At 45.6% G+C, this 288,358-nt stretch overlaps 2 long non-coding RNA genes across 7 annotated transcripts; both read left to right on the forward strand.

Moving 5' to 3' along the window:
• The first annotated feature begins 9,726 nt into the window (after positions 1-9,726).
• Positions 9,727-202,932, forward strand: LOC142699153 (uncharacterized). Of its 6 annotated transcripts, none has more exons than XR_012866039.1 (12): positions 9,727-9,797; positions 19,242-19,314; positions 34,496-34,568; positions 59,276-59,348; positions 70,478-70,550; positions 79,063-79,135; positions 91,063-91,135; positions 101,101-101,173; positions 149,415-149,487; positions 160,502-160,574; positions 169,078-169,150; positions 202,866-202,932. It is a non-coding gene; the product is annotated as an uncharacterized LOC142699153 (long non-coding RNA). The 6 variants fall into 6 exon arrangements; XR_012866036.1 differs by lacking the exon at positions 169,078-169,150 and adding an exon at positions 188,479-188,551; XR_012866038.1 differs by lacking the exons at positions 79,063-79,135; positions 169,078-169,150 and adding an exon at positions 188,479-188,551.
• An 8,196-nt stretch (positions 202,933-211,128) lies between these two features.
• Positions 211,129-236,425, forward strand: LOC142699146 (uncharacterized). The gene is made up of 3 exons (XR_012866027.1): positions 211,129-211,202; positions 221,256-221,328; positions 236,354-236,425. It is a non-coding gene; the product is annotated as an uncharacterized LOC142699146 (long non-coding RNA).
• The last annotated feature ends 51,933 nt before the right edge of the window (positions 236,426-288,358 follow it).

The following is a 288,358-nucleotide window of genomic DNA, read 5'->3' on the forward strand; positions in this document are numbered from 1 at the left end:
GCCAGCTTTTACGTGACGTTGATGGTCTGGAGTAATGGCTATGTGTCAGGTGTTCACGGAGGTTTTTACCTCTCCTATAGGTAATGTTGGGTACACTAGAAATAATGTCACAGAGGTCAGTATCTGCTTGCAGAATAGACCAGTGCTTCTTAAGAATATCTTTAATCCGATATGAACAGTTGTCAAAATTCCCTATACATCTGATAAGGGAAGATGGTTCAGTTTTGTCAGAATTCGATTTATTGTCCTCCCTTGTACCATGAAGTAGTGCATCCCTAGATGTTGCCCTAGCTCTAGCATAGGCTCTGTGCAGAGTCTTCTTTGGATAGCCTCGTGCCAAAAATTTATTGTATAAAGTGTCACATTCCAATTGAAAGGTAGATTCTTCAGAGCAATTTCTTTTAGCCCTCAAGTATTGCCCAATTGGAATGCCTTTTTTAAGAGCCGGGGGATGGAAACTTCCCCAATGTAAGAAACTGTTAGTTGCAGTCTCTTTTCTATAGATTTGAGTTTGAACAGCCCCACCAGGGTCCAGGGTAATTTTTAGATCCAAAAAATTAATTTCTTTTGTGTGTATAGTGTGAGTGAATTTCATCCCGATTTGGTTGTTATTAATGATGTCCATAAAGTCAGAGAAAAGGGCAGTGTCCCCCTCCCAAAAGACAAGTATGTCATCTATATATCTTCCCCAAAATAAAATGTGACAGGTGAAAAAAAGTAAATCATCATTAAAGATTAAAGTGTCCTCCCACCACCCTAGAAATAAATTAGCGTAAGTGGGTGCACATACAGTGCCCATAGCCGTGCCTTTAAGTTGGTGATAACATTTGCTATCAAAAAGAAAATAATTGTGTGTGAGTAGGAATTGTAGTAAGGATACTGTGAAATTATTATGTGCCTGAAATTGTGTCCCCTTAGTGCTCAAAAAGTGTCGAACAGCATTGAGGCCCAGGTCATGATTGATGTTAGTGTACAGTGACTCGACATCAATACTGGCTATTAGTGTCGTGGAGGAGACATTAATACCCTGGATCCTGGTGAGGGTGTCTTTTGTATCTCGTAGATACGAGGGTAGGGCTGTAACAAAAGGAGATAGAATTTCATCAACATATGTACTGATGCCTTGCGTTAAGTTGTCATTACCGGAGACAATTGGTCTACCGGGCAACGGTGTCACATTTTTATGTATTTTTGGCAAGGCATAAAATGTTGCCAAGGTAGGGGTAGAGTTATACATGCTCCCTACGTTTAATGCAATACCTTTTGGACTTTGAGAAAAAAGACCTTCTCAAAGTAAGCTCACAGCTGGAAAAAGAAATTCATGACATTCAGAATTTTAGTTCTACTCCAGAATATAGTGAATGTGAAATAAAGTTGCAAAAAAACATTGAGTATTTACAGAAAGAAATAAAGGAGAGAAAGCATAGAAAATATATCAGAGATCGTAGAGACTTCGACACAGGCCAAATATACACATATCGTAGCCGTGCCCCTTCTACTCCATACCAAAATCGTGATAACAGATTTACAGATATCTCCGAGTCAGATATATCTGGTACCGAGGAGTCCAGAATACCCCCTGATGATAACAGGTTGGGAGCTAAACGGAAATTAAAAAATAGAAAATATAATCCATCAAAAAGGACATCCATCGGTCCCAAGGGAACTCCAACACTATGGCCAATACACAATGGGCAACGCACTGCTACCTCGGCTATCTCCTCTGCACATGCCACTTCCTCAATGTCATCAGCAACTCACATACCCCCAACAGGGACACCCAACACTCCATTTCCTATAGGGAAACATGTCGATGGCCCCTTGGGGAATACTGTGAATACTGGCAATATGGACCGTCCAACTTCAGTACCAACCAATACCTTTCCAGTGATTCCTTTTTGAGCACTAAGGGGACACAATTTCAGGCACATAATAATTTCACAGTATCCTTACTACAATTCCTACTCACACACAATTATTTTCTTTTTGATAGCAAATTTTATCACCAACTTAAAGGCACGGCTATGGGCACTGTATGTGCACCCACTTACGCTAATTTATTTCTAGGGTGGTGGGAGGACACTTTAATCTTTAATGATGATTTACTTTTTTTCACCTGTCACATTTTATTTTGGGGAAGATATATAGATGACATACTTGTCTTTTGGGAGGGGGACACTGCCCTTTTCTCTGACTTTATGGACATCATTAATAACAACCAAATCGGGATGAAATTCACTCACACTATACACACAAAATAAATTAATTTTTTGGATCTAAAAATTACCCTGGACCCTGGTGGGGCTGTTCAAACTCAAATCTATAGAAAAGAGACTGCAACTAACAGTTTCTTACATTGGGGAAGTTTCCATCCCCCGGCTCTTAAAAAAGGCATTCCAATTGGGCAATACTTGAGGGCTAAAAGAAATTGCTCTGAAGAATCTACCTTTCAATTGGAATGTGACACTTTATACAATAAATTTTTGGCACGAGGCTATCCAAAGAAGACTCTGCACAGAGCCTATGCTAGAGCTAGGGCAACATCTAGGGATGCACTACTTCATGGTACAAGGGAGGACAATAAATCGAATTCTGACAAAACTGAACCATCTTCCCTTATCAGATGTATAGGGAATTTTGACAACTGTTCATATCGGATTAAAGATATTCTTAAGAAGCACTGGTCTATTCTGCAAGCAGATACTGACCTCTGTGACATTATTTCTAGTGTACCCAACATTACCTATAGGAGAGGTAAAAACCTCCGTGAACACCTGACACATAACCATTACTCCAGACCATCAACGTCACGTAAAAGCTGGCTTCCACCTCCAGTACAGGGATCTTTCCCTTGTGGCAGATGTTCTTTCTGCCCACTAATGCCGACAACCAAAACCTTCATAAATCCAGGCGATGGCAAAACGTTCACCATCAGACAATTTATAAATTGTCAAAGTAGTGGTATTATTTATGCAGCACAGTGTCCCTGCCCAAAATTATATGTGGGCAAGACTATCCAACAACTCCGTAGAAGAATTTCCAAACATAAAAGTACGATCAACACCCAAGAAGATACACCTTTATCTAAACATGTCAGATTCCACCATCAAGGTGATATTAATGCCCTGAAATTCTGGGGCATCACTCAAGTTAAATTGGGCCCTAGGGCGGGTAACCTTGATAAAAAACTTTTACAAGAAGAGGCTAAATGGATCCACAGACTTGGATCCCTGAGCCCTAATGGACTGAATGAGGGCTTCACCTTCTTTGCCTTCCTATAGTCCCCCTGCCCAATATTGATTTGCAAATGTCAGACAAATTACCATATTCGCTAGACAGCGAATCTGAATATTTACATTCCAATTCATAATAAGGACAGCATATCTCTCTATATATTTTATTTATATATTACTCTTTATTCTACATGTCCATTTGGACCACTACTCTTCTTTCTTTTTTCTTCTTTTTTCTTTTCATTTCTAAGTGAACCATTTCCTGGACGTACAAAAGCATCTGGACACAAATTTCATATATTAATCTCGAGTATAGACAATATATACACATATACGAGAATACATACCTGATTTCTATTTGATTTTCTGTTACTGCATTCTTCAGGTACCCAGATGCTTGCACTCATCCAGATGTTCGTAGGACGTGGCTAGAATTGAATCACAGAACTATCCACGCTACGATATATCTGGACTTTTGCTACAAAAAGCATTAAAGTCCTTCTATGTCTCTAGTGCGCAATCGCGCCCCATGTACTTTTCTTGTAAGCCATGCGAGTCTGGACATTGCATAAATGCATTCATAAATGTCCAAATTGACTAAGTCCGATCGGACATGGAATACGCATGCGCCACCAAGAGAACCAAAACAGCAGCCAATTTGACTATGTCCAACTGGGATACTGATGCCCATGCGCGTCAGGTTTACCCTAATTGGTTCTATATCTCCGCACATATTGGTTCATATCTATGCCAATCAAGTGATATGGAGGATTGCCTCGGCTACTCTTTTACCCAGACATGCGCATCTATCACTATCACTACATATCTTTAAGACTGGCCAGATGCAATATACGCATGCGCCATCAGTAAAAATAAAAACTCAGTAAAACCCCTATAAAAAGATACTGAGTCCGACTCTGGACCCAGTACCCATGCGCATTCGGCGTATCCGCATTGGCTGCACGTACACGGCCCCCACATTGGCAAATTTCTATGTCAATCTGGGGATGTGGAGGCTCGCTCTCGAAAACGAGATCCTATTGGTTCCGACACAGGTGTACCCTGTCTGTTATGAAATTGAAGTCTTTAAAGGAAGTAACAATATGTACGCGCGCTCACTAGCCCCGTTTTGATCCCCTGAGGACGCTGTGTTGACAGCGAAACATGTCGGGGGGGCTAAATTTATTATTTTAAACAGCCATGTTTGCCTAGCAATCCCAGCACGCACATTTGAATTTAACTTTGAGAGTAACACTGAATCTGTCACGACACGGCAGTCTGCAGCAGCCGATCTGTCAAATCTGGTATCTTGTTAATCCCAGCACCTTGTGCTCTGTCTGGCAATACATGCAGACGGAGTGTTATTTGAGCGTGTGCAGCAGCAACATTGGCTACAATTTTTTAAACTGTTTGTATCTATTGTTCATGTCCATATGGACTTCTTAGTGGCAAAATTAATAAAAGTTACTTTTTAATCAATACTAGTCAGCAGTTGGGAAATTGGCTTTCAGTGTGCCTGGCACACTTAGTTCTTTTTGTAGCCAACGGAAACTATCCCACTGCAATCGAGATAAAGCATCTGCAATGTCATTGGAAACTCCAGGAACATGATGAGCCCTAAATAGAATGTTCCATCTCAAACACAGCAGGACCAACTGGCGTAGCACTGTGATCACCGGGGGGGGAATTGGCGGACAAACTATTAATAGCGCACACGACCACCATGTTATCACAGTGAAAAACCACTGACCGATTGGACAAAAGCTGTCCCCAAATTTCCACCGCAACAAGAATGGGAAAAAACTCCAGAAAACAAAGATTACCCGTCAAACCACACTCCCTCCACTCTAGTGGGCAAGTACCAACAAACCATTTTCCCTGAAAATACGCCCCGAAACCGATAGAAGCGGAAGCATCAGTACACAATTGCATCTCCACATTCGAAATTCCCTCTGCAATCCGTAATGATCTGCCGTTATATTCTACCAAAAAGGAATCCCAAACCCTCAAATCCGCCTTATGCTCCTTGCCAAGGCGAATAAAATGGTGGGGACATCTAACACCAGCAGTTGCTTGTGCTAAGCGCCTACAAAAAACACGGGCCATGGGCATAATTCTACAGGCAAGATTGCAGGAGCCGCAGGGTGATTTTTGTTCTCACCAGAGCTTCCTGCACCGTTGCTCGCAGATGAATAAGTTTTGCCTTGGCAACCTACATTCCATTGCCTGGGAATCAATTTCAATTCCCAAAAAACAGATCGTAGTGGTTGGTCCTTCGGTTTTTTCAAACGCCAACGGAACCCCAAAGTCAACAAAAACATCCATCACTGCCCATAACAATATTGCACACGATGGCCGAGCCGCAGGTCCCACACAAAAGAAGTCATCCAAATAATGAATAACTGATTTAGAGCCGGCTCGTTCATGGACCACCCACTCCAAAAATGTGCTGAAGGCTTCGAAATAGGCACAAGAAATAGAGCACCCCATAGGAAGGCACCTATCAATATAAAAAAGGCCATCAAACGAGCACCCCAGCAAGTGCATGGATTCTGGGTGCACCGGCAAAAGGCGAAATGCAGACTCCACATCCACCTTAGCCATAAGCGCCCCTTGCCCCGCCGTCCTAACCAAACGAACCGCCTCATCAAATGACGTATAGGAAACCCGCGCCAAAGACTCATCAATATCATCATTTACCGAAGAACCCTTCGGATAAGATAAATGATGTATAAGCCGAAATTTGCCCGCCTCCTTCTTGGGGACAACCCCCAGCGGGGAGACACGCAAATTGGAAATAGGAACATCAGAAAAGGGGCCTAACATTCTACCCAACAAAACTTCCTTCCGCAACTTGTCTCGTACCACTTATGGATGATCCCGCACCGAACGCAGATTATTAGCCATCAAAACACCCACCCCCGCGGAGAACGGAATCCTAAATCCGTCCCCAAAACCTTTCAATAACAGCTGCGCCCTCTCATTGTCGGGGTACCTCTTTAGCCAAGGCGTCATAGCGTTGAGGTTTACTGGACTCACCTCCTTTAGCAGAACCATCCCCTGGCTTCGTCGTGCCTCCTCGTGCCCGCTTAAAACAATTGAAGACGGGGTGGTTACCACCCCCACACCCGGCACATTCGTGTCTATAGACACAATTAGTTCCCCATTTACAGGTGCTCTCGTTGTAGAGTCAGCAGACGCCTTTCTTAAAACTCCCCGATGAACCCGCTGATCTAGACCCGCCGGGTGAGGACTGAAAGGGGTTATGCAAACTCGCAACTTCAACATGACCCCCTGACCAGCCCCCTTTGGTGTAGTCATAAGGTGCATCCAAAAGCTTATGTCCTTATTATCCCACCGCAGGGATGACTGAACCGCCATATGCTGACGAAACTGCTCGTCATATTTAAGCCAAGCAGTACCCTCATACGTTCTATAAGCCTCCCAAATGGAATCCAAGTAACAAAATAAACCGGAACAATGTTCTGGGCATTTCTCCCCTATAACGCTAGCCATGATGGAAAAAGCTTGTAGCCAATTCCCAAATGTGCGCGGAATCAGCCTATACCGTCTTCTCTCATCATCCTCCTCCTTACGATGTTCCTTGCCCTTTTCCCACCGTTCCACACTAAATCGCTCCAACGGCAATAAAGTAAAAATATCCAAATTCTCCCTTTTCCAAATCTTTTCACGGAGCTCTGGCTTTAAGTGGGCCCCTAATGGTCCTTCAAAGCAAATGTACATGCTCCCCTTTGCAGTATCCGAAACTGGCAAGGGCTTATTAGCCCCATCTACATTCTCCTTCTGGACCCCGGCATCTAAGGCGTTAAATGACGAAGAGCCTGCCTCAGCACTCGCAGTACTCTCCCTACGAGAACCCCCCTCTAACTGTCCCTGCGCTGACCAAGCTCCAACGGGACCTGCTAGCTGTGACCCACGAGAAGTATCAACTGAAGCTAACAACTGACGTAACCCATCTAACAAATTTCCCCAAACTCCACTCGTGACTGACAAATCCCCCGTAGAACCGCAACCTACAGGTACTTGCCCCACTAGACTACTCTCATTACTAAAATTACTGTCCACGTGTATGGTGTGTAAACGCTGTGACTCACCAGAAGGCTGCCCGTCGCCAGACACTAACGGGGCCGTCCGTCCTGAGTCCACCGAAGCCGTCTCCTGTCCGAGCATCCTAGGCACCCCGAGTGCCCGCCGCAAAGCATCGGCTGCTTCTACACCGGACTCCCGTCCTGACGACACCTGGAACGGCAAATAAACAGACGAAACACCTACCACCTGGCCAACGTCTCCCTCAGGAGGCGCTGGATGATGCAAATTTTGTACATATTCAGCAGTCAGTGCAGACCTACCACTACTGCTGCTATAAAGAAAATGGCCAGGATGTGGCGCAGGCCTGCCACCACGATGTAATAATTTTCCTGAACAGCAGGTGGCGCCGGCCTACCACCGACACTGCAATGTTCCGAACGGCGACTAGATGGCGCCAAATCACCCATGCTAACGGGTGTACTATGCACACTTGCCCCTGACCCAGCAGATGGCGCTCTAGCAGCGCTGAAGGCACTTACCGTGACAGCCGCAGAGTCCTGGCTTGCCTCCGGCCCCACAGAAGAACTTGTGACAGGCTCCCTGAACGAGCCCACCGCACTGGAAAGGAGGGGGTCTGCTCCCGCCTCTGCACCACCGCTTCCCTCAACGTCCATCTCCACGTCGCTCCTCAGGCACATGGACTGTGCTGCGCTGACCCCGACTGGACACCCGGCGAACCGCACCTTGGCCTCTCACTCCAGGCCTCTTCACTGCTGCCGCCGCTCCCGACACCTCCATGGCTCCAGTCCCCGACACCGGAACAACGCCACCGTCGCCAGCCACCGGGGACCAGGTAAGGGGGGAGTCAAACTCCTCCGTCTGCGCCGGGGGGCTCAAGCGTCCGTCTGCGCCGGGCTCTGGGGGGACGCCCCGCCGGGGAGCCTGCTAAAGCCCCTAGCTGCTCCTGGACCCACTCCAGCCCCTTATCAGCTGCCTGCCTGCCTGCCTAACCCTAGCAATTAACTGCTCTAAACCCTCCATAACTCTAGGCCCTAAAACTGACCAGAAAACAGCTACCCTGACACTGGCTGCACACCTCTATTCTTGCCAAAAATTTTCAAGACATAACATGGCTTCCCTGCTTATGCCACTATATATACATCCCATTAACTCCACCCCCAATGCTCACAACCCCCTAGCACAATTCCTGACTCAAACCCACCCACCAACCTATAACCAAAATACCCCTCTAAATGACCCCTTGCAGGTCCAGACCCGTCATGACCGCCCTCTGCCCAGCTCTGCTTAGCTCTGGGCTCACATTATAAGTGGCCTATCGTCTACATAATATGATCGGCGCTGTAATGTAGATTACAGCAGTGTTTTTTATTTAGAAAAACGATCATTTTTGACGGAGTTATGACCTATTTTAGCTTCATGCTAATGAGTTTCTTAATGGACAACTGGGCATGTTTTACTTTTTGACCAAGTGGGCGTTGTGGAGAGAAGTGTATGGCGCTGACCAATCAATGACCAATCAGCGTCATACACTTCTCCCCATTCATTTACACAGCACATAGTGATATAGCTATATCGCTATGTGCAGCCACATAAACACATTATAACGTTACTCAAGTGTCCTGAAAGTGAATATACATTACCTCCAGCCAGGACATCATGTCTATTCACAATCCTGACACTTATGTAGCGTCTCTTTGATATTTACAGCAAGGCTATCTCGTTTTAAATGACAGGTTACATCGTACAGGTCTTTACCACTTTACCACTTTATTTACCCTATATTGGTGGACAGGTAAATTCCCAGAGGAGCCACACCACAGAATAATAAGCCACAAAAGGTTAATCTGTACAAACCATCTAGTCAGGCGGGGTATTTACCTACTGGCTTTACTGGCAGAGCTTATACTCCACCCTTTGCCACCCAAACAAGCCCAAGTTGTCCTTTATAACAGAGAACAAATCCACATCCGTCAACACATTTGTGCTTGACTACGCAACCAAACATGAATGTGACTCACCACTCACAGGAATCCTGGCATCACCCAAGGGTGCCTCCAAGATTGTTTCAGCAGCTGGACGACCAGTCTCTTGACCGTGGTCAGCTGCAGATCCCAATGATGCAATAGGAGGCAGTCTTTGTCCGTATCCTATGACAACGGGGTTTAGCCATACAGCACAGGAAAGGGGGGGGGCATGTTATTTTGTTTCATTTTTGAAGGGTTAACCCGACGGAAACCTCAGACGGAATCCCTCAACGGAACGGCAGCGGTGATGTGAACAGGTCCTTAGTGTCGTCTTTTTCTTTATTTTCTATTTGTACATTATACCTGAGATAAATAATTATGGCCCTAGTGTGTTATACATATAAGTGTCTATAACATGTATCAGGAACATATTATCACACCTTTGATTCTTTACAGATGACGGATCCCAGTGAGAAGAAGGAACGTGACATATAATCCTGTCAGCAGCAAGAAAGGAATCACAAGACAGGTAATTAATATTTATATTAATTACTGATAACACTCAGGCTAGATATGAGTTCTAGACCCGCAGAGGTGTGATAGTATCTTCCTGATACATCAGAATATATGTGTTTTTAACATGTATATCTTCTATAGACAATATCTAGTATAACACAACCATATATCAGGTACAGAGGTGAGGAACATCTCTGTTGTTTACCCGCTGTTTTGTAGTCAGGACTCCCCTTTTATTTTTAATATAATTTTTAATAGCTATTCAGTCTTCGATTAAACCCTTTCAGGACAAGGCTAAGTTTCATTTTTATGTTTTTGTTTTTTTCTTCCACGCCTTCCAAAAGTCATAACTCTTTTATTTTTTCATTGACACAGCCATATGAGGGCTTAATTTTTACATTACAAATGGTACCATATCTCAGGTACAGAGGTGAGGAACATGATTATTATTTTACCCTCTGTTCTCTAAAGTCAGAAATCCACCTTTTATTTCCAATAGAATATAATTGTTATGGGCCTTTTGGCCATAGAATTTGGCATGAGGGGAGGCTAGTGAGGGCGAGTAATGTATTTGACCTTGCATTGTTACTGGCAGTATGATGACAAGAAACCCAGGTTTGACGCAGGTTTCTTTTAGTAGGCCGGTAATGTTTGCAAATCGACCAAAAGGAAATACAAAAAACTGTTCTTAGCAGAGAGGCACAGTCACTTAAAATAGTACACAAAATGGCGGCAATTTCAGGCAATGCAGTAAGCGGGTTTTTCCAGCTTGGTTTCCTTGGGACAGAGCTCGGACTCTTCCCTGATACAGGGGTAACCCATCGTCTCAGCAATTAAATAACAGGGAGGCTTCACGCAACTTCCACTTGTTACATCCAATGCTGCCTCTTTCACAGCAATCATCTGTGGGGAGGTTCCTGCACTCCACCGCCACAGCAATGGGCCCTCTCTGGCTTCAGGGCCTACTCAGCCCTGCAGGCACAATAGTTGCTGATTTATGGGTCGCAGCCCTTGCACCTGAACCCATTAGGTGGGAACAGTCGCCTTTTATCAAATTTAAAAAGAGCCCCTTTGTGAGTTATTCAATGTCCCGACACTGATTACTTGCCCATACTATACTGTTTTTGCACACTAAAGTAAATATTAGGGTCAGCCACCATTGTCTGAACAGTGTTACATAGCAGTGAGCTTTGCTGACGTGAGCATCTGCACAGCTCAGAACATGTAAGCACGGGTCCTGTCACTAAAACAACACATAAAAATGCTTCCTGGCCACTAGGTGGCAGCATCGCAATGGAAGTATATATGCATATAGTGACCGCTCATCTCCTCTAGTCCTGGACCTATAAAGGAAATAAAGTGTTAAACATGCATAACACAAAAGCATTGAAAGAGACAGCAAAATCTATCTCTACATTACTCCATACGGCTCCTCTCGTGAATAGGGGAGACTCCCTTCCATACCTTTCATTGCCCCCTTGCCTTATTTGGTGCCATTCCAGGCACCAGGAAAAATAAGCAACTAAAATAACTGAAACAAAAACACAGATTCCTTTCACACAAATTGGGCCTTCTTCCGACAGTCTCTGAAGGCCCTGTTAGACTCAGTTCAGGCCCTCTTCAAAATTACTTGGGCCTCAGGCTCAAAGCTTAGTGGTTACAGTCTCTCACAGGTGAGGCACATACTTAACAATTGCAGTCTCATACTCAAGGTCCCAGGACTCCCTTCTTTGTCTCAGTCTCATGCACAGCCTCTTGTCTTTCTCTTGCTGGGAGACTCCTCTCTACCCGCCTCTTGAACGCTTCCTTGTGGCGCATTACAGCTACTGAAATGCAGCCTTTCCTGGCTCCACAACCTCTTACTGGATCTAGTCATCTTTCTTGAGGGAAAGGTGCACTTGGCAAGAGCGTACTCATGACTGCAACTCCGGCACTAGCTTACCCTCCAATAGAGCTCCGACTATACTCTCTGTGAAATACATCATGTAAACCTTCCTGCCGTGCCCTCTGCTCACTCCTTGGGCACTCCATACGACATGCCATCTTTCCTGGGCTGCGACTATCCTCCCAACTATGCCAAAAAGTTTAGGACCGGGTATCAGTTAAGTGCTCGCAGGGTTAGTCATGAAATGATGACAAGAATATCAGGTTTAATGCAAATCCTTTTAGTAGGCTAGAATCTTGGCAAAACTTCCAACAGGGAAAACAATAAACTAATCTCAGCAGAGAGGCAGAGTCAATTTAAAAATGTTATTCAAAATGGTGACAATTTCAGGCAATGCAGGCATTGGTGGCTCACCAGTGTAAAGGATTTGCCTGACACAGCTTCTGTGTCGACGCCCGTGGTTAATTAGTCTGCATCTGTGCCTAGCTCTGCTAGAATGACTCGTTCTGCTACCACTCAGGCTGGGAGGCTGAGGAGTGGGAGAACCTATCACAGCCTGGCCAGATGGAGCTAGCTCCCGCCCTTGGTCTTTGTATACCTGCATTTGCTGCTTGTCCTGTGCCTGTGATTCTCTCTGGTTCCTGGCTCTGCTGTTCCTGCTACTTGCAATTGACCTGCTTCATATCGACCCTGGCTTGATTGACTGACTATTCTTCTGCTCTGCTTTTGTTACCACATACTCTCCTGGTTTTACTCGGCTCGTTCACTACTCTGTTGCTCACGGTGTTGCCGTTGGCAACTGTCCCACTTCCCTCTATTCTGTGTACCCTGTCTTGTGTTGTCTGTCATGCACATATTGAGTGTAGGGACCATCGCCCAGTTGTACGCCGTGGCCTGGGAGGGGCCATGCAAGTAGGCAGGGACTGGGTTGCGGGTAGATTAGGGCTCACTTGTACGTCTTCCTATTCCGTCATTACAACCAGCTTGCCTATCTTTGGACGGAGCTTGGGCTCCTCACTGATACAGTACTAACATCCACTTCAAATCAGGGCTTTTCCTCTTTCTTACCCTTCAACATCCCTTATCGCTTTAATGGGGAGGCCCAGGCAACTTCCACCCACTGCCTCAGAAACTCAATCGTATGGAGGCCTCAGTCAACTTCCACCTGTTATATTCAATGCTGTCTCTATCACAGCAATCATCTGCGTGGAGACTCCTGTTTGGGCGCTCTAGCCGCTGCCCCAGGATACGATCCAGAAGAACCGACTACTTCTAGAGAGGATTAAGGATGTCGCTGAAACAGGATGAGCTGATTCCAAACACTGATTGCCTTGGATGCCCAGCCAATCTCCGGACATAATGACAAACGACGCCTACATTTCTCATCATAGCACCACCAAGCTGCACCTCCATGCAGCTTGTGTGCACTAAATATTCTACATTATCTGAGCATGCAAAGAGTACAGCGGCCTTTTCAGGGAAGCGCTTACAAAAAAAATGAGCCAAAACCGTGAACCTTTAAAGAGGCTCTGTCACCACATTATAAGTGGCCTATCTTCTACATAATATGATCGGCGCTGTAATGTAGATTACAGCAGTGTTTTTTGTTTCGAAAAACGATCATTTTTGACGGAGTTATGACCTATTTTAGCTTCATGCTAATGAGTTTCTTAATGGACAACTGGGCGTGTTTTACTTTTTGACCAAGTGGGCGTTGTGGAGAGAAGTGTATGACGCTGACCAATCAGTGACCAATCAGCGTCATACACTTCTCCCCATTCATTTACACAGCACATAGCGATATAGCTATATCGCTATGTGCAGCCACATAAACACACTATAACGTTACTCAAGTGTCCTGACAGTGAATATACATTACCTCCAGCCAGGACGTCATGTCTATTCACAATCCTGACACTTATGTAGCGTCTCTGTAATATTTACAGCAAGGCAAGCATAATCTCGTTTAAATGACAGGTTACATCGTACAGGTCTTTACCACTTTGAAATTTTTCTCAGACCCTCTCTCAAAACTAAGCTTCTTGTCCACAATACGCTCTTTGTCCACCATTACGTGATACACTGAAACCAAATATCACAAATTCTCGTCTGTGGATCTTGTCCCCTATATTGGTGGACAGGTAAATTCCCAGAGGAGCCACACCACAGAATAATAAGCCACAAAAGGTTAATCTGTACAAACCATCTAGTCAGGTGGGGTATTAACCTACTGGCTTTACTGGCAGAGCTTATACTCCAACCTTTGCCACCCAAACAAGCCCAAGTTGTCCTTTAAAACAGAGAACAAATCCTCATCCGTCAACACATTTGTGCTTGACTATGCAGCCAAACATGAAGGTGACTCACCGCTCACAGGAATCCCGGCATCACCCAAGGTGCCTCCAAGATTGTTCCAGCAGCTGGATGACCAGTCTCTTGACCGTGGTCAGCTGCAGATCCCAATGATGAAAAAGGAGGCAGTCTTCGTCCATATCCTATGACAACGGTCTTTCCCACCAGCAGCAAGGAGGGGGCAATAAACTCCCTTTGGAGTCTACACCTGTCTCACCACTGATGCTACCGACTGCCCTCCATAGTCTGCCTGCACATTATAATCACAGGACTGCTCCTCCTGTCAGGTCCGTATTTCATACCGAACAACCACCTCGGTAAACTGAAAGCTGAAGGCATGCCTGGAGAGAAGTACACCACACAGATGTTTGGTACAGCTTCCGTCTCTGTCAGGAGGAAGACTGAAAACTTTTTATTCAGAACAAAGAAACACAGAAAGAGACACATGCCTCCTCCCCAGAGATGTGGGAGTGCCCAAGCCCCCACCATTTTCTCAGACTCACTCTTCTTGCATTCCAGGGGGCGGTGTCTTCCATAGGTGTGTCCGACATGAACAAAGAACTTGTTATATATATCAGTATATTATACAAAGAACTGAAATGTATATACATATGTGTGAGGATAATATTTTTCAAACAATATACATAGTATTGATCCCTGACCGTCCCCCCTAAAAATATTATTACTCTATCCCTGAGTCTTGCCTAGCAACCTACCACTGACCACTCGAACCAGGCGGGTAGGGGTTTTGGATTTCTTCACCAGCTTGAGACGAGCTACTCCTGATGTGTAACCCCCCTTTGTACCTGGACTTCCAAGGTGTCGGAGTGGTCCTAACTTTCCCTATTCTCCTCTGGATACAGGATGGTTGTCTTGATATAATCTACAAACCGCTGCTGGTTGTAATATATATATATATATATATATATATATATATATATATATAATTAATCCGGTCTATATTTTATTAATGGTAACAACTGTCGCACTTTCACTTACTGTCCTAATGGGACTTTTACCCCTGCAGATATAACAGGTCATGGGCAGCACAGTGACCTTCACCTCACACCTCCACATAAAACTCCTCAGATTGTAATTTGCAGCACCGTGGCATATTTACACACATTATAATTATAAACCTCATACATTATAAACAATAGGGCCTCAACTAATAATCATAATGCTATCACCCTCAGGTTTCGGGTCCCATCAGTTCATTGCCAGTCCTGTACACCATCGTCTTCTTCTTCTCCTGTCTTCTGCTCTTCACTGACTGTCACCCTCAGGGTAACCCACACAATTGTGGAGTCAGACTACGTTGGTGTCCAGTGGGGGAGTTATTATTACCCCCTCCTAGCCACTTACTTATCAAAACACTTGATCCTGCTGACGGATTCACTCAGGTCTTTGGTCTTTACTTTAATCTTTGCTGATGTCATCAAGACTCGGTTTGGTCCTTCTCATCTGTCCGACACCGTCTCCTTTAGTTTACGTCATCAGGCTGTACATAGCACCTCATGCTGTGAGCCTGGGGTGAGATCCCACGTAGGCGGATTAGTGGAGTTGTATTGTGACTATCAAACCCTCCGCATCTGTACTCTTCCTCTGGCAAGTTACTTGTCTGGGCGGCCGCTTAGAATTGTGACACTGCCGTCAGTTCATGATAAACGCGTTGTAGTGGCTCAGGCTGCGCCTGCCGCATCTCAGTGATGGAGTTCATCGTGTTAAAAGTCTTTTAGTTCATATTTACTGCCACTTGCTGGGGACCCCCAACTCTTTGTCAATTGTTAAAATAAATACTAATCTGGTGATAACATCATCCGCATACACTATAAACGTTGTTCTAAGTACATACAATAATGTCAGGCCCTTAAATGACATCAAACACCTTTATATATATATATATATATATATATATATATATATATATATATATATATATATATATATATATATATATATATAAAAGGAAAAACTTCTCTGTTACAATGGACAGTGCACCTAGAAGATGTGTAATTATTGGGTACTTCATTTGCACTTGGTGATACTCTTTCAGCAGGATTTGTACCTTGATCTCAGCTGATTGCCTAGAACATCTCCACCTCACAGAAACATACACAGATCCCACATGTTTATTTGGCAAGTGTCTCAAACCAATTTTTCTTACTCTGACCTGGTTCGTTCTACCTGGGAAGGCCTCTAAAGGTCGGTTCTCTTCATGGGAGGCGGGTATGATAAGGTTGGCACCGGTCTGCCAGGACTGTTCTGTAGGCAAATCAAACAGCTCTAACAGAATTTAGCAGCGACAGCTGTAAAACCTGGGACATACCAATTAGATCTTACCAAATCGATCCTTGCAGTATTGGGGCATATGTGAGGTCATACACCATCAATGCAAGTGCCATTAAGAGTGCCTTGGGTGTTACCGGTTTACCTTCCTTTATCCGTCCACATTCTGTCAGAATCTGGTTCTCACGCCTTCCGCTCCCAGTTGGACTCTTCCTGTGGAGAACAAGCTTTTCATAGCCTAATCAGTAATTGATCTTAATCAGATAATTAACTTGAACATTAATAATGACAGATTTATGTTAAACGTTCACACTGGTCAGTAACTAAAACTGATACCTACAAACTGATTCTTCTTCTTTATATACATATCTATACTTACACATATACACTGCACAGAATTCTCTGCTCTAGAAATTTTTCTTTCACAACAAAAATAAAAATAAACAAATAAAAATGTTTTCTAATGGGAATATTCCGCTTCTGTACCTTTTATCTGACGCATGACTCTAATAGTCCAATGCTAAGGCTGGTCTAGAACTTTACATAAAACTTAACTTCAGAATTTAATATTCCAACAACACTTCTTAAATACAGTTATTAAACAAACTAACTCTGGGACAACGTTTAGAGAACTGCTAACATCTTATCATTGTACAAACATCAGGTCAATACTTGGTATAACACTGTTCCCTTGTCACTTACACACAACGCCTGCATTGGGGAAGATACCGGCCGGGCTTCAGGCCCCCCTGAGAACAGATCTACACACACGAGCACATTGTCATACACTTCTACCTCGGGTAGTTGTATGTTCTGCAGTCGCTGGGACGGGTAATCTGGCCGGGCTGCACTTTTCACAGGTACCTTTGCTGTTTTACCTATGTCATGCCGTGCGCACATCATGCCGGCTGCTACAAACCTAGTGGTGGCATTATTGTATCCAGGGACAAGCCAATTTACTGATACCTGGCTGCACATATCCTTGTTGTCAGTTCTGTCCTCTCTCGCTCTCTCAATTGGCTTACCCGATGATCCAATAAAGTTCCTACTACCAATGGGCCCATAATTGTGGGTGATGCCAAAAGCGTACCTAGAGTCAGTGTATATGTCGGCCATCTTACCTTTTGCCAGGTTACAAGCCTCAGCGAGCACCTCCAGCTCCGCTCCTTGAGATGAACAAGAAGGTGAGAGTGGTTTCTGGATGATTTACCTGGTGCCTCGTATCCTGTCTTGTACATATTGTATAATAAAATATCTCTTTATTACAAATTTACATTAAAAACCCATGTCACATATAGATAGAACATCTCAAAGGGGTGGCGTCTTCATCCTCTAAAATAAAACCAAATGTTATACACTTCTCCACACTCATCTGATAATCCAGAATACTTTGAGAATCTCACTTTTATCAGGTTCTGCAAATACTTGATTAATACAAAAACAAATAAAAATAAAACATTCCTAAAAACTTTACATCAAATTAACAATGTCCAGACAATTTTTGTTCTGCCTTCTCCCTCATCTAAATCCATAAAGACTCGTGTGAGTGACGTCACCTCTGCCTCCTGTGTAACTTTGCTGGAGGGGGATGGTCTCTTACACAATACCTCATATTGGGTGGAGACTACAGCACAGCTTACCCAGTGCCATATTTACTGTTCTGGAAAGATCTGGAACCATCTACACAGAAATACCTCAAAATTTAGGTTACTCTCATACACATTTAATCTGGATTACTCATTGGGGTCTCTTACACATTTTTAGATCTCCTGAAACCAAATTAATTAACTCAAAACAAACCAAAAATGTACCTGATCAGAACCTTCACCATTCCCCCCTTTGTGGACTCTGCGAAAGTAATGTAGCAGAGTTCAAAACTACATCTCAATATAACACTAGTTTAACCCCCTGTAATATACAACAGCCTGAAACAAAAATGACTTTTTCCTGACAAATACATTTGATCTTTACAATGACATAATTTATGTGTGAAATCAAAAACAAAACAATTGTAGTTAGTTATTCAATAAAACAGAAAATATTATCTCTGATACTCCCACCACACCTCGAGCCATCCATGCCCCTACTGCTTCCTCATGGGCAGAGCAGAACCCTGCCTCATGGACCTGTTAGATGAGGGTGCAATGTAAGGACTGACTCCTCCTTCCTCTACACCAGCGCTGTCCCACATCCCCGGACCACTTTACTGCAAGCTGGGAACTTCTGGCCATGCCACATGCAGGGAAGGGGGGGTGGAGGAACTATTTTTAGAGGATAACTCATCCCTCTAAAAAGCATGGGACAACAATAACAGTCCATAAGCTTTTGGAAAGGGCTCTTCAGCTCCTTTGCTTTGGGAAAATGGACACCAGCTGCCAGACTCCAGCCATCCCTTAAAAAGTGGATTTCCACGCCGTTGCATCCACTCCACCACTGAGGACCCTGTGTGGTAACAATCCTGAATCTTTTTTGTGAACTGTTGCCTACTAGGCACTGGTAACCCTTTATAACGACTCAGAAAAAATAACTGTGTTAACCATTTCAAAATTACATTGATAATAACCATTAATTTAAACTATATAAACCATATACCCATAAGCTCCATAATTCCAGGCACCCAAGGGGCCTTACAATAGAATACACTTGTTATGCTACTTTTGACCATAAAATGGGGTTTTGCCATACAGCGCAGGCAAGGGGGGACATGTTATTTTGTTTCATTTTTGAGGGGTTAACCCGACGGAAACCTCCGACGGAATCCCTCAATGGAAGGGCAGCGGTGATGTGAACAGGTCCTTAATGTCGTCTTTTTCTTTATTTTCTATTTGTACATTATACCTGAGATAAATAATTATGGCCCTAGTGTGTAATACATAAAAGTGTCTATAACATGTATCAGGAACATATTATCACACCTTTGATTCTTTACAGATGACGGATCCCAGTGAGAAGAAGGAACGTGACATATAATCCTGTCAGCAGCAAGAAAGGAATCACAAGACAGGTAATTAATATTTATATTAATTACTGATAACACTCAGGCTAGATATGAGTTCTAGACCCGCAGAGGTGTGATAGTATCTTCCTGATACATCAGAATATATGTGTTTTTAACATGTATATCTTCTATAGACAATATCTAGTATAACACAACTATATCTCAGGTACAGAGGTGAGGAACATCTCTGTTCTTTACCCTCTGTTTTGTAGTCAGGACTCCCCTTTTATTTTTAATATAATTTTTAATAGCTATTCAGTCTTCGATTAACCCTTTTAGGATCAGGCTAAGTTTCATTTTTATGTTTTTGTTTTTTTCTTCCCCGCCTTCCAAAAGTCATAATTTTTTCGTTGACACAGCCATATGAGGGCTTAATTTTTACGGGACAAATTGTACCATACCTCAGGTACAGAGGTGAGGAACATGACTATTATTTTACCCTCTGTTCCCTAAAGTCAGAAATCCACCTTTTATTTCCAATAGAATAAAATTGTTATGGTCCTTTTGGCCATAAAATTTGGCATGAGCGGAGGCTAGTGAGGGCGAGTAATGTATTTGCCCTTGCATTGTTACTGGCAGTATGATGACAAGAAACCCAGGTTTGATGCAGGTTTCTTTTAGTAGGCCGGTAATGTTTGCAAAAGGAAATACAAAAAACTGTTCTTAGCAGATAGGCACAGTCACTTAAAATATTACACAAAATGGCGGCAATTTCAGGCAATGCAGGAAATGGGGTTTTACCAGCTTGGTTTCCTTGGGACAGAGCTCTGACTCTTCCCTGATACAGGTGTAACCCATCGTCTCAGCAACTAAATAACAGGGAGGCTTCACGCAACTTCCACTTGTTACATCCAATGCTGCCTCATTCACAGCAATCATCTGTGGGGAGGTTCCTGCACTGCACCGCCACAGCAATGGGCCCTCTCTGGCTTCAGGGCCTACTCAGCCCTGCTGGCACAATAGTTGCTGATTTATGGGTCGCAGCCCTTGCATCTGAACCCATTAGGTGGGAACAGTTACCTTTTATCAAATTTAAAAAGAGCCCCTTTGTGAGTTATTCAATGTTCCGACACTGATTACTTGCCCATACTACACTGTTCTTGCACACTAAAGTAAATATTAAAGACAGTGCCCGAGCCGGTTTTCACGGTGCCTGCAATAAGCCACCATTGTCTGAACAGTGTTACATAGCAGTGAGCTTTACTGACGTGAGCATCTGCACAGCTCAGAACATGTAAGCACGGGTTCTATGACTAAAACAACACATAAAAATGCTTCCTGGCCACTAGGTGGCAGCATTGCAATGGAAGTGTATATGCGTATAGTGACCGCTCATCTCCGCTCAAAAGAAAAATTAACGGAAGGGCAGGCGGGACAAAATTTTTCAAGCCATAAAATGGCTTCCCTGCTTATCCCACTATATAAACATCCCCTTAACCCCACCTCCAATGCTCACAACCCCCTAGCACAATTCCTGACTCAAACCCACCCACCAACCTATAACCAAAATACCCCTCTAAATGACCCCTTGCATGCCCAGACCCGTCATGACCGCCCTCTGCCCAGCTCTGCTTAGCTCTGGGCTCACATAACGGTACAAGGGCGACAAGGGGCCACACAAACACCCTCCTATCTAATAAATATACAACGACACAATTAAAATTGGAAGGTGCTTGTCACAGTTTTATTAGATGATTTATTTTACAGAACCTGAGAATATATAATAAACAAGTATAAACATATCATAAACATAATTAACATATTAACATTATGTGGCTAAGTCCTTGACAACCTCCAAAACATAAATAAAGCAATACCCTTAAACCACTAGCCGTGACCATATAAGCTACAGTGGCGTCACCACGAGTATGCTAAAGCACCACGCTTCCCAGGGTCCGCCCCTTAGAGAAGCCCAAATCCATAGCTTTAAAATAAAACCAATATATTGTGTCAAAGACAGCAATATATAAAAACATAAATAGCGTTGCCAAGGACCCACCACAGCATGAAAACTTGACTCCTTAAATTTTCATGCGCCGCCACACTTGAAAACCCAACTCCAGGCCTTCTTGGAGGCCAAAATTAAAAACATCCAGGCCCACATCCGTTAAGTGAACCCCATCCTTTCCAATGTACGCGCCCCGATCCTCCAACAGTCGGTGATGAACTACCAACACACCATTTAGGCGAATAAACTTGGCCACTGTCTTATTAATCTTAACTCTGGTCCTATTCAGCGCCGAAACTGACTGCGCATTGCGCCATTTTACCCACTGTAGAATTTCGGACCAGATAATCAAAAGCCCAGGATGGGTGTCTACAAAACATAAGAAGTCCCTCTTAATGTTCTTAATGAGGTTCCGCATGGGATAATGTAATTACCCCCTGCATGAATTATCAAGATGTCAGGTAGACCCCTGGACCTACCCGCATCCTGAAACAAAGGCCTTACCTGATCCCAGGTCAGGCTACGAACTCCGAACCAGTGTACCTCCATCTCATCCGGATCTAAACCCAAATACCTACCATTCGGACGCACACGGGCACTCCTTTCAGCCCAGTAAATATAGGAATGGCCAAGAAACCAAACCACACATTTTGCAGAACCTGAAAGCAACAGAAAATTAGTCACACAGTAAAAGAATGACATCCCCCCCACACAAAATAAACCCAAGATAAAGAAATCAACATTCCAGCAAATGCAGCCTAACATAGGAACGAAAGCGGCTGGACTCCCAGCGGCCAATCCTCTTAACTGAAGCAGTGTCGAGCCCAAAACGAGAATCCTCAGTTGCAGCTCCAATCCTAAAAGAATGAGAGCTGTAATCCAGATGTGAAAGGCCCAACCCTTGTACGCATTTCTTAAAGACAGCAATAAATTGATATCTGGACAACGCTGAACCATCCGCATGCACCAGCAAAGAGGAAAATCCCTGAGGACACACAGCCATGAAACGCAGAAAACACCCCACTGGGCACGATTCCCCCTCATGAATTTTAGTCAAACAAATCTCAAAACCTTTTCTATTCCTGTCAGTTTTTGAATGATACAACATTATTCTCAACACACTATCCTGAAAAAAACACATTGGTTACTTGAATACCGCCCTGCACCCGTTTTGAGGGACTAACCAATTCGCCAACCCTAAAAGCCCCATAGAAAGCCCAAGAGAAAGCCAATTGAAACAACAACCTCTCATAATCTGAATGGGATATCCTGTGCAACTGAGAAAATGTCCCTCCAACATTGCAAAAGACACCGGCCCACGATTATCCTGCCCGACATGCCCTTTTTGAAAACCCTGCAGAGCCCGTCGTATCAAAAAATGCTTAGTAACATCCGTACAACCAATTAACTTAAAGAAAAAGGAAACTGCCGCTACCGACTTAACAACAGAGGAAGTTGAAGATCCACTCTCCATAAGAGATAACAAAAAACAAAACATCCCCTCTAAGGCACTAAAAGGACTCCCTTGACTACACCACGAATCCTCCAGCTGGAACCATCTCACCCAGATCTTGGTATAAGCATCCCACGTAGCAGGGGCCAGCGAACGCTTCGCCCAACATATCAGACGAGCGACACCACCCTCCAAAGGTGCTCGGGGCAAGAAACCGGATCCCTCTCCGCTTCTGGAGGTAGCCAACGGAAACAATCCCACTGCAATCGAGATAAAGCATACGCAATGTCATTGAAAACTCCAGGAACATGATGAGCCCTAAATAGAATGTTCCATCTCAAACACAGCAGGACCAACTGGCGTAGCACTGTGATCACCGGGGGGGAATTGGCGGACAAACTATTAATAGCGCACACGACCGCCTTGTTATCACAGTGAAAAACCACTGACCGATTGGACAAAAGCGGTCCCCAAATTTCCACCGCAACAAGAATGGGAAACAACTCCAGAAAACAAAGATTACCCGTCAAACCACACTCCCTCCACTCTAGTGGCCAAGTACCAACACACCATTTTCCCTGACAATACGCCCCGAAACCGATAGAAACTTAAGCATCAGTACAAAATTGTATCTCCACATTCGAAACTCCCTCTGCAATCCATAATGATCTGCCGTTATATTCTACCAAAAAGGAATCCCAAACCCTCAAATCCGCCTTATGCTCCTTGCCAAGGCGAATAAAATGGTGGGGACATCTAACACCAGCAGTTGCTTGTGCTAAGTGCCTACAAAAAACACGGCCCATGGGCATAATTCTTTCAGGCTAAATTGAGTTTCCCGAATAAAGATTGAAGGAGCCGCAGGGTGATTTTTGTTCTCACCAGAGCCTCCTGCACCGTTGCCCGCAGATCAATAAGTTTTGCCTCTGGCAACCTACATTCCATTGCCTGGGAATCAATTTCAATTCCCAAAAAACAGGTCGTTGTGGTTGGTCCTTCTGTTGTTTCAAATGCCAACGGAACCCCAAAGTCAACAAAAACATCCATCACTGCCCATAACAATATTGCACACAATGGCCGAGCCGCAGGGCCCACACAAAAGAAGTCATCCAAATAATGAATAACTGCTTTAGAGCCGGCTCGTTCACGGACCACCCACTCCAAAAACATGCTGAAGGCTTCGAAATAGGCACAAGAAATAGAGCACCCCATAGGAAGGCACCTATCAATATAAAAAAGGCCATCAAACGAGCACCCCAGCAAGTGCATGGAATCTGGGTGCACCGGCAAAAGGCAAAATGCAGACTCCACATCCACCTTAGCCATAAGCGCCCCTTGCCCCGCCGTCCTAACCAAATGAACCGCCTCATCAAATGACGTATAGGAAACCCGCGTCAAAGACTCATCGATATCATCATTTACCGAAGAACCCTTCGGATAAGATAAATGATGTATAAGCCGAAATTTACCCGCCTCCTTCTTGGGGACAATCCCCAGCGGGGAGACACGCAAATTGGAAATAGGAACATCAGAAAAGGGGCCTAACATTCTACCCAACAAAACTTCCTTCCGCAACTTGTCTCGTACCACTTCTGGATGATCCCGCACCGAACGCAGATTATTAGCCATCAAAACACCCACCCCCGCGGAGAACGGAATCCTAAATCCGTCCACAAAACCGTTCAATAATAGCTGTGCCCTCTCATTGTCGGGGTACCTCTTTAGCCAAGGCGTCATAGCGTCGAGGTTCACTGGACTCACCCCCTTTAGCAGAACCATCCCCTGGCTTCGCCGTGCCTCCTCGTGCCCGCTTAAAACACTTGAAGATGGGGTGGTTACCACCCCCACACCCGGCACATTCGTATCTATAGACACAATTAGTTCCCCATTTACAGGTGCTCTCGTTGTAGAGTCAGCAGACCCCTTTCTTAAAACTCCCCGACGAACCCGCTGATCTAGACCCGCCGGGTGACGACTGAAAGGGGTTATGCAAACTCGCGACTTCAACATGACCCCCCTGACCAGCCCCCTTTGGTGTAGTCATAAGGTGCAGCCAAAAGCTTATGTCCTTATGATCCCACCGCAGGGATGACTGAACCGCCATACGCTGACGAAACTGCTCGTCATATTTAAGCCAAGCAGTACCCTCATACGTTCTATAAGCCTCCCAAATAGAATTCAAGTAATAAAATAAACCGGAACAATGTTCTGGGCATTTCTCCCCTATAACGCTAGCCATGATGGAAAAAGCTTGTAGCCAATTCCCAAATGTGCGCGGAATCAGCCTATACCGTCTTCTCTCATCATCCTCCTCCTTACGATGTTCCTTGCCCTTTTCCCACCGTTCCACGCTAAATCGCTCCAACGGCAATAAAGTAAAAATATCCAAATTCTCCCTTTTCCAAATCTTTTCACGGAGCTCTGGCTTTAAGTGGGTCCCTAATGGTCCTTCAAAGCGAATGTACATGCTCCCCTTTGCAGTATCCGAAACTGGCAAGGGCTTATTAGCCCCATCTACCTTCTCCGTCTGGACCCCGGCATCTAAGGCGTTAAATGACGAAGAGCCTGCCTCAGCACTCGCAGTACTCTCCCTACGAGCACCCCCCTCTAACTGTCCCTGCTCTGACCAAGCTCCAACGGGACCTGCTAGCTGTGACCCACGAGAAGTATCAACTGAAGCTAACAACTGACGTAACCCATCTAACAAATTTCCCCAAACTCCACTCGTGACTGACAAATCCCCCGTAGAACCGCAACCTACAGCTACTTGCCCCACTAGACTACTCTCATGACCTGCCTAAGTAGAGTCGTGTGTTAGTGAACCTTCACTTATCCCTTCCTATCCCTCCACTCCCACCTTTTAGAAAAGACACGTGACACCGAGGTTGGATGTGAAATGGCCACAGCAGCCGTTTATTAATTTCACAGTTTTATAAAATACCATTTAAATCCGAAACATTCGGATAACTAATTAGGAATCCAACCAGAGAATTCCTTCTAATAATTCACATGACCCAACATGGGTCAGAATCATAAATAACAATTTAACGTTTACATTAATCCGAGCAGGGGAAGTCCTTGAAGCCATTTTAGATATTCCTTTTTAAACACCCCGAGTTAGCCATCTGCAACCACCACCAACCAATTACCTCCAGCCGTAAACCAGCTCGGAGGCACCGCTCACCTCTGCAGATGGCTCCTACCACCAGAAGACCACTTCAAAGGGATAACACCCGATGAAGTCTTCAACCATGTACCTTTTTTGGGGGACGCATACCCCCGATGCGACCCCCCCACCATTTTGTACTGACTGACCTCAAGGACTCCCCCCGCCACAGCGAAACAGGCCTTGACCACCTTAAGCCTGTGAGTTCCGCCACACCACCACCGCCCTTTCAATTCCCTCTGCTATTGCCAGGCTCCACAGATTGATCCCAACCTCGGTCAAATGAACCCCATCACTCCTCCAGTAGTTCCCCACTCCTGACTCCAAATCCCTGTGCCGCACGCAAATGCCACCATTTTTGGCTACAAAACGGGACACCGCCCGATTAACTTTAATGCGAGCCTTATTGACTCGTTCCACTGACCTAGCCAGTCGCCAATGTTTCCTTGGGACAATGTCCGACCACACTATCACCAACCTGGGATAAGAAACCCACAAACACAACATATCATGTTTAATATCCCGCACCAACTCACGAAAGGGGCGGACCCCCAAGTCATTCTCACCCACGTGCAATACCAAGACCTCTGCAACCCTATCCAGCCGGGAATATGTCTGGAATTCCGCTAACACCCTGCTCCATGACATACCTCTAAATCCCAGCCAATGCAAAACCGCATCCTGCCGCGGAATGCGCAACTGGCGACCGTCCGGGCGGATGTCCGCCCTCAAAGCCCCCCAATGCAAGTAAGAGTGGCCCAACAACCACACCAGACATGGAGGCGTATCTGAAACGGAAAAGAAAATTAGATACCAACACACAAACATTTTTCAACCGCTAACAACATGACTCATAACAGATGGGGGCGGACATAAAACCTAAATCTGTTGGACTCCCAACGACCGATGCGCCGCACCCCTTCATCATCCAACCCCCAGCGCCCTGCTTCTGTTGCTGCGCCAATCCTGAAGGAATGAGATTAATACGGGCCCGCCGCGACACCGACCGCCGCCAAACATTTTTTAAATACAGCTCCAAATTGAAATCTGAACAAAAATGACCCATCCTCGTGACATAACAATGGCAACTCTGGAGACCCCCCTCGTGGCTCAAAACCCCGCATGCAAGCGACCGGGCACATAGCCGAACCCGGGAGGGCGAACAAAACTATCAGCTTTCCCTTTCCCAATTGGTCAGTTTTTGACCGGCGCAACCATACCTCGAGCCGATCCGCATATAGGCTCACCTCCCCCAGTCTCAACCCCCCTGCCCGCTTGGTACTAGGCGACACCAGCTCGCCAATTCTGAATGCCCCAAAGAACGCCAAAGAAAATGCGAACCGAAACAACTCCATCTCGGCCGAAGAACGACAGACCGATGCTAATGATCCGCCCAAGAGCTAAGAAGAGAAAACGACACAGGCCTTCTACAATCCGCCTCGACCCTACCTCGGCGCAGACCCTTCAAAGCCTGTCCCACTAAAAATTCCTTAGATATATCCCGAAAGCCCCGCAACTTAAAACCAAATGCTACCGCAGACATGAAACGATTAACCTTTGCCAAAGAAAACCCCGCCTCCCAGGCATCCCCTAACCAGTACAAAAGTGCCACCAACCTGTCTCTATCCGTGTTGACGTCACCCAACTCTCTTACCCACTCCTCCCACTGCCTCCAACAAGCAGAATAAGCACTCCACGTTGTGCGCGCTAAAGACCTTTCCACAAATCGTTCTACGGGACCGAGACCAGATCCCAGAGATGTTCCGGACAAGCCAAACCGAGACGGTCCGCTCCCGGTGCCAATTGCCGAAACCGGTCCCACTGCGAGCGAGAAAGAGCATCAGCGATACAATTCCGTACCCCCGGCACATGAACCGCCACCACACACGCGTTCAATGACAAGCACACCAACACTAAATGTCGCAACAACTGAACTACCGGCGGAGATGATGCCGTGATGTTATTAATGGCCAGCACCACCCCCATGTTGTCGCAGTAAAAACGAACCTTCTTATCCCTGAGCCTGTCCCCCCAAATGGTCGCCGCAACCACGATGGGGAACAGCTCGAGCAGGGCCAGATTCCGCGTGAGTCCACTGGACACCCAGCTAGCCGGCCATTGAGCTGCGCACCACGGACCTCCCCCGTACGCTCCAAAACCGCCCGCCCCCGCCGCATCCGTAAAAATATTTAAATCACTCGTATCCTGTGCCGGAGCCATCCATAGCGAGCGACCGTTATACTGGCCCAAGAAGTTATCCCATACCTGCAGATCAGCTCGATGCTCCTCCTTGAGCCGCACAAAATGATGTGGCGCACGCACCCCCGACGTTGCCGCCGCCAAACGTCTACCAAATACCCTCCCCATTGGCATAATCCGGCAAGCGAAATTCAACTTCCCCAGCAACGACTGAAGCTCACGCAGCGTAATTTTCTTTAACCTACAAGCCCGGCGTACCTCCTGAATCAAAGCCCCCAACTTATCCGCAGGAAGACGACACTCCATTGCCACCGAGTTAATTTCAATACCCAAAAAGCAAATAGTCGATACCGGGCCCTCAGTCTTTTCTGGCGCCAAAGGGATCCCAAAATCCCCCGCCACCTTCTGCAATGCATGAAGCAAATTACCGCAAACCGGCGAACCCCCCGGGCCGACGCACAAGAAATCGTCCAAGTAATGTATCAAAGAGTCGACCCCAGCTACTCCCTTCGTCACCCACTCAACGAAGCTACTAAACGCCTCGAAGTATGCGCAAGAAAGGGAACATCCCATCGGAAGGCACCTATCCACGTAAAAAGCCCCATTCCAAAAACAACCCAACAGCCGTTGGCTCTTTGGATGAACTGGCAACAACCTGAAAGCCGCCTCGATGTCGGTTTTTGCTAACAGCGCGCCGGGACCCGCAGCCCGAACTAACCCCACCGCCTTATCGAATGAGGTATACACTACGGAGCACAACTCGTGATCAATCCCGTCATTCACTGACGAACCCCTGGGAAACGATAAATGCTGAATCAAACGAAATTTCCGAGGCTCGCACTTTGGAACAATACCCAACAGGGACACCACTAAATCTTTTGTTGGCTGATCAACAAAAGGCCCCGCCATACGACCCAACGAAACCTCTTTAAACAATTTTTCCGACACGACCTGAGCATGCAAATAGGCCGACTTAAGGTTCCTCCGCGTAACCGGGACCTCATAAGGAGGCGGAGGAATAATAAACCCAACACAAAACCCTTCGTAAAGTAACATGGCCGCCGCCCTATCCGGATACTCATTTAGATAAGGGACCATCCTTTCCACCCTCACCGGTGACAACCCCTTGACTAACCGAGGAGGACTGGTTCCCTGACCTCTTCTTTCGCATACATTTTGCAGCCCCGTGGGATGCACCATTACACTCTGAACACACGTGCTTGAACTTGCACGTGGCCCCGAACTTACACTGGCCATCGTTGAATTGCCAGCAGAATCCCAGCTTTGCCCCGACGCCTTGCCCGACCTGACTGGACTGGCCTCCCTGGCCGACGCTCCCGGGAAAGGACTGCCTAACCGGAGCCGTAACCCTTAACCAGAGAGCAATATCCTTCTGGTCCCACTGAATCGCCGGCCGAACCGCTTTCCGCTGACGGAATTGCTCGTCGTATCTTAGCCACGCCTGCCCCCCATACGCCCTATGAGCCTCCCCAATGGCATCAAAATAGCAAAACAACGCCGAACAATTTTCCGGCGCCTTTTCCCCTATCACACTGGCTAATATGGCAAACGCCTGCGACCAATTGACGAATGTCTGCGGGATAAGCCTATACCGCCGACGTTCCTCCTCATCCTTCTTACTCTCGTCCCGCTTGCTCTTATCCAAATTGAATTTAGCAAGCGGCAGGAGAGAAAAAATCTCGACATATTCGTCCTTCCATATCCACTCACGCACCTCCTGCTTTAAATGCGCCCCCAATGGACCTTCGAAGCAAACATACACCTCCCCACGAGCACGATCATCAATAAGCACCCTATCGCCTTCCTTTTGGGCCTCGGTCTGTACTGACACCGCGACCGCCTCTTTTGCCCCCATCCCGGGCCGCGCCTGTAACGATCCCACTTCCCGGGGGCCTTCCCAAACTACTGCCGGGGACACCTCCGTAACTACTGGAGCCGCCGCCTTATCTAGACGCCCGACCAGCTCCCGCAAGCAACCCACTAAGTCCGCTAGACCCGCGTCGTCACGCCCGACCGCGCCGCTACCGGCCGCCGACGCTACGCTAGCAGCCCCCCCGCCGACACCAGACATAAAAATCGCAGGATATGACAAAGACGGAGTTATGCACTCACCGGGCTGCACAGGCGCTGTGTTCCCGTCAGCCGGACCATCCTGACCTCGCCGATAAACGTCCAGTTCACCTTCCTCCAGCTCCTCTCTCGCAGACGACTGGCCATCCCACCGACATCTCCTACACGGGAACGACGACGCGCTGACAGATGGGCCGGCAACCTGCCGCCCGACCGCTGGGACCCAGACTTCCGACCGGACCTGTTGCCTCGTCGTCGCTGCAGCTCTAGGTGTCCGTCTAGACGATCCCGATGAAGCCTGCCCGGAGCATCACCAGGCGGGGCGGCCGTAGATTGTCCTCCAAATCTTGCATCCGATGGGGGAGGGGTGACAGGGAGCCCGGCCTGCGATTCCCTGATTACCGCCGGACCCCGTCGCGGCTGGGGATTCCTGCCAGGACGCAGGGCCTGGGAAGAGGCGGCCCCCCCAGCTGCCTGGCCTGCAGCGTCCTTTGTAGGGCTCCCTCTGCGACGCCGCGTCCGCGGGACCACCTCAGGGCTGAGGCGTTCTGGAGGGCGGGAGCGACGGGTAGACCCGGCCTGAGTCTGCCTCCTCTGAGCAGGAGCGGGTGTTGCCGACTCCCCCCCCCGCCGCCATATTACTGCTAGGAAGGGGGCCGGGGGAGGGGAGCCTGTCCCCTTCAGCAACAGACCTCGGGTGCCGTGCCTGACGTGGCGACGATTCGGCGTCCGGGATCCTGGTGAGTGCCGCCACGGTCTCCTCCAACCACCCGGGACCGTGGTGAACAGCTGCAGCACGCAGCCGCGCAAGTATGTCGGCCTTCGACATGGCACAGAGCGGGACAACGGAGGAGCTTATACTAGTATGTGTTACTCCTCCCGCTGCTTCCGGCTCAATGCCGAAAGCAGCGGGAAGCCTGGTAACGGCCCCCTAACTCCTCCCTCCTCTCATCCTCCACCCCTACCTCTCCCTCATAGTTAACCCTTTCCCTACTAGGTCCGTCATGGAGGCTTCCCTCCTAAGCCTTGCAGGCTGCGTCCAGCCTCTTCTTTACTAAAATTACTGCCCACGTGTATGGTGTGTAAACGCCGTGACTCACCAGAAGGCTGCCCGTCGCCAAACACTAACGGGGCTGTCCGTCCTGAATCCACCAAAGCCGCCTCCTGACCGAGCATCCAAGGCACCCCGAGTGCCCGCCGCAAGCATCGGCCGCTTCTACACCGGACTCCCGTCCTGACGACACCTGGAACAACAAATAAACAAACGAAACACCTGCCACCTGGCCAACGTCACCCTCAGGAGGCGCTGGATGATGCAAATGTTGTACATATTCAGAAGTCAGTGCAGACCTACCACTACTGCTGCTATAACGAAAATGGCCAGGAGGTGGCGCAGGCCTGCCACCACGATGTAATAATTTTCCTGAACAGCAGGTGGCGCCGGCCTACCACCGACACTGCAATGTTCCGAACGGTGACTAGATGGCGCCAAATCACCCATGCTAACGGGTGTACTATGCACACTGGCCCCTGACCCAGCAGATGGCGCTCTAGCAGCGCTGAAGGCACTCACCGCGACAGCCGCAGAGTCCTGGCTTGCTTCCGGCCCCACAGAAGAACTCCTGACAGGCTCCCTGAACGAGCCCACCACACTGGAAAGGAGGGGGACTGCTCCCCGCCGCTGCACCACCGCTTCCCTCAACGTCCATCTCCACGTCGCTCCTCAGGCACACGGACTGTGCTGCGCTGACCCCGACTGGACACCCGGTGAACCGCACCTCGGCCTCTCACTCCAGGCCTCTCCACTGCTGCCGCCGCTCCCGACACCGCCATGGCTCCAGTCCCCGACACCGGAACAACGCCACCGTCGCCAGCCACCGGATCTGTCACACCAGGGACCACTACCGCGGAAACAGGTAAGGGGGGAGTCACACTCCTCCGTCTGCGCCGGGGGGCTGGGGAAGCAGAGGGGCTCAAGCGTTCAAGAGGACTGGGAGGACGCCCCGCCGGGTAGCCTGCTAAAGCCCCTAGCTGCTCCTGGACACACTCCAGCCCCTTATCAGCTGCCTGCTCCCTAACCCTAGCAATTAACTGCTCTAAACCCTCCATAACTCTAGGCCCTAAAACTGACCAGAAAACAGCTACCCTGACACTGGCTGCACACCTCTATTCTTGACAAAAATTTTCAAGCCATAACATGGCTTCCCTGCTTATCCCACTATATATACATCCCATTAACTCCACCCCCAATGCTCACAACCCCGTAGCACAATTCCTGACTCAAACCCACCCACCAACCTATAACCAAAATACCCCTCTAAATGACCCCTTGCAGGTCCAGACCCGTCATGACCGCCCTCTGCCCAGCTCTGCTTAGCTCTGGGCTCACATTATAAGTGGCCTATCGTCTACATAATATGATCGGCGCTGTAATGTAGATTACAGCAGTGTTTTTTATTTAGAAAAATGATCATTTTGAAGGAGTTATGACCTATTTTAGCTTCATGCTAATGAGTTTCTTAATGGACAACTGGGCGTGTTTTACTTTTTGACCAAGTGGGCATTGTGGAGAGAAGTGTATGGCGCTGACCAATCAATGACCAATCAGCGTCATACACTTCTCCCCATTCATTTACACAGCACATAGTGATATAGCTATATCGCTATGTGCAGCCACATAAACACATTATAACGTTACTCAAGTGTCCTGAAAGTGAATATACATTACCTCCAGCCAGGACGTCATGTCTATTCACAATCCTGACACTTATGTAGCATCTCTGTGATATTTACAGCAAGGCTATCTCGTTTTAAATGACATGTTACATCGTACAGGTCTTTACCACTTTGGAATTTTTCTCAGACCCTCTCTCAAAACTAAGCTTCTTGTCCACAATACACTCTTTGTCCACCATTACGTGATCCACTGAAACCAAATATCACAAATTCTCGTCTGTGGATCTTGTCCCCTATATTGGTGGACAGGTAAATTCCCAGAGGAGCCACACCACAGAATAATAAGCCACAAAAGGTTAAGCTGTACAAACCATCTAGTCAGGCGGGGTATTAACCTACTGGCTTTACTGGCAGAGCTTATAATCCACCCTTTGCCACCCAAACAAGCCCAAGTTGTCCTTTAAAATAGAGAACAAATCCACATCCGTCAACACATTTGTGCTTGACTACGCAGCCAAACATGAAGGTGACTCACCACTCACAGGAATCCTGGCATCACCCAAGGGTGCCTCCAAGATTGTTCCAGCAGCTGGACGACCAGTCTCTTGACCGTGGTCAACTGCAGATCCCAATGATGCAATAGGAGGCAGTCTTCGTCCGTATCCTATGACAACGGTCTTTCCCACCAATCGCATTGAGGGGGCAATAAACTCCCTTTGGAGTCTACACCTGTCTCACCACTGATGCTACCGACTGCCCTCCATAGTCTGCCTGCACTTTATAACCACAGGACTGCTCCTTCCACCACACCTCAAGCCATCCATGCCCCTACTGCTTCCTCAGGGACAGAGCAGAACCCTGCCTCATGGACCTGTTAGATGAGGTTGCAATGTAAGGACTGACTCCTCCTTCCTCTACACCAGCGCTGTCCCACATCCCCGGACCACTTTACTGCAAGCCGGGAACTTCCGGCCATGCCACATGCAGGGAAGGGGGGCTGGAGAAACTATTTTTAGAGGATAACACATCCTTTTAAAAAGCACGGGACAACAATAACAGTCCATAAGTTTTTGGAAAGGGCTCTTCAGCTCCTTTGCTTTTGGAAAATGGACTCCCTTAAAAAGTGGATTTCCATGCCGTTGCATCCACTCCACCACTGAGAACCCTGTGTGGTAACAATCCTGAATCTTTTTGGAGAACTGTTGCCTACTAGGCACAGGTAACCCTTTATAACGACTCAGAAAAAATAATTGTGTTAACCATTTAAGATTACATTGATAATAAACATTAATTTAAACTATATAAGCAATATACCCATAAGCTCCATAATTCTAGGCACCCAAGGGGCCTTACAATAGAATACACTTGTTATTCTAATTTTGACCATAAAATTGGGTTTTGCCATACAGTACAGGAAAGGGGGGGGCATGTTATTTTGTTTCATTTTTGAGGGGTTAACCCGACGGAAACCTCCGACGGAATCCCTCAACGGAAGGGCAACGGTGATGTGAACAGGTCCTTAGTGTCGTCTTTTTCTTTATTTTCTATTTGTACATTATACCTCAGATAAATAATTATGGCCCTAGTGTGTAATACATAAAAGTGTCTATAACATGTATCAGGAACATATTATCACACCTTTGATTCCTTACAGATGACTGATCCCAGTGAGAAGAAGGAACGTGACATATAATCCTGTCAGCAGCAAGAAAGGAATCACAAGACAGGTAATTAATATTTATATTAATTACTGATAACTGTAATGGCAGGGGGTAGGGAGACGGACAAGTGAGCCCTAATCTACCCGCCACTCTGACCCTGCCTACTTGCAACGACCCGCCCTAGGCGACGGGGTACAACTGGGCGGCGGTCCCTGCGCTCAGTAAGTGCACGACAAACACGACAAACATACAAAGGAACTCAAGCAAGGAAAAGGGGCCGTTGCCCACGGCAACACCGTAAGCAACCAGAGAGGTGAACGAGCCGAGTCAAGCCAGGAGTGTGCGAGGTACAAAACGAAAAGCAGAAGAGTAGTCGGTAAGCCAGGGTCTGTATGGAGCAGGATCAAAAATAGCAGGAGCTGTAGCTGGGCCAGGAAACCACAAGGAGGGAAACACAAGCAATAACAAGCACCGAGGGACAGGAAGTGCAGGCTTAAATAGACCGAGGGCGGGAGCTAGCTGAGTCTGGCCAGGTTACGATAGGCTCTCCCACTCCTAAGCCTGCCAGCCTGAATGGTGGAAGCAGGAGTCAGTCTCAGGGATGTATTCTCAGGTGCTGACTGATTAGTTCTGGGAGTTAACCCCGAAGCTGTGCCTGGCAGATCCTTTACAGTACCCCCCCTTTTATGAGGGGCCACCGGACCCTTTCTAAGTGGACCTGGCTTACTGGGGAAACACAGGTGGAACCTCCTGACCAATACCCCAGCGTGAACATCCCGGGCGGGTACCCAAGTCCTCTCCTCGGGCCCGTATCCTCTCCAATGGACCAGGTACTGGAGGGAGCCTTGGACCATCTTGCTGTCCACAATCCTGGCCACCTCGAATTCCACCCCCTCCGTGGTGAGGATGGGAACAGGAGGTCTCCTCGAGGGAGCCAAGGACGGGGAGCAGCGTTTGAGGAGGGAGGCATGAAACACGTTGTGTATCCGAAAAGACGGGGGTAACTCCAGCCGGAAGGAGACAGGATTGAGGACCTCAATGACCTTATATGGCCCAATAAACCGGGGAGCAAACCTCTTGGACGGAACCTTGAGACGCAAGTTCCTAGACGACAACCACACCAGATCCCCGACCATAAACAGGGGGTTAGCAGAACGTTTTTTATCAGCCTGAGTTTTTTGTACGCTCTGGGACACCTCTAGGTTTTTCTGAACCTGGGCCCAGACTGTGCACAGTTCCCGATGAACGACCTCTAACTCGGGATTGTTGGAACTACCAGGTGAAACGGAGGAGAACCGTGGATTAAACCCAAAATTACAAAAAAAAGGAGAGACCCCTGACGAGTTACTGACCCGGTTAATTAAATGAAAATTCGGCGAGGGCAATGAAAGAGACCCAATCAAATTGACAGTCAGAGACAAAACACCTTAAGTATTGTTCTAGAGATTGATTAGTCCTCTCCGTTTGGCCATTGGTTTCAGGATGGAAGGCAGAGGAGAAGGACAGATCAATCCCCAACTTCATACAGAAGGCTCTCCAAAACAATGAAACAAATTGTACCCCTCTGTCCGAAACAATATTGACAGGGACCCCATGGAGACGCAGGATGTGTTTGACAAACAAGGTAGCCAACGTTTTGGCGTTGGGTAGTTTCTTGAGGGGCACAAAGTGGCACATCTTACTGAAGCGGTCCACCACCACCCACACCACCGACTTGCCTTGGGATGGAGGCAAATCGGTGATAAAATCCATGGAGATATGTGTCCAAGGTCTCTGGGGAATGGGCAACGAACGCAGTAAGCCCGCTGGTCGGGACCTGGGAGTCTTGGACCTAGCACAAACCTCACAAGCGGCGACGTAGGCCTTAACGTCTTTAGGCAACCCAGGCCACCAATAATTTCTGGTAATGAGGTGTTTGGTACCCAGGGTGCCTGGATGACCAGATAGTGCGGAGTCATGATTTTCCCTAAGTACCCTTAGCCGGAATTGCAGGGGAACAAACAGCTTGTTCTCAGGAAGGTTCCCGGGAGCTGCACCTTGATCAGCAGCAATATCAGAGACTAAATCAGAATCGATCGAGGAAATGATTATACCTGGAGTCAAAATACAAGCAGGATCTTCCTCCGAAGGAGGGCTGGCCATGAAGCTACGCGACAGTGCATCAGCCTTAATATTTTTAGACCCAGCCCTATAGGTAACCAACAAATTGAATCTGGTAAAAAATAACGCCCATCGAGCTTGTCTCGGGTTTAGCCTCCGGGCAGATTCTAGGAAAACCAGATTCTTGTGGTCGGTAAGGACCGTTACCTGGTGCCTAGCCCCCTCCAGGAAGTGGCACCACTCTTCAAATGCCCATTTAATGGCTAAGAGTTCGCGGTTGCCAATATCATAGTTACTTTCAGTTGGCGAAAACTTCCTGGAGAAGTAGGCACAGGGGCGGAGATGGGTGAGGGATCTGGTACCCTGGGACAAGACAGCCCCCACTCCCACCTCAGATGCGTCAACTTCCACGATAAATGGCTCCATTTGGTTGGGCTGAACCAGCACCGGGGCCGAGACAAAGCACTTCTTAAGGACCTCAAAAGCCTGGACAGCCTCAGGAGGCCAGTGGAGGAGATCAGCACCTTTGCGAGTGAGGTCCGCAAGGGGCTTAGCGATGACCGAGAAGTTAGCAATAAATCTCCTGTAATAATTAGCGAACCCCAAAAAACACTGTAACGCCTTCAGGGAGGCAGGTTGGACCCATTCCGCCACAGCCTGAACCTTGGCGGGGTCCATGCGAAATTCATGAGGAGTGAGAATTTGACCCAAAAATGGAATCTCCTGTACCCCAAACACACATTTTTCGGTTTTGGCAAACAGTTTATTTTCCCGAAGGACCTGGAGCACCTTCCTGACATGCTCAATGTGGGAGGACCAGTCCTTGGAAAACACCAGTATGTCATCAAGGTACACTACCAGAAAAATCCCCAGGTAATTTCTCAAAATCTCATTTATGAAATTCTGGAAGACCGCAGGGGCATTACACAACCCAAAGGGCATGACGAGGTATTCGAAATGGCCTTCGGGCGTGTTAAACGCCGTCTTCCACTCATCCCCCTCTTTGATGCGAATAAGGTTATACGCCCCCCGTAGATCCAATTTAGAAAACCATTGGGCCCCCTGAACCTGATTAAAGAGATCAGGAATCAAAGGAAGGGGATACTGGTTCCTTACCGTGACCTTATTCAGGCTACGGTAGTCAATGCATGGCCTAAGACCACCATCCTTCTTCCCCACGAAGAAGAAGCCAGCACCTACCGGAGAAGAAGAGGGACGAATGTAACCCTTGGCCAGGGATTCCTGGATATACACTCTCATAGCTTCACGTTCGGGACAAGAAAGATTAAATATCCTACCCTTAGGAAGCTTAGCTCCTGGTACCAATTCGATAGCGCAATCGTATTCTCTATGAGGAGGTAACACTTCGGAGGCCTCCCTAGAGAAAACATCAGCGAAGTCCTGAACAAACTCTGGTAGCGTATTCGCCTCCTTAGGGGGAGAAATAGAATTAACAGAAAAACATGACGTACAACATTCATATCCCCAGTATTCCAGTCAAACGTAGGATTATGCAACTGCAACCAGGGAAGACCTAGAACCAAATCGTACGATAATCCCTGCATAAACGGTACAGAGCATTGCTCCAAATGCATGGAGCCAACAAGGAGTTCAAAAACAGGGGTATGCTGTGTAAAATAACCATTAGCAAGAGGAGTGGAGTCAATACCCACTACCGGGACAGGTTTAGGCAAATCAATCAGACGCATAGCAAGGGACATAGCAAATTCCACAGACATGATATTAGTAGAGGACCCTGAATCCACAAAGGCACTGCCGGTAGCAGACCTACCACCAAAAGAGACCTGAAAGGGAAGCAAGATCTTAGTACGTTTCATATTTACGGGAAATACCTGTGCGCCCAAGTGACCTCCCCGATGATCACTTAGACGCGGAAGCTCTCTGGCTGCATTCTTACACTTAGGACAGTTGTTCACTTGATGCTTGTCGTCCCCACAGTAGAAGCAGAGACCATTCCTCCTGCGGAATTCTCTACGTTGTTGGGGGGACACGGAGGCCCCGAGTTGCATAGGTATCTCTGTATCTTTCGGGGAGGAACGAAGCAACGGAGCTTCGGGAGGCATCATGGGGGAGTCGGAGGAGAAAACACATAAACGTTCACGTTGACGTTCCCTGAGACGTCGGTCAAGTCGTATCGCTAAAGCCATAACCTGGTCTAGGGAGTCAGAAGAGGGATAGCTAACTAGCAGGTCTTTCAGGGCATTCGACAGACCCAACCTAAACTGGCACCTTAAGGCAGGGTCATTCCACCGAGAAGCTACGCACCATTTCCGAAAGTCAGAGCAATACTCCTCAACAGGTCTCTTACCCTGACTTAAGGTCACCAGCTGACCCTCGGCAAAGGCAGTCCTGTCAGTCTCGTCATAAATAAGTCCGAGAGCAGAAAAGAAACAATCAACGGAGGAAAGTTCAGGGGCGTCAGGAGCCAAGGAGAAGGCCCACTCTTGGGGCCCTTCCTGGAGCCGGGACATAATTATACCCACCCGCTGGCTCTCAGAACCTGAGGAATGAGGCTTTAAACGAAAGTAAAGCCTACAACTCTCCCGAAAGGAGAGAAAAGCCCTCCGGTCCCCTGAGAACCGGTCGGGCAACTTGAGATGGGGTTCAAGAGGTGCGGTGAGGGGAACTACCAGGGTAGCATCAGGCTGGTTGACCCTCTGAGCCAGGGCCTGGACCTGTAGGGAGAGACCCTGCATTTGCTGAGCCAGGGTCTCACGGGGATCCATAGTGGTGTCAGGGACCAGGGATAGACTAGGTATGGGCTTGTTATTATGTAATGGCAGGGGGTAGGGAGACGGACAAGTGAGCCCTAATCTACCCGCCACTCTGACCCTGCCTACTTGCAGCGACCCGCCCTAGGCGACGGGGTACAACTGGGCGGCGGTCCCTGCGCTCAGTAAGTGCACGACAAACACGACAAACATACAAAGGAACACAAGCAAGGAAAAGGGGCCGTTGCCCACGGCAACACCGTGAGCAACCAGAGAGGTGAACGAGCCGAGTCAAGCCAGGAGTGTGCGAGGTACAAAACGAAAAGCAGAAGAGTAGTCGGTAAGCCAGGGTCTGTATGGAGCAGGATCAAAAATAGCAGGAGCTGTAGCTGGGCCAGGAAACCACAAGGAGGGAAACACAAGCAATAACAAGCACCGAGGGACAGGAAGTGCAGGCTTAAATAGACCGACGGCGGGAGCTAGCTGAGTCTGGCCAGGTTACGATAGGCTCTCCCACTCCTAAGCCTGCCAGCCTGAATGGTGGAAGCAGGAGTCAGTCTCAGGGATGTATTCTCAGGTGCTGACTGATTAGTTCTGGGAGTTAACCCCGAAGCTGTGCCTGGCAGATCCTTTACAATAACACTCAGGCTAGATATGAGTTCTAGACCCGCAGAGGTGTGATAGTATCTTCCGGATAAATCAGAATATATGTGTTTTTAACATGTATATCTTCTATAGACAATATCTAGTATAACACAACCATATCTCAGGTACAGAGGTGAGGAACATGTCTATTATTTTACCCTCTGTTCTTTAAAGTCAGAAATCCACCTTTTATTTCCAATAGAATAAAATTGTTATGGTCCTTTTGACCATAAAATTTGGCATGAGGGGAGGCTAGTGAGGGCGAGTAACGTATTTGACCTTGCATTGTTACTGGCAGTATGATGACAAGAAACCCAGGTTTGATGCAGGTTTCTTTTAGTAGGCCGGTAATGTTTGCAAAACGACCAAAAGGAAATACAAAAAACTGTTCTTAGCAGATAGGCACAGTCACTTAAAATATTACACAAAATGGCGGCAATTTCAGGCAATGCAGGAAATGGGGTTTTACCAGCTTGGTTTCCTTGGGACAGAGCTCAGACTCTTCCCTGATACAGGGGTAACCCATCGTCTCAGCAACTAAATAACAGGGAGGCTTCACGCAACTTCCACTTGTTACATCCAATGCTGCCTCTTTTACAGCAATCATCTGTGGGGAGGTTCCTGCACTGCACCGCCACAGCAATGGGCCCTCTCTGGCTTCAGGGCCTACTCAGCCCTGCTGGCACAATAGTTGCTGATTTATGGGTCGCAGCCCTTGCACCAGAACCCATTAGGTGGGATCATTCACCTTTTATCAAATTTAAAAACAGCCCCTTTGTAAGTTATTCAATGTTCCGACACTGATTACTTGCCCATACTACACTGTTTTTGCACACTAAAGTAAATATTAAAGACTGTGCCCGAGCCGGTATTCCCGGTGCCTGCAATAAACAGGGTTAGCCACCATTTTCTGAACAGTGTTACATAGCAGTGAGCTTTGCTGACGTGAGCATCTGCACAGCTCAGAACATGTAAGCACAGGTAAGCTAAACCTATTTAGCCTTGAGAAAAGACGACTAAGGGGGGACATGATTAACTTATATAAATATATAAATGGCACATACAAAAAAATATGGTCAAATCCTGTTCCATGTAAAACCCCCTCAAAAAACAAGGGGGCACTCCCTCCGTCTGGAAAAAGAAAGGTTCAACCTGCAGAGGCGACAAGCCTTCTTTACTGTGAGAACGGTGAATTTATTGAATAGACTACCGCAGGAGCTGGTCACAGCAGGGACAGTAGATGGCTTTAAAAAAGGCTTAGATAATTTCCTAGAACAAAAAAATATTAGCTCCTATGTGTAGAAATTTTTTACTTCCCCTTTCCCATCCCACTTCCCCTTTCCCATCCCTTGGTTGAACTTGATGGACATGTGTGTTTTTTCAACCGTACAAACTATGTAACTATGTAACTATATAAGGTCCTGTGACTAAAACAACACATAAAAATGCTTCATGGCCACTAGGTGGCAGCATCGCAATGGAAGTATATATGCATATAGTGACGGCTCATCTCCTCTAGTCCAGGACCCAGTGGCGGATTAAGTAGACTATAGGCCCTGGGCTGTTCCACAAGCTTGGGCCCCCTTCTTGTCATCAGTGTATCGCAAAATTCCACTCTTCCGTCATAATCATCTTCGGATAGCTCCTGAACTAGACGTATTTTATAAGGATGATAATAATCCCTCCTCAAAATTAGACGGACTGATGTGGCGCTGATATCATTTTGTTGTGCTCCATTTGAGACAGATGTTTAAGGGTGTGTTCACACGGCCTATTTTCATCCGTTTTTTGTCCGTAAACGGCCGAAAAATCGGAAGTAGAACGCCTCCAAACATCTGCCCATTGATTGCAATGGGAAGAACGGCATTCTATTCCGACGGGCCTTTTTTTTTACACGGTCGTGAAAATGAAGTGCAGGTCACTTCTCGGGACGTTTTTGGAGCCGTTTTTCATAGACTCTATTGAAAACCGCTCCAAAAGCGGCCGTAAAAAACGCCACAAAAATCGCGAGTGGCTCAAAAAACGCCTGAAAATCAGGAGCTGTTTTCCCTTGAAAACAGCTCCGTATTTTCAGACGTTTTTGAGTTTGCATGTGAACGTACCCTAAGGGTCATCATGTACATTGAGCAGAACATCTAAAGCTTTTTCATCATTACTAGCATGTTTGGGTCTTCCGGATCTTGGTGCGTCTTTAATTGAACCACTTGTTTCGAAACGATGAACAGTTCTTTTAACAGTTGACAATGAAATTGGATCACGGATAGGATAAGTGGCATTGAATAAAGCCGCTACTTCTTGATAGGATCTTATTTTTTCTTCGCCATACCCTCTCATCAATAAAGTGATCCTTTCCGTTTCGGTCAAATGCATTTTGTGATATGACAATAGAAATGTACAAAAATGAAAATTACTCTCCGAATTAGCGCTCTCTGAAATTCATAGACTAGGTCCATTTTGTATCGCCGAGACCGATTGTAATAATACGTAATTTAAAGTCACCTTGATGTGACATTCCTAAGCTCGCTCATGCACACGTGCCCACACACATTTAGGATTTTACCCGAGCGGTACATTCTGGGCAATGCAAACACCGGCGGTAGCCGATAATGACAATGATAACTTTAAAGTTAAATATCTCAGCGGCATTGTTTTCATATTGAAAAGCGCTTTCAAATGAGCCCCACTCGACCCCCGTGCCATTTAAGATTTTGCTAACCCCGACCTCCCCACCGCCCCCAAGGGTGTTTTTTTTTCTTTTCAATAAACTGGTAGATTTTATGACCCCATTAAATCCCACCAAATTTCAACCCTCTACCTCGAGCCGTTCAAAAGTTATGAGGGTGTTTCGGAACTTTTGGTGGCCACTGTATAGACTCATTACACAGAGTGATCTATTTCCAGCATTTTTGGCTTTTAACCCCTTAAGGACGCAGCCTAGTTTGGGCCTTAAGGCTCAGAGCCTATTTTTTAAATCTGACATATTTCACTTTATGTGGTAATAACGTAGGAATGCTTAAACCTATCCAAGCGATTCTGAGACTGTTTTCTCATGAGACATTGGGCTTTATGTTAGTGGTAAAATTTGGTCGATATATTCAGTGTTTATTTGTGAAAAATGGCAAAATTTAGAGAAAAATTAGAAAAATAGAATTTTTCAGAATTTAAATGCATGTGCTTGTAAAACAGACGGTTATACCAGCCGAAATAGTTACTAGTTCACATTTCCCATAAGTCTACTTTAGATCTGCATAGTTTTTAGAGCATTATTTTATTTTTCTTGGACGTTACAAGGCTTAGAACATAAACAGCAATTTCTCATATTTTTAAGAAAATTTCAAAAGCCTTTTTTTTAAGGTACCTGTTCAGTTCTGAAGAGGCTTTGAGGGGCCTATGTATTAGAAACCCCCATAAAACACCCCATTTTAAAAACTAGACCCCTCAAAGTATTCAAAATAGCATTTAGAACGTTTTTTTAACCCTTCAGGCATTTCACAGGAATTAAAGCAAAGTGGAGGTGAAATTTGCAAATTTCATTTTTCTTGCTGAATTTCAATTTTATTCTATTTTTTTTCTGTAACAAAGAAGGTTTTACCAGAGAAACACTACTAAATATGTATTGTCCAGATTCTGCAGTTTTTAGAAATGTCCCACATGTGGCTCTAGTACGCTCGTGGAATAAAACACAAGCCCCAGAAGCAAAGAAGCACCTAGTAAATTTTGGTGCTTCTTTTTTATTAGCATATATTTTAGGCAGCATGCCAGGTTTGGAGAGGTGTTGAGGTGCCAAAACAGTAGGAATCCCCCAAAACTGACCCCATTTCGGAAACTGCACCCCTCAAGGAATTAATTTTGGTTATTGTTACCATTTTGACCTGGTAGTTTTTTCACAGCGCGTATTTGAATTGGGCTGTGAAATTAAAAGAATGACAATTTGTCCAATAAGATGTCATTTTTGATCAGAATTTCTTATTTTCACAGGGAACAAAATGCCCCATTTTGTTGCCCAATTTGTCCTGAGTGCGGCAATACCCCATTTGTGGTGATAAACTGCCGTTTGGGCCCATGGGAGGACTCAGAAGGAAAGGAGCGCTATGTGTTCTTAGGAGTCCAGATTTTGCTGGATTGGTTTTCAGGTGCCATGTCGCATTTGCAGAGCCTCAGAGGTATCAAAGCAATGGAAACCCACCAAAAGTGACCCCATTTTGGAAACAAAACCTCTCAAGGAATTTATTTATGGGTGTTGTGACCATTTAGACCCCACAGTTTTTTCACAGAACTTATTTGAATTGGGCTGTGAATTAAAAAAAAAAAACTTTTTTCCAATAAGATGTAGTTTTGGCTCAAAATGACTTATTTTCACAACTAATAAAATACCCCATTTTGTTGCCAAATTTGTCCTGAGTGCGGCAATACCCTATTTGTGGTGATAAACTGCCGTTTGGGCCCATGGGAGGGATTAGAAGGAAAGGAGTGCTATGTGTTCTTTGGAGCCCAGATTTTGCTGGATTGGTTTTCGGGTGCCATGTCGCATTTGCAGAGCCCCAAAGGTATCAAAGCAATGGAAACCCACCAGAAGTGACCCCATTTTGGAAATTACACCCCTCAAGGAATTCATTTATGGGTGTTGTGACCATTTAGACACCACAGTTTTTTCACCGAATTTATTTGAATTGGGCTATGAATTTAAAAAAAAATAATTTTTTCCAATAAGAGGTAGTTTTGGCTCAAAATTTCTTATTTTCACAAGGAATAAAATACCCCAATTTGTTGCCCAATTTGTCTTGAGTTCGGCAATACCCCATTTGTGGTGATAAACTGCCGTTTGGGCCCATGGGAGGGCTCAGAAGGAAAGGACCACCATGTGGCCTACTGGGAAGTCATGTGTGCAGAAGCCTCTGAGGTATCAGTACAGTTGAAACCCCCGAGAAGTGACCCCGTTTTAAAAATGACACCCCTTAAGGAATTCATCTAGAGGTGTAGTGAGCATTTTGACTCCACAGGTATTGTGTAAAAGATAATGTGCAGCAGATGGTGCAGAGTGAGATTTGCAATTTTCTATATATATGCCATGTCAGTGTCCGATATATTGTGCCCAGCATGTGCCACCAGAGACATACACCCCATAAACTGTAATGTGGGTTCTCCCGGGTACGGCAATACCCTACATGTGGCTGTTATTAGCTGCCTGGGCACACGGCAGGGCTCAGAAGGAAAGGACCACCATTTGGCCTACTGGAGCTTTTCTGGTGCTAAGTCTTGTACGCAGAAGCCCCTAAGGTAGCGGTACAGTTGAAACCCCCGAGAAGTGACCCTGTTTTAAAATCTACACCCCTTAAGGCATTCATCTAGAGGTGTAGTGAGCATTTTGACCCCACAGGTATTGTGTAAAAGATAATGTGCAGCAGTTGGGGCAGAGTGAAATTTGCAATTTTCTATACATATATGCCAATTCAGTGTCCGATATATTGTGCCCAGCATGCGCCACCGGAGAGATACACCTCATAAACTGTAATGTTGGTTCTCCCGGGTACGGCAATACCCTACATGTGGCTGTTATCAGCTGCCTGGGCACACAGCAGGGCTCAGAGCAGAAAGATGAGGAGGGGTAAGCTGTGCGAAGTGGATCAGAGCGAGTAAAACTGGGGTAAATTAAAAATAAAGGGATGGATGATAAATTTTAAAACACTCTTTCACACAGAGCTCTGGTTTTTCGGGACACGCGTCACATTGATATATTGTGTTCTTCCTTATCCCCCTCTTATAGCAGACTTTGCACCTCTTTTGACTTTTTCCCTTCTTGCCAGTTTGGGGAACTTCTCCTAAAAAGTGTTGCCCTGGTACGATGCGTGTGGCCTCGCCTCCAAAAGTACTGTAGGGCTTCAGGACTTGATCTGACAAGTCCACCCCTCCCATGTACCTATTGTAGTCCAGGATGCAGTCTGGTTTGGGGGTCTCTGTACTGGTACCTCGTACAGGTACATGGATACTGGTGTGGCATCTCCCTGGTCTTGTACTTGACACACAATATGTTGCTGCTAGAATGTGCCCTGCTCTCACCCCTTCTTGTTTGCCCAAGCAGAGTCTTAGGGAGGCCTCTCAGGTTTCTTCTAGCAGTGCCGCATGCCGCAGGACTTCTGGAAGCGAGGCAGTTGAAGAGTGGGACGCTGGTATAAAAATTATCCAGGTAGAGGTGATAACCCTGGTCCAGCAGTGGGTGCACCAAATCCCACACAATTTTTGTATTAACTTCCAGTAAGGGGGGGCATTCTGGGGGCTGAATACTGGTGTCCTTCCCTTCATATATCCTAAATTTGTAGGTATACCCTGATGCACTCTCGCACAGCTTATACATCTTCACGCCATACCTTGCCCTCCTACCCGGCAGGTACTGGTGGAATTGAACCCTCCCTTTAAAATGTACCAAGGACTCATCAATAGAAATACACTTCTCGGGGGTGAATGCTTGGTAAACCGGGCACTGAAACGGTCTAATAGGGGTCTCCGTTTATACAAACGGTCAAAACTGGGGTCACCTCGGGGTGGGCACAGCTCATTATTAGTATAATGTAAGAAGCGAAGTATTGCCTCATTTTTATTTTATTTTTTAGTTTCCAGCTCAGTTCTGAAGTTGCTTTGAGGGGCCCATATATAAGAAACCTCTATGAAACTCCCCATTTTAGAAACTAGACCCCTCAAAGTATTCACAACAGCATATAGAAAGTTTATTAACCCTTTAGGTGTTTCACAGGAATTTAGAGCAAAGTAGAGGTGACATTTAATTAATTTAATTTAATTTATTAGGCACCATGTCCGGTTTGAAGAGGTCTTGTGGTGCTAAAACAGTGGAAACCCCCCAAAAGTGACCCCTTTTTGGAAACTAGAGACCTTGAGGAATTCATTGTAGTTTTCTTGGGGTGCATGCGACTTTTTGATCAGTTTTTATTCTATTTTTAAGTGGCGCGGTGACTAAAAAAACAGCAATTTTACTATTGTTTTGTTATTCTATTTTTTTTACAGCGTTCACCATGCGCTATAAATGACATATTCACTTTATTCTGCGGGGCGATACGATTACGGCGATACCAGATGTTTATAGTTTTATTTTATGTCTTATGGCGTTTGCACAATAAAATACATTTTGTAAAATATAATTTATTTTTTGTGTTACCTTATTCTAAGAGCCATAACTGTTTTATTTTTCCATCAGGAAAGTCGTGCGTGGACTTATTTTTTGCGTAACGAACTGTAGTTTCGATCAGTACCATTTTTCGGTACATGCGACTTTTTGATCTCTTTTTATTCCATTTTTTGGGAGATGAAGTGACCAAACAATTGTGATTGTGGTACGGTTTATTATTATTTTCTTTTACGGCGTTCACCGAGCGGGATAAATAACAACATTGTTTTGTAGTTCAGGCCATTACGGACGCGGCGATACCAATTATGTATAGTTTATTTGTTTATTTATATATTTTTATTAATAATAAAGGACTGATATGGGAAAAAGGGGGGACTTTAACTTTTATTACTTTTAAATCTTTTATTTTCTTATTTTTACACAACTTTTTTTTACTTTTTTACACTTTTTTTACTTTGTCCCACTAGGGGACATGAGGGCAGGAAGCTCTGATCGCTATTCTAATACACTGCACTACATACGTAGTGCAGTGTATTAGAGCTGTCAGCTGTTCGCTGACAGCAAGCATAGTGGGTCCTCACTTTGTCAGGACTCACTAGGCTTCCGTCGATGGCGTAGCCAGAGTCCATTGTTAGGATTCTGGTTGCCATAGTAGCCATCGTGGCCCGCTATCGTGTAGCAGGCCGGCGATGGCAGCTTAACCCCTAAGAATCGGCGGGGACTACCGCGATCGGTCCCTGCACACTAAGCTGTGATAGCCTGCTGTCGGAAACAGCAGGTATCACAGCTCAAACACGCGCCGGGAAAGATGGCGCCGTGTTAACTCAGGTCAGTACTATTACTGAGCTGAGCGCGAACGATGCGCTCAGCAGGACGTAATAGTACTGGCCTGAGCGCGAAGGGGTTAATGTTGATGATTATGGCTAACAGTTAATGAAAACCCAAAATTTAGTCTATCAGAAAATTTGAATATTGGGCAAAAGTTGAAGATTGTAGACTCATGATGTCACACTCTAATAAGCTAATCAACACAAAACACCTGCAAAGGTTTCCTAAGCTTTTAAATGGTCCAACAGTCTGGTTCAGTAGGCGACACAATCATGGGGAAGATTGCTGACTTGACAGTTGTCCAGAACACAGTCATTGACACCCTCCACAAGGAGGGTAAGCCACAAAAGGACATTGCTAAAGAAGCTGGCTGTTCACAGTGCTGTATCCAATCACATTAACGGAAAGTTGAGAGGAAGGGAAAAGTGTGGTACAAAAAGGTTAACAAGCAACAGGGATATCAGCAGCCTTGAAGGGATTGTCAAGAAAAGGCCATTCAAGAATCTGGTGGAAATTCACAAGGAGTGGACTGTGGCTGGAGTCATTCCTTGTCAAGCCACTCATGACCCAGAGACAATGTCAGAAGCGTCTTACCTGGGCTAAGGAGAGAAAGGACTGGTCTGTTGCCCAGTGATCCAAAGTCCTGTTTTCAGATTAAAAGTAAAATTTGCATTTCATTTGGAAATGAAGGTCCCAGACAGTGGCGTAACTACCACCGTAGCAGCAGTAGCGGCTGCTACGGGGCCCGCGGCATGAGGGGGCCCGTGTCGCCCGCCGGCACGGGCCCCCACCATGGCCGGAGGCTCCGCTAGGAGCCGCTATGGCTACTACAGCGGGATGCCACTGAACACTACGGCAGAGCAGGGAGGTATCTCCCCGCTCTGCCAGTAAACAAAAGACATGTATCCCCTCTCCACAGGACAGGGGATACATGTGTGATCGCCGGCATTGATAGGGAGAACGGGGGACTGAAAGTCCCCCTGACATTCTCCATCACAAACCTCGGACATCCGGGGTCTGTGTCGGCAGCTCCGGAGAAATGAATGGAGCGCCGGTCCCGCTTGTGCGCATGCGTGACCTGCGCTCCTTTCATTTTTAGTGAGCTGCGCAGACGCCGGAAGTCAGAGGTTAGTGATGGAGAACTCCGGGGGACTTTCAGTCCCCCGTTCTCCCTATCGCTGCCAGTGATCACACATGTATCCCCTATCCTGTGGATAGGGGATACATGTCTTTTATTAGGATACACTGTGGGTCGCATTTTTTTGGGAGGGGGGACGCTGTATGGCGTTCCCTACAGGGGGGGGGGCTGTATGGCGTTCCCTACAGGGGGGCTGTATGGCGTTCCCTACAGGGGGGGACGCTGTATGGCGTTCCCTACGGGGGGGGGGCGCTGTATGGCGTTCCCTACAGGGGGGACGCTGTATGGAGTTCCCTACAGGGGGGGCTGTATGGTGTTCCCTACAGACCCCCCCTGTAGGGAACGCCATACAGACTCCCTGTAGGTAACGCCATACAGCCCCCCCTGTAGATAACGCCAGACAGCCCCCTCTGTCGGGAACGCCATACAGCCCCCCCCCGTAAATAACGCCATACAGCCCCCTCTGTAGATAGCGCCATACAGCCCCCTGTAGATAGTGCCATACAGCCCCCCCTGTAGATAGCGCCATACAGCCCCTCCCGGTAGATAGTGCCATACAGCCCCCCCTGTAGGGAACGCCATACACCCCCCTGTAGGGAACGCCATACAGTCCCCCCGTAGATAACGCCATACAGCCCCCTCAGTAGATAGCGCCATACAGTCCCCCCTGTAGATAGCGCCATACAGTCCCCCCTGTAGATAGCGCCATACAATCCCCCCTGTAGATAGTGCCTTACAGTCCCCCCTGTAGATAGCGCCATACAGTCCCCCCTGTAGATAGTGCCATACAGCCCCCCTGTAGATAGCGCCATACAGCCCACCCTGTAGATAACGCCATACAGCACCCCCTGTAGATAGTGCCATACAGACCCCCCCTGTAGGGAACGCCATACACCCCCCCCCGTAGATTACGCCATACAGCCCCCCTGTAGATTACGCCATACAGCCCCCTCTGTGGATAGCGCCATACATCCCCCTCTGTAGATATCTACAAAGGGGGCTGTATGGCGTTATCTACAGGGGGGCTGTATGGCGTTATCTACGGGGGGCTGTATGGCGTTATCTACGGGGGAGGGCTGTATGGCGTTATCAATAGGGGGGGTTTGTAAAAAAGGCACTCTCTACAAGGGGGGGGTTGTGTGACACCCGGGGGAGGAGGGGCCCCAGTCAAAAGTTTGCTATGGGGCCCAGCCTTTCCTAGTTACTCCCCTGGTCCCAGAGTTTGGAGGAAGTGTGGAGAGGCACTCAATCCAAGTTGCTCTCAGTCCAGTGTGGAGTTTCCACTGTCAGAGATGGTTTGGGGAGCCATGTCATCTGCTGGTGTTGGTCCACTGTGTTATATCAAGTCCAAAGTCATCGCATCCATCTACCAGGAAATTTTAGAGCACTTCATGCTTCCCTCTGCTGACAAGCTTTATGGCAATGCTGATTTCTTTTTCAAGCAGGACTTGGCACCTGCCCAGACTGCCAAAAGTACCAATACCTGGTTTAATAACCACAGTATCACTGTGCTTGATTGGCCAGAGGAAACTCGCCTGGCCTAAACCCCATAGAGAATCTATGGGGTATTGTCAAGAGGAAGATGAGCTGAAGGCCGCTATCAAAGCAACCGGGGCTTCCATAATACCTCAGCAGTGCCACAGGCTGATCGCCTCCATGCCACGCCGCATTGATGCAGTAATTCATGCAAAAGGAGCCCCGACCAAGTATTGAGTGCATATACATTTTCAGTAGGCCAACATTTCGGTATTAAAAATAATTTTTGAAATTGGGCTTATTTAATATTCAAATTTTCTGAGACACTAAATTTTGGGTTTTCATTAACTGTTACCATAATCATCAACATTAAAAGGAAAAAATGCTGTAAATAGATCACTCTGTGTGTAGTGAATCTATATAATATGAGTTTTACTTTTTGAATTGAATTACTGAAATAAATTAACTTTAAGACGATGATATTCTAATTCATTGAGAAGGACTAGTATACTATAGTGAAGTCAGAGAGCTATTTTGACCGCCGTTCGATTCAAACAGTGGACACGGAACCCTTGTTTTCGTGTTCAGTGAGGCCCCCAAAGGGATCATACATTTATTGCTTATCCTGCAGATAGGTGATAAATGGTTTTCATGGGCCAACCCCTTTAATTCAGACCTCAGACCCCATATTTTACTTCCAGCTGCTCGCTGTTTCCTCTTTACCTACAGACGCTGCCGCACTAAGTCCTGATGCTGTTCAGCACAAGGACCGTGTGTTTGCAGCTGGATGTGTAAGGACCTACTGCGGTCGCGCACGAAGGTGGAGAGGTGTGAAGAGAGGTAAGTGATGGTGGCCGTCATCTATTGAAATTGGTTTACATAATTTCTGTAAATCAAATCCACAAATCCAATTAATAGTGGCCAGTGTCGGGTACTATTGGCATCGGTACTGCTGTGGCTGATACAGCGGTAGTGAGCAGGTATAATTGTGTCAGCTGCGGATTCCCAGCCCACTGGCCCATCTGGTATTTGCTAGTATACACACAAACACACACACACACACACACACACATACATAAACAAAACAATGTATACACTAAACGCACTACATACACTATACACACACTACATACATTGCATCAACTACACTTATCCTATAAACACTACATACACACACCTCTACACTATACATCACTTTTGGTAACCGCACTGCCTTGGCTGCTACAGCAGTAGTGAGCCGGGATTATTGTATCAGCAGCGGACTCCCAGTCCACTGAGCACTGGCCCATCTTTCATTTGTTAGTACTATACACAGTACACACACACACACACACACACACACACACACCATAGACTACACTTACACTATACACACCACACTATATACCACACACTATATATACTATTTATTAATGAATTGAACATCTAAATAATACTGATGTACATATCTGAGTTACCTTTTAATACTCTATGAAATATTGATGTTCATTTATGTATTGTATTGGTGTTTACATATATGAAATGTGTGGCTGTGGATTGTGCCTACCTGCCCGTGTGTGACATTTTCTCTAATGCAGGATCACCTTACAAATTTAGCTGAAATATTTATATTTAATCAAAATATTTTTTATTCTTTATTCCTCTAACCGAGTGCCATTTTTTCCCTCTTTACTGGCCATTCTTCCCCTTTTATTTCAATTTAATCCGGAGGCACCGTACCCATTGTACTGTGTTATGAGGGTCTTTTTGAGATGTATGCTTTTGTGTTTGCACATCACACACTATATACAAATCACATTAACACCACACACTATTTATTCAAACCACACACTACACGCACACACTATAAACAAACTTACACTATAGGCATATCTGCTAACCGGATTCCGGGCGGTGTCCCACTGTCCCGGGCAGCCTTGGGGATGTCCCACTGTCAACTCTTTCTGCGTCCTCAGAATGCAGATTCAGTTGAACCCAATACTGAAGCAGGGAATCATCAGCTCCCTACTTCAGAATTAGTTCAGAGCGGAGGAGCAGAGGGAGCTCCTCCACTCGCCGAAGACTCCCCAGACACAACGCTACTTTAAGCGCTGTGCTCGGGGAAGCCCTTGGCGTCACTGTCCACATATGGACAGTGATGTCAGTGGCTATTGAATGAAGGGAATCCCTGTTGCCGATGATCTGGCTGGGGGTTCCGCTCCTAGAGGAAACCCCTGAGGTCACTGTCCATATATGGACATTGACGTTAGGGGCTCTTCCTGGAGCGGAATCCCCGGCCAGAGTTGGCAACGGGGATTCCGCTCAAAGAGTAGCTACTGACGTCACTGTCCATAAATGGACAGTGACATCAGGGCTTCCCTCTAGGAGCGGAATCCGCGGCATATGCTTTGTCTGGGGATTCTGCTCCTAGAGGGAGTCCCAATGGCGCTTTCTACAAGGGGGGGAGTAACGCTATTTTCAAGGGGGGAGTGACACTATCACTATGGACACTGTGGCACTATATAGGTGCACTATTTACATGGGCACTGTGGCACTATCTACAAGGGCACTGGCACTAGGGGCAGCTTTGGGGGCATTATACTGTATGTGGGCATTAAGCTATAGGGGGCAGCTATGAGGGCATTATACTGTATGGGATAAACTGTGTGGGCATTATACTTTATGGGGGCATTATACTGTATAGGACAGCTATGGGAGCACTATGCTCTATGGGGCATTATGCTGTCTGGGGGTATTTGTTTGGGAGTTATACTGTGTACAGGCATCTGTGTGGGAATTATACTGTATGTGGGCATCTGTTTGGGCATTATACTTCATGGGGGCATCTGTGTTGGCTTTATACTGTATGGGTGCATCTATGGGGCATTATACTGTATAGTGGCAGCTATTTGGCATTATACTGTGTGGGAGGCACTATGGGAGCATGATACTGTGTGGGCTGAACCGAGTGTGTATAAGCGGGGATTGGGTGGGATTAGAGGTGTGGCTTAAAAGAAAAAAGAAATTGCTGTGGCTTTGTGATACTTCAAAGTTGGGAGGTATGTATATGCACCATACACACACCACAGACTATATAGAATTACAGTATACACACTATGAACACTATATAGATTTACATTATATACACCATACACACACACACACACACACACTATATATACAATTTACACTCACACCATGCGCTATATATTCAAACCACACACACTATATACACACATGCTTACATTATACAAACACACTACATTATACACACACATACTATATGCATTATACACACACATACTATGTGCATTATACACACACACACTTACACTATATACACTTTTTAGAGTTACATTATACACACAGCACACACTATATAGACTTACACTATATACACTAAAAACACACTATATAGACTTTTACTATACACACTATACACACACCACACACTATATAGACTTACACAATATACACTTACATTATACACACTATAAACACTATACACACACGCCACACAATATATAGACTTACACTATACACACACTATATACACTATGCACACACTATATAATCTTACATTATACACACTATAAACACTATACACACACTATGTAGACTTACACTATCTTTACTATATAGACACCACAGGTCCTACACCTCCTAGTTGCAGTCAGGGACAGTGCACAGCAGCACAGAGGAGCAGACTGTCAGGGAGATTGACTCCAGCACCTGCCTATCACTATCTCTGACAGTCTGCTCTCTACAGCTGATGTGCTGTGCCGACCCTTACACAGTGGGTGAGTGATGCCCACTGTGCAGTCGCGCACCCTTAAGGCCACATGCCCCCTTTTCCCGGCCTAGCTCGCCCCTGCAATTGACACCCCGTGCACATCCCGCCCAATCTCTTCATCACCAGGTGGGACCGACGACCGCGAGAATGGGGCCGACAGCAGCCCTGCATAGTTTTTTTAAGTTATGTGCGGTTCGGGTGGCCATGGGCCCCCTTGGAAGCTTTGGGCCCTGGGCGGGTGCCTGAACCGCCAATAAGAGGATCCGCCACTGTCTCTTAAGCCCTGCCTAACAGGAGACTGTAAAAATGACAAAACAAAATGCAAAACATTAGTATTGCTGGTTATTGTACCAGCGATCAGTAGATCAAGTCCCCTAGGGGGACTAATGAAATAAGTAAAAAAAAAAGTTTCACAAATTTTTAGTAGTGTCAAAAAATACAAATTTACATTTACAAAAAAAAAACCTTTACCCATTTTGTCCTATAAAGTAATGTAAGAAATAAACAAAACTGGTATCGCCGCAGCCTTAAAAGTCTGAAGTATTACAATATACCATTATTTAACCCGCACGGGGAACGCCATAAAAAATTAAACCGCCAGAATCGCTGTTTTTGGTCACATCAAATCCCACAAAAAAAGAAATAAAAAGTGATCAAAACGTCTTATGTAGCCCAAAATGGTACCAATAGAAACAACAGCTTGCCCCACAAAAAATAAGCGCTCATACCGCTCAATTCACAGAAAAATGTAAAAAGTTATGGCTCTCAGAATGTGGTGACATAACACACATTTTATTTTTAACAATTAGTTTTTTCCTTGTAAAACATGAAAAAAAATATATAAATTTGGTATCGCTGTAATCGTAAAGTTAACATGCCATTTTTACCATACGGTGAAAGCCGTAAAAGTGAAACCCCTCAAAAGTTTGAGGAATCACAGTTTTTTTCCTATTCCACCCCACAAATATTTTTTTTCCTGTTTCCCAATACATTATATGGTACAATAAATGGTGTAGTGAAAAACAACAACTCGTCCCACTAAAAAACAAGCCCTCATATGGCTTTATCGATGCAAGAAATGAAAACAAAAATTCAAATAATGGCTGTGTACTGAAAGGCTTATAGTAATAGTCCAGGATAAAAAGAACCCATAACTGCTTTATTCCTAAACAGCGCCACACCTATCCTTGGGTAGTGTCTGGTATCGCAGCTCAGCTCCATTGAAGTAAATGGGGCCAAGCTGCAATACCACATACAACCTGTGCTGTTTTTGGAAAAAGTAGCCATTCTTTCCTAATCCTGGACAACCCCTTTAAAGGGATATTCCAGCCTCCAGCATTTTTCACCAATTCACTGGATAGGTAAAAAATGCTAGATCGGTAGGGTTCTAGCATTATAATATATTAATCTGTTAATTAGAAACAATGAAATAGTAATTGGCTTTTGACAGTTAAATATGGTCTTCCAGCTAAGAGCAAATAACAACGGGAAGTCATTTGCGATGTGCACTATGACTGCCATTTTTATATGTGCACACTAAGGGTATGTGCACACACACTAATTACGTCCGTAATTGACGGACGTATTTCGGCCGCAAGTCCCGGACCGAACACAGTGCAGGGAGCCGGGCTCCTAGCATCATACTTATGTACGATGCTAGGAGTCCCTGCCTCGCTGCAGGACAACTGTCCCGTACTGTAATCATGTTTTCAGTACGGGACAGTAGTTCCACGGGGAGGCAGGGACTCCTAGAGTCGTACATAAGTATGATGCTAGGAGCCCGGCTCCCTGCACTGTGTTCGGTCCGGGACTTGCGGCCGAAATACGTCCGTCAAATACGGACGTAATTAGTGTGTGTGCACATACCCTAAGGGTAGTATTATTGCTGATACTATTATATGAACACTGTTATCTGGGCAGTGCGTGGCAGTGTATAGCACTGTTAACTGACCACTGTATAGTACCATTATGTTGGCACTGTATGAGACTATTATTTTGGCACATATCTCACCGCTATTTCGGCACTGTTACTTGAGTGCTTTATAGCATTTTTATTTGAAACCATACAGCATCATTATGAATGCGTTGTGTAGCACTATTATTGCAGTATTTTATCATTTGGTCATTTTAGTACTATTGTATAGTAGTATTTAGTACTATTTGACAATGTTATATATGCACTGTAGAACGCATTTTTTTTATGTATATTTCACTGAAAAATTGCATTGTTCTCCCTGTGAAAAGGAGGTTTTAAATTCCCTTTGTTTTCTTACTCTGTGAATAATATATTATTTTATAAATACAAAAATAGGTAGAACAGCCGCACTATCCTGTATAGTATAGGGTGCAAATCCTCACCAGACACACGACAAGTGCCTTAAGTATTAGCAACCAAAGAGTGCTCCCTCATACTTGGATTGATTTATTGCTATATATATATATATATATATATATATATATATATATATATATACTAGTCCTCCTCAGTGAATTAGAATATCATCAAAAAGTTAATTTATTTCAGTAATTCAATTCAAAAAGTGAAACTCATATATTATATAGATTCATTACACAGAGAGGGATCTTTATCCAGCATTTTTTTCTTTTAATGTTGATGATTATCTTATGGCTAACAAGTTACTGAAAACCCAAAATTTCGTGTCTCAGAAAATTATAATATTATATAAGCCAAATTTTAAGAATGATTTTTAATACCGAAATATTGGCCTATGAAAAGTATGTACAGTATATGCCCTCAATACTTGGTCGGGCTCCTTTTGCATGAATTACTGCATCAATGCGGTGTGGCATGGGGGCGATCAGCCTGTGGCACTGCTGAGGTGTTATGGAAGCCCAGGTTGCTGTGATAGCGGCCTTCAGCTCGTCTGTATTGTTGGGTCTGGTGTCTCATCTTCCGCTTGACAATACCTAATAGATTCTCTATGGGGTTTAGGTCAGGCGAGTTTGCTGGCCAATCAAGCACAGTGATACTGTGGTTATTACACCAGGTATTGGTACGTTTGGCATTGTGGGCAGGTGCATGTGTGTGTGTATATACCTAAGTGGCTAGTTCAAGAGCATGACTAGGGTAGGACCAACGTATGAAAGTAGTACATGATGAATTTCTGCATTTTACTTAAAAGTGTAGATTATAGCAAACTGCCCCACACATACAATTCCTTCAAAACTATAATTCTTCATTTGTAATTTGCACAATAAGGGACAAAATGTATCAAAGCATTATGGTACAGGCAGATCATTCCACATGATCATACTGTACTAATATAATATACTGTTTGTAATCACATAGTGTCCTACCCAGCATCCTTTCATCATCCTCTCTTATGATGTCATAATTGCTTAGAACTGGATGCTCTGTGTCTCATACAGTTGAGGACTTTGTGGTGAAGCATGAAGATGTGGAATAAGAGACAGAACAGGTAATTATTATTATTATTATTATTATTATTATTATTATTATACTAATTCTATGTTGCCCAAGGCAACCAAAGTTCAGCTTTCATTTCCTAAACTGGAAAAAGCAAAATGTGGATACTGATTGGCTACTTTGGGCAACAACCCTTGTTCTTCTAAACATCTATGATACATGAAGCCAGGTTAGGTTAGAACATGTAGTCTATTTCAGCAATCCACCTAGTACAATGCGTGCGTATACAGTATGTGAATTTTAAATAACACTCCATGGCTGACTCTATAGTTCCATAGGAAAAGGCTGTGTAATATATTTACATTTTTTTATGTTAAATGTATATATATATATATTTCTTTAGCTGTTATGAGTGACCTAGGTTACTAGTCTCACCTGAGATGTGATCCTTTGCCTGTGTACCTGTGACAACGCTACCTGTTGCTCTGGCAATACAGTGTTATCATAGGAACCCTGGGCCCCATAGCCACCAATCAGATATCTTTTTTTCTGACCATTGCCAGAAAAATAAAAACAGGATTTAGATTTATTGTTTTAAGGCCCAACATTCCTCTAATAACGCTGAAATGCCGGCTCACAGGAGAGCAAATTCACCATTGGGAGACATTTTTCAGGGAGTTCTGCTTCAAGTAAAACATTTTATTCTATTGTAAATCACAATCTAGGGGGTTACAATATTAACTTGTAGTTCATGTACCAACATGCTGTATGTAATCTTAACACAGATCAGTCCCAGTTTCCTTTGCTAATTGTTTCTTATGATGTCATACAGGTGTGAAATCATAATTGGTTAGAAATTGGTGCTTTGTCTACCAGCCTCTAGTATAGTTAGGCAGTTGTCATCAGAGGAAGAACAGACAATAAGCTTGCAGGACATGGGGAAAAGGGACAAGATTCTATGCGGCCCAAGCAACCAAAGTTCAACTTTAATTTTCTAAATCGGAAAAAGCAAAATGTGGATACGGAATGGCTACTTTGGGCAACAACAGCCCTTGTACTTCTAGGCATTTATGATACATGAAGCCAGATAAGGTTAGAACATCTAGTCTATCTCAGCAATTAACCCAGTACAATTCGTGTATATATATCAATTTAAAAAAACGCTCCACGGCTAAGGCTTTTTTCACAATGGCGTTACTATGAGTTTACCTCTCTTCCGTCAGAGTAAGAGAAGATCGATACATTAAACGGAATGCAACGCCTCCATTAGAATTACCAATGATTTCAATGGTAATTCTTTTGTATCAGTTGCTTTCCGTTTGTCCCCGTTCAATAGGTTTCTGTTTTTTTGAACGGAAACAAAAGTTCTGCAGTCTGCACTTTTGCTTCCGTTCAAAAAAAACATTGAAAATATTGAGAATGAATAAAAGCGGAGGAGGAGGGGCTTTTATTATTTTCTATTTGTACATTATACCTGAGATAAATAATTATGGCCCTAGTGTGTTATACATATAAGTGTATCAGGAACATATTATCACACCTTTGATTCTTTACAGATGACTGATCCCAGTGAGAAGAAGGAACGTGACATATAATCCTGTCAGCAGCAAGAAAGGAATCACAAGACAGGTAATTAATATTTATATTAATTACTGATAACACTCAGGCTAGATATGAGTTCTAGACCCGCAGAGGTGTGATAGTATCTTCCTGGTACATGAGAATATATGTGTTTTTAACATGTATATCTTCTATAGACAATATCTAGTATAACACAACCATATCTGAGGTACAGAGGTGAGGAACATCTCTGTTCTTTACCATCTGTTTTGTAGTCAGGACTCCCCTTTTATTTTTAATATAATTTTTAATAGCTATTCAGTCTTAGATTAACCCTCTCAGGACCAGAATTAATGTTCAATTATTAGTAACAGAATCTATGAAATTATCGGCAGAATTGAATATGGTCTAATAATTAATATTACCTGTCAATGTTCACGGCCTTTACAGATGACACCTAACTGTCCGTACCAAGGGGTCCCTCGCCCATCACATTCCTTATTAATCAAATGGCGGTTTAGTATACAAAGATTTTTTTCAACACCAATTACCCTTAAAGACCAGTATATAATTCCCTTTTTTCTAGTTCATGTATTGCCTTTAACTGTTTAAATGATGTATTTTTTAGTGTCTATTTATGTTTTAATATCTCGATTTGAGTATTGCAGAGGTTCATATCCGAGAGCCTAATGAACAAAAATAAGCATTAATACTCTATCCACTACTCAAGGATAAAATTGGATCATTGTTATCCCTCATCCTATCTTTGATAACTATCTATCAAACAATGCTGTAAGTATACAACTTACTATTAGAGCAGTGATGTTCTATCACCGGCTCTCTGTTTCAGCACCACTTTTGCTGGACAGCTCCACTGTGCTGGATAGCTTTTAGGAAGGATGTGGTATACGTCTGAAACGCGTAGGCACTTTGGAACTACGCTCTGTTTTAAACTTGACTGCGCTGGACCATCTACTTTTGTCCATTTTTCTAATGTATTTGACCTTGCATTGTTACTGGCAGTATGATGACAAGAAACCCAGGTTTGATGCAGGTTTCTTTTAGTAGGCCGGTAATGTTTGCAAAACGACCAAAAGGAAATACAAAAAACTGTTCTTTCCTTGGGACAGAGCTCGGACTCTTCCCTGATACAGGGGTAACCCATCGTCTCAGCAACTAAATAACAGGGAGGCTTCACGCAACTTCCACTTGTTACATCCAATGCTGCCTCTTTCACAGCAATCATCTGTGGGGAGGTTCCTGCACTCCACCGCCACAGCAATGGGCCCTTCTCTGGCTTCAGGGCCTACTCAGCCCTGTTGGCACAATAGTTGCTGATTTATGGGTCGCAGCCCTTGCACCTGAACCCATTAGGTGGGAACAGTCGCCTTTTATCAAATTTAAAAACAGCCTTTTGTGAGTTATTCAATGTTCCGACACTGATTACTTGCCCATACTACACTGTTTTTGCACACTAAAGTAAATGTTAAAGACAGTGCCCGAGCCGGTATTCCCGGTGCCTGCAATAAACAGGGTCAGCCACCATTGTCTGAACAGTGTTACATAGCAGCGAGCTTTGCTGACGTGAGCATCTGCACAGCTCAGAACATGTAGTCCTGTGACTAAAACAACACATAAAAATGCTTCCTGGCCACTAGGTGGCAGCATCGCAATGGAAGTATATATGCATATAGTGACCGCTCATCTCCTCTAGTCCTGGACCTATAAAGGAAATACAGTGTTAAACATGCATAACACAAAAGAATTGAAAGAGACAGCAAAATCTATCTCTACATTACTCCATACGACTCTTCTCTTGAATAGGGGAGACTCCCTTCCATACCTTTCATTGCCCCCTTGCCTTATTCGGTGCCATTCCCGGCACCAGGAAAAATAAGCAACTAAAATAACTGAAACAAAAACACAGATTCCTTTCACACAAATTGGGCCTTCTTCCGACAGTCTCTGAAGGCCCTGTTAAACTCAGTTCAGGCTCTCTTCAAAATTACTTGGGCCTCAGGTTCAAAGCTTAGTGGTTACAGTCTCTCACAGGCGAGGCACATACTTAACAATTGCAGTCTCATACTCAAGGTCCCAGGACTCCCTTCTTTGTCTCAGTCTCATGCACAGCCTCTTGTCTTTCTCTTGCTGGGAGACTCCTCTCTACCCGCCTCTTGAAAGCTTCCTTGTGGCTCATTACAGTTACTGAAATGCAGCCAAAGGTGCACTTGGCAAGAGCGTACTCATGACTGCAACTCCGGCACTAGCTTACCCTCCAATGGAACTCCGACTATACTCTCTGTGTTTTTTTCCACACTGTGGTAGTCATCCTTGATTTTAACATGTGAATTGTTTTTCATGTTTTATATTCTGTATCAATAAAAGTTATTTTTTATTAAACTAAGCTGTGTACTGACTCCATTTTTGTAGGTTGTTGTTCCAGGTGTTCTAGGAGTCATAGCTAATTATACATATAGTCATAGGCACTATTATATGCCCCTTCGTTCCTCACCACACATGATACCACTATGGATATAATTTAGGGGAATTTAGGTGGTCCTCCACCTTGGTTGTGCAGCCAAAGTTGCACTTGGCAAGAGCGTACTCATGACTGCAACTCCGGCACTAGCTTACCCTCCAATGGAACTCCGACTATACTCTCTGTGAAATTCATCATGTAAACCTTCCTGCCGTGCCCTCTGCTCACTCCTTGGGCACTCCATACGGCATGCCATCTTTCCTGGGCTGTGACTATCCTGCCAACTATGCCAAAAAGTTTAGGAGCGGGTATCAGTTAAGTGCGCCCATTGTTAGTCATGAAATGATGAAAAGAATACCAGATTTTATGCAAATCCTTTTAGTAGGCTAAAATCTGTACAAAATGGCCACAATTTCAGGCAATGCAGGCAATGGTGGCTCACCAGCTTGCCTACCTTTGGACAGAGCTTGGGCTCCTCACTGATACAGTACTAACATCCACTTCAAATCGGGGCTTTTCCTCTTTCTTACCCTTCAACATCCCTTATCGCTTTTATGGGGAGGTCCAGGCAACTTCCACCCACCGCCTCAGCAACTCAATCGTAGGGAGGCCCCAGGCAACTTCCACCTGTTATATTCAACACTGTCTCTATCACATCAATCATGTGCATGGAGACTCCTGTTTGGGCACTCTAGCCAATGCCCAAGGATACGATCTAGAGGAAATTACTCCTTCTAGAGAGGATTGAGGATGTCGCTGATACAGGATGAGCTGATTCCAAACACTGATTGCCTTGGATGCCCAGCCAATCTCCGGACATAATGACAAACGACACCTGAATTTCTAATCATAGCACCACCAAGCTGCACCTCCATGCAGCTTGTGTGCACTAAATATGCTACATTATCTAAGCATGCAAAGAGTACAGCGCCCTTTTCAGGGAAGCGCTGACAAAAAAAATGAGCCATAACCGTGAACCCTTAAAGAGGCTCTGTCACCACATGACGGTACAAGGGCGACAAGGGGCCACACAAACACCCTCCTATCTAATAAATATACAACGACACAATTAAAATTGGAAGGTGCTTGTCACAGCTTTATTAGATGATTTATTTTACAGAACCTGAGAATATATAAAAAACAAGTATAAACATATCATAAACATAATTAACATATTAACATTATGTGGCTAAGTCCTTGACAACCTCCAAAACATAAATAAAGCAATACCCTTAAACCACTAGCCGTGACCATATAAGCTACAGTGGCGTCACCACGGGTATGCTAAAGCACCACGCTTCCCAGGGTCCGCCGCTTAGAGAAGCCCAAATCCATAACTTTAAAATAAAACCAATATATTGTGTCAAAGACAGCAATATATAAAAACATAAATAGCGTTGCCAAGGACCCGCCACAGCATGAAAACTTGACTCCTTAAATTTTCATGCGCCGCCACACTTGGAACCCCAACTCCAGGCCTTCTTGGAGGCCAAAATTAAAAACATCCAGGCCCACATCCGTTAAGTGAACCCCATCCTTTCCAATGTACGCACCCCGATCCTCCAATAGTCGGTGATGAACTACCAACCCACCATTTAGGCGAACAAACTTGCCCACTGTCTTATTAATCTTAACTCTGGTCCCATTCAGAGCCGACACTGACTGCGCATTGCGCCATTTTACCCGCTGTACAATTTCGGACCAGATAATCAAAAGCCCAGGATGGGTGTCTACAAAACATAAGAAGTCCCTCTTAATGTTGTTCCGCATGGGATAACTCCCGATGTCATTACCCCCTGCATGAATTATCAAGATATCAGGTAGACCCCAGGACCTAACAGCATCCTGAAACAAAGGCCTTACCTGATCCCAGGTCAGGCCACGAACTCCGAACCAGTGTACCTCCACCTCAACGGGATCTATACACAAATATCTACCATTTGGACGCACACGGGCACGCCTTTCAGCCCAGTAAATATAGGAATGGCCAAGAAGCCATACCACACATTTTGCAGACCCTGAAAGCAACAGAAAATTAGTCACACAGAACAAGAATGACATCCCCCCCCAAAATAAACCCAAGATAAAGAAATCAACATTCCAGCAAATGCAGCCTAACATAGGAACGAAAGCGGCTGGACTCCCAGCGGCCAATCCTCTTAACTGAAGCAGTGTCGAGCCCAAAACGAGAAACCTCAGTAGCAGCTCCAATCCTAAAAGAATGAGAGCTGTAATCCAGATGTGAAAGGCCCAACCCTTGTACGCATTTCTTAAAGACAGCAATAAATTGATATCTGGACAACGCTGAACCATCCGCATGTACCAGCAAAGAAGAAAATCCCTGAGGACACACAGCCATGAAACGCAGAAAACACCCCACTGGGCACGATTCCCCCTCATGAATTTTAGTCAAACAAATCTCAAAACCTTTTCCATTCCTGTCAGTTTTTGAATGATACAACATTATTCTCAACACACTATCCTGAAAAAAACACATTGGTTACTTGAATACCGGCCTGCACCCGTTTTGAGGGACTAACCAATTCGCCAACCCTAAAAGCCCCATAGAAAGCCCAAGAGAAAGCCAATTGAAACAACAACCTCTCATAATCTGAATGGGATATCCTGTGCAACTGAGAAAATGTCCCTCCAACATTGCAAAAGACACCGGCCCACGCTTATCCTGCCCGACATGCCCTTTTTGAAAACCCTGCAGAGCCCGCCGTATCAAAAAATGCTTAGTAACATCCGTACAACCAATTAACTTAAAGAAAAAGGAAAGTGCCGCTACCGACTTAACAACAGAGGAAGTTGAAGATCCACTCTCCATAAGAGATAACAAAAAACAAAACATCCCCTCTAAGGCACTAAAAGGACTCCCTTGACTACACCACGAATCCTCCAGCTGGAACCATCTCACCCAGATCTTGGTATAAGCATCCCACGTAGCAGGGGCCAGCGAACGCTTCGCCCACCATATCAGACGAGCGACACCACCCTCTCCAAAGGTGCTCGGGGCAAGAAACCGGATCCCTCTCCGCCTCTGGAGGTAGCCAACGGAAACGATCCCACTGCAATCGAGATAAAGCATACGCAATGTCATTGGAAACTCCAGGAACATGATGAGCCCTAAATAGCCTTGTTACCACAGTGAAAAACCACTGACCGATTGGACAAAAGCGGTCCCCAAATTTCCACCGCAACAAGAATGGGAAACAACTCCAGAAAACAAAGATTACCCGTCAAACCACTCTCCCTCCACTCTAGTGGCCAAGTACCAACACACCATTTTCCCTGACAATACGCCCCAAAACCGATAGAACCTTAAGCATCAGTACACAATTGTATCTCCACATTCGAAACTCCCTCTGCAATCCATAATGATCTGCCGTTATATTCTACCAAAAAGGAATCCCAAACCCTCAAATCCGCCTTATACTCCTTGCCAAGGTGAATAAAATGGTGGGGACATCTAACACCAGCAGTTTCTTGTGCTAAGCGCCTACAAAAAACACTGCCCATGGGCATAATTCTACAGGCAAAATTGAGTTTCCCCAATAAAGATTGAAGGAGCCGCAGGGTGATTTTTGTTCTCACCAGAGCCTCCTGCACCGTTGCCCGCAGATCAATAAGTTTTGCCTCTGGCAACCTACATTCCATTGCCTGGGAATCAATTTAAATTCCCTAAAAACAGATTGTTGTGGTTGGTCCTTCTGTTGTTTCAAATGCCAACGGAACCCCAAAGTCAACAAAAACATCCATCACTGCCCATAACAATATTGCACACGACGGCCGAGCCGCAGGGCACACACAAAAGAAGTCATCCAAATAAAGAATAACTTCTTTAGAGCCGGCTCGTTCACGGACCACCCACTCCAAAAACTTGCTGAAGGCTTCGAAATAGGCACAAGAAATAGAGCACCCCATAGGAAGGCACCTATCAATATAAAAAAGGCCATCAAACGAGCACCCCAGCAAGTGCATGGATTCTGGGTGCACCGGCAAAAGGCAAAATGACTCCACATCCACCTTAGCCATAAGCGCCCCTTGCCCCGCCGTCCTAACCAAATGAACCGCCTCATCAAATGATGTATAGGAAACCCGCGTCAAAGACTCATCAATATCATCATTTACCGAAGAACCCTTCGGATAAGATAAATGATGTATAAGCCAAAATTTGCCCGCCTCCTTCTTGGGGACAACCCCCTGCGGGAAGACACGCAAATTGGAAATAGGAACATCAGAAAAGGGGCCTAACATTCTACCCAACAAAACTTCCTTCAGCAACTTGTCTCGTACCACTTCTGGATGATCCCGCACCGAACACAGATTATTAGCCATCAAAACACCCATCCCCGGGGAGAACGGAATCCTAAATCCGTCCCCAAAACCTTTCAATAACAGCTGCGCCCTCTCATTGTCGGGGTACCTCTTTAGCCAAGGCGTCATAGCGTCGAGGTTCACTGGACTCACCCCCTTTAGCAGAACCATCCCCTGGCTTCGTCGTGCCCGCTTAAAACACTTGAAGACGGGGTAGTTACCACCCCTACACCCGGCACATTCGTGTCTATAGACACAATTAGTTCCCCATTTACAGGTGCTCTCGTTGTAGAGTCAGCAGACCCCTTTTTTAAAACTCCCCGATGAACCTGCTGATCTAGACCCGCCGGGCGAGGACTGAAAGGGGTTATGCAAACCCGCGACTTCAACATGACCCCCCTGACCAGCCCCCTTTGGTGTAGTCATAAGGCGCATCCAAAGGCTTATGTCCTTATGATCCCACCGCAGGGATGACTGAAACGCCATACGCTGACGTACCTGCTCGTTATATTTAAGGCAAGCAGTACCCCCATACGTTCTATAAGCCTCCCAAATAGAATCCAAGTAACAAAATAAACCGGAACAATGTTCTGGGCATTTCTCCCCTATAACACTAGCCATGATGGAAAAAGCATGTAGCCAATTCCCAAATGTGCGCAGAATCAGCCTATATCGTCTTCTCTCCTCATCCTCCTCCTTACGATGTTCCTTGCCCTTTTCTCACCGTTCCACACTAAATCGCTCCAATGGCAATAAAGTAAAAATATCCAAATTCTCCCTTTTCCAAATCTTTTCACGGATCGCTGGCTTTAAGTGGGCCCCTAATGGACCTTCAAAGCAAATGTACATGCTCCCCTTTGCAGTATCCAAAACTGGCAAGGGCATATTAGCCCCATCTACCTTCTCCGTCTGGACCCCAGCATCTAAGGCGTTAAATGACGAAGAGCCTGCCTCAGCACTCGCAGTACTCTCCCTACAAGAACCCCCCTCTAACTGTCCCTGTGCTGACCAAGCTCCAATGGGACCTGCTAGCTGTGACCCACGAGAAGTATCAACTGAAGCTAACAACTGACGTAACCCATCTAACAAATTTCCCCAAACTCCACTCGTGACTGACAAATCCCCCGTAGAACCGCAACCTACAGGTACTTGCCCCACTAGACTACTCTCATTACTAAAATTACTGCCCACGTGTATGGTGTGTAAACGCTGTGACTCATCAGAAGGCTGCCCGTCGCCAGACACTAACGGGGCCGTCCGTCCTAAATCCACTGAAGCCGTCTCCTGACCGGGCATCCTAGGCACCCCGAGTGCCCGCCGCAAAGCATCGGCCGCTTCTACACCGGACTCCCGTCCCGACAACACCTGGAACGGCAAATAAACAGACGAAACACCTGCCACCTGGCCAACGTCACCCTCAGGAGGCGCTGGATGATGCAAATTGTGTACATATTCAGCAGTCAGTGCAGACCTACCACTACTGCTGCTATAACGAAAATGGCCAGGAGGTGGTGCAGGCCTGCCACCACCGATGTAGTAATTTTCCCGAACAGCAGGTGGCGCCGGCCTACCACCGACACTGCAATGTTCCGAACGGCCACTAGATGGCGCCAAATCACCCATGCTAACGGGTGTACTATGCACACTGGCCCCTGACCCAGCAGATGGCGCTCTAGCAGCGCTGAAGACACTCACCGTGACAGCCGCAGAGTCCTGGCTTGCCTCCGGCCCCACAGAAGAACTCCTGACAGGCTCGCTGAACGAGCCCACCGCACAGGAAAGGAGGGGGACTGCTCCCCGCCGCTGCCCCACCGCTACCCTCGACATCCATCTCCACGTCACTCCTCAGGCACACGGACTGTGCTGCGCTGACCCCGACTGGACACCCGGCGAACCGTACCTCGACCTCTCACTCCAGGCGTCTCCACTGCTGCCACCGCTCCCGACACCACCATGGCTCCAGTCCCCGACACCGGAACAACGCCATCGTCGCCAGCCACCGGATCTGTCAAACCAGGGACCACTACCGCGGAAACAGGTAAGGGGGGAGTCACACTCCTCCGTCTGCGCTGGGGGGCTGGGGAAGCAGAGGGGCTCAAGCGTTCAGGAGGCTGTGAACGCCGGGCCCTATCTGCTAAAGCCCCTATCTGCTCCTGGACCCACTCCAGCCCCTTATCAGCTGCCTCCTCCCTAACCCTAACAATTAACTGCTCTAAACCCTCCATAACTCTAGGCCCTAAAACTGACCAGAAAACAGCTAGCCTGACACTGGCTGCACACCTCTATTCTTGACAAAATTTTTCAAGCCATAACATGGCTTCCCTACTTATCCCACTATATATACATCCCATTAACTCCACCCCCAATGCTCACAACCCCCTAGCACAATTCCTGACTCAAACCCACCCACAAACCTATAACCAAAATACCCCTCTAAATGACCCCTTGCAGTCCCAGACCCGTCATGACCGCCCTCTGCCCAGCTCTGCTTAGCTCTGGGCTCACATTATAAGTGGCCTATATTCTACATAATATGATCGGTGCTGTAATGTAGATTACAGCAGTGTTTTTTTTATTTAGAAAAACAATCATTTTTGACAGAGTTATGACCTATTTTAGCTTCATGCTAATGAGTTTCTTAATGGACAACTGGGCATGTTTTACTTTTTGACCAAGTGGGCATTGTGGAGAGAAGTGTATGATGCTGACCAATCAGTGACCATTCAGCGTCATACACTTCTCCCCATTCATTTACACAGCACATAGCGATATAGCTATATCGCTATGTGCAGCCACATAAACACACTATGACATTACTCAAGTGTCCTGACAGTAAATATACATTACCTCCAGCCACGATGTCATGTCTATTTACAATCCTGACACTTATGTAGCGTCTCTGTGATATTTACAGCAAGGCAAGCGTAATCTCATTTTAAATGACAGGTTACATCGTACAGGTCTTTACCACTTTGGAATTTTTCTCAGACCCTCTGTCAAAACTAAGCTTCTTGTCCACAATACACTCTTTGCCCACCATTACGTGATCCACTGAAACCAAATATCACAAATTCTCGTCTGTGGATCTTGTCCCCTATATTGGTGGACAGGTAAATTCCCAGAGGAGCCACTCCACAGAGTAATAAGCTACAAAAGGTTAATCTGTACAAACCATCTAGTCAGGCGGGGTATTTACCTACTGGCTTTACTGGCAGAGCTTATACTCCACCCTTTGTCACCCAAACAAGCCCAAGTTGTCCTTTAAAACAGAGAACAAATCCTCATCCGTCAACACATTTGTGCTTGACTACGCAGCCAAACATGAAGGTGACTCACCACTCACAGGAATCCTGGCATCACCCAAGGGTGCCTCCAAGATTCTTCCAGCAGCTGGACGACCAGTCTCTTGACCGTGGTCAGCTGCAGATCCCAATGATGCAATAGGAGGCAGTCTTCCTCCGTATCCTATGACAACGGTCTCTCCCACCAGCAGCAAGGAGGGGGTAATAAATTCCCTTTGGAGTCTACACCTGTTTCACCACTGATGCTACCAACTGCCCTCCATAGTCTGCCTGTACATTATAATCACAGGACTGCTCCTCCCACCACACCTCGAGCCATCCATGCCCCTACTGCTTCCTCATGGGCAGAGCAGAACCCTGCCTCATGGACCTGTTAGATGAGGGTGCAATGTAAGGACTGACTCCTCCTTCCTCTACACCAGCGCTGTCCCACATCCCCAGACCACTTTACTGCAAGCTGGGAACTTCTGGCCATGCCACATGCAGGGAAGGGGGGGTGGAGGAACTATTTTTAGAGGATAACTCATCCCTCTAAAAAGCATGGGACAACAATAACAGTCCATAAGCTTTTGGAAAGGGCTCTTCAGCTCCTTTGCTTTGGGAAAATGGACACCAGCTGCCAGACTCCAGCCATCCCTTAAAAAGTGGATTTCCATGCCGTTGGTAACCCTTTATAACGACTCAGACAAAATAATTGTGTTAACCATTTAAGATTACATTTATAATAACCATTAATTTAAACTATATAAACAATATACCCATAAGCTCCATAATTCCAGGCACCCAAGGGGCCTTACAATACAATACACTTGTTATGCTACTTTTGACCATAAAACGGGGTTTAGCCATACAGCACAGGAAAGGGGGGACATGTTATTTTGTTTCATTTTTGAGGGGTTAACCCGACGGAAACCTCCGACGGAATCCCTCAACGGAAGGGCAGCGGTGATGTAAACAGGTCCTTAGTGTCGTCTTTTTCTTTATTTTCTATTTGTACATTATACCTGAGATAAATAATTATGGCCCTAGTGTGTTATACATATAAGTGTCTATAACATGTATCAGGAACATATTATCACACCTTTGATTCTTTACAGATGACTGATCCCAGTGAGAAGAAGGAACGTGACATATAACCCTGTCAGCAGCAAGAAAGGAATCACAAGACAGGTAATTAATATTTATATTAATTACTGATAACACTCAGGCTAGATATGAGTTCTAGACCCGCAGAAGTGTGATAGTATCTTCCTGATACATCAGAATATATGTGTTTTTAACATGTATATCTTCTATAGACAATATCTAGTATAACACAACCATATCTCAGGTACAGAGGTGAGGAACATGTCTATTATTTTACCCTCTGTTCCCTAAAGTCAGAAATCAACCTTTTATTTCCAATAGAATATAATTGTTATGGTCCTTTTGCCCATAAAATTTGGCATGAGGGGAGGCTAGTGAGGACGAGTAATGTATTTGACCTTGCATTGTTACTGGCAGTATGATGAGAAGAAACCCAGGTTTGATGCAGGTTTCTTTTAGTAGGCCGGTAATGTTTGCAAAACGACCAAAAGGAAATACAAAAAACTGTTCTTAGCAGAGAGGCACAGTCACTTAAAATATTACACAAAATGGCGGCAATTTCAGGCAATGCAGGAAATGGGGTTTTACCAGCTTGGTTTCCTTGGGACAGAGCTCGGACTCTTCCCTGATACAGGGGTAACCCATCGTCTCAGCAACTAAATAAAAGGGAGGCTTCACGCAACTTCCACTTGTTACATCCATTGCTGCCTCTTTCACAGCAATCATCTGTGGGGAGGTTCCTGCACTGCACCGCCACAGCAATGGGCCCTCTCTGGCTTCAGGGCCTACTCAGCCCTACTGGCACAATAGTTGCTGATTTATGGGTCGCAGCCCTTGCACCTGAACCCATTAGGTGGGAACAGTCGCCTTTTATCAAATTTAAAAACAGCCCCTTTGTGAGTTATTCAATGTTCCGACACTGATTACTTGCCCATACTACACTGTTCTTGCACACTAAAGTAAATATTAAAGACAGTGCCCGAGCCGGTTTTCCCGGTGCCTGCAATAAACAGGGTCAGCCACCATTGTCTTAACAGTGTTACATAGCAGTGAGCTTTACTGACGTGAGCATCTGCACAGCTCAGAACATGTAAGCACGGGTTCTGTGACTAAAACAACACATACAAATGCTTCCTGGCCACTAGGTGGCAGCATCGCAATAGAAGTGTATATGCTTATAGTGACCGCTCATCTCCGCTCAAAAGAAAAATTAACGGGAGGGCAGGCGGGACAAAATTTTTCAAGCCATAAAATGGCTTCCCTGCTTATCCCACTATATAAACATCCCCTTAACTCCACCCCCAATGCTCACAACCCCCTAGCACAATTCCTGACTCCAACCCACCCACCAACCTATAACCAAAATACCCCTCTAAATGACCCCTTGCATGCCCAGACCAGTCATGACCGCCCTCTGCCCAGCTCTGCTTAGCTCTGGGCTCACATAACGGTACAAGGGCGACAAGGGGCCACACAAACACCCTCCTATCTAATAAATATACAACGAAACAATTAAAATTGGACGGTGCTTGTCACAGTTTTATTAGATGATTTCTTTCACAGAACCTGAGAATATATTAAAAAAAAGTATAAACATATCATAAACATAATTAACATATTAACATTATGTGGCTAAGTCCTTGACAACCTCCAAAACATAAATTAAGCAATACCCTTAAACCACTAGCCGTGACCATATAAGCTACAGTGGCGTCACCACGAGTATGCTAAAGCACCACGCTTCCCCGGGTCCGCCCCTTAGAGAAGCCCAAATCCATAGCTTTAAAATAAAACCAATATATTGTGTCAAAGACAGCAATATATAAAAACATAAATAGCGTTGCCATGGACCCGCCACAGCATGAAAACTTGACTCCTTAAATTTTCATGCCACGCCACACTTGAAAACCCAACTCCAGGCCTTCTTGGAGGCCAAAATTAAAAACATTCAGGCCCACATCCGTTAAGTGAACCCCATCCTTTCCAATGTACGCGCCCCGATCCTCCAACAGTCGGTGATGAACTACCAACCCACCATTTAGGCGAATAAACTTGGCCACTGTCTTATTGATCTTAACTCTGGTCCTATTCAGCGCCGAGACTGACTGCGCATTGCGCCATTTTACCCGCTGTACAATTTCGGACCAGATAATCAAAAGCCCAGGATGGGTGTCTACAAAACATAAGAAGTCCCTCTTAATGTTCTTAATGAGGTTCCGCATGGGATAACTCCCGATGTAATTACCCCCTACATGAATTATCAAGATGTCAGGTAGACCCCAGGACCTAACCGCATCCTGAAACAAAGGCCTTACCTGATCCCTGGTCAGGCTACAAACTTCGAACCAGTGTACCTCCACCTCATCCGGATCTAAACCCAAATACCTACCATTCGGACGCACACGGGCACTCCTTTCAGCCCAGTAAATATAGGAATGGCCAAGAAGCCAAACCACACATTTGGCAGAACCTGAAAGCAACAGAAAATTAGTCACACAGAAAAAGAATGACATCCCCCCCACACAAAATAAACCCAAGATAAAGAAATCAACATTCCAGCAAATGCAGCCTAACATAGGAATGAAAGCGGCTGGACTCCCAGCGGCCAATCCTCTTAACTGAAGCAGTGTCGAGCCCAAAACGAGAAGCCTCTGTAGCAGCTCCAATCCTAAAAGAACGAGAGCTGTAATCCAGATGTGAAAGGCCCAACCCTTGTACGCACTTCTTAAAGACAGTAATAAATTTATATGTGGACAACGCTGAACCATCCGCATGCACCAGCAAAGAGGAAAATCCCTGAGGACACACAGCCATGAAACGCAGAAAACACCCCACTGGGCACGATTCCCCCTCATGAATTTTAGTCAAACAAATCTCAAAACCTTTTCCATTCCTGTCAGTTTTTGAATGATACAACATTATTCTCAACACACTATCCTGAAAAAAACACATTGGTTACTTGAATACCGCCCTGCACCCGTTTTGAGGGACTAACCAATTCGCCAACCCTAAAAGCCCCATAGAAAGCCCAAGAGAAAGCCAATTGAAACAACAACCTCTCATAATCTGAATGGGATATCCTGTGCAACTGAGAATAAAGTCCCTCCAACATTGCAAAAGACACGGGCCCACGCTTATCCTGCCCCGACATGCCCTTTTTGAAAACCCTGCAGAGCCCGCCGTATCAAAAAATGCTTAGTAACATCCGTACAACCAATTAACTTAAAGAAAAAGGAAAGTGCCGCTACCGACTTAACAACAGAGGAAGCTGAAGATCCACTCTCCATAAGAGATAACAAAAAACAAAACATCCCCTCTAAGGCACTAAAAGGACTCCCTTGACTACACCACAAATCCTCCAGCTGGAACCATCTCACCCAGATCGTGGTATAATCATCCCACGTAGCAGGGGCCAGCGAACGCTTCGCCCACCATATCAGACGAGCGACACCACCCTCCAAAGGTGCTTGGGACAATAAATCGGATCCCTCTCCGCCTCTGGAGCTAGCCAACGGAAACTGTCCCACTGCAATCGAGATAAAGCATCTGCAATGTCATTGGAAACTCCAGGAACATGATGAGCCCTAAATAGAATGTTCCATCTCAAACACAGCAGGACCAACTGGCGTAGCACTGTGATCACCGGGGGGGGGGGGGAATTGGCGGACAAACTATTAATAGCGCACACGACCACCATGTTATCACAGTGAAAAACCACTGACCGATTGGACAAAAGCTGTCCCCAAATTTCCACCGCAACAAGAATGGGAAAAAACTCCAGAAAACAAAGATTACCCGTCAAACCACACTCCCTCCACTCTAGTGGGCAAGTACCAACAAACCATTTTCCCTGAAAATATGCCCCGAAACCGATAGAAGCGGAAGCATCAGTACACAATTGCATCTCCACATTCGAAATTCCCTCTGCAATCCGTAATGATCTGCCGTTATATTCTACCAAAAAGGAATCCCAAACCCTCAAATCCGCCTTATGCTCCTTGCCAAGGCGAATAAAATGGTGGGGACATCTAACACCAGCAGTTGCTTGTGCTAAGCGCCTACAAAAAACACGGGCCATGGGCATAATTCTACAGGCAAAATTGAGTTTCCCCAATAAAGATTGCAGGAGCCGCAGGGTGATTTTTGTTCTCACCAGAGCTTCCTGCAACGTTGCTCGCAGATGAATAAGTTTTGCCTTGGCAACCTACATTCCATTGCCTGGGAATCAATTTAAATTCCCAAAAAACAGATCGTAGTGGTTGGTCCTTCGGTTTTTTCAAACGCCAACGGAACCCCAAAGTCAACAAAAACATCCATCACTGCCCATAACAATATTGCACACGACGGCCGAGCCGCAGGGCCCACACAAAAGAAGTCATCCAAATAATGAATAACTGATTTAGAGCCGGCTCGTTCATGGACCACCCACTCCAAAAATGTGCTGAAGGCTTCGAAATAGGCACAAGAAATAGAGCACCCCATAGGAAGGCACCTATCAATATAAAAAAGGCCATCAAACGAGCACCCCAGCAAGTGCATGGATTCTGGGTGCACCGGCAAAAGGCGAAATGCAGACTCCTCATCCACCTTAGCCATAAGCGCCCCTTGCCCCGCCGTCCTAACCAAATGAACCGCCTCATCAAATGACGTATAGGAAACCCGCGCCAAAGACTCATCAATATCATCATTTACCGAAGAACCCTTCGGATAAGATAATTGATGTATAAGCCGAAATTTGAAAGCCTCCTTCTTGGGGACAACCCCCAGCGGGGAGACACGCAAATTGGAAATAGGAACATCAGAAAAGGGGCCTAACATTCTACCCAACAAAACTTCCTTCCGCAACTTGTCTCGTACCACTTCTGGATGATCCCGCACCGAACGCAGATTATTAGCCATCAAAACACCCACCCCCGCGGAGAACGGAATCCTAAATCCGTCCCCAAAACCTTTCAATAACAGCTGCGCCCTCTCATTGTCGAGGTACCTCTTTAGCCAAGGCGTCATAGCGTTGAGGTTTACTGGACTCACCTCCTTTAGCAGAACCATCCCCTGGCTTCGTCGTGCCTCCTCGTGCCCGCTTAAAACACTTGAAGACGGGGTGGTTACCACCCCCAAACCCGGCACATTCGTGTCTATAGACACAATTAGTTCCCCATTTACAGGTGCTCTCGTTGTAGAGTCAGCAGACCCCTTTCTTAAAACTCCCCGATGAACCCGCTGATCTAGACCCGCCGGGTGAGGACTGAAAGGGGTTATGCAAACTCGCGACTTCAACATGACCCCCTGACCAGCCCCCTTTGGTGTAGTCATAAGGTGCATCCAAAAGCTTATGTCCTTATTATCCCACCGCAGGGATGACTGAACCGCCATATGCTGACGAAACTGCTCGTCATATTTAAGCCAAGCAGTACCCTCATACGTTCTATAAGCCTCCCAAATGGAATCCAAGTAACAAAATAAACCGGAACAATGTTCTGGGCATTTCTCCCCTATAACGCTAGCCATGATGGAAAAAGCTTGTAGCCAATTCCCAAATGTGGGCGGAATCAGCCTATACCGTCTTCTCTCATCATCCTCCTCCTTACGATGTTCCTTGCCCTTTTCCCACCGTTCCACACTAAATCGCTCCAACGGCAATAAAGTAAAAATATCCAAATTCTCCCTTTTCCAAATCTTTTCACGGAGCTCTGGCTTTAAGTGGGCCCCTAATGGTCCTTCAAAGCAAATGTACATGCTCCCCTTTGCAGTATCCGAAACTGGCAAGGGCTTATTAGCCCCATCTACATTCTCCTTCTGGACCCCGGCATCTAAGGCGTTAAATGACGAAGAGCCTGCCTCAGCACTCGCAGTACTCTCCCTACGAGAACCCCCCTCTAACTGTCCCTGCGCTGACCAAGCTCCAACGGGACCTGCTAGCTGTGACCCACGAGAAGTATCAACTGAAGCTAACAACTGACGTAACCCATCTAACAAATTTCCCCAAACTCCACTCGTGACTGACAAATCCCCCGTAGAACCGCAACCTACAGGTACTTGCCCCACTAGACTACTCTCATTACTAAAATTACTGTCCACGTGTATGGTGTGTAAACGCTGTGACTCACCAGAAGGCTGCCCGTCGCCAGACACTAACGGGGCCGTCCGTCCTGAGTCCACCGAAGCCGTCTCCTGTCCGAGCATCCTAGGCACCCCGAGTGCCCACCGCAAAGCATCAGCTGCTTCTACACCGGACTCCCGTCCTGACGACACCTGGAACGGCAAATAAACAGACGAAACACCTACCACCTGGCCAACGTCTCCCTCAGGAGGCGCTGGATGATGCAAATTTTGTACATATTCAGCAGTCAGTGCAGACCTACCACTACTGCTGCTATAAAGAAAATGGCCAGGAGGTGGCGCAGGCCTGCCACCACGATGTAATAATTTTCCTGAACAGCAGGTGGCGCCGGCCTACCACCGACACTGCAATGTTCCGAATGGCGACTAGATTGCACCAAATCACCCATGCTAACGGGTGCACTATGCACACTTGCCCCTGACCCAGCAGATGGCGCTCTAGCAGCGCTGAAGGCACTTACCGTGACAGCCGCAGAGTCCTGGCTTGCCTCCGGCCCCACAGAAGAACTCGTGACAGGCTCCCTGAATGAGCCCACCGCACTGGAAAGGAGGGGGTCTGCTCCCGCCTCTGCACCACCGCTTCCCTCAACGTCCATCTCCACGTCGCTCCTCAGGCACATGTACTGTGCTGCGCTGACCCCGACTGGACACCCGGCGAACCGCACCTTGGCCTCTCACTCCAGGCCTCTCCACTGCTGCCGCCGCTCCCGACACCTCCATGGCTCCAGTCCCCGACACCGGAACAACGCCACCGTCGCCAGCCACCGGGGACCAGGTAAGGGGGGAGTCACACTCCTCCGTCTGCGCCGGGGGGCTCAAGCGTTCAAGAGGCCGTGAACGCCGGGCTCTGGGGGGACGCCCCGCCGGGGAGCCTGCTAAAGCCCCTAGCTGCTCCTGGACCCACTCCAGCCCCTTATCAGCTGCCTGCCTGCCTGCCTAACCCTAGCAATTAACTGCTCTAAACCCTCCATAACTCTAGGCCCTAAAACTGACCAGAAAACAGCTACCCTGACACTGGCTGCACACCTCTATTCTTGACAAAAATTTTCAAGACATAACATGGCTTCCCTGCTTATGCCACTATATATATACATCCCATTAACTCCACCCCCAATGCTCACAACCCCCTAGCACAATTCCTGACTCAAACCCACCCACCAACCTATAACCAAAATACCCCTCTAAATGACCCCTTGCAAGTCCAGACCCGTCATGACCGCCCTCTGCCCAGCTCTGCTTAGCTCTGGGCTTACATTATAAGTGGCCTATCGTCTACATAATATGATCGGCGCTGTAATGTAGATTACAGCAGTGTTTTTTATTTAGAAAAACGATCATTTTTGACGGAGTTATGACCTATTTTAGCTTCATGCTAATGAGTTTCTTAATGGACAACTGGGCATGTTTTACTTTTTGACCAAGTGGGCGTTGTGGAGAGAAGTGTATGGCGCTGACCAATCAATGACCAATCAGCGTCATACACTTCTCCCCATTCATTTACACAGCACATAGTGATATAGCTATATCGCTATGTGCAGCCACATAAACACATTATAACGTTACTCAAGTGTCCTGAAAGTGAATATACATTACCTCCAGCCAGGACATCATGTCTATTCACAATCCTGACACTTATGTAGCGTCTCTGTGATATTTACAGCAAGGCTATCTCGTTTTAAATGACAGGTTACATCGTACAGGTCTTTACCACTTTGAAATTTTTCTCAGACCCTCTCTCAAAACTAAGCTTCTTGTCTACAATACGCTCTTTGTCCACCATTACGTGATCCACTGAAACCAAATATCACAATTTCTCGTCTGTGGATCTTGTCCCCTATATTGGTGGACAGGTAAATTCCCAGAGGAGCCACACCACAGAATAATAAGCCACAAAAGGTTAATCTGTACAAACCATCTAGTCAGGCGGGGTATTAACCTACTGGCTTTACTGGCAGAGCTTATACTCCACCCTTTGCCACCCAAACAAGCCCAAGTTGTCCTTTATAACAGAGAACAAATCCACATCCGTCAACACATTTATGCTTGACTACGCAACCAAACATGAATGTGACTCACCACTCACAGGAATCCTGGCATCACCCAAGGGTGCCTCCAAGATTGTTTCAGCAGCTGGACGACCAGTCTCTTGACCGTGGTCAGCTGCAGATCCCAATGATGCAATAGGAGGCAGTCTTTGTCCGTATCCTATGACAACGGGGTTTAGCCATACAGCACAGGAAAGGGGGGGCATGTTATTTTGTTTCATTTTTGAAGGGTTAACCCGACGGAAACCTCAGACGGAATCCCTCAACGGAACGGCAGCGGTGATGTGAACAGGTCCTTAGTGTCGTCTTTTTCTTTATTTTCTATTTGTACATTATACCTCAGATAAATAATTATGGCCCTAGTGTGTTATACATATAAGTGTCTATAACATGTATCAGGAACATATTATCACACCTTTGATTCTTTACAGATGACGGATCCCAGTGAGAAGAAGGAACGTGACATATAATCCTGTCAGCAGCAAGATAGGAATCACAAGACAGGTAATTAATATTTATATTAATTACTGATAACACTCAGGCTAGATATGAGTTCTAGACCCGCAGAGGTGTGATAGTATCTTCCTGATACATCAGAATATATGTGTTTTTAACATGTATATCTTCTATAGACAATATCTAGTATAACACAACCATATCTCAGGTACAGAGGTGAGGAACATCTCTGTTCTTTACCCGCTGTTTTGTAGTCAGGACTCCCCTTTTATTTTTAATATAATTTTTAATAGCTATTCAGTCTTCGATTAACCCTTTCAGGACAAGGCTAAGTTTCATTTTTATGTTTTTGTTTTTTTCTTCCACGCCTTCCAAAAGTCATAACTCTTTTATTTTTTCATTGACACAGCCATATGAGGGCTTAATTTTTACATTACAAATTGTACCATATCTCAGGTACAGAGGTGAGGAACATGACTATTATTTTACCCTCTGTTCTCTAAAGTCAGAAATCCACCTTTTATTTCCAATAGAATATAATTGTTATGGTCCTTTTGGCCATAGAATTTGGCATGAGGGGAGGCTAGTGAGGGCGAGTAATGTATTTGACCTTGCATTGTTACTGGCAGTATGATGACAAGAAACCCAGGTTTGATGCAGGTTTCTTTTAGTAGGTCGGTAATGTTTGCAAATCGACCAAAAGGAAATACAAAAAACTGTTCTTAGCAGAGAGGCACAGTCACTTAAAATAGTACACAAAATGGCGGCAATTTCAGGCAATGCAGTAAGTGGGTTTTTCCAGCTTGGTTTCCTTGGGACAGAGCTCGGACTCTTCCCTGATACAGGGGTAACCCATCGTCTCAGCAACTAAATAACAGGGAGGCTTCACGCAACTTCCACTTGTTACATCCAATGCTGCCTCTTTCACAGCAATCATCTGTGGGGAGGTTCCTGCACTCCACCGCCACAGCAATGGGCCCTCTCTGGCTTCAGGGCCTACTCAGCCCTGCAGGCACAATAGTTGCTGATTTATGGGTCGCAGCCCTTGCACCTGAACCCATTAGGTGGGAACAGTCGCCTTTTATCAAATTTAAAAAGAGCCCCTTTGTGAGTTATTCAATGTCCCGACACTGATTACTTGCCCATACTATACTGTTTTTGCACACTAAAGTAAATATTAAAGACAGTGCCCGAGCCTGTTTTCCCGATGCCTGCAATAAACAGGGTCAGCCACCATTGTCTGAACAGTGTTACATAGCAGTGAGCTTTGCTGACGTGAGCATCTGCACAGCTCAGAACATGTAAGCACGGGTCCTGTCACTAAAACAACACATAAAAATGCTTCCTGGCCACTAGGTGGCAGCATCGCAATGGAAGTATATATGCATATAGTGACCGCTCATCTCCTCTAGTCCTGGACCTATAAAGGAAATAAAGTGTTAAACATGCATAACACAAAAGCATTGAAAGAGACAGCAAAATCTATCTCTACATTACTCCATACGGCTCCTCTCGTGAATAGGGGAGACTCCCTTCCATACCTTTCATTGCCCCCTTGCCTTATTCGGTGCCATTCCAGGCACCAGGAAAAATAAGCAACTAAAATAACTGAAACAAAAACACAGATTCCTTTCACACAAATTGGGCCTTCTTCCGACAGTCTCTGAAGGCCCTGTTAGACTCAGTTCAGGCCCTCTTCAAAATTACTTGGGCCTCAGGCTCAAAGCTTAGTGGTTACAGTCTCTCACAGGTGAGGCACATACTTAACAATTGCAGTCTCATACTCAAGGTCCCAGGACTCCCTTCTTTGTCTCAGTCTCATGCACAGCCTCTTGTCTTTCTCTTGCTGGGAGACTCCTCTCTACCCGCCTCTTGAACGCTTCCTTGTGGCGCATTACAGCTACTGAAATGCAGCCTTTCCTGGCTCCACAACCTCTTACTGGATCTAGTCATCTTTCTTGAGGGAAAGGTGCACTTGACAAGAGCGTACTCATGACTGCAACTCCGGCACTAGCTTACCCTCCAATAGAGCTCCGACTATACTCTCTGTGAAATACATCATGTAAACCTTCCTGCCGTGCCCTCTGCTCACTCCTTGGGCACTCCATACGACATGCCATCTTTCCTGGGCTGCGACTATCCTCCCAACTATGCCAAAAAGTTTAGGACCGGGTATCAGTTAAGTGCTCGCAGGTTTAGTCATGAAATGATGACAAGAATATCAGGTTTGATGCAAATCCTTTTAGTAGGCTAGAATCTTGGCAAAACTTCCAACAGGGAAAACAATAAACTAATCTCAGCAGAGAGGCACAGTCAATTTAAAAATGTTATTCAAAATGGTGACAATTTCAGGCAATGCAGGCATTGGTGGCTCACCAGTGTAAAGGATTTGCCTGACACAGCTTATGTGTCGACGCCCGTGGTTAATCAGTCTGCATCTGTGCCTAGCTCTGCTAGAATGACTCGTTCTGCTACCACTCAGGCTGGGAGGCTGAGGAGTGGGAGAACCTATCACAGCCTGGCCAGATGGAGCTAGCTCCCGCCCTTGGTCTTTGTATACCTGCATTTGCTGCTTGTCCTGTGCCTGTGATTCTCTCTGGTTCCTGGCTCTGCTGTTCCTGCTACTTGCAATTGACCTGCTTCATATCGACCCTGGCTTGATTGACTGACTATTCTTCTGCTCTGCTTTTGTTACCACATACTCTCCTGGTTTTACTCGGCTCGTTCACTACTCTGTTGCTCACGGTGTTGCCGTTGGCAACTGTCCCACTTCCCTCTCTTCTGTGTACCCTGTCTTGTGTTTTCTGTCATGCACATATTGAGTGTAGGGACCGTCGCCCAGTTGTACGCCGTGGCCTGGGAGGGGCCATGCAAGTAGGCAGGGACTGGGTTGCGGGTAGATTAGGGCTCACTTGTACGTCTTCCTATTCCGTCATTACAACCAGCTTGCCTACCTTTGGACGGAGCTTGGGCTCCTCACTGATACAGTACTAACATCCACTTCAAATCAGGGCTTTTCCTCTTTCTTACCCTTCAACATCCCTTATCGCTTTAATGGGGAGGCCCAGGCAACTTCCACCCACTGCCTCAGAAACTCAATCGTATGGAGGCCTCAGGCAACTTCCACCTGTTATATTCAACGCTGTCTCTATCACAGCAATCATCTGCGTGGAGACTCCTGTTTGGGCGCTCTAGCCGCTGCCCCAGGATACGATCCAGAAGAAACGACTACTTCTAGAGAGGATTAAGGATGTCGCTGATACAGGATGAGCTGATTCCAAACACTGATTGCCTTGGATGCCCAGCCAATCTCCGGACATAATGACAAACGACGCCTGCATTTCTCATCATAGCACCACCAAGCTGCACCTCCATGCAGCTTGTGTGCACTAAATATTCTACATTATTTGAGCATGCAAAGAGTACAGCGGCCTTTTCAGGGAAGCGCTTACAAAAAAAATGAGCCAAAACCGTGAACCTTTAAAGAGGCTCTGTCACCACATTATAAGTGGCCTATCTTCTACATAATATGATCGGCGCTGTAATGTAGATTACAGCAGTGTTTTTTGTTTAGAAAAACGATCATTTTTGACGGAGTTATGACCTATTTTAGCTTCATGCTAATGAGTTTCTTAATGGACAACTGGGCGTGTTTTACTTTTTGACCAAGTGGGCGTTGTGGAGAGAAGTGTATGACGCTGACCAATCAGTGACCAATCAGCGTCATACACTTCTCCCCATTCATTTACACAGCACATAGCGATATAGCTATATCGCTATGTGCAGCCACATAAACACACTATAACGTTACTCAAGTGTCCTGACAGTGAATTTACATTACCTCCAGCCAGGACGTCATGTCTATTCACAATCCTGACACTTATGTAGCGTCTCTGTAATATTTACAGCAAGGCAAGCGTAATCTCGTTTAAATGACAGGTTACATCGTACAGGTCTTTACCACTTTGAAATTTTTCTCAGACCCTCTCTCAAAACTAAGCTTCTTGTCCACAATACGCTCTTTGTCCACCATTACGTGATACACTGAAACCAAATATCACAAATTCTCGTCTGTGGATCTTGTCCCCTATATTGGTGGACAGGTAAATTCCCAGAGGAGCCACACCACAGAATAATAAGCCACAAAAGGTTAATCTGTACAAACCATCTAGTCAGGTGGGGTATTAACCTACTGGCTTTACTGGCAGAGCTTATACTCCACCCTTTGCCACCCAAACAAGCCCAAGTTGTCCTTTAAAACAGAGAACAAATCCTCATCCGTCAACACATTTGTGCTTGACTATGCAGCCAAACATGAATGTGACTCACCACTCACAGGAATCTCGGCATCACCCAAGGTGCCTCCAAGATTGTTCCAGCAGCTGGATGACCAGTCTCTTGACCGTGGTCAGCTGCAGATCCCAATGATGCAATAGGAGGCAGTCTTCGTCCATATCCTATGACAACGGTCTTTCCCACCAGCAGCAAGGAGGGGGCAATAAACTCCCTTTGGAGTCTACACCTGTCTCACCACTGATGCTACCGACTGCCCTCCATAGTCTGCCTGCACATTATAATCACAGGACTGCTCCTCCTGTCAGGTCCGTATTTCATACCGAATAACCACCTCGGTAAACTGAAAGCTGAAGGCATGCCTGGAGAGAAGTACACCACACAGATGTTTGGTACAGCTTCCCTCTCTGTCAGGAGGAAGACTGAAAACTTTTTATTCAGAACAAAGAAACACAGAAAGCGACACATGCCTCCTCCCCAGAGATGTGGGAGTGCCCAAGCCCCCACCATTTTCAAAGACTCACTCTTCTTGCATTCCAGGGGGCGGTGTCTTCCATAGGTGTGTCCGACATGAACAAAGAACTTGTTATATATATCAGTATATTATACAAAGAACTGAAATGTATATACATATGTGTGAGGATAATATTTTTCAAACAATATACATAGTATTGATCCCTGACAGTCCCCCCTAAAAATATTATTACTCTATCCCTGAGTCTTGCCTAGCAACCTACCACTGACCACTCGAACCAGGCGGGTAGGGGTTTTGGATTTCTTCACCAGCTTGAGACGAGCTACTCCTGATGAGTAACCCCCCTTTGTACCTGGACTTCCAAGGTGTCGGAGTGGTCCTAACTTTCCCTATTCTCCTCTGGATACAGGATGGTTGTCTTGATATAATCTACAAACCGCTGCTGGTTGTAATATATATATATATATATAATTAATCCGGTCTACATTTTATTAATGGTAACAACTGTCGCACTGTCACTTACTGTCCTAATGGGACTTTTACCCCTGCAGATATAACAGGTCATGGGCAGCACAGTGACCTTCACCTCACACCTCCACATAAAACTCCTCAGATTGTAATTTGCAGCACCGTGGCATATTTACACACATTATAATTATAAACCTCATACATTATAAACAATAGGGCCTCAACTAATAATCATAATGCTATCACCCTCAGGTTTCGGGTCCCATCAGTTCATTGCCAGTCCTGTACACCATCGTCTTCTTCTTCTCCTGTCTTCTGCTCTTCACTGACTGTCACCCTCAGGGTAACCCACACAATTGTGAAGTCAGACTACGTTGGTGTCCAGTGGGGGAGTTATTATTACCCCCTCCTAGCCACTTACTTATCAAAACACTTGATCCTGCTGACGGATTCACTCAGGTCTTTGGTCTTTACTTTAATCTTTGCTGATATCAGCAAGACTCGGTTTGGTCCTTCTCATCTGTCCGACACCGTCTCCTTTAGTTTACGTCATCAGGCTGTACATAGCACCTCATGCTGTGAGCCTGGGGTGAGATCCCACGTAGGCGGATTAGTGGAGTTGTATTGTGACTATCAAACCCTCCGCATCTGTACTCTTCCTCTGGCAAGTTACTTGTCTGGGCGGCCGCTTAGAATTGTGACACTGCCGTCAGTTCATGATAAACGCGTTGTAGTGGCTCAGGCTGCGCCTGCCGCATCTCAGTGATGGAGTTCATCGTGTTAAAAGTCTTTTAGTGCATATTTACTGCCACTTGCTGGGGACCCCCAACTCTTTGTCAATTGTTAAAATAAATACTAATCTGGTGATAACATCATCCGCATACACTATAAACGTTGTTCTAAGTTCTAACATACAATAATGTCAGGCCCTTAAATGACATCAAACACCTTTATATATATATAAAAGGAAAAACTTCTCTGTTACAATGGACAGTGCACCTAGAAGATGTGTAATTATTGGGTACTTCATTTGCACTTGGTGATACTCTTTCAGCAGGATTTGTACCTTGATCTCAGCTGATTGCCTAGAACATCTCCACCTCACAGAAACATACACAGATCCCACATGTTTATTTGACAAGTGTCTCAAACCAATTTTTCTTACTCTGATCTGGTTCGTTCTACCTGGGAAGGCCTCTCAAGGTCGGTTCTCTTCATGGGAGGCGGGTATGATAAGGTTGGCACCGGTCTGCCAGGACTGTTCTGTAGGCAAATCAAACAGCTCTAACAGAATTTAGCAGCGACAGCTGTAAAACCTGGGACATACCAATTAGATCTTACCAAATCGATCCTTGCAGTATTGGGGCATATATGAGGTCATACACCATCAATGCAAGTGCCATTAATAGTGCCTTGGGTGTTACCGGTTTACCTTCCTTTATCCGTCCACATTCTGTCAGAATCTGGTTCTCACGCCTTCCGCTCCCAGTTGGACTCTTCCTGTGGAGAACAAGCTTTTCATAGCCTAATCAGTAATTGATCTTAATCAGATAATTAACTTGAACATTAATAATGACAGATTTATGTTAAACGTTCACACTGGTCAGTAACTAAAACTGATACCTACAAACTGATTCTTCTTCTTTATATAAATATCTATACTTACACATATACACTGCACAGAATTCTCTGCTCTAAAATTTTTCATTCACAACAAAAATAAAAATAAACAAATAAAAATGTTTTCTAATGGGAATATTCCGCTTCTGTACCTTTTATCTGACGCATGACTCTAATAGTCCAATGCTAAGGCTGGTCTAGAACTTTACATAAAACTTAACTTCAGAATTTAATATTCCAACAACACTTCTTAAATACAGTTATTAAACAAACTAACTTTGGGACAACGTTTAGAGAACTGCTAACATCTTATCATTGTACAAACATCAGGTCAATACTTGGGATAACACTGTTCCCCTGTCACTTACACACAACGTCTGCATTGGGGAAGATACCGGCCGGGCTTCAGGCCCCCCTGAGAACAGATCTACACACACGAGCACATTGTCATACACTTCTACCTCGGGTAGTTGTATGTTCTGCAGTCGCTGGGACGGGTAATCTGTCCGGGCTGCACTTTTCACAGGTACCTTTGCTGTTTTACCTATGTCATGCCGTGCGCACATCATGCCGGCTGCTACAAACCTAGTGGTGGCATTATTGTATCCAGGGACAAGCCAATTTACTGATACCTGGCTGCACATATCCTTGTTGTCAGTTCTGTCCTCTCTCGCTCTCTCAATTGGCTTACCCGATGATCCAATAAAGTTCCTACTACCAATGGGCCCATAATTGTGGGCGATGCCAAAAGCGTACCTAGAGTCAGTGTATATGTCGGCCATCTTACCTTTTGCCAGGTTACAAGCCTCAGCGAGCACCTCCAGCTCCGCTCCTTGAGATGAACAAGAAGGTGAGAGTGGTTTCTGGATGATTTACCTGGTGCCTCGTATCCTGTCTTGTACATATTGTATAATAAAATATCTCTTTATTACAAATTTACATTAAAAACCCATGTCACATATAGATAGAACATCTCAAAGGGGTGGCGTCTTCATCCTCTAAAATAAAACCAAATGTTATACACTTCTCCACACTCATCTGATAATCCAGAATACTTTGAGAATCTCACTTTTATCAGGTTCTGCAAATACTTGATTAATACAAAAACAAATAAAAATAAAACATTCCTAAAAACTTTACATCAAATTAACAATGTCCAGACAATTTTTGTTCTGCCTTCTCCCTCATCTAAATCCATAAAGACTCGTGTGAGTGACGTCACCTCTGCCTCCTGTGTAACTTTGCTGGAGGGGGATGGTCTCTTACACAATACCTCATATTGGGTGGAGACTACAGCACAGCTTACAAAGTGCCATATTTACTGTTCTGGAAAGATCTGGAACCATCTACACAGAAATACCTCAAAATTTAGGTTACTCTCATACACATTTAATCTGGATTACTCATTGGGGTCTCTTACACATTTTTAGATCTCCTGAAACCAAATTAATTAACTCAAAACAAACCAAAATTGTACCTGATCAGAACCTTCACCATTCCCCCCTTTGTGGACTCTGCAAAAGTAATGTAGCAGAGTTCAAAACTACATCTCAATATAACAATAGTTTAGCCCCCTGTAATATACAACAGCCTGAAACAAAAATGACTTTTTCCTGACAAATACATTTGATCTTTACAATGACATAATTTATGTGTGAAATCAAAAACAAAACAATTGTAGTTAGTTATTCAATAAAACAGAAAATATTATCTCTGATACTCCCACCACACCTCGAGCCATCCATGCCCCTACTGCTTCCTCATGGGCAGAGCAGAACCCTGCCTCATGGACCTGTTAGATGAGGGTGCAATGTAAGGACTGACTCCTCCTTCCTCTACACCAGCGCTGTCCCACATCCCCGGACCACTTTACTGCAAGCTGGGAACTTCTGGCCATGCCACATGCAGGGAAGGGGGGGTGGAGGAACTATTTTTAGAGGATAACTCATCCCTCTAAAAAGCATGGGACAACAATAACAGTCCATAAGCTTTTGGAAAGGGCTCTTCAGCTCCTTTGCTTTGGGAAAATGGACACCAGCTGCCAGACTCCAGCCATCCCTTAAAAAGTGGATTTCCACTCCGTTGCATCCACTCCACCACTGAGGACCCTGTGTGGTAACAATCCTGAATCTTTTTTGAGAACTGTTGCCTACTAGGCACTGGTAACCCTTTATAACGACTCAGAAAAAATAACTGTGTTAACCATTTAAAAATTACATTGATAATAACCATTAATTTAAACTATATAAACAATATACCCATAAGCTCCATAATTCCAGGCACCCAAGGGGCCTTACAATAGAATACACTTGTTATGCTACTTTTGACCATAAAATGGGGTTTTGCCATACAGCACAGGCAAGGGGGGACATGTTATTTTGTTTCATTTTTGAGGGGTTAATCCGACGGAGAACAAGCTTTTCATAGCCTAATCAGTAATTGATCTTAATCAGATAATTAACTTGAACATTAATAATGACAGATTTATGTTAAACGTTCACACTGGTCAGTAACTAAAACTGATACCTACAAACTGATTCTTCTTCTTTATATAAATATCTATACTTACACATATACACTGCACAGAATTCTCTGCTCTAAAATTTTTCATTCACAACAAAAATAAAAATAAACAAATAAAAATGTTTTCTAATGGGAATATTCCGCTTCTGTACCTTTTATCTGACGCATGACTCTAATAGTCCAATGCTAAGGCTGGTCTAGAACTTTACATAAAACTTAACTTCAGAATTTAATATTCCAACAACACTTCTTAAATACAGTTATTAAACAAACTAACTTTGGGACAACGTCTAGAGAACTTATAACATCTTATCATTGTACAAACATCAGGTCAATACTTGGGATAACACTGTTCCCCTGTCACTTACACACAACGTCTGCATTGGGGAAGATACCGGCCGGGCTTCAGGCCCCCCTGAGAACAGATCTACACACACGAGCACATTGTCATACACTTCTACCTCGGGTAGTTGTATGTTCTGCAGTCGCTGGGACGGGTAATCTGGCCGGGCTGCACTTTTCACAGGTACCTTTGCTGTTTTACCTATGTCATGCCGTGCGCACATCATGCCGGCTGCTACAAACCTAGTGGTGGCATTATTGTATCCAGGGACATGCCAATTTACTGATACCTGGCTGCACATATCCTTGTTGTCAGTTCTGTCCTCTCTCGCTCTCTCAATTGGCTTACCCGATAATCCAATAAAGTTCCTACTACCAATGGGCCCATAATTGTGGGCGATGCCAAAAGCGTACCTAGAGTCAGTGTATATGTCGGCCATCTTACCTTTTGCCAGGTTACAAGCCTCAGCGAGCACCTCCAGCTCCGCTCCTTGAGATGAACAAGAAGGTGAGAGTGGTTTCTGGATGATTTACCTGGTGCCTCGTATCCTGTCTTGTACATATTGTATAATAAAATATCTCTTTATTACAAATTTACATTAAAAACCCATGTCACATATAGATAGAACATCTCAAAGGGGTGGCGTCTTCATCCTCTAAAATAAAACCAAATGTTATACACTTCTCCACACTCATCTGATAATCCAGAATACTTTGAGAATCTCACTTTTATCAGGTTCTGCAAATACTTGATTAATACAAAAACAAATAAAAATAAAACATTCCTAAAAACTTTACATAAAATTAACAATGTCCAGACAATTTTTGTTCTGCCTTCTCCCTCATCTAAATCCATAAAGACTCGTGTGAGTGACGTCACCTCTGCCTCCTGTGTAACTTTGCTGGAGGGGGATGGTCTCTTACACAATACCTCATATTGGGTGGAGACTACAGCACAGCTTACCCAGTGCCATATTTACTGTTCTGGAAAGATCTGGAACCATCTACTCAGAAATACCTCAAAATTTAGGTTACTCTCATACACATTTAATCTGGATTACTCATTGGGGTCTCTTACACATTTTTAGATCTCCTGAAACCAAATTAATTAACTCAAAACAAACCAAAATTGTACCTGATAAGAACCTTCACCATTCCCCCCTTTGTGGACTCTGCGAAAGTAATGTAGCAGAGTTCAAAACTACATCTCAATATAACACTAGTTTAACCCCCTGTAATATACAACAGCCTGAAACAAAAATGACTTTTTCCTGACAAATACATTTGATCTTTACAATGACATAATTTATGTGTGAAATCAAAAACAAAACAATTGTAGTTAGTTATTCAATAAAACAGAAAATATTATCTCTGATACTCCCACCACACCTCGAGCCATCCATGCCCCTACTGCTTCCTCATGGGCAGAGCAGAACCCTGCCTCATCGACCTGTTAGATGAGGGTGCAATGTAAAGACTGACTCCTCCTTCCTCTACACCAGCGCTGTCCCACATCCCCGGACCACTTTACTGCAAGCTGGGAACTTCTGGCCATGCCACATGCAGGGAAGGGGGGGTGGAGGAACTATTTTTAGAGGATAACTCATCCCTCTAAAAAGCATGGGACAACAATAACAGTCCATAATCTTTTGGAAAGGGCTCTTCAGCTCCTTTGCTTTGGGAAAATGGACACCAGCTGCCAGACTCCAGACATCCCTTAAAAAGTGGATTTCCACGCCGTTGCATCCACTCCACCACTGAGGACCCTGTGTGGTAACAATCCTGAATCTTTTTTGTGAACTGTTGCCTACTAGGCACTGGTAACCCTTTATAACGACTCAGAAAAAATAACTGTGTTAACCATTTAAGATTACATTGATAATAACCATTAATTTAAACTATATAAACAATATACCCATAAGCTCCATAATTCCAGGCACCCAAGGGGCCTTACAATAGAATACACTTGTTATGCTACTTTTGACCATAAAACGGGGTTTTGCCATACAGCACAGGCAAGGGGGGACATGTTATTTTGTTTCATTTTTGAGGGGTTAACCCGACGGAAACCTCCGACGGAATCCCTCAACGGAAGGGCAGCGGTGATGTGAACAGGTCCTTAGTGTCGTCTTTTTCTTTATTTTCTATTTGTACATTATACCTGAGATAAATAATTATGGCCCTAGTGTGTTATTCATATAAGTGTCTATAACATGTATCAGGAACATATTATCACACCTTTGATTCTTTACAGATGACTGATCCCAGTGAGAAGAAGGAACATGACATATAATCCTGTCAGCAGAAAGAAAGGAATCACAAGACAGGTAATTAATATTTATATTAATTACTGATAACACTCAGGCTAGATATGAGTTCTAGACCCGCAGAGGTGTGATAGTATCTTCCTGGTACATCAGAATATATTTGTTTTTAACATGTATATCTTCTATAGACAATATCTAGTATAACACAACCATATCTCAGGTACAGAGGTGAGGAACATCTCTGTTCTTTACCCTCTGTTTTGTAGTCAGGACTCCCCTTTTATTTTTAATATAATTTTTAATAGCTATTCAGTCTTAGATTAACCCTCTCAGGACCAGAATTATTGTTCAATTATTAGTAAAAGAATCTATGAAATTATCGGCAGAATTTAATATAGTCTAATAATTAATAATACCTGTCAATGTTCACGGCCTTTACAGATGACACCTAACTGTCCGTACCAACGGGTCCCTCCACCATCACATTCCTTATTAATCAAATGGCGGTTTATTATACAAAGATTTTTTTCAACACCAATTACACTTAAAGACCAGTATATAATTCCCTTTTTTCCAGTTCATGTATTCATGTATTGTATTAAACTGTTTAAATGATGTATTTTTTAGCGTCTATTTATGTTTTAATATCTCGATTTGAGTATTGCAGAGGTTCATATCCGACAGCCTAATAAACAAAAATAAGCATTAATACTCTATCCACTACTCAAGGGTAAAATTGGATCATTGTTATCCTCATCCTATCATTGATAACTATCTAACAAACAATGCTGTAAGTACACAACTTACTATTAGAGCAGTGATGTTCTATCACCGACTCTCTGTTTCAGCACCACTTTTGCTGGACAGCTCCACTGTGCTGGATAGCTTTTAGGAAGGACGTGGTATACGTCTGAAACGCGTAGGCACTTTGGAACTACACTCTGTTTTAAATTTGACTACGCTGGACCATCTACTTTTGTCCATTTTTCTAATGTATTTGACCTTGCATTGTTACTGGCAGTATGATGACAAGAAACCCAGGTTTGATGCAGGTTTCTTTTAGTAGGCCGGTAATGTTTGCAAAACGACCAAAAGGAAATACAAAAAAACTGTTCTTAGCAGAGAGGCACAGTCACTTAAAATATTACACAAAGTGGCGGCAATTTCAGGCAATGCAGGAAATTGGGTTTTACCAGCTTGGTTTCCTTGGGACAGAGCTCGGACTCTTCCCTGATACAGGGGTAACCCATCGTCTCAGCAACTAAATAACAGGGAGGCTTCACGCAACTTCCACTTGTTACATCCAATGCTGCCTCTTTCACAGCAATCATCTGTGGGGAGGTTCCTGCACTCCACCGCCACGGCAATGGGCCCTTCTCTGGCTTCAGGGCCTACTCAGCCCTGTTGGTACAATAGTTGCTGATTTATGGGTCGCAGCCCTTGCACCTGAACCCATTAGGTGGGATCAGTCGCCTTTTATCAAATTTAAAAACAGCCTTTTGTGAGTTATTCAATGTTCCGACACTGATTACATGCCCATACTACACTGTTTTTGCACACTAAAGTAAATGTTAAAGACAGTGCCCGAGCCGGTATTCCCGGTGCCTGCAATAAACAGGGTCAGCCACCATTGTCTGAACAGTGTTACATAGCAGTGAGCTTTGCTGATGTGAGCATCTGCACAGCTCAGAACATGTAAGCACAGGTCCTGTGACTAAAACAACACATAAAAATGCTTCCTGGCCACTAGGTGGCAGCATCGCAATGGAAGTATATATGCATATAGTGACCGCTCATCTCCTCTAGTCCTGGACCTATAAATGAAATACAGTGTTAAACATGCATAAGGTTCAAAGCTTAGTGGTTACAGTCTCTCACAGGTGAGGCACATACTTAACAATTGCAGTCTCATACTCAAGGTCCCAGGACTCCCTTCTTTGTCTCAGCCTCTTGTCTTTCTCTTGCTGGGAGACTCCTCTCTACTCGCCTCTTGAACGCTTCCTTGTGGCTCATTACAGTTACTGAAATGCAGCCAAAGGTGCACTTGGCAAGAGCGTACTCATGACTGCAACTCCGGCACTAGCTTACCCTCCAATGGAACTCCGACTATACTCTCTGTGAAATTCATCATGTAAACCTTCCTGCCGTGCCCTCTGCTCACTCCTTGGGCACTCCATACAGCATGCCATCTTTCCTGGGCTGTGACTATCCTGCCAACTATGCCAAAAAATTTAGGAGCGGGTATCAGTTAAGTGCTCGCAGGGTTAGTCATGAAATGATGACAAGAATACCAGATTTGATGCAAATCCTTTTAGTAGGCTAGAATCTATACAAAATGGCCACAATTTCAGGCAATGCAGGCTCACCAGCTTGCCTACCTTTGGACGGAGCTTGGGCTCCTCACTGATACAGTACTAACATCCATTTCAAATCGGGGCTTTTCCTCTTTCTTACCCTTCAACTTATCGCTTTTATGGGGAGGTCCAGGCAACTTCCACCCACCGCCTCAGCAACTCAATCGTAGGGAGGCCCCAGGCAACTTCCACCTGTTATATTCAACGCTGTCTCTATCACAGCAATCATCTGCATGGAGACACTTGTTTGGGCACTCTAGCCAATGCCCAAGGATACGATCCAGAGGAAATGACTCCTTCTAGAGAGGATTGAGGATGTCGCTGATACAGGATGAGCTGATTCCAAACACTGATTGCCTTGGATGCCCAGCCAATCTCCGGACATAATGACAAACGACACCTGAATTTCTCATCATAGCACCACCAAGCTGCACCTCCATGCAGCTTGTGTGCACTAAATATTCTACATTATCTAAGCATGCAAAGAGTACAGCGCCCTTTTCAGGGAAGTGCTGACAAAAAAAATGAGCCATAACCGTGAACCCTTAAAGAGGCTCTGTCACCACATGACGGTACAAGGGCGACAAGGGGCCACACAAACACCCTCCTATCTAATAAATATACAACGACACAATCAAAATTGGAAGGTGCTTGTCACAGCTTTATTAGATGATTTCTTTTACAGAACCTGAGAATATATAAAAAACAAGTATAAACATATCATAAACATAATTAACATATTAACATTATGTGGCTAAGGCCTTGACAACCTCCAAAACATAAATAAAGCAATACCCTTAAACCACTAGCCGTGACCATATAAGCTACAGTGGCGTCACCACGGGTATGCTAAAGCACCACGCTTCCCAGGGTCCGCCCCTTAGAGAAGCCCAAATCCATAGCTTTAAAATAAAACCAATATATTGTGTCAAAGACAGCAATATATAAAAACATAAATAGCGTTGCCAAGAACCCGCCACAGCATGAAAACTTGACTCCTTAAATTTTCATGCGCCGCCACACTTGAAAACCCAACTCCAGGCCTTCTTGGAGGCCAAAATTAAAAACATCCAGGCCCACATCCGTTAGGTGAACCCCATCCTTTCCAATGTACGCGCCCCGATCCTCCAATAGTCGGTGATGAACTACCAACCCACCATTTAGGCGAACAAACTTAGCCACTGTCTTATTAATCTTAACTCTGGTCCTATTCAGCGCCGACACTGACTGCGCATTGCGCCATTTTACCCGCTGTACAATTTCGGACCAGATAATCAAAAGCCGAGGATGGGTGTCTACAAAACATAAGAAGTCCCTCTTAATGTTCTTAATGAGGTTCCGCATGGGATAACTCCCGATGTAATTACCCCCTGCATGAATTATCAAGATGTCGGGTAGACCCCAGGACCTAACCGCATCCTGAAACAAAGGCCTTACCTGATCCCAGGTCAGGCTACAAACTCCGAACCAGTGTACCTCCACCTCATCCGGATCTAAACCCAAATACCTACCATTTGGACGCACAGGGGCACTCCTTTCAGCCCAGTAAATATAGGAATGGCCAAGAAGCCAAACCACACATTTGGCAGAACCTGAAAGCAACAGAAAATTAGTCACACAGAAAAAGAATGACATCCCCCCCACACAAAATAAACCCAAGATAAAGAAAACAACATTCCAGCAAATGCAGCCTAACATAGGAACGAAAGCGGCTGGACTCCCAGCGGCCAATCCTCTTAACTGAAGCAGTGTCGAGCCCAAAACGAGAATCCTCAGTAGCAGCTCCAATCCTAAAAGAATGAGAGCTGTAATCCAGATGTGAAAGGCCCAACCCTTGTACGCATTTCTTAAAGACAGCAATAAATTGATATCTGGACAACGCTGAACCATCCGCATGCACCAGCAAAGAGGAAAATCCCTGAGGACACACAGCCATGAAACGCAGAAAACACCCCACTGGGCACGATTCCCCCTCATGAATTTTAGTCAAACAAATCTCAAAACCTTTTCCATTCCTGTCAGTTTTTGAATGATACAACATTATTCTCAACACACTATCCTGAAAAAAACACATTGGTTACTTGAATACCGCCCTGCACCCGTTTTGAGGGACTAACCAATTCGCCAACCCTAAAAGCCCCATAGAAAGCCCAAGAGAAAGCCAATTGAAACAACAACCTCTCATAATCTGAATGGGATATCCTGTGCAACTGAGAAAATGTCCCTCCAACATTGCAAAATACACGGGCCCACGCTTATCCTTCCCGACATGCCCTTTTTGAAAACCCTGCAACAACAGAGGAAGTTGAAGATCCACTCTCCATAAGAGATAACAAAAAACAAAACATCCCCTCTAAGGCACTAAAAGGACTCCCTTGACTACACCACGAATCCTCCAGCTGGAACCATCTCACCCAGATCTTGGTATAAGCATCCCACGTAGCAGGGGCCAGCGAACGCTTCGCCCAACATATCAGACGAGCGACACCACCCTCCAAAGGTGCTCGGGGCAAGAAACCGGATCCCTCTCCGCTTCTGGAGGTAGCCAACGGAAACAATCCCACTGCAATCGAGATAAAGCATACGCAATGTCATTGAAAACTCCAGGAACATGATGAGCCCTAAATAGAATGTTCCATCTCAAACACAGCAGGACCAACTGGCGTAGCACTGTGATCACCGGGGGGGAATTGGCGGACAAACTATTAATAGCGCACACGACCGCCTTGTTATCACAGTGAAAAACCACTGACCGATTGGACAAAAGCGGTCCCCAAATTTCCACCGCAACAAGAATGGGAAACAACTCCAGAAAACAAAGATTACCCGTCAAACCACACTCCCTCCACTCTAGTGGCCAAGTACCAACACACCATTTTCCCTGACAATACGCCCCGAAACTGATAGAAACTTAAGCATCAGTACACAATTGTATCTCCACATTCGAAACTCCCTCTGCAATCCATAATGATCTGCCGTTATATTCTACCAAAAAGGAATCCCAAACCCTCAAATCCACCTTATGCTCCTTGCCAAGGCGAATAAAATGGTGGGGACATCTAACACCAGCAGTTGCTTGTGCTAAGTGCCTACAAAAAACACGGCCCATGGGCATAATTCTTTCAGGCTAAATTGAGTTTCCCCAATAAAGATTGAAGGAGCCGCAGGGTGATTTTTGTTCTCACCAGAGCCTCCTGCACCGTTGCCCGCAGATCAATAAGATTTGCCTCTGGCAACCTACATTCCATTGCCTGGGAATCAATTTCAATTCCCAAAAAACAGGTCGTTGTGGTTGGTCCTTCTGTTGTTTCAAATGCCAACGGAACCCCAAAGTCAACAAAAACATCCATCACTGCCCATAACAATATTGCACACGACGGCCGAGCCGCAGGGCCCACACAAAAGAAGTCATCCAAATAATGAATAACTGCTTTAGAGCCGGCTCGTTCACGGACCACCCACTCCAAAAACATGCTGAAGGCTTCGAAATAGGCACAAGAAATAGAGCACCCCATAGGAAGGCACCTATCAATATAAAAAAGGCCATCAAACGAGCACCCCAGCAAGTGCATGGAATCTGGGTGCACCGGCAAAAGGCAAAATGCAGACTCCACATCCACCTTAGCCATAAGCGCCCCTTGCCCCGCCGTCCTAACCAAATGAACCGCCTCATCAAATGACGTATAGGAAACCCGCGTCAAAGACTCATCGATATCATCATTTACCGAAGAACCCTTCGGATAAGATAAATGATGTATAAGCCGAAATTTGCCCGCCTCCTTCTTGGGGACAATCCCCAGCGGGGAGACACGCAAATTGGAAATAGGAACATCAGAAAAGGGGCCTAACATTCTGCCCAACAAAACTTCCTTCCGCAACTTGTCTCGTACCAGTTCTGGATGATCCCGCACCGAACGCAGATTATTAGCCATCAAAACACCCACCCCCTCGGAGAACGGAATCCTAAATCCGTCCACAAAACCGTTCAATAACAGCTGTGCCCTCTCATTGTCGGGGTACCTATTTAGCCAAGGCGTCATAGCGTCGAGGTTCACTGGACTCACCCCCTTTAGCAGAACCATCCCCTGGCTTCGTCGTGCTTCCTCGTGCCCGCTTAAAACACTTGAATACGGGGTGGTTACCACCCCTACACCCGGCACATTCGTGTCTATAGACACAATTAGTTCCCCATTTACAGGTGCTCTCGTTGTAGAGTCAGCAGACCCCTTTTTTAAAACTCCCCGATGAACCCGCTGATCTAGACCCGCCGGGTGAGGACTGAAAGGGGTTATGCAAACCCGCGACTTCAACATGACCCCCCTGACCAGTCCCCTTTGGTGTAGTCATAAGGCGCATCCAAAGGCTTATGTCCTTATGATCCCACCGCAGGGATGACTGAACCGCCATACGCTGACGAAACTGCTCGTCATATTTAAGCCAAGCAGTTCCCCCATACGTTCTATAAGCCTCCCAAATAGAATCCAAGTAACAAAATAAACCGGAACAATGTTCTGGGCATTTCTCCCCTATAATGCTAGCCATGATGGAAAAAGCATGTAGCCAATTCCCAAATGTGCGCGGAATCAGCCTATACCGTCTTCTCTCCTCATCCTCCTCCTTACGATGTTCCTTGCCCTTTTCCCACCGTTCCACACTAAATCGCTCCAACGGCAATAAAGTAAAAATATCCAAATTCTCCCTTTTCCAAATCTTTTCACGGATCTCTGGCTTTAAGTGGGCCCCTAATGGTCCTTCAAAGCAAATGTACATGCTCCCCTTTGCAGTATCCAAAACTGGCAAGGGCTTATTAGCCCCATCTACCTTCTCCGTCTGGACCCCGGCATATAAGGCGTTAAATGACGAAGAGCCTTCCTCAGCACTCGCAGTACTCTCCCTACGAGAACCCCCCTCTAACTGTCCCTGCGCTGACCAAGCTCCAACGGGACCTGCTAGCTGTGACCCACGAGAAGTATCAACTGAAGCTAACAACTGACGTAACCCATCTAACAAATTTCCCCAAACTCCACTCGTGACTGACAAATCCCCCGTAGAACCGCAACCTACAGGTACTTGCCCCACTAGACTACTCTCATTACTAAAATTACTGCCCACGTGTATGGTGTGTAAACGCTGTGACTCATCAGAAGGCTGCCCCTCGCCAGACACTAACGGGGCCATCCGTCCTGAATCCACCGAAGCCGTCTCCTGACCGATCATCCTAGGCACCCCGAGTGCCCGCCGCAAAGCATCGGCCGCTTCTACACCGGACTCCCGTCCCGACAACACCTGGAACAGCAAATAAACAGACGAAACACCTGCTACCTGGCCAATGTCATCCTCAGGAGGCGCTGGATGATGCACATTTTGTACATATTCAGCAGTCAGTGCAGACCTACCACTACTGCTGCTATAACGAAAATGGCCAGGAGGTGGCGCAGGCCTGCCACCACGATGTAATAATTTTCCTGTACAGCAGGTGGCGCTGGCCTACCACCGACACTGCAATGTTCCGAACGGCGACTAGATGGCGCCAAATCACCCATGCTAACGGGTGTACTAAGCATACTGGCCCCTGACCCAGGCAGATGGCGCTCTAGCAGCGCTGAAGGCACTCACCGTGACAGCCGCAGAGTCCTGGCTTGCTTCCGGCCCCACAGAAGAACTCCTGACAGGCTCCCTGAACGAGCCCACCACACTGTAAAGGAGGGGGACTGCTCCCCGCCGCTGCACCACCGCTTCCCTCAACGTCCATCTCCACGTCGCTCCTCAGGCACACGGACTGTGCTGCGCTGACCCCGACTGGACACCCGGCGAACCGCACCTCGGCCTCTCACTCCAGGCCTCTCCACTGCTGCTGCCGCTCCCGACACCGCCATGGCTCCAGTCCCCGACACCGGAACAACGCCACCGTCGCCAGCCACCGGATCTGTCACACCAGGGACCACTACCGCGGAAACAGGTAAGTGGGAAGTCACACTCCTCCGTCTGCGCCGGGGGGCTGGGGAAGCAGAGGGGCTCAAGCGTTCAAGAGGCTGTGAACGCCGGGCTCTGGGGGGATGCCCCGCCGGGGAGCCTGCTAAAGCCCCTAGCTGCTCCTGGACCCACTCCAGCCCCTTATCAGCTGCCTCCTCCCTAACCCTAACAATTAACTGCTCTAAACCCTCCATAACTCTAGGCCCTAAAACTGACCAGAAAACAGCTACCCTGACACTGGCTGCACACCTCTATTCTTGACAAAAAAATTTAAGCCATAACATGGCTTCCCTGCTTATCCCACTATATATACATCCCATTAACTCCACCCCCAATGCTCACAACCCCCTAGCACAATTCCTGACTCAAACCCACCCACCAACCTATAACCAAAAATACCCCTCTAAATGACCCCTTGCAGGTCCGGACCCATCATGACCGCCCTTTGCCCAGCTCTGCTTAGCTCTGGGCTCACATTATAAGTGGCCTATCGTCTACATAATATGATCGGCGCTGTAATGTAGATTACAGCAGTGTTTTTTATTTAGAAAAACAATCATTTTTGAAGGAGTTATAACCTATTTTAGCTTCATGCTAATGAGTTTCTTAATGGACAACTGGGCGTGTTTTACTTTTTGACCAAGTGGGCGTTGTGGAGAGAAGTGTATGGCGCTGACCAATCAATGACCAATCAGCGTCATACACTTCTCCCCATTCATTTACACAGCACATAGTGATATAGCTATATCGCTATGTGCAGCCACATAAACACATTATAACGTTATTCAAGTGTCCTGAAAGTGAATATACATTACCTCCAGCCAGGACGTCATGTCTATTCACAATCCTGACACTTATGTAGCGTCTCTGTGATATTTACAGCAAGGCTATCTAGTTTTAAATGACAGGTTACATCGTACAGGTCTTTACCACTTTGAAATTTTTCTCAGACCCTCTCTCAAAACTAAGCTTCTTGTCCACAATACGCTCTTTGTCCACGATTACGTGATACACTGAAAACAAATATCACAAATTCTCAACTGTGGATCTTGTCCCCTATATTGGTGGACAGGTAAATTCCCAGAGGAGCCACACCACAGAATAATAAGCCACAAAAGGTTAATCTGTACAAACCATCTAGTCAGGCGGGGTATTAACCTACTGGCTTTACTGGCAGAGCTTATACTCCACCCTTTGCCACCCAAACAAGCCCAAGTTGTCCTTTAAAACAGAGAACAAATCCACATCCGTCAACACATTTGTGCTTGACTACGCAGCCAAACATGAATGTGACTCACCACTCACAGGAATCCTGGCATCACCCAAGGGTGCCTCCAAGATTGTTCCAGCAGCTGGACGACCAGTCTCTTGACCGTGGTCAGCTGCAGATCCCAATGATGCAATAGGAGGCAGTCTTCGTCCGTATCCTATGACAACGGGGTTTAGCCATACAGCACAGGAAAGGGGGGGCATGTTATTTTGTTTCATTTTTGAGGGGTTAACCCGACGGAAACCTCAGACGGAATCCCTCAACGGAAGGGCAACGGTAATGTGAACAGGTCCTTAGTGTCGTCTTTTTCTTTATTTTCTATTTGTACATTATACCTGAGATAAATAATTATGGCCCTAGTGTGTTATTCATATAAGTGTCTATAACATGTATCAGGAACATATTATCACACCTTTGATTCTTTACAGATGACTGATCCTAGTGAGAAGAAGGAACGTGACATATAATCCTGTCAGCAGCAAGAAAGGAATCACAAGACAGGTAATTAATATTTATATTAATTACTGATAACACTCAGGCTAAATATGAGTTCTAGACCCGCAGAGGTGTGATAGTATCTTCCTGATACATCAGAATATATGTGTTTTTAACATGTATATCTTCTATAGACAATATCTAGTATAACACAACCATATCTCAGGTACAGAGGTGAGGAACATCTCTGTTCTTTACCCTCTGTTTTGTAGTCATAACTCCCCTTTTATTTTTAATATAATTTTTAAAAGCTATTCAGTCTTAGATTAACCCTTTCAGGACCAGGCTAAGTTTCATTTTTATGTTTTTGTTTTTTTCTTCCCCGCCTTCCAAAAGTCATAACTCTTTTATTTTTTCGTTGACACAGCCATATGAGGGATTAATTTTTACGGGACAAATTGTACCATATCTCAGGTACAGAGGTGAGGAACATGTCTATTATTTTACCCTCTGTTCTCTAAAGTCAGAAATCCACCTATTATTTCAAATAGAATAAAATTGTTATGGTCCTTTTGGCCATAAAATTTGGCATGAGGGGAGGCTAGTGAGGGCGAGTAATGTATTTGACCTTGCATTGTTACTGGCAGTATGATGACAAGAAACCCAGGTTTGATGCAGGTTTCTTTTAGTAGGCCGGTAATGTTTGCAAAACGACCAAAAGTAAATACAAAAAACTGTTCTTAGCAGAGAGGCACAGTCACTTAAAATATTACACAAAATGGCGGCAATTTCAGGCAATGCAGGAAATGGGGTTTTACCACCTTGGTTTTCTTGGGACAGAGCTCGGACTCTTCCCTGATACAGGGGTAACCCATCGTCTCAGCAACTAAACAACAGGGAGGCTTCACGCAACTTCCACTTATTACATCCAATGCTGCCTCTTTCACAGCAATCATCTGTGGGGAGGTTCCTGCACTCCACCGCCACAGCAATGGGCCCTCTCTGGCTTCAGGGCCTACTCAGCCCTGCTGGAACAATAGTTGCTGATTTATGGGTCGCAGCCCTTGCACCTGAACCCATTAGGTGGGAACAGTCGCCTTTTATCAAATTTAAAAACAGCCCCTTTGTGAGTTATTCAATGTTCCGACACTGATTACTTGCCCATACTACACTGTTTTTGCACACTAAAGTAAATATTAAAGACAGTGCCCGAGCCGGTTTTCCCGGTGCCTGCAATAAACAGGGTCAGCCACCATTGTCTGAACAGTGTTACATAGCAGTGAGCTTTACTGACGTGAGCATCTGCACAGCTCAGAACATGTAAGCACAGGTCCTGTGACTAAAACAACACATAAAAATGCTTCCTGGCCACTAGGTGGCAGCATCGCAATGGAAGTGTATATGCATATAGTGACCGCTCATCTCCGCTCAAAAGAAAAATTAACGGGACGGCAGGCGGGACAAAATTTTTCAAGGCATAAAATGACTTCCCTGCTTATCCCACTATATAAACATCCCCTTAACTCCACCCCCAATGCTCACAACCCCCTAGCACAATTCCTGACTCAAACCCACCCACCAACCTATAACCAAAATACCCCTCTAAATGACCCCTTGCATGCCCAGATTCGTCATGACCGCCCTCTGCCCAGCTCTGCTTAGCTCTGGGCTCACATGACGGTACAAGGGCGACAAGGGGCCACACAAACACCCTCCTATCTAATAAATATACAACGACACAATTAAAATTGGAAGGTGCTTGTCACAGCTTTATTAGATGATTTCTTTTACAGAACCTGAGAATATATAAAAAACAAGTATAAACATATCATAAACATAATTAACATATTAACATTATGTGGCTAAGTCCTTGACAACCTCCAAAACATAAATAAAGCAATACCCTTAAAGGAACAGTGTCATCACAAATAATTTTTTTATATGTTAAAGATGTTAGTGCCTTAATATAAACGTTTATTTTCATTTGTGTGTTTGTGTTTTACTGTTTCTTATTTTCACACTTTTTCTTCCCTATGGGGGCTGCCATTTTTTGTTCCATTTCTGTGTGTGTCGATTAACGACACACACAGACATGGAATACGGCAGCCACAGTCCCATAGGGACTGCGAACGGCTCCCGTCCCATTGACTGCCGTGTACGGCGTCTGTGTGGGAACTGCGCATGCGCCGCTCCCACACAGTCCTATTCGAAATTGGCGCCGTCCGGCGCCATTTTCCTGTGGACCGGAAGTCGCGGCTGGACAGTAATATTACTACTTCCGGTCGCGGCTTCCGGACAAGTGCACATGGAACAGCGGCAGCAAAGGGAGCGGACGGGCCGCGGCGGCAGGAGCAGGTAAGCGATTTCAATGTATGTTAGTGTTTGTGTGTGTTTACTACTGCATGTAAACCTACTACACTGTGGGTTACCTCAAAAAATGGCGACACACAGTGTAGGAGGTTAAACCTTTCAAACCCCTCGTTTATCCCGGCACTAGCCAGGATAAAGGAGGGGGGGATGCTGAGAGCTCACTAGAGCGATAGCTTTTAACCCAATGTTGCAATGCTGCAATTTTGGGAACTAGCTCCAAACAGCTCCATCTAGTGACCAAAAATGGGTAGTATTATAAATTTGAAAAAATTTATAATATTTCCTGACTCGCGAAAAAAATAAAAAAAATTTGAACAATGTTTAATCACCCACACACTAAATGTTTAAATTTTAAAAAAAAAACATGTTTTTGGGGCGACACCATGCCTTTAAACCACTAGCCGTGACCATATAAGCTACAGTGGCGTCACCACGAGTATTCTAAAGCACCACGCTTCCCAGGGTCCGCCCCTTAGAGAAGCCCAAATCCATAGCTTTAAAATAAAACCAATATATTGATTGCGTCAAAGACAGCAATATATAAAAACATAAATAGCGTTGCCAAGGACCCACCACAGCATGAAAACTTGACTCCTTAAATTTTCATGCGCCGCCACATTTGGAAACCCAACTCCAGCCCTTCTTGGAGGCCAAAATTAAAAACATCCAGGCCCACATCCGTTAAGTGAACCCCATCCTTTCCAATGTACGCGCCCCGATCCTCCAACAGTCGGTGATGAACTAACAACCCACCATTTAGGCGAATAAACTTGGCCACTGTCTTATTAATCTTAACTCTGGTCCTATTCAGCGCCGACACTGACTGCGCATTGCACCATTTTACCCGCTGTACAATTTTGGACCAGATAATCAAAAGCCCAGGATGGGTGTCTACAAAACATAAGAAGTCCCTCTTAATGGTCTTAATGAGGTTCCGCATGGGATAACTCCCGATGTCATTACCCCCTGCATGAATTATCAAGATGTCAGGTAGACCCCAGGACCTAACCGCATCCTGAAACAAAGGCCTAACCTGATCCCAGGTCAGGCCACAAACTCCGAACCAGTGTACCTCCACCTCATCCGGATCTAAACCCAAATACCTACCATTCGGACGCACACGGGCACTCCTTTCAGCCCAGTAAATATAGGAATGGCCAAGAAGCCAAACCACACATTTTGCAGAACCTGAAAGCAACAGAAAATTAGTCACACAGAAAAAGAATGACATCCCCCCCACACAAAATAAACCCAAGATAAAGAAATCAACATTCCAGCAAATGCAGCCTAACATAGGAACGAAAGCGGCTGGACTCCAAGCGGCCAATCCTCTTAACTGAAGCAGTGTCGAGCCCAAAACGAGAAGCCTCAGTAGCAGCTCCAATCCTAAAAGAACGAGAGCTGTAATCCAGATGTGAAAGGCCCAACCCTTGTACGCATTTCTTAAAGACAGCAATAAATTGATATCTGGACAACGCTGAACCATCCGCAAGCACCAGCAAAGAGGAAAATCCCTGAGGACACACAGCCATGAAATGCAGAAAACACCCCACTGGGCACGATTCCCCCTCATGAATTTAAGTCAAACAAATCTCAAAACCTTTTCCATTCCTGTCAGTTTTTGAATGATACAACATTATTCTCAACACACTATCCTGAAAAAAACACATCGGTTACTTGAATACCGCCCTGCACCCGTTTTGAGGGACTAACCAAAATTTGCCAACCCTAAAAGTCCCATAGAAAGCCCAAGAGAAAGCCAATTGAAACAACAACCTCTCATAATCTGAATGGGATATCCTGTGCAACTGAGAATAAAGTCCCTCCAACATTGCAAAAGACACGGGCCCACGCTTATCCTGCCCGACATGCCCTTTTTGAAAACCCTGCAGAGCCCGCCGTATCAAGAAATGCTTAGTAACATCCGTACAACCAATTAACTTAAAGAAAAAGGGAAGTGCCGCTATCGACTTAACAACAGAGGAAGCTGAAGATCCACTCTGCATAAGAGATAACAAAAAACAAAACATCCCCTCTAAGGCACTAAAAGGACTCCCTTGACTACACCACGAATCCTCCAGCTGGAACCATCTCACCCAGATCGTGGTATAAGCATCCCACGTAGCAGGGGCCAGCGAACGCTTCGCCCACCATATCAGACGAGCGACACCACCCTCCAAAGGTGCTCGGGGCAATAAACCAGATCCCTCTCCGCCTCTGGAGCTAGCCAACGGAAACTATCCCATTGCAATCGAGATAAAGCATCTGCAATGTCATTGGAAACTCCAGGAACATGATGAGCCCTAAATAGAATGTTCCATCTCAAACACAGCAGGACCAACTGGCGTAGCACTGTGATTACCGGGGGGGAATTGGCGGACAAACTATTAATAGCGCACACGACCACCATGTTATCACAGTAAAAAACCACAGACCGATTGGACAAAAGCTGTCCCCAAATTTCCACTGCAACAAGAATGGGAAACAACTCCAGAAAACAAAGATTACCCATCAAACCACACTCCCTCCACTCTAGTGGCCAAGTACCAACACACCATTTTCCCTGAAAATATGCCCTGAAACCGATAGAAGCGGAAGCATCAGTACACAATTGCATCTCCACATTCGAAACTCCCTCTGCAATCCATAATGATCGCCGTTATATTCTACCAAAAAGGAATCCCAAACCCTCAAATCCGCCTTATGCTCCTTGCCAAGGCGAATAAAACAGTGGGGACATCTAACACAAGCAGTTGCTTGTGCTAAGCGCCTACAAAAAACATGGCCCATGGGCATAATTCTACAGGCAAAATTGAGTTTCCTCAATAAAGATTGCAGGAGCCGCAGGGTGATTTTTGTTCTCACCAGAGCCTCCTGCACCGTTGCTCGCAGATGAATACGTTTTGCCTCTGGCAACCTACATTCCATTGCCTGGGAATCAATTTCAATTCCCAAAAAACAGATCGTAGTGGTTGGTCCTTCGGTTTTTTCAAACGCCAACGGAACCCCAAAGTCAACAAAAACATCCATCATTGCCCATAACAATATTGCACACGACGGCCGAGCCGCAGGGCCCACACAAAAGAAGTCATCCAAATAATGAATAACTGCTTTAGAGCCGGCTCGTTCATGGACCACCCACTCCAAAAACGTGCTGAAGGCTTCGAAATAGGCACAAGAAATAGAGCACCCCATAGGAAGGCACCTATCAATATAAAAAAGGCCATCAAACGAGCACCCCAGCAAGTGCATGGATTCTGGGTGCACCGGCAAAAGGCGAAATACAGACTCCACATCCACCTTAGCCATAAGCGCCCCTTGCCCCGCCGTCCTAACCAAATGAACCGCCTCATTAAATGACGTACCGAACGCAGATTATTAGCCATCAAAACACCCACCCCCGGGGAGAACGGAATCCTAAATCCGTCCCCAAAACCGTTCAATAACAGCTGCGCCCTCTCATTGTCGGGGTACCTCTTTAGCCAAGGCGTCATAGCATCGAGGTTTACTGGACTCACCTCCTTTAGCAGAACCATCCCCTGGCTTCGCCGTGCCTCCTCGTGCCCGCTTAAAACACTTGAAGATGGGGTGGTTACCACCCCCACACCCGGCACATTCGTATCTATAGACACAATTAGTTCCCCATTTACAGGTGCTCTCGTTGTAGAGTCAGCAGACCCCTTTCTTAAAACTCCCCGATGAACCCGCTGATCTAGACCCGCCGGGTGACGACTGAAAGGGGTTATGCAAACTCGCGACTTCAACATGACCCCCCTGACCAGCCCCCTTTGGTGTAGTCATAAGGTGCAGCCAAAAGCTTATGTCCTTATGATCCCACCGCAGGGATGACTGAACCGCCATACGCTGACGAAACTGCTCATCATATTTAAGCCAAGCAGTACCCTCATACGTTCTATAAGCCTCCCAAATAGAATTCAAGTAATAAAATAAACCGGAACAATGTTCTGGGCATTTCTCCAATATAACGCTAGCCATGATGGAAAAAGCTTGTAGCCAATTCCCAAATGTGCGCGGAATCAGCCTATACCGTCTTCTCTCATCATCCTCCTCCTTACAATGTTCCTTGCCCTTTTCCCACCGTTCCACACTAAATCGCTCCAACGGCAATAAAGTAAAAATATCCAAATTCTCCCTTTTCCAAATATTTTCACGGAGCTCTGGCTTTAAGTGGGTCCCTAATGGTCCTTCAAAGCGAATGTACATGCTCCCCTTTGCAGTATCCGAAACTGGCAAGGGCTTATTAGCCCCATCTACCTTCTCCGTCTGGACCCCGGCATCTAAGGCGTTAAATGACGAAGAGCCTGCCTCAGCACTCGCAGTACTCTCCCTACGAGCACCCCCCTCTAACTGTCCCTGCACTGACCAAGCTCCAATGGGACCTGCTAGCTGTGACCCACGAGAAGTATCAACTGAAGCTAACAACTGACGTAACCCATCTAACAAATTTCCCCAAACTCCACTCGTGACTGACAAATCCCCCGTAGAACCGCAACCTACAGGTACTTGCCCCACTAGACTACTCTCATGACCTGCCTAAGTAGAGTCGTGTGTTAGTGAACCTTCACTTATCCCTTCCTATCCCTCCACTCCCATCTTTTAGAAAAGACACGTGACACCGAGGTTGGATGTGAAATGGCCACAGCAGCCGTTTATTAATTTCACAGTTTTATAAAATACCATTTAAATCCGAAACATTCGGATAACTAATTAGGAATCCAACCAGAGAATTCCTTCTAATAATTCACATGACCCAACATGGGTCAGAATCATAAATAACAATTTAACGTTAACATTAATCCGAGCAGGGGAAGTCCTTGAAGCCATTTTAGATATTCCTTTTTAAACACCCCGAGTTAGCCATCTGCAACCACCACCAACCAATTACCTCCAGCCGTAAACCAGCTCGGAGGCACCGCTCACCTCTGCAGATGGCTCCAACCACCAGAAGACCACTTCAAAGGGATAACACCCGATGAAGTCTTCAACCATGTACCTTTTTTGGGGGACGCATACCCCCGATGCGACCCCCCCACCATTTTGTACTGACTGACCTCAAGGACTCCCCCCGCCAGCTGCTATGACACCTGGACCTACTCCGAATGAAAATAAAAACAACATGTTAGATAAGCACACAGTAAAAGCAAAGCACTCATAGACGTACTCACATAAAGACCACAAGGGATCAACAAACAAAGGGCGGGAGGGTGGGAGCTTATACTAGTATGTGTTACTCCTCCCGCTGCTTCCGGCTCAATGCCGAAAGCAGCGGGAAACCTGGTAACGGCCCCCTAACTCCTCCCTCCTCTCATCCTCCACCCCCTACCTCTCCCTCATAGTTAACCCTTTCCCTACTAGGTCTGTCATGGAGGCTTCCCTCCTAAGCCTTGCAGTCTGCGTCCAGCCTCTTCTTGACCTGCCTAAGTAGAGTCGTGTGTTAGTAAACCTTCACTTATCCCTTCCTATCCCTCCACCCCCACCTTTTAGACAAGACACGTGACACCGAGGTTGGATATGAAATGGCCACAGCAGCCGTTTATTAATTTCACAGTTTTATAAAATACCATTTAAATCCGAAACATTCGGATAACTAATTAGGAATCCAACCAGAGAATTCCTTCTAATAATTCACATGACCCAACATGGGTCAGAATCATAAATAACAATTTAACGTTAACATTAATCCGAGCAGGGGAAGTCCTTGAAGCCATTTTAGATATTCCTTTTTAAACACCCCGAGTTAGCCATCTGCAACCACCACCAACCAATTACCTCCAGCCGTAAACCAGCTTGAAGGCACCGCTCACCTCTGCAGATGGCTCCAACCACCAGAAGACCACTTCAAAGGGATAACACCCGATGAAGTCTTCAACCATGTACCTTTTTTGGGGGACGCATACCCCCGATGCGACCCCCCCACCATTTTGTACTGACTGACCTCAAGGACTCCCCCCGCCACAGCGAAACAGGCCTTGACCACCTTAAGCCTGTGAGTTTCCGCCACACCACCACCGCCCTTTCAATTCCCTCTGTTATTGCCAGGCTCCACAGATTGATCCCAACCTCGGTCAAATGAACCCCATCACTCCTCCAGTAGTTCCCCACTCCTGACTCCAAATCTCTGTGCCGCACGCAAATGCCCCCATTTTTGGCTACAAAACGGGACACCGCCCGATTAACTTTAATGCGAGCCTTATTGACTCGTTCCACTGACCTAGCCAGTCGCCAATGTTTCCTTGGGACAATGTCCGACCACACTATCACCAACCTGGGATAAGAAACCCACAAACACAACATATCATGTTTAATATCCCGCACCAACTCACGAAAGGGGCGGACCCCCAAGTCATTCTCACCCACGTGCAATACCAAGACCTCTGCAACCCTATCCAGCCGGGAATATGTCTGGAATTCCGCTAACACCCTGCTACATGACATACCTCTAAATCCCAGCCAATGCAAAACCGCATCCTGCCGCGGAATGCGCAACTGGCGACCATCCGGGCAGACGTCCGCCCTCAAAGCCCCCCAATGCACGTAAGAGTGGCCCAACAACCACACCAGACATGGAGGCGTATCTGAAACGGAAAAGAAAATTAGATACCAACACACAAACATTTTTCAACCGCTAACAACATGACTCATAACAGATGGGGGCGGACATAAAACCTAAATCTGTTGGACTCCCAATGACCGATGTGCCGCACCCCTTCATCATCCAACCCCCAGCGCCCTGCTTCTGTTGCTGCGCCAATCCTGAAGGAATGAGATGAATACGGGCCCGCCGCGACACCGACCGCCGCCAAACATTTTTTAAATACAGCTCCAAATTGAAATCTGAACAAAAATGACCCATCCTCGTGACATAACAATGGCAACTCTGGAGACCCCCCTCGTGGCTCAAAACCCCACATGCAAGCGACCGGGCACATAGCCGAACCAGGGAGGGCGAACAAAACTATCAGCTTTCCCTTTCCCAATTGGTCAGTTTTTGACCGGCGCAACCATACCTCGAGCCGATCCGCATATAGGCTCACCTCCCCCAGTCTCAACCCCCCTGCCCGCTTGGTACTAGGCGACACCAGCTCGCCAATTCTGAATGCCCCAAAGAACGCCAAAGAAAATGCGAACCGAAACAACTCCATCTCGGCCGAAGAACGACAGACCGATGCTAATGATCCGCCCAAAGAGCTAAGAAGAGAAAACGACACAGGCCTTCTACAATCCGCCTCGACCCTACCTCGGCGCAGACCCTTCAAAGCCTGTCCCACTAAAAATTCCTTAGATATATCCCGAAAGCCCCGCAACTTAAAACCAAATGCTACCGCAGACATGAAACGATTAACCTTTGCCAAAGAAAACCCCGCCTCCCAGGCGTCCCCTACCAACCTGTCTCTATCCGTGTTGAGTCTCTATCCGTGTTGACGTCACCCAACTCTCTTACCCACTCCTCCCACTGCCTCCAACAAGCAGAATAAGCACTCCACGTTGTGCGCGCTAAAGACCTTTCCACAAATCGTTCTACGGGACCGAGACCAGATCCCAGAGATGTTCCGGACAAGCCAAACCGAGACGGTCCGCTCCCGGTGCCAATTGCCGAAACTGGTCCCACTGCGAGCGAGAAAGAGCATCAGCGATACAATTCCGTACCCCCGGCACATGAACCGCCACCACACACGCGTTCAATGACAAGCACACCAACACTAAATGTCGCAACAACTGAACTACCGGCGGAGATGATGCCGTGATGTTATTAATGGCCAGCACCACCCCCATGTTGTCGCAGTAAAAACGAACCTTCTTATCCCTGAGCCTGTCCCCCCAAATGGTCGCCGCAACCACGATGGGGAACAGCTCGAGCAGGGCCAGATTCTGCGTGAGTCCACTGGACACCCAGCTAGCCGGCCATTGACCTGCGCACCACGGACCTCCCCCGTACGCTCCAAAACCGCCCGCCCCCGCCGCATCCGTAAAAATATTTAAATCACTCGTATCCTGTGCCGGAGCCATCCATAGCGAGCGACCGTTATACTGGCCCAAGAAGTTATCCCATACCTGCAGATCAGCTCGATGCTCCTCCTTGAGCCGCACAAAATGATGTGGCGCACGCACCCCCGCCGTTGCCGCCGCCAAACGTCTACCAAATACCCTCCCCATTGGCATAATCCGGCAAGCGAAATTCAACTTCCCCAGCAACGACTGAAGCTCACGCAGCGTAATTTTCTTTAACCTACAAGCCCGGCGTACCTCCTGAATCAAAGCCCCCAACTTATCCGCAGGAAGACGACACTCCATTGCCACCGAGTCAATTTCAATACCCAAAAAGCAAATAGTCGATACCGGGCCCTCAGTCTTTTCTGGCGCCAAAGGGATCCCAAAATCCCCCGCCACCTTCTGCAATGCATGAAGCAAATTACCGCAAACCGGCGAACCCCCCGGGCCGACGCACAAGAAATCGTCCAAGTAATGTATCAAAGAGTCGACCCCAGCTACTCCCTTCGTCACCCACTCAACGAAGCTACTAAACGCCTCGAAGTATGCGCAAGAAAGGGAACATCCCATCGGAAGGCACCTATCCACGTAAAAAGCCCCATTCCAAAAACAACCCAACAGCCGTTGGCTCTTTGGATGAACTGGCAACAACCTGAAAGCCGCCTCGATGTCGGTTTTTGCTAACAGCGCGCCGGGACCCGCAGTCCGAACTAACCCCACCGCCTTATCGAATGAGGTATACACTACGGAGCACAACTCGTGATCAATCCCGTCATTCACTGACGAACCCCTGGGAAACGATAAATGCTGAATCAAACGAAATTTCCGAGGCTCGCACTTTGGAACAATACCCAACAGGGACACCACTAAATCTTTTGTTGGCTGATCAACAAAAGGCCCCGCCATACGACCCAACGAAACCTCTTTAAACAATTTTTCCGACACGACCTGAGCATGCAAATAGGCCGACTTAAGGTTCCTCCGCGTAACCGGGACCTCATAAGGAGGCGGAGGAATAATAAACCCAACACAAAACCCTTCGTAAAGTAACATGGCCGCCGCCCTATCCGGATACTCATTTAGATAAGGGACCATCCTTTCCACCCTCACCGGTGACAACCCCTTGACTAACCGAGGAGGACTGGTTCCCTGACCTCTTCTTTCGCATACATTTTGCAGCCCCGTGGGATGCACCATTACACTCTGAACACACGTGCTTGAACTTGCACGTGGCCCCGAACTTACACTGGCCATCGTTGAATTGCCAGCAGAATCCCAGCTTTGCCCCGACGCCTTGCCCGACCTGACTGGACTGGCCTCCCTGGCCGACGCTCCCGGGAAAGGACTGCCTAACCGGAGCCGTAACCCTTAACCAGAGAGCAATATCCTTCTGGTCCCACCGAATCGCCGGCCGAACCGCTTTCCGCTGACGGAATTGCTCGTCGTATCTTAGCCACGCCTGCCCCCCATATGCCCTATGAGCCTCCCCAATGGCATCAAAATAGCAAAACAACGCCGAACAATTTTCCGGCGCCTTTTCCCCTATCACACTGGCTAATATCGCAAACGCCTGCGACCAATTGACGAGCGTCTGCGGGATAAGCCTATACCGCCGACGTTCCTCCTCATCCTTCTTACTCTCGTCCCGCTTTCTCTTATCCAAATTGAATTTAGCAAGCGGCAGGAGAGAAAAAATCTCGACATATTCGTCCTTCCATATCCACTCACGCACCTCCTGCTTTAAATGCGCCCCCAATGGACCTTCGAAGCAAACATACACCTCCCCACGAGCACGATCATCAATAAGCACCCTATCGCCTTCCTTTTGGGCCTCGGTCTGTACTGACACCGCGACCGCCTCTTTTGCCCCCATCCCGGGCCGCGCCTGTAACGATTCCACTTCCCGGGGGCCTTCCCAAACTACCGCCGGGGACACCTCCGTAACTACTGGAGCCTCCGCCTTATCTAGACGCCCGACCAGCTCCCGCAAGCAACCCACTAAGTCCGCTAGACCCGCGTCGTCACGCCCGACCGCGCCGCTACCGGCCGCCGACGCTACGCTAGCAGCCCCCCCGCCGACACCCGACATAAAAATCGCAGGATATGACAAAGACGGAGTTATGCACTCACCGGGCTGCACAGGCGCTGTGTTCCCGTCAGCCGGACCATCCTGACCTCGCCGATAAACGTCCAGTTCACCTTCCTCCAGCTCCTCTCTCGCAGACGACTGGCCATCCCACCGACATCTCCTACACGGGAACGACGACGCACTGACAGATGGGCCGGCAACCTGCCGCCCGACCGCTGGGACCCAGACACCCGATCGGACCTGTTGCATCGTCGTCGCTGCAGCTCTAGGTGTCCGTCTAGACGATCCCGATGAAGCCTGCCCCCTGGCCGGAGCATCACCAGGCGGGGCGGCCGTAGATTGTCCTCCAAATCTTGCATCCGATGGGGGAGGGGTGACAGGGAGCCCGGCCTGCGACTCCCTGATTACCGCCGGACCCCGTCGCGGCTGGGGATTCCTGCCAGGACGCAGGGCCTGGGAAGAGGCGGCCCCCCCAGCTGCCTGGCCTGCAGCGTCCTTTGTAGGGCTCCCTCTGCGACGCCGCGTCCGCGGGACCACCTCAGGGCTGAGGCGTTCTGGAGGGCGGGACCGCCGGGAGCGACGGGTAGACCCGGCCTGAGTCACCGTCGCCCCTGGCGACGCTCTCTGCCTCCTCTGAGCAGGAGCGGGTGTTGCCGACTCCCCCCCCGCCGCCATATTACTGCTAGGAAGGGGGCCAGGGGAGGGGAGCCTGTCCCCTTCAGCAACAGACCTCGGGTGCCGTGCCTGACGTGGCGACGATTCGGCGTCCGGGATCCTGGTGAGTGCCGCCACGGTCTCCTCCAACCACCCGGGACCGTGGTGAACAGCTGCAGCACGCAGCCGCGCAAGTATGTCGGCCTTCGACATGGCACAGAGCGGGACAACGGAGGAGCTTATACTAGTATGTGTTACTCCGCTCAGTGCCGAAAGCAGCGGGAAGCCTGGTAATGGCCCCCTAACTCCTCCCTCCTCTCATCCTCCACCCCCTACCTCTCCCTCATAGTTAACCCTTTCCCTACTAGGTCCGTCATGGAGGCTTCCCTCCTAAGCCTTGCAGGCTGCGTCCAGCCTCTTCTTTACTAAAATTACTGCCCACGTGTATGGTGTGTAAGCGCCGTGACTCACCAGAAGGCTGCCCGTCGCCAAACACTAACGGGGCTGTCCGTCCTGAATCCACCAAAGCCGTCTTCTGACCGAGCATCCAAGGCACCCAGAGTGCCCGCCGCAAAGCATCGGCCGCTTCTACACCGGACTCCCATCATGACGACACCTGGAACAACAAATAAACAAACAAACGAAACACCTGCCACCTGGTCAACGTCACCCTCAGGAGGCGCTGGATGATGCAAATGTTGTACATATTCAGAAGTCAGTGCAGACCTACCACTACTGCTGCTATAACGAAAATGGCCAGGAGGTGGCGCAGGCCTGCCACCACGATGTAATAATTTTCCTGAACAGCAGGTGGCGCCGGCCTACCACCGACACTGCAATGTTCCGAACGGCGACTAGATGGCGCCAAATCACCCATGCTAACGGGTGTACTATGCACACTGGCCCCTGACCCAGCAGATGGCACTCTAGCAGCGCTGAAGGCACTCACCGTGACAGCCGCAGAGTCCTGGCTTGCTTCCGGCCCCACAGAAGAACTCCTGACAGGCTCCCTGAACGAGCCCACCACACTGGAAAGGAGGGGGACTGCTCCCCGCCGCTGCACCACCGCTTCCCTCAACGTCCATCTCCACGTCGCTCCTCAGGCACACGGACTGTGCTGCGCTGACCCCGACTGGACACCCGGCGAACCGCACCTCGGCCTCTCACTCCAGGCCTCTCCACTGCTGCCGCCGCTCCCGACACCGCCATGGCTCCAGTCCCCGACACCGGAACAACGCCACCGTCGCCAGCCACCGGATCTGTCACACCAGGGACCACTACCGCGGAAACAGGTAAGGGGGGAGTCACACTCCTCCGTCTGCGCCGGGGGGCTGGGGAAGCAGAGGGGCTCAAGCGTTCAAGAGGACTGGGAGGACGCCCCGCCGGGTAGCCTGCTAAAGCCCCTAGCTGCTCCTGGACACACTCCAGCCTATTATCAGCTGCCTGCTCCCTAACCCTAGCAATTAACTGCTCTAAACCCTCCATAACTCTAGGCCCTAAAACTGACCAGAAAACAGCTACCCTGACACTGGCTGCACACCTCTATTCTTGACAAAATTTTTCAAGCCATAACATGGCTTCCCTGCTTATCCCACTATATATACATCCCATTAACTCCACCCCCAATGCTCACAACCCCCTAGCACAATTCCTGACTCAAACCCACCCACCAACCTATAACCAAAATACCCCTCTAAATGACCCCTTGCAGGTCCAGACCCGTCATGACCGCCCTCTGCCCAGCTCTGCTTAGCTCTGGGCTCACATTATAAGTGGCCTATCGTCTACATAATATGATCGGCGCTGTAATATAGATTACAGCAGTGTTTTTTATTTAGAAAAACGATCATTTTTAAGGAGTTATGACCTATTTTAGCTTCATGCTAATGAGTTTCTTAATGGACAACTGGGCGTGTTTTACTTTTTGACCAAGTGGGCATTGTGGAGAGAAGTGTATGGCGCTGACCAATCAATGACCAATCAGCGTCATACACTTCTCCCCATTCATTTACACAGCACATAGTGATATAGCTATATCGCTATGTGCAGCCACATAAACACATTATAACGTTACTCAAGTGTCCTGAAAGTGAATTTACATTACCTCCAGCAAGGACGTCATGTCTATTCACAATCCTGACACTTATGTAGCATCTCTGTGATATTTACAGCAAGGCTATCTCGTTTTAAATGACATGTTACATCTTACAGGTCTTTACCACTTTGGAATTTTTCTCAGACCCTCTCTCAAAACTTAGCTTCTTGTCCACAATACGCTCTTTGTCCACCATTACGTGATCCACTGAAACCAAATATCACAAATTCTCGTCTGTGGATCTTGTCCCCTATATTGGTGGACAGGTAAATTCCCAGAGGAGCCACACCACAGAATAATAAGCCACAAAAGGTTAATCTGTACAAACCATCTAGTCAGGCGGGGTATTAACCTACTGGCTTTACTGGCAGAGCTTATAATCCACCCTTTGCCACCCAAACAAGCCCAAGTTGTCCTTTAAAATAGAGAACAAATCCACATCCGTCAACACATTTGTGCTTGACTACGCAGCCAAACATGAAGGTGACTCACCATTCACAGGAATCCTGGCATCACCCAAGGGTGCCTCCAAGATTGTTCCAGCAGCTGGACGACCAGTCTCTTGACCGTGGTCAACTGCAGATCCCAATGATGCAATAGGAGGCAGTCTTCGTCCGTATCCTATGACAACGGTCTTTCCCACCAATCGCATTGAGGGGGCAATAAACTCCCTTTGGAGTCTACACCTGTCTCACCACTGATGCTACCGACTGCCCTCCATAGTCTGCCTGCACTTTATAACCACAGGACTGCTCCTTCCACCACACCTCGAGCCATCCATGCCCCTACTGCTTCCTCAGGGACAGAGCAGAACCCTGCCTCATGGACCTGTTAGATGAGGTTGCAATGTAAGGACTGACTCCTCCTTCCTCTACACGAGCGCTGTCCCACATCCCCGGACCACTTTACTGCAAGCCGGGAACTTCCGGCCATGCCACATGCAGGGAAGGGTGGCTGGAGAAACTATTTTTAGAGGATAACACATCCTTTTAAAAAGCACGGGACAACAATAACAGTCCATAAGTTTTTGGAAAGGGCTCTTCAGCTCCTTTGCTTTTGGAAAATGGACTCCCTTAAAAAGTGGATTTCCATGCCGTTGCATCCACTTCACCACTGAGAACCCTGTGTGGTAACAATCCTGAATCTTTTTGGAGAACTGTTGCCTACTAGGCACAGGTAACCCTTTATAACGACTCAGAAAAAATAATTGTGTTAACCATTTAAGATTACATTGATAATAAACATTAATTTAAAATATATATAAGCAATATACACATAAGCTCCATAATTCTAGGCACCCAAGGGGCCTTACAATAGAATACACTTGTTATTCTAATTTTGACCATAAAATTGGGTTTTGCCATACAGTACAGGAAAGGGGGGGGGCATGTTATTTTGTTTCATTTTTGAGGGGTTAACCCGACGGAAACCTCCGACGGAATCCCTCAACGGAAGGGCAACGGTGATGTGAACAGGTCCTTAGTGTCGTCTTTTTCTTTATTTTCTATTTGTACATTATACCTGAGATAAATAATTATGGCCCTAGTGTGTTATACATAAAAGTGTCTATAACATGTATCAGGAACATATTATCACACCTTTGATTCTTTACAGATGACTGATCCCAGTGAGAAGAAGGAACGTGACATGTAATCCTGTCAGCAGCAAGAAAGGAATCACAAGACAGGTAATTAATATTTATATTAATTACTGATAACACTCAGGCTAGATATGAGTTCTAGACCCGCAGAGGTGTGATAGTATCTTCCTGATAAATCAGAATATATGTGTTTTTAACATGTATATCTTCTATAGACAATATCTAGTATAACACAACCATATCTCAGGTACAGAGGTGAGGAACATGTCTATTATTTTACCCTCCGTTCTTTAAAGTCAGAAATCCACCTTTTATTTCCAATAGAATAAAATTGTTATGGTCCTTTTGACCATAAAATTTGGCATGAGGGGAGGCTAGTGAGGGCGAGTAACGTATTTGACCTTGCATTGTTACTGGCAGTATGATGACAAGAAACCCAGGTTTGATGCAGGTTTCTTTTAGTAGGCCGGTAATGTTTGCAAAACGACCAAAAGGAAATACAAAAAACTGTTCTTAGCAGATAGGCACAGTCACTTAAAATATTACACAAAATGGCGGCAATTTCAGGCAATGCAGGAAATGGGGTTTTACCAGCTTGGTTTCCTTGGGACAGAGCTCGGACTCTTCCCTGATACAGGGGTAACCCATCGTCTCAGCAACTAAATTACAGGGAGGCTTCACGCAACTTCCACTTGTTACATCCAATGCTGCCTCTTTCACAGCAATCATCTGTGGGGAGGTTCCTGCACTCCACCGCCACAGCAATGGGCCCTCTCTGGCTTCAGGGCCTACTCAGCCCTGCTGGCACAATAGTTGCTGATTTATGGGTCGCAGCCCTAGCACCAGAACCCATTAGGTGGGATCAGTCACCTTTTATCAAATTTAAAAACAGCCCCTTTGTAAGTTATTCAATGTTCCGACATTGATTACTTGCCCATACTACACTGTTTTTGCACACTAAAGTAAATATTAAAGACTGTGCCCGAGCCGGTATTCCCGGTGCCTGCAATAAACAGGGTTAGCCACCATTTTCTGAACAGTGTTACATAGCAGTGAGCTTTGCTGACGTGAGCATCTGCACAGCTCAGAACATGTAAGCACAGGTAAGCTAAACCTATTTAGCCTTGAGAAAAGACGACTAAGGGGGGACATGATTAACTTATATAAATATATAAATGGCACATACAAAAAAATATGGTCAAATCCTGTTCCATGTAAAACCCCCTCAAAAAACAAGGGGGCACTCCCTCCGTCTGGAAAAAGAAAGGTTCAACCTGCAGAGGCGACAAGTCTTCTTTACTGTGAGAACGGTGAATTTATTGAATAAACTACCGCAGGAGCTGGTCACAGCAGGGACAGTAGATGGCTTTAAAAAAGGCTTAGATAATTTCCTAGAACAAAAAAATATTAGCTCCTATGTGTAGAAATTTTTTACTTCCCCTTTCCCATCCCACTTCCCCTTTCCCATCCCTTGGTTGAACTTGATGGACATGTGTCTTTTTTCAACCGTACAAACTATGTAACTATGTAACTATATAAGGTCCTGTGACTAAAACAACACATAAAAATGCTTCCTGGCCACTAGGTGGCAGCATCGCAATGGAAGTATATATGCATATAGTGACGGCTCATCTCCTCTAGTCCAGGACCCAGTGGCGGTTAAGTAGACTATAGGCCCTGGGCTGTTCCACAAGCTTGGGCCCCCTTCTTGTCATCAGTGTATCGCAAAATTCCACTCTTCCGTCATAATCATCTTCGGATAGCTCCTGAACTAGACGTATTTTATAAGGATGATAATAATCCCTCCTCAAAATTCGACGGACTGATGTGGCGCTGATATCATTTTGTTGTGCTCCATACGAGACAGATGTTTAAGGGTGTGTTCACACGGCCTATTTTCATCCGTTTTTTGTCCGTAAACGGCCGAAAAATCGGAAGTAGAACGCCTCCAAACATCTGCCCATTGATTGCAATGGGAAGAACGGCATTCTATTCCGACGGGCCTTTTTTTTTACACGGTCGTGAAAATGAAGTGCAGGTCACTTCTCGGGACGTTTTTGGAGCCGTTTTTCATAGACTCTATTGAAAACCGCTCCAAAAGCGGCCGTAAAAAACGCCACAAAAATCGCGAGTGGCTCAAAAAACGCCTGAAAATCAGGAGCTGTTTTCCCTTGAAAACAGCTCCGTATTTTCAGACGTTTTTGAGTTTGCATGTGAACGTACCCTAAGGGTCATCATGTACATTGAGCAGAACATCTAAAGCTTTTTCATCATTACTAGCATGTTTTGGTCTTCCGGATCTTGGTGCGTCTTTAATTGAACCACTTGTTTCGAAACGATGAACAGTTCTTTTAACAGTTGACAATGAAATTGGATCACGGATAGGATAAGTGGCATTGAATAAAGCCGCTACTTCTTGATAGGATCTTATTTTTTCTTCGCCATACCCTCTCATCAATAAAGTGATCCTTTCCGTTTCGGTCAAATGCATTTTGTGATATGACAATAGAAATGTACAAAAATGAAAATTACTCTCCGAATTAGCGCTCTCTGAAATTCATAGACTAGGTCCATTTTGTATCGCCGAGACCGATTGTAATAATACGTAATTTAAAGTCACCTTGATGTGACATTCCTAAGCTCGCACATGCACACGTGCCCACACACATTTAGGATTTTACCCGAGCGGTACATTCTGGGCAATGCAAACACCGGCGGTAGCCGATAATGACAATGATAACTTTAAAGTTAAATATATAAGCGGCATTGTTTTCAAATTGAAAAGCGCTTTCAAATGAGCCCCACTCGACCCCCGTGCCATTTAAGATTTTGCTAACCCTGACCACCCCACCGCCCCCAAGGGTGTTTTTTTTTCTTTTCAATAAACTGGTAGATTTTATGACCCCATTAAATCCCACCAAATTTCAACCCTCTACCTCGAGCCGTTCAAAAGTTATAAGGGTGTTTCGGAACTTTTGGTGGCCACTGTATAGACTCATTACACAGAGTGATCTATTTCCAGCATTTTTGGCTTTTAACCCCTTAAGGACGCAGCATAGATTGGGCCTTAAGGCTCAGAGCCTATTTTTTAAATCTGACATATTTCACTTTATGTGGTAATAACGTAGGAATGCTTAAACCTATCCAAGCGATTCTGAGACTGTTTTCTCATGAGACATTGGGCTTTATGTTAGTGGTAAAATTTGGTCGATATATTCAGTGTTTATTTGTGAAAACTGGCAAAATTTAGAGAAAAATTTGAAAAATAGAATTTTTCAGAATTTAAATGCATGTGCTTGTAAAACAGACGGTTATACCAGCCGAAATAGTTACTAGTTCACATTTCCCATAAGTCTACTTTAGATCTGCATAGTTTTTAGAGCATTATTTTATTTTTCTTGGACGTTACAAGGCTTAGAACATAAACAGCAATTTCTCATATTTTTAAGAAAATTTCAAAAGCCTTTTTTTTAAGGTACCTGTTCAGTTCTGAAGAGGCTTTGAGGGGCCTATGTATTAGAAACCCCCATAAAACACCCCATTTTAAAAACTAGACACCTCAAAGTATTCAAAATAGCATTTAGAACGTTTTTTTAACCCTTCAGGCATTTCACAGGAATTAAAGCAAAGTGGAGGTGAAATTTGCAAATTTCATTTTTCTTGCTGAATTTCAATTTTATTCTATTTTTTTTCTGTAACAAAGAAGGTTTTACCAGAGAAACACTACTAAATATGTATTGTCCAGATTCTGCAGTTTTTAGAAATGTCCCACATGTGGCTCTAGTACGCTCGTGGAATAAAACACAAGCCCCAGAAGCAAAGAAGCACCTAGTACATTTTGGTGCTTCTTTTTTATTAGCATATATTTTAGGCAGCATGCCAGGTTTGGAGAGGTGTTGAGGTGCCAAAACAGTAGGAATCCCCCAAAACTGACCCCATTTCGGAAACTGCACCCCTCAAGGAATTAATTTTGGTTATTGTTACCATTTTGACCTGGTAGTTTTTTCACAGCGCGTATTTGAATTGGGCTGTGAAATTAAAAGAATGACAATTTGTCCAATAAGATGTCATTTTTGATCAGAATTTCTTATTTTCACAGGGAACAAAATGCCCCATTTGGTGCCCAATTTGTCCTGAGTGCGGCAATACCCCATTTGTGGTGATAAACTGCCGTTTGGGCCCATGGGAGGACTCAGAAGGAAAGGAGCGCTATGTGTTCTTAGGAGTCCAGATTTTGCTGGATTGGTTTTCAGGTGCCATGTCGCATTTGCAGAGCCTCAGAGGTATCAAAGCAATGGAAACCCACCAAAAGTGACCCCATTTTGGAAACAAAACCTCTCAAGGAATTTATTTATGGGTGTTGTGACCATTTAGACCCCACAGTTTTTTCACAGAACTTATTTGAATTGGGCTGTGAATTAAAAAAAAAAAACTTTTTTCCAATAAGATGTAGTTTTGGCTCAAAATGTCTTATTTTCACAACTAATAAAATACCCCATTTTGTTGCCAAATTTGTCCTGAGTGCGGCAATACCCTATTTGTGGTGATAAACTGCCGTTTGGGCCCATGGGAGGGATTAGAAGGAAAGGAGTGCTATGTGTTCTTTGGAGCCCAGATTTTGCTGGATTGGTTTTCAGGTGCCATGTCGCATTTGCAGAGCCCCAAAGGTATCAAAGCAATGGAAACCCACCAGAAGTGACCCCATTTTGGAAATTACACCCCTCAAGGAATTCATTTATGGGTGTTGTGACCATTTAGACACCACAGTTTTTTCACCGAATTTATTTGAATTGGGCTGTGAATTTAAAAAAAATTAATTTTTTCCAATAAGAGGTAGTTTTGGCTCAAAATTTCTTATTTTTACAAGGAATAAAATACCCCAATTTGTTGCCCAATTTGTCTTGAGTTCGGCAATACCCCATTTGTGGTGATAAACTGCCGTTTGGGCCCATGGGAGGGCTCAGAAGGAAAGGACCACCATGTGGCCTACTGGGAAGTCATGTGTGCAGAAGCCTCTGAGGTATCAGTACAGTTGAAACCCCCGAGAAGTGACCCCGTTTTAAAAATGACACCCCTTAAGGAATTCATCTAGAGGTGTAGTGAGCATTTTGACCCCACAGGTATTGTGTAAAAGATAATGCGCAGCAGATGGTGCAGAGTGAGATCTGCAATTTTCTATATATATGCCATGTCAGTGTCCGATATATTGTGCCCAGCATGTGCCACCAGAGACATACACCCCATAAACTGTAATGTGGGTTCTCCCGGGTACGGCAATACCCTACATGTGGCTGTTATTAGCTGCCTGGGCACACGGCAGGGCTCAGAAGGAAAGGACCACCATTTGGCCTACTGGAGCTTTTCTGGTGCTAAGTCTTGTATGCAGAAGCCCCTAAGGTAGCGGTACAGTTGAAACCCCCGAGAAGTGACCCTGTTTTAAAATCTACACCCCTTAAGGCATTCATCTAGAGGTGTAGTGAGCATTTTGACCCCACAGGTATTGTGTAAAAGATAATGTGCAGCAGTTGGTGCAGAGTGAAATTTGCAATTTTCTATACATATATGCCAATTCAGTGTCCGATATATTGTGCCCAGCATGCGCCACCGGAGATATACACCTCATAAACTGTAATGTTGGTTCTCCCGGGTACGGCAATACCCTACATGTGGCTGTTATCAGCTGCCTGGGCACACAGCAGGGCTCAGAGCGGAAAGATGAGGAGGGGTAAGCTGTGCGAAGTGGATCAGAGCGAGTAAAACTGGGGTAAATTAAAAATAAAGGGATGGATGATAAATTTTAAAACACTCTTTCACACAGAGCTCTGGTTTTTCGGGACACGCGTCACATTGATATATTGTGTTCTTCCTTATCCCCCTCTTATAGCAGACTTTGCACCTCTTTTGACTTTTTCCCTTCTTGCCAGTTTGGGGAACTTCTCCTAAAAAGTGTTGCCCTGGTACGATGCGTGTGGCCTCGCCTCCAAAAGTACTGTAGGGCTTCAGGACTTGATCTGACAAGTCCACCCCTCCCATGTACCTATTGTAGTCCAGGATGCAGTCTGGTTTGGGGGTCTCTGTACTGGTACCTCGTACAGGTACATGGATACTGGTGTGGCATCTCCCTGGTCTTGTACTTGACACACAATATGTTGCTGCTAGAATGTGCCCTGCTCTCACCCCTTCTTGTTTGCCCAAGCAGAGTCTTAGGGAGGCCTCTCAGGTTTCTTCTAGCAGTGCCGCATGCCGCAGGACTTCTGGAAGCGAGGCAGTTGAAAAGTAGGATGCTGGTATAAAAATTATCCAGGTAGAGGTGATAACCCTGGTCCAGCAGTGGGTGCACCAAATCCCACACTATTTTTGTATTAACTTCCAGTAAGGGGGGCATTCTGGGGGCTGAATACTGGTGTCCTTCCCTTCATATATCCTAAATTTGTAGGTATACCCTGATGCACTCTCGCACAGCTTATACATCTTCACGCCATACCTTGCCCTCCTACCCGGCAGGTACTGGTGGAATTGAACCCTCCCTTTAAAATGTACCAAGGACTCATCAATAGAAATACACTTCTCGGGGGTGAATGCTTGGCAAACCGGGCACTGAAACGGTCTAATAGGGGTCTCCGTTTATACAAACGGTCAAAACTGGGGTCACCTCGGGGTGGGCACGGCTCATTATGAGTATAATGTAAGAAGCGAAGTATTGCCTCATTTTTATTTTATTTTTTAGTTTCCAGCTCAGTTCTGAAGTTGCTTTGAGGGGCCCATATATTACAAACCTCTATGAAACTCCCCATTTTAGAAACTAGACCCCTCAAAGTATTCACAACAGCATATAGAAAGTTTATTAACCCTTTAGGTGTTTCACAGGAATTTAGAGCAAAGTAGAGGTGACATTTAATTAATTTAATTTAATTTATTAGGCACCATGTCCGGTTTGAAGAGGTCTTGTGGTGCTAAAACAGTGGAAACCCCCCAAAAGTGACCCCTTTTTGGAAACTAGAGACCTTGAGGAATTCATTGTAGTTTTCTTGGGGTGCATGCGACTTTTTGATCAGTTTTTATTCTATTTTTAAGTGGCGCGGTGACTAAAAAAACAGCAATTTTACTATTGTTTTGTTATTCTATTTTTTTTACAGCGTTCACCATGCGCTATAAATGACATATTCACTTTATTCTGCGGGGCGATATGATTACGGCGATACCAGATGTTTATAGTTTTATTTTATGTCTTATGGCGTTTGCACAATAAAATACATTTTGTAAAATATAATTTATTTTTTGTGTTACCTTATTCTAAGAGCCATAACTGTTTTATTTTTCCATCAGGAAAGTCGTGCGTGGACTTATTTTTTGCGTAACGAACTGTAGTTTCGATCAGTACCATTTTTCGGTACATGCGACTTTTTGATCTCTTTTTATTCCATTTTTTGGGAGATGAAGTGACCAAACAATTGTGATTGTGGTACGGTTTATTATTATTTTCTTTTACGGCGTTCACCGAGCGGGATAAATAACAACATCGTTTTGTAGTTCAGGCCGTTACGGACACGGCGATACCAATTATGTATAGTTTATTTGTTTATTTATATATTTTTATTAATAATAAAGGACTGATAAGGGAAAAAGGGGGGACTTTAACTTTTATTACTTTTAAATCTTTTATTTTCTTATTTTTACTCAACTTTTTTTTACTTTTTTACACTTTTTTTACTTTGTCCCACTAGGGGACATGAGGGCAGGAAGCTCTGATCGCTATTCTAATACACTGCACTACATACGTAGTGCAGTGTATTAGAGCTGTCAGCTGTTCGCTGACAGCAAGCATAGTGGGTCCTCACTTTGTCAGGACTCACTAGGCTTCCGTCGATGGCGTAGCCAGAGTCCATTGTTAGGATTCTGGTTGCCATAGTAGCCATCGTGGCCCGCTATCGTGTAGCAGGCCGGCGATGGCAGCTTAACCCCTAAGAAGCCGCGATCGCTATTGAACGCAGCTTCTAAGGGGTTAATCGGCGGGGACTACCGCGATCGGTCCCTGCACACTAAGCTGTGATAGCCTGCTGTCGGAAACAGCAGGTATCACAGCTCAAACACGCGCCGGGAAAGATGGCGCCGTGTTAACTCAGGTGAGTACTATTACTGAGCTGAGCGCGAACGATGCGCTCAGCAGGACGTAATAGTACTGGCCTGAGCGCGAAGGGGTTAATGTTGATGATTATGGCTAACAGTTAATGAAAACCCAAAATTTAGTCTATCAGAAAATTTGAATATTGGGCAAAAGTTGAAGATTGTAGACTCATGATGTCACACTCTAATAAGCTAATCAACACAAAACACCTGCAAAGGTTTCCTAAGCTTTTAAATGGTCCAACAGTCTGGTTCAGTAGGCGACACAATCATTGGGAAGATTGCTGACTTGACAGTTGTCCAGAACACAGTCATTGACACCCTCCACAAGGAGGGTAAGCCACAAAAGGACATTGCTAAAGAAGCTGGCTGTTCACAGTGCTGTATCCAATCACATTAACGGAAAGTTGAGAGGAAGGGAAAAGTGTGGTACAAACAGGGCCGCCATCAGGGGGGTATTAGGGGTAGTGGTGTGAGGGGCCCGGCCAAACCTAATTGAAAGGGGGGCCCGGCAACTGCCGCGACATTCTTTTGGTAGCAAAAAACGGGCCCCTGCAATGGGGCCCGTTTTTTTCACCAAAAGAATGTCGTGAGCTGCTGCTGCTGCTGCTGCGGGCCCTCTCCCCTCGTCATGGGGGGCCGTCAAACCGTCCGCCCGCGCGCGCGCACCCGATCGCGCGCGCAAGGAAACTCCCGCGCGTGCGCACTCGCGAGCACGCACCCACGAACGCCCGAACTGGGGACCGCCCGCGCGCGCACCCGCGATCGACCGCGCGCGCACCCGCGAACGAAGCGCGCGCACCCGCGAACGAACATGGACAAAACTTACCTGGAGCCTGGCTGGAGGTGAAGGACTGGACGTCTGGACCGAAGACCTCGCCTGGAAGACATCGCCGGAAGAGGACTGGAGTGGGAGCAGCTCTTCTGACACAGTGAGTAAATTATCTCAAAGTGCTGATCATGTATGGCCCTGTTCACACAGTATTTTGCAGGCAAAAAAAAATCTGCCTCAAAATTCCTTAAAGAATTTTGAGGCAGATTTTGACCTGCACACACTATCTTGCCGCGTTTTTTTGCTGCGTTTTTTGCTCGCGGCGATTGAGGACAGCAGACAAAAAACGCAGCGAAAAATGCATTTTCTGCCTCCCATTGATTTCGATGGGAGGTCAGAGGCGGAACCGCGGCAAGAAAGGACGTGCTGCTTTTTCTTTTTTCCGCAACTGGCTCCCATTGATTTCAGATAAAATCAATGGGAGGCGGTTTTGGAAGTTTTTTGGTGCTGATTCTGACGCAGTGTCCGAGTCAATATCAAGGCCCAAAAACTCTGTGAACTGGGCCTTATTGTTAGGGCTTATTCAGACGAACGTGTAATACATCCGTGCAACGTGTGTGATTTTCACGCGCCTCGCACGGACCTATGTTACTCTATGGGGCCGTGCAGACTGTCAGTGATTTTCACGCAGCGTGTGTCCGCTGCGTAAAACTCACGACATGTCCTATATTTGTGCATTGTTCGCGCATCACGCACCCATTGAAGTCAATGGGTGCGTGAAAATCACGCCCAGCACTTCCGCAGCCGTATAAACTATGAATGAAAACAGAAAAGCACCACGTGCTACAAACATACAAACAGAGTGTCATAATGATGGCGGCTGCAGGAAAATCACGCAGCCGCGCATCATACGCTGCTGACACACGGAGCGGTTATGGACCTTTTGCAAGCGCAAAACGCCACGTTTTTTGCGTGTGCAAAAAGCACACGCTTGTGTGAATCCGGCCTTAGGGTAGGAACACACTAGGCATGAACACTGCGGATTTTATGCAACACATTTTATTGTGGAAAATCCGCAGCGTATTACAGTCGCAGCAGAGTGGATGAGATATGAACAAATCTCATTCACACGCTGCAAAAATAATGGACCTGCAGTGTGGCTTTTGGCTTTTTAAGCCGCAGCGTGTCAATGTATTCTGTGGAATCGCTGCTCCTCTGATGCGGAAATGCTGCGGTTCTGCCGCAAAAATCACACATGAGAAGAAAAAAAAGGTACTTTTTTAAATTGATAAAGTTTAGACTTCCCCCGGCCGTAGTTTAGGTGACGCGATCCTCTATTCTTAGCGCAGCCCGGCCTCCTGTCATGACGTTTCATCCCATGTGACTGCTGCAGCGGTCACATGGTCTACAGCGTCATCCCAGGAGGCGGGGCTACGTTCAGAAGAGAGAGACGCGTCGCCCTAAACTACGGCCAGGGCAAGTCTAAACTTTTTTTTCCCTGCAGTATTCCCGCAGCGGACATGCCTCACCAAGCCTGCGCCACTATTTGGTGCGGTTTTGCTGTTGGAATTCCCTGCGGCTACCGGGGCGGATAAGCTGTGTAGTTTTACTCAGCATATCCGCCTAGTGTGTCCCTTATGATGTCGCTCCTGGAGCTGCTGCCGCTCTCTAAATAGGCAGTTGGTTCAGTAGAATTTGGAATTATTTTTTTTTGTGAACCAGCTTAAAAAAATACAAAACTTTTGTGTTAGGGCCTGTTCACATCACTGTTCGCTTCCGCTCCGGGGTTCCGTCTGAGGTTTCTGTCGGGTGAACCCCGCAACGGAAAGTGAAAGTGACAGCACAGCTTCCGTTTCAGTCACCATTGATATCAATGGTGACGGAAACATCGCTAATGGTTTCCGTTCGTCACCATTCCGGCTGGTTTTCGGACGGAATCAATAGCGCAGTCGACTGCGCTAATGGTGATGGAAACGGAAGCTGTGCTATCACTTTCACTTTCCGTTGCGGGGTTCACCCGACAGAAACCTCAGAAGGAACCCCGGAGCGGAAGCGAACAGTGATGTGAACAGGCCCTAACACAAAAGTTTTGTATTTTTTAAGCTGGTTCACAAAAAAAAATAATTCCAAATTCTACTGCACCAACTGCCTATTTAGAGACCGGCAGCAGCTCCAGGAGCGACATCATAAGGGACACACTAGGCGGATATGCTGAGTAAAACTACACAGCTTATCCACCCCGGTAGCCGCAGGGAATTCCAACAGCAAAACCGCACCAAATAGTGGCGCAGGTTTCGTGAGGCATGTCCGCTGCGGGAATCCTGCAGGGAAAAAAAAGTTTAGACTTACCCCGGCCGTAGTTTAAGTGACGCATCTCTCTCTTCTGAACGTAGCCCCGCCTCCTGGGATGACGCTGTAGACCATGTGACCGCTGCAGCAGTCACATGGGATGAAACGTCATGACAGGAGGCCGGGCTGCGCTAAGAATAGAGGATCGCGTCACCAGGACTACGGCCGGGGCAAGTCTAAACTTTTTTATAAATTTAAAAAAGTGCCTTTTTTTTTTTTTTCTCATTTGTGATTTTTGCGGCAGAACCGCAGCATTTCCGCAACAGAGGAGCAGCGATTCCACAGAATAAATTGACAAGCTGCAGAATAAAAAGCCAAAAGCCACACTGCAGGTCCATTTTTTTTGCAGCGTGTGGATGAGATTTGTTTAAATCTCATCCACTCTGCTGCGACTGTAATACGCTGCGGATTTTCCACAATAAAATGTGTTGCATAAAATCCGCAGTGTTCATGCCTAGTGTGTTCCTACCCTAAGGCCGGATTTACACGAGCGTGTGCTTTTTGTGTGCGCAAAAACGTGGCGTTTTGCGCTTGCAAAAGGTCCATAACAGCTGTGTGTCAGCAGCGTATGATGTGCGGCTGCGTGATTTTCCTGCAGCCGCCATCATTATGACACTCTGTTTGTATGTTTGTAGCACGTGGTGCTTTTCTGTTTTCATTCATAGTTTATACGGCTGCGGAAGTGCTGGGCGTGATTTTCACGCACCCATTGACTTCAATGGGTGCGTGATGCGCGAACAATGCACAAATATCGGACATGTCGTGAGTTTTACGCAGCGGACTCGCGCTGCGTGAAAATCACTGACAGTCTGCACGGCCCCATAGAGTAACATAGGTCCGTGCGAGGCGCTTGAAAATCACTGACAGTCTGCACGGCCCCATAGAGTAACATAGGTCCGTGCGAGGCGCGTGAAAATCACTGACAGTCTGCACGGCCCCATAGAGTAACATAGGTCCGTGCGAGGCGCGTGAAAATCACGCACGTTGCACGGATGTATTACACGTTCGTCTGAATAAGCCCTAACAATAAGGCCCAGTTCACACAGTTTTTGGGCCTTGATATTGACTCGGACACTGCGTCAGAATCAGCACCAAACAACTTCCAAAACCGCCTCCCATTGATTTAATCTGAAATCAATGGGAGCCAGTCGCGGAAAAAAGAAAAAGCAGCACGTCCTTTCTTGCCGCGGTTCCGCCTCTGACCTGCCATCGAAATCAATGGGAGGCAGAAAATGCATTTTTCGCTGCGTTTTCTGTCTGCTGTCCTCAATCGCCGCAGGCAAAAAACGCGGCAAGATAGTGTGGGCAGGTCAAAATCTGCCTCAAAATTCGGTGCGCGGTTCCAGGCGGTCGCCGGTGCGCATGCGCGGGAGTTTGCGGGTGCGCGTGATCGGTCGCACGGGCGGCGGTGTTTGACGGCCCCCATGCTACCCAGGGCCGCCATCAGGGGGGGTATTAGGGGTACTGATGTGAGAGGCCCGGCCAAACCTAATAGAAAGGGGGGCCCGCAGCTCATGACATTCTTTTGGTGAAAAAAACGGGCCCCATTGCAGGGGCCTGTTTTTTTTCTACCAAAGGCAAGTCGCGGCAGTTTGCCGGGCCCCCCTTTCAATTAGGTTTGGCCGGGCCTCTCACATCAGTACCCCTAATACCCCCCCTGATGGCGGCCCTGGGTACCATGATATAGTACTGGACGGAGTACCGTTAACAGGCGGTGCCACGGTAGGGGGGCCCAGAAAATTTAGCTGTAGGGGGCCCTGAAATTCCTGATGGCGGCCCTGGGTACAAAAAGGTTAACAAGCAACAGGGATATCAGCAGCCTTGAAGGGATTGTCAAGAAAAGGCCATTCAAGAATCTGGTGGAAATTCACAAGGAGTGGACTGTGGCTGGAGTCATTCCTTGTCAAGCCACTCATGACCCAGAGACAATGTCAGAAGCGTCTTACCTGGGCTAAGGAGAGAAAGGACTGGTCTGTTGCCCAGTGATCCAAAGTCCTGTTTTCAGATTAAAAGTAAAATTTGCATTTCATTTGGAAATCAAGGTCCCAGACAGTGGCGTAACTACCGCCGTAGCAGCAGTAGCGGCTGCTACGGGGCCCGCGGCATGAGGGGGCCCGTGTCGCCTGCCGGCACGGGCCCCCACCATGGCCGGAGGCTCCGCTAGCAGCCGCTATGGCTACTACAGCGGGATGCCACTGAACACTACGGCAGAGCAGGGAGGTATCTCCCCGCTCTGCCAGTAAACAAAAGACATGTATCCCCTCTCCACAGGACAGGGGATACATGTGTGATCGCCGGCATTGATAGGGAGAACGGGGGACTGAAAGTCCCCCTGACATTCTCCATCACAAACCTCGGACATCCGGGGTCTGTGTCGGCAGCTCCGGAGAAATGAATGGAGCGCCGGTCCCGCTTGTGCGCATGCGTGACCTGCGCTCCTTTCATTTTTAGTGAGCTGCGCAGACGCCGGAAGTCAGAGGTTAGTGATGGAGAACTCCGGGGGACTTTCAGTCCCCCGTTCTCCCTATCGCTGCCAGTGATCACACATGTATCCCCTATCCTGTGGATAGGGGATACATGTCTTTTATTAGGATACACTGTGGGTCGCATTTTTTTGGGAGGGGGGACGCTGTATGGCGTTCCCTACAGGGGGGGGGCTGTATGGCGTTCCCTACAGGGGGGCTGTATGGCGTTCCCTACAGGGGGGGACGCTGTATGGTGTTCCCTACGGGGGGGGGCGCTGTATGGCGTTCCCTACAGGGGGGACGCTGTATGGAGTTCCCTACAGGGGGGGCTGTATGGCGTTCCCTACAGACCCCCCCTGTAGGGAACGCCATACAGACTCCCTGTAGGTAACGCCATACAGCCCCCCCTGTAGATAACGCCAGACAGCCCCCTCTGTCGGGAACGCCATACAGCCCCCCCCGTAAATAACGCCATACAGCCCCCTCTGTAGATAGCGCCATACAGCCCCCTGTAGATAGTGTCATACAGCCCCCCCTGTAGATAGCGCCATACAGCCCCCGCTGTAGATAGTGCCATACAGCCCCCCCTGTAGGGAACGCCATACACCCCCTGTAGGGAACGCCATACAGTCCCCCCGTAGATAACGCTATACAGCCCCCCATAGATAACGCCATACAGCCCCCTCTGTAGATAGCGCCATACAGCCCCCCCCTGTAGATAGTGCCATACAGCCCCCCCTGTAGGGAACGCCATACACCCCCCCTGTAGGGAACGCCATACAGTCCCCCCGTAGATAACGCCATACAGCCCACTCTGTAGATAGCGCCATACAGTCCCCCCTGTAGATAGCGCCATACAGTCCCCCCTGTAGATAGCGCCATACAATCCCCCCTGTAGATAGTGCCATACAGTCCCCCCTGTAGATAGTGCCATACAGTCCCCCCTGTAGATAGTGCCATACAGCCCCCCTGTAGATAGCGCCATACAGCCCCCCTGTAGATAACGCCATACAGCCCACCCTGTAGATAACGCCATACAGCACCCCCTGTAGATAGTGCCATACAGACCCCCCTGTAGGGAACGCCATACACCCTCTGTAGATATCTACAAAGGGGGCTGTATGGCGTTATCTACAGGGGGGCTGTATGGCGTTATCTACGGGGGGCTGTATGGCGTTATCTACGGGGGAGGGCTGTATGGCGTTATCAATAGGGGGGGTTTGTAAAAAAGGCACTCTCTACAAGGGGGGGGGGTTGTGTTACACCCGGGGGAGGAGGGGCCCCAGTCAAAAGTTTGCTATGGGGCCCAGCCTTTCCTAGTTACTCCCCTGGTCCCAGAGTTTGGAGGAAGTGTGGAGAGGCACTCAATCCAAGTTGCTCTCAGTCCAGTGTGGAGTTTCCACTGTCAGAGATGGTTTGGGGAGCCATGTCATCTGCTGGTGTTGGTCCACTGTGTTATATCAAGTCCAAAGTCATCGCATCCATCTACCAGGAAATTTTAGAGCATTTCATGCTTCCCTCTGCTGACAAGCTTTATGGCAATGCTGATTTCTTTTTCAAGCAGGACTTGGCACCTGCCCAGACTGCCAAAAGTACCAATACCTGGTTTAATAACCACAGTATCACTGTGCTTGATTGGCCAGAGGAAACTCGCCTGGCCTAAACCCCATAGAGAATCTATGGGGTATTGTCAAGAGGAAGATGAGCTGAAGGCCGCTATCAAAGCAACCTGGGCTTCCATAATACCTCAGCAGTGCCACAGGCTGATCGCCTCCATGCCACGCCGCATTGATGCAGTAATTCATGCAAAAGGAGCCCCGACCAAGTATTGAGTGCATATACATTTTCAGTAGGCCAACATTTCGGTATTAAAAATAATTTTTGAAATACCGAATATTCACATTTTCTGAGACACTAAATTTTGGGTTTTCATTAACTGTTACCATAATCATCAACATTAAAAGGAAAAAATGTTGTAAATAGATCACTCTGTGTGTAGTGAATCTATATAATATGAGTTTTACTTTTTGAATTGAATTACTGAAATAAATTAACTTTAAGACGATGATATTCTAATTCATTGAGAAGGACTAGTATACTATAGTGAAGTCAGAGAGCTATTTTGACCGCCGTTCGATTCAAACAGTTGACACGGAACCCTTGTTTTCGTGTTCAGTGAGGCCCCCAAAGGGATCATACATTTATTGCTTATCCTGCAGATAGGTGATAAATGGTTTTCATGGGCCAACCCCTTTAATTCAGACCTCAGACCCCATATTTTACTTCCAGCTGCTCGCTGTTTCCTCTTTACCTACAGACGCTGCCACACTAAGTCCTGATGCTGTTCAGCACAAGGACCGTGTGTTTGCAGCTGGATGTGTAAGGACCTACTGCGGTCACGCACGAAGGTGGAGAGGTGTGAAGAGAGGTAAGTGATGGTGGCCGTCATCTATTGAAATTGGTTTACATAATTTCTGTAAATCAAATCCACAAATCCAATTAATAGTGGCCAGTGTCGGGTACTATTGGCATCGGTACTGCTGTGGCTGATACAGCGGTAGTGAGCAGGTATAATTGTGTCAGCTGCGGATTCCCAGCCCACTGGCCCATCTGGTATTTGCTAGTATACACACAAACACACACACACACACACACACACACACACACACATACATAAACAAAACAATGTATACACTAAACGCACTACATACACTATACACACACTACATACATTGCATCAACTACACTTATCCTATAAACACTACATACACACACCTCTACACTACACATCACTTTTGGTAACCGCACTGCCTTGGCTGCTACAGCAGTAGTGAGCCGGGATTATTGTATCAGCAGCGGACTCCCAGTCCACTGAGCACTGGCCCATCTTTCATTTGTTAGTACTATACACAGTACACACACATACACACACACACACACACACACACACACACACCATAGACTACGCTTACACTATACACACAACACTATATACCACACACTATATATACTATTTATTAATGAATTGAACATCTAAATAATACTGATGTACATATCTGAGTTACCTTTTAATACTCTATGAAATATTGATGTTCATTTATGTATTGTATTGGTGTTTACATATATGAAATGTGTGGCTGTGGATTGTGCCTACCTGCCCGTGTGTGACATTTTCTCTAATGCAGGATCACCTTACAAATTTAGCTGAAATATTTATATTTAATCAAAATATTTTTTATTCTTTATTCCTCTAACCGAGTGCCATTTTTTCCCTCTTTACTGGCCATTCTTCCCCTTTTATTTCAATTTAATCCGGAGGCACCGTACCCATTGTACTGTGTTATGAGGGTCTTTTTGAGATGTATGCTTTTGTGTTTGCACATCACACACTATATACAAATCACATTAACACCACACACTATTTATTCAAACCACACACTACACGCACACACTATAAACAAACTTACACTATAGGCATATCTGCTAACCGGATTCCGGGCGGTGTCCCACTGTCCCGGGCAGCCTTGGGGATGTCCCACTGTCAACTCTTTCTGCGTCCTCAGAATGCAGATTCAGTTGAACCCAATACGGAAGCAGGGAATCATCAGCTCCCTACTTCAGAATTAGTTCAGAGCGGAGGAGCAGAGGGAGCTCCTCCACTCGCCGAAGACTCCCCAGACACAACGCTACTTTAAGCGCTGTGTTCGGGGAAGCCCTTGGCGTCACTGTCCACATATGGACAGTGATGTCAGTGGCTATTGAATGAAGGGAATCCCCGTTGCCGATGATCTGGCTGGGGGTTCTGCTCCTAGAGGAAACCCCTGAGGTCACTGTCCATATATGGACATTGACGTTAGGGGCTCTTCCTGGAGCGGAATCCCCGGCCAGAGTTGGCAACGGGGATTCCGCTCAAAGAGTAGCTACTGACGTCACTGTCCATAAATGGACAGTGACATCAGGGCTTCCCTCTAGGAGCGGAATCCGCGGCATATGCTTTGTCTGGGGATTCTGCTCCTAGAGGGAGTCCCAATGGCGCTTTCTACAAGGGGGGGAGTAACGCTATTTTCAAGGGGGGAGTGACACTATCACTATGGACACTGTGGCACTATATAGGTGCACTATTTACATGGGCACTGTGGCACTATCTACAAGGGCACTTACACTAGGGCAGCTTTGGGGGCATTATACTGTATGTGGTCATTAAGCTATAGGGGGCAGCTATGAGGACATTATACTGTATGGGATAAACTGTGTGGGCATTATACTTTATGGGGGCATTATACTGTATAGGACAGCTATGGGAGCACTATGCTCTATGGGGCATTATGCTGTCTGGGGGTATTTGTTTGGGAGTTATACTGTGTACAGGCATCTGTGTGGGAATTATACTGTATGTGGGCATCTGTTTGGGCATTATACTTCATGGGGGCATCTGTGTTGGCTTTATACTGTATGGGTGCATCTATGGGGCATTATACTGTATAGTGGCAGCTATTTGGCATTATACAGTGTGGGAGGCACTATGGGAGCATGATACTGTGTGGGCTGAACCGAGTGTGTATAAGCGGGGATTGGGTGGGATTAGAGGTGTGGCTTAAAAGAAAAAAGAAATTGCTGTGGCTTTGTGATACTTCAAAGTTGGGAGGTATGTATATGCACCATACACACACCACAGACTATATAGAATTACAGTATACAAACTATGAACACTATATAGATTTACATTATATACACCATACACACACACACACACACACTATATATACAATTTACACTCACACCATGCGCTATATATTCAAACCACACACACTGTATACACACATGCTTACATTATACAAACACAATACATTATACACACACATACTATGTGCATTATACACACACATTATACACACACATTATACACACACACACACACTTACACTATATACACTTTTTAGAGTTACATTATACACACAACACACACTATATAGACTTACACTATATACACTAAAAACACACTATATAGACTTTTACTATACACACTATACACACACCACACACTATATAGACTTACACAATATACACTTACATTATACACACTATAAACACTATACACACACACACCACACACTATATAGACTTACACTATACACACACTATATACACTATGCACACACTATATAATCTTACATTATACACACTATAAACACTATACACACACTATGTAGACTTACACTATCTTTACTATATAGACACCACAGGTCCTACACCTCCTAGTTGCAGTCAGGGACAGTGCACAGCCGCACAGAGGAGCAGACTGTCAGGGAGATTGACTCCAGCACCTGCCTATCACTATCTCTGACAGTCTGCTCTCTACAGCTGATGTGCTGTGCCGACCCTTACACAGTGGGTGAGTGATGCCCACTGTGCAGTCGCGCACCCTTAAGGCCACATGCCCCCTTTTCCCGGCCTAGCTCGCCCCTGCAATTGACACCCCGTGCACATCCCGCCCAATCTCTTCATCATCAGGTGGGACCGACGACCGCGAGAATGGGGCCGACAGCAGCCCTGCATAGTTTTTTTAAGTTATGTGCGGTTCGGGTGGCCATGGGCCCCCTTGGAAGCTTTGGGCCCTGGGCGGGTGCCTGAACCGCCAATAAGAGGATCCGCCACTGTCTCTTAAGCCCTGCCTAACAGGAGACTGTAAAAATGACAAAACAAAATGCAAAACATTAGTATTGCTGGTTATTGTACCAGCGATCAGTAGATCAAGTCCCCTAGGGGGACTAATGAAATATGTAAAAAAAAAAGTTTCACAAATTTTTAGTAGTGTCAAAAAATACAAATTTACATTTACAAAAAAAAAACCTTTACCCATTTTGTCCTATAAAGTAATGTAAGAAATAAACAAAACTGGTATCGCCGCAGCCTTAAAAGTCTGAAGTATTACAATATACCATTATTTAACCCGCACGGTGAACGCCATAAAAAATTAAACCGCCAGAATCGCTGTTTTTGGTCACATCAAATCCCACAAAAAAAGAAATAAAAAGTGATCAAAACGTCTTATGTAGCCCAAAATGGTACCAATAGAAACAACAGCTTGCCCCACAAAAAATAAGCGCTCATACCGCTCAATTCACAGAAAAATGTAAAAAGTTATGGCTCTCAGAATGTGGTGACATAACACACATTTTATTTTTAACAATTAGTTTTTTCCTTGTAAAACATGAAAAAAAATATATAAATTTGGTATCGCTGTAATCGTAAAGTTAACATGCCATTTTTACCATGCGGTGAAAGCCGTAAAAGTGAAACCCCTCAAAAGTTTGAGGAATCACAGTTTTTTTCCTATTCCACCCCACAAATATTTTTTTTCCTGTTTCCCAATACATTATATGGTACAATAAATGGTGTAGTGAAAAACAACAACTCGTCCCACTAAAAAACAAGCCCTCATATGGCTTTATCGATGCAAAAAATGAAAACAAAAATTCAAATAATGGCTGTGTACTGAAAGGCTTAAAGTAATAGTCCAGGATAAAAAGAACCCATAACTGCTTTATTCCTAAACAGCGCCACACCTATCCTTGGGTAGTGTCTGGTATCGCAGCTCAGCTCCATTGAAGTAAATGGGGCCAAGCTGCAATACCACATACAACCTGTGCTGTTTTTAGAAAAAGTAGCCATTCTTTCCTAATCCTGGACAACCCCTTTAAAGGGATATTCCAGCCTCCAGCATTTTTCACCAATTCACTGGATAGGTAAAAAATGCTAGATCGGTAGGGTTCTAGCATTATAATATATTAATCTGTTAATTAGAAACAATGAAATAGTAATTGGCTTTTGACAGTTAAATATGGTCTTCCAGCTAAGAGCAAATAACAACGGGAAGTCATTTGCGATGTGCACTATGTCTGCCATTTTTATATGTGCACACTAAGGGTAGTATTATTGCTGATACTATTATATGAACACTGTTATCTGGGCAGTGCGTGGCAGTGTATAGATAGCACTGTTAACTGACCACTGTATAGTACCATTATGTTGGCACTGTATGAGACTATTATTTTGGCACATATCTCACCGCTATTTCGGCACTGTTACTTGAGTGCTTTATAGCATTTTTATTTGAAACCATACAGCATCATTATGAATGCGTTGTGTAGCACTATTATTGCAGTATTTTATCATTTGGTCATTTTAGTACTATTGTATAGTAGTATTTAGTACTATTTGACAATGTTATATATGCACTGTAGAACGCATGTTTTTTTATGTATATTTCACTGAAAAATTGCATTGTTCTCCCTGTGAAAAGGAGGTTTTAAATTCCCTTTGTTTTCTTACTCTGTGAATAATATATAATTTTATAAATACAAAAATAGGTAGAACAGCCGCACTATCCTGTATAGTATAGGGTGCAAATCCTCACCAGACACACGACAAGTGCCTTAAGTATTAGCAACCAAAGAGTGCTCCCTCATACTTGCATTGATTTATTGCTATATATATATATATATATATATATATATATATATATATATATATATATACTAGTCCTCCTCAGTGAATTAGAATATCATCAAAAAGTTAATTTATTTCAGTAATTCAATTCAAAAAGTGAAACTCATATATTATATAGATTCATTACACAGAGAGGGATCTTTATCCAGCATTTTTTTCTTTTAATGTTGATGATTATCTTATGGCTAACAAGTTACTGAAAACCCAAAATTTCGTGTATCAGAAAATTATAATATTATCTAAGCCAAATTTTAAGAATGATTTTTAATACCGAAATATTGGCCTATGAAAAGTATGTACAGTATATGCCCTCAATACTTGGTCGGGCTCCTTTTGCATGAATTACTGCATCAATGCGGTGTGGCATGGGGGCGATCAGCCTGTGGCACTGCTGAGGTGTTATCAATGCGGCGTGGCATGGAGGTGATCAGCCTGTGGCACTGCTGAGGTGTTATGGAAGCCCAGGTTGCTGTGATAGCGGCCTTCAGCTCGTCTGTATTGTTGGGTCTGGTGTCTCATCTTCCGCTTGACAATACCTAATAGATTCTCTATGGGGTTTAGGTCAGGCGAGTTTGCTGGCCAATCAAGCACAGTGATACTGTGGTTATTACACCAGGTATTGGTACGTTTGGCAGTGTGGGCAGGTGCATGTGTGTGTGTATATACCTAGGTGGCTAGTTCAAGAGCATGACTAGGGTAGGACCAACGTATGAAAGTAGTACATGATGAATTTCTGCATTTTACTTAAAAGTGTAGATTATAGCAAACTGCCCCACACATACAATTCCTTCAAAACTATAATTCTTCATTTGTAATTTGCACAATAAGGGACAAAATGTATCAAAGCATTATGGTACAGGCAGATCATTCCACATGATCATACTGTACTAATATAATATACTGTTTGTAATCACATAGTGTCCTACCCAGCATCCTTTCATCATCCTCTCTTATGATGTCATAATTGCTTAGAACTGGATGCTCTGTGTCTCATACAGTTGAGGCCTTTGTGGTGAAGCATGAAGATGTGGAATAAGAGACAGAACAGGGAATTATTATTATTATTATTATTATTATACTAATTCTATGTTGCCCAAGGCAACCAAAGTTCAGCTTTCATTTCCTAAACTGGAAAAAGCAAAATGTGGATACTGATTGGCTACTTTGGGCAACAACCCTTGTTCTTCTAAACATCTATGATACATGAAGCCAGGTTAGGTTAGAACATGTAGTCTATTTCAGCAATCCACCTAGTACAATGCGTGCGTATACAGTATGTGAATTTTAAATAACACTCCATGGCTGACTCTATAGTTCCATAGGAAAAGGCTGTGTAATATATTTACATTTTTTTATGTTAAATGTATATATATATATATATATATATATATATATTGTCATGTCCCTCGACTTAGGTTTCTATTCACTGTCATGTTATGTTATATGCTCCTATTGCAGTTGCTTTGCTTTATTTAGTTTGTCCCTGCTATCTCCCTGTAGCTAGGCTCTGAGGTAATAGCTCCTCCCTTCTTTCTGTGCTTAGTTGTCTTTCCTCATGGTTCCCATACTGTGTAGTCATCTCCTGCTCAACTCTGGCAAAATATCATCTTTTCACCTGCTGGTTTGTGTACATTACAAGTATTTCAGCCTGAAAATAAACTTCTCTGGAAACTTCCCACGTGCCTCTTCAGCTGAGTTGACGCTATCTGACAGTGTCTTGGTGTGAGTACCGGTTCAATACAGACATATACAGTGAGATTGTCTCAAGGGCCCTACAACTTACAGCCTGGTCATGGAGTCAGAATAGTGAAAAGATGCTTATATATCTGCCAGATCCAGCTGTATAGTCAGTGTGCAGCTCCTGCAGAGATAGTCACAGACAAGCAACTGCCTGCAGAAGAAATCATCAGTGTGTGTGACCCCACAGCATAGACCCTTCTAGCAAGCTAGCACCCCCACCTCTGTATTATCCACATCCTGTCTGTGAGGTGTCATGTCTGAAGAGAACATTGCACAGTCTTCTCAAGGTGAACAGTACCTACAGTCAGAAGAAAGTATGGATCCTAGTCTGCAGTACAGTGAGAGAGCTAAACGCTCTGCTAAGCCTACATGGAAGGTTACAGAGAATCTAGAAGGTGCAAAACATGAACTTTCTTCTGCTGTCTCAAACTTCTGGCAAAGATTGCTGAGTCACATCTCCACCATCTCACAGCCTGCTCACAATGTTTCACCACTAGAGGGAGCTCTAGAACAGCTTTGTACAGCATATGAACATTATTCACTGAAAAGCCAGGAATATGTTGGCATTTTGAAGAAACTTAATACAAAGGATTCTTTAGAAGAATTTGAAAGCTTCCAGAAACTTAATTTGGAACGAGACAGCCTAGTATGCAAAATTAAGTCTAACACAGAGGCAAGAATCGCGCAATTACAGGAAACGTCGTCTCGCATTTCTAAGTCTACCAGTCGTTCAAAACTATCTTCTAAGTCAAGATCTTCAAAATATTCCACGCTCAGCGAACAGCTCATAAGAGCGCGGGCAGAAGCAGAGGCTACTAAAATACAGGCCGTCTTTGCGCAAAAGAAGGCAGATATGGAAGCCGATGCAGCGCGCCAAAAGGCGGAAATAGAAACTTTAAACAAACAATGCGAGCATGCCACAGCTATGGCAAGGTTAAAGGTTTTAGAAGAAGCTGCCAGGGGAAGTGAAAGAGACAGAATCAGTGTATGTGAAGTGGAGGTAGAAGATCCTCTTAAGCGCACAAGAGACTACGTACTAAGCCAAAACAGTGAACCTGTGATTGCTGCTAATGATCCTGACAGCGCAAATATTTCTCCAGAGCAACGGGGCACAGATTCTTCTGCAGCATTCTGCATCCAAGGTCAGTACAATGCATTACCAATTTGTCATCCTTACCTTTCTCCACATACCACATTGCACCAGAACCCTGCACCTCAGCAAGCTCATTACACAGACGCCCAGGTGAAATCCAATATGCTAGCAAGTCACCAGACTCCTGACAACCACATAGTTCCAGTTCCATGTGTAGCTAAACCTATGGACTTTAAACTATCTCCTGGATTGAACGCCCGTGCAGACCCGTATTTCCCTATGTCTCTTAGCCAGAACACCGCAAATAATATGATCAGCACTACTCAGCCAGCAATACTCTGCCCAAAGTCAGAGAGAACTGACATGACAGAGTTTGCAAGATACATGGTTCGCCGCGAACTTACTAAAACCGGCCTCACAAGGTTTGACGACCAGCCTGAGAACTACAGGGGCTGGAAATGTGCCTTCAGAACCGTTATTAGTGACATTGGCATTACTGCTGCTGAAGAACTAGATCTGCTGATCAGGTGGCTCGGTCCACAGTCTACAGAACGTGTCAAGAGATTGAGATCTGTCCACATTGAGAATCCAACTGCAGGCCTCATCGCTGCTTGGGAGAGACTGGAACAAAGCTTTGGCAGTCCTGAAGCCATAGAGAATGCTCTGTTTAAACGGCTGCAAGGTTTTCCAAAAATATCTGGCAAAGACAATGAAAAATTCCAAGAGCTCAGCGACCTACTCTTAGAGCTCCAGCTGGCCAAGGCAGACCCACACCTACCTGGCCTCAGTTACCTAGACACAGCTCGTGGGGTAAACCCAATAGTTTCCAAGCTGCCGTACAATATTCAAGAAAGGTGGACTACACTTGGGTCGAGATACAAAAAAGAAAAGCAAGTCTCCTTTCCTCCATTTTCTTACTTCTGTGAATTTATCAGGAACATTGCAGAATCCAAGAATGACCCAAGCTTTACCTCCAGTGAGTCCAGTGGTCCTGGTTCACCCCATCCTAAGTACGACAGCCCACGTTCTAACTATAGAAACCACAGAGGTCCAGTGTCAGTGAAAAAGACTGATGTCCTTCCCACACCGTCATCAGCTCCAGACAAGTACAACCAAGGTGAAAAGATTGAAAATCCTAATCGCCTATGTCCTATTCATAAGAAGCCACATCCTCTCAAGAAATGCATTGGCTTCAGAAAGAAACCGCTCCAGGAACGCAAAGAGCTTCTAAAGAAATTTAGGGTATGTTACCGATGTTGTGCGTCTACTGAACATTTCGCTAAAGACTGTAAAACTACTATTAAATGCATAGAGTGCGGCTGTGAGGACCATGTGCAAGCGCTCCATCCATCTCAATTCAGTCCTGCTCCACCTGCACATTCCACTCCTGCGATAAATCATGGCGGGGAGAATGCAGAGCAAGCAGCAAATCTTACTACTGTATCTTCTTCATGCACAGAAGTCTGCGGAGACGACCTTTGCGACAAGTCCTGCGCAAAGATATGTCTAGTCAACGTATACCCCAAGGGTCAACCGGAAAGGGCCGTAAAGGTGTATACCATCCTGGACGATCAGAGCAACCGTTCACTCGCAAGATCAGAACTCTTTGACCTGTTCAACTTAAAAGGAGATGCTTACCCTTACACCTTGGGTACTTGTAGTGGCATTACAGAGGTCTCCGGAAGAAGAGCCAGTGGACTTATAGTGGCTTCTCTCAACAATCAGGAGATACCCTTACCCACACTTGTTGAGTGCAACCAGATACCATCCAACAAAGATGAGATTCCTACGTCAGAGGCTGCTCTTCATCACACTCATCTAAGGGCTATAGCGAAAGAAATACCAGCCCTTGACAAGAGTGCAGAGATCCTACTTCTGCTCGGTAGAGACATTCTCAGGGTACATAAGGTACGCCAGCAAATCAACGGACCACATGATGCTCCGTTTGCCCAACGCCTTGATTTAGGTTGGGTTATCATAGGCAACGTCTGTATAGACAAGATGAAGAAGCCTACCAAGATTTCCTCATTTAAAACTCACATTTTGCCAAATGGTCGCAACACTTATTTTCAGCCATGCCCACACCATTACTGGGTGAAAGAGAAGCTGAACAACAGTAAGTGGCAGCTTGACCACCAAGATAATATGAACACATTCCTGTCCTGGGATGACAGTCTTGGAGCAACAGTGTTCAATTCTACAAGTGAAGACAATAAGTTGGCACTTGCAAGAGAGGATAAAGAATTTCTCAAGGTTATGGACAAAGAATTTGCTCAGGATGAGTCTAACAGCTGGGTAGCACCTTTGCCTTTCCGTTCCCCAAGACCAAAATTACCAAACAATCTACAGCAAGCAGTTTCGAGATTTTCCTCTTTAAAACGCACCCTAAAGAGGAAACCAGAGATGGAAAAACATTTTGTAGACTTCATGCAAAATATATTTGATAGAGATCATGCAGAACCTGCACCACCACTAAAGGAAGGAGAAGAATGCTGGTACCTTCCATCCTTTGGCGTGTATCACCCTCGCAAGCCTAATCAAATCAGAGTGGTGTTTGATTCCAGCGCTCAGCATGAAGGCGTTTCTCTAAACAACCTGCTCCTCACTGGGCCTAACCTAAACAACAACCTCATAGGAGTACTCATCCGCTTCAGACAAGAACCTGTTGCAGTAATGGCTGACATCCAGCAAATGTTCCACTGCTTCATTGTCAAGGAAGACAACAGGAACTACCTCAGGTTTCTATGGCACAAAGACAATGATGTCAACAACAAGGTCACAGATTACCGGATGAAGGTACATGTCTTCGGCAACAGCCCCTCTCCTGCTGTAGCAATCTATGGATTGAGAAGGACAGCCCAGGAAGGTGAGAAGGGGTATGGATCTGATGCTCGTCAATTTGTTGAGAAGAACTTCTATGTAGACGATGGACTTAAATCCTTACCCACAAGTGAAGAGGCAATCGATCTCCTCACCAGAACGCAGGCAATGCTGTCTGTAGCAAATCTCAGACTTCACAAGATTATCTCTAACAGCCAGAAGGTAATGAAAGCGTTCCCCTCTGAAGATCATGCAACCAACTTGAAAGACCTCGATCTTGGTTCTGATGTTCCTCCTATACAACGAAGCCTAGGTTTGCTGTGGGACATTAAGCAAGACACATTCACCTTCCAAGTGTCAGCCAGTGACAAACCTTTTACCAAGCGAGGAGTTTTATCTGTTGTGAACAGCATCTATGATCCTCTTGGCTTCATAGCCCCCGTCACCATTCAAGGCAAGAAATTGCTGAGACAGTTTACCACTGAGAACATAGACTGGGATACTTCTCTGCCTATTGAGAAACAACAAAGGTGGAAGATATGGAAGGAGTCTCTGAAAATATTAGAACAACTCCAAGTCTCACGTTGTTACGTTCCCAGCTCTCTTTCAGCTGCCATCAGAAGAGAAATACACATTTTCTCTGATGCGTCTATCGAAGCCATAGCTGCAGTAGCCTATCTGAGAATCCCAGGAACCAACAAGCCTCACTGTGGATTTGTCCTGGGTAAGGCCAAACTAACCCCAAAACCCGCACACTCTGTGCCAAGACTTGAGCTTTGTGCAGCTGTGCTAGCAGTAGAGATTGCTGAAGTTATTAAAAACGAAATGGACATTGCAATTGATTCATTTGCTTTCTACACAGATAGTAAAGTTGTGCTTGGTTATATATACAACCAAACAAAACAATTCTATGTATATGTCAGCAACAGAGTAGAACGCATTAGAAGTTTTTCTACTCCTGGGCAGTGGCAGTACATCTCCACTGACCTTAACCCAGCTGATCGTGGAACAAGACCTGAACCGGCAGCAGGCCTATGTGACATGTGGTTGTCACCTCCAAGATTCTTGTATGAGGATCCCTGTTTAATTCCTACCAACACCACCTATGAGATGGTGGATCCCGAGTCTGACAAGGAAATCAGGCCTACAAATACCACGCTCTTCACTTCTGTAATTCCAAAATTGAAGCTGAAGTCACATCGCTTTGAGCGCTTCTCAAATTGGTCATCTATTGTGCGAGCTGTTGCTCACCTAATTCATATCGCTCACTGCTTTGCTAAGGACACATCAGAGTGTCATGGCTGGCATATCTGTAAAGAACACCCTACTGTCGCAGACATCGAACATGCTGAAGAAGTCATTACCCGTTGTGTGCAACAAGAAGTATACAGTCAGGAGATTGACAATATTACAAAGGGTATCAATCTTTCCAAGAGCAGTGCACTCTTTGAACTGAATCCAGTGCTTGATCATCACAAATTGCTGAGAGTGGGCGGCCGTATAGTGAGATCTGATCTAAGTAGCAAGGAACAAAATCCTGTCATTATACCAGGTCGGCATCATATTGCTACACTATTGGTCCGACACCATCATGAAAGAGTGCAGCACCAAGGCAGACAGTTTACGGAAGGTGCCATCAGGTCAGCCGGCTTGTGGATCGTAGGGATGAAGAGATGCATCTCTTCCGTGCTCCATAAATGTGTCAAGTGTCATAAGTTAAGAGGAAGACACCATCAACAACAAATGGCAAATCTCCCAGCAGACCGACTAAGTACGGAACCGCCCTTTACTTATGTTTGGGTGGATGTCTTTGGCCCATGGTCAGTTGTTACACGAAGGACCCGTGGTGGAGTCGCAAACAGCAAACGGTGGGCTGTGCTGTTTACATGTCTCAGCATCCGAGCAGTACACATTGAAGTGATTGAGTCTATGGATTCTTCTTGCTTCATCAATGCCCTCCGAAGATTCTTCTCTATCCGAGGACCCGTCAAGCAACTGAGGTCTGACTGCGGCACTAACTTCGTGGGAGCCAGCAAAGAACTGCAGTTAGACAATTTCTTGTCTAACAATGGGTGCACATGGGTGTTTAACCCTCCACATTCGTCTCACATGGGAGGATCATGGGAACGCATGATTGGAATTGCACGCAAAATCCTTGACTCCATGTTGCTGGATCACAAGTCTTTGCTTACTCATGAGATCTTGGTCACCTTTCTTGCAGAGGTGTCCGCCATAATCAATGCAAGGCCACTAGTCCCAGTATCCTCGGACCCTGATTCCCCAGTTATTCTTACCCCAGCTACGCTTCTTACCCAGAAGATCGGGACTGCTGCAATCCCTCCGGGAATCTTTGACCACAGCGACATTTACCGACGCCAATGGAAACAGGTACAATACCTGTCCAACGTGTTCTGGCACCGCTGGAAGACAGAGTATTTGCACATACTTCAAAGCCGTCACAAATGGCAGACGTCGAGACCTAACCTCCAGGAAGGTGACCTTGTTCTTCTAAAGGATAAGGAAGCCCATCGCAATGAATGGCCAATGGGTCTTGTTACCAAGGTTATGCCTAGTGATGATGGAAAGACTCGAAAGGTAGAGGTCAAGGTGACCAAAGGAGGCTCAGTGCGAGTTTTCTTCCGCCCAATCACTGAACTAGTGCTTCTTCTTCCAAAGAAAGAAGGCACATAAAGGACACAGCCCCCAGCTGGCTGCTAGCTGTGTTATATTTGGAACACCTTACCATTTGGAATATACAGTGGGTTGGTGGAAGTATTGGCAAGTTGCGGCTTCCCCGATCCGAAGATGGGTTTCTTACTTGGAACTTGTACAAGCGGATACCTACTGTTGTGGACTATCGGCAACAGACTTGGACTATAACTATTGTCATTGTTTGCATGTTCCTTTTGTCTTTCAGGTTCCAGGATCCACTACTGGACATTATTCAAGGACATTCTTTCAAGTTTGATTTTATTGTGAAATCTAAAGATTTCAGACGGGGAGTGTCATGTCCCTCGACTTAGGTTTCTATTCACTGTCATGTTATGTTATATGCTCCTATTGCAGTTGCTTTGCTTTATTTAGTTTGTCCCTGCTATCTCCCTGTAGCTAGGCTCTGAGGTAATAGCTCCTCCCTTCTTTCTGTGCTTAGTTGTCTTTCCTCATGGTTCCCATACTGTGTAGTCATCTCCTGCTCAACTCTGGCAAAATATCATCTTTTCACCTGCTGGTTTGTGTACATTACAAGTATTTCAGCCTGAAAATAAACTTCTCTGGAAACTTCCCACGTGCCTCTTCAGCTGAGTTGACGCTATCTGACAGTGTCTTGGTGTGAGTACCGGTTCAATACAGACATATACAGTGAGATTGTCTCAAGGGCCCTACAACTTACAGCCTGGTCATGGAGTCAGAATATATATATATATATATATATATATATATATATTTCTTTCGCTGTTATGAGTGACCTAGGTTACTAGTCTCACCTGAGATGTGATCCTTTGCCTGTGTACCTGTGACAACACTACCTGTTGCTCTGGCAATACAGTGTTATCATAGGAACCCTGGGCCCCATAGCCACCAATCAGATATCTTTTTTTCTGACCATTGCTAGAAAAATAAAAACAGGATTTAGATTTATTGTTTTAAGGCCCAACATTGCTCTAATAACGCTGAAATGCCGGCTCACAGGAGAGCAAATTCACCATTGGGAGACATTTTTCAGGGAGTTCAGCTTCAAGTAAAACATTTTATTCTATTGTAAATCACAATCTAGGGGGTTATAATATTAACTTGTAGTTCATGTACCAACATGCTGTATGTAATCATAACACAGATCAGTCCCAGCTTCCTTTGCTAATTGTTTCTTATGATGTCATACAGGTGTGAAATCATAATTGGTTAGAAATTGGTGCTTTGTCTACCAGCCTCTAGTATAGTTAGGCAGTTGTCATCAGAGGAAGAACAGACAATAAGCTTGCAGGACATGGGGAAAAGGGACAAGATTCTATGCGGCCCAAGCAACCAAAGTTCAACTTTAATTTTCTAAATCGGAAAAAGCAAAATGTGGATACGGAATGGCTACTTTGGGCAACAACAGCCCTTGTACTTCTAGGCATTTATGATACATGAAGCCAGATAAGGTTAGAACATCTAGTCAATCTCAGCCATCCACCCAGTACAATTCGTGTATATATATGAATTTTAAAAAACGCTCCACGGCTAAGGCTTTTTTCACAATGGCGTTACTATGAGTTTACCTCTCTTCCGTCAGAGTAAGAGAAGATCGATACATTAAACGGAATGCAACGGCTCCATTAGAATTACCAATGATTTCAATGGTAATTCTTTTGTATCAGTTGCTTTCCGTTTGTCCCTGTTCAATAGGTTTCTGTTTTTCTGAACGGAAACAAAAGTTCTGCAGTCTGCACTTTTGCTTCCGTTCAAAAAAAACATTGAAAATATTGAGAATGAATAAAAGCGGAGGAGGAGGGGCTTTTATTATTTTCTATTTGTACATTATACCTGAGATAAATAATTATGGCCCTAGTGTGTTATACATATAAGTGTCTATAACATGTATCAGGAACATATTATCACACCTTTGATTCTTTACAGATGACGGATCCCAGTGAGAAGAAGGAACATGACATATAACACTGTCAGCAGCAAGAAAGGAATCACAAGACAGGTAATTAATATTTATATTAATTACTGATAACACTCAGGCTAGATATGAGTTCTAGACCCGCAGAGGTGTGATAGTATCTTCCTGATACATCAGAATATATGTGTTTTTAACATGTATATCTTCTATAGACAATATCTAGTATAACACAACCATATCTGAGGTACAGAGGTGAGGAACATCTCTGTTCTTTACCCTCTGTTTTGTAGTCAGGACTCCCCTTTTATTTTTAATATAATTTTTAATAGCTATTCAGTCTTAGATTAACCCTTTCAGGACCAGAATTAATGTTCAATTATTAGTAAAAGAATCTATGAAATTATCGGCAGAATTGAATATGATCTAATAATTAATATTACCTGTCAATGTTCACGGCCTTTACAGATGACACCTAACTGTCCGTACCAAGGGGTCCCTCGCCCATCACATTCCTTATTAATCAAATGGCGGTTTAGTATACAAAGATTTTTTTCAACACCAATTACCCTTAAAGACCAGTATATAATTCCCTTTTTTCTAGTTCATGTATTGTCTTTAACTGTTTAAATGATGTATTTTTTTGTGTCTATTTATGTTTTAATATCTCGATTTGAGTATTGCAGAGGTTCATATCTGAGAGCCTAATGAACAAAAATAAGCATTAATACTCTATCCACTACTCAAGGATAAAATTGGATCATTGTTATCCCTCATCCTATCATTGATAACTATCTATCAAACAATGCTGTAAGTAAACAACTTACTATTAGAGCAGTGATGTTCTATCACCGGCTCTCTGTTTCAGCACCACTTTTGCTGGACAGCTCCACTGTGCTGGATAGCTTTTAGGAAGGATGTGGTATACGTCTGAAACGCGTAGGCACTTTGGAACTATGCTCTGTTTTAAACTTGACTGCGCTGGACCATCTACTTTTGTCCATTTTTCTAATGTATTTGACCTTGCATTGTTACTGGCAGTATGATGACAAGAAACCCAGGTTTGATGCAGGTTTCTTTTAGTAGGCCGGTAATGTTTGCAAAACGACCAAAAGGAAATACAAAAAACTGTTCTTTCCTTGGGACAGAGCTCGGACTCTTCCCTGATACAGGGGTAACCCATCGTCTCAGCAACTAAATAACAGGGAGGCTTCACGCAACTTCCACTTGTTACATCCAATGCTGCCTCTTTCACAGCAATCATCTGTGGGGAGGTTCCTGCACTCCACCGCCACAGCAATGGGCCCTTCTCTGGCTTCAGGGCCTACTCAGCCCTGTTGGCACAATAGTTGCTGATTTATGGGTCGCAGCCCTTGCACCTGAACCCATTAGGTGGGAACAGTCGCCTTTTATCTAATTTAAAAACAGCCTTTTGTGAGTTATTCACTTATAAAACAACACATAAAAATGCTTCCTGGCCACTAGGTGGCAGCATCGCAATGGAAGTATATATGCATATAGTGACCGCTCATCTCCTCTAGTCCTGGACCTATAAAGGAAATACAGTGTTAAACATGCATAACACAAAAGAATTGAAAGAGACAGCAAAATCTATCTCTACATTACTCCATACGACTCTTCTCGTGAATAGGGGAGACTCCCTTCCATACCTTTCATTGCCCCCTTGCCTTATTCGGTGCCATTCCCGGCACCAGGAAAAATAAGCAACTAAAATAACTGAAACAAAAACACAGATTCCTTTCACACAAATTGGGCCTTCTTCCGACAGTCTCTGAAGGCCCTGTTAGACTCAGTTCAGGCCCTCTTCAAAATTACTTGGGCCTCAGGTTCAAAGCTTAGTGGTTACAGTCTCTCACAGGCGAGGCACATGATTCTGCAGCAGCATCGGCGTTTGCAGGTAAGTCGATGTAGCTACTTACCTGCAAATGCTGATGCTGCTGCAGAATCAACTGTAGCCTCTGGTGCCGACACGATGCAGGACCTGTGAGTGACGTCACAGTGCTGCACTGCCAGAAGCTGGGCGTTGTGAAGAGAAGTGGATGACACTTCTATACACAACGCCCAGCTAGTAAAAGTAGTAAACACGCCCCGATGTACGCACATAATACACGCCCAGTTGTACTTTTACTTTTCAACACGCCCAGTTGTACTTTTACAAGCCTCATTTGCATAAATACGAAAATGGTCATAACTTGGCCAAAAATGCTCGTTTTTTAAAAATAAAAACGTTACTGTAATCTACATTGCAGCGCCTATCTGCTGCAATAGCAGATAGGGGCTGCAAAATCTGGTGACAGAGCCTCTTTAACAATTGCAGTCTCATACTCAAGGTCCCAGGACTCCCTTCTTTGTCTCAGTCTCATGCACAGCCTCTTGTCTTTCTCTTGCTGGGAGCCTCCTCTCTACCCGCCTCTTGAAAGCTTCCTTGTGGCTCATTACAGTTACTGAAATGCAGCCAAAGGTGCACTTGGCAAGAGCGTACTCATGACTGCAACTCCGGCACTAGCTTACCCTCCAATGGAACTCCGACTATACTCTCTGTGAAATTCATCATGTAAACCTTCCTGCCATGCCCTCTGCTCACTCCTTGGGCACTCCATACGGCATGCCATCTTTCCTGGGCTGTGACTATCCTGCCAACTATGCCAAAAAGTTTAGGAGCGGGTATCAGTTAAGTGCGCCCATTGTTAGTCATGAAATGATGAAAAGAATACCAGATTTTATGCAAATCCTTTTAGTAGGCTAAAATCTGTACAAAATGGCCACAATTTCAGGCAATGCAGGCATTGGTGGCTCACCAGCTTGCCTACCTTTGGACGGAGCTTGGGCTCCTCACTGATACAGTACTAACATCCACTTCAAATCGGGGCTTTTCCTCTTTCTTACCCTTCAACATCCCTTATCGCTTTTATGGGGAGGTCCAGGCAACTTCCACCCACCGCCTCAGCAACTCAATCGTAGGGAGGCCCCAGGCAACTTCCACCTGTTATATTCAACACTGTCTCTATCACATCAATCATGTGCATGGAGACTCCTGTTTGGGCACTCTAGCCAATGCCCAAGGATACGATCTAGAGGAAATTACTCCTTCTAGAGAGGATTGAGGATGTCGCTGATACAGGATGAGCTGATTCCAAACACTGATTGCCTTGGATGCCCAGCCAATCTCCGGACATAATGACAAATGACGCCTGAATTTCTCATCATAGCACCACCAAGCTGCACCTCCATGCAGCTTGTGTGCACTAAATATGCTACATTATCTAAGCATGCAAAGAGTACAGCGCCCTTTTCAGGGAAGCGCTGACAAAAAAAATGAGCCATAACCGTGAACCCTTAAAGAGGCTCTGTCACCACATGACAGTACAAGGGCGACAAGGGGCCACACAAACACCCTCCTATCTAATAAATATACAACGACACAATTAAAATTGGAAGGTGCTTGTCACAGCTTTATTAGATGATTTCTTTTACAGAACCTGAGAATATATAAAAAACAAGTATAAACATATCATAAACATAATTAACATATTAACATTATGTGGCTAAATCCTTGACAACCTCCAAAACATAAATAAAGCAATACCCTTAAACCACTAGCCGTGACCATATAAGCTACAGTGGCATCACCACGGGTATGCTAAAGCACCACGCTTCCCAGGGACCGCCCCTTAGAGAAGCCCAAATCCATAACTTTAAAATAAAACCAATATATTGTGTCAAAGACAGCAATATATAAAAACATAAATAGCGTTGCCAAGGACCCGCTACAGCATAAAAACTTGACTCCTTAAATTTTCATGCGCCGCCACATTTGGAAATCCAACTCCAGGCCTTCTTGGAGGCCAAAATTAAAAACATCCAGGCCCACATCCGTTAAGTGAACCCCATCCTTTCCAATTATGTACGCACCCCGATCCTCCAATAGTCGGTGATGAACTACCAACCCACCATTTAGGCGAACAAACTTGCCCACTGTCTTATTAATCTTAACTCTGGTCCCATTCAGAGCCGACACTGACTGCGCTTTGCGCCATTTTAACCGCTGTACAATTTCGGACCAGATAATCAAAAGCCCAGGATGGGTGTCTACAAAACATAAGAAGTCCCTCTTAATGTTGTTCCGCATGGGATAACTCCCGATGTCATTACCCCCTGCATGAATTATCAAGATATCAGGTAGACCCCAGGACCTAACAGCATCCTGAAACAAAGACCTTACCTGATCCCAGGTCAGGCCACGAACTCCGAACCAGTGTACCTCCACCTCAACGGGATCTATACACAAATATCTACCATTTGGACGCACACGGGCACGCCCTTCAGCCCAGTAAATATAGGAATGGCCAAGAAGCCATACCACACATTTTGCAGACCCTGAAAGCAACAGAAAATTAGTCACACAGAACAAGAATGACATCCCCCCCCCAAAATAAACCCAAGATAAAGAAATCAACATTCCAGCAAATGCAGCCTAACATAGGAACGAAAGCGGCTGGACTCCCAGCGGCCAATCCTCTTAACTGAAGCAGTGTCGAGCCCAAAACGAGAAACCTCAGTAGCAGCTCCAATCCTAAAAGAATGAGAGCTGTAATCCAGATGTGAAAGGCCCAACCCTTGTACGCATTTCTTAAAGACAGCAATAAATTGATATCTGGACAACGCTGAACCATCCGCATGTACCAGCAAAGAAGAAAATCCCTGAGGACACACAGCCATGAAACGCAGAAAACACCCCACTGGGCACGATTCCCCCTCATGAATTTTAGTCAAACAAATCTCAAAACCTTTTCCATTCCTGTCAGTTTTTGAATGATACAACATTATTCTCAACACACTATCCTGAAAAAAACACATTGGTTACTTGAATACCGGCCTGCACCCGTTTTGAGGGACTAACCAATTCGCCAACCCTAAAAGCCCCATAGAAAGCCCAAGAGAAAGCCAATTGAAACAACAACCTCTCATAATCTGAATGGGATATCCTGTGCAACTGAGAAAATGTCCCTCCAACATTGCAAAAGACACCGGCCCACGCTTATCCTGCCCGACATGCCCTTTTTGAAAACCCTGCAGAGCCCGCCGTATCAAAAAATGCTTAGTAACATCCGTACAACCAATTAACTTAAAGAAAAAGGAAAGTGCCGCTACCGACTTAACAACAGAGGAAGTTGAAGATCCACTCTCCATAAGAGATAACAAAAAACAAAACATCCCCTCTAAGGCACTAAAAGGACTCCCTTGACTACACCACGAATCCTCCAGCTGGAACCATCTCACCCAGATCTTGGTATAAGCATCCCACGTAGCAGGGGCCAGCGAACGCTTCGCCCACCATATCAGACGAGCGACACCACCCTCTCCAAAGGTGCTTGGGGCAAGAAACCGGATCCCTCTCCGCCTCTGGAGGTAGCCAACGGAAACGATCCCACTGCAATCGAGATAAAGCATCCGCAATGTCATTGGAAACTCCAGGAACATGATGAGCCCTAAATAGCCTTGTTACCACAGTGAAAAACCACTGACCGATTGGACAAAAGCGGTCCCCAAATTTCCACCGCAACAAGAATGGGAAACAACTCCAGAAAACAAAGATTACCCGTCAAACCACTCTCCCTCCACTCTAGTGGCCAAGTACCAACACACCATTTTCCCTGACAATACGCCCCGAAACCGATAGAACCTTAAGCATCAGTACACAATTGTATCTCCACATTCGAAACTCCCTCTGCAATCCATAATGATCTGCCGTTATATTCTACCAAAAAGGAATCCCAAACCCTCAAATCCGCCTTATACTCCTTGCCAAGGTGAATAAAATGGTGGGGACATCTAACACCAGCAGTTTCTTATGCTAAGCGCCTACAAAAAACACGGCCCATGGGCATAATTCTACAGGCAAAATTGAGTTTCCCCAATAAAGATTGAAGGAGCCGCAGGGTGATTTTTGTTCTCACCAGAGCTTCCTGCACCGTTGCCCGCAGATCAATAAGTTTTGCCTCTGGCAACCTACATTCCATTGCCTGGGAATCAATTTCAATTCCCTAAAAACAGATTGTTGTGGTTGGTCCTTCTGTTATTTCAAATGCCAACGGAACCCCAAAGTCAACAAAAACATCCATCACTGCCCATAACAATATTGCACACGACGGCCGAGCCGCAGGGCACACACAAAAGAAGTCATCCAAATAAAGAATAACTTCTTTAGAGCCGGCTCGTTCACGGACCACCCACTCCAAAAACTTGCTGAAGGCTTCGAAATAGGCACAAGAAATAGAGCACACCATAGGAAGGCACCTATCAATATAAAAAAGGCCATCAAACGAGCACCCCAGCAAGTGCATGGATTCTGGGTGCACCGGCAAAAGGCAAAATGACTCCACATCCACCTTAGCCATAAGCGCCCCTTGCCCCGCCGTCCTAACCAAATGAACCGCCTCATCAAATGACGTATAGGAAACCCGCGTCAAAGACTCATCAATATCATCATTTACCGAAGAACCCTTCGGATAAGATAAATGATGTATAAGCCAAAATTTGCCCGCCTCCTTCTTGGGGACAACCCCCTGCGGGAAGACACGCAAATTGGAAATAGGAACATCAGAAAAGGGGCCTAACATTCTACCCAACAAAACTTCCTTCAGCAACTTGTCTCGTACCACTTCTGGATGATCCCGCACCGAACACAGATTATTAGCCATCAAAACACCCATCCCCGGGGAGAACGGAATCCTAAATCCGTCCCCAAAACCTTTCAATAACAGCTGCGCCCTCTCATTGTCGGGGTACCTCTTTAGCCAAGGCGTCATAGCGTCGAGGTTCACTGGACTCACCCCCTTTAGCAGAACCATCCCCTGGCTTCGTCGTGCCCGCTTAAAACACTTGAAGACGGGGTAGTTACCACCCCTACACCCGGCACATTCGTGTCTATAGACACAATTAGTTCCCCATTTACTGGTGCTCTCGTTGTAGAGTCAGCAGACCCCTTTTTTAAAACTCCCCGATGAACCTGCTGATCTAGACCCGCCGGGTGAGGACTGAAAGGGGTCATGCAAACCCGCGACTTCAACATGACTCCCCTGACCAGCCCCCTTTGGTGTAGTCATAAGGCGCATCCAAAGGCTTATGTCCTTATGATCCCACCGCAGGGATGACTGAAACGCCATACGCTGACGTACCTGCTCGTCATATTTAAGCCAAGCAGTACCCCCATACGTTCTATAAGCCTCCCAAATAGAATCCAAGTAACAAAATAAACCGGAACAATGTTCTGGGCATTTCTCCCCTATAACACTAGCCATGATGGAAAAAGCATGTAGCCAATTCCCAAATGTGCGCAGAATCAGCCTATATCGTCTTCTCTCCTCATCCTCCTCCTTACGATGTTCCTTGCCCTTTTCCCACCGTTCCACACTAAATCGCTCCAATGGCAATAAAGTAAAAATATCCAAATTCTCCCTTTTCCAAATCTTTTCACGGATCGCTGGCTTTAAGTGGGCCCCTAATGGACCTTCAAAGCAAATGTACATGCTCCCCTTTGCAGTATCCAAAACTGGCAAGGGCTTATTAGCCCCATCTACCTTCTCCGTCTGGACCCCAGCATTTAAGGCGTTAAATGACGAAGAGCCTGCCTCAGCACTCGCAGTACTCTCCCTACAAGAACCCCCCTCTAACTGTCTCTGCGCTGACCAAGCTCCAATGGGACCTGCTAGCTGTGACCCACGAGAAGTATCAACTGAAGCTAACAACTGACGTAACCCATCTAACAAATTTCCCCAAACTCCACTCGTGACTGACAAATCCCCCGTAGAACTGCAACCTACAGGTACTTGCCCCACTAGACTACTCTCATTACTAAAATTACTGCCCACGTGTATGGTGTGTAAACGCTGTGACTCATCAGAAGGCTGCCCGTCGCCAGACACTAACGGGGCCGTCCGTCCTAAATCCACTGAAGCCGTCTCCTGACCGAGCATCCTAGGCACCCCGAGTGCCCGCCGCAAAGCATCGGCCGCTTCTACACCGGACCCCCGTCCCGACAACACCTGGAACGGCAAATAAACAGACAAAACACCTGCCACCTGGCCAACGTCACCCTCAGGAGGCGCTGGATGATGCAAATTTTGTACATATTCAGCAGTCAGTGCAGACCTACCACTACTGCTGCTATAACGAAAATGGCCAGGAGGTGGCGCAGGCCTGCCACCACCGATGTAGTAATTTTCCCGAACAGCAGGTGGCGCCGGCCTACCACCGACACTGCAATGTTTCGAACGACCACTAGATGGCGCCAAATCACCCATGCTAACGGGTGTACTATGCACACTGGCCCCTGACCCAGCAGATGGCGCTCTAGCAGCGCTGAAGACACTCACCGTGACAGCCGCAGAGTCCTGGCTTGCCTCCGGCCCCACAGAAGAACTCCTGACAGGCTCGCTGAACGAGCCCACTGCACAGGAAAGGAGGGGGACTGCTCCCCGCCGCTGCCCCACCGCTACCCTCGACATCCATCTCCACGTCGCTCCTCAGGCACACTGACTGTGCTGCGCTGACCCCGACTGGACACCCGGCGAACCGTTCCTCGACCTCTCACTCCAGGCGTCTCCACTGCTGCCACCGCTCCCGACACTACCATGGCTCCAGTCCCCGACACCGGAACAACGCCATCGTCGCCAGCCACCGGATCTGTCAAACCAGGGACCACTACCGCGGAAACAGGTAAGGGGGGAGTCACACTCCTCCATCTGCGCCGGGGGGCTGGGGAAGCAGAGGGGCTCAAGCGTTCAGGAGGCTGTGAACGCCGGGCCCTATCTGCTAAAGCCCCTATCTGCTCCTGGACCCACTCCAGCCCCTTATCAGCTGCCTCCTCCCTAACCCTAACAATTAACTGCTCTAAACCCTCCATAACTCTAGGCCCTAAAACTGACCAGAAAACAGCTACCCTGACACTGGCTGCACACCTCTATTCTTGACAAAAATTTTCAAGCCATAACATGGCTTCCCTACTTATCCCACTATATATACATCCCATTAACTCCACCCCCAATGCTCACAACCCCCTAGCACAATTCCTGACTCAAACCCACCCACAAACCTATAACCAAAATACCCCTCTAAATGACCCCTTGCAGTCCCAGACCCATCATGACCGCCCTCTGCCCAGCTCTGCTTAGCTCTGGGCTCACATTATAAGTGGCCTATATTCTACATAATATGATCGGTGCTGTAATGTAGATTACAGCAGTGTTTTTTTATTTAGAAAAACGATCATTTTTGACAGAGTTATGACCTATTTTAGCTTCATGCTAATGAGTTTCTTAATGGACAACTGGGCATGTTTTACTTTTTGACCAAGTGGGCATTGTGGAGAGAAGTGTATGATGCTGACCAATCAGTGACCATTCAGCGTCATACACTTCTCCCCATTCATTTACACAGCACATAGCGATATAGCTATATCGCTATGTGCAGCCACATAAACACACTATGACATTACTCAAGTGTCCTAACAGTAAATATACATTACCTCCAGCCACGATGTCATGTCTATTTACAATCCTGACACTAATGTAGCGTCTCTGTGATATTTACAGCAAGGCAAGCGTAATCTCATTTTAAATGACAGGTTACATCGTACAGGTCTTTACCACTTTGGAATTTTTCTCAGACCCTCTGTCAAAACTAAGCTTCTTGTCCACAATACACTCTTTGTCCACCATTACGTGATCCACTGAAACCAAATATCACAAATTCTCGTCTGTGGATCTTGTCCCCTATATTGGTGGACAGGTAAATTCCCAGAGGAGCCACTCCACAGAGTAATAAGCTACAAAAGGTTAATCTGTACAAACCATCTAGTCAGGCGGGGTATTTACCTACTGGCTTTACTGGCAGAGCTTATACTCCACCCTTTGTCACCCAAACATGCCCAAGTTGTCCTTTAAAACAGAGAAAAAATCCTCATCCGTCAACACATTTGTGCTTGACTACGCAGCCAAACATGAAGGTGACTCACCACTCACAGGAATCCTGGCATCACCCAAGGGTGCCTCCAAGATTGTTCTAGCAGCTGGACGACCAGTCTCTTGACCGTGGTCAGCTGCAGATCCCAATGATGCAATAGGAGGCAGTCTTCCTCCGTATCCTATGACAACGGTCTCTCCCACCAGCAGCAAGGAGGGGGTAATAAATTCCCTTTGGAGTCTACACCTGTCTCACCACTGATGCTACCGACTGCCCTCCATAGTCTGCCTGTACATTATAATCACAGGACTGCTCCTCCCACCACACCTCGAGCCATCCATGCCCCTACTGCTTCCTCATGGGCAGAGCAGAACCCTGCCTCATGGACCTGTTAGATGAGGGTGCAATGTAAGGACTGACTCCTCCTTCCTCTACACCAGCGCTGTCCCACATCCCCGGACCACTTTACTGCAAGCTGGGAACTTCCGACCATGCCACATGCAGGGAAGGGGGGGGGGGGGTGGAGGAACTATTTTTAGAGGATAACTCATCCCTCTAAAAAGCATGGGACAACAATAACAGTCCATAAGCTTTTGGAAAGGGCTCTTCAGCTCCTTTGCTTTGGGAAAATAGTTACTAGCTGCCAGACTCCAGCCATCCCTTAAAAAGTGGATTTCCATGCCGTTGGTAACCCTTTATAACGACTCAGACAAAATAATTGCGTTAACCATTTAAGATTACATTTATAATAACCATTAATTTAAACTATATAAACAATATACCCATAAGCTCCATAATTCCAGGCACCCAAGGGGCCTTACAATACAATACTGTTATGCTACTTTTGACCATAAAACGGGGTTTAGCCATACAGCACAGGAAAGGGGGACATGTTATTTTGTTTCATTTTTGAGGGGTTAACCCGACGGAAACCTCCGACGGAATCCCTCAACGGAAGGGCAGCGGTGATGTAAACAGGTCCTTAGTGTCGTCTTTTTCTTTATTTTCTATTTGTACATTATACCTCAGATAAATAATTATGGCCCTAGTGTGTTATACATATAAGTGTCTATAACATGTATCAGGAACATATTATCACACCTTTGATTCTTTACAGATGACTGATCCCAGTGAGAAGAAGGAACGTGACATATAACCCTGTCAGCAGCAAGAAAGGAATCACAAGACAGGTAATTAATATTTATATTAATTACTGATAACACTCAGGCTAGATATGAGTTCTAGACCCGCAGAGGTGTGATAGTATCTTCCTGATACATCAGAATATATGTGTTTTTAACATGTATATCTTCTATAGACAATATCTAGTATAACACAACCATAACTCAGGTACAGAGGTGAGGAACATGTCTATTATTTTACCCTCTGTTCCCTAAAGTCAGAAATCAACCTTTTATTTCCAATAGAATATAATTGTTATGGTCCTTTTGCCCATAAAATTTGGCATGAGCGGAGGCTAGTGAGGAGGAGTAATGTATTTGACCTTGCATTGTTACTGGCAGTATGATGAGAAGAAACCCAGGTTTGATGCAGGTTTCTTTTAGTAGGCCGGTAATGTTTGCAAAACGACCAAAAGGAAATACAAAAAACTGTTCTTAGCAGAGAGGCACAGTCACTTAAAATATTACACAAAGTGGCGGCAATTTCAGGCAATGCAGGAAGTGGGGTTTTACCAGCTTGGTTTCCTTGGGACAGAGCTCGGACTCTTCCCTGATACAGGGGTAACCCATCGTCTCAGCAACTAAATAAAAGGGAGGCTTCACGCAACTTCCACTTGTTACAGCCATTGCTGCCTCTTTCACAGCAATCATCTGTGGGGAGGTTCCTGCACTGCACCGCCACAGCAATGGGCCCTCTCTGGCTTCAGGGCCTACTCAGCCCTACTGGCACAATAGTTGCTGATTTATGGGTCGCAGCCCTTGCACCTGAACCCATTAGGTGGGAACAGTCACCTTTTATCAAATTTAAAAACAGCCCCTTTGTGAGTTATTCAATGTTCCGACACTGATTACTTGCCCATACTACACTGTTCTTGCACACTAAAGTAAATATTAAAGACAGTGCCCGAGCCGGTTTTCCCGGTGCCTGCAATAAACAGGGTCAGCCACCATTGTCTGAACAGTGTTACATAGCAGTGAGCTTTACTGACGTGAGCATCTGCACAGCTCAGAACATGTAAGCACGGGTTCTGTGACTAAAACAACACATAAAAATGCTTCCTGGCCACTAGGTGGCAGCATCGCAACAGAAGTGTATATGCTTATAGTGACCGCTCATCTCCGCTCAAAAGAAAAATTAACGGGAGGGCAGGCGGGACAAAATTTTTAAAGCCATAAAATGGCTTCCCTGCTTATCCCACTATATAAACATCCCCTTAACTCCACCCCCAATGCTCACAACCCCCTAGCACAATTCCTGACTCCAACCCACCCACCAACCTATAACCAAAATACCCCTCTAAATGACCCCTTGCATGCCCAGACCCGTCATGACCGCCCTCTGCCCAGCTCTGCTTAGCTCTGGGCTCACATGACGGTACAAGGGCGACAAGGGGCCACACAAATACCCTCCTATCTAATAAATATACAACGAAACAATTAAAATTGGAAGGTGCTTGTCACAGTTTTATTAGATGATTTCTTTCACAGAACCTGAGAATATATTAAAAAAAAGTATAAACATATCATAAACATAATTACCATATTAACATTATGTGGCTAAGTCCTTGACAACCTCCAAAACATAAATTAAGCAATACCCTTAAACCACTAGCCGTGACCATATAAGCTACAGTGGCGTCACCACGAGTATGCTAAAGCACCACGCTTCCCCGGGTCCGCCCCTTAGAGAAGCCCAAATCCATAGCTTTAAAATAAAACCAATATATTGTGTCAAAAACAGCAATATATAAAAACATAAATAGCGTTGCCATGGACCCGCCATAGCATGAAAACTTGACTCCTTAAATTTTCATGCGCCGCCACACTTGAAAACCCAACTCCAGGCCTTCTTGGAGGCCAAAATTAAAAACATTCAGGCCCACATCCGTTAAGTGAACCCCATCCTTTCCAATGTACGCGCCCCGATCCTCCAACAGTCGGTGATGAACTACCAACCCACCATTTAGGCGAATAAACTTTGCCACTGTCTTATTAATCTTAACTCTGGTCATATTCAGCGCCGAGACTGACTGCGCATTGCGCCATTTTACCCGCTGTACAATTTCGGACCAGATAATCAAAAGCCCAGGATGGGTGTCTACAAAACATAAGAAGTCCCTCTTAATGTTCTTAATGAGGTTCCGCATGGGATAACTCCCGATGTAATTACCCCCTACATGAATTATCAAGATGTCAGGTAGACCCCAGGACCTAACCGCATCCTGAAACAAAGGCCTTACCTGATCCCTGGTCAGGCTACAAACTTCGAACCAGTGTACCTCCACCTCATCCGGATCTAAACCCAAATACCTACCAATCGGACGCACACGGGCACTCCTTTCAGCCCAGTAAATATAGGAATGGCCAAGAAGCCAAACCACACATTTGGCAGAACCTGAAAGCAACAGAAAATTAGTCACACAGAAAAAGAATGACATCCCCCCCACACAAAATAAACCCAAGATAAAGAAATCAACATTCCAGCAAATGCAGCCTAACATAGGAATGAAAGCGGCTGGACTCCCAGCGGCCAATCCTCTTAACTGAAGCAGTGTCGAGCCCAAAACGAGAAGCCTCTGTAGCAGCTCCAATCCTAAAAGAACGAGAGCTGTAATCCAGATGTGAAAGGCCCAACCCTTGTACGCACTTCTTAAAGACAGTAATAAATTGATATCTGGACAACGCTGAACCATCCGCATGCACCAGCAAAGAGGAAAATCCCTGAGGACACACAGCCATGAAACGCAGAAAACACCCCACTGGGCACGATTCCCCCTCATGAATTTTAGTCAAACAAATCTCAAAACCTTTTCCATTCCTGTCAGTTTTTGAATGATACAACATTATTCTCAACACACTATCCTGAAAAAAACACATTGGTTACTTGAATACCGCCCTGCACCCGTTTTGAGGGACTAACCAATTCGCCAACCCTAAAAGCCCCATAGAAAGCCCAAGAGAAAGCCAATTGAAACAACAACCTCTCATAATCTGAATGGGATATCCTGTGCAACTGAGAAAATGTCCCTCCAACATTGCAAAATACACGGGCCCACGCTTATCCTGCCCGACATGCCCTTTTTGAAAACCCTGCAGAGCCCGCTGTATCAAAAAATGCTTAGTAACATCCGTACAACCAATTAACTTAAAGAAAAAGGAAACTGCCGCTACCGACTTAACAACAGAGGAAGCTGAAGATCCACTCTCCATAAGAGATAACAAAAAGCAAAACATCCCCTCTAAGGCACTAAAAGGACTCCCTTTACTACACCACAAATCCTCCAGCTGGAACCATCTCACCCAGATCGTGGTATAATCATCCCACGTAGCAGGGGCCAGCGAACGCTTCGCCCACCATATCAGACGAGCGACACCACCCTCCAAAGGTGCTTGGGGCAATAAATCGGATCCCTCTCCACCTCTGGAGCTAGCCAACGGAAACTATCCCACTGCAATCGAGATAAAGCATCTGCAATGTCATTGGAAACTCCAGGAACATGATGAGCCCTAAATAGAATGTTCCATCTCAAACACAGCAGGACCAACTGGCGTAGCACTGTGATCACCGGGGGGGAATTGGCGGACAAACTATTAATAGCGCACACGACCACCATGTTATCACAGTGAAAAACCACTGACCGATTGGACAAAAGCTGTCCCCAAATTTCCACCGCAACAAGAATGGGAAAAAACTCCAGAAAACAAAGATTACCCGTCAAACCACACTCCCTCCACTCTAGTGGGCAAGTACCAACAAACCATTTTCCCTGAAAATACGCCCCGAAACCGATAGAAGCGGAAGCATCAGTACACAATTGCATCTCCACATTCGAAATTCCCTCTGCAATCCGTAATGATCTGCCGTTATATTCTACCAAAAAGGAATCCCAAACCCTCAAATCCGCCTTATGCTCCTTGCCAAGGCGAATAAAATGGTGGGGACATCTAACACCAGCAGTTACTTGTGCTAAGCGCCTACAAAAAACACGGGCCATGGGCATAATTCTACAGGCAAAATTGAGTTTCCCCAATAAAGATTGCAGGAGCCGCAGGGTGATTTTTGTTTTCACCAGAGCTTCCTGCACCGTTGCTCGCAGATGAATAAGTTTTGCCTTGGCAACCTACATTCCATTGCCTGGGAATCAATTTCAATTCCCAAAAAACAGATCGTAGTGGTTGGTCCTTCGGTTTTTTCAAACGCCAACGGAACCCCAAAGTCAACAAAAACATCCATCACTGCCCATAACAATATTGCACACGACGGCCGAGCCGCAGGGCCCACACAAAAGAAGTCATCCAAATAATGAATAACTGATTTAGAGCCGGCTCGTTCATGGACCACCCACTCCAAAAATGTGCTGAAGGCTTCGAAATAGGCACAAGAAATAGAGCACCCCATAGGAAGGCACCTATCAATATAAAAAAGGCCATCAAACGAGCACCCCAGCAAGTGCATGGATTCTGGGTGCACCGGCAAAAGGCGAAATGCAGACTCCACATCCACCTTAGCCATAAGCGCCCCTTGCCCCGCCGTCCTAACCAAACGAACCGCCTCATCAAATGACGTATAGGAAACCCGCGCCAAAGACTCATCAATATCATCATTTACCGAAGAACCCTTCGGATAAGATAAATGATGTATAAGCCGAAATTTGCCCGCCTCCTTCTTGGGGACAACCCCCAGCGGGGAGACACGCAAATTGGAAATAGGAACATCAGAAAAGGGGCCTAACATTCTACCCAACAAAACTTCCTTCCGCAACTTGTCTCGTACCACTTATGGATGATCCCGCACCGAACGCAGATTATTAGCCATCAAAACACCCACCCCCGCGGAGAACGGAATCCTAAATCCGTCCCCAAAACCTTTCAATAACAGCTGCGCCCTCTCATTGTCGGGGTACCTCTTTAGCCAATGCATCATAGCGTTGAGGTTTACTGGACTCACCTCCTTTAGCAGAACCATCCCCTGGCTTCGTCGTGCCTCCTCGTGCCCGCTTAAAACACTTGAAGACGGGGTGGTTACCACCCCCACACCCGGCACATTCGTGTCTATAGACACAATTAGTTCCCCATTTACAGGTGCTCTCGTTGTAGAGTCAGCAGACCCCTTTCTTAAAACTCCCCGATGAACCCGCTGATCTAGACCCGCCGGGTGAGGACTGAAAGGGGTTATGCAAACTCGCAACTTCAACATGACCCCCTGACCAGCCCCCTTTGGTGTAGTCATAAGGTGCATCCAAAAGCTTATGTCCTTATTATCCCACCGCAGGGATGACTGAACCGCCATATGCTGACGAAACTGCTCGTCATATTTAAGCCAAGCAGTACATTCATACATTCTATAAGCCTCCCAAATGGAATCCAAGTAACAAAATAAACCGGAACAATGTTCTGGGCATTTCTCCCCTATAACGCTAGCCATGATGGAAAAAGCTTGTAGCCAATTCCCAAATGTGCGCGGAATCAGCCTATACCGTCTTCTCTCATCATCCTCCTCCTTACGATGTTCCTTGCCCTTTTCCCACCATTCCACACTAAATCGCTCCAACGGCAATAAAGTAAAAATATCCAAATTCTCCCTTTTCCAAATCTTTTCACGGAGCTCTGGCTTTAAGTGGGCCCCTAATGGTCCTTCAAAGCAAATGTACATGCTCCCCTTTGCAGTATCCGAAACTGGCAAGGGCTTATTAGCCCCATCTACATTCTCCTTCTGGACCCCGGCATCTAAGGCGTTAAATGACGAAGAGCCTGCCTCAGCACTCGCAGTACTCTCCCTACGAGAACCCCCCTCTAACTGTCCCTGCGCTGACCAAACTCCAACGGGACCTGCTAGCTGTGACCCACGAGAAGTATCAACTGAAGCTAACAACTGACGTAACCCATCTACCAAATTTCCCCAAACTCCACTCGTGACTGACAAATCCCCCGTAGAACCGCAACCTACAGGTACTTGCCCCACTAGACTACTCTCATTACTAAAATTACTGTCCACGTGTATGGTGTGTAAACGCTGTGACTCACCAGAAGGCTGCCCGTCGCCAGACACTAACGGGGCCGTCCGTCCTGAGTCCACCGAAGCCGTCTCCTGTCCGAGCATCCTAGGCACCACGAGTGCCCGCCGCAAAGCATCTGCTGCTTCTACACCGGACTCCCGTCCTGACGACACCTGGAACGGCAAATAAACAGACGAAACACCTACCACCTGGCCAACGTCTCCCTCAGGAGGCGCTGGATGATGCAAATTTTGTACATATTCAGCAGTCAGTGCAGACCTACCACTACTGCTGCTATAAAGAAAATGGCCAGGAGGTGGCGCAGGCCTGCCACCACGATGTAATAATTTTCCTGAACAGCAGGTGGCGCCGGCCTACCACCGACACTGCAATGTTCCGAACGGCGACTAGATGGCGCCAAATAACCCATGCTAACGGGTGTACTATGCACACTTGCCCCTGACCCAGCAGATGGCGCTCTAGCAGCGCTGAAGGCACTTACCGTGACAGCCACAGAGTCCTGGCTTGCCTCCGGCCCCACAGAAGAACTCGTGACAGGCTCCCTGAACGAGCCCACCGCACTGGAAAGGAGGGGGTCTGCTCCCGCCTCTGCACCACCGCTTCCCTCAACGTCCATCTCCACGTCGCTCCTCAGGCACATGGACTGTGCTGCGCTGACCCCGACTGGACACCCGGCGAACCGCACTTTGGCCTCTCACTCCAGGCCTCTCCACTGCTGCCGCCGCTCCCGACACCTCCATGGCTCCAGTCCCCGACACCGGAACAACGCCACCGTCGCCAGCCACCGGGGACCAGGTAAGGGGGGAGTCACACTCCTCCGTCTGCGCCGGGGGGCTCAAGCGTTCAAGAGGCCGTGAACGCCGGGCTCTGGGGGGACGCCCCGCCGGGGAGCCTGCTAAAGCCCCTAGCTGCTCCTGGACCCACTCCAGCCCCTTATCAGCTGCCTGCCTGCCTGCCTAACCCTAGCAATTAACTGCTCTAAATCCTCCATAACTCTAGGCCCTAAAACTGACCAGAAAACAGCTACCCTGACACTGGCTGCACACCTCTATTCTTGACAAAAATTTTCAAGACATAACATGGCTTCCCTGCTTATGCCACTATATATACATCCCATTAACTCCACCCCCAATGCTCACAACCCCCTAGCACAATTCCTGACTCAAACCCACCCACCAACCTATAACCAAAATACCCCTCTAAATGACCCCTTGCAGGTCCAGACCCGTCATGACCGCCCTCTGCCCAGCTCTGCTTAGCTCTGGGCTTACATTATAAGTGGCCTATCGTCTACATAATATGATTGGCGCTGTAATGTAGATTACAGCAGTGTTTTTTATTTAGAAAAACGATCATTTTTGACGGAGTTATGACCTATTTTAGCTTCATGCTAATGAGTTTCTTAATGGACAACTGGGCATGTTTTACTTTTTGACCAAGTGGGCGTTGTGGAGAGAAGTGTATGGCGCTGACCAATCAATGACCAATCAGCGTCATACACTTCTCCCCATTCATTTACACAGCACATAGTGATATAGCTATATCGCTATGTGCAGCCACATAAACACATTATAACGTTACTCAAGTGTCCTGAAAGTGAATATACATTACCTCCAGCCAGGACATCATGTCTATTCACAATCCTGACACTTATGTAGCGTCTCTGTGATATTTACAGCAAGGCTATCTCGTTTTAAATGACAGGTTACATCGTACAGGTCTTTACCACTTTGAAATTTTTCTCAGACCCTCTCTCAAAACTAAGCTTCTTGTCTACAATACGCTCTTTGTCCACCATTACGTGATCCACTGAAACCAAATATCACAATTTCTCGTCTGTGGATCTTGTCCCCTATATTGGTGGACAGGTAAATTCCCAGAGGAGCCACACCACAGAATAATAAGCCACAAAAGGTTAATCTGTACAAACCATCTAGTCAGGCGGGGTATTAACCTACTGGCTTTACTGGCAGAGCTTATACTCCACCCTTTGCCACCCAAACAAGCCCAAGTTGTCCTTTATAACAGAGAACAAATCCACATCCGTCAACACATTTGTGCTTGACTACGCAACCAAACATGAATGTGACTCACCACTCACAGGAATCCTGGCATCACCCAAGGGTGCCTCCAAGATTGTTTCAGCAGCTGGGCGACCAGTCTCTTGACCGTGGTCAGCTGCAGATCCCAATGATGCAATAGGAGGCAGTCTTTGTCCGTATCCTATGACAACGGGGTTTAGCCATACAGCACAGGAAAGGGGGGGGCATGTTATTTTGTTTCATTTTTGAAGGGTTAACCCGACGGAAACCTCAGACGGAATCCCTCAACGGAACGGCAGCGGTGATGTGAACAGGTCCTTAGTGTCGTCTTTTTCTTTATTTTCTGTTTGTACATTATACCTCAGATAAATAATTATGGCCCTAGTGTGTTATACATATAAGTGTCTATAACATGTATCAGGAACATATTATCACACCTTTGATTCTTTACAGATGACGGATCCCAGTGAGAAGAAGGAACGTGACATATAATCCTGTCAGCAGCAAGATAGGAATCACAAGACAGGTAATTAATATTTATATTAATTACTGATAACACTCAGGCTAGATATGAGTTCTAGACCCGCAGAGGTGTGATAGTATCTTCCTGATACATCAGAATATATGTGTTTTTAACATGTATATCTTCTATAGACAATATCTAGTATAACACAACCATATCTCAGGTACAGAGGTGAGGAACATCTCTGTTCTTTACCCGCTGTTTTGTAGTCAGGACTCCCCTTTTATTTTTAATATAATTTTTAATAGCTATTCAGTCTTCGATTAACCCTTTCAGGACAAGGCTAAGTTTCATTTTTATGTTTTTGTTTTTTTCTTCCACGCCTTCCAAAAGTCATAACTCTTTTATTTTTTCATTGACACAGCCATATGAGGGCTTAATTTTTACATTACAAATTGTACCATATCTCAGGTACAGAGGTGAGGAACATGACTATTATTTTACCCTCTGTTCTCTAAAGTCAGAAATCCACCTTTTATTTCCAATAGAATATAATTGTTATGGTCCTTTTGGCCATAGAATTTGGCATGAGGGGAGGCTAGTGATGGCGAGTAATGTATTTGACCTTGCATTGTTACTGGCAGTATGATGACAAGAAACCCAGGTTTGATGCAGGTTTCTTTTAGTAGGCCGGTAATGTTTGCAAATCGACCAAAAGGAAATACAAAAAACTGTTCTTAGCAGAGAGGCACAGTCACTTAAAATAGTACACAAAATGGCGGCAATTTCAGGCAATGCAGTAAGTGGGTTTTTCCAGCTTGGTTTCCTTGGGACAGAGCTCGGACTCTTCCCTGATACAGGGGTAACCCATCGTCTCAGCAACTAAATAACAGGGAGGCTTCACGCAACTTCCACTTGTTACATCCAATGCTGCCTCTTTCACAGCAATCATCTGTGGGGAGGTTCCTGCACTCCACCGCCACAGCAATGGGCCCTCTCTGGCTTCAGGGCCTACTCAGCCCTGCAGGCACAATAGTTGCTGATTTATGGGTCGCAGCCCTTGCACCTGAACCCATTAGGTGGGAACAGTCGCCTTTTATCAAATTTAAAAAGAGCCCCTTTGTGAGTTATTCAATGTCCCGACACTGATTACTTGCCCATACTATACTGTTTTTGCACACTAAAGTAAATATTAAAGACAGTGCCCGAGCCTGTTTTCCCGATGCCTGCAATAAACAGGGTCAGCCACCATTGTCTGAACAGTGTTACATAGCAGTGAGCTTTGCTGACGTGAGCATCTGCACAGCTCAGAACATGTAAGCACGGGTCCTGTCACTAAAACAACACATAAAAATGCTTCCTGGCCACTAGGTGGCAGCATCGCAATGGAAGTATATATGCATATAGTGACCGCTCATCTCCTCTAGTCCTGGACCTATAAAGGAAATAAAGTGTTAAACATGCATAACACAAAAGCATTGAAAGAGACAGCAAAATCTATCTCTACATTACTCCATACGGCTCCTCTCGTGAATAGGGGAGACTCCCTTCCATACCTTTCATTGCCCCCTTGCCTTATTCGGTGCCATTCCAGGCACCAGGAAAAATAAGCAACTAAAATAACTGAAACAAAAACACAGATTCCTTTCACACAAATTGGGCCTTCTTCCGACAGTCTCTGAAGGCCCTGTTAGACTCAGTTCAGGCCCTCTTCAAAATTACTTGGGCCTCAGGCTCAAAGCTTAGTGGTTACAGTCTCTCACAGGTGAGGCACATACTTAACAATTGCAGTCTCATACTCAAGGTCCCAGGACTCCCTTCTTTGTCTCAGTCTCATGCACAGCCTCGTCTTTCTCTTGCTGGGAGACTCCTCTCTACCCGCCTCTTGAACGCTTCCTTGTGGCGCATTACAGCTACTGAAATGCAGCCTTTCCTGGCTCCACAACCTCTTACTGGATCTAGTCATCTTTCTTGAGGGAAAGGTGCACTTGACAAGAGCGTACTCATGACTGCAACTCCGGCACTAGCTTACCCTCCAATAGAGCTCCGACTATACTCTCTGTGAAATACATCATGTAAACCTTCCTGCCGTGCCCTCTGCTCACTCCTTGGGCACTCCATACGACATGCCATCTTTCCTGGGCTGCGACTATCCTCCCAACTATGCCAAAAAGTTTAGGACCGGGTATCAGTTAAGTGCTCGCAGGGTTAGTCATGAAATGATGACAAGAATATCAGGTTTGATGCAAATCCTTTTAGTAGGCTAGAATCTTGGCAAAACTTCCAACAGGGAAAACAATAAACTAATCTCAGCAGAGAGGCACAGTCAATTTAAAAATGTTATTCAAAATGGTGACAATTTCAGGCAATGCAGGCATTGGTGGCTCACCAGTGTAAAGGATTTGCCTGACACAGCTTCTGTGTCGACGCCCGTGGTTAATCAGTCTGCATCTGTGCCTAGCTCTGCTAGAATGACTCGTTCTGCTACCACTCAGGCTGGGAGGCTGAGGAGTGGGAGAACCTATCACAGCCTGGCCAGATGGAGCTAGCTCCCGCCCTTGGTCTTTGTATACCTGCATTTGCTGCTTGTCCTGTGCCTGTGATTCTCTCTGGTTCCTGGCTCTGCTGTTCCTGCTACTTGCAATTGACCTGCTTCATATCGACCCTGGCTTGATTGACTGACTATTCTTCTGCTCTGCTTTTGTTACCACATACTCTCCTGGTTTTACTCGGCTCGTTCACTACTCTGTTGCTCACGGTGTTGCCGTTGGCAACTGTCCCACTTCCCTCTCTTCTGTGTACCCTGTCTTGTGTTGTCTGTCATGCACATATTGAGTGTAGGGACCGTCGCCCAGTTGTACGCCGTGGCCTGGGAGGGGCCATGCAAGTAGGCAGGGACTGGGTTGCGGGTAGATTAGGGCTCACTTGTACGTCTTCCTATTCCGTCATTACAACCAGCTTGCCTACCTTTGGACGGAGCTTGGGCTCCTCACTGATACAGTACTAACATCCACTTCAAATCAGGGCTTTTCCTCTTTCTTACCCTTCAACATCCCTTATCGCTTTAATGGGGAGGCCCAGGCAACTTCCACCCACTGCCTCAGAAACTCAATCGTATGGAGGCCTCAGGCAACTTCCACCTGTTATATTCAACGCTGTCTCTATCACAGCAATCATCTGCGTGGAGACTCCTGTTTGGGCGCTCTAGCCGCTGCCCCAGGATACGATCCAGAAGAAACGACTACTTCTAGAGAGGATTAAGGATGTCGCTGATACAGGATGAGCTGATTCCAAACACTGATTGCCTTGGATGCCCAGCCAATCTCCGGACATAATGACAAACGACGCCTGCATTTCTCATCATAGCACCACCAAGCTGCACCTCCATGCAGCTTGTGTGCACTAAATATTCTACATTATCTGAGCATGCAAAGAGTACAGCGGCCTTTTCAGGGAAGCGCTTACAAAAAAAATGAGCCAAAACCGTGAACCTTTAAAGAGGCTCTGTCACCACATTATAAGTGGCCTATCTTCTACATAATATGATCGGCGCTGTAATGTAGATTACAGCAGTGTTTTTTGTTTAGAAAAACGATCATTTTTGACGGAGTTATGACCTATTTTAGCTTCATGCTAATGAGTTTCTTAATGGACAACTGGGCGTGTTTTACTTTTTGACCAAGTGGGCGTTGTGGAGAGAAGTGTATGACGCTGACCAATCAGTGACCAATCAGCGTCATACACTTCTCCCCATTCATTTACACAGCACATAGCGATATAGCTATATCGCTATGTGCAGCCACATAAACACACTATAACGTTACTCAAGTGTCCTGACAGTGAATTTACATTACCTCCAGCCAGGACGTCATGTCTATTCACAATCCTGACACTTATGTAGCGTCTCTGTAATATTTACAGCAAGGCAAGCGTAATCTCGTTTAAATGACAGGTTACATCGTACAGGTCTTTACCACTTTGAAATTTTTCTCAGACCCTCTCTCAAAACTAAGCTTCTTGTCCACAATACGCTCTTTGTCCACCATTACGTGATACACTGAAACCAAATATCACAAATTCTCATCTGTGGATCTTGTCCCCTATATTGGTGGACAGGTAAATTCCCAGAGGAGCCACACCACAGAATAATAAGCCACAAAAGGTTAATCTGTACAAACCATCTAGTCAGGCGGGGTATTAACCTACTGGCTTTACTGGCAGAGCTTATACTCCACCCTTTGCCACCCAAACAAGCCCAAGTTGTCCTTTAAAACAGAGAACAAATCCTCATCCGTCAACACATTTGTGCTTGACTATGCAGCCAAACATGAAGGTGACTCACCACTCACAGGAATCCCGGCATCACCCAAGGTGCCTCCAAGATTGTTCCAGCAGCTGGATGACCAGTCTCTTGACCGTGGTCAGCTGCAGATCCCAATGATAGAATAGGAGGCAGTCTTCGTCCATATCCTATGACAACGGTCTTTCCCACCAGCAGCAAGGAGGGGGCAATAAACTCCCTTTGGAGTCTACACCTGTCTCACCACTGATGCTACCGACTGCTCTCCATAGTCTGCCTGCACATTATAATCACAGGACTGCTCCTCCTGTCAGGTCCGTATTTCATACCGAATAACCACCTCGGTAAACTGAAAGCTGAAGGCATGCCTGGAGAGAAGTACACCACACAGATGTTTGGTACAGCTTCCCTCTCTGTCAGGAGGAAGACTGAAAACTTTTTATTCAGAACAAAGAAACACAGAAAGCGACACATGCCTCCTCCCCAGAGATGTGGGAGTGCCCAAGCCCCCACCATTTTCTCAGACTCACTCTTCTTGCATTCCAGGGGGCGGTGTCTTCCATAGGTGTGTCCGACATGAACAAAGAACTTGTTATATATATCAGTATATTATACAAAGAACTGAAATGTATATACATATGTGTGAGGATAATATTTTTCAAACAATATACATAGTATTGATCCCTGACAGTCCCCCCTAAAAATATTATTACTCTATCCCTGAGTCTTGCCTAGCAACCTACCACTGACCACTCGAACCAGGCGGGTAGGGGTTTTGGATTTCTTCACCAGCTTGAGACGAGCTACTCCTGATGAGTAACCCCCCTTTGTACCTGGACTTCCAAGGTGTCGGAGTGGTCCTAACTTTCCCTATTCTCCTCTGGATACAGGATGGTTGTCTTGATATAATCTACAAACCGCTGCTGGTTGTAATATATATATATATATATATAATTAATCCGGTCTACATTTTATTAATGGTAACAACTGTCGCACTGTCACTTACTGTCCTAATGGGACTTTTACCCCTGCAGATATAACAGGTCATGGGCAGCACAGTGACCTTCACCTCACACCTCCACATAAAACTCCTCAGATTGTAATTTGCAGCACCGTGGCATATTTACACACATTATAATTATAAACCTCATACATTATAAACAATAGGGCCTCAACTAATAATCATAATGCTATCACCCTCAGGTTTCGGGTCCCATCAGTTCATTGCCAGTCCTGTACACCATCGTCTTCTTCTTCTCCTGTCTTCTGCTCTTCACTGACTGTCACCCTCAGGGTAACCCACACAATTGTGAAGTCAGACTATGTTGGTGTCCAGTGGGGGAGTTATTATTACCCCCTCCTAGCCACTTACTTATCAAAACACTTGATCCTGCTGACGGATTCACTCAGGTCTTTGGTCTTTACTTTAATCTTTGCTGATATCATCAAGACTCGGTTTGGTCCTTCTCATCTGTCCGACACCGTCTCCTTTAGTTTACGTCATTAGGCTGTACATAGCACCTCATGCTGTGAGCCTGGGGTGAGATCCCACATAGGCGGATTAGTGGAGTTGTATTGTGACTATCAAACCCTCCGCATCTGTACTCTTCCTCTGGCAAGTTACTTGTCTGGGCGGCCGCTTAGAATTGTGACACTGCCGTCAGTTCATGATAAACGCGTTGTAGTGGCTCAGGCTGCGCCTGCCGCATCTCAGTGATGGAGTTCATCGTGTTAAAAGTCTTTTAGTTCATATTTACTGCCACTTGCTGGGGACCCCCAACGCTTTGTCAATTGTTAAAATAAATACTAATCTGGTGATAACATCATCCGCATACACTATAAACGTTGTTCTAAGTTCTAACATACAATAATGTCAGGCCCTTAAATGACATCAAACACCTTTATATTTATATAAAAGGAAAAACTTCTCTGTTACAATGGACAGTGCACCTAGAAGATGTGTAATTATTGGGTACTTCATTTGCACTTGGTGATACTCTTTCAGCAGGATTTGTACCTTGATCTCAGCTGATTGCCTAGAACATCTCCACCTCACAGAAACATACACAGATCCCACATGTTTATTTGACAAGTGTCTCAAACCAATTTTTCTTACTCTGATCTGGTTCGTTCTACCTGGGAAGGCCTCTCAAGGTCGGTTCTCTTCATGGGAGGCGGGTATGATAAGGTTGGCACCGGTCTGCCAGGACTGTTCTGTAGGCAAATCAAACAGCTCTAACAGAATTTAGCAGCGACAGCTGTAAAACCTGGGACATACCAATTAGATCTTACCAAATCGATCCTTGCAGTATTGGGGCATATATGAGGTCATACACCATCAATGCAAGTGCCATTAAGAGTGCCTTGGGTGTTACCGGTTTACCTTCCTTTATCCGTCCACATTCTGTCAGAATCTGGTTCTCACGCCTTCCGCTCCCAGTTGGACTCTTCCTGTGGAGAACAAGCTTTTCATAGCCTAATCAGTAATTGATCTTAATCAGATAATCAACTTGAACATTAATAATGACAGATTTATGTTAAACGTTCACACTGGTCAGTAACTAAAACTGATACCTACAAACTGATTCTTCTTCTTTATATACATATCTATACTTACACATATACACTGCACAGAATTCTCTGCTCTAAAATTTTTCTTTCACAACAAAAATAAAAATAAACAAATAAAAATGTTTTCTAATGGGAATATTCCGCTTCTGTACCTTTTATCTGACGCATGACTCTAATAGTCCAATGCTAAGGCTGGTCTAGAACTTTACCGGCCGGGCTTCAGGCCCCCCTGAGAACAGATCTACACACACGAGCACATTGTCATACACTTCTACCTCGGGTAGTTGTATGTTCTGCAGTCGCTGGGACGGGTAATCTGGCCGGGCTGCACTTTTCACAGGTACCTTTGCTGTTTTACCTATGTCATGCCGTGCGCACATCATGCCGGCTGCTACAAACCTAGTGGTGGCATTATTGTATCCAGGGACAATCCAATTTACTGATACCTGGCTGCACATATCCTTTTTGTCAGTTCTGTCCTCTCTCGCTCTCTCAATTGGCTTACCCGATGATCCAATAAAGTTCCTACTACCAATGGGCTCATAATTGTGGGCGATGCCAAAAGCGTACCTAGAGTCAGTGTATATGTCGGCCATCTTACCTTTTGCCAGGTTACAAGCCTCAGCGAGCACCTCCAGCTCCGCTCCTTGAGATGAACAAGAAGGTGAGAGTGGTTTCTGGATGATTTACCTGGTGCCTCGTATCCTGTCTTGTACATATTGTATAATAAAATATCTCTTTATTACAAATTTACATTAAAAACCCATGTCACATATAGATAGAACATCTCAAAGGTGTTGCGTCTTCATCCTCTAAAATAAAACCAAATGTTATACACTTCTCCACACTCATCTGATAATCCAGAATACTTTGAGAATCTCACTTTTATCAGGTTCTGCAAATACTTGATTAATACAAAAACAAATAAAAATAAAACATTCCTAAAAACTTGACATCAAATTAACAATGTCCAGACAATTTTTGTTCTGCCTTCTCCCTCATCTAAATCCATAAAGACTCGTGTGAGTGACGTCACCTCTGCCTCCTGTGTAACTTTGCTGGAGGGGGATGGTCTCTTACACAATACCTCATATTGGGTGGAGACTACAGCACAGCTTACCCAGTGCCATATTTACTGTTCTGGAAAGATCTGGAACCATCTACTCAGAAATACCTCAAAATTTAGGTTACTCTCATACACATTTAATCTGGATTACTCATTGGGGTCTCTTACACATTTTTAGATCTCCTGAAACCAAATTAATTAACTCAAAACAAACCAAAATTGTACCTGATCAGAACCTTCACCATTCCCCCCTTTGTGGACTCTGCGAAAGTAATGTAGCAGAGTTCAAAACTACATCTCAATATAACACTAGTTTAACCCGCTGTAATATACAACAGCCTGAAACAAAAATGACTTTTTCCTGACAAATACATTTGATCTTTACAATGACATAATTTATGTGTGAAATCAAAAACAAAACAATTGTAGTTAGTTATTCAATAAAACAGAAAATATTATCTCTGATACTCCCACCACACCTCGAGCCATCCATGCCCCTACTGCTTCCTCATGGGCAGAGCAGAACCCTGCCTCATCGACCTGTTAGATGAGGGTGCAATGTAAGGACTGACTCCCCCTTCCTCTACACCAGCGCTGTCCCACATCCCCAGACCACTTTACTGCAAGCTGGGAACTTCTGGCCATGCCACATGCAGGGAAGGGGGGGTGGAGGAACTATTTTTAGAGGATAACTCATCCCTCTAAAAAGCATGGGACAACAATAACAGTCCATAGCTTTTGGAAAGGGCTCTTCAGCTCCTTTGCTTTGGGAAAATGGACACCAGCTGCCAGACTCCAGCCATCCCTTAAAAAGTGGATTTCCACGCCGTTGCATCCACTCCACCACTGAGGACCCTGTGTGGTAACAATCCTGAATCTTATTTGTGAACTGTTGCCTACTAGGCACTGGTAACCCTTTATAACGACTCAGAAAAAATAACTGTGTTAACCATTTAAGATTACATTGATAATAACCATTAATTTAAACTATATAAACAATATACCCATAAGCTCCATAATTCCAGGCACCCAAGGGGCCTTACAATAGAATACACTTGTTATGCTACTTTTGACCATAAAACGGGGTTTTGCCATACAGCACAGGCAAGGGGGGACATGTTATTTTGTTTCATTTTTGAGGGGTTAACCCGACGGAAACCTCCGACGGAATCCCTCAACGGAAGGGCAGCGGTGATGTGAACAGGTCCTTAGTGTCGTCTTTTTCTTTATTTTCTATTTGTACATTATACCTGAGATAAATAATTATGGCCCTAGTGTGTTATACATATAAGTGTCTATAACATGTATCAGGAACATATTATCACACCTTTGATTCTTTACAGATGACTGATCCTAGTGAGAAGAAGGAACATGACATATAATCCTGTCAGCAGAAAGAAAGGAATCACAAGACAGGTAATTAATATTTATATTAATTACTGATAACACTCAGGCTAGATATGAGTTCTAGACCCGCAGAGGTGTGAAAGTATCTTCCTGGTACATCAGAATATATTTGTTTTTAACATGTATATCTTCTATAGACAATATCTAGTATAACACAACCATATCTGAGGTACAGAGGTGAGGAACATCTCTGTTCTTTACCCTCTGTTTTGTAGTCAGGACTCCCCTTTTATTTTTAATATAATTTTTAATAGCTATTCAGTCTTAGATTAACCCTCTCAGGACCAGAATTATTGTTCAATTATTAGTAAAAGAATCTATGAAATTATCGGCAGAATTTAATATAGTCTAATAATTAATAATACCTGTCAATGTTCACGGCCTTTACAGATGACACCTAACTGTCTGTACCAACGGGTCCCTCCACCATCACATTCCTTATTAATCAAATGGCGGTTTATTATACAAAGATTTTTTTCAACACCAATTACACTTAAAGACCAGTATATAATTCCCTTTTTTCCAGTTCATGTATTCATGTATTGTATTAAACTATTTAAATGATGTATTTTTTAGCGTCTATTTATGTTTTAATATCTCGATTTGAGTATTGCAGAGGTTCATATCCGACAGCCTAATAAACAAAAATAAGCATTAATACTCTATCCACTACTCAAGGGTAAAATTGGATCATTGTTATCCTCATCCTATCATTGATAACTATCTAACAAACAATGCTGTAAGTACACAACTTACTATTAGAGCAGTGATGTTCTATCACCGACTCTCTGTTTCAGCACCACTTTTGCTGGACAGCTCCACTGTGCTGGATAGCTTTTAGGAAGGACGTGGTATACGTCTGAAACGCGTAGGCACTTTGGAACTACACTCTGTTTTAAACTTGACTACGCTGGACCATCTACTTTTGTCCATTTTTCTAATGTATTTGACCTTGCATTGTTTCTGGCAGTATGATGACAAGAAACCCAGGTTTGATGCAGGTTTCTTTTAGTAGGCCGGTAATGTTTGCAAAACGACCAAAAGGAAATACAAAAAACTGTTCTTAGCAGAGAGGCACAGTCACCTAAAATATTACACAAAGTGGCGGCAATTTCAGGCAATGCAGGAAATTGGGTTTTACCAGCTTGGTTTCCTTGGGACAGAGCTCGGACTCTTCCCTGATACAGGGGTAACCCATCGTCTCAGCAACTAAATAACAGGGAGGCTTCACGCAACTTCCACTTGTTAAATCCAATGCTGCCTCTTTCACAGCAATCATCTGTGGGGAGGTTCCTGCACTCCACCGCCACGGCAATGGGCCCTTCTCTGGCTTCAGGGCCTACTCAGCCCTGTTGGTACAATAGTTGCTGATTTATGGGTCGCAGCCCTTGCACCTGAACCCATTAGGTGGGATCAGTCGCCTTTTATCAAATTTAAAAACAGCCTTTTGTGAGTTATTCAATGTTCCGACACTGATTACATGCCCATACTACACTGTTTTTGCACACTAAAGTAAATGTTAAAGACAGTGCCCGAGCCGGTATTCCCGGTGCCTGCAATAAACAGGGTCAGCCACCATTGTCTGAACAGTGTTACATAGCAGTGAGCTTTGCTGATGTGAGCATCTGCACAGCTCAGAACATGTAAGCACAGGTCCTGTGACTAAAACAACACATAAAAATGCTTCCTGGCCACTAGGTGGCAGCATCGCAATGGAAGTATATATGCATATAGTGACCGCTCATCTCCTCTAGTCCTGGACCTATAAATGAAATACAGTGTTAAACATGCATAAGGTTCAAAGCTTAGTGGTTACAGTCTCTCACAGGTGAGGCACATACTTAACAATTGCAGTCTCATACTCAAGGTCCCAGGACTCCCTTCTTTGTCTCAGCCTCGTCTTTCTCTTGCTGGGAGACTCCTCTCTACCCGCCTCTTGAACGCTTCCTTGTGGCTCATTACAGTTACAGAAATGCAGCCAAAGGTGCACTTGGCAAGAGCGTACTCATGACTGCAACTCCGGCACTAGCTTACCCTCCAATGGAACTCCGACTATACTCTCTGTGAAATTCATCATGTAAACCTTCCTGCCGTGCCCTCTGCTCACTCCTTGGGCACTCCATACAGCATGCCATCTTTCCTGGGCTGTGACTATCCTGCCAACTATGCCAAAAAATTTAGGAGCGGGTATCAGTTAAGTGCTCGCAGGGTTAGTCATGAAATGATGACAAGAATACCAGATTTGATGCAAATCCTTTTAGTAGGCTAGAATCTATACAAAATGGCCACAATTTCAGGCAATGCAGGCTCACCAGCTTGCCTACCTTTGGACGGAGCTTGGGCTCCTCACTGATACAGTACTAACATCCACTTCAAATCGGGGCTTTTCCTCTTTCTTACCCTTCAACTTATCGCTTTTATGGGGAGGTCCAGGCAACTTCCACCCACCGCCTCAGCAACTCAATCGTAGGGAGGCCCCAGGCAACTTCCACCTGTTATATTCAACGCTGTCTCTATCACAGCAATCATCTGCATGGAGACACTTGTTTGGGCACTCTAGCCAATGCCCAAGGATACGGATCCAGAGGAAATGACTCCTTCTAGAGAGGATTGAGGATGTCGCTGATACAGGATGAGCTGATTCCAAACACTGATTGCCTTGGATGCCCAGCCAATCTCCGGACATAATGACAAACGACACCTGAATTTCTCATCATAGCACCACCAAGCTGCACCTCCATGCAGCTTGTGTGCACTAAATATGCTACATTATCTAAGCATGCAAAGAGTACAGCGCCCTTTTCAGGGAAGCGCTGACAAAAAAAATGAGCCATAACCGTGAACCCTTAAAGAGGCTCTGTCACCACATGACGGTACAAGGGCGACAAGGGGCCACACAAACACCCTCCTATCTAATAAATATACAACGACACAATTAAAATTGGAAGGTGCTTGTCACAGCTTTATTAGATGATTTCTTTTACAGAACCTGAGAATATATAAAAAACAAGTATAAACATATCATAAACATAATTAACATATTAACATTATGTGGCTAAGGCCTTGACAACCTCCAAAACATAAATAAAGCAATACCCTTAAACCACTAGCCGTGACCATATAAGCTACAGTGGCGTCACCACGGGTATGCTAAAGCACCACGCTTCCCAGGGTCCGCCCCTTAGAGAAGCCCAAATCCATAGCTTTAAAATAAAACCAATATATTGTGTCAAAGACAGCAATATATAAAAACATAAATAGCGTTGCCAAGAACCCGCCACAGCATGAAAACTTGACTCCTTAAATTTTCATGCGCCGCCACACTTGAAAACCCAACTCCAGGCCTTCTTGGAGGCCAAAATTAAAAACATCCAGGCCCACATCCGTTAGGTGAACCCCATCCTTTCCAATGTACGCGCCCCGATCCTCCAATAGTCGGTGATGAACTACCAACCCACCATTTAGGTGAACAAACTTAGCCACTGTCTTATTAATCTTAACTCTGGTCCTATTCAGCGCCGACACTGACTGCGCATTGCGCCATTTTACCCGCTGTACAATTTCGGACCAGATAATCAAAAGCCGAGGATGGGTGTCTACAAAACATAAGAAGTCCCTCTTAATGTTCTTAATGAGGTTCCGCATGGGATAACTCCCGATGTAATTACCCCCTGCATGAATTATCAAGATGTCGGGTAGACCCCAGGACCTAACCGCATCCTGAAACAAAGGCCTTACCTGATCCCAGGTCAGGCTACAAACTCCGAACCAGTGTACCTCCACCTCATCCGGATCTAAACCCAAATACCTACCATTCAGACGCACACGGGCACTCCTTTCAGCCCAGTAAATATAGGAATGGCCAAGAAGCCAAACCACACATTTGGCAGAACCTGAAAGCAACAGAAAATTAGTCACACAGAAAAAGAATGACATCCCCCCCACACAAAATAAACCCAAGATAAAGAAATCAACATTCCAGCAAATGCAGCCTAACATAGGAACGAAAGCGGCTGGACTCCCTGCGGCCAATCCTCTTAACTGAAGCAGTGTCGAGCCCAAAACGAGAATCCTCAGTAGCAGCTCCAATCCTAAAAGAATGAGAGCTGTAATCCAGATGTGAAAGGCCCAACCCTTGTACGCATTTCTTAAAGACAGCAATAAATTGATATCTGGACAACGCTGAACCATCCGCATGCACCAGCAAAGAGGAAAATCCCTGAGGACACACAGCCATGAAACGCAGAAAACACCCCACTGGGCACGATTCCCCCTCATGAATTTTAGTCAAACAAATCTCAAAACCTTTTCCATTCCTGTCAGTTTTTGAATGATACAACATTATTCTCAACACACTATCCTGAAAAAAACACATCGGTTACTTGAATACCGCCCTGCACCCGTTTTGAGGGACTAACCAATTCGCCAACCCTAAAAGCCCCATAGAAAGCCCAAGAGAAAGCCAATTGAAACAACAACCTCTCATAATCTGAATGGGATATCCTGTGCAACTGAGAAAATGTCCCTCCAACATTGCAAAATACACGGGCCCACGCTTATCCTGCCCGACATGCCCTTTTTGAAAACCCTGCAGAGCCCGCTGTATCAAAAAATGCTTAGTAACATCCGTACAACCAATTAACTTAAAGAAAAAGGAAACTGCTGCTACCGACTTAACAACAGAGGAAGCTGAAAATCCACTCTCCATAAGAGATAACAAAAAACAAAACATCCCCTCTAAGGCACTAAAAGGACTCCCTTGACTACACCACGAATCCTCCAGCTGGAACCATCTCACCCAGATCTTGGTATAAGCATCCCACGTAGCAGGGGCCAGCGAACGCTTCGCCCAACATATCAGACGAGCGACACCACCCTCCAAAGGTGCTCGGGGCAAGAAACCGGATCCCTCTCCGCTTCTGGAGGTAGCCAACGGAAACAATCCCACTGAAATCGAGATAAAGCATACGCAATGTCATTGAAAACTCCAGGAACATGATGAGCCCTAAATAGAATGTTCCATCTCAAACAAAGCAGGACCAACTGGCGTAGCACTGTGATCACCGTGGGGGAATTGGCGGACAAACTATTAATAGCGCACACGACCGCCTTGTTATCACAGTGAAAAACCACTGACCGATTGGACAAAAGCGGTCCCCAAATTTCCGCCGCAACAAGAATGGGAAACAACTCCAGAAAACAAAGATTACCCTTCAAACCACACTCCCTCCACTCTAGTGGCCAAGTACCAACACACCATTTTCCCTGACAATACGCCCCGAAACCGATAGAAACTTAAGCATCAGTACACAATTGTATCTCCACATTCGAAACTCCCTCTGCAATCCATAATGATCTGCCGTTATATTCTACCAAAAAGGAATCCCAAACCCTCAAATCCGCCTTATGCTCCTTGCCAAGGCGAATAAAATGGTGGGGACATCTAACACCAGCAGTTGCTTGTGCTTAGTGCCTACAAAAAACACGGCCCATGGGCATAATTCTTTCAGGCTAAATTGAGTTTCCCCAATAAAGATTGAAGGAGCCGCAGGGTGATTTTTGTTCTCACCAGAGCCTCCTGCACCGTTGCCCGCAGATCAATAAGTTTTGCCTCTGGCAACCTACATTCCATTGCCTGGGAATCAATTTCAATTCCCAAAAAACAGGTTGTTGTGGTTGGTCCTTCTGTTGTTTCAAATGCCAACGGAATCCCAAAGTCAACAAAAACATCCATCACTGCCCATAACAATATTGCACACAACGGCCGAGCCGCAGGGCCCACACAAAATAAGTCATCCAAATAATGAATAACTGCTTTAGAGCCGGCTCGTTCACGGACCACCCACTCCAAAAACATGCTGAAGGCTTCGAAATAGGCACAAGAAATAGAGCACCCCATAGGAAGGCACCTATCAATATAAAAAAGGCCATCAAACGAGCACCCCAGCAAGTGCATGGAATCTGGGTGCACCGGCAAAAGGCAAAATGCAGACTCCACATCCACCTTAGCCATAAGCGCCCCTTGCCCCGCCGTCCTAACCAAATGAACCGCCTCATCAAATGACGTATAGGAAACCCGCGTCAAAGACTCATCGATATCATCATTTACCGAAGAACCCTTCGGATAAGATAAATGATGTATAAGCCGAAATTTACCCGCCTCCTTCTTGGGGACAATCCCCAGCGGGGAGACACGCAAATTGGAAATAGGAACATCAGAAAAGGGGCCTAACATTCTACCCAACAAAACTTCCTTCCGCAACTTGTCTCGTACCACTTCTGGATGATCCCGCACCGAACGCAGATTATTAGCCATCAAAACACCCACCCCCGCGGAGAACGGAATCCTAAATCTGTCCACAAAACCGTTCAATAATAGCTGTGCCCTCTCATTGTCGGGGTACCTCTTTAGCCAAGGCGTCATAGCGTCGAGGTTCACTGGACTCACCCCCTTTAGCAGAACCATCCCCTGGCTTCGTCGTGCTTCCTCGTGCCCGCTTAAAACACTTGAAGACGGGGTGGTTACCACTCCTACACCCGGCACATTCGTGTCTATAGACACAATTAGTTCCCCATTTACATTTGCTCTCGTTGTAGAGTCAGCAGACCCCTTTTTTAAAACTCCCCGATGAACCCGCTGATCTAGACCCGCCGGGTGAGGACTGAAAGGGGTTATGCAAACCCGCGACTTCAACATGACCCCCCTGACCAGCCCCCTTTGGTGTAGTCATAAGGCGCATCCAAAGGCTTATGTCCTTATGATCCCACCGCAGGGATGACTGAACCGCCATACGCTGACGAAACTGCTCGTCATATTTAAGCCAAGGAGTTCCCCCATACGTTCTATAAGCCTCCCAAATAGAATCCAAGTAACAAAATAAACCGGAACAATGTTCTGGGCATTTCTCCCCTATAATGCTAGCCATGATGGAAAAAGCATGTAGCCAATTCCCAAATGTGCGTGGAATCAGCCTATACCGTCTTCTCTCCTCATCCTCCTCCTTACGATGTTCCTTGCCCTTTTCCCACCGTTCCACACTAAATCGCTCCAACGGCAATAAAGTAAAAATATCCAAATTCTCCCTTTTCCAAATCTTTTCACGGATCTCTGGCTTTAAGTGGGCCCCTAATGGTCCTTCAAAGCAAATGTACATGCTCCCCTTTGCAGTATCCAAAACTGGCAAGGGCTTATTAGCCCCATCTACCTTCTCCGTCTGGACCCCGGCATATAAGGCGTTAAATGACGAAGAGCCTTCCTCAGCACTCGCAGTACTCTCCCTACGAGAACCCCCCTCTAACTGTCCCTGCGCTGACCAAGCTCCAACGGGACCTGCTAGCTGTGACCCACGAGAAGTATCAACTGAAGCTAACAACTGACGTAACCCATCTAACAAATTTCCCCAAACTCCACTCGTGACTGACAAATCCCCCGTAGAACCGCAACCTACAGGTACTTGCCCCACTAGACTACTCTCATTACTAAAATTACTGCCCACGTGTATGGTGTGTAAACGCTGTGACTCATCAGAAGGCTGCCCGTCGCCAGACACTAACGGGGCCATCCGTCCTGAATCCACCGAAGCCGTCTCCTGACCGATCATCCTAGGCACCCCGAGTGCCCGCCGCAAAGCATCGGCCGCTTCTACACCGGACTCCCGTCCCGACAACACCTGGAACGGCAAATAAACAGACAAAACACCTGCTACCTGGCCAACGTCACCCTCAGGAGGCGCTGGATGATGCACATTTTGTACATATTCAGCAGTCAGTGCAGACCTACCACTACTGCTGCTATAACGAAAATGGCCAGGAGGTGGCGCAGGCCTGCCACCACGATGTAATAATTTTCCTGAACAGCAGGTGGCGCTAGCCTACCACCGACACTGCAAAGTTCCGAACGGCGACTAGATGGCGCCAAATCACCCATGCTAACGGGTGTACTAAGCATACTGGCCCCTGACCCAGCAGATGGCGCTCTAGCAGCGCTGAAGGCACTCACCGTGACAGCCGCAGAGTCCTGGCTTGCTTCCGGCCCCACAGAAGAACTCCTGACAGGCTCCCTGAACGAGCCCACCACACTGGAAAGGAGGGGGACTGCTCCCCGCCGCTGCACCACCGCTTCCCTCAACGTCCATCTCCACGTGACTCCTCAGGCACACCGACTGTGCTGCGCTGACCCCGACTGGACACCCGGCGAACCGCACCTCGGCCTCTCACTCCAGGCCTCTCCACTGCTGCTGCCGCTCCCGACACCGCCATGGCTCCAGTCCCCGACACCGGAACAACGCCACCGTCGCCAGCCACCGGATCTGTCACACCAGGGACCACTACCGCGGAAACAGGTAAGGGGGAAGTCACACTCCTCCGTCTGCGCCGGGGGGCTGGGGAAGCAGAGGGGCCCAAGCGTTCAAGAGGCTGTGAACGCCGGGCTCTGGGGGGATGCCCCGCCGGGGAGCCTGCTAAAGCCCCTAGCTGCTCCTGGACCCACTCCAGCCCCTTATCAGCTGCCTCCTCCCTAACCCTAACAATTAACTGCTCTAAACCCTCCATAACTCTAGGCCCTAAAACTGACCAGAAAACAGCTACCCTGACACTGGCTGCACACCTCTATTCTTGACAAAAAAATTTAAGCCATAACATGGCTTCCCTGCTTATCCCACTATATATACATCCCATTAACTCCACCCCCAATGCTCACAACCCCCTAGCACAATTCCTGACTCAAACCCACCCACCAACCTATAACCAAAAATACCCCTCTAAATGACCCCTTGCAGGTCCAGACCCATCATGACCGCCCTCTGCCCAGCTCTGCTTAGCTCTGGGCTCACATTATAAGTGGCCTATCGTCTACATAATATGATCGGCGCTGTAATGTAGATTACAGCAGTGTTTTTTATTTAGAAAAACAATCATTTTTGAAGGAGTTATGACCTATTTTAGCTTCATGCTAATGAGTTTCTTAATGGACAACTGGGCGTGTTTTACTTTTTGACCAAGTGGGCGTTGTGGAGAGAAGTGTATGGCGCTGACCAATCATTGACCAATCAGCGTCATACACTTCTTCCCATTCATTTACACAGCACATAGTGATATAGCTATATCGCTATGTGCAGCCACATAAACACATTATAACGTTACTCAAGTGTCCTGAATGTGAATATACATTACCTCCAGCCAGGACGTCATGTCTATTCACAATCCTGACACTTATGTAGCGTCTCTGTGATATTTACAGCAAGGCTATCTCGTTTTAAATGACAGGTTACATCGTACAGGTCTTTACCACATTTTTCTCAGACCCTCTCTCAAAACTAAGGTTCTTGTCCACAATACGCTCTTTGTCCACGATTACGTGATCCACTGAAACAAATATCACAAATTCTCGTCTGTGGATCTTGTCCCCTATATTGGTGGACAGGTAAATTCCCAGAGGAGCCACACAACAGAATAATAAGCCACAAAAGGTTAATCTGTACAAACCATCTAGTCAGGCGGGGTATTAACCTACTGGCTTTACTGGCAGAGCTTATACTCCACACTTTGCCACCCAAACAAGCCCAAGTTGTCCTTTAAAACAGAGAACAAATCCACATCCGTCAACACATTTGTGCTTGACTACGCAGCCAAACATGAATGTGACTCACCACTCACAGGAATCCTGGCATCACCCAAGGGTGCCTCCAAGATTGTTCCAGCAGCTGGACGACCAGTCTCTTGACCGTGGTCAGCTGCAGATCCCAATGATGCAATAGGAGGCAGTCTTCGTCCGTATCCTATGACAACGGGGTTTAGCCATACAGCACAGGAAAGGGGGGGCATGTTATTTTGTTTCATTTTTGAGGGGTTAACCCGACGGAAACCTCAGACGGAATCCCTCAACGGAAGGGCAACGGTAATGTGAACAGGTCCTTAGTGTCGTCTTTTTCTTTATTTTCTATTTGTACATTATACCTGAGATAAATAATTATGGCCCTAGTGTGTTATACATATAAGTGTCTATAACATGTATCAGGAACATATTATCACACCTTTGATTCTTTACAGATGACTGATCCCAGTGAGAAGAAGGAACGTGACATATAATCCTGTCAGCAGCAAGAAAGGAATCACAAGACAGGTAATTAATATTTATATTAATTACTGATAACACTCAGGCTAGATATGAGTTCTAGACCCGCAGAGGTGTGATAGTATCTTCCTGATACATCAGAATATATGTGTTTTTAACATGTATATCTTCTATAGACAATATCTAGTATAACACAACCATATCTCAGGTACAGAGGTGAGGAACATCTCTGTTCTTTACCCTCTTTTTTGTAGTCAGAACTCCCCTTTTATTTTTAATATAATTTTTAATAGCTATTCAGTCTTAGATTAACCCTTTCAGGACCAGGCTAAGTTTCATTTTTATGTTTTTGTTTTTTTCTTCCCCGCCTTCCAAAAGTCATAACTCTTTTATTTTTTCGTTGACACAGCCATATGAGGGCTTAATTTTTACGGGACAAATTGTACCATATCTCAGGTACAGAGGTGAGGAACATGTCTATTATTTTACCCTCTGTTCTCTAAAGTCAGAAATCCACCTATTATTTCAAATAGAATAAAATTGTTATGGTCCTTTTGGCCATAAAATTTGGCATGAGGGGAGGCTAGTGAGGGCGAGTAATGTATTTGACCTTGCATTGTTACTGGCAGTATGATGACAAGAAACCCAGGTTTGATGCAGGTTTCTTTTAGTAGGCCGGTAATGTTTGCAAAACGACCAAAAGTAAATACAAAAAACTGTTCTTAGCAGAGAGGCACAGTCACTTAAAATATTACACAAAATGGCGGCAATTTCAGGCAATGCAGGAAATGGGGTTTTACCAGCTTGGTTTTCTTGGGACAGAGCTCAGACTCTTCCCTGATACAGGGGTAACCCATCGTCTCAGCAACTAAACAACAGGGAGGCTTCACGCAACTTCCACTTATTACATCCAATGCTGCCTCTTTCACAGCAATCATCTGTGGGGAGGTTCCTGCACTCCACTGCCACAGCAATGGGCCCTCTCTGGCTTCAGGGCCTACTCAGCCCTGCTGGCACAATAGTTGCTGATTTATGGGTCGCAGCCCTTGCACCTGAACCCATTAGGTGGGAACAGTCGCCTTTTATCAAATTTAAAAACAGCCCCTTTGTGAGTTATTCAATGTTCCGACACTGATTACTTGCCCATACTACACTGTTTTTGCACACTAAAGTAAATATTAAAGACAGTGCCCGAGCCGGTTTTCCCGGTGCCTGCAATAAACAGGGTCAGCCACCATTGTCTGAACAGTGTTACATAGCAGTGAGCTTTACTGACGTGAGCATCTGCACAGCTCAGAACATGTAAGTACAGGTCCTGTGACTAAAACAACACATAAAAATGCTTCCTGGCCACTAGGTGGCAGCATCGCAATGGAAGTGTATATGCATATAGTGACCGCTCATCTCCGCTCAAAAGAAAAATTAACGGGACGGCAGGCGGGACAAAATTTTTCAAGGCATAAAATGACTTCCCTGCTTATCCCACTATATAAACATCCCCTTAACTCCACCCCCAATGCTCACAACCCCCTAGCACAATTCCTGACTCAAACCCACCCACCAACCTATAACCAAAATACCCCTCTAAATGACCCCTTGCATGCCCAGACCCGTCATGACCGCCCTCTGCCCAGCTCTGCTTAGCTCTGGGCTCACATGACGGTACAAGGGCGACAAGGGGCCACACAAACACCCTCCTATCTAATAAATATACGACACAATTAAAATTGGAAGGTGCTTGTCACAGCTTTATTAGATGATTTCTTTTACAGAACCTGAGAATATATAAAAAACAAGTATAAACATATCATAAACATAATTAACATATTAACATTATGTGGCTAAGTCCTTGACAACCTCCAAAACATAAATAAAGCAATACCCTTAAACCACTAGCCGTGACCATATAAGCTACAGTGGCGTCACCACGAGTATGCTAAAGCACCACGCTTCCCAGGGTCCGCCCCTTAGAGAAGCCCAAATCCATAGCTTTAAAATAAAACCAATATATTGCGTCAAAGACAGCAATATATAAAAACATAAATAGCGTTGCCAAGGACCCGCCACAGCATGAAAACTTGACTCCTTAAATTTTCATGCGCCGCCACATTTGGAAACCCAACTCCAGGCCTTCTTGGAGGCCAAAATTAAAAACATCCAGGCCCACATCCGTTAAGTGAACCCCATCCTTTCCAATGTACGCGCCCCGATCCTCCAACAGTCGGTGATGAACTAACAACCCACCATTTAGGCGAATAAACTTGGCCACTGTCTTATTAATCTTAACTCTGGTCCTATTCAGCGCCGACACTGACTGCGCATTGCACTATTTTACCCACTGTACAATTTTGGACCAGATAATCAAAAGCCCAGGATGGGTGTCTACAAAACATAAGAAGTCCCTCTCAATGGTCTTAATGAGGTTCCGCATGGGATAACTCCCGATGTCATTACCCCCTGCATGAATTATCAAGATGTCAGGTAGACCCCAGGACCTAACCGCATCCTGAAACAAAGGCCTTACCTGATCCCAGGTCAGGCCACAAACTCCGAACCAGTGTACCTCCACCTCATCCGCATCTAAACCCAAATACCTACCATTCGGACGCACACGGGCACTCCTTTCAGCCCAGTAAATATAGGAATGGCCAAGAAGCCAAACCACACATTTTGCAGAACCTGAAAGCAACAGAAAATTAGTCACACAGAAAAAGAATGACATCCCCCCCACACAAAATAAACCCAAGATAAAGAAATCAACATTCCAGCAAATGCAGCCTAACATAGGAACGAAAGCGGCTGGACTCCAAGCGGCCAATCCTCTTAACTGAAGCAGTGTCGAGCCCAAAACGAGAAGCCTCAGTAGCAGCTCCAATCCTAAAAGAACGAGAGCTGTAATCCAGATGTGAAAGGCCCAACCCTTGTACGCATTTCTTAAAGACAGCAATAAATTGATATCTGGACAACGCTGAACCATCCGCATGCACCAGCAAAGAGGAAAATCCCTGAGGACACACAGCCATGAAATGCAGAAAACACCCCACTGGGCACGATTCCCCCTCATGAATTTAAGTCAAACAAATCTCAAAACCTTTTCCATTCCTGTCAGTTTTTGAATGATACAACATTATTCTCAACACACTATCCTGAAAAAAACACATCGGTTACTTGAATACCGCCCTGCACCCGTTTTGAGGGACTAACCAAAATTCGCCAACCCTAAAAGTCCCATAGAAAGCCCAAGAGAAAGCCAATTGAAACAACAACCTCTCATAATCTGAATGGGATATCCTGTGCAACTGAGAATAAAGTCCCTCCAACATTGCAAAAGACACGGGCCCACGCTTATCCTGCCCGACATGCCCTTTTTGAAAACCCTGCAGAGCCCGCCGTATCAAGAAATGCTTAGTAACATCCGTACAACCAATTAACTTAAAGAAAAAGGAAAGTGCCGCTATCGACTTAACAACAGAGGAAGCTGAAGATCCACTCTGCATAAGAGATAACAAAAAACAAAACATCCCCTCTAAGGCACTAAAAGGACTCCCTTGACTACACCACGAATCCTCCAGCTGGAACCATCTCACCCAGATCGTGGTATAAGCATCCCACGTAGCAGGGGCCAGCGAACGCTTCGCCCACCATATCAGAAGAGCGACACCACCCTCCAAAGGTGCTCGGGGCAATAAACCAGATCCCTCTCCGCCTCTGGAGCTAGCCAACGGAAACTATCCCATTGCAATCGAGATAAAGCATCTGCAATGTCATTGGAAACTCCAGGAACATGATGAGCCCTAAATAGAATGTTCCATCTCAAACACAGCAGGACCAACTGGCGTAGCACTGTGATTACCGGGGGGGAATTGGCGGACAAACTATTAATAGCGCACACGACCACCATGTTATCACAGTGAAAAACCACAGACCGATTGGACAAAAGCTGTCCCCAAATTTCCACTGCAACAAGAATGGGAAACAACTCCAGAAAACAAAGATTACCCGTCAAACCACACTCCCTCCACTCTAGTGGCCAAGTACCAACACACCATTTTCCCTGAAAATACGCCCCGAAACCGATAGAAGCGGAAGCATCAGTACACAATTGCATCTCCACATTCGAAACTCCCTCTGCAATCCATAATGATCGCCGTTATATTCTACCAAAAAGGAATCCCAAACCCTCAAATCCGCCTTATGCTCCTTGCCAAGGCGAATAAAATAGTGGGGACATCTAACACCAGCAGTTGCTTGTGCTAAGCGCCTACAAAAAACATGGCCCATGGGCATAATTCTACAGGCAAAATTGAGTTTCCTCAATAAAGATTGCAGGAGCCGCAGGGTGATTTTTGTTCTCACCAGAGCCTCCTGCACCGTTGCTCGCAGATGAATAAGTTTTGCCTCTGGCAACCTACATTCCATTGCCTGGGAATCAATTTCAATTCCCAAAAAACAGATCGTACTGGTTGGTCCTTCGGTTTTTTCAAACGCCAACAGAACCCCAAAGTCAACAAAAACATCCATCATTGCCCATAACACTATTGCACACGACGGCCGAGCCGCAGGGCCCACACAAAAGAAGTCATCCAAATAATGAATAACTGCTTTAGAGCCGGCTCGTTCATGGACCACCCACTCCAAAAACGTGCTGAAGGCTTCGAAATAGGCACAAGAAATAGAGCACCCCATAGGAAGGCACCTATCAATATAAAAAAGGCCATCAAACGAGCACCCCAGCAAGTGCATGGATTCTGGGTGCACCGGCAAAAGGCGAAATGCAGACTCCACATCCACCTTAGCCATAAGCGCCCCTTGCCCCGCCGTCCTAACCAAATGAACCGCCTCATTAAATGACGTACCGAACGCAGATTATTAGCCATCAAAACACCCACCCCCGGGGAGAACGGAATCCTAAATCCGTCCCCAAAACCGTTCAATAACAGCTGCGCCCTCTCATTGTCGGGGTACCTCTTTAGCCAAGGCGTCATAGCGTCGAGGTTTACTGGACTCACCTCCTTTAGCAGAACCATCCCCTGGCTTCGCCGTGCCTCCTCATGCCCGCTTAAAACACTTGAAGATGGGGTGGTTACCACCCCCACACCCGGCACATTCGTATCTATAGACACAATTAGTTCCCCATTTACAGGTGCTCTCGTTGTAGAGTCAGCAGACCCCTTTCTTAAAACTCCCCGACGAACTCGCTGATCTAGACCCGCCGGGTGACGACTGAAAGGGGTTATGCAAACTCGCGACTTCAACATGACCCCCCTGACCAGCCCCCTTTGGTGTAGTCATAAGGTGCAGCCAAAAGCTTATGTCCTTATGATCCCACCGCAGGGATGACTGAACCGCCATACGCTGACGAAACTGCTCATCATATTTAAGCCAAGCAGTACCCTCATACGTTCTATAAGCCTCCCAAATAGAATTCAAGTAATAAAATAAACCGGAACAATGTTCTGGGCATTTCTCCCCTATAACGCTAGCCATGATGGAAAAAGCTTGTAGCCAATTCCCAAATGTGCGCGGAATCAGCCTATACCGTCTTCTCTCATCATCCTCCTCCTTACGATGTTCCTTGCCCTTTTCCCACCGTTCCACACTAAATCGCTCCAACGGCAATAAAGTAAAAATATCCAAATTCTCCCTTTTCCAAATATTTTCACGGAGCTCTGGCTTTAAGTGGGTCCCTAATGGTCCTTCAAAGCGAATGTACATGCTCCCCTTTACAGTATCCAAAACTGGCAAGGGCTTATTAGCCCCATCTACCTTCTCTGTCTGGACCCCGGCATCTAAGGCGTTAAATGACGAAGAGCCTGCCTCAGCACTCGCAGTACTCTCCCTACGAGCACCCCCCTCTAACTGTCCCTGCACTGACCAAGCTCCAATGGGACCTGCTAGCTCTGACCCACGAGAAGTATCAACTGAAGCTAACAACTGACGTAACCCATCTAACAAATTTCCCCAAACTCCACTCGTGACTGACAAATCCCCCGTAGAACCGCAACCTACAGGTACTTGCCCCACTAGACTACTCTCATGACCTGCCTAAGTAGAGTCGTGTGTTAGTGAACCTTCACTTATCCCGTCCTATCCCTCCACCCCCACCTTTTAGAAAAGACACGTGACACCGAGGTTGGATGTGAAATGGCCACAGCAGCCGTTTATTAATTTCACAGTTTTATAAAATACCATTTAAATCCAAAACATTCGGATAACTAATTAGGAATCCAACCAGAGAATTCCTTCTAATAATTCACATGACCCAACATGGGTCAGAATCATAAATAACAATTTAACGTTAACATTAATCCGAGCAGGGGAAGTCCTTGAAGCCATTTTAGATATTCCTTTTTAAACACCCCGAGTTAGCCATCTGCAACCACCACCAACCAATTACCTCCAGCCGTAAACCAGCTCGGAGGCACCGCTCACCTCTGCAGATGGCTCCAACCACCAGAAGACCACTTCAAAGGGATAACACCCGATGAAGTCTTCAACCATGTACCTTTTTTGGGGGACGCATACCCCCGATGCGACCCCCCCACCATTTTGTACTGACTGACCTCAAGGACTCCCCCCGCCACAGCGAAACAGGCCTTGACCACCTTAAGCCTGTGAGTTCCGCCACACCACCACCGCCCTTTCAATTCCCTCTGCTATTGCCAGGCTCCACAGATTGATCCCAACCTCGGTCAAATGAACCCCATCACTCCTCCAGTAGTTCCCCACTCCTGACTCCAAATCCCTGTGTCGCACGCAAATGCCCCCATTTTTGGCTACAAAACGGGACACCGCCCGATTAACTTTAATGCGAGCCTTATTGACTCGTTCCACTGACCTAGCCAGTCGCCAATGTTTCCTTGGGACAATGTCCGACCACACTATCACCAACCTGGGATAAGAAACCCACAAACACAACATATCATGTTTAATATCCCGCACCAACTCACGAAAGGGGCGGACCCCCAAGTCATTCTCACCCACGTGCAATACCAAGACCTCTGCAACCCTATCCAGCCGGGAATATGTCTGGAATTCCGCTAACACCCTGCTCCATGACATACCTCTAAATCCCAGCCAATGCAAAACCGCATCCTGCCGCGGAATGCGCAACTGGCGACCGTCCGGGCGGACGTCCGCCCTCAAAGCCCCCCAATGCACGTAAGAGTGGCCCAACAACCACACCAGACATGGAGGCGTATCTGAAACGGAAAAGAAAATTAGATACCAACACACAAACATTTTTCAACCGCTAACAACATGACTCATAACAGATGGGGGCGGACATAAAACCTAAATCTGTTGGACTCCCAACGACCGATGCGCCGCACCCCTTCATCATCCAACCCCCAGCGCCCTGCTTCTGTTGCTGCGCCAATCCTGAAGGAATGAGATTAATACGGGCCCGCCGCGACACCGACCGCCGCCAAACATTTTTTAAATACAGCTCCAAATTGAAATCTGAACAAAAATGACCCATCCTCGTGACATAACAATGGCAACTCTGGAGACCCCCCTCGTGGCTCAAAACCCCGCATGCAAGCGACCGGGCACATAGCCGAACCCGGGAGGGCGAACAAAACTATCAGCTTTCCCTTTCCCAATTGGTCAGTTTTTGACTGGCGCAACCATACCTCGAGCCGATCCGCATATAGGCTCACCTCCCCCAGTCTCAACCCCCCTGCCCGCTTGGTACTAGGCGACACCAGCTCGCCAATTCTGAATGCCCCAAAGAACGCCAAAGAAAATGCGAACCGAAACAACTCCATCTCGGCCGAAGAACGACAGACCGATGCTAATGATCCGCCCAAAGAGCTAAGAAGAGAAAACGACACAGGCCTTCTACAATCCGCCTCGACCCTACCTCGGCGCAGACCCTTCAAAGCCTGTCCCACTAAAAATTCCTTAGATATATCCCGAAAGCCCCGCAACTTAAAACCAAATGCTACCGCAGACATGAAACGATTAACCTTTGCCAAAGAAAACCCCGCCTCCCAGGCGTCCCCTAACCAGTACAAAAGTGCCACCAACCTGTCTCTATCCGTGTTGACGTCACCCAACTCTCTTACCCACTCCTCCCACTGCCTCCAACAAGCAGAATAAGCACTCCACGTTGTGCGCGCTAAAGACCTTTCCACCAATCGTTCTACGGGACCGAGACCAGATCCCAGAGATGTTCCGGACAAGCCAAACCGAGACGGTCCGCTCCCGGTGCCAATTGCCGAAACCGGTCCCACTGCGAGCGAGAAAGAGCATCAGCGATACAATTCCGTACCCCCGGCACATGAACCGCCACCACACACGCGTTCAATGACAAGCACACCAACACTAAATGTCGCAACAACTGAACTACCGGCGGAGATGATGCCGTGATGTTATTAATGGCCAGCACCACCCCCATGTTGTCGCAGTAAAAACGAACCTTCTTATCCCTGAGCCTGTCCCCCCAAATGGTCGCCGCAACCACGATGGGGAACAGCTCGAGCAGGGCCAGATTCCGCGTGAGTCCACTGGACACCCAGCTAGCCGGCCATTGACCTGCGCACCACGGACCTCCCCCGTACGTTCCAAAACCGCCCGCCCCCGCCGCATCCGTAAAAATATTTAAATCACTCGTATCCTGTGCCGGAGCCATCCATAGCGAGCGACCGTTATACTGGCCCAAGAAGTTATCCCATACCTGCAGATCAGCTCGATGCTCCTCCTTGAGCCGCACAAAATAATGTGGCGCATGCACCCCCGCCGTTGCCGCCGCCAAACGTCTACCAAATACCCTCCCCATTGGCATAATCCGGCAAGCGAAATTCAACTTCCCCAGCAACGACTGAAGCTCACGCAGCGTCATTTTCTTTAACCTACAAGCCCGGCGTACCTCCTGAATCAAAGCCCCCAACTTATCCGCAGGAAGACGACACTCCATTGCCACCGAGTCAATTTCAATACCCAAAAAGCAAATAGTCGATACCGGGCCCTCAGTCTTTTCTGGCGCCAAAGGGATCCCAAAATCCCCTGCCACCTTCTGCAATGCATGAAGCAAATTACCGCAAACCGGCGAACCCCCCGGGCCGACGCACAAGAAATCGTCCAAGTAATGTATCAAAGAGTCGACCCCAGCTACTCCCTTCGTCACCCACTCAACGAAGCTACTAAATGCCTCGAAGTATGCGCAAGAAAGGGAACATCCCATCGGAAGGCACCTATACACGTAAAAAGCCCCATTCCAAAAACAACCCAACAGCCGTTGGCTCTTTGGATGAACTGGCAACAACCTGAAAGCCGCCTCGATGTCGGTTGTTGCTAACAGCGCGCCGGGACCCGCAGCCCGAACTAACCCCACCGCCTTATCGAATGAGGTATACACTACGGAGCACAACTCGTGATCAATCCCGTCATTCACTGACGAACCCCTGGGAAACGATAAATGCTGAATCAAACGAAATTTCCGAGGCTCGCACTTTGGAACAATACCCAACAGGGACACCACTAAATCTTTTGTTGGCTGATCAACAAAAGGCCCCGCCATACGACCCAACAAAACCTCTTTAAACAATTTTTCCGACACGACCTGAGCATGCAAATATGCCGACTTAAGGTTCCTCCGCGTAACCGGGACCTCATAAGGAGGCGGAGGAATAATAAACCCAACACAAAACCCTTCGTAAAGTAACATGGCCGCCGCCCTATCCGGATACTCATTTAGATAAGGGACCATCCTTTCCACCCTCACCGGTGACAACCCCTTGACTAACCGAGGAGGACTGGTTCCCTGACCTCTTCTTTCGCATACATTTTGTAGCCCCGTGGGATGCACCATTACACTCTGAACACACGTGCTTGAACTTGCACGTGGCCCCGAACTTACACTGGCCATCGTTGAATTGCCAGCAGAATCCCAGCTTTGCCCCGACGCCTTGCCCGACCTGACTGGACTGGCCTCCCTGGCCGACGCTCCCGGGAAAGGACTGCCTAACCGGAGCCGTAACCCTTAACCAGAGAGCAATATCCTTCTGGTCCCACCACCGAATCGCCGGCCGAACCGCTTTCCGCTGACGGAATTGCTCGTCGTATCTTAGCCACGCCTGCCCCCCATACGCCCTATGAGCCTCCCCAATGGCATCAAAATAGCAAAACAACGCCGAACAATTTTCCGGCGCCTTTTCCCCTATCACACTGGCTAATATGGCAAACGCCTGCGACCAATTGACGAACGTCTGCGGGATAAGCCTATACTGCCGACGTTCCTCCTCATCCTTCTTACTCTCGTCCCGCTTGCTCTTATCCAAATTGAATTTAGCAAGCGGCAGGAGAGAAAAAATCTCGACATATTCGTCCTTCCGTATCCACTCACGCACCTCCTGCTTTAAATGCGCCCCCAATGGACCTTCGAAGCAAACATACACCTCCCCCACCAGCACGATCATCAATAAGCACCCTATCGCCTTCCTTTTGGGCCTCGGTCTGTACTGACACCGCGACCGCCTCTTTTGCCCCCATCCCGGGCCGCGCCTGTAACGATCCCACTTCCCGGGGGCCTTCCCAAACTACCGCCGGGGACACCTCCGTAACTACTGGAGCCGCCGCCTTATCTAGACGCCCGACCAGCTCCCGCAAGCAACCCACTAAGTCCGCTAGACCTGCGTCGTCACGCCCGACCGCGCCGCTACCGGCCGCCGACGCTACGCTAGCAGCCCCCCCGCCGACACCCGACATAAAAATCGCAGGATATGACAAAGACGGAGTTATGCACTCACCGGGCTGCACAGGCGCTGTGTTCCCGTCAGCCGGACCATCCTGACCTCGCCGATAAACGTCCAGTTCACCTTCCTCCAGCTCCTCTCTCGCAGACGACTGGCCATCCCACCGACATCTCCTACACGGGAACGACGACGCGCTGACAGATGGGCCGGCAACCTGCCGCCCGACCGCTGGGACCCAGACTTCCGACCGGACCTGTTGCCTCGTCGTCGCTGCAGCTCTAGGTGTCCGTCTAGACGATCCCGATGAAGCCTGCCCCCTGGCCGGAGCATCACCAGGCGGGGCGGCCGTAGATTGTCCTCCAAATCTTGCATCCGATGGGGGAGGGGTGACAGGGAGCCCGGCCTGCGACTCCCTGATTACCGCCGGACCCCGTCGCGGCTGGGGATTCCTGCCAGGACGCAGGGCCTGGGAAGAGGCGGCCCCCCCAGCTGCCTGGCCTGCAGCGTCCTTTGTAGGGCTCCCTCTGCGACGCCGCATCCGCGGGACCACCTCAGGGCTGAGGCGTTCTGGAGGGCGGGACCGCCGGGAGCGACGGGTAGACCCGGCCTGAGTCACCGTCGCCCCTGGCGACGCTCTCTGCCTCCTCTGAGCAGGAGCGGGTGTTGCCGACTCCCCCCCCGCCGCCATATTACTGCTAGGAAGGGGGCCGGGGGAGGGGAGCCTGTCCCCTTCAGCAACAGACCTCGGGTGCCGTGCCTGACGTGGCGACGATTCGGCGTCCGGGATCCTGGTGAGTGCCGCCACGGTCTCCTCCAACCACCCGGGACCGTGGTGAACAGCTGCAGCACGCAGCCGCGCAAGTATGTCGGCCTTCAACATGGCACAGAGCGGGACAACGGAGGAGCTTATACTAGTATGTGTTACTCCTCCCGCTGCTTCCGGCTCAATGCCGAAAGCAGCGGGAAGCCTGGTAACGGCCCCCTAACTCCTCCCTCCTCTCATCCTCCACCCCCTACCTCTCCCTCATAGTTAACCCTTTCCCTACTAGGTCCGTCATGGAGGCTTCCCTCCTAAGCCTTGCAGGCTGCGTCCAGCCTCTTCTTTACTAAAATTACTGCCCACGTGTATGGTGTGTAAACGCCGTGACTCACCAGAAGGCTGCCCGTCGCCAAACACTAACGGGGCTGTCCGTCCTGAATCCACCAAAGCCGTCTCCTGACCGAGCATCCAAGGCACCCCGAGTGCCCGCCGCAAAGCATCGGCCGCTTCTACACCGGACTCCCGTCCTGACGACACCTGGAACAACAAATAAACAAACAAAACACCTGCCACCTGGCCAACGTCACCCTCAGGAGGCGCTGGATGATGCAAATGTTGTACATATTCAGAAGTCAGTGCAGACCTACCACTACTGCTGCTATAACGAAAATGGCCAGGAGGTGGCGCAGGCCTGCCACCACGATGTAATAATTTTCCTGAACAGCAGGTGGCGCCGGCCTACCACCGACACTGCAATGTTCCGAACGGCGACTAGATGGCGCCAAATCACCCATGCTAACGGGTGTACTATGCACACTGGCCCCTGACCCAGCAGATGGCGCTCTAGCAGCGCTGAAGGCACTCACCGTGACAGCCGCAGAGTCCTGGCTTGCTTCCTGCCCCACAGAAGAACTACTGACAGGCTCCCTGAACGAGCCCACCACACTGGAAAGGAGGGGGACTGCTCCCCGCCGCTGCACCACCGCTTCCCTCAACGTCCATCTCCACGTTGCTCCTCAGGCACACGGACTGTGCTGCGCTGACCCCGACTGGACACCCGGCGAACCGCACCTCGGCCTCTCACTCCAGGCCTCTCCACTGCTGCCGCCGCTCCCGACACCGCCATGGCTCCAGTCCCCGACACCGGAACAACGCCACCGTCGCCAGCCACCGGATCTGTCACACCAGGGACCACTACCGCGGAAACAGGTAAGGGGGGAGTCACACTCCTCCGTCTGCGCCGGGGGGCTGGGGAAGCAGAGGGGCTCAAGCGTTCAAGAGGACTGGGAGGACGCCCCGCCGGGTAGCCTGCTAAAGCCCCTAGCTGCTCCTGGACACACTCCAGCCCCTTATCAGCTGCCTGCTCCCTAACCCTAGCAATTAACTGCTCTAAACCCTCCATAACTCTAGGCCCTAAAACTGACCAGAAAACAGCTACCCTGACACTGGCTGCACACCTCTATTCTTGACAAAATTTTTCAAGCCATAACATGGCTTCCCTGCTTATCCCACTATATATACATCCCATTAACTCCACCCCCAATGCTCACAACCCCCTAGCACAATTCCTGACTCAAACCCACCCACCAACCTATAACCAAAATACCCCTCTAAATGACCCCTTGCAGGTCCAGACCCGTCATGACCGCCCTCTGCCCAGCTCTGCTTAGCTCTGGGCTCACATTATAAGTGGCCTATCGTCTACATAATATGATCGGCGCTGTAATGTCGATTACAGCAGTGTTTTTTATTTAGAAAAACGATCATTTTTAAGGAGTTATGACCTATTTTAGCTTCATGCTTATGAGTTTCTTAATGGACAACTGGACGTGTTTTACTTTTTGACCAAGTGGGCATTGTGGAGAGAAGTGTATGGCGCTGACCAATCAATGACCAATCAGCGTCATACACTTCTCCCCATTCATTTACACAGCACATAGTGATATAGCTATATCGCTATGTGCAGCCACATAAACACATTATAACGTTACTCAAGTGTCCTGAAAGTGAATATACATTACCTCCAGCCAGGACGTCATGTCTATTCACAATCCTGACACTTATGTAGCATCTCTGTGATATTTACAGCAAGGCTATCTCGTTTTAAATGACATGTTACATCGTACAGGTCTTTACCACTTTGAAATTTTTCTCAGACCCTCTCTCAAAACTTAGCTTCTTGTCCACAATACGCTCTTTGTCCACCATTACGTGATCCACTGAAACCAAATATCACAAATTCTCGTCTGTGGATCTTGTCCCCTATATTGGTGGACAGGTAAATTCCCAGAGGAGCCACACCACAGAATAATAAGCCACAAAAGGTTAATCTGTACAAACCATCTAGTCAGGCGGGGTATTAACCTACTGGCTTTACTGGCAGAGCTTATACTCCACCCTTTGCCACCCAAACAAGCCCAAGTTGTCCTTTATAACAGAGAACAAATCCACATCCGTCAACACATTTGTGCTTGACTACGCAACCAAACATGAATGTGACTCACCACTCACAGGAATCCTGGCATCACCCAAGGGTGCCTCCAAGATTGTTTCAGCAGCTGGACGACCAGTCTCTTGACCGTGGTCAGCTGCAGATCCCAATGATGCAATAGGAGGCAGTCTTTGTCCGTATCCTATGACAACGGGGTTTAGCCATACAGCACAGGAAAGGGGGGGGCATGTTATTTTGTTTCATTTTTGAAGGGTTAACCCGACGGAAACCTCAGACGGAATCCCTCAACGGAACGGCAGCGGTGATGTGAACAGGTCCTTAGTGTCGTCTTTTTCTTTATTTTCTATTTGTACATTATACCTCAGATAAATAATTATGGCCCTAGTGTGTTATACATATAAGTGTCTATAACATGTATCAGGAACATATTATCACACCTTTGATTCTTTACAGATGACGGATCCCAGTGAGAAGAAGGAACGTGACATATAATCCTGTCAGCAGCAAGATAGGAATCACAAGACAGGTAATTAATATTTATATTAATTACTGATAACACTCAGGCTAGATATGAGTTCTAGACCCGCAGAGGTGTGATAGTATCTTCCTGATACATCAGAATATATGTGTTTTTAACATGTATATCTTCTATAGACAATATCTAGTATAACACAACCATATCTCAGGTACAGAGGTGAGGAACATCTCTGTTCTTTACCCGCTGTTTTGTAGTCAGGACTCCCCTTTTATTTTTAATATAATTTTTAATAGCTATTCAGTCTTCGATTAACCCTTTCAGGACAAGGCTAAGTTTCATTTTTATGTTTTTGTTTTTTTCTTCCACGCCTTCCAAAAGTCATAACTCTTTTATTTTTTCATTGACACAGCCATATGAGGGCTTAATTTTTACATTACAAATTGTACCATATCTCAGGTACAGAGGTGAGGAACATGACTATTATTTTACCCTCTGTTCTCTAAAGTCAGAAATCCACCTTTTATTTCCAATAGAATATAATTGTTATGGTCCTTTTGGCCATAGAATTTGGCATGAGGGGAGGCTAGTGATGGCGAGTAATGTATTTGACCTTGCATTGTTACTGGCAGTATGATGACAAGAAACCCAGGTTTGATGCAGGTTTCTTTTAGTAGGCCGGTAATGTTTGCAAATCGACCAAAAGGAAATACAAAAAACTGTTCTTAGCAGAGAGGCACAGTCACTTAAAATAGTACACAAAATGGCGGCAATTTCAGGCAATGCAGTAAGTGGGTTTTTCCAGCTTGGTTTCCTTGGGACAGAGCTCGGACTCTTCCCTGATACAGGGGTAACCCATCGTCTCAGCAACTAAATAACAGGGAGGCTTCACGCAACTTCCACTTGTTACATCCAATGCTGCCTCTTTCACAGCAATCATCTGTGGGGAGGTTCCTGCACTCCACCGCCACAGCAATGGGCCCTCTCTGGCTTCAGGGCCTACTCAGCCCTGCAGGCACAATAGTTGCTGATTTATGGGTCGCAGCCCTTGCACCTGAACCCATTAGGTGGGAACAGTCGCCTTTTATCAAATTTAAAAAGAGCCCCTTTGTGAGTTATTCAATGTCCCGACACTGATTACTTGCCCATACTATACTGTTTTTGCACACTAAAGTAAATATTAAAGACAGTGCCCGAGCCTGTTTTCCCGATGCCTGCAATAAACAGGGTCAGCCACCATTGTCTGAACAGTGTTACATAGCAGTGAGCTTTGCTGACGTGAGCATCTGCACAGCTCAGAACATGTAAGCACGGGTCCTGTCACTAAAACAACACATAAAAATGCTTCCTGGCCACTAGGTGGCAGCATCGCAATGGAAGTATATATGCATATAGTGACCGCTCATCTCCTCTAGTCCTGGACCTATAAAGGAAATAAAGTGTTAAACATGCATAACACAAAAGCATTGAAAGAGACAGCAAAATCTATCTCTACATTACTCCATACGGCTCCTCTCGTGAATAGGGGAGACTCCCTTCCATACCTTTCATTGCCCCCTTGCCTTATTCGGTGCCATTCCAGGCACCAGGAAAAATAAGCAACTAAAATAACTGAAACAAAAACACAGATTCCTTTCACACAAATTGGGCCTTCTTCCGACAGTCTCTGAAGGCCCTGTTAGACTCAGTTCAGGCCCTCTTCAAAATTACTTGGGCCTCAGGCTCAAAGCTTAGTGGTTACAGTCTCTCACAGGTGAGGCACATACTTAACAATTGCAGTCTCATACTCAAGGTCCCAGGACTCCCTTCTTTGTCTCAGTCTCATGCACAGCCTCTTGTCTTTCTCTTGCTGGGAGACTCCTCTCTACCCGCCTCTTGAACGCTTCCTTGTGGCGCATTACAGCTACTGAAATGCAGCCTTTCCTGGCTCCACAACCTCTTACTGGATCTAGTCATCTTTCTTGAGGGAAAGGTGCACTTGACAAGAGCGTACTCATGACTGCAACTCCGGCACTAGCTTACCCTCCAATAGAGCTCCGACTATACTCTCTGTGAAATACATCATGTAAACCTTCCTGCCGTGCCCTCTGCTCACTCCTTGGGCACTCCATACGACATGCCATCTTTCCTGGGCTGCGACTATCCTCCCAACTATGCCAAAAAGTTTAGGACCGGGTATCAGTTAAGTGCTCGCAGGGTTAGTCATGAAATGATGACAAGAATATCAGGTTTGATGCAAATCCTTTTAGTAGGCTAGAATCTTGGCAAAACTTCCAACAGGGAAAACAATAAACTAATCTCAGCAGAGAGGCACAGTCAATTTAAAAATGTTATTCAAAATGGTGACAATTTCAGGCAATGCAGGCATTGGTGGCTCACCAGTGTAAAGGATTTGCCTGACACAGCTTATGTGTCGACGCCCGTGGTTAATCAGTCTGCATCTGTGCCTAGCTCTGCTAGAATGACTCGTTCTGCTACCACTCAGGCTGGGAGGCTGAGGAGTGGGAGAACCTATCACAGCCTGGCCAGATGGAGCTAGCTCCCGCCCTTGGTCTTTGTATACCTGCATTTGCTGCTTGTCCTGTGCCTGTGATTCTCTCTGGTTCCTGGCTCTGCTGTTCCTGCTACTTGCAATTGACCTGCTTCATATCGACCCTGGCTTGATTGACTGACTATTCTTCTGCTCTGCTTTTGTTACCACATACTCTCCTGGTTTTACTCGGCTCGTTCACTACTCTGTTGCTCACGGTGTTGCCGTTGGCAACTGTCCCACTTCCCTCTCTTCTGTGTACCCTGTCTTGTGTTGTCTGTCATGCACATATTGAGTGTAGGGACCATCGCCCAGTTGTACGCCATGGCCTGGGAGGGGCCATGCAAGTAGGCAGGGACTGGGTTGCGGGTAGATTAGGGCTCACTTGTACGTCTTCCTATTCCGTCATTACAACCAGCTTGCCTACCTTTGGACGGAGCTTGGGCTCCTCACTGATACAGTACTAACATCCACTTCAAATCAGGGCTTTTCCTCTTTCTTACCCTTCAACATCCCTTATCGCTTTAATGGGGAGGCCCAGGCAACTTCCACCCACTGCCTCAGAAACTCAATCGTATGGAGGCCTCAGGCAACTTCCACCTGTTATATTCAACGCTGTCTCTATCACAGCAATCATCTGCGTGGAGACTCCTGTTTGGGCGCTCTAGCCGCTGCCCCAGGATACGATCCAGAAGAAACGACTACTTCTAGAGAGGATTAAGGATGTCGCTGATACAGGATGAGCTGATTCCAAACACTGATTGCCTTGGATGCCCAGCCAATCTCCGGACATAATGACAAACGACGCCTGCATTTCTCATCATAGCACCACCAAGCTGCACCTCCATGCAGCTTGTGTGCACTAAATATTCTACATTATCTGAGCATGCAAAGAGTACAGCGGCCTTTTCAGGGAAGCGCTTACAAAAAAAATGAGCCAAAACCGTGAACCTTTAAAGAGGCTCTGTCACCACATTATAAGTGGCCTATCTTCTACATAATATGATCGGCGCTGTAATGTAGATTACAGCAGTGTTTTTTGTTTAGAAAAACGATCATTTTTGACGGAGTTATGACCTATTTTAGCTTCATGCTAATGAGTTTCTTAATGGACAACTGGGCGTGTTTTACTTTTTGACCAAGTGGGCGTTGTGGAGAGAAGTGTATGACGCTGACCAATCAGTGACCAATCAGCGTCATACACTTCTCCCCATTCATTTACACAGCACATAGCGATATAGCTATATCGCTATGTGCAGCCACATAAACACACTATAACGTTACTCAAGTGTCCTGACAGTGAATTTACATTACCTCCAGCCAGGACGTCATGTCTATTCACAATCCTGACACTTATGTAGCGTCTCTGTAATATTTACAGCAAGGCAAGCGTAATCTCGTTTAAATGACAGGTTACATCGTACAGGTCTTTACCACTTTGAAATTTTTCTCAGACCCTCTCTCAAAACTAAGCTTCTTGTCCACAATACGCTCTTTGTCCACCATTACGTGATACACTGAAACCAAATATCACAAATTCTCGTCTGTGGATCTTGTCCCCTATATTGGTGGACAGGTAAATTCCCAGAGGAGCCACACCACAGAATAATAAGCCACAAAAGGTTAATCTGTACAAACCATCTAGTCAGGTGGGGTATTAACCTACTGGCTTTACTGGCAGAGCTTATACTCCACCCTTTGCCACCCAAACAAGCCCAAGTTGTCCTTTAAAACAGAGAACAAATCCTCATCCGTCAACACATTTGTGCTTGACTATGCAGCCAAACATGAAGGTGACTCACCACTCACAGGAATCCCGGCATCACCCAAGGTGCCTCCAAGATTGTTCCAGCAGCTGGATGACCAGTCTCTTGACCGTGGTCAGCTGCAGATCCCAATGATGCAATAGGAGGCAGTCTTCGTCCATATCCTATGACAACGGTCTTTCCCACCAGCAGCAAGGAGGGGGCAATAAACTCCCTTTGGAGTCTACACCTGTCTCACCACTGATGCTACCGACTGCCCTCCATAGTCTGCCTGCACATTATAATCACAGGACTGCTCCTCCTGTCAGGTCCGTATTTCATACCGAATAACCACCTCGGTAAACTGAAAGCTGAAGGCATGCCTGGAGAGAAGTACACCACACAGATGTTTGGTACAGCTTCCCTCTCTGTCAGGAGGAAGACTGAAAACTTTTTATTCAGAACAAAGAAACACAGAAAGCGACACATGCCTCCTCCCCAGAGATGTGGGAGTGCCCAAGCCCCCACCATTTTCTCAGACTCACTCTTCTTGCATTCCAGGGGGCGGTGTCTTCCATAGGTGTGTCCGAAATGAACAAAGAACTTGTTATATATATCAGTATATTATACAAAGAACTGAAATGTATATACATATGTGTGAGGATAATATTTTTCAAACAATATACATAGTATTGATCCCTGACAGTCCCCCCTAAAAATATTATTACTCTATCCCTGAGTCTTGCCTAGCAACCTACCACTGACCACTCGAACCAGGCGGGTAGGGGTTTTGGATTTCTTCACCAGCTTGAGACGAGCTACTCCTGATGAGTAACCCCCCTTTGTACCTGGACTTCCAAGGTGTCGGAGTGGTCCTAACTTTCCCTATTCTCCTCTGGATACAGGATGGTTGTCTTGATATAATCTACAAACCGCTGCTGGTTGTAATATATATATATATATATATATATAATTAATCCGGTCTACATTTTATTAATGGTAACAACTGTCACACTGTCACTTACTGTCCTAATGGGACTTTTACCCCTGCAGATATAACAGGTCATGGGCAGCACAGTGACCTTCACCTCACACCTCCACATAAAACTCCTCAGATTGTAATTTGCAGCACCGTGGCAAGGTCGGTTCTCTTCATGGGAGGCGGGTATGATAAGGTTGGCACCGGTCTGCCAGGACTGTTCTGTAGGCAAATCAAACAGCTCTAACAGAATTTAGCAGCGACAGCTGTAAAACCTGGGACATACCAATTAGATCTTACCAAATCGATCCTTGCAGTATTGGGGCATATATGAGGTCATACACCATCAATGCAAGTGCCATTAAGAGTGCCTTGGGTATTACCGGTTTACCTTCCTTTATCCGTCCACATTCTGTCAGAATCTGGTTCTCACGCCTTCCGCTCCCAGTTGGACTCTTCCTGTGGAGAACAAGCTTTTCATAGCCTAATCAGTAATTGATCTTAATCAGATAATTAACTTGAACATTAATAATGACAGATTTATGTTAAACGTTCACACTGGTCAGTAACTAAAACTGATACCTACAAACTGATTCTTCTTCTTTATATACATATCTATACTTACACATATACACTGCACAGAATTCTCTGCTCTAAAATTTTTCTTTCACAACAAAAATAAAAATAAACAAATAAAAATGTTTTCTAATGGGAATATTCCGCTTCTGTACCTTTTATCTGACGCATGACTCTAATAGTCCAATGCTAAGGCTGGTCTAGAACTTTACCGGCCGGGCTTCAGGCCCCCCTGAGAACAGATCTACACACACGAGCACATTGTCATACACTTCTACCTCGGGTAGTTGTATGTTCTGCAGTCGCTGGGACGGGTAATCTGGCCGGGCTGCACTTTTCACAGGTACCTTTGCTGTTTTACCTATGTCATGCCGTGCGCACATCATGCCGGCTGCTACAAACCTAGTGGTGGCATTATTGTATCCAGGGACAATCCAATTTACTGATACCTGGCTGCACATATCCTTTTTGTCAGTTCTGTCCTCTCTCGCTCTCTCAATTGGCTTACCCGATGATCCAATAAAGTTCCTACTACCAATGGGCTCATAATTGTGGGCGATGCCAAAAGCGTACCTAGAGTCAGTGTATATGTCGGCCATCTTACCTTTTGCCAGGTTACAAGCCTCAGCGAGCACCTCCAGCTCCGCTCCTTGAGATGAACAAGAAGGTGAGAGTGGTTTCTGGATGATTTACCTGGTGCCTCGTATCCTGTCTTGTACATATTGTATAATAAAATATCTCTTTATTACAAATTTACATTAAAAACCCATGTCACATATAGATAGAACATCTCAAAGGTGTTGCGTCTTCATCCTCTAAAATAAAACCAAATGTTATACACTTCTCCACACTCATCTGATAATCCAGAATACTTTGAAAATCTCACTTTTATCAGGTTCTGCAAATACTTGATTAATACAAAAACAAATAAAAATAAAACATTCCTAAAAACTTGACATCAAATTAACAATGTCCAGACAATTTTTGTTCTGCCTTCTCCCTCATCTAAATCCATAAAGACTCGTGTGAGTGACGTCACCTCTGCCTCCTGTGTAACTTTGCTGGAGGGGGATGGTCTCTTACACAATACCTCATATTGGGTGGAGACTACAGCACAGCTTACCCAGTGCCATATTTACTGTTCTGGAAAGATCTGGAACCATCTACTCAGAAATACCTCAAAATTTAGGTTACTCTCATACACATTTAATCTGGATTACTCATTGGGGTCTCTTACACATTTTTAGATCTCCTGAAACCAAATTAATTAACTCAAAACAAACCAAAATTGTACCTGATCAGAACCTTCACCATTCCCCCCTTTGTGGACTCTGCGAAAGTAATGTAGCAGAGTTCAAAACTACATCTCAATATAACACTAGTTTAACCCGCTGTAATATACAACAGCCTGAAACAAAAATGACTTTTTCCTGACAAATACATTTGATCTTTACAATGACATAATTTATGTGTGAAATCAAAAACAAAACAATTGTAGTTAGTTATTCAATAAAACAGAAAATATTATCTCTGATACTCCCACCACACCTCGAGCCATCCATGCCCCTACTGCTTCCTCATGGGCAGAGCAGAACCCTGCCTCATCGACCTGTTAGATGAGGGTGCAATGTAAGGACTGACTCCCCCTTCCTCTACACCAGCGCTGTCCCACATCCCCAGACCACTTTACTGCAAGCTGGGAACTTCTGGCCATGCCACATGCAGGGAAGGGGGGGTGGAGGAACTATTTTTAGAGGATAACTCATCCCTCTAAAAAGCATGGGACAACAATAACAGTCCATAGCTTTTGGAAAGGGCTCTTCAGCACCTTTGCTTTGGGAAAATGGACACCAGCTGCCAGACTCCAGCCATCCCTTAAAAAGTGGATTTCCACGCCGTTGCATCCACTCCACCACTGAGGACCCTGTGTGGTAACAATCCTGAATCTTTTTTGTGAACTGTTGCCTACTAGGCACTGGTAACCCTTTATAACGACTCAGAAAAAATAACTGTGTTAACCATTTAAGATTACATTGATAATAACCATTAATTTAAACTATATAAACAATATACCCATAAGCTCCAAAATTCCAGGCACCCAAGGGGCCTTACAATAGAATACACTTGTTATGCTACTTTTGACCATAAAACGGGGTTTTGCCATACAGCACAGGCAAGGGGGGACATGTTATTTTGTTTCATTTTTGAGGGGTTAACCCGACGGAAACCTCCGACGGAATCCCTCAACGGAAGGGCAGCGGTGATGTGAACAGGTCCTTAGTGTCGTCTTTTTCTTTATTTTCTATTTGTACATTATACCTGAGATAAATAATTATGGCCCTAGTGTGTTATACATATAAGTGTCTATAACATGTATCAGGAACATATTATCACACCTTTGATTCTTTACAGATGACTGATCCTAGTGAGAAGAAGGAACATGACATATAATCCTGTCAGCAGAAAGAAAGGAATCACAAGACAAGTAATTAATATTTATATTAATTACTGATAACACTCAGGCTAGATATGAGTTCTAGACCCGCAGAGGTGTGAAAGTATCTTCCTGGTACATCAGAATATATTTGTTTTTAACATGTATATCTTCTATAGACAATATCTAGTATAACACAACCATATCTGAGGTACAGAGGTGAGGAACATCTCTGTTCTTTACCCTCTGTTTTGTAGTCAGGACTCCCCTTTTATTTTTAATATAATTTTTAATAGCTATTCAGTCTTAGATTAACCCTCTCAGGACCAGAATTATTGTTCAATTATTAGTAAAAGAATCTATGAAATTATCGGCAGAATTTAATATAGTCTAATAATTAATAATACCTGTCAATGTTCACGGCCTTTACAGATGACACCTAACTGTCCGTACCAACGGGTCCCTCCACCATCACATTCCTTATTAATCAAATGGCGGTTTATTATACAAAGATTTTTTTCAACACCAATTACACTTAAAGACCAGTATATAATTCCCTTTTTTCCAGTTCATGTATTCATGTATTGTATTAAACTGTTTAAATGATGTATTTTTTAGCGTCTATTTATGTTTTAATATCTCGATTTGAGTATTGCAGAGGTTCATATCCGACAGCCTAATAAACAAAAATAAGCATTAATACTCTATCCACTACTCAAGGGTAAAATTGGATCATTGTTATCCTCATCCTATCATTGATAACTATCTAACAAACAATGCTGTAAGTACACAACTTACTATTAGAGCAGTGATGTTCTATCACCGACTCTCTGTTTCAGCACCACTTTTGCTGGACAGCTCCACTGTGCTGGATAGCTTTTAGGAAGGACGTGGTATACGTCTGAAACGCGTAGGCACTTTGGAACTACACTCTGTTTTAAACTTGACTACGCTGGACCATCTACTTTTGTCCATTTTTCTAATGTATTTGACCTTGCATTGTTACTGGCAGTATGATGACAAGAAACCCAGGTTTGATGCAGGTTTCTTTTAGTAGGCCGGTAATGTTTGCAAAACGACCAAAAGGAAATACAAAAAACTGTTCTTAGCAGAGAGGCACAGTCACCTAAAATATTACACAAAGTGGCGGCAATTTCAGGCAATGCAGGAAATTGGGTTTTACCAGCTTGGTTTCCTTGGGACAGAGCTCGGACTCTTCCCTGATACAGGGGTAACCCATCGTCTCAGCAACTAAATAACAGGGAGGCTTCACGCAACTTCCACTTGTTAAATCCAATGCTGCCTCTTTCACAGCAATCATCTGTGGGGAGGTTCCTGCACTCCACCGCCACGGCAATGGGCCCTTCTCTGGCTTCAGGGCCTACTCAGCCCTGTTGGTACAATAGTTGCTGATTTATGGGTCGCAGCCCTTGCACCTGAACCCATTAGGTGGGATCAGTCGCCTTTTATCAAATTTAAAAACAGCCTTTTGTGAGTTATTCAATGTTCCGACACTGATTACATGCCCATACTACACTGTTTTTGCACACTAAAGTAAATGTTAAAGACAGTGCCCGAGCCGGTATTCCCGGTGCCTGCAATAAACAGGGTCAGCCACCATTGTCTGAACAGTGTTACATAGCAGTGAGCTTTGCTGATGTGAGCATCTGCACAGCTCAGAACATGTAAGCACAGGTCCTGTGACTAAAACAACACATAAAAATGCTTCCTGGCCACTAGGTGGCAGCATCGCAATGGAAGTATATATGCATATAGTGACCGCTCATCTCCTCTAGTCCTGGACCTATAAATGAAATACAGTGTTAAACATGCATAAGGTTCAAAGCTTAGTGGTTACAGTCTCTCACAGGTGAGGCACATACTTAACAATTGCAGTCTCATACTCAAGGTCCCAGGACTCCCTTCTTTGTCTCAGCCTCTTGTCTTTCTCTTGCTGGGAGACTCCTCTCTACCCGCCTCTTGAACGCTTCCTTGTGGCTCATTACAGTTACAGAAATGCAGCCAAAGGTGCACTTGGCAAGAGCGTACTCATGACTGCAACTCCGGCACTAGCTTACCCTCCAATGGAACTCCGACTATACTCTCTGTGAAATTCATCATGTAAACCTTCCTGCCGTGCCCTCTGCTCACTCCTTGGGCACTCCATACAGCATGCCATCTTTCCTGGGCTGTGACTATCCTGCCAACTATGCCAAAAAATTTAGGAGCGGGTATCAGTTAAGTGCTCGCAGGGTTAGTCATGAAATGATGACAAGAATACCAGATTTGATGCAAATCCTTTTAGTAGGCTAGAATCTATACAAAATGGCCACAATTTCAGGCAATGCAGGCTCACCAGCTTGCCTACCTTTGGACGGAGCTTGGGCTCCTCACTGATACAGTACTAACATCCACTTCAAATCGGGGCTTTTCCTCTTTCTTACCCTTCAACTTATCGCTTTTATGGGGAGGTCCAGGCAACTTCCACCCACCGCCTCAGCAACTCAATCGTAGGGAGGCCCCAGGCAACTTCCACCTGTTATATTCAACGCTGTCTCTATCACAGCAATCATCTGCATGGAGACACTTGTTTGGGCACTCTAGCCAATGCCCAAGGATACGATCCAGAGGAAATGACTCCTTCTAGAGAGGATTGAGGATGTCGCTGATACAGGATGAGCTGATTCCAAACACTGATTGCCTTGGATGCCCAGCCAATCTCCGGACATAATGACAAACGACACCTGAATTTCTCATCATAGCACCACCAAGCTGCACCTCCATGCAGCTTGTGTGCACTAAATATGCTACATTATCTAAGCATGCAAAGAGTACAGCGCCCTTTTCAGGGAAGCGCTGACAAAAAAAATGAGCCATAACCGTGAACCCTTAAAGAGGCTCTGTCACCACATGACGGTACAAGGGCGACAAGGGGCCACACAAACACCCTCCTATCTAATAAATATACAACGACACAATTAAAATTGGAAGGTGCTTGTCACAGCTTTATTAGATGATTTCTTTTACAGAACCTGAGAATATATAAAAAACAAGTATAAACATATCATAAACATAATTAACATATTAACATTATGTGGCTAAGGCCTTGACAACCTCCAAAACATAAATAAAGCAATACCCTTAAACCACTAGCCGTGACCATATAAGCTACAGTGGCGTCACCACGGGTATGCTAAAGCACCACGCTTCCCAGGGTACGCCCCTTAGAGAAGCCCAAATCCATAGCTTTAAAATAAAACCAATATATTGTGTCAAAGACAGCAATATATAAAAACATAAATAGCGTTGCCAAGAACCCGCCACAGCATGAAAACTTGACTCCTTAAATTTTCATGCGCCGCCACACTTGAAAACCCAACTCCAGGCCTTCTTGGAGGCCAAAATTAAAAACATCCAGGCCCACATCCGTTAGGTGAACCCCATCCTTTCCAATGTACGTGCCCCGATCCTCCAATAGTCGGTGATGAACTACCAACCCACCATTTAGGCGAACAAACTTAGCCACTGTCTTATTAATCTTAACTCTGGTCCTATTCAGCGCCGACACTGACTGCGCATTGCGCCATTTTACCCGCTGTACAATTTCGGACCAGATAATCAAAAGCCGAGGATGGGTGTCTACAAAACATAAGAAGTCCCTCTTAATGTTCTTAATGAGGTTCCGCATGGGATAACTCCCGATGTAATTACCCCCTGCATGAATTATCAAGATGTCGGGTAGACCCCAGGACCTAACCGCATCCTGAAACAAAGGCCTTACCTGATCCCAGGTCAGGCTACAAACTCCGAACCAGTGTACCTCCACCTCATCCGGATCTAAACCCAAATACCTACCATTCAGACGCACACGGGCACTCCTTTCAGCCCAGTAAATATAGGAATGGCCAAGAAGCCAAACCACACATTTGGCAGAACCTGAAAGCAACAGAAAATTAGTCACACAGAAAAAGAATGACATCCCCCCCACACAAAATAAACCCAAGATAAAGAAATCAACATTCCAGCAAATGCAGCCTAACATAGGAACGAAAGCGGCTGGACTCCCTGCGGCCAATCCTCTTAACTGAAGCAGTGTCGAGCCCAAAACGAGAATCCTCAGTAGCAACTCCAATCCTAAAAGAATGAGAGCTGTAATCCAGATGTGAAAGGCCCAACCCTTGTACGCATTTCTTAAAGACAGCAATAAATTGATATCTGGACAACGCTGAACCATCCGCATGCACCAGCAAAGAGGAAAATCCCTGAGGACACACAGCCATGAAATGCAGAAAACACCCCACTGGGCACGATTCCCCCTCATGAATTTTAGTCAAACAAATCTCAAAACCTTTTCCATTCCTGTCAGTTTTTGAATGATACAACATTATTCTCAACACACTATCCTGAAAAAAACACATCGGTTACTTGAATACCGCCCTGCACCCGTTTTGAGGGACTAACCAATTCGCCAACCCTAAAAGCCCCATAGAAAGCCCAAGAGAAAGCCAATTGAAACAACAACCTCTCATAATCTGAATGGGATATCCTGTGCAACTGAGAAAATGTCCCTCCAACATTGCAAAATACACGGGCCCACGCTTATCCTGCCCGACATGCCCTTTTTGAAAACCCTGCAGAGCCCGCTGTATCAAAAAATGCTTAGTAACATCCGTACAACCAATTAACTTAAAGAAAAAGGAAACTGCTGCTACCGACTTAACAACAGAGGAAGCTGAAAATCCACTCTCCATAAGAGATAACAAAAAACAAAACATCCCCTCTAAGGCACTAAAAGGACTCCCTTGACTACACCACGAATCCTCCAGCTGGAACCATCTCACCCAGATCTTGGTATAAGCATCCCACGTAGCAGGGGCCAGCGAACGCTTCGCCCAACATATCAGACGAGCGACACCACCCTCCAAAGGTGCTCGGGGCAAGAAACCGGATCCCTCTCCGCTTCTGGAGGTAGCCAACGGAAACAATCCCACTGAAATCGAGATAAAGCATACGCAATGTCATTGAAAACTCCAGGAACATGATGAGCCCTAAATAGAATGTTCCATCTCAAACAAAGCAGGACCAACTGGCGTAGCACTGTGATCACCGGGGGGGAATTGGCGGACAAACTATTAATAGCGCACACGACCGCCTTGTTATCACAGTGAAAAACCACTGACCGATTGGACAAAAGCGGTCCCCAAATTTCCGCCGCAACAAGAATGGGAAATAACTCCAGAAAACAAAGATTACCCTTCAAACCACACTCCCTCCACTCTAGTGGCCAAGTACCAACACACCATTTTCCCTGACAATACGCCCCGAAACCGATAGAAACTTAAGCATCAGTACACAATTGTATCTCCACATTCGAAACTCCCTCTGCAATCCATAATGATCTGCCGTTATATTCTACCAAAAAGGAATCCCAAACCCTCAAATCCGCCTTATGCTCCTTGCCAAGGCGAATAAAATGGTGGGGACATCTAACACCAGCAGTTGCTTGTGTGCTTGTGCTTAGTGCCTACAAAAAACACGGCCCATGGGCATAATTCTTTCAGGCTAAATTGAGTTTCCCCAATAAAGATTGAAGGAGCCGCAGGGTGATTTTTGTTCTCACCAGAGCCTCCTGCACCGTTGCCCGCAGATCAATAAGTTTTGCCTCTGGCAACCTACATTCCATTGCCTGGGAATCAATTTCAATTCCCAAAAAACAGGTTGTTGTGGTTGGTCCTTCTGTTGTTTCAAATGCCAACGGAACCCCAAAGTCAACAAAAACATCCATCACTGCCCATAACAATATTGCACACAACGGCCGAGCCGCAGGGCCCACACAAAAGAAGTCATCCAAATAATGAATAACTGCTTTAGAGCCGGCTCGTTCACGGACCACCCACTCCAAAAACATGCTGAAGGCTTCGAAATAGGCACAAGAAATAGAGCACCCCATAGGAAGGCACCTATCAATATAAAAAAGGCCATCAAACGAGCACCCCAGCAAGTGCATGGAATCTGGGTGCACCGGCAAAAGGCAAAATGCAGACTCCACATCCACCTTAGCCATAAGCGCCCCTTGCCCCGCCGTCCTAACCAAATGAACCGCCTCATCAAATGACGTATAGGAAACCCGCGTCAAAGACTCATCGATATCATCATTTACCGAAGAACCCTTCGGATAAGATAAATGATGTATAAGCCGAAATTTACCCGCCTCCTTCTTGGGGACAATCCCCAGCGGGGAGACACGCAAATTGGAAATAGGAACATCAGAAAAGGGGCCTAACATTCTACCCAACAAAACTTCCTTCCGCAACTTGTCTCGTACCACTTCTGGATGATCCCGCACCGAACGCAGATTATTAGCCATCAAAACACCCACCCCCGCGGAGAACGGAATCCTAAATCTGTCCACAAAACCGTTCAATAATAGCTGTGCCCTCTCATTGTCGGGGTACCTCTTTAGCCAAGGCGTCATAGCGTCGAGGTTCACTGGACTCACCCGCTTTAGCAGAACCATCCCCTGGCTTCGTCGTGCTTCCTCGTGCCCGCTTAAAACACTTGAAGACGGGGTGGTTACCACTCCTACACCCGGCACATTCGTGTCTATAGACACAATTAGTTCCCCATTTACAGGTGCTCTCGTTGTAGAGTCAGCAGACCCCTTTTTTAAAACTCCCCGATGAACCCGCTGATCTAGACCCGCCGGGTGAGGACTGAAAGGGGTTATGCAAACCCGCGACTTCAACATGACCCCCCTGACCAGCCCCCTTTGGTGTAGTCATAAGGCGCATCCAAAGGCTTATGTCCTTATGATCCCACCGCAGGGATGACTGAACCGCCATACGCTGACGAAACTGCTCGTCATATTTAAGCCAAGCAGTTCCCCCATACGTTCTATAAGCCTCCCAAATAGAATCCAAGTAACAAAATAAACCGGAACAATGTTCTGGGCATTTCTCCCCTATAATGCTAGCCATGATGGAAAAAGCATGTAGCCAATTCCCAAATGTGCGTGGAATCAGCCTATACCGTCTTCTCTCCTCATCCTCCTCCTTACGATGTTCCTTGCCCTTTTCCCACCGTTCCACACTAAATCGCTCCAACGGCAATAAAGTAAAAATATCCAAATTCTCCCTTTTCCAAATCTTTTCACGGATCTCTGGCTTTAAGTGGGCCCCTAATGGTCCTTCAAAGCAAATGTACATGCTCCCCTTTGCAGTATCCAAAACTGGCAAGGGCTTATTAGCCCCATCTACCTTCTCCGTCTGGACCCCGGCATATAAGGCGTTAAATGACGAAGAGCCTTCCTCAGCACTCGCAGTACTCTCCCTACGAGAACCCCCCTCTAACTGTCCCTGCGCTGACCAAGCTCCAACGGGACCTGCTAGCTGTGACCCACGAGAAGTATCAACTGAAGCTAACAACTGACGTAACCCATCTAACAAATTTCCCCAAACTCCACTCGTGACTGACAAATCCCCCGTAGAACCGCAACCTACAGGTACTTGCCCCACTAGACTAATCTCATTACTAAAATTACTGCCCACGTGTATGGTGTGTAAACGCTGTGACTCATCAGAAGGCTGCCCGTCGCCAGACACTAACGGGGCCATCCGTCCTGAATCCACCGAAGCCGTCTCCTGACCGATCATCCTAGGCACCCCGAGTGCCCGCCGCAAAGCATCGGCCGCTTCTACACCGGACTCCCGTCCCGACAACACCTGGAACGGCAAATAAACAGACAAAACACCTGCTACCTGGCCAACGTCACCCTCAGGAGGCGCTGGATGATGCACATTTTGTACATATTCAGCAGTCAGTGCAGACCTACCACTACTGCTGCTATAACGAAAATGGCCAGGAGGTGGCGCAGGCCTGCCACCACGATGTAATAATTTTCCTGAACAGCAGGTGGCGCTAGCCTACCACCGACACTGCAAAGTTCCGAACGGCGACTAGATGGCGCCAAATCACCCATGCTAACGGGTGTACTAAGCATACTGGCCCCTGACCCAGCAGATGGCGCTCTAGCAGCGCTGAAGGCACTCACCGTGACAGCCGCAGAGTCCTGGCTTGCTTCCGGCCCCACAGAAGAACTCCTGACAGGCTCCCTGAACGAGCCCACCACACTGGAAAGGAGGGGGACTGCTCCCCGCCGCTGCACCACCGCTTCCCTCAACGTCCATCTCCACGTGACTCCTCAGGCACACCGACTGTGCTGCGCTGACCCCGACTGGACACCCGGCGAACCGCACCTCGGCCTCTCACTCCAGGCCTCTCCACTGCTGCTGCCGCTCCCGACACCGCCATGGCTCCAGTCCCCGACACCGGAACAACGCCACCGTCGCCAGCCACCGGATCTGTCACACCAGGGACCACTACCGCGGAAACAGGTAAGGGGGAAGTCACACTCCTCCGTCTGCGCCGGGGGGCTGGGGAAGCAGAGGGGCTCAAGCGTTCAAGAGGCTGTGAACGCCGGGCTCTGGGGGGATGCCCTGCCGGGGAGCCTGCTAAAGCCCCTAGCTGCTCCTGGACCCACTCCAGCCCCTTATCAGCTGCCTCCTCCCTAACCCTAACAATTAACTGCTCTAAACCCTCCATAACTCTAGGCCCTAAAACTGACCAGAAAACAGCTACCCTGACACTGGCTGCACACCTCTATTCTTGACAAAAAATTTTAAGCCATAACATGGCTTCCCTGCTTATCCCACTATATATACATCCCATTAACTCCACCCCCAATGCTCACAACCCCCTAGCACAATTCCTGACTCAAACCCACCCACCAACCTATAACCAAAAATACCCCTCTAAATGACCCCTTGCAGGTCCAGACCCATCATGACCGCCCTCTGCCCAGCTCTGCTTAGCTCTGGGCTCACATTATAAGTGGCCTATCGTCTACATAATATGATCGGCGCTGTAATGTAGATTACAGCAGTGTTTTTTATTTAGAAAAACAATCATTTTTGAAGGAGTTATGACCTATTTTAGCTTCATGCTAATGAGTTTCTTAATGGACAACTGGGCGTGTTTTACTTTTTGACCAAGTGGGCGTTGTGGAGAGAAGTGTATGGCGCTGACCAATCATTGACCAATCAGCGTCATACACTTCTCCCCATTCATTTACACAGCACATAGTGATATAGCTATATCGCTATGTGCAGCCACATAAACACATTATAACGTTATTCAAGTGTCCTGAAAGTGAATATACATTACCTCCAGCCAGGACGTCATGTCTATTCACAATCCTGACACTTATGTAGCGTCTCTGTGATATTTACAGCAAGGCTATCTCGTTTTAAATGACAGGTTACATCGTACAGGTCTTTACCACTTTGAAATTTTTCTCAGACCCTCTCTCAAAACTAAGCTTCTTGTCCACAATACGCTCTTTGTCCACGATTACGTGATCCACTGAAACAAATATCACAAATTCTCGTCTGTGGATCTTGTCCCCTATATTGGTGGACAGGTAAATTCCCAGAGGAGCCACACAACAGAATAATAAGCCACAAAAGGTTAATCTGTACAAACCATCTAGTCAGGCGGGGTATTAACCTACTGGCTTTACTGGCAGAGCTTATACTCCACACTTTGCCACCCAAACAAGCCCAAGTTGTCCTTTAAAACAGAGAACAAATCCACATCCGTCAACAAATTCGTGCTTGACTACTCAGCCAAACATGAATGTGACTCACCACTCACAGGAATCCTGGCATCACCCAAGGGTGCCTCCAAGATTGTTCCAGCAGCTGGACGACCAGTCTCTTGACCGTGGTCAGCTGCAGATCCCAATGATGCAATAGGAGGCAGTCTTCGTCCGTATCCTATGACAACGGGGTTTAGCCATACAGCACAGGAAAGGGGGGGCATGTTATTTTGTTTCATTTTTGAGGGGTTAACCCGACGGAAACCTCAGACGGAATCCCTCAACGGAAGGGCAACGGTAATGTGAACAGGTCCTTAGTGTCGTCTTTTTCTTTATTTTCTATTTGTACATTATACCTGAGATAAATAATTATGGCCCTAGTGTGTTATACATATAAGTGTCTATAACATGTATCAGGAACATATTATCACACCTTTGATTCTTTACAGATGACTGATCCCAGTGAGAAGAAGGAACGTGACATATAATCCTGTCAGCAGCAAGAAAGGAATCACAAGACAGGTAATTAATATTTATATTAATTACTGATAACACTCAGGCTAGATATGAGTTCTAGACCCGCAGAGGTGTGATAGTATCTTCCTGATACATCAGAATATATGTGTTTTTAACATGTATATCTTCTATAGACAATATCTAGTATAACACAACCATATCTCAGGTACAGAGGTGAGGAACATCTCTGTTCTTTACCCTCTGTTTTGTAGTCAGAACTCCCCTTTTATTGTTAATATAATTTTTAATAGCTATTCAGTCTTAGATTAACCCTTTCAGGACCAGGCTAAGTTTCATTTTTATGTTTTTGTTTTTTTCTTCCCCGCCTTCCAAAAGTCATAACTCTTTTATTTTTTCGTTGACACAGCCATATGAGGGCTTAATTTTTACGGGACAAATTGTACCATATCTCAGGTACAGAGGTGAGGAACATGTCTATTATTTTACCCTCTGTTCTCTAAAGTCAGAAATCCACCTATTATTTCAAATAGAATAAAATTGTTATGGTCCTTTTGGCCATAAAATTTGGCATGAGGGGAGGCTAGTGAGGGCGAGTAATGTATTTGACCTTGCATTGTTACTGGCAGTATGATGACAAGAAACCCAGGTTTGATGCAGGTTTCTTTTAGTAGGCCGGTAATGTTTGCAAAACGACCAAAAGTAAATACAAAAAACTGTTCTTAGTAGAGAGGCACAGTCACTTAAAATATTACACAAAATGGCGGCAATTTCAGGCAATGCAGGAAATGGGGTTTTACCAGCTTGGTTTTCTTGGGACAGAGCTCAGACTCTTCCCTGATACAGGGGTAACCCATCGTCTCAGCAACTAAACAACAGGGAGGCTTCACGCAACTTCCACTTATTACATCCAATGCTGCCTCTTTCACAGCAATCATCTGTGGGGAGGTTCCTGCACTCCACTGCCACAGCAATGGGCCCTCTCTGGCTTCAGGGCCTACTCAGCCCTGCTGGCACAATAGTTGCTGATTTATGGGTCGCAGCCCTTGCACCTGAACCCATTAGGTGGGAACAGTCGCCTTTTATCAAATTTAAAAACAGCCCCTTTGTGAGTTATTCAATGTTCCGACACTGATTACTTGCCCATACTACACTGTTTTTGCACACTAAAGTAAATATTAAAGACAGTGCCCGAGCCGGTTTTCCCGGTGCCTGCAATAAACAGGGTCAGCCACCATTGTCTGAACAGTGTTACATAGCAGTGAGCTTTACTGACGTGAGCATCTGCACAGCTCAGAACATGTAAGTACAGGTCCTGTGACTAAAACAACACATAAAAATGCTTCCTGGCCAATAGGTGGCAGCATCGCAATGGAAGTGTATATGCATATAGTGACCGCTCATCTCCGCTCAAAAGAAAAATTAACGGGACGGCAGGCGGGACAAAATTTTTCAAGGCATAAAATGACTTCCCTGCTTATCCCACTATATAAACATCCCCTTAACTCCACCCCCAATGCTCACAACCCCCTAGCACAATTCCTGACTCAAACCCACCCACCAACCTATAACCAAAATACCCCTCTAAATGACCCCTTGCATGCCCAGACCCGTCATGACCGCCCTCTGCCCAGCTCTGCTTAGCTCTGGGCTCACATGACGGTACAAGGGCGACAAGGGGCCACACAAACACCCTCCTATCTAATAAATATACGACACAATTAAAATTGGAAGGTGCTTGTTACAGCTTTATTAGATGATTTCTTTTACAGAACCTGAGAATATATAAAAAACAAGTATAAACATATCATAAACATAATTAACATATTAACATTATGTGGCTAAGTCCTTGACAACCTCCAAAACATAAATAAAGCAATACCCTTAAACCACTAGCCGTGACCATATAAGCTACAGTGGCGTCACCACGAGTATGCTAAAGCACCACGCTTCCCAGGGTCCGTCCCTTAGAGAAGCCCAAATCCATAGCTTTAAAATAAAACCAATATATTGCGTCAAAGACAGCAATATATAAAAACATAAATAGCGTTGCCAAGGACCCGCCACAGCATGAAAACTTGACTCCTTAAATTTTCATGCGCCGCCACATTTGGAAACCCAACTGCAGGCCTTCTTGGAGGCCAAAATTAAAAACATCCAGGCCCACATCCGTTAAGTGAACCCCATCCTTTCCAATGTACGCGCCCCGATCCTCCAACAGTCGGTGATGAACTAACAACCCACCATTTAGGCGAATAAACTTGGCCACTGTCTTATTAATCTTAACTCTGGTCCTATTCAGCGCCGACACTGACTGCGCATTGCACTATTTTACCCGCTGTACAATTTTGGACCAGATAATCAAAAGCCCAGGATGGGTGTCTACAAAACATAAGAAGTCCCTCTTAATGGTCTTAATGAGGTTCCGCATGGGATAACTCCCGATGTCATTACCCCCTGCATGAATTATCAAGATGTCAGGTAGACCCCAGGACCTAACCGCATCCTGAAACAAAGGCCTTACCTGATCCCAGGTCAGGCCACAAACTCCGAACCAGTGTACCTCCACCTCATCCGCATCTAAACCCAAATACCTACCATTCGGACGCACACGGGCACTCCTTTCAGCCCAGTAAATATAGGAATGGCCAAGAAGCCAAACCACACATTTTGCAGAACCTGAAAGCAACAGAAAATTAGTCACACAGAAAAAGAATGACATCCCCCCCACACAAAATAAACCCAAGATAAAGAAATCAACATTCCAGCAAATGCAGCCTAACATAGGAACGAAAGCGGCTGGACTCCAAGCGGCCAATCCTCTTAACTGAAGCAGTGTCGAGCCCAAAACGAGAAGCCTCAGTAGCAGCTCCAATCCTAAAAGAACGAGAGCTGTAATCCAGATGTGAAAGGCCCAACCCTTGTACGCATTTCTTAAAGACAGCAATAAATTGATATCTGGACAACGCTGAACCATCCGCATGCACCAGCAAAGAGGAAAATCCCTGAGGACACACAGCCATGAAATGCAGAAAACACCCCACTGGGCACGATTCCCCCTCATGAATTTAAGTCAAACAAATCTCAAAACCTTTTCCATTCCTGTCAGTTTTTGAATGATACAACATTATTCTCAACACACTATCCTGAAAAAAACACATCGGTTACTTGAATACCGCCCTGCACCCGTTTTGAGGGACTAACCAAAATTCGCCAACCCTAAAAGTCCCATAGAAAGCCCAAGAGAAAGCCAATTGAAACAACAACCTCTCATAATCTGAATGGGATATCCTGTGCAACTGAGAATAAAGTCCCTCCAACATTGCAAAAGACACGGGCCCACGCTTATCCTGCCCGACATGCCCTTTTTGAAAACCCTGCAGAGCCCGCCGTATCAAGAAATGCTTAGTAACATCCGTACAACCAATTAACTTAAAGAAAAAGGAAAGTGCCGCTATCGACTTAACAACAGAGGAAGCTGAAGATCCACTCTGCATAAGAGATAACAAAAAACAAAACATCCCCTCTAAGGCACTAAAAGGACTCCCTTGACTACACCACGAATCCTCCAGCTGGAACCATCTCACCCAGATCGTGGTATAAGCATCCCACGTAGCAGGGGCCAGCGAACGCTTCGCCCACCATATCAGAAGAGCGACACCACCCTTCAAAGGTGCTCGGGGCAATAAACCAGATCCCTCTCCGCCTCTGGAGCTAGCCAACGGAAACTATCCCATTGCAATCGAGATAAAGCATCTGCAATGTCATTGGAAACTCCAGGAACATGATGAGCCCTAAATAGAATGTTCCATCTCAAACACAGCAGGACCAACTGGCGTAGCACTGTGATTACCGGGGGGGAATTGGCGGACAAACTATTAATAGCGCACACGACCACCATGTTATCACAGTGAAAAACCACAGACCGATTGGACAAAAGCTGTCCCCAAATTTCCACTGCAACAAGAATGGGAAACAACTCCAGAAAACAAAGATTACCCGTCAAACCACACTCCCTCCACTCTAGTGGCCAAGTACCAACACACCATTTTCCCTGAAAATACGCCCCGAAACCGATAGAAGCGGAAGCATCAGTACACAATTGCATCTCCACATTCGAAACTCCCTCTGCAATCCATAATGATCGCCGTTATATTCTACCAAAAAGGAATCCCAAACCCTCAAATCCGCCTTATGCTCCTTGCCAAGGCGAATAAAATAGTGGGGACATCTAACACCAGCAGTTGCTTGTGCTAAGCGCCTACAAAAAACATGGCCCATGGGCATAATTCTACAGGCAAAATTGAGTTTCCTCAATAAAGATTGCAGGAGCCGCAGGGTGATTTTTGTTCTCACCAGAGCCTCCTGCACCGTTGCTCGCAGATGAATAAGTTTTGCCTCTGGCAACCTACATTCCATTGCCTGGGAATCAATTTCAATTCCCAAAAAACAGATCGTACTGGTTGGTCCTTCGGTTTTTTCAAACGCCAACAGAACCCCAAAGTCAACAAAAACATCCATCATTGCCCATAACACTATTGCACACGACGGCCGAGCCGCAGGGCCCACACAAAAGAAGTCATCCAAATAATGAATAACTGCTTTAGAGCCGGCTCGTTCATGGACCACCCACTCCAAAAACGTGCTGAAGGCTTCGAAATAGGCACAAGAAATAGAGCACCCCATAGGAAGGCACCTATCAATATAAAAAAGGCCATCAAACGAGCACCCCAGCAAGTGCATGGATTCTGGGTGCACCGGCAAAAGGCGAAATGCAGACTCCACATCCACCTTAGCCATAAGCGCCCCTTGCCCCGCCGTCCTAACCAAATGAACCGCCTTATTAAATGACGTACCGAACGCAGATTATTAGCCATCAAAACACCCACCCCCGGGGAGAACGGAATCCTAAATCCGTCCCCAAAACCGTTCAATAACAGCTGCGCCCTCTCATTGTCGGGGTACCTCTTTAGCCAAGGCGTCATAGCGTCGAGGTTTACTGGACTCACCTCCTTTAGCAGAACCATCCCCTGGCTTCGCCGTGCCTCCTCGTGCCCGCTTAAAACACTTGAAGATGGGGTGGTTACCACCCCCACACCCGGCACATTCGTATCTATAGACACAATTAGTTCCCCATTTACAGGTGCTCTCGTTGTAGAGTCAGCAGACCCCTTTCTTAAAACTCCCCGACGAACTCGCTGATCTAGACCCGCCGGGTGACGACTGAAAGGGGTTATGCAAACTCGCGACTTCAACATGACCCCCCTGACCAGCCCCCTTTGGTGTAGTCATAAGGTGCAGCCAATAGCTTATGTCCTTATGATCCCACCGCAGGGATGACTGAACCGCCATACGCTGACGAAACTGCTCATCATATTTAAGCCAAGCAGTACCCTCATACGTTCTATAAGCCTCCCAAATAGAATTCAAGTAATAAAATAAACCGGAACAATGTTCTGGGCATTTCTCCCCTATAACGCTAGCCATGATGGAAAAAGCTTGTAGCCAATTCCCAAATGTGCGCGGAATCAGCCTATACCGTCTTCTCTCATCATCCTCCTCCTTACGATGTTCCTTGCCCTTTTCCCACCGTTCCACACTAAATCGCTCCAACGGCAATAAAGTAAAAATATCCAAATTCTCCCTTTTCCAAATATTTTCACGGAGCTCTGGCTTTAAGTGGGTCCCTAATGGTCCTTCAAAGCGAATGTACATGCTCCCCTTTACAGTATCCGAAACTGGCAAGGGCTTATTAGCCCCATCTACCTTCTCTGTCTGGACCCCGGCATCTAAGGCGTTAAATGACGAAGAGCCTGCCTCAGCACTCGCAGTACTCTCCCTACGAGCACCCCCCTCTAACTATCCCTGCACTGACCAAGCTCCAATGGGACCTGCTAGCTGTGACCCACGAGAAGTATCAACTGAAGCTAACAACTGACGTAACCCATCTAACAAATTTCCCCAAACTCCACTCGTGACTGACAAATCCCCCGTAGAACCGCAACCTACAGGTACTTGCCCCACTAGACTACTCTCATGACCTGCCTAAGTAGAGTCGTGTGTTAGTGAACCTTCACTTATCCCTTCCTATCCCTCCACCACCACCTTTTAGAAAAGACACGTGACACCGAGGTTGGATGTGAAATGGCCACAGCAGCCGTTTATTAATTTCACAGTTTTATAAAATACCATTTAAATCCAAAACATTCGGATAACTAATTAGGAATCCAACCAGAGAATTCCTTCTAATAATTCACATGACCCAACATGGGTCAGAATCATAAATAACAATTTAACGTTAACATTAATCCGAGCAGGGGAAGTCCTTGAAGCCATTTTAGATATTCCTTTTTAAACACCCCGAGTTAGCCATCTGCAACCACCACCAACCAATTACCTCCAGCCGTAAACCAGCTCGGAGGCACCGCTCACCTCTGCAGATGGCTCCAACCACCAGAAGACCACTTCAAAGGGATAACACCCGATGAAGTCTTCAACCATGTACCTTTTTTGGGGGACGCATACCCCCGATGCGACCCCCCCACCATTTTGTACTGACTGACCTCAAGGACTCCCCCCGCCACAGCGAAACAGGCCTTGACCACCTTAAGCCTGTGAGTTCCGCCACACCACCACCGCCCTTTCAATTCCCTCTGCTATTGCCAGGCTCCACAGATTGATCCCAACCTCGGTCAAATGAACCCCATCACTCCTCCAGTAGTTCCCCACTCCTGACTCCAAATCCCTGTGTCGCACGCAAATGCCCCCATTTTTGGCTACAAAACGGGACACCGCCCGATTAACTTTAATGCGAGCCTTATTGACTCGTTCCACTGACCTAGCCAGTCGCCAATGTTTCCTTGGGACAATGTCCGACCACACTATCACCAACCTGGGATAAGAAACCCACAAACACAACATATCATGTTTAATATCCCGCACCAACTCACGAAAGGGGCGGACCCCCAAGTCATTCTCACCCACGTGCAATACCAAGACCTCTGCAACCCTATCCAGCCGGGAATATGTCTGGAATTCCGCTAACACCCTGCTCCATGACATACCTCTAAATCCCAGCCAATGCAAAACCGCATCCTGCCGCGGAATGCGCAACTGGCGACCGTCCGGGCGGACGTCCGCCCTCAAAGCCCCCCAATGCACGTAAGAGTGGCCCAACAACCACACCAGACATGGAGGCGTATCTGAAACGGAAAAGAAAATTAGATACCAACACACAAACATTTTTCAACCGCTAACAACATGACTCATAACAGATGGGGGCGGACATAAAACCTAAATCTGTTGGACTCCCAACGACCGATGCGCCGCACCCCTTCATCATCCAACCCCCAGCGCCCTGCTTCTGTTGCTGCGCCAATCCTGAAGGAATGAGATGAATACGGGCCCGCCGCGACACCGACCGCCGCCAAACATTTTTTAAATACAGCTCCAAATTGAAATCTGAACAAAAATGACCCATCCTCGTGACATAACAATGGCAACTCTGGAGACCCCCCTCGTGGCTCAAAACCCCGCATGCAAGCGACCGGGCACATAGCCGAACCCGGGAGGGCGAACAAAACTATCAGCTTTCCCTTTCCCAATTGGTCAGTTTTTGACTGGCACAACCATACCTCGAGCCGATCCGCATATAGGCTCACCTCCCCCAGTCTCAACCCCCCTGCCCGCTTGGTACTAGGCGACACCAGCTCGCCAATTCTGAATGCCCCAAAGAACGCCAAAGAAAATGCGAACCGAAACAACTCCATCTCGGCCGAAGAACGACAGACCGATGCTAATGATCCGCCCAAAGAGCTAAGAAGAGAAAACGACACAGGCCTTCTACAATCCGCCTCGACCCTACCTCGGCGCAGACCCTTCAAAGCCTGTCCCACTAAAAATTCCTTAGATATATCCCGAAAGCCCCGCAACTTAAAACCAAATGCTACCGCAGACATGAAACGATTAACCTTTGCCAAAGAAAACCCCGCCTCCCAGGCGTCCCCTAACCAGTACAAAAGTGCCACCAACCTGTCTCTATCCGTGTTGACGTCACCCAACTCTCTTACCCACTCCTCCCACTGCCTCCAACAAGCAGAATAAGCACTCCACGTTGTGCGCGCTAAAGACCTTTCCACCAATCGTTCTACGGGACCGAAACCAGATCCCAGAGATGTTCCGGACAAGCCAAACCGAGACGGTCCGCTCCCGGTGCCAATTGCCGAAACCGGTCCCACTGCGAGCGAGAAAGAGCATCAGCGATACAATTCCGTACCCCCGGCACATGAACCGCCACCACACACGCGTTCAATGACAAGCACACCAACACTAAATGTCGCAACAACTGAACTACCGGCGGAGATGATGCCGTGATGTTATTAATGGCCAGCACCACCCCCATGTTGTCGCAGTAAAAACGAACCTTCTTATCCCTGAGCCTGTCCCCCCAAATGGTCGCCGCAACCACGATGGGGAACAGCTCGAGCAGGGCCAGATTCCGCGTGAGTCCACTGGACACCCAGCTAGCCGGCCATTGACCTGCGCACCACGGACCTCCCCCGTACGCTCCAAAACCGCCCGCCCCCGCATCCGTAAAAATATTTAAATCACTCGTATCCTGTGCCGGAGCCATCCATAGCGAGCGACCGTTATACTGGCCCAAGAAGTTATCCCATACCTGCAGATCAGCTCGATGCTCCTCCTTGAGCCGCACAAAATGATGTGGCGCACGCACCCCCGCCGTTGCCGCCGCCAAACGTCTACCAAATACCCTCCCCATTGGCATAATCCGGCAAGCGAAATTCAACTTCCCCAGCAACGACTGAAGCTCACGCAGCGTCATTTTCTTTAACCTACAAGCCCGGCGTACCTCCTGAATCAAAGCCCCCAACTTATCCGCAGGAAGACGACACTCCATTGCCACCGAGTCCATTTCAATACCCAAAAAGCAAATAGTCGATACCGGGCCCTCAGTCTTTTCTGGCGCCAAAGGGATCCCAAAATCCCCCGCCACCTTCTGCAATGCATGAAGCAAATTACCGCAAACCGGCGAACCCCCCGGGCCGACGCACAAGAAATCGTCCAAGTAATGTATCAAAGAGTCGACCCCAGCTACTCCCTTCGTCACCCACTCAACGAAGCTACTAAATGCCTCGAAGTATGCGCAAGAAAGGGAACATCCCATCGGAAGGCACCTATCCACGTAAAAAGCCCCATTCCAGAAACAACCCAACAGCCGTTGGCTCTTTGGATGAACTGGGAACAACCTGAAAGCCGCCTCGATGTCGGTTTTTGCTAACAGCGCGCCGGGACCCGCAGCCCGAACTAACCCCACCGCCTTATCGAATGAGGTATACACTACGGAGCACAACTCGTGATCAATCCCGTCATTCACTGATGAACCCCTGGGAAACGATAAATGCTGAATCAAACGAAATTTCCGAGGCTCGCACTTTGGAACAATACCCAACAGGGACACCACTAAATCTTTTGTTGGCTGATCAACAAAAGGCCCCGCCATACGACCCAACGAAACCTCTTTAAACAATTTTTCCGACACGACCTGAGCATGCAAATAGGCCGACTTAAGGTTCCTCCGCGTAACCGGGACCTCATAAGGAGGCGGAGGAATAATAAACCCAACACAAAACCCTTCGTAAAGTAACATGGCCGCCGCCCTATCCGGATACTCATTTAGATAAGGGACCATCCTTTCCACCCTCACCGGTGACAACCCCTTGACTAACCGAGGAGGACTGGTTCCCTGACCTCTTCTTTCACATACATTTTGCAGCCCCGTGGGATGCACCATTACACTCTGAACACACGTGCTTGAACTTGCACGTGGCCCCGAACTTACACTGGCCATCGTTGAATTGCCAGCAGAATCCCAGCTTTGCCCCGACGCCTTGCCCGACCTGACTGGACTGGCCTCCCTGGCCGACGCTCCCGGGAAAGGACTGCCTAACCGGAGCCGTAACCCTTAACCAGAGAGCAATATCCTTCTGGTCCCACCGAATCGCCGGCCGAACCGCTTTCCGCTGACGGAATTGCTCGTCGTATCTTAGCCACGCCTGCCCCCCATACGCCCTATGAGCCTCCCCAATGGCATCAAAATAGCAAAACAACGCCGAACAATTTTCCGGCGCCTTTTCCCCTATCACACTGGCTAATATGGCAAACGCCTGCGACCAATTGATGAACGTCTGCGGGATAAGCCTATACCGCCGACGTTCCTCCTCATCCTTCTTACTCTCGTCCCGCTTGCTCTTATCCAAATTGAATTTAGCAAGCTGCAGGAGAGAAAAAATCTCGACATATTCGTCCTTCCATATCCACTCACGCACCTCCTGCTTTAAATGCGCCCCCAATGGACCTTCGAAGCAAACATACACCTCCCCACGAGCACGATCATCAATAAGCACCCTATCGCCTTCCTTTTGGGCCTCGGTCTGTACTGACACCGCGACCGCCTCTTTTGCCCCCATCCCGGGCCGCGCCTGTAACGATCCCACTTCCCGGGGGCCTTCCCAAACTACCGCCGGGGACACCTCCGTAACTACTGGAGCCGCCGCCTTATCTAGACGCCCGACCAGCTCCCGCAAGCAACCCACTAAGTCCGCTAGACCTGCGTCGTCACGCCCGACCGCGCCGCTACCGGCCGCCGACGCTACGCTAGCAGCCCCCCCGCCGACACCCGACATAAAAATCGCAGGATATGACAAAGACGGAGTTATGCACTCACCGGGCTGCACAGGTGCTGTGTTCCCGTCAGCCGGACCATCCTGACCTCGCCGATAAACGTCCAGTTCACCTTCCTCCAGCTCCTCTCTCGCAGACGACTGGCCATCCCACCGACATCTCCTACACGGGAACGACGACGCGCTGACAGATGGGCCGGCAACCTGCCGCCCGACCGCTGGGACCCAGACTTCCGACCGGACCTGTTGCCTCGTCGTCGCTGCAGCTCTAGGTGTCCGTCTAGACGATCCCGATGAAGCCTGCCCCCTGGCCGGAGCATCACCAGGCGGGGCGGCCGTAGATTGTCCTCCAAATCTTGCATCCGATGGGGGAGGGGTGACAGGGAGCCCGGCCTGCGACTCCCTGATTACCGCCGGACCCCGTCGCGGCTGGGGATTCCTGCCAGGACGCAGGGCCTGGGAAGAGGCGGCACCCCCAGCTGCCTGGCCTGCAGCGTCCTTTGTAGGGCTCCCTCTGCGACGCCGCATCCGCGGGACCACCTCAGGGCTGAGGCGTTCTGGAGGGCGGGACCGCCGGGAGCGACGGGTAGACCCGGCCTGAGTCACCGTCGCCCCTGGCGACGCTCTCTGCCTCCTCTGAGCAGGAGCGGGTGTTGCCGACTCCCCCCCCGCCGCCATATTACTGCTAGGAAGGGGGCCGGGGGAGGGGAGCCTGTCCCCTTCAGCAACAGACCTCGGGTGCCGTGCCTGACGTGGCGACGATTCGGCGTCCGGGATCCTGGTGAGTGCCGCCACGGTCTCCTCCAACCACCCGGGACCGTGGTGAACAGCTGCAGCACGCAGCCGCGCAAGTATGTCGGCCTTCGACATGGCACAGAGCGGGACAACGGAGGAGCTTATACTAGTATGTGTTACTCCTCCCGCTGCTTCCGGCTCAATGCCGAAAGCAGCGGGAAGCCTGGTAACGGCCCCCTAACTCCTCCCTCCTCTCATCCTCCACCCCCTACCTCTCCCTCATAGTTAACCCTTTCCCTACTAGGTCCGTCATGGAGGCTTCCCTCCTAAGCCTTGCAGGCTGCGTCCAGCCTCTTCTTTACTAAAATTACTGCCCACGTGTATGGTGTGTAAACGCCGTGACTCACCAGAAGGCTGCCCGTCGCCAAACACTAACGGGGCTGTCCGTCCTGAATCCACCAAAGCCGTCTCCTGACCGAGCATCCAAGGCACCCCGAGTGCCCGCCGCAAAGCATCGGCCGCTTCTACACTGGACTCCCGTCCTGACGACACCTGGAACAACAAATAAACAAACAAAACACCTGCCACCTGGCCAACGTCACCCTCAGGAGGCGCTGGATGATGCAAATGTTGTACATATTCAGAAGTCAGTGCAGACCTACCACTACTGCTGCTATAACGAAAATGGCCAGGAGGTGACGCAGGCCTGCCACCACGATGTAATAATTTTCCTGAACAGCAGGTGGCGCCGGCCTACCACCGACACTGCAATGTTCCGAACGGCGACTAGATGGCGCCAAATCACCCATGCTAACGGGTGTACTATGCACACTGGCCCCTGACCCAGCAGATGGCGCTCTAGCAGCGCTGAAGGCGCTCACCGTGACAGCCGCAGAGTCCTGGCTTGCTTCCTGCCCCACAGAAGAACTCCTGACAGGCTCCCTGAACTAGCCCACCACACTAGAAAGGAGGGGGACTGCTCCCCGCCGCTGCACCACCGCTTCCCTCAACGTCCATCTCCACGTTGCTCCTCAGAAACACGGACTGTGCTGCGCTGACCCCGACTGGACACCCGGCGAACCGCACCTCGGCCTCTCACTCCAGGCCTCTCCACTGCTGCCGCTGCTCCCGACACCGCCATGGCTCCAGTCCCCGACACCGGAACAACGCCACCGTCGCCAGCCACCGGATCTGTCACACCAGGGACCACTACCGCGGAAACAGGTAAGGGGGGAGTCACACTCCTCCGTCTGCGCCGGGGGGCTGGGGAAGCAGAGGGGCTCAAGCGTTCAAGAGGACTGGGAGGACGCCCCGCCGGGTAGCCTGCTAAAGCCCCTAGCTGCTCCTGGACACACTCCAGCCCCTTATCAGCTGCCTGCTCCCTAACCCTAGCAATTAACTGCTCTAAACCCTCCATAACTCTAGGCCCTAAAACTGACCAGAAAACAGCTACCCTGACACTGGCTGCACACCTCTATTCTTGACAAAATTTTTCAAGCCATAACATGGCTTCCCTGCTTATCCCACTATATATACTTCCCATTAACTCCACCCCCAATGCTCACAACCCCCTAGCACAATTCCTGACTCAAACCCACCCACCAACCTATAACCAAAATACCCCTCTAAATGACCCCTTGCAGGTCCAGACCCGTCATGACCGCCCTCTGCCCAGCTCTGCTTAGCTCTGGGCTCACATTATAAGTGGCCTATCGTCTACATAATATGATCGGCGCTGTAATGTCGATTACAGCAGTGTTTTTTATTTAGAAAAACGATCATTTTTAAGGAGTTATGACCTATTTTAACTTCATGCTAATGAGTTTCTTAATGGACAACTGGACGTGTTTTACTTTTTGACCAAGTGGGCATTGTGGAGAGAAGTGTATGGCGCTGACCAATCAATGACCAATCAGCGTCATACACTTCTCCCCATTCATTTACACAGCACATAGTGATATAGCTATATCGCTATGTGCAGCCACATAAACACATTATAACGTTACTCAAGTGTCCTGAAAGTGAATATACATTACCTCCAGCCAGGACGTCATGTCTATTCACAATCCTGACACTTATGTAGCATCTCTGTGATATTTACAGCAAGGCTATCTCGTTTTAAATGACATGTTACATCGTACAGGTCTTTACCACTTTGGAATTTTTCTCAGACCCTCTCTCAAAACTTAGCTTCTTGTCCACAATACGCTCTTTGTCCACCATTACGTGATCCACTGAAACCAAATATCACAAATTCTCGTCTGTGGATCTTGTCCCCTATATTGGTGGACAGGTAAATTCCCAGAGGAGCCACACCACAGAATAATAAGCCACAAAAGGTTAATCTGTACAAACCATCTAGTCAGGCGGGGTATTAACCTACTGGCTTTACTGGCAGAGCTTATAATCCACCCTTTGCCACCCAAACAAGCCCAAGTTGTCCTTTAAAATAGAGAACAAATCCACATCCGTCAACACATTTGTGCTTGACTACGCAGCCAAACATGAAGGTGACTCACCACTCACAGGAATCCTGGCATCACCCAAGGGTGCCTCCAAGATTGTTCCAGCAGCTGGACGACCAGTCTCTTGACCGTGGTCAACTGCAGATCCCAATGATGCAATAGGAGGCAGTCTTCGTCCGTATCCTATGACAACGGTCTTTCCCACCAATCGCATTGAGGGGGCAATAAACTCCCTTTGGAGTCTACACCTGTCTCACCACTGATGCTACCGACTGCCCTCCATAGTCTGCCTGCACTTTATAACCACAGGACTGCTCCTTCCACCACACCTCGAGCCATCCATGCCCCTACTGCTTCCTCAGGGACAGAGCAGAACCCTGCCTCATGGACCTGTTAGATGAGGTTGCAATGTAAGGACTGACTCCTCCTTCCTCTACACGAGCGCTGTCCCACATCCCCGGACCACTTTACTGCAAGCCGGGAACTTCCGGCCATGCCACATGCAGGGAAGAGGGGCTGGAGAAACTATTTTTAGAGGATAACACATCCTTTTAAAAAGCACAGGACAACAATAACAGTCCATAAGTTTTTGGAAAGGGCTCTTCAGCTCCTTTGCTTTTGGAAAATGGACTCCCTTAAAAAGTGGATTTCCATGCCGTTGCATCCACTCCACCACTGAGAACCCTGTGTGGTAACAATCCTGAATCTTTTTGGAGAACTGTTGCCTACTAGGCACAGGTAACCCTTTATAACGACTCAGAAAAAATAATTGTGTTAACCATTTAAGATTACATTGATAATAAACATTAATTTAAACTATATAAGCAATATACCCATAAGCTCCATAATTCTAGGCACCCAAGGGGCCTTACAATAGAATACACTTGTTATTCTAATTTTGACCATAAAATTGGGTTTTGCCATACAGTACAGGAAAGGGGGGGGCATGTTATTTTGTTTCATTTTTGAGGGGTTAACCCGACGGAAACCTCAGACGGAATCCCTCAACGGAAGGGCAACGGTGATGTGAACAGGTCCTTAGTGTCGTCTTTTTCTTTATTTTCTATTTGTACATTATACCTCAGATAAATAATTATGGCCCTAGTGTGTTATACATAAAAGTGTCTATAACATGTATCAGGAACATATTATCACACCTTTGATTCTTTACAGATGACTGATCCCAGTGAGAAGAAGGAACGTGACATATAATCCTGTCAGCAGCAAGAAAGGAATCACAAGACAGGTAATTAATATTTATATTAATTACTGATAACACTCAGGCTAGATATGAGTTCTAGACCCGCAGAGGTGTGATAGTATCTTCCTGATAAATCAGAATATATGTGTTTTTAACATGTATATCTTCTATAGACAATATCTAGTATAACACAACCATATCTCAGGTACAGAGGTGAGGAACATGTCTATTATTTTACCCTCTGTTCTTTAAAGTCAGAAATCCACCTTTTATTTCCAATAGAATAAAATTGTTATGGTCCTTTTGACCATAAAATTTGGCATGAGGGGAGGCTAGTGAGGGCGAGTAACGTATTTGACCTTGCATTGTTACTGGCAGTATGATGACAAGAAACCCAGATTTGATGCAGGTTTCTTTTAGTAGGCCGGTAATGTTTGCAAAACGACCAAAAGGAAATACAAAAAACTGTTCTTAGCAGATAGGCACAGTCACTTAAAATATTACACAAAATGGCGGCAATTTCAGGCAATGCAGGAAATGGGGTTTTACCAGCTTGGTTTCCTTGGGACAGAGCTCGGACTCTTCCCTGATACAGGGGTAACCCAGCGTCTCAGCAACTAAATAACAGGGAGGCTTCACGCAACTTCCACTTGTTACATCCAATGCTGCCTCTTTCACAGCAATCATCTGTGGGGAGGTTCCTGCACTGCACCGCCACAGCAATGGGCCCTCTCTGGCTTCAGGGCCTACTCAGCCCTGCTGGCACAATAGTTGCTGATTTATGGGTCGCAGCCCTTGCACCTGAACCCATTAGGTGGGAACAGTCGCCTTTTATCAAATTTAAAAACAGCCCCTTTGTAAGTTATTCAATGTTCCGACACTGATTACTTGCCCATACTACACTGTTTTTGCACACTAAAGTAAATATTAAAGACTGTGCCCGAGCCGGTATTCCCGGTGCCTGCAATAAACAGGGTTAGCCACCATTTTCTGAACAGTGTTACATAGCAGTGAGCTTTGCTGACGTGAGCATCTGCACAGCTCAGAACATGTAAGCACAGGTAAGCTAAACCTATTTAGCCTTGAGAAAAGACGACTAAGGGGGGACATGATTAACTTATATAAATATATAAATGGCACATACAAAAAAATATGGTCAAATCCTGTTCCATGTAAAACCCCCTCAAAAAACAAGGGGGCACTCCCTCCGTCTGGAAAAAGAAAGGTTCAACCTGCAGAGGCGACAAGCCTTCTTTACTGTGAGAACGGTGAATTTATTGAATAGACTACCGCAGGAGCTGGTCACAGCAGGGACAGTAGATGGCTTTAAAAAAGGCTTAGATAATTTCCTAGAACAAAAAAATATTAGCTCCTATGTGTAGAAATTTTTTACTTCCCCTTTACCATCCCACTTCCCCTTTCCCATCCCTTGGTTGAACTTTATGGACATGTGTCTTTTTTCAACCGTACAAACTATGTAACTATGTAACTATATAAGGTCCTGTGACTAAAACAACACATAAAAATGCTTCCTGGCCACTAGGTGGCAGCATCGCAATGGAAGTATATATGCATATAGTGACGGCTCATCTCCTCTAGTCCAGGACCCAGTGGCGGATTAAGTAGACTATAGGCCCTGGGCTGTTCCACAAGCTTGGGCCCCCTTCTTGTCATCAGTGTATCGTAAAAATTACACTCTTCCGTCATAATCATCTTCGGATAGCTCCTGAACTAGACGTATTTTATAAGGATGATAATAATCCCTCCTCAAAATTCGACGGACTGATGTGGCGCTGATATCATTTTGTTGTGCTCCATTCGAGACAGATGTTTAAGGGTGTGTTCACACGGCCTATTTTCATCCGTTTTTTGTCCGTAAACGGCCGAAAAATCGGAAGTAGAACGCATCCAAACATCTGCCCATTGATTGCAATGGGAAGAACGGCATTCTATTCCGACGGGCCTTTTTTTTTACACGGTCGTGAAAATGAAGTGCAGGTCACTTCTCGGGACGTTTTTGGAGCCTTTTTTCATAGACTCTATTGAAAACCGCTCCAAAAGCAGCCGTAAAAAACGCCACAAAAATCGCGAGTGGCTCAAAAAACGCCTGAAAATCAGGAGCTGTTTTCCCTTGAAAACAGCTCCGTATTTTCAGACGTTTTTGAGTTTGCATGTGAACTTACCCTAAGGGTCATCATGTACATTGAGCAGAACATCTAAAGCTTTTTCATCATTACTAGCATGTTTGGGTCTTCCGGATCTTGGTGCGTCTTTAATTGAACCACTTGTTTCGAAACGATGAACAGTTCTTTTAACAGTTGACAATGAAATTGGATCACGGATAGGATAAGTGGCATTGAATAAAGCCGCTACTTCTTGATAGGATCTTATTTTTTCTTCGCCATACCCTCTCATCAATAAAGTGATCCTTTCCGTTTCGGTCAAATGCATTTTGTGATATGACAATAGAAATGTACAAAAATGAAAATTACTCTCCGAATTAGCGCTCTCTGAAATTCATAGACTAGGTCCATTTTGTATCGCCAAGACCGATTGTAATAATACGTAATTTAAAGTCACCTTGATGTGACATTCCTAAGCTCGCTCATGCACACGTGCCCACACACATTTAGGATTTTACCCGAGCGGTACATTCTGGGCAATGCAAACACCGGCGGTAGCCGATAATGACAATGATAACTTTAAAGTTAAATATCTCAGCGGCATTGTTTTCATATTGAAAAGCGCTTTCAAATGAGCCCCACTCGACCCCCGTGCCATTTAAGATTTTGCTAACCCCGACCTCCCCACCGCCCCCAAGGGTGTTTTTTTTTCTTTTCAATAAACTGGTAGATTTTATGACCCCATTAAATCCCACCAAATTTCAACCCTCTACCTCGAGCCGTTCAAAAGTTATGAGGGTGTTTCGGAACTTTTGGTGGCCACTGTATAGACTAATTACACAGAGTGATCTATTTCCAGCATTTTTGGCTTTTAACCCCTTAAGGACGCAGCCCAGTTTGGGCCTTAAGGCTCAGAGCCTATTTTTTAAATCTGACATATTTCACTTTATGTGGTAATAACGTAGGAATGCTTAAACCTATCCAAGCGATTCTGAGACTGTTTTCTCGTAAGACATTGGGCTTTATGTTAGTGGTAAAATTTGGTCGATATATTCAGTGTTTATTTGTGAAAAATGGCAAAATTTAGAGAAAAATTTGAAAAATAGAATTTTTCAGAATTTAAATGCATGTGCTTGTAAAACAGACGGTTATACCAGCCGAAATAGTTACTAGTTCACATTTCCCATAAGTCTACTTTAGATCTGCATAGTTTTTAGAGCATTATTTTATTTTTCTTGGACGTTACAAGGCTTAGAACATAAACAGCAATTTCTCATATTTTTAAGAAAATTTCATGAAATGTTAAATACTTTTGTGTCAAAAAAGACAAAAGTATAATAGGTATGATACCTTTATTGGCTAACCATAAAAGTTCTATATGCAATTTCAAAAGCCTTTTTTTTAAGGTACCTGTTCAGTTCTGAAGAGGCTTTGAGGGGCCTATGTATTAGAAACCCCCATAAAACACCCCATTTTAAAAACTAGACCCCTCAAAGTATTCAAAATAGCATTTAGAACGTTTTTTTAACCCTTCAGGCATTTCACAGGAATTAAAGCAAAGTGGAGGTGAAATTTGCAAATTTCATTTTTCTTGCTGAATTTCAATTTTATTCTATTTTTTTTCTGTAACAAAGAAGGTTTTACCAGAGAAACACTACTAAATATGTATTGTCCAGATTCTGCAGTTTTTAGAAATGTCCCACATGTGGCTCTAGTACGCTCGTGGAATAAAACACAAGCCCCAGAAGCAAAGAAGCACCTAGTACATTTTGGTGCTTCTTTTTTATTAGCATATATTTTAGGCAGCATGCCAGGTTTGGAGAGGTGTTGAGGTGCCAAAACAGTAGGAATCCCCCAAAACTGACCCCATTTCGGAAACTGCACCCCTCAAGGAATTAATTTTGGTTATTGTTACCATTTTGACCTGGTAGTTTTTTCACAGCGCGTATTTGAATTGGGCTGTGAAATTAAAAGAATGACAATTTGTCCAATAAGATGTCATTTTTGATCAGAATTTCTTATTTTCACAGGGAACAAAATGCCCCATTTTGTTGCCCAATTTGTCCTGAGTGCGGCAATACCCCATTTGTGGTGATAAACCGCTGTTTGGGCCCATGGGAGGACTCAGAAGGAAAGGAGCGCTATGTGTTCTTAGGAGTCCAGATTTTGCTGGATTGGTTTTCAGGTGCCATGTCGCATTTGCAGAGCCTCAGAGGTATCAAAGCAATGGAAACCCACCAAAAGTGACCCCATTTTGGAAACAAAACCTCTCAAGGAATTTATTTATGGGTGTTGTGACCATTTAGACCCCACAGTTTTTTCACAGAACTTATTTGAATTGGGCTGTGAATTAAAAAAAAAAAACTTTTTTCCAATAAGATGTAGTTTTGGCTCAAAATGTCTTATTTTCACAACTAATAAAATACCCCATTTTGTTGCCAAATTTGTCCTGAGTGCGGCAATACCCTATTTGTGGTGATAAACTGCCTTTTGGGCCCATGGGAGGGATTAGAAGGAAAGGAGTGCTATGTGTTCTTTGGAGCCCAGATTTTGCTGGATTGGTTTTCGGGTGCCATGTCGCATTTGCAGAGCCCCAAAGGTATCAAAGCAATGGAAACCCACCAGAAGTGACCCCATTTTGGAAATTACACCCCTCAAGGAATTCATTTATGGGTGTTGTGACCATTTAGACACCACAGTTTTTTCACCGAATTTATTTGAATTGGGCTGTGAATTTAAAAAAAAATAATTTTTTCCAATAAGAGGTAGTTTTGGCTCAAAATTTCTTATTTTCACAAGGAATAAAATACCCCAATTTGTTGCCCAATTTGTCTTGAGTTCGGCAATACCCCATTTGTGGTGATAAACTGCTGTTTGGGCCCATGGGAGGGCTCAGAAGGAAAGGACCACCATGTGGCCTACTGGGAAGTCATGTGTGCAGAAGCCTCTGAAGTATCAGTACAGTTGAAACCCCCGAGAAGTGACCCCGTTTTAAAAATGACTCCCCTTAAGGAATTCATCTAGAGGTGTAGTGAGCATTTTGACCCCACAGGTATTGTGTAAAAGATAATGCGCAGCAGATGGTGCAGAGTGAGATTTGCAATTTTCTATATATATGCCATGTCAGTGTCCGATATATTGTGCCCAGCATGTGCCACCAGAGACATACACCCCATAAACTATAATGTGGGTTCTCCCGGGTACGGCAATACCCTACATGTGGCTGTTATTAGCTGCCTGGGCACACGGCAGGGCTCAGAAGGAAAGGACCACCATTTGGCCTACTGGAGCTTTTCTGGTGCTAAGTCTTGTACGCAGAAGCCCCTAAGGTAGCGGTACAGTTGAAACCCCCGAGAAGTGACCCTTCTTTAAAATCTACACCCCTTAAGGCATTCATCTAGAGGTGTAGTGAGCATTTTGACCCCACAGGTATTGTGTAAAAGATAATGTGCAGCAGTTGGGGCAGAGTGAAATTTGCAATTTTCTATACATATATGCCAATTCAGTGTCCGATATATTGTGCCCAGCATGCGCCACCGGAGATATACACCTCATAAACTGTAATGTTGGTTCTCCCGGGTACGGCAATACCCTACATGTGGCTGTTATCAGCTGCCTGGGCACACAGCAGGGCTCAGAGCGGAAAGATGAGGAGGGGTAAGCTGTGCGAAGTGGATCAGAGCGAGTAAAACTGGGGTAAATTAAAAATAAAGGGATGGATGATAAATTTTAAAACACTCCTTCACACAGAGCTCTGGTTTTTCGGGACACGCGTCACATTGATATATTGTGTTCTTCCTTATCCCCCTCTTATAGCAGACTTTGCACCTCTTTTGACTTTTTCCCTTCTTGCCAGTTTGGGGAACTTCTCCTAAAAAGTGTTGCCCTGGTACGATGCGTGTGGCCTCGCCTCCAAAAGTACTGTAGGGCTTCAGGACTTGATCTGACAAGTCCACCCCTCCCATGTACCTATTGTATTCCAGGATGCAGTCTGGTTTGGGGGTCTCTGTACTGGTACCTCGTACAGGTACATGGATACTGGTGTGGCATCTCCCTGGTCTTGTACTTGACACACAATATGTTGCTGCTAGAATGTCCGGTTTGAAGAGGTCTTGTGGTGCCAAAACATTGGAAACCACCCAAAAGTGACCCCAATTTGGAAACTAGACCCCTTGAGGAATCCATTGTAGTTTTCTTGGGGTGCATGCGGCTTTTTGATCAGTTATTATTCTATTTTTAGGTGGCGTGGTGACTAATAAACAGCAATTCTACTATTGTTTTTTTATTCTATTTTTTTTTACAGCGTTCACCGTGCGCTATAAATGACATATTCACTTTATTCTGCGGGGCGATACGATTACGGCGATACCAGATGTTTATAGTTTTTTTTTATGACTTATGGCGTTTGCACAATAAAATACGTTTTGTAAACAATCATTCACTTTTTGTGTTACCTTATTCTAAGCGCCATAACGTTTTTATTTTTCAATCAATAAAGCCGTGCGAGGACTTATTTTTTGCGTAACGAACTGTAGTTTCGATCAGTACCATTTTTCGGTACATGCGACTTTTTGATCTCTTTTTATTCCATTTTTTGGGAGGTGAAGTGACCAAACAATTGTTATTGTGGTACGGTTTATTATTTATTTTTTTTACGGCGTTCACCGTGCGGGATAAATAACAAAATAATTTTGTAGTTCAGGCCGTTACGGACGCGGCGATACCAATTATGTATAGTTTATTTGTTTGTTTATATATTTTTATTAATAATAAATGACTGATAAGGTAAAAAGGGGGATTTTTACTTTTAATACTTTTAAAACTTTTATTTTCTTGTTTTTACACAACTTTTTTTAACTTTTTTTTTACTTTATTACTTTGTCCCACTAGTGGACTTGAGGGCAGGAGGCCCTGATCGCTATTCTAATACACTGCACTACATGCGTAGTGCAGTGTATTAGAACTGTCAGCTACTCACTGACAGCAAGCATAGTGGGTCCTGACGTTGTCAGGACCCACTAGGCTTCCGTCTATGGCATAGCCGGACGCCATTGTTTGGTGTCCGGTTGCCATAGTCACCATCGCCGGCCGCTATCGTGTAGCAGGCCGGCGATGGCGGATTAACCCCTAAGAAGCCGCGATCGCTATTGAACACGGCTTCTGAGGGGTTAATCGGCGGGGAAGCTCCGCGATCGGTCCCGGCACATTGAGCAGTGATAGTCTGCTGTCGGAAACAGCAGCTATCACAGCTCATGAACGCGCCCCGCGCGAACGGCGCCGTGTTTACTCCATGACATACTATTATGTCATGGAGCGCGAACGATGCACTTACCATGACATAATAGTATGTCCTGGAGCGTTAAGGGGTTAATAATTTTTTCCATGTTGCCCCTCTGCTCCCACCTTCCCACCTGTCTCTCTCCCCTTCCCCTCCCCAGACCCGAGTCAAGCGTCATATTCACTCTGGCCCAACTCCCGCCTCGGCCACTTTCCGTTCTCTTAGCCTACTCCTCCGCCTACATCCTGGTATAATAGCTAAAGAAAATTACCCTATGAGGTTTAGAGTCAGTTAGTTATATGTCAACATTTTGATCTAAGGTTTGCACACCATGACAGTCGGTAGTCATGTAGACTGGACACTTCCATGATTTGAATACGCTGTGACGTGGCACATTAGGTCACGGGAACGTGGTGTAAAGGATCTGCCAGACACAGCTTCTGTGTCGACGCCCGTGGTTAATCAGTCTGCACCTGCTCCTAGGTCTGATAGAGTGACTCGATCTGCTACCACTCAGGCTGGTAGGCTCAGGAGTGGGAGAACCTATTACAGCCTGGCCAGACGGTTCTAGCTCCCGGCCTCGGTCTATTTATACCTTCATTTCCTGCTTGTCTTTGCCTGTGATTCTTTCCTGTTTTCTGGCTCTGCTGCTCCTGCTATTATTATTGACCTTGCTTCATTTTGACCCTGGCTTTACTGACTACGCTCCTGCTCTGTGTTTGGTACCTGGTGCACTCCTGTTTTGACTCGACTCGTTCACTACGCCTGTTGCTCACTGTGTTGCCGTGGGCAACTGCCCCATTTCCCTTAGCTTCTGTGTACACTTGTCTGTTTGTCTGTCGTGCACATATTGAGCGTAGGGACCGTCGCCAAGTTGTACGCCGTCGCCTAGGACGGGCCGTGCAAGTAGGCAGGGACTGAGAGGCGGGTAGATTAGGGCTCACCTGTCTGTATCCCTACCCCGTCATTACATGTGGTATCTAGGTTACATCAACACTTTCATGACGTATCTTGTGGTTCACGCTTGGGCATTGGAGATGAAGAAGACTGGAAGAAGTCATCATGGCGTTCTGGGCCAGCTGAAGAAGAAAAGAGAACGTGAACGACTCCAATCTAAGAAGATGTCACATGTGAGTCACTGAATTTCACTGCACTGTATTCACTTATATGGTCTGCAGAATGCCTGTGTAGGACTGATATCTGTCACAATATGGTGGGAATACTGGTCTTTGTTTTACAACACACGTTTTTAGTACACATTTAAGAGTGTTTAAATTATTTCTATATAGTTGAAGGGTAGACCCCCAAGAATTATTTCCTTTGGTGGGTCCAAGGTACCTCAGTCAGACACTGAGTGTACAGATCCTTGCATTAAGATATTGTATTACTGTCTGTAGCCTTAGACGAGAATTTATTAACCTTGCTAAGCCTCTTATCTGGCATAGAAAAATCCCAAAAGTGCAGGAACGTTTTCGGTCACTTTTCGCTGCCTTTGGCACTTTTTTGAAAAGTGTGTGGCGCTTTGCGGAAAGGGCCGACAATTTTACTATCCTTTACGCCAGTAACGGGCGTAATGTAAAGCAGAAATCAACGCCAGCTCCGAGCTAGTGTACAATTTTACATTGAGTGTGCAACAAAAGGCCTAAGCCAGACCCTGTATCTCCCCCACTAATCAGACTGTTTTGTGCCACAAGAAATGTGTTTTGCCCACACCCCTAAAAAAAACTAAAAAAAAGATATATATATCTGAGACAGCGTATCTATAAGGGTATATTCACACGCTGTGTTTTCAGGCGTATTTCGGAGCGTAAACGCCTTCAAATACGCCTGAAAAATCGGTAGCCCAATGCCTTCAAACATCTGTCTATTGTATTTTAAAACGGCACGTAAAAAGAAGGAGCATGTCACTTCTTGAGCCGTTTTTGGAGATGTTTTTCATTGTGTCAATGGAAAAACAGCTCCAAAAACAGCTAGAAAAAAACACCTCAAAAAACGTTTACAGCTTCAAAAACGGCTGTAAATCAAAGGCTGTGTTCTCTGAAAACAGCTCTGTAATTTTCAGCCATTTTTGACTTTGCGTGTGAACCCTAAGACTATGACACCTGATAGCTCTGCTACTTGATAGGAGACAGCGGCTCAGCAGACAGTATCACATATAATATGCTGAGATACAACGGCTTAGCAGACAGTATCACACATGCTAGCCCCAATTAAAAGGTTAATTGGGAAAAAATGTCTTATAGTGTTTTTCGATAAAGGTCACTTGAACTGGTATCATTTAAACAGTTAACCGATGAATGACGCTGTTTACGTGGAATTTACCCTGCGGCCTAATGTACCATATAAAGTATTAAAAAAACAATGTAAAAAAACCTACATTTTGTGGGGTGAATTGAACAAAAAACCTGTAATTCCGCCATTTCTGTTTTGATTTTACAGTGTTCATCGGGTGGCATGAATTGCATGATAACTTGATTCTGCGTGTCGTTACGATTATGGCGATACCAAATTTATATAGTTTTATTTTTTACTAAATAATTTGTTTTTGTGACTCTGCATTTGAAGATGAACTGCATAGTTTTTCAATGCAACAGCACTTCATAGGGCGGGAAGGGGTTAAAACCCACTCTCTGAAGCCCCCCTTCAAGATACATTTCAACTAATCTGGTCCCCATGGCAGAAATATGTCTTTCCATCTGGCACCTCCAGCAGACTCCTTTCAGTCTAGTTTGATATCTTTTACCTCAGAGTTCCTCTTTTTCCCTTTTTTTACTTTCTTCTTTCCCTCTCCCCTTCTTCTCCTTCTCCCCCCACTTTATTTTAACTATTTCTAACAGGAGCTGTGCAGAGTTATAAAAATATGGCTGCTTTCTTCCAAAAACAGCCCCACACCTATCCACAGGTTGTATCTGGTATTGCAGGTTAGCTCCATTGAAGTGAATGGTAATGAGCTGTAATACCACACACAACCTATGGACAGGTGTGGTGCTGGTTTTTGGAGAAAGCAGATAAGTTATCTCATCCTGGAGAACTCTTTGTCATGGATAGTTCTTGTGCGGAGATGCTCCCTGCATTATCCCTTTTCCTTTATGGCCGCTGATATGTTCTATTCAGCTTTATGGCCTCTGTACTAAGTTCATTTCCAGTCATTAAAGGGTTAACACTTCAGACCACTGTGGGTGACGTCACAATGTATGATTTGTGCAGTGGTAATAAATTCCTGTAGTAATGATGATGAAGGTGCTGATGTCATAAATACAAATGTTTATGACATAAAGAAGATTCCATATTAGAAAGTTTTACTGCCACATTCAGCGCCATATTGGATGGGACTGAGGACCTTGAGCTTGACTTCCCCACCAATACCGACCTGATGTAATTTGGAGGTTCTAGCAGGGAAACCCTTCACCCCAGACCACTTCTTCATCACATCCTCTTCATACGGGTTGTCTGTAATAGAGGGGGGTTTCCAGCAGGAGATCCCCCTCTATTAGCCAGAGCGGAGCCAGATGCTACAAGGAGGCATCTGGATGACCCGTCTCATCCGTGGATCGCCCATTAATTTTAATGGGTGCCCAGAAAGAGAGACACCCGCCTAGCCATCCAGATCAGCCGATTTATGTGTTTTATGTTGTTCGTTCGTTCGTTCGTTCGTTCGTTCGTTCGTTCGTTCGTTCGTTCGTTCGTTCGTTCGTTCGTTCATTGTATTGTCTTTCCTTAAAAATCTGAGAAAACGTATAAATTCTGTTACAAATTATATTTTGGCAACTTCTAAGCCTAGAGGAAGGGCAATCCTCCAGCCATGGTTTCCCTAGAGGTTTCCCCCACAGGGGGTTTTTCTTTCCTGCGTGCTGGAGGGTGACTCTTCGTGAGTCGGAGGTTTGCCATTTTGGGTTTGGTCATATAATATAATAAAAGTTTTGACCATTTAACACCCAATTATAATGTTTTGTGTCTTTATTTTGCATTCTTTGGTATGGTGATTGGGATTCTGGGTCTATTACATATCACAAAATCATAAGGCCGGACATCTACTTCCCACACTGACATAGAATGGAGACAACAAGCGTTGCAGCACAATTAAGTGTACACATCCTTACATTAAGATATTGTATTACGGTCTGTAGCCTTTGGGGGGAATATATTAACCTTTCTACAACAGTTTATTAGCGTAGAAAATTCACAAAATACGCAAATGTCATAATTTTTGGGGGCAAAAAATGAGCGGGGCTTAGCAGAAATGGCCAACAATTTTACTATAATTTACGCCAGTAACTGATGTAAATTATAGCAGAAATCTATATGTATAATGCCGCACAGATTTATCTCTGGGGGGCGTAACAAGGCAAAGGTCCGTGCCAGACCCATACCTCCCCCCCAATCAGACTGTATGCCCCCCCCCCAATCAGACAATAAAATACATTTTAAAAATGTACTTTAAAAGTACAGCAGGCCGCGGCACATAGAAAGTACTGATGACAGGCCGCGTTGCAGCTAAAAGATGCGACACATTTATTAAGAGTCGTTCGCCTGTTAATAAATGTGTTGCATCTTACTCCAGCAAACTGTTTAATAGGACTGGTGTATGAAACGCCAGTATTAAAGGGAATGTGTCGCTAGGAATTATTTTTTTTCAGTTAAACAGTTAGTATATAAGTGATTAAACATTGTTTTAATTTTTTAATTTTTTCACAAGTCAGGAAATATTATAAATCAGATTCTAATTTATAACATTTCCATGTGCTGGTCACTAGAGGGAGCAATTCCCAAAATTGCAGCATTGGCATGTGGTAAAGCAACCTCATTGCCTTATGCTGCAAATTTGGAGTAGGCACACTCGCTCTGCCCCAGCACACACCAGTAAACATACCTACCAAATTTCAAGTATCTAATCTAAGTAATCTCCGCCCACACATACCCGGTTCAGCCCACTCATTATTATGTTCCCATAGGACCCCCTACACAGTATAATGACAAATAGCTGCCCCCATAAAGTTTAATGCCCCCTTAGCTACCCCTAGTACCAGTGCGCACATATAAAGTGCCAGTGCCCATATAGATAGTGTCACACACAGTGCCCATGTAGATGGTGCCACTCCCCCAGGGATTCCACTCCAGGAGGAGCCCCTGCCGTCACTGTCCATATATGGACAGTGACGTAAGGCATTCCCTATAGGAGCAGAATCTCTGTCCAGAGCGTCGGCCACGCTGTGGCCAAGGATTGCTCTGCAGGAGGAGCCCTTGATGTAATTGTACATATATGGAAAGTGACATCAGGGGTTCCGCCTAGGAGCGGATTCCCCGGCCAGACCATCGGCAATGCAAAGGCAGTGGATTCCGTTCCAGGAGTAGTCCCCGACCTCAATGTTCATATATGGATAGTGAGACAAGGGGCTCCGCACTTAAAGTAGCGCTGTGCCCGGGAATTCCTCGGCGAGTGGTACTAAAACAGAAGCAGGGAGCTGACGATCCCTTTCATTAGCATTGGATTAAACTGTATCTGCATCCTGAGGACGCAGATACAGTTGACACCAAGACATACCACCGGCCGCTTGGGACAGCGTAACAGCGCCCAGAATCCTGGACTACCCCCCTATATCCGGGACGGTTAGGAGGTATGCAGTAATTAGGACCATGCACATGCGCAGATTCCACAGTAAATGCTTGTTCATGAGCCTGAAAAGGAGGAGCTGCTCAGTTTGCCATTAGGGTGATGACTGATGGATAAGGCCTCGTTCACATCTGCACTATTGTCTCTGGTAAAATCACGGTCCCCCGCCTGACGGAAAGCCAATGGAACCCACTAAAGTCAATGGGTTCTGTCGGCAGGTGGCGGTGTCCGTTGTGCGACGGAACAGTTGCTTACGTTATTCCTTTGTTCTGCACCACTGATGGAGCAGAACAACGAAACACACCAACGCAGGTGTGAACAGGGCCTTAGAGAGATAACTGAATACAGCAGCTGGCCATGAACTGAAATACACTGCAGGTACAGAAGACAAATGGTAGACCAATTAGAAATGTGATTTATTTTACAAAATACATACAAGGCAATTAAAAAAAAAACTGTGCAAAGGTGTACATAGCCTTTAAGGGTATGTGCACACAATAGCAGGCTTTTACGTCTGAAAAGACAGACTGTTTTCAGGAGAAAACAGCTGCCTTGTTTCAGACGTAAATGCTCCTCCTCGCATTTTGCGGGGCTTCTCTGACAGCCGTAAATTTTGAGCTGTGCTTCATTGAGTTCAATGAAGAAAAGGCTCAAATTACGTCTGAAAGAAGTGCCCTGCACTTCTTTTGACGAGGCTGTATTTTTACGCGTCGTCGTTTGACAGCTGTCAAACGACGACGCGTAAATGACAGGTTGTCTGCACAGCACGTCGGCAAACCCATTCAAATGAATGGGCAGATGTTTGCCGACGTATTGTAGCCTTATTTTCAGATGTAAAACGAGGCATAATACGCCTCGTTTACGTCTGAAAATAAGTCGTGTGAACCAAGCCTAAGCAATCAGGAGGCATATTTTCAGATTCTGCTGGACTTCTCCCATATACCGGCATTTCAGGCATCCTATTGGTCCACGGTGTCCTCAATGCCCACCCCATTTACTTCTTCTTTAGCCACAATGCCCGCACGCCACAGCAAGCTGACAGTGCCCGCCCTAATGGTATATACAGGGGTGATGGAGATTTTATACTGAGATAATGGTAGGCTGGTTCATACACGGATAATGGTGGTTATATATGGGGATGATGGCTGGTATATACAGGGATGATGGGAGTCCCTTATATAACCCCCATATTCCCTGTATATTACCCCCAAAAGGGGAGATCAGCAGCACATCGCAGTCCAAAACTCATGGAAAACTATTTTATGTTTCACCCATCCCACCCATCGCTGGATGTGGGTATACACATGACTAATATGATAATATTTTAATATAGAATTGTACATCCTAGTATAATAGCTAAAGAAAATTAGCTTATGAGGTTTAGAGTTAGTTATATGTCGAAATTTTGATCTAAGGTATGCGCACCATGACGGGCGGTAGTCATGTAGACTGAACGCTTCCATGATTTGAATAAGCTGTGACGTGGCAGATTGGGTCACGTGAACGTGGTATACAGGTTACATCAACACTTTCATGACATATCTTGTGGTTCGCGCTTGGGCATTGGAGATGAAGAAGACTGGAAGTCAACATGGTGTTCTGGGTCGGATGAAGAAGAAAAGAGAACATGAACGACTCCATTCTGAGAAGATGTCACCTGTGAGTCACTGAATTTCACTGCACTGTATTCACTTACACTACCGTTCAAAAGTTTGGGGTCACCCAGACAATTTTGTGTTTTCCATGAAAACTCACACTTATATTTATCAAATGAGTTGCAAAATGACTAGAAAATATAGTCAAGACATTGACAAGGTTAGAAATAATGTTTTTTATTTGAAATAATAATTTTCTCCTTCAAACTTTGCTTTCGTCAAAGAATGCTCCATTTGCAGCAATTACAGCATTGCAGACCTTTGGCATTCTAGCTGTTAATTTGCTGAGGTAATCGGGAGAAATTTCACCCCATGCTTCCAGAAGTCCCTCCCACAAGTTGGATTGGCTTGATGGGCACTTCTTGCGTACCATACTGTCAAGCTGCTCCCACAACAGCTCTATGGGGTTGAGATCTGATGACTGCGCTGGCCACTCCATTACAGATAGAATACCAGCTGCCTGCTTCTTCCCTAAATAGTTCTTGCATAATTTGGAGGTGTGCTTTGGGTCATTGTCCTGTTGTAGGATGAAATTGGCTCCAATCAAGCGCTGTCCACAGCCTTCCTTATTCAAAATCCCTTTTACCTTGTACAAATATCCCACTTTACCAGCACCAAAGCAACCCCAGACCATCACATAACCTCCACCATGCTTGACAGATGGCGTCAGGCACTCTTCCAGCATCTTTTCAGTTGTTCTGCGTCTCACAAATGTTCTTCTGTGTGATCCAAACACCTCAAACTTCGATTCGTCTGTCCATAACACTTTTTTCCAATCTTCCTCTGTCCAATGTCTGTGTGCTTTTGCCCATATTAATCTTTTCCTTTTATTAGCCAGTCTCAGATATGGCTTTTTCTTTGCCACTCTGCCCTGAAGACCAGCATTCCGGAGTCGCCTCTTCACTGTAGACGTCGACACTGGCGTTTTGCGGGTACTGTTTAATGAAGCTGCCAGTTGAGGACCTGTGAGGCATCTATTTCTCAAAGTAGAGACTCTAATGTACTTGTCTTGTTGCTCAGTTGTGCAGCGGGGCCTCCCACTTGTCTTTCTACTCTGGTTAGAGCCTGTTTGTGCTGTCCTCTGAAGGGAGTAATACACACCGTTGTAGGAAATCTTCAGTTTCTTGGCAATTTATCGCATGGAATAGCCTTCATTTCTAAGAACAAGAATAGACTGTCGAGTTTCACATGAAAGCTCTCTTTTTCTAGCCATTTGGAGAGTTTAATCGAACCCACAAATGTAATGCTCCAGATTCTCAACTAGCTCAAAGGAAGGTCAGTTTTATAGCTCCTCTAAACAGCAAAACACAGTTAGCAAACACAATGTACCATTAGAACACTGGAGTGATGGTTGCTGGGAATGGGCCTCTATACACCTATGTAGATATTGCATTAAAAACCAGATGTTTGCTGCTAGAATAGTCATTTACCACATTAACAATGTATAGAGTGTATTTCTGATTAATTTAATGTTATCTTCATTGAAAAAAACTGTGCAAATAAGGAAATTTCTAAGTGACCCTAAACTTTTGAACGGTAGTGTATATATATTTTTTTAATTTAACTGTCCAATGGGAGGCCAGGGTTTGGTCAGATGAAGGGGGGGGGCAAAGTATGAGGTCCAGCACGGGCCTCTACCTTGCTATGCCCCATGGAGTGAAATCTATGTTAGCGAGGAGCTGGCGTAGACTTTCACTATAATTGACGCCAGTTTTCTGGGGTTAATCATAATAAATTTGTTGGCTCACAGCCCCTTTGCCTTTACCACGCCCCATTTCTTAAAAAGTGTGAAAACTGGCGTAGAAAGTCTCTTATGTCTCTGTGTCCTTTCCCACTAAGCAAAGTTTGAAGGAGAAAATTATTACTTCAAATAAAAATCATTATTTCTAACCTTGTCAGTGTCTTGACTATATTTTCTAGTCATTTTGCAACTCATTTGATAAATATAAGTGTGAGTTTTCATGAAAAACACAAAATTGTCTGGGTGACCCCAAACTTTTGAATGGTAGTGTACATACTGCACACACTACATCTACACAATGCACACATACTTACATATTTGCCATGATTAAGAATGCAGATCGCGTTCGAAACGCGTAGGCTTGGGTATCTACCCTGACTACTTGCACCTTGGGACTGCGTCTCCCCTCCGATTTTAAGATCTTTCTTCAATAAACATGGGACTTTCATTTCCCTTTTAAATTACTATCAGCGCTGGATCATTTTTTCTCCTACATTGCTGTTCCTTACCGCGGGCCGTCGCGGGGATCCGAGTGACGCTGCTGGAGACGCAGACCGGTGAGCTGGAGGTTCTCTCCCTGTTTCTAATACATACATACATACAAACATACTGCACACACCATCTACACACTGCATACATACCTATACATAATGCACACATGTTACATATTCACACACTGCACACATACATACATACATACATACATACATACATACATACTGCCCACACTGCATACATATATACTGCCCACACGCTACATATACACACACTGCACACATACATACTGCACACATACATACTGCACACACACTGCACATATATATACTGCACACATACATAAATACTGCCCACACGCTACAGATACACACAATGCACATATACAGTGAAGGAAATAAGTATTTGATCCCTTGCTGATTTTGTAAGTTTGCCCACTGTCAAAAACATGAACAGTCTAGAATTTTTAGGCTAGGTTAATTTTACCAGTGAGAGATAGATTATATAAAAAAGAAAACAGAAAATCACATAGTCAAAATTATATATATTTATTTGCATTGTGCACAGAGAAATAAGTATTTGATCCCCTACCAACCATTAAGAGTTCAGCCTCCTCCAGACCAGTTACACGCTCCAAATCAACTTGGTGCCTGCATTAAAGATAGCTGTCTTAAATGGTCACCTGTATAAAAGACTCCTGTCCACAGACTCAATTAATCAGTCTGACTCTAACCTCTACAACATGGGCAAGGCCAAAGAGCTTTCTAAGGATGTCAGGGACAAGATCATAGACCTGCACAAGGCTGGAATGGGCTACAAAACCATAAGTAAGACGCTGGGTGAGAAGGAGACAACTGTTGGTGCAATAGTAAGAAAATGGAAGACATACAAAATGACTGTCAATCGACATCGATCTGGGACTCCATGCAAAATATCACCTCGTGGGGCATCCTTGATCCTGAGGAAGGTGAGAGCTCAGCCGAAAACTACACGGGGGGAACTTGTTAATGATCTCAAGGCAGCTAGGACCACAGTCACCAAGAAAACCATTGGTAACACATTACGCCGTAATGGATTAAAATCCTGCAGTGCCCGCAAGGTCCCCCTGCTCAAGAAGGCACATGTACAGGCCCGTCTGAAGTTTGCAAATGAACATCTGGATGATTCTGAGAGTGATTGAGAGAAGGTGCTGTGGTCAGATGAGACTAAAATTGAGCTCTTTTGCATTAACTCAACTCGCCGTGTTTGGAGGAAGAGAAATGCTGCCTATGACCCAAAGAACACCGTCCCCACTGTCAAGCATGGAGGTGGAAACATTATGTTTTGGGGGTGTTTCTCTGCTAAGGGCACAGGACTACTTCACCGCATCAATTGGAGAATGGATGGAGCCATGTACCGTCAAATCCTGAGTGACAACCTCCTTCCCTCCACCAGGACATTAAAAATGGCCCGTGGCTGGGTCTTCCAGCACGACAATGACCCAAAACATACAGCCAAGGCAACAAAGGAGTGGCTCAAAAAGAAGCACATTAAGGTCAAGGAGTAGCCTAGCCAGTCTCCAGACCTTAATCCCATCGAAAACTTATGGAGGGAGCTGAAGATCGGAGTTGCCAAGCGACAGCCTCAAAATCTTAATGATTTACAGATGATCTGCAAAGAGGAGTGGGCCATCATCATCAACTACTAAAAATGTCTGACTGCTGTGCTTGCCAACAAGGGTTTTGCCACCAAGTATTAAGTCTTGTTTGCCAAAGGGATCAAATACTTATTTCTCTGTGCACAATGCAAATAAATATATATAATTTTGACAATGTGATTTTCTTTTTTTTTTTTTTATATAATCTATCTCTCACTGGTAAAATTATCCTAGCCTAAAAATTCTAGACTGTTCATGTCTGTGACAGTGGGCAAACTTACAAAATCAGCAAGGGATCAAATACTTATTTCCTTCACTTTACATACTGCACACACATACATACTGCACACATACATACATACATACATACATACATACATACATACATACTGCACACACATACATACTGCAAACACACACATACATACTCCACACATACATACATACATACTGCACACATACATTCTGCACACATACATCCATACATACATACATATTGCACATTTACATACTGCACACACATACATACTGCACACACACATACATACTGCACACATACATACTGCACACATACATACTGCCCACACTGCATACATATATACTACCCACACGCTACATATATACACACTGAACACATACATACTGCACACATACATACTGCACACACTACACATACTGCACGAATACATACATACATACATACATACATATTGCACATATACATACTGCACACACATACATACTGCACACACACACACACATACATACTGCACACATACATACCTATATACATACTGCACATATACATACTGCACACATACATACATACATACATACATACATACTGCACACACATACATACTGCAGACATACATGCATACATATATACTGCCCACACGCTACATATACACATACTGCACACATACATACTGCACACACTGCACATACACATACTGGACACATACATATATCCATATTACACATACATACTGCACATACATACAAACATACATACACACATACATACATAGTGCACACATAGATACTGCACACATCCATACTGCACACAGACACACTGAATAAATACATACATACATACATACATACATACATGCTGCACACATACATACTGAATACATACATACATACTGCACACATACAAACATACTGCCCACACACTGCATATACACACAATGCACATATACACACTGCAAACATACACACTGCACACATACATACTGCACACATACATACTGCACACATACATACTGCATACATACATACATACATACATACTGCACACATACATACATACATACATACTGCACACATACATATTGCACACACACATACTGCCCACACACTACATATACTCACACTGCACATATATATACTGCACACATACATAAATACTGCCCATGCACTACAGATACACACAATGCACATATACATACTGCACACATATACATACTGCACATATACATACATACATACACACATACATACTGCACACATACACACATAGATACTGCACACATCCATACTGCACACATACACACTGAATAAATAAATACATACATACATACATGCTGCACACATGCATACTGAATAAATACATACATACATACTGCACACATACAAACATACTGCCCACACACTGCATATACACACAATGCACATATACACACTGCACACATACACACTGCACACATACACACTGCACACATACATTCTGCACACATACATACTGCATACATACATACATACATGCATACTGCCCACATACTACATATACACACATTGCACACATACATACTGCACACATACACTACACACACACTACATATATATACAAAATGCACACAAATATACACACGCACTCGCACAAATATTACATACACACAAACTACATATACACACACATATAGAGCCATTACACACACACACTACATACATACATACATACATACATACATACATACATACATACATACATACATACATACATACATTGAGTCACACTCCAGTCACCTTTTTGTCTTTAGACACATTGACACTTATCTCCTTCCTGTAGACTGCTTCTTCGGCAACTTCTGTCTCCTCTGACTTCTTCAGCACGGGGTGGTGCTCCAGTGCTGGGGGGAGGGGTGTACAGAGGGAGATTAGGAACTGAAGGGGCTATCAAGGGAGTACTGGGCTGTACAGGGTTTAGTAGACATTTTAGCAGCAGCTATGCAGGTCAGTGGTGCAGACACAGTGAAGGAGCCGGGTGCTGCTGACCTGTACAGCTGCTGGGCAGTGAATTAGATACAGAGCAAGCCACCGGGCAGGGGCTTCACATATCAGCAGTACAAGCTGAAGTAACGGCAGCCCAGCGTCCTGCTCTGCATAGATTCTCCTGTGTCACCTGTCAGGTCCCAGCCAAGCCGCACTCTCTCCGCTGTCGGATTTCCTCCTCTCCGTTGTCCTCTCTGGCGGGTAGGAGCCCCCTGCTAGTACTACAGACCAGACGTGGTGCGCGGAGGCTGGGAAGGCTGCTAACAATGTTCTACATGAGAGGTCATCACGCAGCCACAACTGGCATATGTGCAGCTCCTTGCACAACAAAAAAATATAGAAATCACGGACGCATTCTTTTTATTCCGGACAGTTGCCAAAAGTCCTCTCATTTCACGGACTGTCCATGAATTTCACGGACTGTCCATATATGGACAGTGATGCCGTGATGACAGCAGCGACAGCACCCGGCGGCCGAGTGGGCCCCCCCAAGGGTAATGGGCCCTGGAACTTGCCCGGGTTCGCCGGGTGCTGACGACGGCCCTGACTATACCCACACATATATAAACACACACAGAGGCATAAATATATATACACTAACATAGAGACATATGTACACATATACACACACATACTGGAACATATACACACACACACACACACACACACACACACACACACACACACACACACACAGACACATACATACAACACACATAGCAGAGGTCGTAGCTAGGTTCTCCAGTACCCGGGGCAAAGATTCAGTTTGGCGCCCCCCCAACCTCTTTCCCGACATCTCCTTCCACCCTCGCCATGTTTGTTTTCTCTACCAATCAATGACATGTCATTTATTTTCCAAATTTTTTTTATGTAACCCGAGCATAAAAACATTTGTACATTTTACAAGCAATATAGTTCTATACACAACACCAGAACCAAGCTCATTACATATGTACAGTTCCAGAACAAATCTCATTAGATATATACAGCACCATAACCAAGCTCAGTACATGAATACAGGACCAGAACAAAGCTCAGTACAAATACATTTCAGTACAGAGATCATTTGCAAAGTCAGGTTAGCAGCTTCCAGTATGACCAGAATTATGGTAATCATATTCTGGGAGTTGCTTATACCCCAAAAAATAGTACCCTCCACCATCTGTAAAGATCATACAGTAATAATTAGGCTTCGTTCTCACCTGCATCGTGGTTCCGTTCATGGGTTCCGTCAGACCTTTCCGTCAGGGGAACCTACGAACGGAAACCAAACGGAAACCATAGCATTCTGTTACCATTTCAATGGTAACGCTTCCGTTGCTAATGGTTTCTGTTTGTCTCCGTTTCACAAGGTTTTCGTTTTATTGGCGGTATCAATAGAGTAGTCGACTGTATCCACCTATAATCTATCACATCTAACTTAGATGTGATGTATTACAGGTGGATCCAGCATGTCAGACACACAGGACACACAGGACCCGCTGACACTGAACCCATCAGTCCCACAGACCTGACAAGTTCAGGATTCAGCGTAGGATACAGCTTCTCTGTATACAGGTAACAGAGCAGCTGTATCTCAAAAAGTAAAAAGATTTTTTAATAAAAACTAATTATAAAGTTGCACAAAACACACTGACTGACATTTAAAAAAAAAAAAAGTTTCAAAAGGTGTTCATAACCTTTAACCCCTTCCCGACATTTGCCGTAAATGTACGTCATGGAAAGCATTGACTTCCCGCATCTTGCCGTACATATACGCAGAATGTTTGGGACCGGCTCAGAAGATGAGCCGGTGCCATCATCACCGGATCTCAGCTGTATCTAACAGCTGACATCCGGCTGTAACGGCGGGGACCGAAATTAGCTTCGATCCCCGCCATTAACCCCTTAAGTGCAGAGCTCAAATCGCTGCACTTAAGGTGTTTGCAGCTCATCGGAACCCCAGTAATGAAATTGCCGGGGTTACGGTGGCTGCAATGGCAACCGGAGGCCTAATACTGGCCTCCCGGTCTGCCTAGCACCGAAGCCGGTCAAGATCCGCCCGGCGGCGGAGCCTGATCGGCTTCCGTAGCTGCCGGCAAGATGGCGCCGGGTCAGGAGCTGATCCGGCGTCATCAGCGGTGGAAGTCAGCTGTACTGTACAGCTGACATCCACCTGTAACGGCAGGAACCGGAGCTAGCTCCGATCCCTGCCATTAACCCCTTCGATGCAGCAATCGAAAGCGATTGCTTCATCGTAGCGGTTACTAGCAGATCGCCAGCCCTGACAGGCAATCAGGACTGGCGACTGCTGTTATGGCAACAGGAGACACAATGGTCTCCTGCTCTGCCATTACGGAAGCCGATTTAGGCCCCGCCGGGAGGCGAAGCCTAATCGGCTTGCTGTCAGTGAATGACTGACAGATCTAATACATTGCACTACATAGGTAGTGCAATGTTTTAGAAAAAAAAAAATCTGACCATTGGACCTTCAAGTCCCCTAGTGGGACTTGAGAAAAAGTGTAAAAAAAGTATAAAAAAGTGTAAAAAAAAGTGCAAATAATAAAAGTTTGAAAACAATAAAAGTTTCAAGTAATCAAATAAAACACAATCCCCCTTTTACTCTTATCAAGTCCTTTATTATTGAAAAATAATAATAAACCATATGTATTTGATATCGCCGCGACCGTAACGACCTGAGGTATCAAAATATTATATTATTTATTGCACGCGGTGAACAGCGTAAAAAAAAAATGTAAAAAACGTTACCAGAGTTTCTGTTTTTTTGTCACTTTGCCCTACAAATGTTAGAATAAAAAGTGATCAAAAAGTCGCACGTATCCAAAAATGGTACCTATAAAAACTATAGCTCGTCCCGCAAAAAACAAGCCCTCATACACCTCCGTCGACAAAAAAATTTAAAAAGTTATGGTTCTCACAACTTGGCGACAGAAAAAATACATTCTTTTTACAAAAGTAATTTTATTGTGCAAAATGTTGTAAAACATAAAAAAGTCCTATAAAATAGGTATCGCCGGAATCGTACTGACCCGCAGAATAAAGTTAACATGTAATTTATAACGCATGGTTAACGCTGTATAAAAAAAAAAGACAAAAGCTGTGCCAGAATTGCGTTTTTTTGTTTACCTGGCCTTCCAAAAAATAGGATAAAAGGTGATCAAAAAGTTGCATGTACCCCAAAATGGTACCAATAATAACTACAGCTCGTCCCGCAACAAACCAGCCCTCATACCGCTACGTCTATGAAAAATAAAATTAGTTATGGCTCCAATAAGTCAGGAACTAAAAAAATATGCAGTTGTGCCCGAGGGGAACATTTCTTCTGTTTGAAGAGGCGATTTATCAAGGACCTAAAATTAGGGAACCAGGAAAGGGAGGGCCCAAACATATCCGCTGGAAGCGACGGTGCCCGTATTATACCAGGACAACACTTCCTAGCAAAATTCCCCAAACTACAAAGGCGCGGAGTGTGGATCAAAAGGGGGATAATAAAGGACGCCATATATCAGTGCGACACCAGCCTGTGCAGAAATGATTGTGTCACAGCGTAACACACATCTATGGATCATTTTATTGTTTTTTTTTACCCCATTATTATACCACCTGACTATGCCCCTTATATACTCCGCCCGGCTTACATATGCCCTACATTATAAACGGAAACACCAGTAAGACTCCAAACAAAACTACTACCAAGCAAAATCCACGCTCTAAAAGCCAAATGGCGTTTCCTCCCATCTGAACCCTACAGCGTCCCCAAACAGCAGTTTCCTTCCACATATATGGCACCGTCATACCCGGGAGAACCCTTTTAGCAATTTTTGGGGTGTGTGTCTCCAGTGGCATAAGCTGGGCACGACATATTTGCCACTGAATGGCATATCTAGGGAAAAATATAAATTTTTAATTTGCACCATCCACAGCGCATTCATTTATGGAAAAGACCTGTGGGGTGAAAATGCTCACTACACCCCTTAATAAATGCATTGTGGGGTGCAGTTTCCATAATGGGGTCACTTCCCAGGGGTTTATTTTTATTATTTCACATCTGAGCCTCTGCAGTTGTGAACCAATACTTTGTAAATCGCCAAATTAGGCCTCAATTTTACATGGTACGCTTTCACTCCTGAGCCTGGTCGACTGTCCAGGCAAGAGATTAGGGCCACATGTAGGGTGTTTCTAAAACCAGGAAACCCAGCATAATAATTAGAGAGCTGTCTTGTTATGGTGGCACAAGCCGGGCACCACATATTGTCCACATATCTGTGGAAAAAATCCCATTTTCACTCTGCAACATCGAGTTCACACTAATTTCTACAAAACACCTGCAGGGTTAACATGCTCACTACACCCCTAGGTAAATGCATTGAGGGGTGTAGTTTCCAAAATTGGGTCGCTTCTGGGGGGTTTCCACTGTTTTGGGCCCACAGGCGCCCAGAAACCAATCCAGCAACATCTGCACTCCAAATGGTGGTCCTTCCCTTCTGAGCCCTGCCGTGTGCCCAAACAGCAGTTTATGACCACATATGGGGTATTGCCGTACTCGGGAGAAATTGCTTTACAAATGTTGGGTTCTTTTTTTTCCTTTATTTGTTGTGAAAATGAAAAAAATTGTGCTAAAGCTACGTCTTATTGAAGAAAAAGGATTGTTTTTATTTTCACTGCCCAATTCTAATAAATTCTATGAAACATCTGTGGGGTCAAAATGCTCACTACGCCCCTAGATAAATTCCTCAAGAGGTGTAGTTTCCTAAATGGTGTCACTTTTTGGGCGTTTTCATTGTTTTTTCCCCTCAGGGGCTTTGCAAATGTGACATGGCCGCCGCAAACTATTCCTGCTCAATGTGATCTCCAAAAGCCAAATAGCGCTCTTTCCCTTCTAAGCCAAGCCGTGTCTCCAAACAGCCGTTAATTACCACATGTGGGGCATTGTTTTACTTGGGAGAAATTGCTTTTTCTCCTTCAGTCCTTGTGGAAATGAGTAAAAATAAGCTAAACCTACATTTTCTTTGAAAAAATGTTGATTTTTATTTTCAGGGCCTACTTCCAATAATTTCTGCAAAAAAACTGTGGGGTCAAATCGCTCACTATACCCCTAGATAATTTCCTCAATGGGTGTAGTCTCCAAAATGGGGTCACTTGTGGGGGTTTCCACTGTTTTGTCTCCTCAGGGACTTTGTAAATGTGACATGGCCTCCGCAAACCATTCCTGCTAAATGTGAACTCCAAAAGCCAAATGGCACTCCATCCCTTTGAAGCCCTGCCGTGTGTCCAAACAGCCGTTTATTACCACATGTGAGGTACTGTTTTACTCGGGAGAGATTGGTTTACAAATTTTACGGTGCTTTTTCTCCTTCAGTCCTTGTGGAAATGAGAAAAAATTAGCTAAACCTTCATTTTCTTTGAAAAAATTTAGATTGTCATTTTCAGGGCCTACTTCCAATAATTTATGCAAAAATTATGTTGGGTCAAAACGCTCACTATACCCCTAGATAATTTCCTCAATGGGTGTAGTTTCCAAAATGGGGTCACTTGTGGGGGGTTTCCACTGTTTTGTCCCCTCAGGGGCTTTGTAAATGTGACATGGCCTCCGCAAACCATTCCTGCTAAACTTGAGCTCCAAAAGCCAAATAGCGCTCTTTCCCTTCTCAGCCCTGCCGTGTCTCCAAACAACCGTTTATTACCACATGTGGGGTATTGTTTTACTCGGGAGAAATTGGTTTACAAATTTTATGGTGCTTATTCTCCTTTAGTCCTTGTGGAAATGAGAAAAAAAATCGCTAAACCTACATTTTATTTGAAAAAATGTCGATTTTAATTTTCACGTCCTACTTCCAATAATTTCTGTAAAAAAACTGTGCGGTCAAAATGCTCACTGTACCCCTAGATAATTTCCTTGAGGTGTGTAGTTTCCCAGATGGGGTCACTTTTGGGGGATTTTGACTGTTTTGGCACCGCAAGAGCCCTTCAAACCTGACATGGTGCCTAAAATTTATTCTAACAAAAATAAGGCCCCAAAATCCACTAGGTGTTCCTTTGCTTCTGAGGCCGATGCTTCAGTCTATTAGCATGCTAGGGCCACATGTGGGATATTTCCTAAAACTGCATAAACTGGGCAACAAATATTGAGTTGCATTTCTCTGGTAAAACCTTCTGTGTTATAAAAAAAAATTGTACTAAAGATTTATTTCTGCCAAAAAATATGAAATTTGTACATTTCACCTCTACTTTGCTTTAATTCCTGTGACATGTGTAAAGGGTTAAGACATTTTCTAAATGCTGTTTTGAATACTTTGAGGGGTGAAGTTTTTAAAATGGGGTGAATTTTTGGGGGTTTCTAATATATAAGGCCCTCAAAGCCACTTCACTGCTGAACTGGCCCCTGTAAAAATAGCCTTTTGAAATTTTCTTGAAAATGTGAGAAATTGCTGCTAAAGTTCTAAGCCTTGTGATGTCATAGAAAAATAAAAGGATGTTCAAAAAACAATGCCAATCTAAAGTAGACATATGGGGGATGTTAGTTAGCAACAATTTTGTGTGTTATAACTGCCTGTCTTACAAGCAGATACATTTAAATTGAGAAAAATGCTAATTTTTGCAATTTTTCGCTAAATTTTGGTGTTTTTCACAATTAAATACTGAACATATCAAGCAAATTTTGCCAGTAACTTAAAGTCCAATGTGTCACGAGAAAACAATCTCAGAATCGCTTGGATAGGTGAAAGCATTCCGGAGTTATTACCACATAAAGTGACACATGTCAGATTTGAAAAATGAGGCTCGGTCAGGAAGGTCAAAAGTGGCTAAAGAGGGAAGGGGTTAATGCAAACAATCAGATCGTAAAAACCATTGTCCGGTAAAACATGCAGCACATGCAGTTTTATCAAAAGGTGCAGTTTTTAAATGATTGTTAATGTCTGCAAAAAACTCCATGGACATTAACAATAATTTGAAAACTGTGCTGACTCGTGGGAATGCAACATGTTGACGTGGTTTGCAGCTGTATCGTTGTAAGACAGCAGCTACTATATGTATATACTGTACGGGTATGTTCACGCAAGGCAGATACGCTGTGTAAAAGCACTGCCCTGTGCCGCAGTTTTTCGGCCAGGAATGGCCGCTGCGGAAAACTGAGCAGAAAAAAAAATGGATACTTACCATGGCGACGCTTCCCTCCTACATCCTGCAGCTCTGGGTTGATGTTTCATCCCATGTGACCGCTGCAGCCTGCGATTGACTGCAGCGGTCACATGGGATGAAACGTCGTCCCAGGAGGTTGGCCCGGAAAAAGAAACAGAATTCTAGGTGAGTATAAGATTAAAATTATTAATAAGTTGCGTTTTTTGCAGCGGAATCGCATACGTGTACATTTCTCCTGCATTGACCACACGATGGCGCTGCTGCTCAGCGTATCACTAGGCTGCCTGCCTTATATTCAAGTTAGTGAGATTTCTCAGCATTGAACACACGATGGTGCTGCTGCTTAGCGTATCACAATCGGGCTTCAAACAAACTTTCTAAACTATATAATAGATATATTGTGCATTTTCCAGCATTGACCACACGATGGCGCTGCTGCTCAGTGTATCACTAGGCTGCCTGCCTTACATTAAATTTAGTGAGATTTCTCAGCATTGACCACACGATGGCGCTGCTGCTTAGCGTATCACAATCGGGCTTCAAACAAACTTCCTAAAATATATAATATAGATGTAGTGTGCATTTCCCAGCATTGACCACACAATGGCACTGCTGCTCAGCGTATCACTAGGCTGCCTGCCTTACATTCAATTCAGTGAGATTTCTCAACATTGACCACACGATGGCACTGCTGCTTAGCGTATCACAATCGGTCGTCAAACAAACTTTCTAAAATATATAATATATAGATATAGTGTGCATTTCCCAGCATTGACCACACGATGGCGCTGCTGCTCAGCGTATCACTAGGCTGCCTGCATTACATTCACTTTAGTGAGATTTCTCAGCATTGACCACACGATGGCGCTGCTGCTTAGCGTATCACAATCGGGCTTCAAACAAACTTCCTAAAATATATAATATAGATGTAGTGTGCATTTCCCAGCATTGACCACACAATGGCACTGCTGCTCAGTGTATCACTAGGCTGCCTGCATTACATTCAATTTAGTGAGATTTCTCAGCATTGACCACACGATGGCGCTGCTGCCTAGCGAATCACAATCGGTCTTCAAACAAATTTCTAAAATATATAATACCATATATATATATATATATATATATATATATATATAAATATATATATATATATATATATATATATATATATATAGTGTGCATTTCCCTACATTGACCACATGATGGTGCTGCTGCTCACCGTATCACTAGGCTGCTTGCATTACATCCAATTTAGTGAGATTTCACAACATTGACCACACGATGGCGCTGCTGCTTAGCGTATCACAATCGGGCTTCAAACAAACTTTCTAAAATATATAATAAATAGATATAGTGTGCATTTCCCTGCATTGACCACACGATGGCGCTGCTGCTCAGAATATTACTAGGCTGCCTGCCTTACATTCAATTTAGTTAGATTTCTCAACATTGACCACACGATGGCGCTGCTGCTTAGCATATCCCAATCGGGCTTCAAACAAACTTTCTAAAATATATAATAGATATAGTGTGCATTTCCCTGCATTGACCACACGATGCCAATGCTGCTTAACATATCACAATCGGGCTTCACACAAACTTTCTAAAATATATAAAATATAGATATAGTGTGCATTTCCTGCATTGACCACACGATGGCACTGCTGCTCAGCGTATCACTAGGCTGCCTGCCTTACATTCAATTCAGTGAGATTTCTCAACATTGACCACACGATGGCACTGCTGCTTAGCATATCACAATCGGTCGTCAAACAAACTTTCTAAAATATATAATATATAGATATAGTGTGCATTTCCCAGCATTGACCACACGATGGCGCTGCTGCTCAGCGTATCACTAGGCTGCCTGCATTACATTCACTTTAGTGAGATTTCTCAGCATTGACCACACGATGGCGCTGCTGCTTAGCGTATCACAATCGGGCTTCAAACAAACTTCCTAAAATATATAATATAGATGTAGTGTGCATTTCCCAGCATTGACCACACAATGGCACTGCTGCTCAGTGTATCACTAGGCTGCCTGCATTACATTCAATTTAGTGAGATTTCTCAGCATTGACCACACGATGGCGCTGCTGCCTAGCGAATCACAATCGGTCTTCAAACAAATTTCTAAAATATATAATACTATATATATATATATATATATATATATATATATATATATATATATATATATATATATATATATATATATATAGTGTGCATTTCCCTACATTGACCACATGATGGTGCTGCTGCTCACCGTATCACTAGGCTGCTTGCATTACATCCAATTTAGTGAGATTTCACAACATTGACCACACGATGGCGCTGCTGCTTAGCGCATCACAATCGGGCTTCAAACAAACTTTCTAAAATATATAATAAATAGATATAGTGTGCATTTCCCTGCATTGACCACACGATGGCGCTGCTGCTCAGAATATTACTAGGCTGCCTGCCTTACATTCAATTTAGTTAGATTTCTCAACATTGACCACACGATGGCGCTGCTGCTTAGCATATCCCAATCGGGCTTCAAACAAACTTTCTAAAATATATAATAGATATAGTGTGCATTTCCTGCATTGACCACACGATGGCACTGCTGCTCAGCGTATCACTAGGCTGCCTGCCTTACATTCAATTCAGTGAGATTTCTCAACATTGACCACACGATGGCACTGCTGCTTAGCGTATCACAATCGGTCGTCAAACAAACTTTCTAAAATATATAATATATAGATATAGTGTGCATTTCCCAGCATTGACCACACGATGGCGCTGCTGCTCAGCGTATCACTAGGCTGCCTGCATTACATTCACTTTAGTGAGATTTCTCAGCATTGACCACACGATGGCGCTGCTGCTTAGCGTATCACAATCGGGCTTCAAACAAACTTCCTAAAATATATAATATAGATGTAGTGTGCATTTCCCTGCATTGACCACACGATGCCAATGCTGCTTAACATATCACAATCGGGCTTCACACAAACTTTCTAAAATATATAAAATATAGATATAGTGTGCATTTCCTGCATTGACCACACGATGGCACTGCTGCTCAGCGTATCACTAGGCTGCCTGCCTTACATTCAATTCAGTGAGATTTCTCAACATTGACCACACGATGGCACTGCTGCTTAGCGTATCACAATCGGTCGTCAAACAAACTTTCTAAAATATATAATATATAGATATAGTGTGCATTTCCCAGCATTGACCACACGATGGCGCTGCTGCTCAGCGTATCACTAGGCTGCCTGCATTACATTCACTTTAGTGAGACTTCTCAGCATTGACCACACGATGGCGCTGCTGCTTAGCGTATCACAATCGGGCTTCAAACAAACTTCCTAAAATATATAATATAGATGTAGTGTGCATTTCCCAGCATTGACCACACAATGGCACTGCTGCTCAGTGTATCACTAGGCTGCCTGCATTACATTCAATTTAGTGAGATTTCTCAGCATTGACCACACGATGGCGCTGCTGCCTAGCGAATCACAATCGGTCTTCAAACAAATTTCTAAAATACCGTATATAATACTATATATATATATATATATATATATATATATATATATATATATATATATATATATATATATATATATATATATATAGTGTGCATTTCCCAGCATTGACCACATGATGGCGCTGCTGCTCACCGTATCACTAGGCTGCTTGCATTACATCCAATTTAGTGAGATTTCACAACATTGACCACACGATGGCGCTGCTGCTTAGCGTATCACAATCGGGCTTCAAACAAACTTTCTAAAATATATAATAAATAGATATAGTGTGCATTTCCCTGCATTGACCACACGATGGCGCTGCTGCTCAGAATATTACTAGGCTGCCTGCCTTACATTCAATTTAGTTAGATTTCTCAACATTGACCACACGATGGCGCTGCTGCTTAGCATATCCCAATCGGGCTTCAAACAAACTTTATCAAATATATAATATATAGATATAGTGCGCATTTCCCAGCATTGACTACATGATGAAGCTGCTTCTCAGCGTATCACTAGGATGCCTGCATTACATTCAATTTAGTGAGATTTCTCAGCATTGACCACACGATGGCGCTGCTGCTTAGCGTATCACAATCGGTCGTCAAACAAACTTTCTAAAATATATAATATATAGATATAGTGTGCATTTCCCTACATTGACCACATGATGGCGCTGCTGCTCAGCGTATCACTAGGCTGCCTGCATTACATTAAATTTAGTGAGATTTCTCAGCATTGACCACACAATGGCGCTGCTGCGTAACATATCACAATCGGGCTTCACACAAACTTTCTAAAATATATAATATATAGATATAGTGTGCATTTCCTGCATTGACCACACGATGGCACTGCTGCTCAGTGTATCACTAGGCTGCCTGCATTACATTCAATTTAGTGAGATTTCTCAGCATTGACCACACGATGGCGCTGCTGCCTAGCGAATCACAATCGGTCTTCAAACAAACTTTCTAAAATATATAATACTATATATATATATAGTGTGCATTTCCCTACATTGACCACATGATGGTGCTGCTGCTCACCGTATCACTAGGCTGCTTGCATTACATCCAATTTAGTGAGATTTCACAACATTGACCACACGATGGCGCTGCTGCTTAGCGTATCACTAGGCTGCCTGCATTACATTCAATTTAGTGAGATTTCTCAGCATTGACCACACGATGGCGCTGCTGTTTAGCGTATCACAATCGGGCTTCAAACAAACTTTCTAAAATATATAATAGACATAGTGTGCATTTCCCTGCATTGACCACACAATGGCGCTGCTGCTCAGCGTATTATTAGGCTACCAGATTCTATTTGGGAGGCTTATAAAACGTATGGGGGAACTGCTTGGCTTAAATATGACGAGCAGTTTCGTCAGCGTATGGCGGTTCAGTCATCCCTGTGGTGGGATCATAAGGACATAAGCCTTTGGATGTGCCTTATGACTACACCAAAGGGGGCTGGTCAGGATGGGGCGTGTTGAAGTTGCGGGTTTGCATAACCCTTTCAGTCCTAACTCGGCGGGTCTAGATGAGCGGGTTCATTTGGGAGTTTAAAAAAAAAGGGGTCTGCTGACTCTACAACGAGAGCACCTGTAAATCGGGAACTAATTGTGTCTATAGACACGATGTGCCGGGTGTAGGGGTGGTAACCACCCCGTCTTCAAGTGTTTTAAGCGGGCACGAGGAGGCACGACGAAGCCAGGGGATCGTCCTGCTAAAGGGGGTGAGTCCAGTGAACCTGGACGCTATGACGCCTTGGCTAAAGATGTACCCCAACAGGGAGAAGGCGCAGCTGTTATTGAACGGTTTTGGGGATGGATTTAGGATTCTGTTCTCCCCGGGGGTGGGGGTTTTGATGGCTAATAATCTGCGTTCGGTGCGGGATCATCCAGAAGTGGTACAAGACAAGTTGTGGAAGGAAGTTTTGTTGGGTAGAATGTTAGGCCCCTTTTCTAATGTTCCTATTTCCAATTTGCGTGTCTCCACGCTGGGGGTTGTCCCCAAGAAGGAGGCGGGAAAATTTCGGCTTATACATAATTTATCTTATCCGAAGGGCTCTTCGGTGAATGATGATATTGATGAGTCTTTGACGCGGGTTTCCTATACGTCATTTGATGAGGTGGTTCGTTTGGTTAGGACGGCGGGGCAGGGGGCGCTGATGGCTAAGGTGGATGTGGAGTCTGCGTTTCGCCTTTTGCCAGTGCACCCAGAATCCATGCACTTGCTGGGGTGCTCGTTTGATGGCCTTTTTTATATTGATAGGTGCCTTCCTATGGGGTGCTCTATTTCTTGTGCCTATTTCGAAGCCTTCAGCACATTTTTGGAGTGGGTGGTCCATGAACGAGCCGGCTCTAAAGCAGTGATTCATTATTTGGATGACTTCTTTTGTGTCGGCCCTGCGGCTCGGCCGTCGTGTGCAATATTTACAGGCTGTGATTGATGTTTTTGATGACTTTGGGGTTTCGTTGGTGTTTGAAAAAACGGAGGGACCAACCACAACGCTCTTTTTTTTGGGAAATTAAATTGATTCCCAGGCAATGGAATGTAGGTTGCCGGAGGCAAAACTTGTTGATCTGTGGGCAACGGTGCAGGAGGCTCTGGTGAAAACAAAAATCACCCTGCGGCTCCTGCAATCTTTAATGGGGAAACTCAATTTTGCCTATAGAATTATGCCTATGGGCCGGTTTTTTTTTGTAGGCGCTTGGCGCAAGCAACTGCTGGTGTTAGAAGTCCCCACCATTTTATTTGCCTTGGCAAGGAGCATAAGGCGGATTTGAGGGTTTGGGTTTCCTTTTTGGTAGAATATAACGGCAGATGATTATGGATTGCAGCGGGACTTTCGAATGTGGAGATACAATTGTGTACTGATGCTTCTGGTTCTATCGGTTTCAGAGCGTACTTTCAGGGGAAATGGTGTGTTCGTACTTGGCCACTAGGGTGGAGGGAGTGTGGTTTGACAGGTAACCTTTGTTTTCTGGAGTTGTTTCCCATTCTAGTTGCGGTGGAAATTTGGGGACACCTTTTGTCCTATCGGTCAGTGATTTTTCACTGTGATAACATGGCAGTCGTGTGCGCTATTAATAGTTTATCCGCCAATTCCCCCCCGGTGATCACAGTGTTACGCCAGTTGGTCATACTGTGCTTGAGGTGGAACATTCTATTTAGGGCTCATCATGTTCCCGGTGTTTCCAATGACATTGCGGATGCTTTATCTCGGTTGCAGTGGGATCATTTCCGTCGGCTAGCTCCAGAGGCGGAGAGGGATCCGGCTTCTTGCCCCGAACACCTTTGGAGGGTGGTGTCGCTCGTCTGATATGGTGTGCGAAATGTTCGCTGGCCCCTGCTACGTCGGATGCTTATAACAAGATCTGGGTGAGATGGTTCCGGCTGGAGGATTCGTGGTGTAGTCAAGGGAGTCCGTTTAGTGCCTTAGGGGGATGTTATGTTTTTGTTATCTCTTATGGAGAGTGGGTTTTCAGTTTCCTCTGTTGTTAAGTCAGTAGCGGCACTTTCCTTTAAGTTAATTGGTTGTATGGATGTTACTAAGCATTTATTTGACACGGCGTGCTCTGCAGGGTTTTCAGAAAGGACATGACGGGAAGGATAAGCGTGTCTTTTGCAATGTTGGAGGGACTTTTTTCTCAGTTGCGCAGGATATCCCATTCAGATTATGAGAGGTTGTGTAATGATGGGGGTAAGGAAACAGACAAGTGAGCCCTAATCTACCCGCCACTCAGTCCCTGCCTACTTGCAACGACCCGCCCTAGGCGACGGGGTACAACTGGGCGACTGACGGTCCCTACGCTCAATAAGTGCACGACAGACAAACAGACAAGGGTACACAGAAGCAAGGGAAAAGGGGCAGTTGCCCACGGCAAAACCGTGAGCAACAAGAGTGGTGAACGAGCCGAGTCAAACCAGGAGTGTACGAGGTACCAAACGCAGAGCAGGAGAGTAGTGAACAAGCCGAGTCAAACCAGGAGTGTACGAGGTACCAAACGCAGAGCAGGAGAGTAGTCTGTAAGCCAGGGTCAATATGAAGCAGGGTCAAATGGTGCAAGAAGCTGCAGCAGGGCCAGGAAACAAAATGAGAAGAATCACAAGCAAGGAGGAACAGGAAAGGCAGGTATAAATAGACAGAGGGTGGGAGCTAGCTCCGTCTGGCCAGGCTGTGGCCAGTCTCACAGACATAGAAGCAGGTGCAGACTGATTACCTATGGGCGTGGATACAGAAGCTGTGCCTGGCAGATCCTTAACAGGTTGTTGTTTCAATTGGCTTTTTCTTGGGCTTTCTATGGGGCTTTTCGGGTTGGCGAATTTGCTAGTCCCTCAAAAAGGGGGCAGGGCGGTATTCATTTAACCGATGTGGTTTTTCGGGATGGTGTGTTGAGAATAATGTTGTATCATTCCAAAACTGACAGGAAGGGAAAAGGTTTTGAGATTTGTTTGACTAAAATTCATGAGGGGGAATCGTGCCCAGTGGGGTGTTTTCTGCGTTTCATGGCTATGTGTCCTCAGGGTTCTTCCTCTTTGCTGGTGCATGCGGATGGGTCAGCATTGTCCAGATATCAATTTATTGCTGTCTTTAAGAAATGCGTACAAGGTTTGGGCCTTTCACATCTGGATTACAGCTCACATTCTTTTAGGATTGGAGCCGCTACTGAGGTTTCTTGTTTTGGGCTCGACACTGCTTCAGTTAAGAGGATTGGCCGCTGGGAGTCCAGCCGTTTTCGTTCCTATGTTAGGCCGCATTTGCTGGAATGTTGATTTCTTTATCTTGGGTTTATTTTGGGTGGGGATGTCATTCTTGTTCTGTGTGACTAATTTTCTGTTGCTTTCAGGTTCTGCGAAATGTGTGGTTTGGCTTCTTGGCCATTCCTATATTTACTGGGCTGAAAGGCGTGCCCGTGTGCGTCCGAATGGTAGGTATTTGGATTTAGATAAGGATGAGGTGGAGGTACACTGGTTCGGAGTTCGTGGCCTGACCTGGGATCAGGTAAGGCCTTTGTTTCAGGATGCGGTTAGGTCCTGGGGTCTACCTGATATTTTGATAATTCATGCTGGGGGTAATGACATCGGGAGTTATCCCATGCGGAACCTCATTAGGAACATTAAGAGGGACTTCTTATGTTTTTTAGACGCCCATCCTGGGCTTTTGATTATATGGTCCGAAATTGTACAGCGGGTAAAATGGCGCAATGCGCAGTCATTGTCGGCGCTGAATAGAACCAGGGATAAGATTAATAAGACAGTGGCCAAGTTTGTTCGCCTCAATGGTGGGTTGGTAGTTCGTCACCCACTGTTGGAGGATCGGGGCGCGTACATTGGAAAGGATGGGGTTCACTTAACAGATGTGGGCCTGGATGTTTTACATTTTGGCCTCCAAGAAGGCCTGGAGTTGGGTTTTCAAGTGTGGCGGCGCATGAAAATTTAAGGAGTCAAGTTTTCATGCTGTGGCAGGTCCTTGGCAACACTATTTATGTTTTTATATATTGCTGTCTTTGACACAATATATTGGTTTTATTTTAAAGCTATGGATTTGGGCTTCTCTAAGGGGCGGACCCTGGGAAGCGTGGTGCTTTAGCATACCCGTGGTGACGCCACTGTAGCTTATATGGTCACGGCTAGTGGTTTAACCCCTTCCCGCACCTGGACGTAACTGTACGTCCAGGTGAGCAGTAACTTTGCGCACCTTGGCGTACAGTTACGTCCGCGCTTTAACAGTTAACGGCCGCGCGGCGCTACACCGCAGCGGCGGTTAACTGTGCAGGGTGTCAGCCCTGCTCTCCCCGTTGCCGATCAGCGGCCTGTCGCCGCTGAAATCGGCAATCAACCCCTTCGATGCGGTGGTCGATTGCGATCACCACATCGAAGAGGTTTACAGCGGATCGGCAGCCCCCCACATGTATTTGCGGGGGCTGGCGATCCTTATCATGGCAACCAGAGGCCAGACAATGACCTCCGGGTTGCCATGTACGGAAGCCTCGGAGGATCAGCCTCCGGCCGTTCCTCCTCTGCTTCCTGTCAGTGTGACAGTTACGTCACAATGACAGTTAGAACACATTACACTACGTGTGTAGTATAATGTGTTCTAGCAGCGATCAGAGCTGCAAGTCTTAGTGTCCCCTAGTGGGACAAGTTAAAAAAGTAAAAAAAAGATAATAAAAATGTTTTTAAAAAGTGTAAAAATAAAAGTTATAAGTGACATAAACAAAGAATGCTTTTTTTCCTATAATAAGTCTTTTATTATAGGAAAAAAATTAACACGTTAAAAAAAGTACACATATTTGGTATCGCCGCGTTCGTAACGACCCCAACTATAAAACTGTAATATTATTTTTCCCGCACGGTGAACACCGCAAAAAAAATAAACAAAAAACAGTGCCCGAATCACAATTTTTTGGTTACCAACCCTCCCAAAATATACAATAAAAAGTGATCAAAAAGTCGCACGTACGCCAAAATGGTACCAATACAAACTACATCCCGTCCCGCAAAAAACAAGCCCTTACATCGCTTTTTTGACTGAAAAATAAAAACGTTATGGCTCTCATAATACGGTGACACAAAAATGTATTTATTTTATAAATAAGTGATTTTATTGCACAAACGCTGCAAAACATAACAAAATTATATACATATGGTATCGCTGTAATCGTATCGACCCGCAGAATAAAGTATAATGGTCATTTATAGCCCAGGGTGAAGGTCATAAAAAAACGAATAAAAAACATTGTCAGAATTGATGGTTTTTGGTCACCTTGCTTGCCAAAAAATGGAATAAAACGTGATCAAAAAAATTTCTGGTACCCCAAAATGGTACCAATGAAAACTACAGATTGTCCCGCAAAGAATAAACCCTCACACAGCTCCGGTGGAGAAAAAATAAAACCGTTCTGGCTCTCAGAATATGGCGATGCAAAATGTGCGGAGTGTTCCAAAAGCAGATAAGATTGGGCGCCATTTACCAGTGCGACACCGGTCACATATCTGCGGATTATTATTTATTTACTGCATTATTATACCCTCTTATTATACCCTGATGTACCCCGCACCGATAACATATAACCTGATGTACTCCGCACAGATAACATGTACCCTGATGTACTCCTCACAGATTACATATGCCCCCACATTACAAACTGAAACACCAGTAAAACCCCAAACAGAACAACTACCAAGCTACATCTGCGCCCCAAAAGCCAAATGACGCTCCCTCCCTTCTGAGCCCTGCAGCGTGCCCAAACACCAGTTTACGTCCACAGATATGGCATCGCCATACGCGGGAGAACCCGGTTAATATTTTATGAGGTATTTGTCTTCAGTGGCACAAACTGGGCATAACATATAGTGCACTAAAGTGGCATATGAGTGGAAAATTGTAATTTTCACTCCGCACCATGCGCTGCGCATTAACCCCTTCGCGCACCACAACATAGCATGTCTTAGTTTGGGGGGTGATGTATCGAGCGTCTCACGTGAAAAATAAAGAATTTAAAACGGCAAAATCGCTGTTTTTTTGGTCACCTTCGCTCTAGCTAAAAATGTAATAAAAAGTGCTCAAACAGTTGTATGTACCAAAAAATTGTACCAATAAAAACGACCGCTCGTCCCTCAATAAATAAGCCCTCATACCGCTCTATTGACTGAAAAATAAAAAAGTTGTGGCTCTTGGAACGCGGGGAGGAAAAAACTAAAAAGGAAAAGAAAAAAATGGATCAGTCCAGAAAGGGTTAATTACTTTCTAATGAAAAACCATTTATGACCACACGTGGGGTATAGCCGTACTCGGGAGAAATTTCTTTACAAATGTTGGGCAGCTTTTACCCCCTTTATCCTTTGTAAAATTGAAAAAAATGCAACATTTTAGTGGAAGAAATGTTGATATTCATTTTCATGGCCCAATTCTAATAAATCCTGCAAAAGACTTGTGGGGTCTAAATGCCCACTATACCCCTAGATAGATTCTTTAAGTGGTGTAATTTCCACTTTTGGTGGGTTTCCCCTGTTTTGGCCTCTCAGGGGCTTTGCAAATGCGACATGGCCTCCGCAAACCATTTCAGCTAAATTTGAGCTCCCAAAGCCAAATAGCGCTCCTTGCCTTCTAAGCCCCGCTGTGGGTCCAAACAGCACTTTATTACCACATATGGCGTATTTACGTAATCGGGAGAAATGGTTTTACAAATGTTTGGGTGCTTTTTCGCCTTTATTCCTTGTAAAAATTAAAAATGGCTACCTTTTTTCAGAAAAAAAGTCGATTTTTACCTTTACAGAATAATTCCAATGAATTCAGCAAAACAACCGTGTGGTCAAAATGCTAACTTTACCCCTAGAAAAATTCCTTGATGAGTGTAGTTTCCAAAATGGGGTCACTTTCCGGGGGATTCCACTATTTTGTTCCCTCCAATGCAATTCAAACGCGACATGGCACTGAAAACTATACCAGCAAAATCAGAATTTCAAAATCCAAATGGTGCTCCTTTTCTTCTGAGTCCTGCTGTGGGTCCAAACAGCAGTTTATTACCACATATGGGGTATTGCTATAATCAGGAGAAATTGCTTTACATATGTTGGGGTGTTTTTTCTCTTTTATTCCTTGAAAAAATTACACATTTCTACGTTTTTTCAGAAAAAAAGTAGATTTTCACCTTCACAAACTAATTCAAATAAATTTAGCAAAAAAAACTGTGGGTTCAAAATGCTAATTATACCCCTAGATAAATTCCCTGAGGGGTGTAGTTTCCAAAATGAGGTCACTTTTGGGGGTCTTTATTGTTTTGGCCCCACAAGACCTCTTCAAACCTGACATGGTACCTAAAATATATGCTAAAAAAAAGGAGGCCCCAAAATCCACTAGGTGCTCCTTTGCTTCTGAGGCCTGTGTTTCAGTCCATGACCGCACTAGGGCCACATGTGGGGTATTTCTAAAAACTGCAGAATCTGGGCAATAAATAATAAGTTAAATTTCTCGGGTAAAACCTTCTGTGGTATAGAAAAAAATGTATTACAAATGAATTTTGTAAAAAAAAAATTAAATTTGTAACTTTCACCTCTACTTTGCTTTAATTCCTGTGAAACGCCTAAAGGGTTAATACACTTTCTGAATGTTGTTTTGAATACTTTGAGGGGTCCAGTTTTCAAAATGGGGTGATTTATGGGGACTTTCTAATATATAAGGTCCTCAAAGCCACTTCAGAACTGAACTGGTCCTTGTAAAAATCACCTTTTGAAATTTTCTTGAAAATATGAGAAATCGCTGCTAAAGTTCTAAGTCTTGTAACGTCCTAGAAAAATAAAAGAATGTTCAAAAAACGATGCAAACATAAAGTAGACATATGGGAAATGTTAACTAGTAACTATTTTGTGTGGTATTACTATCTGTTTCACAAGCAGATACATTTAAATTGAGAAAAATGCTAATTTTTGCAAATTTTCTCCAAATCTTGGTGTTTTTTACAAATAAATATTGAATTTATCAACCAAATTTTTTCACTAACATAAAGTACAATATGTCACGAGAAAACAATCTCAGAATCGCTTGGATAGGTAAAAGCATTCCGGAGTTATTACCACATAAAGTGACACATGTCAGATTTGAAAAATCGGCTTCGTCCTGAAGGCCAAAACAGGCTCAGTCCTGAAGGGGTTAAGGGTATTGCTTTATTTATGTTTTGGAGGTTGTCAAGGACTTAGCCACATAATCTTAATATGTTAATTATGTTTATACTTGTTTTTATATATTCTCAGGTTCTGTAAAAGAAAACATTCAATAAAGCTGTGACAAGCACCTTCCAATTTTAATTGTGTCGTTGTATATTTATTAGATAGGAGAGTGTTTGTGTGGCCCCTTGTCGCCCTTGTACCATCATGAGTACGCTCTTGCCAAGTGCACCTTTCCCTCAAGAAAGATGACTAGCTCTAGCAAGAGGCTGTGGAGCCAGGAAAGGCTGCATTTCAGTAGCTGTAATGCGCCACAAGGAAGCGTTCAAGAGGCGGGTAGAGAGGAGTCTCCCAGCAAGAGAAAGACAAGAGGCTGTGCATGAGACTGAGACAAAGAAGGGAGTCCTGGGACCTTGAGTATGAGACTGCAATTGTTAAGTATGTGCCTCACCTGTGAGAGACTGTAACTACTAAGCTTTGAGCCTGAGGCCCAAGTAACTTTGAAGAGGGCCTGAACTGAGTCTAAGAGGGCCTTCAGAGACTGTCGGAAGAAGGCCCAATTTGTGTGAAAGGAATCTGTGTTTTTGTTCAGTTATTTTAGTTGCTTATTTTTCCTGGTGCCGGGAATGACACCAAATAAGGCAAGGGGGCAATGAAAGGTATTGAAGGGAGTCTCCCCTATTCACGAGAGGAGCCGTATGGAGTAATGTAGAGATAGATTTTTCTGTCTCTTTCAATGCTTTTGTGTTATGCATTTTAACACTGTATTTCCTTTATAGGTCCAGGACTAGAGGAGATGAGCGGTCACTATATGCATATATACTTCCATTGCGATGCTGCCACCTAGTGGCCAGGAAGCATTTTTATGTGTTGTTTTAGTCACAGGACCTGTGCTTACATGTTCTGAGCTGTGCAGATGCTCACGTCAGTAAAGCTCACTGCTATGTAACACTGTTCAGACAATGGTGGCTGACCCTGTTTATTGCAGGCACCGGGAAAACCGGCTCGGGCACTGTCTTTATTATTTACTTTAGTGTGCAAAAACAGTGTAGTATGGGCATGTAATCAGTGTCGGAACATTGAATAACTCACAAAGGGGCTGTTTTTAAATTTGATAAAAGGCGACTGTTCCCACCTAATGGGTTCAGGTGCAAGGGCTGCAACCCATAAATCAGCAACTATTGTGCAAGCAGGGCTGAGTAGGCCCTGAAGCCAGAGAGTACCCATTGCTGTGGCGGTGGAGTGCAGGAACCTCCCCACAGATGATTGCTGTGAAAGAGGCAGCATTGGATGTAACAAGTGGAAGTTGCGTGAAGCCTCCCTGTTATTTAGTTGCTGAGATGATGGGTTACCCCTGTATCAGGGAAGAGTCCGAGCTCTGTCCCAAGGAAACCAAGCTGGTAAAACCCCATTTCCTGCATTGCCTGAAATTGCCGCCATTTTGTGTAATATTTTAAGTGACTGTGCCTCTCTGCTATGAACAGTTTTTGTATTTCCTTTTGGTCGTTTTGCAAACATTACCGGCCTACTAAAAGAAACCTGCATCAAACCTGGGTTTCTTGTCATCATACTGCCAGTAACAATGCAAGGTCAAATACATTACTCGGCTCTAAAGCAGTTATTCATTATTTGGATGACTTCTTTTGTGTGGGCCCTGCGGCTCGGCCGTCGTGTACAATATTGCTATGGGCAGTGATAGATGTTTTTGTTGACTTTGGGGTTCCGTTGGCGTTTGAAAAAACAGAAGGACCAACCACAACGATTTGTTTTTAGGGAATTGAAATTGATTCCCAGGCAATGGAATGTAGGTTGCCAGAGGCAAAACTTATTGATCTGCGGGCAACGGTGCAGGAGGCTCTGGTGAGAATAAAAATCACCCTGCGGCTCCTGCAATCATTATTGGGGAAACTCAATTTTGTCTGTAGAATTATGCCCATGGGCCGTGTTTTTTGTAGGCGCTTAGCACAAGCAACTGCTGGAGTTAGATGTCCCCACCATTTTATTCGCCTTGGCAAGGTGCATAAGGCGGATTTGAGGGTTTGGGATTCCTTTTTGGTAGAATATAACGGCAGGTCATTATGGATTGCAGAGGGAGTTTCGAATGTGGAGATGCAAATGTGTACTGATGCTTCCAGTTATATCGGTTTCGGGACGTATTTTCAGGGAAAATGGTGTGTTGGTACTTGGCCAGTAGAGTGGAGGGAGTGTGGTTTGACGGGTAATCTTTGTTTTCTGGAGTTGTTTCCCATTCTTGTTGCGGTGGAAATTTGGGGACAGCTTTAGTCCAATCGGTCAGTGTTTTTTCACTATGATAACATGGCGGTCGTGTGCGCTATTAATAGTTTGTCCGCCAATTCCCCCCCGGTGATCACAGTGCTACGCCAGTTGGTCCTGCTGTGTTTGAGATGGAACATTCTATTTAGGGCTCATCATGTTCCTGGAGTTTCCAATGACATTACAAATGCTTTATCTCGATTGCAGTGGGATCGTTTCCGTTGGCTAGCTCCAGAGGCAGAGAGGGATCCAGTTTCTTGCCCCGAGCACCATTGGAGGGTGGTGTGGCTCGTCTGATATGGTGGGCGAAGCGTTCGCTGGCCCCTGCTGCGTGGGATGCTTATACCAAGATCTGGGTGAGATGGTTCCAGCTGGAGGATTCGTGGTGTAGTCAAAGGAGTCATTTTAGTGCCTTAGAGGGGATGTTCTGTTTTTTGTTATCTCTTATGGAGAGTGGATCTTCAGCTTGCTCTGTTGTTAAGTCGGTAGCGGCACTTTCCTTTTTCTTTAAGTTAATTGGTTGTACGGATGTTACTAAGCATTTTTTGATACGGCGGGCTCTGCAGAATTTTCAAAAAGGGCATGTCGGGCAGGATAAGCGTGGGCTGGTGTCTTTTGCAATGTTGGAGGGACATTTTCTCAGTTGCACAGGATATCCCATTCAGATTATGAGAGGTTGTTGTTTCAATTGGCTTTCTCTTGGGCTTTATATGGGGCTTTTAGGGTTGGCAAATTGGTTAGTCCCTCAAAACGGGTGCAGGGCGGTAATCAAGTAACCGATGTGTTTTTTTCAGGATAGTGTGTTGAGAATAATGTTGTATCATTCAAAAACTGACAGGAAGGGAAAAGGTTTTGAGATTTGTTTGACTAAAATTCATGAGGGGGAATCGTGCCCAGTGTGTTGTTTTCTGCGTTTCATTGCTGTGCGTCCTCAGGCTGTCTTTAAGAAATGCGTACAAGGGTTGGGCCTTTCACATCTGGATTACAGCTCTCATTCTTTTAGTATTGGAGCTGCTACTGAGGCTTTTCGTTTTGGGCTCGACACTGCATCATAGAACCAGGGATAAGATAAGAACCTCCCCACAGATGATTGCTGTGAAAGAGGCAGCATTGGATGTAACAAGTGGGAGTTGCGTGAAGCCTCCCTGTTATTTAGACGATGGGTTACCCCTGTATCAGGGAAGAGTCCGAGCTCTGTCCCAAGGAAACCAAGCTGGTAAAACCCCATTTCCTGCATTGCCTGAAATTGCCGCCATTTTGTGTAATATTTTAAGTGACTGTGCCTCTCTGCTAAGAACAGTTTTTTGTATTTCCTTTTAGTCGTTTTGCAAACATTACCGGCCTACTAAGGGTATGTTCACACGGCCAAATTTCAGACGTAAACGAGGCGTATTATGCCTCGTTTTACGTCTGAAAATAGGGCTACAATACGTCGGCAAACATCTGCCCATTCATTTGAATGGGTTTGCCGACGTACTGTGCAGACGACCTGTTATTTACGCATCGTCGTTTGACAGCTGTCAAACGACGACGCGTAAAAATACAGCCTCGGCAAAAGAAGTGCAGGACACTTCTTTGGACGTTTTTGGAGCTGTTTTCTCATAGACTCCAATGAAAACAGCTCCAAAAACGGACGTAAAAAACGCCGCGAAAACGGCGTGAAAACGCCGCGAAAAATGCGAGTTGGTAAAAAAACGTCTGAAAAGCAGGGTCTGTTTTCCCTTGAAAACAGCTCTGGATTTTCAGACGTTTTTGTTGACTACGTGTGAACATACCCTAAAAGAAACCTGCATCAAACCTGGGTTTCTTGTCATCATACTGCCAGTATCAATGCAAGGTCAAATACATTACTCGCCCTCACTAGCCTCCCCTCATGCCAAATTTTATGGTCAAAAGGACCATAACAATTATATTCTATTGGAAATAAAAGGTGGATTTCTGACTTTAGAGAACAGAGGGTAAAATAATAGACATGTTCCTCACCTCTGTACCTGAGATATGGTAAAATTTGTCCTTTAAAAATTAAGCCCTCATATGGCTGTGTCAACGAAAAAATAAAAGAGTTATGACTTTTGGAAGGCGGGAAGTAAGAAAACAAAAGCATAAAAATTAAACTTAGCCTGGTCCTGAAAGGGTTAATCGAAGACTGAATAGCTATTAAAAATGATATTAAAAATAAAAGGGGAGTCCTGACTACAAAACAGCGGGTAAAGAACAGAGATGTTCCTCCCCTCTGTACCTGAGATATGGTTGTGTTATACTAGATATTGTCTATAGAAGATATACATGTTAACCCTTTCAAGACCGAGCTCATTTTGGCCTTCAGGACCAGCCCCATTTTTTCAAATCTGACATGTGTTACTTTATGTGGTAATAACTCCGGAATGCTTTTTCGCTATCCAAGTGATTCTGAGATTGTTTTCTTGTGATATATTGTACTTTATATTAGTGGAAAATTTGGTCAATAAATTCATTGCTTATTTGTGAAAAACATCAAAATTTAGAGAAAATTTGCAAAAATTATGATTTTTCTAATTTTAAATGTATCTGCTTGTAAAACAGATAGTAATACCACACAAAAAGTTACTATTTCACATATTCCATATGTCTACTTTATACTTGAATAGTTTTTTGAACATTATTTTATTTTTCTAGGCTTAGTACTTTACCAGCAATTTCTCACATTTTCAACAAAATTTCAAAAGGCGATTTTTACAGGGACCAGTTCCGTTCTAAAACGGCTTTGAGGGCCTTATGTACTAGATAGACCCCATAACCCATATTAAAAACTACACCCCTCAAAGTATTCAAAACAGCATTCAGAAAGTTTCTTAACCCTTTAGGCATTTCACAGGAATTAAAGCAATGTAGAGGGGAAATTGACAAATTGTTTTTTTTTTGCTGCAAATTATTTGTAATACATTTTTTTCTGTAACACAGAAGGTTTTACCAGAGAAACGCAACACAATATTTATTGCCCAGATTCTGCAGTTTTTAGAAATATCCCACATGTGGCCCTAGTGTGAAAGGGGACTGAAATACCGGCCTCAGAAGCAAAGGAGCACCTAGTGGATTTTGGGGCCTCCTTTTTTTAGAATATATTTTAGGCATCATGTCAGGTTTGAAGAGGTCTTGTAGTGCCAAAACAGTGGAAATCCCCCAAAAGTGGGACACCTGCAGAATATGGCGCGGGCGCAGCGCATGAGCCCGCTCCATATATAACCCCCCGCACCACGACTTGCTATTAAGTCGTGGTGCGCGAAGGCATTAATGCGCAGCGGATGGTGCAAAGTGAAAATTTAAATTTTCCACTGATATGCCATTTTAACGCACAATATGTTGTGCCCAGTTTGTGCCACTGAAGACAAGTACCTCATACAATGTTGAGCAGGTTCTCCCAGATATAAAATATCATATATGTGGACGTAAGCTGGTGTTTGGGCACGCTGTGGGGCTTAGAAGGGAGGGAGCGCCATTTGGCTTTTGGAGCGCAGAGTTTGCTTGGTAACTGTTCTGTTTGGGGTTTTGCTTTTATTTCAGTTCATGAAGTGGGGGTATGTGTGAATTGGGCAGAGTACATCAGGACATAATAAGAGGGTATAATAATTCGGTAAATAAATAATAATCCGCAGATATGTGGCCAATGTCGCATTGATAAATGGCGCCTGATCTTATCAGCTTTTGGACACTGCATAATTTCTGTCGCTATATTCTGAGAGCCAGAACTTTTTTTTATTTTTTCTTCACCGGAGCCGTGCGAGGACTTATTTGTTGTGGGACAATCTGTAGTTTTAATTGGTACCATTTTAGGGTACATGTGATTTTTTTATCACTTTAAATTAGATTTTTTTTGGCAAGCAAAGTGACAAAAAAACAATTCTGACAATGTTTTTTTGTCTTTTTTTTTACACTTTTCACCGTGCGCTATAAATGAAATTTTACTTTATTCTGCGGGTCGATACGATTACGGCAATACTAGATGTATATAGTTTTTTTATGTTTTGTGGCATTTGCGCAATAAAATTACTCTTCGATTAAATTATTTATTTTTTGTGTCACCATATTCTGAGAGGCATAACTTTTTTATTTTTCAGTCAAAAAAGCTGTGTAAGGGCTTGTTTTTTGCGGGACGGGTTGTCGTTTTTATTGGTACTATTTTAGGGTACATGCGACTTTTTGATCACTTTTTATTCTATATTTTTGGAGGGTTGATGACCAAAAAAAATTGCGATTCTGACATAGTTTTTTAATTATTTTTTTTGCGCTGTTCACCGATCGGGAAAAATAATATTATCGTTTTATAGTTTTGGTCGTTATGAACGCGGTGATAGCAAATATGTGTACTTTTTTAAACATTTTAATTTTTTCCCTATAATAAAAGACTTATTATAGGGAAAAAAAGCATTTTTTGTTTTTGTAACTTTTATAACTTGTTTTTACACTTTTATAAAACATTTTTATTACTTTTACTTTTTACTTGAAGACTGGCAGCACTGATCGCTGCTATAATACATTACACCACCTAGGTAGTGTAACGTATTATAAACTGTCAGTGTGACGCTGAGAGTCACACTGACAGGAAGCTTAGGAGGACCGGCCTCCGGCTGGTTCTCATAGGCTGCTGTGCATGGCAGACCCAGGGGCCGTTGTATGGCCTCTGGTTCTGCCTTATAACCGACTGCAGCACCCGCAATCGGTCCCCGGGAAAGTTTGTTGTAGCAACAAACTTTCCAGTTTGTTGTAGTAACAAACTTTCCAGTTCGTTGCTACAACAAGCTTTCCCTGCGATCACATGACTGGGACCTGAACCAATTAGGTCCCGGTCATGACTCCAGGACCAGAGGCAGGGGTTAACAGCGCGATCCGGGTGTCAGCGCTACTCTGAGACACCCGGATCGCGCTTTTAACACCCACCGTGAATTCACGTCGGCACTGCACAGAGCCCAGCAAATGCCAACGTGAATATACAGTGGGCGGTCGGGAAGCGGTTAAAAACACATATATTCTGATGTATCAGGAAGATACTATCACACCTCTGCGGGTCTAGAACTCATATCTAGCCTGAGTGTTATCAGTAATTAATATAAATATTAATTACCTGTCTTGTGATTCCTTTCTTGCTGCTGACAGGATTATATGTCACGTTCCTTCTTCTCACTGGGATCAGTCATCTGTAAAGAATCAAAGGTGTGATAATATGTTCCTGATACATGTTATAGACACTGAGGGTATGTGCACACGTAGTGACCAAAAACGTCTGAAAATCCAGAGCTGTTTTCAAGGGAAAACAGACCCTGCTTTTCAGACGTTTTTTGACCAACTCGCATTTTTCGCGGCGTTTTTCGCGGCGTTTTTTTACGTCCATTTTTGGAGCTGTTTTCATTGGAGTCTATGAGAAAACAGCTCCAAAAACGTCCAAAGAAGTGTCCTGCACTTCTTTTGACGAGGCTGTATTTTTACGCGTCGTCGTTTGACAGCTGTCAAACGACGACGCGTAAATAACAGGTCGTCTGCACAGTACGTCGGCAAACCCATTCAAATGAATGGGCAGATGTTTGCCGACGTATTGTAGCCCTATTTTCAGACGTAAAACGAGGCATAATACGCCTCGTTTACGTCTGAAAATAGGTCGTGTGAACCCAGCTTAATATGTATAACACACTAGGGACATAGTTATTTATCTCAGGTATAATGTACAAATAGAAAATAAAGAAAAAGACGACACTAAGGACCTGTTCACATCACCGCTGCCCTTCCGTTGAGGGATTCCGTCTGAGGTTTCCGTCAGGTTAACCCCTCAAAAATGAAACAAAATAACATGCCCCCCCTTGCCTGTGCTGTATGGCAAACCCCCATTTTATGGTAAAAAGTAGCATAACAAGTGTATTCTATTGTAAGGCCCCTTGGGTGCCTAGAATTATGGAGCTTATGGGTATATTGCTTATATAGTTTAAATTAATGTTTATTATCAATGTAATCTTAAATGGTTAACACAATTATTTTTTCTGAGTCGTTATAAAGGGTTACCTGTGCCTAGTAGGCAACAGTTCTCCAAAAAGATTGAGGATTGTTACCACACAGGGTCCTCAGTGGTGGAGTGAATGCAACAGCGTGGAAATCCACTTATTAAGGGATGGCTGGAGTCTGGCAGTAACTATTTTTCCAAAGCAAAGGAGCTGAAGAGCCCTTTCCAAAAGCTTATGGACTGTTATTGTTGTCCCATGCTTTTTAGAGGGAAGTGCTATGCTCTAAAAATAGTTCCTCCACCCCCCCCCCCCTTCCCTGCATGTGGCATGGCCGGAAGTTCCCGGCTTGCAGTAAAGTGGTCCAGGGATGTGGGACAGCGCTGGTGTAGAGGAAGGAGGAGTCAGTCCTTGTACTGCACCCTCATCTAACAGGTCCATGAGGCAGGGTTATGCTCTACCCCAGAGGAAGCAGTAGGGGCATGGATGGCTCGAGGTGTGGTGGGAGGAGCAGTCCTGTGATTATAATGTACAGGCAGACTATGGAGGGCAGTCGGTAGCATCAGTGGTGAGACAGGTGTAGACTCCAAAAGGAGTTTATTGCCCCCTCCTTGCTGCTGGTGGGAGAGACCGTTGTCATAGGATACGGACGAAGACTGCCTCCTATTGCATCATTGGGATCTGCAGCTGACCACGGTCAAGAGACTGGTCGTCCAGCTGCTGGAACAATCTTGGAGGCACCCTTGGGTGATGCCAGGATTCCTGTGAGTGGTGAGTCACCTTCATGTTTGGCTGCGTACTCAAGCACAAATGTGTTGACGGATGAGGATTTGTTCTCTGTTTTAAAGGACAACTTGGGCTTGTTTGGGTGGCAAAGGGTGGAGTATAAGCTATGCCAGTAAAGCCAGTACGTTAATACCCCGCCTGACTAGATGGTTTGTACAGATTAACCTTTTGTGGCTTATTATTCTGTGGTGTGGCTCCTCTGGGAATTTACCTGTCCACCAATATAGGGGACAAGATCCACAGACGAGAATTTGTGATATTTGGTTTCAGTGGATAATGTAATGGTGGAGAAAGAGAGAGGGTCTGAAAAAAATTCCAAAGTGGTAAAGACCTGTACGATGTAACCTGTCATTTAAAACGAGATTACGCTTGCCTTGCTGTAAATATCACAGAGACGCTACATAAGGGTCAGGATTGTGAAAATAAAAAAAAGTTGTGATAAAAAAAGAATTAATGTTCCATTATTAGTGAAAGAATCTATGAAATTATCGGCAGAATTTAATATGGTCTAATAATTAATAATACCTGTCAATGCTCACGGCTTTTACAGATGACACCTAACTGTCCATACCAACGGGTCCCTCCCCCATCACATTCCTTGTTAATCAAATGGCGGTTTAGTATACAAAGATTTTTTTCAACACCAATTACCTTTAAAAACCAGTATATAATTCCCTTTTTTCCAGTTCATGTATTGTCTTAAACTGTTTAAATGATGTATTTTTTAGCGTCTATTTATGTTTTAATATCTCGATGTGAGTATTGCAGAGGTTCATATCCGACAGCCTAATAAACAAAAATAAGCATTAATACTCTATCCACTACTCATGGATAAAATTGGATCATTGTTATCCCTCATCCTATCATTGATAACTATCTATCAAACAATGCTGTAAGTACACAACTTACTATTAGAGCAGTGATGTTCTATCACCGGCTCTCTGTTTCAGCACCACTTTTGATGGACAGCTCCACTGTGCTGGATAGCTTTTATTTATAGACTGCCGATGTTCCTAAGGCGTCTCCTTAGTTCAACACTACTCTGCTGGACAGCACCACCTTGCTGTGACAGCACTAATTTTCACCTGTTGGCAACGGATATAAACCTCGTTCTGACAAATAGTTGTTAGCATTAAAGCCATGAGGAAGAACGTGGTATACATCTGAAACGCGTAGGCACTTTACCTACATTTTCACCCTTGCATTCGGGAATGATCTTGTTTTAACCATCCAAATAAAATTGGAACTACGCTCTGTTTTAAACTTGACTGCGCTGGACCATCTACTTTTGCCCATTTTTCTTCTGTCTAAAACTTGCATCAAGGTGAGCTGGAGGATCCCTCCCACTGTTTGTTTGTATAGCTATACGGCTGCATCCATCCGTGCACACCTACTGCCCGTTATATAGGGTTCACAATACAAAAGCACAATTGTATTTTGACCATATCCCGAATGTTAAAGAGTTCTATAACATACTAATATACTCACAGAGTTATTAAAGTACAACAATTTTTCTTTATATATATATTTTTTCTTCTGGCTTTAAAATACAAATTTTTAAAACTTAACTGGAATTTCGGTTATATATATATATATATACAGTGAAGGAAATAAGTATTTGATCCCTTGCTGATTTTGTAAGTTTGCCCACTGTCAAAAACATGAACAGTCTAGAATTTTTAGGCTAGGTTAATTTTACCAGTGAGAGATAGATTATATAAAAAAAACCAGAAAATCTCATTGTCAAAATTATATATATTTATTTGCATTGTGCACAGAGAAATAAGT

Source organism: Rhinoderma darwinii, unplaced genomic scaffold (assembly GCF_050947455.1).
Source record: "Rhinoderma darwinii isolate aRhiDar2 unplaced genomic scaffold, aRhiDar2.hap1 Scaffold_138, whole genome shotgun sequence".
NCBI lineage: Eukaryota > Metazoa > Chordata > Amphibia > Anura > Rhinodermatidae > Rhinoderma > Rhinoderma darwinii.